This window comes from Equus caballus, chromosome 11 (genome assembly GCF_041296265.1).
Source record: "Equus caballus isolate H_3958 breed thoroughbred chromosome 11, TB-T2T, whole genome shotgun sequence".
Taxonomy (NCBI): domain Eukaryota; kingdom Metazoa; phylum Chordata; class Mammalia; order Perissodactyla; family Equidae; genus Equus; species Equus caballus.
The window spans coordinates 46,424,712-46,691,893 of record NC_091694.1 but is presented as its reverse complement, the minus strand read 5'-3'; the positions used below and the strand labels follow the sequence as shown (position 1 = coordinate 46,691,893).

Here is a 267,182-nt window from a genome sequence, read left to right as displayed (position 1 = left end):
GTACATACTAGAGTGGCCAATACCTAGAGCACTGACAATACCAAATGCTAGCAAGGATGTGGAGAAACAGGAACTTTCACTCACTGCTGGTGGGCATGTAAAATGGCCCAGCCACTTCGGAAGACAGTTTGGTGGATTTGTACAAAACTAACATATTCTTAACATGTGATCCAGCAATCATGTTCCTGGGTACTTACTCTAAGGAGCTGAAACCTTGTGTCCACACAAAAACCTGCAAATGGATATTTATAGCAGCTATGTTCATAATTGCCAAAAGTGAAAGCAGCCAAAATGTCCTTCACCAGGTGAATGGATAAATTGTGGCACGTCCGGACAATGGCATATTATTCAGCACTAAAAACAAATGAGCTATCAATCATGAAAAGACATAGAGGAACCTTAAATGCATATTATTAACTGCAAGAAAGGAATCTGAAAAGGCTATATACTGCATGATTCCAACTATATGACATTCTGGAAAAGGCAAAACTATGGAAACAGTAAAAATATCAGTGGTTTCGAGGAGTTGGGAGGAGGGTAAGGATGAATAGGCAGAACACAGAAGACTTTTAGAGCAGTGAAAATACTCCATGTGATACCATAATGATGCATAAATATCATTATACATTTGCCCAGATCCATAGAATGTACAACACCAAGAGTGAACTGTAACGTAAACTATGGACTTTGGGTGATAATGATGTGTCAATGTAGGTGCATCAATTGTAACAAATTCACCACTCTGGTTGGGATATTGATCATGGGGGATGCTATGCATGTGCAGGGTCCAAGGATATGTGGAAAATCTCTGTGCCTTTCCTTAATATTTCTGTAAACATAAAACTGCTCAGAAAAACAAAGACAATTTTTAAAAATTCCAATAGATTTTTCACAGAAATAGAAAAAAACAATTCTAAAGTTCATATGGAACCACAAAAGACCCTGAATAGCTAAAGCAATCTTGAGAAAGAACAAAGTGGAGGCATCACATTTTCGTATTTCAAATTATATTACAATGCTACAGTAATCAAAACAATATGATACTGTCATAAAACCAGGCACACAGACCAACAGAACAGAATAGAGAGCATAGAAATGAAACCACACATAAATGATCAACTACTCTTCGACAAAGACGCCAAGAATACAAAATGGGGAAAAGACAGTCTCTTAAGTTTTTGATGTTACAACGAACTGGATATCCGCATATAAAGAAAAGAAATTGGACCCATATGCAAAAATCAACTCAAAATGAATAAAGACTTAGATATAAGACCTGAAACCAAAACAATTCAAGAAAACGTAGGGGAAAAGTTCCTTGACAGTGGTCTTGGCAATGATTTCTTGGCTATGACATCAAAAGCACAAGAAAAAATAAGCAAGTAGGATTACATCCAGCTAAAAACCTTCAGCACAGCAAAAGAAACCATCAACAAAATGAAAAGGCAGCCAATAGAATGGGAGAAAATATTTTTAAACCACATATCTGACAAAGGGTTAATATCCAAAATATGAAAGGAATTCCAACAACCCAACAACGACAAAAAGTAACCCAATTAAAAAATGGCGAAAGGACCTGAATAGGCATTTCTCCAAAGAAAACATACAAATGGCCAATAGGTATAAGAAAAGATGCTCGACATCATTAATCATCAAAAAAATGCAAATAAAAACCACAATAAGCTAGCACTTCATGCCTGTTAGGATGGCTATTATCAAAAATAAAGATGACAAGTCTTGACAAGGATGTGGAAAAAAGGAAACCCTTTTATACTGCTGATGGGGATAAAAATTGGTAAGGTCATTATAGAAAACAATATGGAGGTTCCTCAAAAAATTAAAAATAGAACTATACTATGATTCAGCAATCTTGTTTCTAGGTACACATCCAAAGAAATTAAAATCAGGATCTTGAAATGACACCTGTACTCCTATATCCATTGCAATATTATTCACAATATCCAAGATAAGGAAACAAACTAGCTGTCCATCCACAGATGAATGAATAAAGAAATATGATATATACGTACAATGGAATATTATTCACCCTTAATAAAGAAGGAAATCCTGCCATTTCCAACAACACAGGTGGACCTGGAGGACATTATGCTAAGTGAAATAAGCCAAATACAGAAAGACAAGTACTGTATGATCTCACTTATATGTAGAATCTAAAATAGTGAAATTCATAGAAGCAGAGAGTAGAATAGTGGTTACCAGGGGATGGAGTGGGGGAAGTGATGTTCAAAGGGTACAAAGTTTTAGTTATGCAAGATAAATAAGTTCTAGAGATCTACTATACAATATAGTGCCTGTAGATAACAATACTATATTTTATACTTAAAGTTTTCTAGGAAGGAAATTTTATGCCAAACATTCTTATCACCAAAAATAATAACAATAATAAGAATAAAGGGAGCAGGAGGAACTTGGAGGTGATGGGTATGTCTCTGGCCTTCTCTATGATAGTATCCTTGTCTGTGGATACATCTATAGTAGTGACGGTTTCATGGGTATATACTTGTTCCCAAACTCATCAAACTGTGCATTAAATATGCAGAGCTTCTTATACGTCAAACATATCTCAATAAAGTCTTTTTTAAAATTAAAATAAAATATAATTGTGTTTAAGTATGAAATTTCGTTAAAACTGTAAATTAAAATAAATGAAAATGAAAAAACTATAATTATTTTTCATATAATTACAAAAAGTTCTTTTAGTATTAAAATTATGTTTTAAAGCAAAATGAAATTATAAAAAATGAACATAAAATTTTTACTGAAATTAAAGAAAGCTGATATTTTTTATCTCAAAATTTTAATTAAATTTTATTATATATTATTGAAAAATAAAACTATTTTCAAATTTAGCATTCAAGGCTCACCTAGTTGTCAACGTAAAGTGTCAGAATCATATTTCATACATGTTACATTGGCCTACATGCATAAGTATTATAGGTAATATAAATTATTTAATATTATAAAATGTTTCTCAATGGCCACATACAACCATTATGGATACTGAACTGAGAGAAATAAGGATGCTCAGCACTATGAGAAACAACACTTCATTCATGCAAGAATCTATTGTACACATACAATATGAAAAGGAGAATTTGACAAGTTATTTGTCTTTTCTCTGATCTGAGAGCCTACACTACTCCAACCCTCCCCACACTCTGAAGTAGTGTCCATCACCAACATCAGCAGAAGCACAACCCACTTGATTTTACAACATTAAGATGTAGTTGCATTTTGTTTGCAAGACCTTGGGCAAGCAAAGTGAACAAGTCTTTCCCAGGGGCCCAAATGCAGTTGCAAGAGTGGTATTTCTGGTTGTGGATTATATTGTGCCAGAGCTGAGTTCCAGATCTCCAGTGAAGGAGGCACCAATGTGTGTTTGTGATTTGTAAGAGCTCTCTGAATCAGTGGTCCTCAACTGGGGGGTGATTATGCACTCCACCCCTACCTGAGGCCATTTCTCAATGTCTGAAGACACTTTTGGTTGCCACAGCTGGTATGAGGGAATAATGTTACCGGCATAAGTGGGTTGAGGCCAGGGATGTTGCTAAACATCCTACAGTGCACAGGACAGCCTCCCACAGCAAAGAATGATCTAGCCCAAAATGTCAACAGGGCCAAAGTAGATCATGGGGCCCAGGGAGGAGCCCTTCTTGCCCAGGATTACAGGCAGTTCTGTCAAAGGTTGCATCCAGAGGGCAGGCATGTTTTATTTGACCTGAAGAGTATCAACTTTTATATTAACTGTTGTCAATACTGGAAGTGAAAATGTTGTTACAAAAATCCAAATGTATAGTTTATAGTTTAGTAATTATGGTTTAAACCACATAGTTTAACCAAATGTACTCTCAAGAATTGGACCAGTTGTCCAATGATTTGCTTAACAAAAATTGGGTACACAAGATGCTGGCCATCTCTGCTAATAAAGGTCAGACATGGGGCCAAATATCTGGGAGATATTGTGATCCTGGGCCTGCATTCCCACATGGGAGCAACCTTCTGTAGCTGAGTAACAACTTGTCCCTTTAGACAGGGCATAAACTCTCCAGTTCATCACAGTCTCCAGCATTTATCATTGCCCTTTTCATATTGTTTTTCTCAAAGGAAAGTAACATTTAGTGGATTCATGTAGATATCAAAAATGGAAAAATAAACAAAACAATTATGTTTTCAGGAAAAAGTAAGAAAGAATGTTTCTTTCTAGAAATATACAGTATTCTGACATGTTTAATAAGCAAGCAAAGTGCACCTGTGCCAAAATTATTTTACAATAAACAAATCTTACAATGATCAACGTATAGAAAAGTTAGGAGAAAAATTTAACAAGCACAAAATAAGACTGCAATTTTTAGACAGCTTATTTTTCAGTATGATTAGAAAATGAACAATGATATTGTGAATGCTATCATATTAAGTGAAATAATTAACTAGGCATCAAACCTTTTAGAGATTTTGAGTATATAAATGAAGTCTCTGGGTTTAGCAAAATTGTGTGTTTCAAACACAAACAAGCATTCATGTCTGTTGCTCCATGAGAATATAGACATAAATAATACAACCCAGTTCACCATTATTGTACTGTTGATGAAAATTTTTATCCTTCAAAGGAATTTTGGATAAGATTCTGCTAACAGTCTCAATATCAGAAAACTAGTTATATTTTTGTTGGGAACAAAATAACTTCAAAATTTTAATGTTAGCTGGACAAAATTAGTAATTCTAACTACAAACTGCATTCCAGTCATAATGGTAATAACATCAAACTTGTTTCAAAAAATTAAATCCAAAGTAGCACTATTTTGCATGGCACTGAATAAGTTCATTTATTGCAATATTTTTTCAATGCTAAAAAGTCAAAAGTAAAATGTATCATGAAATAGTGGTTAATCTTATGAACTGAATGTGCTCCCAAGAATTGAGCCATTCATCCAGTGCTCTGCTTAATAACTTAGCTATACAAGGTGGTAGCCTTTGGTACTACATGGAGGTCAGGTTTGAGGCCAAAAAGACTTTGGAAATGTTTAAAGAAAGTGAGTTACTCATGTCATGAAATAACATTTAACCAAAAAAAGCATATTGCATAATCCTAAGCAAAATCTAATAATGAAAAAAGGGAGGCAAAACCCACATCTAAGGATGCTGGAGCATGCACAGGATGCTGAAGGGTTTAAGAAAACGAACACCTCTTCCTCCTTGCTAAGAAGCAGCTGAAGTCCTCACATTGGAAGAACTGGAGAGGAAGTTGAAAGTTAAAATTATGACGGTGAAGGACCCATAAGGTGAGACGAGACTATTCTACACGCAATGCTTGACCTCTACAGTTGACATTGCTGTCCATTCACAGCCCTCTGCCCCACCTCTTCAGTAGGATATTAGTTTTCTTTGTGGATTATGGTTCCCCTCAAATTGTCATTATAGAGATAAAAGAAGACAGCCTGTTTAACTTCATTTAATTTCTCCTTTTTGTCTTAAATGATGCCTTGATGATCTATCTGTGATGTACAGAAAAATAAACCTATGAGTCAACTTTTCAAAAAGAAAAAAAAGCATATCACTTGTGAAAATTTGATTAAATACATGACCTTGGTTTGACATTGAAAATCATGTAAACACTCTGAATATTTCTCTGCAAATACATTCAGAAATAATTGCATAAACACATATCATTCAATTGACTGATTCCTTTAAAAAGAACTGTGCCTTTGAAAACTTAATTTGGCAAAGAATAATACAAACTACTCACCACAGTTAAAACATATTTACAAAAATTAATCACGTATCTACATATATAAAATTATGGAGTTGACTGTGCCACAGCAACCCCACCCATGCTAACATTCCTCACCAAGTGGAGGCAGCTCAGCTCCCACAAAGGTGCCCTGCCCACTGAGCGCAGCACCAGCCTGCATTAAGGCTCCCTGCCTGCACAAGTGCACCCTGTCAAGTTGTGGTAGCTCAGCTCACACCAAAGCACCCCACCCACCAAGCACAGCATCTTGACAGACCTGCCCACAAGAGCAGCATTGGCCTACAGGAAAGCACCCCTCCCACCCAGCCTGGCAGCTCAGCTAGATCCACCTGCCAAGCGCAGCACAACACCCATCAAGTATGATCTGCCCACAACCCTGCTGAGCAGGGGCCCTGTCCAAGTGAGTGCAATCTGCCAAGTGGCTGCAGCCAACTCACATGAACACAGAGTGACCCAACCAGCACAACTACCAGCAGACAGGGTGGGAACAGAAAACACAGTTCTTGTCTAACCCCCAGCAGTGGCAGGTGGAATCTGCAACCTGATACCACTACAAATGTGCCAGTAGAGGATCAATTAATCAAAAACCATGAAGAACTACAGTAACACTGTAGAATATAAGGAAAATGACACATCTCCAGAAACCAATCTTGAAGTCACAACAGATGACAATCTGAATGACAAAGAATTCAAAATAGTTGTCATAAGGAAAATCAACAAGTTACAAGAAAACACAGAAAGACAGTTCAATGAGCTCAGGAATAAAACTAATGAACAGAAGGAATATTTCATCAAAGAGATTGAAGCCTTTTTTAAAAAAATGTACAACTGAAATCTCACAAGGTTGTAATCTATCATAACATTAATAAAAAAAAACTACACAGAAATACTGGATATGAAGAAGAAAATCAAAGAGATTTTAAAAATAACATAGAAACAACAAAAAATAGGGCAGACATTATAGAGGATAGAATAAATGAATTAGGAGAAAGAAATATAGAAATTCTTCAGGCGGAGGAGGAGAGAGGCCTAATATTTTTTTTAAAAATGAAGAAATTCTTTGAGAAATATCCAACTCAATTAGAAAAAGTAACCTAAGGATTATAGGTATTCCAGAAGGAGAAGAGAGGGAGAAAGGAGCAGACAGTTTCTTCAAAGATAGAATACCTGAGAACTTTCCAAACCTGGGGAAAGAATTGGACTAATAAGTACAGGAAGCCAATAGAACTCCTAATTACATCATTGCAAAAATACTTTCTCCAAGGCAAATATTATTAAAACTATGAAAAGTCAATGACAAATAAATAATATTAAGGGCAGTAAGGCAGAAGAAAATAACCTACAATAGAACCCCTATCAGGCATTCAGCAGATTTCTCAGCAGAAACCTCACAGGCTAGGAAAGAATGCAATGATATATTCAAAATACTAAAAGGCAAAAACTTTAAGCCAAGAATACTCTAGCCACTGAAATTATCCTTCCGATATGATGGAGAAACGAAAGTTTCCCCAGATAAATAGCAGCTGAGGGAGTTCATTGCCACTAGACCTGCATTACAAGAAACTATGAAGAAAGCTCTCTTACCTGAAATGAAAAGGCAAAGGTTTATAAAGCTTTGACCAAGGAGGTAAATCAACAGATGAAATCAGAAAATTACTGCTCTCTATCACAATAAGTTAGCAAACATTTAATTGTAACATAAAAGAAAAAGGGAAGGAAGGCATCAAAAATAACCATAAACACTTCAATTTAGTCACAAACTCACAACACAAAAACTAATAATTTGTGACAAGAATAACTTGGAAGAGGAAGAGGAAAGGGATGGAACCTGCTTAGGATAATGGAAATAAGAGACTATCATAAAATGGAATTTCTCATCTATGAGATCTTTTATACAAACCTCATGGTAACCACTAAGAAAAAATTCAGAGCAGAGCCACAAATCATAAATAAAGAGAAAACCATCACAGAAAACCACCGAACTGAAATGGTAGTCAGAAAAGACAAGGGGATAAAACACCCAGTGGAAATACAGAACAACCAGAAAACAGAAGACAAAATGGCAGTATTAAGCCCACACATATCAATAATCACTCTAAATGTAAATGGATTAAATTCTCCAATCAAAAGACACAGAGTGGCTGGATGGATTAGAAAACAATATCCAACAATATGCTGCTTCCAGCAAAGACATCATAGCTCTAAAGACAAACATAGGCTCAGAGTGAAGGGATAGAAGTTGATACTCCAAGCAAATGGCAAGCAAAAGAAAGCAGGTGTTGCCATACTTATGTCAGACAAAGAAGACTTCAAATTTAAAAAGATAATGAGAGAAAAGAGGCGCAATATATAATGATGAAAGAGACATTCCACCAAGAAGACATAACACTTATATAAATGCTCCTAACACAGGAGCACCAAAGCATATAAAGCAACTATTAACAGACCTAAATTGACAGCAACACAATAATAGTAGGGGACCTCAACACCCTACTCACATAAATGGATAGATCATCCAGACAGAATGTCAAAAAGGAAAAGTGGCCTTAAAATGAAACACTGCACTAGATGGGCTTAATAGATAGACAGAGCATTCCATCCAAAAACCTCAGAATACACATTCTTCTAAAGTGCACTTGGAACATTCTCAGAGATAGAACGTACATTGGGAAACAAGGCAAGCCTTAATAAATTTAAGAAGATTGAAATCATATCAAGCATCTTTTCAACCACAATGCTATGAAACTAGAAGTCAACTACAAAAATAGCTGGGAAAGTCACAGATACGTGGAGACTAAATAACTTGCTACTGAAGAACAACTTGATCTACAAAGAAATCAAAGGGGAATTCAAAAAATATCTGGAGACAAATGAAAATGAAAACACAACATTGCAACTCTTATGGGATGCAGCAAAGGCAGTACTAAGAGGGAAATTTATAGCAATACAGGCCTACCTCAACAAACAATAAAAAATCTCAAATAAGAAATCTTTGGACAAATACCCAGCAGTGGAATAGCTGCATCATGTGGTAGATCTATTCTTAATTTTCTGAGGATTCTCCATACTGCTTTCCACAGTGGCTGCACCAGTTTGCACTCCCACCAGCAGTGTACAAGGGTTCGCTTCTCTCCACATCTTCTCCAACACTTGTTTCCCATCTTGTCATTATAGCCATTCTGACCAGAGTGAGGGCACTTGTGACAACATGGATGGACCTTGAGGATATTATGCTGAGTGAAATAAGTCAGAGGGAGAAAGTTGCATACCATATGACCTCACTCATAAGAAGATAATAACAACAACAAACAAACGCATAGCAACAGAGATTGGATTGGTGGTTACCATAAGGGAAGGGGGAAGGGGGAGGGCAAAAGGGGTGATTAGGCTCACATGTGTGGTGATGGACTGTAATTAGTTTTTGGGTGGTGAACATGATGTAATCTACACAGAATTCAAACTATATTATGATGTACATCTGAAAGCTATATAATGTCATGATCCAATGTTACTGCAATAAAAAAAAATTTAAATAAATAAATAAAAAGAAATTTTAAACTGCATCAAACAGAACTAGAAAAAGAAGAACGAACAAAGCCCAAAGTCAGCAGAAGGATGAAAATAATAAAAATTAGAGCAGAAATAAATGAAATAGAGACTAAAAAAATAATAAGATCAATGAAAGTAAGAGCTAGTTCTTTGAGGAGATAAACAAAATTGACAAACCCTTAGCCATACTCACTAAGAAAAAAGAGAGAAGGCTCAAATAAATAAAATTAGAAATGAAAGAGGAGAAATTACAACAGATACCACAGAAGCACAAAGGATTATAAGAGAATACTATGAGAAACTATGAGAGGCTGTTTGGGCAAAGCTGTTCAATACTCTTCAAGTCAGAATAGTGGTTCTCTTTGACTGGAAGAGGACCAAAGGAAGGATCTTGGGGGCTGTGATGTTCTCAGTTTTGACCTGGTAATTACGGGGGGGGGGGGGTCACTTGATGAAAATGTATTGAGTCTTACACTTACAACTTGTGTGACTTTATGTATGTTATATCTCAATAGAAAATCAATATTTTTTTTTTAAAGTTATGGAGTTGAAGGATGAATTCTCTTTTTTCCTTTTTGGTGAGGAAGATTGGCCCTGAGCTAACATTTGTTGCCAATCTTCCTCTTTCTGCTTGAGAAAGGTTGTCGCTGAGCTAACATCTGTTCCAACATTCCTCTGTTTTGTGTGGTACGTCCCCACAGCGTGGCTTGATGAGCAGTGCTAGGTCTTCGCCCAGGATCCGAACCTGTGAACCCCAGACCACCAAAGCAGAGTACGCGAACTTAACCACTACACCACTGGGCCAGCCCCTGACCTTTTTTTAAAGGTTCACTTATTTTTTATTTTTGACAACAAAATAACATGATATGTTATATGAACACTTTAGTTCACCTTTCTCAATTAGTATTGGTGGTGTAAATGAAGAGCAAAATATTAAGTCAGTGAAATACATTGCAATTTGATACTGAAAACAATATGACAGCTTTGTAGTATCAGAATTCTACTTGTATCTCCGGAAAACCAACCCTAAATACAAAAATGTTTGTGCAAATATTTGATCCAAATTCAAAGTGCGTGCATTTGTCAACAGCTCAAGCCTATATTAAACAGAAAAAAATCTAAATATCACTCAGTTATTGGGCCCAAGCCTGAATTCTCTACTAAATAACTCAAGAAAAAACGAATGACTTCACACTGACCTCTTGGTCAGAAGAAAAAGTGCCAGGTTTTGCTTCCAAATCAAAGGAGTAACAAAATACAATAATGTATTTAATGATTAAATATTTTGGTTTTTCAATTAGAATTTATTCCATCTCAAAGTTAAAATGTTATCTCCAGTAGCATATATTTTTGAATTATGATAGAAGCATACTCCATATATTAATACAATAAAATATCTTTGACCTTATTCCTGCAGTTGATTTTCCTGAAATCTCGCTCACTTTACACTCATCTACATCACCTGCTTGGCCCCCCAGGAATATGTCTTAACAACTCCTGTTCTATAATTTCCAATTGTATATGAAGAAAATCATAATTCAATATCACAATGAAAAACATGAAGAAGATAGGAGGGAAATTAGCATGAATGACTGACAAGTGATTGGAACTGAACAGAACACACCGTTATCAGAGAGGGGAGTAAGATTCTAGAGTCTCAAGATGGAGCATCATGTAGTCATGAGGATCTTGGGCTGTGAAGCCAAAATACCTGGGTTCAAATCTTAACTACACCACTTCCTCCTTGTGTGATGCTGGACAGTAAATTAACCTTTCTATCACTTTGATAGGGATAACAATAGAGCCAACATCACAGAGGTGGTAGATTAACAAAATGGGAAAGTTTCTGACACATAAAAAAGAACCCAAAAGTATCTATCCAAAGAACACGAAATCAGCAATTCCAAAAGTCCCATGCACCCCTATATTCATTGCAGCATTATTTACAATATCCAAGACATGGAAGCAACCTAAGTGCCCATCAACTGATGATTGGATAAAGAAGATATAATGTGTATATATACGATGGAATACTACTCAGCCATAAAAAGGATAAAATCATCCCATTCACAACAACACGGATGGATCTTGAGGGTATTATGTTAAGTGAAATAAGCCAGATAGAGAAAGACAATCTCTGTATGACTCCACTCATATGTGGAAGTTAAACATGTGGACAAAGAGAATAGATTAGTGGTTACCAGGGGAAAGGCGGGGGTGGGAGTGGGCACAAATGGTGAAGTGGTGCACCTACAACATGACTGACAGACAATAATGTACAACTGAAATTTCACAAGATTGTAAACTATCATACTCTTAAGAAAAAGTAAAAAAAAAAAAACAAGTGTTTGCTTTTTATTATCTCTTTTAAAGAAAGATTGCTCTGACCTGGGTCCAAAAAATAAAATAAAAATTAGAGGATAGAACGATGTGAGCATATGGATGGAAAGCGGGAAATAGAAGATGCTTTTACTCAACAGTGAAGAGCAAGGTATACCAGTTTCCACCGCTGTCTGAAAGTTTTCTTTGTGCCACTTCACTTTTAGAAAGACCTATATTAGTAACTTTTTACTAAGGAAAGAAATCCAAAGAGGATTTTTGCTTTCACAAGGAGCAAAATTATCATTCAGCATTTGTTTTGAAGCCAGTTGTTACAGAAGCTAAGCAATCAAGCATACCTGCTGTATTTCAAGCCTTCCACATCAGCCACAGAAGACAACGAACCTAGACCTTCAATCTCGGGGCTGGCAGACATAGAAGAAGGTGGAGACGTTAGTGATCTGCCTGTCCTGTTGGATTCAGACAAGGATGAGATGTTAACAGATGACCCGCCTCCTCTCTCTCCTACACTCCAGTCTCCTGGACCTCCCACCACCCCAACCTCTGATGACTCAGCCTAACACACCATCATCACCATCACCACTTCTCCGCCTTCCAGCATGCTTGCTGTCTCCCTGCTTCTGGTAAATGAAACCACACTATACATATGTTATTTCTACTTTATATAGGTTGTGTATTTATCATATCATTCCTGCTTTTATTATATGTTAGTGTTATTTTAGACTCTATGTGTTATGTGGTATGATTTGACAGGTTATTTCTGGGATCTGGGAACACTCAAAACAATTTCCCGTGTACTGGAAGTAGAGAACTCCAGGAGCCTCTGCACACTGTGAGACAAAAAGGTTGGATTTTATTCTTTCTTCATTTGAGAGCATCACTGAAGATTCTTGAGCAGGAAGAAAGCCATGATTACAGTGATGTTTTAATAAGATAATTCCTCAACTGATATGGATAATAGATGTTGGCATATAAATCTTATTTCAAATTTCAATTCCACCTGACAAGAGGAAAAGAAGGATGCTGAGCAGACTGGTTCCCTGTCGCCAACTCTACCTCATCCACAGCTCTGTGATCATCACATTTTCATATTAGCCTTTAGCTTGGGGTTTTGTTTGAACAAAAAGTTTGATGGCTTTAAAAAAATTTTTTTAAGCCACTGACTTAGAGTAATACTCCCTTATCAATGTTACTATAACCACTGAATTAAATAATGTAAAAATCCCAATTGTTACCATTTTAGAGAAAAAGATATTTTTCTTTGCCCTAAAGACTCTTCCCAGGGCTCTGAATCCAATAACATATCACATTTAACACTAATGACCACTTCTTTCTTCATAGAACTCCCTCATGTCTTGGCTGTGGTGATACCACCTTCCTGTTTTTTCCTGCCTCCCTTGCAATGCTTCCACATGGTCCTTAGAGAGCTCCTTCTGTCCAGTCATCATTTGAATATTGGAGCTCCTCAGAGTACTGTCCTTCTACACTTTCCCTAAACATGCCAGTGAATCCCAAATGTATTTCTTCCACCCACACCACTCGTCTGAGCTACAAACCTGGGTGTTCAGCTCCCTGATGACCATATTACTTGCATGTTTCACTGTCACTCCAAAATCAATCCTTCTGATATTTAGTTTAATGTCTTCCCTGCCCCATATGTGCTCCACAACCATTATTCTCTAGCTCAGTGATTGGCAGTACCATCAAAAAGGTGCTCAAACAAGAACCCTGAGAGCCATCCTTGACTCCTCCCTCACTTCACTCCCCTCATTCATTTCCTATATCAATTCCACTTTGTGAATATCTCTCATATCTTCCCTTTTCTACATCCCACAGCGACCACTCAGGATACCTACTTTTCTTACCTGAACGTTTGCTACAGATTTGCTTTCCCTGCATCCTCTTTTGGTCCCTTCCAACCCATTAACTTTCTCCCGAATCATTCTTTTTATAACTCAAGCCTGCTCATATCACTATTGCAATTGAAGAGTTTTCCCTTCCATTAAGATAAAGTTCAAAATGGTAAATATGGCCCACAAGACCCTTATTTCATCAGATGAATTTTCTCATACCGGATATCTCTCATTTTCTCAAAGGCATCTTGCTTTCACCCATCATATCACATCATGCTTCCATTACCTGAAATGTGCTTCCTCCACCCTACTCCATTCCTTCTCATAGGAACTCATCCTGAAGATCACTAAATATGGATTATTTGCTGCTTCTTAGGCTTTAAAGATAGAGAAATGTTCTATCTTGTTCTCTGCTGAACACCAACATTCTAAAACAATGTGTGGTTCAAAAGAAAAATTATACTACCTAAGAGAATACTGAATTGTTTCAACAGACATCAAAAATATTGGGAGTTGAGGGGGCCGGCTCCGTGGCTGAGTGGTTAAGTTCGCGCGCTCCACTGCGGCGGCCCAGGGATCGGATCCCGGGCGCAGACATGGTACCGCTCGTCAGGCCACGTTGAGGCGGCATCCCACATCCCACAGCTAGAAGGACCTGCAACTAAGATATACAACTGTGTACAGGGGGGTTGGGGGAGATAAAGCAGAAAGAAAAAAAAAAGATTGGCAACAGTTGATAGCCCAGGTGCCAATCCTTAAAAAAAAAAAAAAAAGGAAGCTTGGCAACAGTTGTTAGCCCAGGTGCCAATCTTTAAAAAAAAAAATATATTGGAAGTTGAAACATCCATTGACATTGAGCCCTTCCAAGTCAAGATCTCTCTTTTTTAAATCCTTTGTATTTATTTCCAGATACCACACTGCAGACTGACCAAAATTTCCTACTCCAGGTCAGAATATTACCCCATTTCCAGCCACCTTGTTCTATGGCTTAATGCTAATCTACCCAGACAACAATGCTGTCATTTTTTTCCTTAAAATTCAGCCCACACAATATCAGCATCGATGTGGGAAGAAACGAGACTCATGTGGAAGTTTAAAGATCATGAGGTTTAAACCAGGCAAGTGGATGTGTGAAAACACATTTCACACTTGGACAGAGGAAAGAAAGATGTGTTGTTATGTATTAGTGAGGAGAAGGATGTATCCTTGACTCTTCAGGAGTTTCCCTTCCTGGGCTCCATCTATTGTGTAAAATACCTGATTAGGGAACCAGGTCAGTCAGACATCACTTGCAAATGCTGCCATTGAGGAACCATATGAGCTTTTTCTACTCCTTTCATTTCTCTACCTCTTATTTTCTCCAGTTTTAAAATAACAATACTAACTTGTCCCTGACTACTTCTCAAAGCTACTGTCAATTTGAAATCTCTTCTGAGAATTCCTTACAAAATATAGAGGACTTTGTTATGAAATACTTACGAATACTACTTTAAATAAAGATATTAAACCTAGTAGACACTAATCAAGATATTTCCACAAAGGGTGAAGTGGTGCACCTACAACATGACTGACAAACAATAATGTACAACTGAAATTTCACGGGGTTGTAAACTATCATAATCTCAATAAAAAACTTTTAAAAAAAGATATTTCCAAAGTGTTGAGCAGGTTTTTTTTTTAGACTGCCTGAAGAAGAGTGCCATAGAGTAACATCATAGAACCTTAGTAATCAGGACTCTAAGGTTGGAAGAACCGTAAGGTATGTACTCTCCAGCCTAACTTACCAAGTATGTCCAAATTGACTTCAGGGCTTGGGCCTGGATCCTTCACTTTTTTATTCATTATAGGCACAGGGTGACACAGCCTCTCTAGTCATCACCTGAGTCTACATCATCCATTCTCACTTCTCTCATCCTGTCTTCCTAGACCTGAGAGACAGTGGAAGCCAATGGAACCTAAGTCTTGGAAAAAAACTCACTGATAACAAAGTAAATTCCATTGCCTTCCGAGGATAAATCCCCTAGAAGGCTTAAAGCAGACACTTCATAATTACTAGCCATCCTTTGGGTAGGGGAACAGGCAGCAGAGAAAGCAAGTTCATGCCCTGGTCCCACCAGGAATGCTGCCTTGGCTGCCACAGCCCAGATCTCTTCCTTCTCTGACTTCTTCATTAATTTCACCCCTGAAATACTTGCCTTCTGAAGTGCATAAGAGTGATGAACTATTGTTCTGTATCATTCAATCATTGCTTCAGGACTATCATCCCGAAAAGAGAGAAAGAAACTTATTCAACTATTTAGTCCAATAATTTATCCTGCTACATTTAGTAAAAGTAATTGTGTTATTTCCACACATCACTCATCACTTAATGTTGAAATCCAACATCACTCCTTAAACACAATACAATTGCTACTTCCTTCAGAATGACTTTTCTAATCTCTCCCAGCCAGATTTGGCAAGTGTATCTGGATCTCTATGAGATAAATGGAAAGAAAATGGTATTCTGAGTAAAGTAAACAACATACACAAAGATTTAAGAGTTAAAGAGAACAAGGCACACTAAAGAAACTAAAGGAAGTTCAGTGTGGCTGTAACACATTGTGTGGTGGAGAGAATGCAAGGGGTGGAGTGAGAGAGTGAGGCAGAAGCCTGGCCATGCAAGTCCTTGTAAGATGCGGTAAGGAGAGCCACTTTCATCCTAAGCAAAAAATCTCTAAATGGTTTTAAGGGCAATTATGTGTTTAGATTTAATTTTTAGGATGATAATTCAGATTAAAGTGAGGAGAGTACACTAGCATTAAAAATAAGGAAGGCAGGGAAATCATTTTTTGATTAGAAAGCTGTATCAGTCACCCCAAGGTAAGAGATGATGATGACCTGAATTAAGGTAGTGGCAACAGGGTTTCAAAGTGGATATATTAGAGAAATATGGTCACCTATAAATATCTACTAAATGATTTAACCAAACTAAGATTTCCTGACCCCAATGTCTTTAGAAATAAAACAGATAAAGATCTGCTTCCATATAGAATGTAGTAGCTCACAGCAAGAAATGTTCCTGCTAAAACAATTATTTTTTTAAAATCAGATAAATTTTTAAATTATATTTTAAAGGCATCAGAGAGTTGCAGAAGCAACAAAAACTATATAAAGTTTCAGAAAGAGAAGAGCTGTTCTTACATGAGATGAGTACAACTGGATATTTTTCTATTGGGGGCTATTTGATGAACTTGGGCACAGACTGAGGCAGAGGATTTCTTCTGGGGAAAGAGAAAGCATCAAAGCTTGTGACAGCCATGCAGGGCTGGGGTAACCAATTGGAAAGTTGAGGGGACACAAAGACATGGAGGGTTTTTCTCATAAGACATTTGCTAAATCTGGTGGTATTCTAGGAAGCTAGGCTTAGTCTTCTAAAAGGCAGAGCAAAATGTCCTGCAGACTAAGAACCAAAGACTCATCAAGGGAGGAAGTTTTCAAACACAGTCTAGCTTTCCCTCAACATTATTTGCCAAATTTTTCAGTTTCATGGAAAAAGAGGCTAAAGAGTTAAGCAAAAAACCTCTAAAGAGGGGCCAGCCCCGTGGCTGAGTGGTTAAGTTTGCCCACTCCACTTTGGCGGCCCAAGGTTTCACTGATTCAGATTCTGGGCGAGGACATGGCACCGCTCATCAGGCCATGCTGAGGCGGCATCCCACATGCCACAACTAGAAGGACCCACAACTGAAAATACACAACTATGTACCAGGGGGATTTGGGGAGAAAAAGGAAAAATAAAATCTTTTTAAAAAATTTTTTTAAAAATAAAAATCCTCTAAAGAGAATCTCCCAATATCTTTTAGAGCTGAGAAGACCAAGACTCATCCTGTCGCAATCAAAAACCTGAGAAGAACACAGCCTAAGAAACAGCAAACTTAGTCTTCCTAAAACTGCAACCCAACCCTAAACCAAAATCAATCCCTGACTGGATTGAAGTTGTCAGCTCATTCACCATATCTGCACAGCAGGAAAGGTAGAACCATCCCACATAGAAGATAATAGCATCTGGAGCCACCATAATCCTAGTATTCATAATGGCCAGCATACAAAAAAAAAAAAATTACTAGACATATGGAAGAGGCAAAATCATATGTCAAGTAATGAAGAGAAGAACAAACAAAGAAGAGGAGGAGGAGCAGGGAGGAAGGTGGTGGAGAAAAAGACAAAGCAATGACAAGCCTGATGTTAGAGGTGGCAGACAAGGAATTTAAAGCACAAATGATTAATATCTGAACATAATAAAAGAATGTATAATTTTCACCAGCAAAAGGCATAAATAAAAAGTAAACAATGGACATTCTAGAAGTGAAAAATAGAATATCTGGAATTAAGAATTCAGTGGATGAGTTTAACAGCAGACTGGACATAGCATGATACAGGATTAATAAACTAGAAGATATGTCAATATAAAATACCCCAACTGAATCAAAAAGTTAAAGGGAAAGTAGCTAATGGGATCATAAAACATACATGGAACATGCACAGAAGGTTTAACATGTGTTATTGGAATCTCAGAAGGACAGGAGAAAGAGAACGGAGTAAGAGGAGAAATATTTGAGAAGAAAATAACCAAAAATTTTCCAAACCAATAAAAAAAACCTACAGATTTAGATGGCTCAGCAAGCTCCAAGTAGTATAAATTCAAAGAAAACCAAACATAGGCATATCAGAGTAGAATTGCTTAAAACCAAATACAAAGAAAAATCTTAAAAGCAGCTGGGGGAAAGGGCACTTTACCTTCATAGGAGTAACAATTAGACTGGCAGCTAACTTCAGAACAGAAATGACGGAAACCAAAAGAAAATGCAATGAATGAAACCAGGTTCATTTTTGCCTGTCGCCTGGAAAGCCGAATACCAAGATGACAAGATTGCAGCAGAGAGAGGGTTTAATCACAAAGCAGCCAAGTAAGGAAATGGGGAAATAAGTCTCAAATCCACTTCCCTGAAAATGGGGACTCAGGGATATTTATGGGGTAGCAGGCCAAGGTGGTCTTAAATGTGGAGATAGATGATTGGAGGTGATGAAAGGTGACGTAATTGATGATCTTCGCAAGCGTAGTCAGACTTCATGCCTCTTCATAAGACGCGTGTTCACAAAATGGCGGCATTAGCATGATCTGAGGGTGGAGTTTTTAGCCTCTTGACGTCAAAAGTTTACTTATCAGACATCTGCATGGCTCTAGTTGATGGGTTGGTGATCTCAACCAGCCTGAAGTGGACAAGGGGTTCTAATTTCTGAAAAACAGCTCAAACACCCAATACCATGGTGACCCAGGCTCCAGGGAGATGTTATCTATGGGAACTTAGTGCGAGTCAGATAGCGTATTGCCTAAACAGCACAGTTAACAATGGGAGGGGGAAGAACTAAAAGCTATAATAAGTAATTGCAAAAAGGAAAAAAAAATTTAGTTACTAGCTACTTAATCATCAATGACTAACTGTTTGCCAGTGTCAATGCCATCTTTCAATTGTTGAAATAATAAAGACTGTCCACAACAAAAATACTCTTCAGAAATGAATGGAATTTTCTGAAAAACAAAACTGCAGGAATTTTTCCTTTCAATCCTCCACAAAAAAAAAAATGTTTAAATACTAAATGGGGTGTTGCAAGCAAGATGAAAAAGATCACAGACAGTAACTTGGAAACGCAGGTTGGAATGAAACACCAAAAAGGGTAAAAAAATGAATAAATATAACAGAACATTAACTCAACCAAACAAAAATTATAGTGTCTTGTGAAGTTTAAAATATGTGTAGAAATAAATTCCATGACATTAATAATGTGAAGGTGAAAGGGTGGTTAATGGAGTTTACATGGTCTAAGATTCTAATAGAATCATAGAAATGGTAAAAAAAAAAAAAAAAAAAAAAAAAACCTCACTTGTATTCTATTGTAATAAATCATAGATGCATGTTGTAATCTCTGGAGTAGTCACTAAGAGAAAAACAAAACAAAATATAACTAAGAAGTATATATAAGGATAAATAGATAATTAAAATATTAGACTAATCCAAAAGAAGACAAGAAAGGGGGAAAAAAGAATATAAAACACATGGGCCAAAAATATTTTTTTAAAAGTATGTTGGCAGCTATAAATCCAAATATATCAGTAATTACATAAAACCTAAGAGGCTAAATATGCCAAATAAAGATACACTTTTCAAACAGAATAAAAAATTCAAAATCCAGCCATATGCTGTTTGCAAAAGACACACATTAAATGTAAGGACTCAGAAAGGTTACAGGAGGGGATAAGATGTACCCTGCAGATAATCATCAAAGAAAATATATACAGTGGAGATGTTTTTAAGGCAATAAGTATTACTAGGGATAAAGAGGGATATTTTATAGTTAAAAAGAGGTTAATCTGGCAGGGTGATGTCACTATTCTAAATCTGTATGCAACTGAAAGGATAATTCCAGAATATATAAACCAAAACTTAGTAGAACTAAAAGTAAAATTAATAAAAGTTAAGTAAAAATTTAAAAATAAACAACTTCGTAATTCTGCCATTCTAGCATGAAAGCAATCATAGACATTATGTAAATGAATTGGCCTGGCTGTGTTCCAATAAAATTTATTTTAAAGATAAGTGGTGAGTAGAGTTGACTCATGAGCTGTAATCTCTTGATCCCTGATTCAGAGCATACATATGCAGTGGTAAAATATTCGAAGTTTTCCTCCAAGATCAGTGATGATCAAGATCATTTATCACCACATTTATTCAACATTGTACTAGAAAGCTTAGTCAGTGCAATAAGTCAAAAAATAAAATAAATTTAAAACATAGGGATTGGAAAGGAGGAAAAAAATTCATCATCTACAAACCTGAGTGTAAACATAAAAGATGCAAAAGAATCTACAGACAAACCAAAGGAAATCAATAGCTGTCTCCAGCAAGATCACCAGAGACAAGATCAATACGTAAAAATCAATTGCATTTCTACCTATGGGCAACAAACAAGTAGAAACAAAATCTTCAAAACATTACCATTTGCCATGGCATTTAAAAAGCATCAAATATATAAGAATAAATCTAACAGAACATGGGAAACAACTCTACTGAAGACTACATGACTATGCTTGAGATAAAGAAAACCAAAAAAATGAGAAACATACCACATTCATGATTTAGAACACTCAGTATTACAAAGATAACCATTCTTCCCCAAATTAATCTAGCCTCCATGCAATACAAATTAAAATCCCATGGGGGCCAGCCCCATGGCCTAGTGGTTAAGTTCTCGACCTCCACTGCAGCCCAGGGTTTCGCTGGTTCGGATCCTGGGCCTGGACATAGCACCGATCATCAGGCCACATGGAGGTGGCATCCCACATGCCACAACTGGAAGGACCTGCAACTAAGATATACAACTATGTACGGGGGGAATTTGGGGAGATAAAACAGAAAAAAAAGAAGAAGATTGGCAACAGTTTTTAGCTCAGGTGCCAATCTTTAAAAAAATAAATAAATAAAATAAAATCCCAGCAAGTCTTTTTGAGGAAATTGACAAGCTTAATCTAAAATTTATATGGAAATTCAGAGCCAGGATTAGCAAAGGAAATACCGAAGAAAAGAACAAAGGAATTAAACTATATATCAATCCTATTGAAAGATATAGTAATTAAGGAGTGGAGTATTGATGCAGGGATAGACAAACTGACAAATAGAATAGAATAAAGACTCCAGAAACAGATTCACATATGTACAGTCACTTGACTAACGATAAAGATTTACAGTGCAGTGCAGTAGGGAAGGACGGTCTTTTCAATAATGGGGACTGGACCGCTGCATATCCATACTTGTGAAAGAAAAATGTATCTTGAGCTCTCCTTCATCTGACATAAAAATCAATTCTACATTGATAGCAGATCTAAACGTGAAAGATAGAACAATATATCCTTTAGAGAAATGTATAGGAGAATATTGGCAAGATTTGGCAAAGATTTCTTAAACAAGATACAATAAGCACTAATTATAAAATGAAAATTGATAAATGGGACTATTTTAAAATTGAGATCTTCTGTTTCTCAATACTCATCACTAATTAAATGAAAGTCAGCCACAAAGTTGAAGAAGACGTTACTATATACATCTGACAAAGGACTCATAACCTGAATACATACAGAACTCCAGAAATCAACATGAAAGAGACAGATAACCCAATAGAAAAATGGGCACAAGACCTGAATAGATAAATTACACAAGAGGATATACGTATGGAGAATAACCATATGAAAAGGTGCTTAACTTCATTAGTCAGCAGGGAAATGAAAACTAAAACCACAGTGAGACACCACTACACACTACCAAAATGCTCAAATGACAAGGATGGGAAGATAGAAAGTCATGTTAAGAATATGGAGCAATTGTAACTCTCACACACTGCTAGAAGGAGGATAATTGTTACAAGTATGATGGAAAACTGTTTAACTCATTTTATAAACTAAAAAATCACCTGCCCTATCATCCAGAAATTCCACTCCTATCTATGGGTGCCCAAGATGAATGTGTACCTGAGCTATTCATAACAACCAAAAACTGGAAACTACAAATGTCCATCAATCTACAAACACATACAACAATGTGGATGAACCTCACATATATAATGTTGAGTAAAAGAAGAGGACAAAAAAAGAGAGTACAAAAGGTATACTTCCATTTCAATATAGTACAAAAACGGGTAAAACTGATTTATGCTGTGAGGAGCTATGGGAGTCACTGCCCTTGCAGGAACATGACTAGAGGAGAAGATGGCAGGATTTCTGCAAGGGTAGTAATGTGTTTTTTATCTGATTGCTGGTTACTCATGTTTGTTCAGTTTGTAAAAAGTCTTGCCAAAATTTTCATGCTTGTTCTATGTCCTAAAACATTATAAGCATCGTCATTTCTTATTCTGTCTGATTGTTATATTATCTGGAGTCCCCGTATGCCTTTCAGCTGTTGCTTCTTGCTTTCAGTATCTTATTTCCTTTTGTGTCTGCCTATCTTTGGTTTTGTGCTTGATATTGTGTTTGAAAATATAACTGAGAGAAATATTTGAGGTCTAGGTAATGTTATTTTCGTCCAAATATGATTTTTTTTCTTTTCTTTCATACTTGGAGTCACTAGCAATCTGGGATCAGCCTAATCCAAGTTTAGTGCTTAAGATGTTCCAGACCTCTGATGACTCAAAGCCAAGCTGCACAATGTGCGACATATCTTCTTTATTTCTGCCTTAATCTAACTCCTAGAGCACCTTTTAGGAATGCTTCCCAAGGTGGAGTTGGTTTACTCCTTGTAAACAAGACATTTCCCAAGACCATTGCTTATAGATACCAACAATGGAGCAATTATCCAGGTTCATCTCAACAAGCTGTCTTGGGATTGCCTCCCCAAGGCCTCTCCCAAACTGATAAATAGGCCTGATGTGGTCCCAATTCAGCCCCTTTCTTTATGAGCTTAGGATCCAGCCATCAGTTCTCAGACCCACTACCTCGTCAGGGCATAAACAGCCTCACCTTCTGTCTCCTCTTTTGTAGGGACTGATTATCCAGGCACCAAATGCCCTGCTTCCCACCATTAGTCAACAGGATGAGTCATCAAGTCCAATTCAGAAAGCAATGTCTTAGTGTCCTTTACACCCTGATTGAAACTTCATCCTATATAGGATAAAAGTGGAGGCGGCAGAACCAGAGAACTCCGGGCCAGCACAGAGCAGTGGGTAAGGTCTGGACATTTCTGGCTCATGCTGCCTCTATTCTCCCTTCTTTATTTCTTTCTTCTCCATTTTTCTCTCTCACAAACATACACATTTTGAATGTCTTCATATAATCTAACTCCTTTGTACTTAAAGGTAAGGTAACAATCCCTCCCATCTTTCCAGCACTCTACAATTTTCAATGCGCTCTTTTACACATGACTCTCAAACCTGCAAGAAAGGCTTCATGGTGAGATGAGGAGGCTCAGGGAGGTTGTAGGCCCTCTTCAAGACCACATAGCTGGGGCAACAGAGGACAAGAGGCCAGTTTTCCAAGGTCAAATGTGGAGCCCCTTTTTCATACTCCCTGCATTCTCCCCTTTCCTTCCAGCTACATTGAACAGGGGTTTGTGTCTCGAACGCAGTCTGACCACACAAGTGTTCAGAACCCGCTGACTCTTATGGACTCAGAGCAGGGCTTCCAAAAGCGTACAAGCAGAATCACTGGGTGCTTACTGAAAGTGACTTGGTTCTCAGAACTGAACCAGTGTTTCAATGGCAGGGCCTACCAAAAGCATCGCAGGTGATTCTGATGCACACTAAAGTGCAAGAGATGCCTGCTTTGAGGGCGAGAAAGCAGAGGTATCGATTCCTCTGGGTGTCCTCTGACTTTTCCCAGCCCTCTTACCTGCCTCTTACCCTCCCTCCTGTCAGGCACATGTCCCAGAGCACCCTGAATCCAGGCAACAGACTGCAGAAGGAAGTCCTTTCTGATGAGGTCTAAGGAGATGGAAGACCTTTGTCTCCATGGCAGAAACAGAGGTGGTGGCAAGTGTGCCCAGGGTTTGGGTCACTCAGGAAGTCACCATGGTGCTCTTTTTCACCCTCTGGTCACTGGGGGTCTTGGAGTTGTCTCTGGGATGAGCCCATCAGTTCCCATTCTCATTGAAACACTTTGCTTTTCTAAGAGGCAAGCATCTTACCCCTTGCTGACCTCTTGGTTCCAGGTTTTCTATGTCCTTCCTGTTTTAGGCTAACAGAAAGAAAACACATGGCTTGGAACACCTGGTCAAAGCCTCATCCCTGCCACCAAATCACTCAGTGACCCTGGGCAAATCTCTTCAGCTAAAACCTTCCCTTAAGTACTGAGAGAATAAATGACCTCATTCATGGAGTAGAACCACAGGTGAATTATATAGTAACAAGTAAGAGATGTGGGAAACTGTACACACAAATGTCTCTAAAGCCTGTGCTAAGAGTCACTCCCATTTCCACTCCAATTTCAAAGGAGTACCACATGATAACTCTACAATTTGAATGTTAGGGTTAAAAGAGCACATAACTATCACCTACCTCCACCAGAAGCTTGAATCAGCTCTGAAATGATCACTCAGCCCACTATATCAAGCAGCGTGTTCAAATGCCTTCTGTGATGGTGAATTCACTTTCCATGCCAACTCCCTTTGTTGGCATAGCACTTGTCTTCTGAGAGATAGCCAGGCTCATCTTCATGTCTCTTTTATTTTCTAGCTCCTGACCTGGGCCATTCACACCCTTTGATGGGAAGTCCATAATGATACATTTCCTCTCTCCCATGTAGACAGTACCAGGAACCAGCCACGAACAAGTCTTCCCTAGGACATCCTGGATCGTTCCCTACAGACACAGCTGGGCTGAGGCTGTTGTTGACTGCATGGTAGGCAGAGCCAGGCCCAGGATGGAGGCAAGACTTGAGCCCCTGATGCCTCTTTGTCCTGAGAGCAGGGTTTCCCACAGGCGGGGGTTGGGAGATAGTCAATGGTATGGTAAAATGGTAAAGAATAGAACTCCCTTTGTGATCCCCAAACAGCACCTTCTATTTACATATCAGTTTAAGGTTGGAAAATTGCTTCCTCATCCAGTATTTCATCTCTTCTCTAAACCCACAGTGAGCTAGGCACCATTACTCTTGTCTAACATGTGGCAGAGTCATTAAGGCATGGAATTAGAAGGCAGAAAAGGGAGGTCAAATCCCAGCTCCGTGAGTTACCGGTTGAGTAGCATTAGGAAACTCATTAACCTTCTAAGTCTTGGCCGTCTTAACTATAACATGGAAAAATAGGAACAATGGTGTTTTGTGAAATAAATATAGTACTTAACATATATAAAGCACTTAACACATTGTCTAACCAAGTATTCAGTATAGAGTAGTTGTTTTCTCAAAAAAATACTTGTATGTGTTAAGCTGGGACATGGACTCAAACGTCTGACTCAAAATTTCCTTCCACTGTATCACAAACATTGAATATCTGGGAATTCAACTCTGTTAGTGGACATAACGAATCCAATCATTTGCTCAGTGCTGTGCCTCCCCATTTCCCCTCCCTCAATCTTACTAGGTAAGAATAAATTACACTCTTAATTTGTCAATTATCATGAAAGCATATATATGTGGAATATATACCTATTTATAATGGTTTCATTGTGTGCCTTTAATTGTATGGATTGTGCACTTTCTTTAACTATTACTACATTTTTAACCAGGCCCTATTTAACATCTTATGCCTACATATATATGTTTCTATCTGATTATATTTTAAGATAAATCCCTAAAACTGAGATTGCTCAAAGGGATATCCTATTTAAGAGCTTATGATATTGAATGTCAAGTTGTCCTCTAGACAGCTGTGTCTATTTCCTTTCATCAAATATAAAATTGCCCGCTTCTCCCATTTTTTGATAAGTAGTGAAGCTATATGTTTGTTCACGTGTTTACTGACTTTGAATTTCTTCTTTTGTGAATTGCATGTTTGTGTCTGTTACTATTTTCCTATGGGGGGTTGGTAATTTTATTATCGGCTTATACTAGGTCTTTCTCTATTTGGCATATTAAGCCTTTGTCTATCACATACATGGCAAATATTTTTTCCTTTTTTGCATTTTTTTGTTTGTATTTTGTTGTTGTATTATGGTGTTTTAATGAGGGGAAAAGACAATTTTTCATTGTGTTTTCTGCATTCAAGGCCATTCTTGTGAAGAATGTCCTCACATCATTTTTTTAATGAAACAATTTAATAGGAGAAAATATAAGGGATATTTACTTCCCTCCTTTGTGAATATACCACTTCAAAATGATCAAAGAAATGTAAAAAGTAATTTAAAAATCTGAAAACAAGTCTGGGAAATAGATGACATGATAGGCCAGGAACTTAGGGAAATCACTGCATGACATGGAGAAATGGGTTTGGATTGAGGAACAAGCTGTCAGGTGCCAAAAGAGCCAGTGGATCCAGCACAAAGTCCCCCCAGGGTCTGCCGGGGAGAAAATTGGTAGGTGATTGTCTTCAACAGGGTCCTGGAAAACCAGCAGGTGAGGAACAGCAGGGACTGGGAATGAAAGCAGTCAGTGGGACAGGGAGAAGAGCAAATTGAAATACACCAGGAACTGCCCCAGGGCTTGGAGACAGAAGGAACTGACTGCGGCTTTCATCCCATGGTTCCCTTTTATGAGAGCAATGGGGACTGAGGAGAAGGATGGCCCAGAAAGAGAGCCATTGCCATGGCCAGGAGACCTTCAAGAGCATGAGCACTCACAGGGAGGAGAGGAAAGAACTGCCAGTAGAGGAATGGCATTCCCTAGTGCCTCGTCTCTCAGTTTCTCCTAAATTACATCCCATTGTTTGTCTTGTCATTCATCATCTTTACTTCGCTGTTCTTTTCTTTTGTGCTCTGGGGGACGTTTTAAACTGATATTCCAATTAATTGATTCTATCTTCTGCAGTATCCAAACTACTCTTTACTACTCCAAGATATACTTTTTTCCTGGTTGACTTCTTTTTTGACACTTTATTGAAATATAAATCACATATCATCCAATTCATATAGTAAAGTGTACACTTCATTTGTTTCTAGTATATTCACAGATATGTGCAACCATCACCTCAGTCAATTTTAGAACATTTCCATCACCTCAAGAAGAAACCCTGTACTCTTCAGCTGTCACCTGTTACCCACCACCCTTCTCCCAGGCCTAAACAACCACTAATCAACTTTCTGTCTCTATAGATTTCCCTATTCTGGTCTTTCATACGAAGGGAATCTTATAATACGTCGTCTTTCGTGACTAACTTCTTTCACTGAGCATAATGTTTTCAAGGTTCATCCATGTTGTAGCATGTACCACTACTTCATTCCTTTCTATGCCTGAATAATATTCCATTGTAGGGATATATGACATTTTGTTTATCCATGCACAGGAGACAGACATATGGGCTGTTTCCACCTTTTGGATATTATAATGCTGCAATAAACATTTATGTACCACTTTTTGTGTAGACATGTATTTTCATTTCTCTTGGGAGATACCTCAAAGTGGAATTTCTGGAACTCTAAGTTTAGCCTTTTGAGGAACTGCTAGACTGTTTCCGAAATGACTGCACCATCTTATATTCCCACTAGCAGCAAACGAGCGTTCTGATTTCTCTACATCCTTGCAAATGCTTGTTATCATCTGACTTGTTTATGCTATCCACGCCAGAGGGTGTGAAGTAGTATCTACTTGTGGCCTTTATTTCATTTCCCTGATGACTAATGATGTTGAGCATCTTTTTGTGCACTTACTGACCCTTTATATATCATCCTTGGAGAAATGTCTTCAGAATCTTTGTCCATTTTTAATTGGGTTATTTTTCTTTTCATTATTGAGGTATGAATTCTTTATATATTCTACATGCAAGTCCCTTATCAGATATATAATTTGCGAATGTTTTCTACCACTCTGTGGGATTTCTTTTCACTTTCTTGATGGTGTCATTTGAAGCACAAACATTTATTATTTTGATTAAGTCCAATTTACTTATTTTTTCTTTTATTGCTCATACTTTTGGTGTCATATCTAAGAACCCTTTGCCAAATCCAAGGTCATGAAGATTTGCCTATGTTTTCTTCTCAGAGTTTCATAGTTTTAGCTCATATATTCAGGTCATTGATTCATTTTGAGTTAAATTTTGTATATATCCTGAAGCAAGAGTCCACCTCTTTGGCATGCAGCTATCCTGGTGACCCAGCACTATTTGTTGAATGACCTTGATATCTTTGTCAAAAATCAGTTGACATTAGACATAGCATATATTTCTGGACTCTCAGGTCTCTTCCATTGGTCTATATGTCTATCCTTGTGGCAGTACCACATTTCTGTTCTTCATTACTGTTGCTTTGTAGTAAGTTTTGACATTGAGAAGTGAAGTCCTCCAGTCTGTTTTTGTTTTTCAAAACTGTTTTGGCCATTCTAGGTCCCTTGCAATTCCATATGATTTTAGAATCAACCTGTGTTGAGCTCTACAAAAAAGTCAGCTGGGATCCTGATAGGGATTGCACTGAATCTGTAGATCTATTCAGGGATTATTGCCATCTTAACCATATTAAGTCTTCCAATCCTTGAGCATGGAATTGTTTTCTGTTTATTTAGATCTTTAGTTTCTTTCAACGACGTTTGTACTTTTCAGAGTATAAATTTTGCATTTCTGTTGTTAAATTTATTCCTACAGATCTTTTTCTTTTTGATGCTATTGTGAACGGAATTGTTCTCTTAATTTCGTTTTCAAATTGTTTGTTGCAAGTGTAAAGAAATACAATTGATTTCTTATATTGATCTGGTATCCTGCAACCTTTCTGACTCCATTTATTAGTTCTAGTAGTTTTTTAGTAGGATTTTCTATATTCAAGATCATGTCATCCATGAATAGATATGGTTTTACTTTTTCCAATCTCGATGCCTTTTTTAATTTTTCTTGACTAATTGCCTTGGCTAAATTAAATTTTAATTTTGATCTTTCTGCATTGCTTGAATTATTCACGCTGTAAAGTTTTTGTCTTTAATCAATAGTTTGCAGTATAGTAAAAAGAAAAGCTATTTTTATTTGGAAAAACAATTCTATGGAATATCTTAAAATTTATATCTTAAGCTATTGAAGAAATTCCAACAAATTCCAAATATTAGAAAGTGACAATAAATGAACACAAGTTTAATATGGAATCTAATGCAAACCAAATCATACCAAAAGATGATAAAGATGACACATACAGAAAAGGACTATAGATAAACCTCATTTATAAATATGACTATAGAAATCTAGATAAAATATGAGAAAATCAGTTTCAGTAGTTTATACTGGGAATGTTAGTATGTTTCAACAGTAGGAAAGCTATTAACATAGTATATTTTGATAAGCACTGAAAAGAGTTTGATCAAAAATGTAACAATCATATTTGATTTTTGAAATGCTATTGGTAAAATACAAAGAGACAGATAGTTGCTAAATATATACATTCACTTCTGTTTAAATCCATTTACATCAACCATGCTGCTTAAAACTCTTTACTGCACACAGAATAAAAATCTTAAAATCTTAACAAGGCTTGCATGATCTGATCACTTCTTACTGCACAACCTCATATGCCACTGACATCCTCTTCACTCCAGCCACACTGGCCCACATTTGGTTCCTGAAACATAAGATCTTCCCTACTTCAGGGCTGTTGCATATACAGCTGTCTTTCTGCAATGCTCCCTGACCAGTGCTTGACAAGATTGGCTTTTTTGTCCTTCAAGTCTCAACTAAAAAGACACCAAAATGTGAGCAGTAGTTCTCTCTCTCTACATGGCAGGGTTTGATATAATTTATTTATATTTCCTTTTTGGGATTTTTAAAACTTTTTGTTACATATACATTAAGTTTTCAAAAGGAAAAAGACACAGTAATTGACATATAAAATTGTAAGATATTTAAAGTGTACACCACAATGTTATTTTAGTCTTTAGTAAAGTTGAAATATTTGGTAAGATACAAAAGCTTAATCTAACTTTTCCCCAAAATTCTTAGACAGTTGTCCCAATGCCGTTATCGCATAATGCAACCTTTACCTGTTATCATAATAATTCACTAAACCCCACATGTTCTTGGCTCTGTTTCTGAAGTTTCTGTCCAGTACTATTGACCTGTTCACTCCAGCACCAGTATCACACTGTTTGAGTCCTTTATCTTTGACAGAGAAACTCTCCCCTTCTTACACTATTTTTTTACATTTCCCCAGATTATTTTCATACTTATTTTTTTAATTGCAGTAACATTGGATTATAACATTATAAAGCTTTCAGATGTACATCATAATATATTTTGAATTCTGTGTAGATTATATCATGTTCACCACCCAAAAGCTAATTATCGTCCATCCCCTCACATGTGAGCCTACTCACCCTTTTGCCCTCCCCACTTTCCGCAATGGTAACCACCAATCCGTTCTCCGTTGCTATGTGTTTGTTTGTCGTTGTTTTTATCTTCTACTTATGAGTGAGATCATTTTTAGATGAAATTTAGTTTCGCTTTTGTTTCCTAAAAGCCATGTTAAAACTTTGACTTTGAATATGTTAATAGTAGAATTTGCACTTTTGCAATATTTCTGCTTTCTATTTGGAAACTTGGTATGTCTATCCATTTATTAAATTTTTACTTTATGCCTCTCCAGAGAATTTGAAGATTCTGCCTGATTCTTGTTAACATATTAATGAATCCATTTGTTTGTTGATAATGTGGATGGGATTGTTTCACACTGGATTTTGACCTTATTATTCCTCATTATGGTTTATATATTATAATAATAGGCAATATTTGTTGAGTGTTCACTACATGCAAGCTCTTTGTGTTATGCAATTTGTTATTTAATTTTATCCACACCTGACCCATTTTTCAAATGAAGAAATGGAGTCTTAAAAGAGTTCAGGTAACTTGAGGTTTCACAACTAGTGAACTCAGGTAACAGGTTTCACAACTAGTATGTGGCAGCACTCAGACTTGAATTCCAGTGTTCTGACAGCAGAGTCTTAATCACTGCACTATGTGACTTATGAGAGCACCGCTAGTTTTTAATCTATTCATTGTGTGACTGGCCACTTTACCAGAATGTCTTTTTATTTCTAATGGCATTTCAGTTGATTACCTTAGGTTTCCTAGATAGATCATCCTATCAGCAAATAACGATAATTTTTTCTTCTCCCTTCCAATATTTTTACTTATTCCTCTTTTGTCCAATTGTACAACATTTCCTATAATGCATACCCCTGTTTTAAATACCCATTTAAAATCTATGCAATGTCAAAATATAGCAGACTAATCTCTAAGTACTTCAAGAATATTGTAAGATGATAGGATTTAAAATAAGACATAGTGGGGCCAGCCTGGTGGCCAGTGGCTAAGTTCGTGTGCTCTGCTTCAGTGGCCTGATGTTCTTGGCTTCCAATCCCAGGCATGGACCTACACACTGCTCATCAGGCCATGATGTGGTGGCATCTCACACACAAAATAGAGAAAGACTGGCACAGATGTTAGCTCAGCGACAATCTTCCTAGATCTTCCTCAAGCAAAAAGAGGAAGACTGGCAACAGGTGATAGCTCAGGGCTAATCTTCCTCACCAAAATAAATAAATTAATTAATTAATTAATTAAAATAAGACATACACATTATTTCTATAATATTGAGTATGCCAGATTAGACATTGCTGGAATGTCTAAGTTGCATAAAGATTTTCCATGTTATGCTTTTCTGTTATTACTTGATCACCTATATTTTTTAAAAATTATAAAATTTAATCTAAGGTATTTTTTAATGCTGAAAAATAGCTGATTTTGCTTATCTGAATGTCCTTACTCCATTGAGTACGCTATAAATGTTTGTTGTTGCCAATATTGCAGAAAGTTGGGGAAATGCATGGAGGAAACCAGAGTGGAGTCTCAGAATTCCTGCTCCTGGGGATCTCAGAGAGTCCTAAAGAGGAGCAGATCTTGTTTTGGATGTTCCTGTCCATGTACCTGGTGACAGTGGTGGGAAATGTGCTCATCATCCTGGCCATTGGGTCTGACTCATGCCTGCACACTCCCATGTATTTATTCTTGGCCAATCTCTCCTTCACCGACCTCTTCTTTGTCACCAACACAATCCCCAAGACATTGGCGAACCTTCAGTCCCAGAACAAAGTCATCTCCTATGCAGGGTGTCTGACACAGCTCTACTTTTTAGTCTGCTTGGTGACTCTGGACAACTTCACCTTGGCCACGATGGCATATGACCGCTATGTAGCCATCTGCCGCCCCCTCCACTATGTAACAGCCATGAGCCCTAGGCTCTGTATTTTGCTCCTCACCTTGTGTTGGGTGTTCTCTGTCCTCTATGGCCTCTTCCTCACCTTCCTCATGACCACGGTGATCTTCTGTGGGTCCCGGAAGATCCACTATATCTTCTGTGAGATGTATGTCCTGCTGAGGCTCGCATGTTCCAACACCCAAGTCATTCACACAGTGCAGATTACTACAGGCTGCTTCATCTTCTTCACCCCCTTAGGCATAATGATCATGTCCTATGTCTGGATTGTCAGAGCCATCCTCCGAATACCCTCAGCCTCTAGCAAGTACAAAGCCTTCTCCACCTGTGCCTCCCATTTGGCTGTGGTCTCCCTCTTCTATGGGACACTTAGTATGGTATATCTGAAGCCCCTCGAAACCCACTCCATTAAGGACTCAGTAGCCACAGTGATGTATGCTGTGGTGACCCCCATGATGAACCCTTTCATCTACAGCCTGAGGAACAAAGACATGCACGGAGCACTGGGAAGACTTCTCCTAGGGAAAGTCTTCCAGAGGTCAACATAAGCACAATTTTGGAAAGGGCATTGAGGTGGAGACTGAGAATTTCCTCTACCATATGCAAGGCATTATCCTGTGGGCCATACAGGAGTGATTAGCACACAGATCCAGCTTAGAATGAGTTTATTGATTTGTGGTAAAGAAAAGACAGGCAAGTGTAACTCAATGTCCCCCAGACTTCACCAGCTTTGGTTATAAATAAGGTCACATTAACAGTAATACTAGATGTTTGCAGAATCAAATCCTTCAACTGCCTGGCCACAGTCCCAGCCTTATCCAGACATATCCAGTTAAAGGCTAGGGAGGTCACTCATGCTCTCTAACAGATATCCACTCATGTACCTGGGCTATGGCCTTCTCTAAGGAGCCTGCTGCCTGTAAGCCATTTATAGAAGACACTTTGTGCTACCCCCACTGCAGGTGTCCTGGGTGAGGCCACCCCGTACCTGATAGGCTGCAAGGTGGAGCTCCCTGCTTCTGTACTGACCCATAGTCCTTCTGGATACAGCCCCTGCTGTCCAGGCAGAAATGGCAAGAAGATTCTTCTCTTTTGCTTTGGGTTGATTTTTAGACCTTGGGCTCCAAAGCAATACTTCCTCTCTTGCCTTTTTCTGGCATTCCTTTTCTCTGAAAGAAGTCAGACCTCTTCCTTGGGAAGTCCATCCTGTCCTTTACTTCCATGGCTCCTCACCTCCATCTCTTCTTCATGGAAAAACTCCATCATTCCCTCTAATTAAACTTTCAAACATATCAACACACACTCACAAACGGCAGCAGTGGTGGAGGCAGTAGACGGGGGTGGGCAGGTAATTGTGAGACCCAAGCTCCACTAGGTTCAACATGCCTTGTGACAATGCAATGAATAGAAAATGAATCGCAACTAATGAGAAGGTGAGTCACTGATTTGTGGCAATTTGAAAGAGGGAGCAATCCTTTACAGAGGAATCAGCAGAGCCAGTATTTAACCTAGACTTTGATGAGTAGAGTTGAATTGATTGATGTTCCTTCAGTCATTCATCAATTCTTTCCATTGATCATGGTTGAATGTCCTTTAGGGGCCTCAACCTGGATTCCAAACGTGAATAAGAAGCTCACAGTCTACTGAGAGAGGAAAAAATTACAGACAATGTAAATGGACCAAACTCATCAATTAAAAGGCAATGTTTGATAGATTGATTAAAAAATTAAATACATGGGGCTGGCCCCGTGGCCGAGTGGTTAAGTTCACGCGCTCCGCTGCAGGAGGCCCAGCGTTTCGTCGGTTCGAATCCTGGGCGCGGACACGGCACTGCTCGTCAGACCATGCTGAGGCAGCGTCCCACATGCCACAACTAGAGGAACCCACAACGAAGAATACACAACTATGTACTGGGGGGCTTTGGGGAGAAAAAGGAAAAAAAAATAAAATAAAAATTTTAAAAAAAAAATTAAATACATGTATTTAAAAGAGACATACTAAAAGAATACATACTTCTTGAAAGCAACAGAAGAGAAATGGGTATATTTGGAAAACACTAATCAAAAGAAAGCTGAATGTAGGTATATTAACAGCAGATAATAGAGTCTTCAGAGCAAAGAGCATTGTTAGGGAAGGAGATTGTTACTACTCAGGGCAAATTTGAGATACACCACAACACTCTAAATCAAGCGAAGTTTAAGCTCTTCAAGTTTCCTCCCCCTTTTCCTGCAGGAACCTGATCCAAGGCCCCTATCTAATTCTTAATTTATGGTTTGTATTATTTTTCTTATACAGGACGCTAAATTATATAACTTCAGGCCCCAAAAATCTTGATCTGCGTTGTCCCTTCTTAAGTCACTAAGATAAAGCAACTTTAAGTATGTGTGTTCCTAAAAAAAACTCTGAAAATATGTGAAGTAAATTTGGTATAACCACAGTGAAAATTTATAGGATCACCATCATGAAAGGAAATTTTGGCAGGCCTCTTGATTATTAGTGGGTCAGATGGACAGAAGAATGGTGAAAATGTGGAGACTGAACAGCATGGTTGATGCGCTTGATCTGGACTTAGGTGCAGTTTACATGCAATGATTAGAAAGAGAATGTTTTTCTTGGGCACACATAGAACATTTGCAGGAATTACTCATGTACTGGACCACACACACACAGAAAGCCTCAACAAATTTCAAGGAATAGATAGGCCGAGCATAGTCTCAGATCACAACTCAATGGGTTTGGGTGTTAATGACAGAAAGGTAAATAGAGAGTTCCAAATTTCTGGACATTGCTAATTCAAGGTTAGAAAAGAAATTAAAGTGGAAACTTGAAACTATCTAGCACTGAGTAATAATAAAGACATTGCCTGTCAAACCTTGTAGGACATGGCAAACACGGTGCTTTGAGGGAAAATTACATTCTTGAGTGATTATATTAGGAAACAGGAGAGCTTCATGTTTTTGAGCAGTGTCCTCTTAGGATTTGGGAACAAACGAACAATGGAATGAGTGCAGGGAAAGCAGAAGGAAGGAGATAAAGAACTTGGGAGTAGAAATCAATAAAAAGTTTAGTTCTTTAAGAAAATAACGAAGTGGACAAACTTCTGGGAAGATTAAACAAGGGAAAAAAGGAAAACACAAACACTACAATAGAAAAAATATGCATAAAACTAAAGACAAAATTGAGATTAGATAGGTTAAAAGAGTATTATTGACATTTATGCCAACAATTTTGAGCATTTGGACAAAATGAATGAATCTCTGGAAAAATGTGACTTGCCAGAGTTGACTCAAAAATAAGTGGAAAAATACAAAGTCCTGTAACTATTAGAAGAATTGAACCAGTGGTTAAAGATATCTCCATCAAGAAAATATCAGATCCCAATGGTTTTACAGGCGAGTTTCAGCAAGTTCTGGATCATCCAATTTTTTTTTCAAATTCTTCCAGATAATGGAAAAAATAATGAAACTTCCCAACTCATTCTGTGAGATCAGTATAGTATCACCTAATACCAAAGGCAGAAAAAAGTGCAAGAAAGAAAAATTGCAGGGGCTAATTTCACTTATGAGCACAGACACAGGAATTCTAAACAAAATACTAGTAAACTGAATACAACAGAGTATTTTCTAAATAATAATAATAATAAATGACTAGTTTGGATTTATCACAGGTATGTAAAGATAATTTGACGCTTTTTAAATCCACAAATGTAATTTGTTATATTGACAGATTAAAAGAAAAAATATGTAGTCATCTTAATAGATGTAGAGAAAGTGTTAGATAAAATTCTAAACAAAAGAATATCTCTGACAAAGCAGTAAAATTATTTTATTAAATTTCAACTCTTGATATATACCTTTTTAAGATTCCGTGTGACGAAGCGGGAAGCTCACATGGAGCTCGCCTGCATCCTGAAGTTCATCGGTTTTCTTGAGAGGCGGTCTTTGTACGACTGAGTCTGAGATGAACTAGCCACTTCATGGAACGCCATTTTTACCCAAAAGAACAATTGACTGATAAACAATGGCTATTCAGACTTGAGTATTTGGCAGATATTGTCTCAAAAACGAATAAAGTGAGCCTATCCCTGTAAAGAAAACAACTGACAGTGTTCTCTGCCAGTAACAATATTTGAGCCCTCAAGCAAATATTAGAATTTTGGAAAATTTTCCATTTGGAAGATATACATAATTCTGTTAACTCAGTGAGCCAATATTTTCCAAATAATCAATGCCTTATGTGACAAATCACCTATGGGTAAAAGATTCATTCAAAATGCAAGATAGACCAATAGATTTTTAACGTTATAGAAGATAAAAAGTTTCCGTTTTGATTTCTTTTCTAACCTTGAATTACCAATGTCCAGAAATTTGGAACTCTCTATTTGCCTTTCTGTCATTAACCCCCAAAAAATAGCCAAGTTTGAAAGCCTAGGAGGGAAAATCACCAGAAGCCAGAAGGGAAAGTGAACTCTCAGCAGTAACGAGTTGTATTGGTGCCCTCTGGGACTACTGAGAACTTCAGGGGATGAGATTTTAACTCCCATCAGCCAGGAGCTGAAGCAGAGGACTCGTGTCAGTGGGATCTAGAACCAGACTTCCTGTATATGAAAAATAAAAGGCTAAGAAATCTCTGCCTCATTCATGAATAGAGCCTGGAAAGTTTCCACCCTCTGACCCACAGTCATAGCTGGAAGTGAACCACCTGTCCTCGAACGTTTCCTATTTCATATCTCTTTATCCCTGTGTATCATGTCTTATTAGGGATCAACACCCATAAAAGAACGAGGGAAGAAGCTTGATTGGGCAGAGGAGGCAGTCAAATTGCAAGCAAGCCAAACAAAGCATTGGCCCACCCAGCAGGGAGATCTGGAGTGAATGTTGATCATCAGAGTTGTCCCTCATCAGCCCCAAATGGACAGTCTTTAAACCACCGCCTGGCTCAGTCACCAGGTATGGACTACCCTGGGAAGGGTGTGTCCTCAGGCAAGAAGGCTCTATGCGGTTAAGGCAAGTCCTCAAGGAGCTGACAGCTGGAGGCTCGCTGCTGACTGCCGCACTCCTCACAGCTGGACACAAAGCCTGTCCTTGAAGGGGGATCTGAGCAGTGCATCTCCAATTTTTCATAGACATGTAGAGGCAATGTCATCGAGGGTCCCCAATAGCTAGTTACAGAGCTCACGTTTTATTCCATGGGCAATGAATAGCCCATGAAAACTTTCAAGCACGGGCATGACATGCCCAGTTGTGTGTTAAGTGACAGTTTCAGTAATGGTTGTGAAACTGAAGGTAGAAGAATGAAAACAGAGACCAGTTAGGAGACTACCAAATTGTCCCCAGTGAAAGGAAGAACTTGCACAGGGTACTAACAGAAGTATACAGGAGTGGCTGGATCAGAGAAGAATTTAGAAGGTTAAATTTTGAGGGAACCAAGCCAAGACTGTGTACTTTTGGAAGGTAAGTCAGGGTTCAAAAGCAGAAACTCTCAGCATCTACCCTCACCCCTTACCAGCTGCATTCAGCTGATTAAAGGCATCCCTCTGCATTTGTTCACCAGTTTCCCCAGTATCTAGGGCACTGCCTTGTACATGGTAGATGCTCGATAAATATTTACCAAATGAATTGATGTGTGAGACGACAGAGACTCCAAGTCAACTGACAGAAGATGTGACCACCACTTCCTGGTCACTTTAATCTTCAGAAACCTTATCAAATTGGAGTCTATACATACACACAACCAGCCAAGGTGAAATTCAGAACAATGAGAGGGCTGACACAGTAGCATAACCTAGTTTGGGCTTAACAGCAGCTGAGAAATGAATGGACGTGAACCCTCTCATGCAGCAGATCCAGTGGAATAAAACAACCTGTAATTTTCAATGGAGCACAGGCCGTTTTCTTTCATTCCAAGGCCATTGGGCACACTCCCCAGGCTGCCATCCCTCCACCATCAGGCATGCTACCCACTTACCTCTGGACCAAAAGCCTCTTCTTGGCCTAAGCATCACACACGCACACACAGATTTCAGACCTTAGCTCTCAGGAGAATGACTAGAAGTGCATATTCTGAGCACCCCAAGGCAAGTACCTAAGATGCCATTTGATTGGAAAATAAAAAGCATAACTCCATTTTAATTAATCCATAATATTACATATGAAGTCCCCACGGACTTGTTTTTTAATTGGCTTTTTAATCGGTTTGCTTGCAAAAGCAAACAATGTAAATGTGCATAAAATTAAAAGTAAGGAGTCTGTATACATAAACGCTTATTTGCGTGAACTGTTGGGAAGGATACTCAAGAAACTTAGAAGTTCCCTCTGGATATGGGAACAGAGACATCAGAGTAGGAGAGAGACTTACTTTTCACTAATTACTCATTTGTGCAGCTAATATTTTTTCCATATAATATGTATTACTTCAAGAATACATACATTGTCCAAAGTAAAATAAAAAATAACTCTGCACCCTCCACCCCCCATATCCACTTTGACATACTAAGAGTAATCCACTGTTAATAGTTTCGATGTGTATCCTTTCAGATATTCATCCTTTTTCTCCATATATTTTTCTGCCCCAACAATGTGTCTGTGTCTACGTATGAGATTGTGGAATAAACTACTTAAAATTACCCAGACATAGCAATAAGGCTCTGTGTTATCTTTGTGGTTCAGAGTTCAGAGGAACAGAACAGTGACCCAGCGGGACAGTCAGCAATGCTGCTGGAGGCACTTTTGCCACGTTGCGAATGTGGCAGTGCCCACTGCAACTAGCACCATGCCTCACCAGCAAGCCCACATGACTAGACCACTGACTGCCTCTGTACCCGGTACCAATCCCAGGCTGGCTTATGGACAGAGCATCTTCTGTATTCAGTTTTCTTGTTGAGCAAGGATCCCCACAGTTCCCATTTTAGTGTGTGTCCCTTCAGCCTATCTCTATTTGCCTATTCAGCAGGACCCAGCTCTGGGCCTCTGCAGGGAGGCTGCGTCAACCTCTCCCGGTACAGAAGCAACCAGTGCCCGGTTCTCAGCAGCTTCCTGAAAACCTGGAGCGTCTGTGTCTGTCGGAGCGGGGCGGGGGAGCGCTACAGCTTTATCCACTAGCCACTATAGGCGCTCGTGCCTCAGGCCTACAGTTTCCAAGGATTAATAGAATGATTGAGTCTTGAAAAAAATATGCATTATTGTCTCCAAAATACTACAACGGGAAAATTAAAATTACTAAATATTTACTTCAATGTCTGTAAAAACTAACACATCAACTTGTCAACAGCAACTCAAACCTTCTAGAGTCACCTGACCAGTTCCGTTCACTGTGGGGTGGAGGTGCATGAATGTGTTCGATTTTACATGGGGTCATGCCTCCAACAGCGGGCACCGAAGGGGTGTGGGGCGCCGGCTGGGAGAGCCCGGAAGGGCTGCCTCCCGCCCGCCCAGCTCCGCGGAGCAGGGTAGGTGCTGCCCACAGGGGCCTTCTCCCTCCCCATTCGGGACTCTACCCCGGGCCCCCGTTCGGCCGGGACAGAGCATCCAGACCGCTAGCCCAAGGAAAGACTCCGTTTCCCCCGCTCCTGTCGTTTTCTACGGGGGAAGGGTCGGCCGAGCCCGGAGCTCCCCCCAGGACCAGCCGTCTCCTGAGCTCGTCCAGCCCCGTGGCTGGGGTCTAAGACAAAGGGAATTAGGGAAGGAAAACGGCCAGTACAAGTACTACGGGGAACCCCCGAGACCCCCAAGGCGAGGGTACCAGGCGCGGGGCAGCAGCCAATGGGAAGCCTGAGGGGCGGGCCTCCTGTTGGATTGACCAATGGAAGGCCCTGTTAAAGCCGGGCCGACAGCCAATAGGGAGGCCTGAAAGGCGGGACTCCCGCAGAACCAGCTAATGAAAAGCCCGGAGAGGTCGGCCCTCTAATTACCTCCCCGACCTCCGCTGAGCGTCTCCCGCTGGTTCCGCAGGGTGCGAGCGCCATCCAGTGGCGGCCTGGCAGCGATCTACAGCTTCGTTATTAGGAACTTAAAGTAAAATCCGGCTGTTCTAACCTTCCTAGAGTTCCCCAAGGTCAGGAGAAAGGATGGCCCTGCGACCCTCCCCGCCCACCGGGGAGCAAAATAGTCCGGGACCCTCCTACCCCGCCTTAGAACTGAGTGAGTCCTTCCCTCGACCGCCAGGCGCCCGCTCTCAGCCGTACCCGGGCTCCCTCGTTTGTGAGGGCGTTTGGTGCAAGGATTCTAAGTTAAATACTAGCAGATAGAGTCCAAATTACGTTAAAAGAACAATGCACAATGACAGTGATCAATGAGATCGTTAGGCGAGAAAAAGCATTTGATAAAATTTAACATCAATTACTGAGTTTAAAAACAAAAATGAAACTCTCGGTAAACTAGGAATTCAAAGAAACGTTAATAAAGACTCAGAAAACCACAGCGAATCTCACACTATGTGAAAAGCATTCCTATTAACGTCGACTCAAAAAAAAAAAACTTAAGCCTACTATTAAAGTCAAGACGGATACAAACACCCCTGCTTTCACGGATTTCACTTAATGTTTTGGAGAGCCTGACCAAGCTGTAAGACCTTAGAGGGAGTGGTTAAAATCGGAAAGAAAAAAAAGACAAAATATCATTATTTCAGGTGAAATGATTTTTATTTGAAAATCCAGAAAAGTTCGCTAAAAACTAGAGGATTCAGTAAGGCGTCTGGAAGAAAGATGTATTTGTGTGTACAATGTATTGTGTGTGGGTATACAAAAAGAGGGAAAGAAATAAAAGGAAAGAAGACTATAGCTTTCCTATATGCTAGCATCAAAGACTTAAAAGATGTGGAGGAAAAGATCTTGTTCACTAAAAGAGGGGAGGCAAAAATTTTGTTATATGGAGATGATATGATTGTATACTTGGAAACATAAAGAGGGTCAATTGAAAACTATTAGTAACAGTGAGAGGATAGCGTAATTTGGCTGGATACAAAATCAATGTACAAAATTAATAGCATTTCCATTTACAAAGAACCTGGTAGAAAATATAATAGGAATAAAAGAAGCCCATGTATAATAGCGGCAAAAAGGGAAAATAACTAGGAATAAATTTAACAAGAAGTATTCATTTTCTTCCACAGGCCACTGAGGTACATAAAAGAAAACTTGAAATCGTCGAAAGGTATACCCTGTTTGTGGATAGGAGGTTCGATATTAAAGATGTTAAATCTCCCCAAATTAAATTATATCTTTAATGTGATCCTAATAAAAATTCCAAAAAGGTTTTTGAGAACTACAAAACTTTATCTTAAATTTATGCGGAATTATAAACTTGCAGTAAAATCAAAGGAATAACTTAAAATTTCCCTAACCTTATTGTCACAGATATCAAGGTTGAAAAGTTCACAGTGTCCAAAGCAATGAAAACAATTTATTTGAAAACTCACAACAAGACATGGCATCAAGAAATTTCATATCAACTGTATATGCAGATTGTAAACGCTTCCAGAAAAGAAATATAATCAACTATAAAAACTCAAGAATCAGAATGGTTATTCTGGTTGCTAGAAGACAGTGGAGCAATGCCTTCAAAATTCTGTGGAAATAAATATTTTCAACTCAGAATTTCCAGCCAAACTAGTAATTTAGTGAAGAGGTGGAATAGAGACATTTTCAGACTTGAGAAGACTCAAGAAGTTTGTCTCTCATTCTTTCATAAGAAGCTACAGGGGGACCAGTCCCGGCAAAATCAGAAAGTAAATCGAGACCAAGGAGTTCATGGGATCCAGAAAATCAGAGAATTAACCCAGGAGAGCAGCAAACAGAAGTCCCAGGATAATAGTTGTACAGGTCAGCCCAGAAAGCAGCCGGGACAATGGGAGCAAAAAGACAAAGGGCTCCCAGCTAGGGAAAAAGCAAAGTCAGTAGAACTTCAGGAAAGAAATAAGTCTATGCCTATGAGAAAGTGGGCAAGTTAAAACTGAGGTAACTCTTCTTCCTGGGGAAACATAAAGCTGCACAAGAAAGGAAATGAAATTCTACTTAACTTTATAGGGAGCAAAATGTATATCATTATAATGACTAGTACACCTTGATGGCTCTTATAACTGAAACTGCTGATATTTAAGGAAGAATAAGATCGGGGGAGGTTGAGAGAACTGATTCTATATCTTCCTGTCCTAAGAGGAAGACAATAAATATGACTAAAATTGATCAATCAATAAATAGCAGTATAATCATATTATCAAACAATGTGACGGTAACAACCGGGGGGAAATGCTTAAGGAGGTAAAAGTGACTGCCTCTGGGTAGCAAAACCCGGAGTGGGGAAGGGCGATGTCACATCACTATTTTTTGTTTAAAACCTCCTTGTACTATCTAAATTCTTGAAATATGATTAATTTATCTTAATTTAAATAATGATGTAAAGAATAACCAGGAAAAAAATTGGGGAAATCAGAGAAATACAGGGAGGAGAGTCCAGCCCTGTGAGATATTTTTAAATATTATGAAGTTACAGTAAGTTAAATAATTGGGACTAGCACAGAATAATGCAAGACTGTTCAGATATGGACCTATGTATGGAAATTTAATAAATGACAAAGATGACATTTCTAATCAATGAGGAAACATTGGGATATTCAATAAATAGTGCTTTGGAAACTGACTAGAAATCTAGAGAAAAACAAGTGAATCTCTACCTCACTTTACCCTTTATGTCAAATTCCAGATGAAACAAAGATTTAATTTGTTTAAAAAAATAAAACCGTAAAAGTTTAAGAAGAACACATGGGGGGAAAAAGGAAATTTGTAATCTTAGATTAAGGAAAGCCTTTATAAATTAGCCACTAAATCATGAAACCACGAAAAAAGATTGATTTGGCAGTTGCTGCTGGTTGCCGCCCTACTATCCTTTCTCCTCTTCTTCCTAACTAATAAAGGCTGATTTTGATGGTGGAAGGGAATGAACCATGTGCCAAAAAAATCATACTCATCTTTCTAGATTCCCTTGTACTCAGGGGTAGCCATGTGACACAATTCCGATCAATGAGATATAAGCAGAAATAGTGATTTCTGAGAAAGCTTTTCTTCCCTGATACAAACCCAACCTCTTTAATCTTTGCCCTTTTCAATCTGGAATGGAGATGTGAGGACTGGAGGTGCAGCAGCTATTTAGCAACCACGTGGTGACCAATAAGGTGATGAAGACTGCATGGTAAGGAAGCAGAAAAATGGAGAAAACCTGGTTCCCTGATGGCATCACTGAGCTCGTGAACTGCCTACCTCCAGACTTCATGTTTGTTAAAAGACAACTTTCAAAATAAGGTAAAATCATGCTTCTCATACAGCATAAAAATGAACGTGTATTAACTTTATTTAATGCATCAATGAGGACACTGCCAAGATGTTACAATGCAAAGAACAGACACATTTTTAGATCACGAATATTTAAATGAACATATAAACAGAGGCAAACTGGTTTGTCCATGGGGGTGGGGCACAGTAGGGGAGAGTTGTCCCTCTCCTGGACATAATGCATTTTCATATCTATAGAGAGACTAGAATTATTTTGCTCTGCTATCAGTTATCTGAAACCTACAGAGTTGTAAAATAACCCCCCTAGAGTTAGAATTGGATAGGTGTGCTCAAGACGGTGCAGTTTCCATTTAGGCACAAAACTTTCCCTACATGTTGCATGAAATGAATATTCTCCCATCTGTTCGAGCGATTGTTAGTTGGCTTTTTATTTCCAGTAGCTGAATAGTGTCTTAGCTGATGCAGCTGATAAATTTGACTACAGAAAAAAAACTCTATACAGCGTAAAATAGCATAAAAAGCCAAAAGACAACAACAAACTGAAGTAATATTTCCAACATGAATGACAAAGGACTAATTTCCTTAATATTTAAAAACCAAACCAGTAAGAAAAAGACTAATGACCCAATAGAAAATGGCAAAGGGCATTAACAATTCACAGAAAAAGAGATGCAAATACCTTTCAAACATAGGGAAGATGTTCTAGCACATTCATGAGTTTTGAAAAAATGTAAATTAAAACTACAATGGAATAGTATATTTCACCTATCAGATAGGCAAGAATGTAAAAGTTTGTTGAGCGTGAGGGAAATAAGGTATTTTCATACATTCTTGTAGAGGGGTAAATTAATATAGCTTGTGTGAAGGACAGCTTGGCATAACTTATAAAATTCAAAATGCACATTTCTCTTGCCACAATAATTCCACTTCTAGGCATTTATCCTGTAGATATACTGTCTTGTACACACAAAGACATATGTAGAAGAATGTTCTTTGTAGCACAGCTTGCAGTTGCAAAAGACTGGTCAAATACCACTCATACATCCGTAAAATGGAATACTATGCAACCATTTAAATAATGGGGTAACGTAATAATATTAAAAGTCAGGAGGAAGGGTTTCCTTTTCTCCACATTCTTGCCAAGACTTGTTATCTTTGTCCTTTTTATAATAGCCATCCTAACAGGTGTGAGGTGATATCTCATTGTGGTTTTGATTTGCATTTCCCTCACGATTACTGATGTTGAGCACCTTTTCATGTACCTGTTGACTATTTGTCACTATTCTTCTGAGAAATGCCTATTCAGATCCTTTGCTCATTTTTTAATTGGGTTATTTTGGTTTTTGCTATTGAGTTATATGAGTTCTTTATGTATTTTGGATATTAACCCACATATCAGATAAGTGACTTGCAAATATTATCTCCCATTCCATAGGTTCCCTGTTGGCTCTGTTGATTGTTTCCTTTGCTGCACAGAAGCTTTTTAGTTTGATGTCATCCCGTTTATTTTTACTTTTGTTGTCTGTGCTTTTGGTGTCTTATCCAAAAAATCATTGCCAAGACCAAGCTTTTTCCTTGTGTTTTCTTCTAGGAGTTTTAAGGTTTCAGGTCTTATATTTTAATCTAATCTATTTTTAGTTTATTTTTTATATGATTTGAGATAAAGGTTCAATTTCATTCATGGTTGTTAGGAATGTAAATTGATACAGCCATTATGGAAAACAGTATGGAACATCCTCAAAAATTAAAAATAGAGCTACCATATGATCTAGCAATCCCACTTCTGGGTATCTATCCAAAGTAACGAAATCAGAATCTCAAAAAGATATCCGTGCTCCCGTGTTCACTGCAGTATGATTCACAATAGCCAAGATTTGGAAACAATCTAAATGTCCATCAATAGATGAATGGAAAAAGAGAATGTGGTATATAGACAATGGAATATTGTTAAGCCTTAAAAAAGTAGGAAGCTCTGCCATTTGCAACAACGTGGATGAACCTGGAAGACATTATGCTAAGGGAAATGTCAGACACAGAAGGACCAATGCTGCAGAATCTCACTTACATGTCGAATCTAAAATAGTAGAACTCGTAAAAGCAGAGATAGAATGGTGATTGCAAAGGGATGGGGAGAGGATTAATGGGGTGATATTGATCAAAGGGTACAAAGTTTCAGTTATGCAAGATAAGTTCTAGAGATCTAATGTACAGCATAGTGATATAGTTAACTCCTATACTGTATATCTGAAATTTTCTAAGAGAGTGAATCTTAAATATTCTCACCAAAAAGAAGGAGGAGAAGGAAGAGGGGGAGAAAATGGTAACTATGTGAGGCGATGGATACTTTATTTAGCTTGATTGTGGTGATCATTTCACAACATATACATATATTAAAACATCAAGTTGTATACCTTAAATATATACAATTCTTATTTGTCAATTTTACGTTAAAGCTGGTTTTTTTAAGTCAGTTGGAAAAAGGTCAGTAAGAACCTTTGCAATGTCACTCTTGCTCCAGCATCATTATTAATTTTTCCATGTTCATTAAATGGTCAGGGATTTTTAGGTTATCAGCATATCCCTTTTGTCTTTAATAAACAGAGTTCTATAGTGGATACCTATTGGGAAACTGCTCAGCTCACAATGACCCTTTAACTGTCCTCATCACCCACAGGATTATTTGTGGCAGCCACTTGCGCCAACCTCCTGGCTATAATTGATTGGAGAAGAAGGTTATCACCTGACCTTCATAGGCCAATCAGATTTTCCCTCATAGGACTCTGAATAGAACTAAATACTGGCCCTGGACTGACTCTTAAATGAAAGAGATGTGGACTTGTATGTTATAGAAAGGCTTTTTACCAGAGAAGTAGAAAGCTGGTCTGTCAGTCTGAGTCCAATCAGGAGAGAGAAACCACACAGTAACTTGAACAGAGACGATTTAATAAAAAGAATTATTAACTGTAACGCAGGATTAGAGAATGATGGTTTGACTAGTAAGAAGTGAAGAGAACTCTAAAGAGTACAGGAATAGTAGAAATAAGGAGCAGCCACCCCTAGGGCTGAGACATGGTGCCCGAGGAAGCAGCACCTCCCAGGACTAAGATCCAGACCTTGGTGGCCTCAGGTCCCTGCATGGAAAAAGAAAAGAAGTCACTGTGGTTCCGCATGAGTGGACCTTGCTGGAAATCCACCCTCCGTTCTCAGAGAGGTGTCTCTCTGGAAGCACAATGCTATAGAACTACCTGGACATGCAGCGGTTAGAGGAGGTCATCGAGAGGATGGGACCACCAGGTGACCCTCCAGCTGGACCTAGCCAATCAGAGGCTCCTCATGCCCTCCCCGTCCTTGGACCCTGCATCCCACCGGCCTTCCCCACACTAGAAGCTCCGTCAAGGACACACTCTTGAGAGAGTAATGTATTGTCGAGACCATCTGGACTGTATACGTGACTGAAGCCAGTTAAAGCCTCTAAATAAACTTTTAAGATTCTGGCAGGCAGATGCAGAGATCCAATTGTCTCGCGGCTGCCCAAGACAAGCCTCGTAAGTAAGTTCCTTTGCTTATTAAACCTGCCAGCTACCCATCTGGAGTGGTCTGCTTCTTTCTTCAGTCTCTCCTTGCCCTTTGTGTTTGGGAGCCAGTTTCAGATTTCACCTAGGAAACTCTGGAGGTTGTAAACCAACAGAGTGCAAGAAGAGGCTGTTGCCAGGAGAAGCCTCTGGCCACCGGGTGCTGCTGGCTGTCTTGCCCTGCAGGAGCTGGGCACTGGAGAAGCTGTGGCACTGCAGGAATCTGGTGCTGGAAGAGCTGCCCAGGCTTCCAGAGCCAGACGTGAAGCCCACACATGCGCCTGGGCTCCAAGAGTTTACAGAGTGAACCTTAAGAGCTTGTCAAGCAAACACAGGAGAGCCAGAAGCAAAACCCTTCCTCCTGCAATGTCTCTCTTGCACCCTCTGCTGACAAAGCTTCACGTCGTGCCAGCTGGCAAAGGCAACGTTTAAAGGACCCGGGTCCATTTCACAGTCTAGGCAGTGAAGGGGAAACGGCGTGCTGAGACCAGCTCAGTTGGTCTTCAGGGAGAGAATAAAGCTAAACAAAAACCACGACAGAGCCATAAGGAAAAGACCCAACAATGCAATAGAAAGGGAAAAAATACAGAGAAGCAGAGAGAAAAGCAGAAGCGAGAGATAAGGCAAGAGGCCTGACCACCTTTGCTGTCCTTCCTGTGACCCAGCTGCATCCTGTCCTTTGATTCTAGGAGACACTTCTCTTTTTAATAAATGCCTCCTCTTTGTCAGCTGAAACTAGCTTGAGCTGGTTTTCAACCCTGCGACAAAGTCATCCCAATCAGTACAGGCTGGCAATAATAAGTCACTGAATTAATATTTGGGATAATAATTTTATCATTGCTGAGACCTTGTAATGGGTTATAATTGTTTGGATCTGCTGAAATTTTATCCTTTCCAGATTTTGGAAACTCTCTTCCTTCATGGAAAATTCTATAATGAAAAAAGTTAAAATTCTTTTCCATTATATTCACTATTACACTCTAAGTGGTGCAGCTGGATTTCATCTGGGCCTCATCTCTGGACTTCTCCTCAGATTTCTTATTAGTGATAAGTTCTCGTAAAACCTACCAATTGCTATTTTAGAGCTAGGCTATAATGACTTCCTTGTTTGTCTTGCAGGGGATTAGTAAACTCATCCGATCCATTAATTTGAGCAAATTTTCGCCGTCTTTCTCATAAAGTGTCTGCACCTTTCCATAACACAGTCTCGCTTCTGTCTCATCACTCATTTGTATCATGTTTTCACATGGAACTGTTGATGTTGCAATGTGTTCTTATTCTTTTCTCGGGGCTGTTTCTGTTTACCGTTCCACTTGATGGCGTTAATTCATCAGCCACATTCTTTAACTGCTGTAGTTACTGGATTATTTTGCCTTTCACATCATTAGTGACAGGGTACACTTCACCCATGGGTGTGATCTTCAGCTCTTTCCAGCAGATCTGTTTTGTTCCTAGGTTGCTGGTAGGTTTCTGCAGTCTCACATCTTTCATCTGATAATTTGTTTTGGTTTGGAAAAAGAGGCTCTAACTATATTTTAATTTTTAATTTTAATTTAATTTCCAATTCTCAGTATCTGATTTTTCTTTTCACCAGATTCCTTCTATCTGTTTCACGTGTGATGCTCATCTCCTCTCCCACTGTTTCTTATTATAGGAGGCCCTCGTTCATGCAGCCATAATCCATTTGCATTTTAAATTACTCCTTACAAGCTTCATGTTTTATGAATATTTCTCTATTCTGTTCTCTCTAGCAATTTCCTTTCATTTTCCTGAAAGATCTTGTGTCTTGCTGGGACACACAATTCTCCCACATTTGTGACCGTGATGATGACAATCCCCTTGGGTGGGAGACTGGCATCTCTCAACCCCCCTGAACCCTCACTGTTCCCCACCTTTTCCTCATTGGACCCGGACTACTGTAACAGGAGAGAGGCTTACACAGAGACTGCACACCGGCTCAGTGGTTTCCGAAGTGAAAGACCATATCGGAACCCCTCATATGCTTGTTAAAAAATGCAGATTCCTGGGCCCTACCCAGCCCAGATGAATTCTAATCTCTGGAATGGTGCCTGAAAGATGCATTTTAACAATCTCTCCAGGTGATTTTTTTGCACCCTGAAGCTGAACTGCTAGAGAAGAAGGCCTCTCCAGATGGGAGCAGTATCCTGTTCTAGGGGCGGGGTGGGGAGGCACTTGTCTAAAGTTGAGGACAACCTTCTACAAAGTTTCTGCAGCCTCTGAGGCTTCCAGCAGCAATCATCTCTGCCTGAAGAAATAGAGACTTAAAGTCCCCTTCCAAGGATCGCTGCCCTTAGGTGTCATAACTGTCTCTCTCATAACTATGTCAGGCTTCCTCTCTGGACCTTAACCCTGGTTCCCATAACCAGCGCCTGCCATGGGAGCACAAGGGGCACCATGACATGTTTGACGACAGATGTTTGAATGGGCCATAGTAGTAACCCACCAAATTCACATTTCAAATTCAGAGAACCATTGGAGACAGCTATGGAGTCCCACTAGACTTCCAGAGAGGCACCATTTCATCAGAAGCAGCATTAAAACCACTCCAGGGCCAGTTGGGTGGCGCAGCGGTTAAGTTCGCACGTTCTGCTTCTCGGCAGCCTGGGGTTCATTGGTTCGGATCCCAGGTGTGGACATGGCACCACTTGGCACGCCATGCTGTGGTAGGCGTCCCACATATAAAGTAGAGGAAGGTGAGCACGGATGTTAGCTCAGGGCCAGGCTTCCTCAGCAAAAAAGAGGAGGACTGGCAGTAGTTAGCTCAGGGCTAATCTTCCTCAAAAAAAAAAAAAAAGACCCAACACTCCACCCCATTCCCAGGCAATAGGAGGACTAGCTCCCTGAAGAAGGGAGAGCATCTGACTTGTCCTACAAGATTGAGGGTCCTCCAAACACATCCCCTAGTGGGTCATGGTATGGTGACTGTCTCTTGCCTTAACACTGTCAAGACCACCTGTTGCTGCTAGGGTCTGGGGAAGGAGAAGGTAAATGCAGAGTGAAGAGATGGAGTGCTAGCATATGGCACAGGCAGCAGACACTGCTACCCACTAGGGTGGTGAGGATAAGAGAACATCCTGAGGGTTGAGTGGACACCAAGGAGGTGGCTAGGCTTGAATTTCTTGTACCATTAACCAAAAGCTGCAAGGTAGGCTTCTTGGAGCAGGAGCTGAGGAAGGGGTAGAAAAGGGTCCAGCCTGAGCCCATCTCTCATGGCAGGGAACTTGTGACCAAACAGCAGCATTTGAATACCTGCCAAGCAAAGGAACCAATGGAGGGTTGGTATCAGGCAGAGATGCAGAGAGAACCAAGAGAAAGGGGCCTTCAGTCTCCCCCGACGTTAGGGCCTAATCACAAATGGAGGATACATTGTAACCAACCAAAATTGGGGCAAGTTCGTATGGCAGCCATGAGGAGGTGCCTCTCAGGTCTCCAATTGCAGGGGGCATTAATTAAGCAATGACCTCAGTTGCTGCACTCTGAAATCCTGTCACTGTGTTCCACAACTCACACCAAAAGCAGGCCTCCCACAGGCTGCTCCCACACTATGACTGGGTGTGGCAGGGATAGTAATTTTAGGCTCATTCTTGGGATATGCGGGACTCCTCTGGTGGGCGATTTGGGCTAGGAGGACTCCCCAACAGCCTTGCTAAATTCTTCTTAGAACTGGACTGACATCAAAGATGCCTCCACCCCGCCTCCCTTCCTCCCATCTCTCCCTCACTGGAGTCAGACCTGCATCACAGTCTGACAGCTCTTCAGCCTTCTCCAGCTCCCTCCCCATTTTCTCTCACAGGCCTTTTCTCTAATGAATTTCTTACTCCTGTCTTGGTGTCTGCTTCCCAGAGCAACCGGACTAATTCAGCGCTCTTTCAAAGGTGGTCTCAAAGTGAAGGGTCTCTGATGCCTCTCCTCCTGCCTCCAATACTGATGGGGAGGTGCAGAGAGGAGGGGCATGGGCATGAGGACAGACAAGCCACCTGTCAAAGAAGACTTGCACCAGACAGAGTTCAACAGGCAAGAAAGACTTTATTCAAGACTGTTATAATAGGGGAGAGAGATGTGAGCTCAACTCCAAATATAACAGGGACAAGTGGGGATTTCTAGCCAGTGGACAGGGTGATGGCCTGACTGGAGGGAAAATTACTAAGAGCACCTTGGCTGGATATCAAGGGGTAGGGGCGATTCTTGATAAACTGGTTTAGCAGAATTCTTCGCTAAAACTAGGCTGGGCAGGCTAAAGACAGGCCAAGGATGACCTAGTTGAAAAGAGGGCTCAGAAGAACCTAAGATTTGGTGAAGAAAAGAGCCTTGTCACACCCTATGCCAAGACACTGGACCCACCAGGCCAGCCTGCCCCAGGAGGTTGGTGGGGGGTCTTTGAATTGAATGTTAACTGAAGTTTAAAACAAGCACAACTGAGCCTGATCTGAAATGAGACTGTTTTGTTAGGTGATAGCTCCTCCAAAGTTGGAGAATTGGACTGCAATATCATTATTGGAGCCAGCTACCCAGAAGGCAAAGAAGGGTTGGTCAGAGCAGAGCTGGTAGCACCAATGGACACAGCAGGCATTCAAAAAACAAGATTGGAGGGGCCGGCCCGGTGGCACAGCGGTTAAGTTCGCACGTTCCGCTTCTTGGCGGCCCGGGGTTCGCTGGTTCGGATCCCGGGTGCGGACATGGCACTGCTTGGCAGCCATGCTGTGGTAGGCGTCCCACATATAAAGTAGAGGAAGATGGGCACGGATGTTAGCTCAGAGCCAGGCTTCCTCAGCAAAAAGAGGAGGACTGGCAGTAGTTAGCTGAGGGCTAATCTTCCTCAAAAAAAAAAAAAAAACAAGATTGGAGGAAAACTTGAGCACGGCCTGAGCAGGCTCCTCAGGAAAGCCTTTCTCCATGTGGCAGGCAGAATAATGGCCCCCAAGATGTCCAATGACTGCTGTGAGCTGCCGGATGCTGAGGCAGGGGAAATAGGTTTCAGGAATCCTAAGATCCCCCCTCCATCTGGTGGGGGGAACACCTGAGCAAAGAAGTTAGACTGAAGGTGAGCTTGCAGGGCCCGAGGAGGGTCTGAGTAACTGGCCCACCTGAATGTCACTCATGCCTCCTACAGCACTTTCCCACACAGACAGGAAATGGTCAACCTCCACAGCAGCTCCAGGGTGCAGTGCTCTCCCAGCTTCTGGGAAGAAGCCTTAATCCCAGGAAGCAGTCAAATCATGAGGTACCAACAGGCACGGGGCGTTTGTGTGAAAGATGCACCTTCACTCGCCGCTGTGGGGACCCAACAGATGGAATCTAAAACTCTGAGAAATAGGAAGCATCAAACCGCAGGCTCAGGTGAGGCACCACAGAGCAAGGATGTGATGAGAGCAGCCCAGGAAGCTGCAGATATGGGTTCCAGGACAGCAGCCCCAAGCTGGGCAGGGAAACCAAAGAGAGCTAGAATGCACTTTCCCAGGTGCACTCCTGTGCATCCAGAACCCCACAGTCTGAAACTGACTATATTGAGGCCAACATATCTATGTAAAGCTACATCAAATTTGGATTCCAAACCGAAATTTGAAACTGATTCTTTAAGTGAAATGGAGATAATAATAACACATGCCTTACAGGGTTGTTTGGATGATTAAATGAGATAATACCATCAGTTCTGCCATAACACTTGTTTTGAAAATGGGGATTTGGTCCAACACTATTAATATTGAGTATAATGCAAATTGTACATTTGATTATGCAACTTGTCCATGAGAAATACTAAGTGAATGCAGAAAACCACATCCATCTGAATCGAACTGCAGAGAAACACATAAAACCCACATGCACACACCTCAAACATCTGCCAGCTACCTCAGCACATCATGAGTTACGAGCCACACCCACCCACATCTGGTGTTACCACTGTCTGTCCAATTTCAGAAAACCTCATCCCACCTCTTCACAGTAACTCAAAAGTGGCAACGCTTCCAACATCCACTTCCACAAGCAAACTGCAGGTCTGTTTCAAAGTAAAGTGCCATATCTACTTTAGTATTTAGGTCTTTCTTAATATCTAACATGTGTAAAACTGTGCCACCATTTCCATTGAGTTCCTATATTTTATCTTTCTGTGTCACTGACAAAGTTTTTAAGTGTTATGCTCCAGCCCTATTTTTTCCATAAGCCCTGCAGTTGCACAATTTTGCAGTGTTGTGATTTTTAGGAACTAGTGTGTCATGTTACAGCAGAATTGACTGCATATGTAAAACACACAGCATGTGGTAAGCATTCAATAAATGTCAGCTGCTACTACTTTTATGACAATGACAATTATTATTGAAACTCTGGTGCTTGAATAACACTTGCCATTTGTTCTTCAAAGCTCTTTCCCAATTATGAATTCACTTTTATCCTCATGCTTTGCAGGTGGATTATTTTTTCAATTATACATAAAATAAATGCAAATCCAGAGAAGTTAAGTAATTTGCCCCAAATCACATAACCAAGCCCCAGCAGATAAAGGACTGTTCCTTGCCTTCAAATTTCTTCATGAAGAAAAAATACAGATATTACTTCTAAGCCTACATCCAAACGCTATAAAGCAAAGTACACATAGTGGACAGTGGGGAGTCAAAGGGGGGTGGGAGAGAGGGCATTTACTTATTAAAGGATCCCTGAAGAAGTGAATCAGGAGTTTGGAAAGAAAGTGGGCAGAAGGGAGAAAATTGCAGGATGGAGACAAATCAATGAATAGCAGGGATCTCAAACTCAGATGCCTATCAGGGACCAAGCAAATAACAAGACTGAGTGAAATGCTGCAGGTGTAAACAATAGGGCATGGTGGGACTGTGGTACGCTCAGGTCCCACCAGAAGGGTAACCTCTTGTGAGCTCTGACCAATTAGTGCCACTCCTAAGGAGTGGACCCAGCATCTGATTTTTAAAACAAACAGAAAAATTCAGATTTTATGTGAAATTTCTAGGTTTGGGGTTTGTGGGGGTTTTTTTTCCAATTGTGGTCAGTTTTTTAAACATCGGTAACTAATTCAAAAATTTTAAAATACTTTTCAAGCCAAAGTAACACATCTACAGGGCAGACATGGCCCCTGGGCTATTCAACCTCTGGGTGAACTGAACAGCGATGCTCAGGACTGGGGTTCTAAGCAAAGAAGTCTGAACACTGATGGACACAAAATATGTTATTTATTGTCAATTTCTGCAAAGACACATTTAAGCAACAAAATATACATTTGTCGACCTTTTAGAATTTGTTTTATACATTAACAAATACAATGTGCTACCATAGCAATAAATTAAATGTACACTATTTACATTACATAGGCAGTCAGGGTCTACGAATCACCTCCTCAAGAGGAGGAAAGAAAGAAAAGTCAATCATCATATGGATCATCATTTCCGAGCTCTACTTCTTAGGTTCTATCACATAGAGGAATCTCTTCACACTTAATGTCAGCGCTCCCTGGGCTGGAGTGTGGAAGGGTAACGCCCAGGACAGGGGGCAGTTGGCACACATGCTAACAAGCGGGAAGGGGGAATTAACCCTTCCAAGCAGAAATGTCACAAAATCAAAGACGATGGCATTTAAATTCCAGTCTCCAGCCACACACCCTGTCCCCAGGGCTGGTAAGGCACAGGACAGAGCCAGGGCCCGAACAGCCTCTCACCAGGCAGGGCTTCACTGTCCTTAGCCCTAGCAGGGGTTGTCTCCTTCCTTCCAAAGGGGCACATGGCCCAGCTGAAAGGAGGGAGACGTGGGGTTAGGGTGGAGAAGGGGCTGGTGGTAAAACAGGAATCAGAGCTTGTGGAAGAATGCTCCACCCGGCCCCCAGAGGCTGCAAGGGCAGCCTTGGCAAACTCCACTGACCCACCCTCGCCTTTGAGTTGAGGGGGCTAGAGGGTGGAGGAGGAGCCCGGGGTGTGAGCATAAATGACCGGCCAGGTCCCTGCCAACTACCTGTCGCCTTGAGATCTGGAACCCCGCCCATTCCCCCACAACAGACCTGTCTCGCCTGACTCAGAACTGAATGAAGAAGGTAGTGTTCACACTGGCACCTTAAACAGTCAGGGTAAGAAAGTGAAACAGGCTCTCGTCCCACCTCGTCACTTGAGCCTATATTTTTATTAACCACCTTTGCTCAAGGATCAGGGAGAACGAGAGTTTTCTTTTACCACTTCTCTTCTTAACTTAAAAAGGGGAAACTGAGGGTTGGTTAACTGCATCTTTGCCCCGGCCTTCACCTCCATTACCGACTGGTTGAAAAGCCGATGTCACCAAGGAACAATCCATTGGAATCTCTTTCTCTCCTTGTTTTCTTTCCTTAAGCTGCATCCAAACCCCAGGGCCCTCACTGAAAACTCTGAGAGACTATCCCTCCTGATAACACGAACAGAGACTGAGGTCCCACAAGCACCTTTGTCTGCTGACACCTCCCTCCCAACTAACTGGCTTCTCCAAAACTCAGGGCCCCAGGAAATGCAGCCACTTGTTCAACCAACCACATAGGTGGTGCCAAAGGAAGGGCCCTGGGTTGTGGGTTCTAATCCCAGCTTTGCCACTAGCTGGCTGTGTGACCTCAAGCAAGTTACTTCCCCTCACTGGGCTGAGGTTTCTCACCTGGATAATGACATGGTTGGAATAGATCCTAAAAGGGGCCCAGAAGGCTTGAACATCAAGATGATGCTGACCAAGCTGAGACAGAATATTTTTCAAGAAATGCCATTTTCTACTCATTAGCATAGACAGAAGCTCTAGTCAAGCTCTTTCTGCATCTGCTTTTAAGCATCGACTGAGCACAGGCATACGGCTGCCCTACAGAGCCTGACAAGTACAGTGTCTTCTGTGAGTTAGGCAGTTCCCAGAGACAGAGAAGTGTCCAGGAAACACTTCTCCTGTATCTAGGAGATGGCAAGCAGAACGCCTCAAATACCAGCATGAGCACCATCAGGATGAGTCTAGTCACAAGGACTGATGAGGCTTGAGCAAATCTTTGAGCCCTAAGACTGGGTGAAGCAATAAAAGGAAAGACATTTTGGACCACAGCAGATGCAAGGAGAGTGTGAGAGAAGCTGCCTCCAGGAACCCGAGCCGCCTGCCCCACGGTCCAGAGGGGTGAGAGGGGACAGTCCTTGTTCTCCTCCCCCTCAGCCCTGGGACCTCGGGGGGACTAGTCGTGTGCATTCTGGAAGCCATAGGATGGAGTTTCTAGAAATGGTGATGCAGGACCCAGGGACCTTTCAGATCCTGCCCAGAGCACCCCCATTAGCACCCAGAAGGTAGACAACACTTTTCAGGTCTGTGCTTCTTAAGGGGCATGCCTGCGCCTCTCAGTTTCTCTGGACACTGACTCTCCCCAGGCAGAGTCTCCTGGCCACTGGCTCAGAGGCAGGGGCAAAGCCCTCGCAGGAGGTGGGGGCTGCAGGGGGGAGCTGCCAGAGCAGCGGGGGAAGGTGGGTATGAGGTTCCCAAGTTGGACAGAGCAGGGACAACCTGAAAACCCCAGGGGACCCCCCGACCAAGACACAACACAGCACTACCACCCAGCAGCTGTAAATACCAGCTGCCCAGAGAAGCGAGCCAGAACCCAGGAAGAGTTTTCAAAGAAATGCAGTTTGACCTTTCAAGTTCCTTCAGAAACCCAGCCAGCAGAGCTGCCAGAATCCGCGGGCCTCATTCCAGCTGTGGGTGCCGCTACAGTGACTTTTAATAAAAGCTAAACAGACATTTTGGTGACCTTCTAACTAGAATAAATCTTACCGGACTAGTGCTTTAAGTAAATACATTTCTCAAATAGCGTGAGGGGAGATGTCTACCAGCCTGCAAAGGGGACCCCACCATGTCCATGCAAGTAGGGGTCAGAGGTTCATGGTTTTGCTCTAATGGCCAAAGCAATGGGGAAACTGTCACATCAGTCAAAAACAAGTGTCACATTTATAGGCCTGGACTTGGGAACAGGCCCAGATCCCAAGGCAAATAAAGCAGCTGGTTGGAAATCCTTGGCATCCACTTGTTAAAACAGGAGCCCCGCCAGCCAGCATCCCCCCAGCAGCCCCGTGTCACAGAGGCCCCACATGCACTTGAAGCTGCAGCACGGCCAAGGGTCTGCTCTTCAGTCTCTGTGTTTTACTTGGAGGATACCCCACCTTAAACCCCACCCAGGCCGGTCAGCAGCAATGACCACTCGCATTGCAGACTTGGATGGCTGAGAAGCGAGGGGGGCTGCTCCTCAGAGAGCGAGCCGGCTCACCCAGTGAAGGTGGCTCCAGCTGAGGGTGCAGGCAGTGTCTGAACTGCACCAGCCGAGGCCCAGGTTGCAGGAATCCCACAGATGTGACAACTGCCCACAGACTTGCTGTTGGAGGGGGGAAGAAGAAGATTGGGGGGATCAAACCCTGACACAGACAAAGGGCAAGTAAGCTGGAAAGCGTCCCTCAGGCAGCGCTAGGTCCCCCACAGAAGCCAGGAACATAAATTGCAGAAGGACACAGCTCTTAAGTCCTACTCACACACCAGCCTGACAAACCTGGTGTGTCATCCCCATCTCGCCTCCCCACCCTCCCCTAAGTGGTGGGTTGAAGTAACTCCTCCGTGAACCTCCACACCCAGTGGAAACCTGATCCCGGCCCAGCCCTCGGATCTGAGGTTTTCCTCGCCCAGAGTCTGGGCACTCGCTGACTCTCCTCCCTGAATTCCTTCTTACTCCTGGCTGTCCATCCTTCATGGGAAAAACATCTGCTCAAAGGGGAGGGACTGACCCAGGGCTTCTCCCACAGCAACCACAATGAGGAGCCTGCGTGAAATCAGGCCGGACAAAAGTTCCAGCTGCCGGCAAGCAACAGTCAGCGCCCGCTCCCCACACACGCCCGGCTGCGTCCCAGCTTCACGCGGATGCTCAAGATGCAGGGAGCAGGGATGGAGGCAGCTCTGGGCCTGATGTCAGCAGTGGGTAAGAAGTTTTTAGCACAGAAGCAAACAGATCTGAGGGAGCTCCAGAGATGTGAGAGCAATAGAGCTGATTTCTATTAGGACATCTTCAAAGACAGCTACGAATTTTGCTCCTGGAAAAGTGCTCCCTCCACCACCACTAAATGCCTTTGCTATGCCTGCCACGTCCAGGACACAGTGCTGCCCCTCCCTGGGCGCAGTCCTGCTGTCGGCCTCTGCTCCCCACCTCACCACTCTCTCCACCTCTCTGGTCTCTAACTGAGTCCCTGGTACCCAGATGCCCCCTTGCCCAGCTCTTGCCTCTGCAAACAAAACAAGATGACAAATGACCCAGACACACATCACATCAGGTGGTCAGGAGTAGGGGGAGCCTGGAGGACTGAGGCCTAGTCCAGAGATGGGAAGGTGCTTTCAAGAAACAGGGTATCTTGGCAAAGGGGTGGGCAGGGCTGTGGCCGGGTCAGGACATTGGGACAGACAGCCGGTCTGCTGGGCAGGTGGCCGGTGGGGCAGCAGGCCTGTGACGGTCAGAGTAGTGGATGGCACCCCCAAACTGCTGAAATAGGAGTCTTCTCCGGGATAGAATTGGGTCTTCCCTGGAAGAGACAAGGAGAAGGGAGATGATGACCAAACGTTGGATAGAGGAAAGGAGGGCGAACACAGGCGCCCATGGCTACAGTCCACTGTATGTGCTCAGGACAGGAAGGGGCCAGACTTCACCCAGCCCCAGAAGCTGGTGAACAGTGGCATCGAAGTACGCGATGGGAATTGGAGGTGAGTGTCAGCATTCTCATTTCACAGATCAGGTTTACTTAAAGTGGACTCAGCTGTCCCCCTCCTCTTAGTTCCAACTGTGACTCATACGGCTGGGAGCCCCACTGCAGGGCTGGGAATTCAGACGGGTCTCTAGTAACTTCTCTAGCAGGGGTTCAGGCCTTGGCAGCGAGCTGGACCCATGCCCTGCTCTTCTGAGAACCACACACTCTCTCGGCTGAGGCTGGAAGCAAAGGTCCTTCCTGGGGTCATCCTGCACAATGTTTAGAGGGCCTCTCTGGACATGCAGGAGGACACACTTCAGCCCAGAGCCCTGGCCAAAGACACAGGAGGGAAAGGCTGCCAAGAGCAGGGAGTCCAGGGGGCAAACTGAGGCATTCCCCCTCCAAGGAGGCAGGTGGGCTCTGAGCTCCTGCCCCTCTGCCTACAGGAACCAGGCTTCTCTGCAGGAGGGAAACCAACTCAGTGAGTTTGGCCCAATCCTACTGGGCAACCCTTCCCATCCACACCCAAGGCAATCTGCCCTCTTCCTCATCCAGACTGAACCCCATCATAGAGGCTTCGGCAGGAGGCCACCGACCCTCCCCAGCTGTCAAGATCTCTCTGGCCATTCTCAGGTTATCAGGCCACCAGTACCCTGATCTTAAAAGGTCACACCTTCCCTCGTGGCCACAGCAGAACAAACCCTTGACCCACCTTTGACAGGCGAAGGACTCCTCTTTCACGTTAGTGACCCTGTTTCAACAAAAATCCATACAAGAGTTTTAAATAACCAGACAACATAATCCCCACTGACTGCAGCTTCTGTGCACTCAGCTCTCAACCCTCCAGTGAGCTCAGGAAGGGGCAGGAGGCCCCAGAAGCCAACAGATCACAGCTCCTACCGGGTGTGGCTCTAACACCGCGCATGTGGCAGAGGGGGCTGATAACCCCCAGGCTGATGCCTACACCACATGGAAACCAACAGCATCACCCAGAGATGTGACCAGAGCTCTCCTTCCCCAGATGTGATGTGCCCCCAGGAAGGAAGGCTGGCTTGTGGAGGACGTTGGAACGTGGGAGGCTCCCCTGCCACCGCCACCCCTCCAGATCCTTACCGCACTGGAGCCAGCATGGCTGAGCTTATCGAAGCGGAATTTCAGGTTTGACCTCGGGGAGTTTCTGCTTTTGACATCTAGGAAAAAAAAGAATGCCCATGAAAAGAGGATGGGACTGTAGCGGTCACTGGGGCTGAGGGCGGGGAGGGGGCACTGGATAGGGAGGCCAGGAGAAGGGGGCCTCCTCCTCTCCACTAGAAACCCTAGCTGACTTGCACCCACTACGACAGCCAACTCTTAAATTTTTAGAAAAGTTGTGAGCTGGCTGTTAAACCCAGTCGTTTAAAAAAAATTAAATTATATTAGCTTACAATTGAATTATATTCATCAAAAGTAATAAATACTCAAAAGTCAGCCTTTCCTAGTTATTTCACTACATTTGACTATTATCTATTCTCTTAAGGTTATTTCCGTCTGTTGTATCTGTCTGGTGGCTCTTCCCAACTCCAGGTCCCATTGGTGGCTTAAGGTCAGCCATGGCAGGAGGGTTTACACCACAGAAACCAGCAAACACCACAAATCAGAGCTTGATTTATGGTTTTGTTGTCCAGACTCAAGAAACCAATGGAGAAAATGTTAATATAAATTAAACCTGAAAATGTGTTGTGTCTATAGCCATTGCATTGAGAATGGCACAAGAATTCACAGTGAGTGAGTGAATCCTCTCCCAGTGTTTGAAAACTGCTCTCTCCTTCAGCAAAGTTGCTCGTGTCACTGACAAAATAACAGCAATGCCCATTCATGTCAGGACTACACTTGTGCATCATTTGGGATCTTACGTTCTCCATGGATACAAAGGTTAGGCAAATATCAATCAAAGTATTTTGTGATAATCGATTGACTATATGAAATTTGCAGTAAAGAATACTGGACATTCTATCTTTTATAAATTGTATGCTTCAGATTCTTTATAGCACTAGAATTTACAGTAAACATAAAGGTGGGGTGGGGGTGTGTGTGTGTGTGTGTGTGTGTGTGTGTGGTAGGAGAGCCAGTTGTTAAACATTTACCAGCACACCACTGGCGGGGGGCCACTTGGCTTTCTGGTTTTCCTCTGGCTGAGAGAACCAACAGCTCGGTACACTCCACCTGGAGGCTGCTGACTTACTCCTGGTGCTTCCAATCACGGGTTCCACTCAGTGCTACGAGTACCTCTCGATGTAACCCGCCAATCCCCTCTCAGGGCCGCAGGGGCCCCAGGTGTGAAATGACCAATGGTCAGGGCATCCGAGATTATGGAAGACCGGATGGCAGGCCCTCCCAGGCCACCTCCCTCCGCTCAGCCCTGTCTCTCCCCAGGTGCAGCTGAACAGTCTAAAACAGGTTTCCAGATCTCCACAAGCCCACCCTGTGGGTACCCGGCACAACTTCTGTGGGGTTGGGGATGAGGGGTGGCCCCTCAGGGTTAAATACTACAGGGCAGTGGGAGACAATAAGCACCGGGCAGGAGTTACCAGGCCCGTTCCTGGTCCACTTCTGCCACGGGTGACCTTCAGCAAGTCACAGGCACTCTCTAAACCTCCTTTACTCAAAACCTTATTTATTTTGATATTTATTTAACACCAAGTAGGAGCCAAGAGTGCTTACAGATTCTTCCATTCATCCCTTCAATATTTAATTAAGCCCTATTTTTTAAAAAATCAGGGAATTTGTATTACTACTCCACTTTATAGATGAGGAAACGGGCTCAGAGAGCGGACCTGTCAATGCCACGGCCAGAACAAGAACCCAGCTCCACAGCTGGCAGCCACAGCGGGCTGAGTGAGAGTGTGTTTCCATCACTTCAACTAGTTTCTCAACCTCAGCCTATTGACATTTTGGGCCAGATAATTTCTTGCTGCCCTGTACATTGTAGGCTGTTTCACAGCATCCCTGACCTCTGCCCGCTAGATGCCAGTAGCCTATCCCCTGACCCCCCATCATGAAAATCAAAAATGTCTCCAGACATTGCCAAATGTGCCCTGGGGAGCAAGATCATCCCCAGTTGAAAAGCACTGATTACACTATTGTTCTATTCCTGTTATTAAATAAACTCTTAAGTTAACCATTCTAAATCTCTTAGACCCATAAGCTCATTTAATCTTCACACAACCAACCATATGAGGTAGAAACCATTCCCCTCCCTCTATTTTTCATTTGCAGAAACTGAGGCACAGAAAGACTCAGTAACTTACCCAACATCACATCGTTAGTAAACGGAAGATCCAGGAATTGGACCCAGGCTCCAGAGTCCTGTCTCCACACTAGGCTGCCCTCCTCAAGGGCAGGACCAAGGCTCTGACTTCTGGGCACCCACAGCACCCAGCTGTGCCTACCACACACATCCAGATGGGGATGCCCCTCGGGCTCTGACCCTTCACCTTCTCCCCAGAGCTGGCTCCTCCTACTCTGCCCAATTGCAGGGATCACAGAACCCCAAAAGGCCCAGACTCCTTGCTCCCTCTGGACCCCGACGACTGAGTCCAGAAGATTTTACCTCCTTGACACCTCTTGAATCTGCATCCTTCTCCAATTTGCCCCAGACACTCCCAGATCCATGGCCCCATCACCCCTTACCGCCCACCGAGACCCCCCACTGATATCCCTCCCCCAGTCTGCTCCCCGCCAATCCTTCCTACTCAGCCAGCTGCAGCCTCCAAAATGATCTTTCTCTACTCCAGATGGCGCTTCTCCACTGAAGAACTTTCAAAGACTTCAGACCCTCCAATGGCCTCCACTGCTGGCAGGATAACACCAAAATCCTCACCAGGGTCCCCGTGGAGGGCCCAGCCTGTCGCTCTAACCGCTGTCTCCTCTCTCATCCATGCCCTCTGTGAACTCCAACCACACTGAACCACGTGCGGTTCCAGAACAGTCTCTCAATTCCCTCCAGGCCTTTCCACGTGCAGCTCCCTCCACCTGCAACACTCTGCCACCTCCTATTCTTGCATTATCAGGACCATTGCTGTGACAGAGGGGCCTTAGGTCGATGACGAGGTCGGGCGAGAGGTCAAGGAAAGAGACTCAGCTTTACAATCCCAACTCCTCCAGCAAATCAACGAACTCTCTGAGCCTCAGTTTCCCCACGAGTAAGGAGAAGATAAGAACACAGGCCTCTTAAGGTTGATGAACAGATGCAGTGAGCTAGCAGAGCTGAAGGGCCTGACACTTTGGGGTAGGAATGGAAACTGGTCAGTTCAGGGTGCCTGGGGCATGCACCCTGCGAAGAGAGGTCAGGGTACAGCCCCCGCCCCCAGCCACATTGTACACACCACCAGATGCTACTGACCTGTAGGACTCCGGCTCATGATGATGGGGGTGGCGGCTGCCCCCAGGCTGGGGCTCTCGCTGCTCGGGGACTGGCTGTAGACAAACACCTCCTGCTTGAAGGGCGAGGTTGTGGACGGCTGGCTGCTCTGGGGAGAGAGGCCGGGTGAGCGAGGGCAGCCCCACAGGGTGGTCCATGCCGTGGCAGGCCTGAGACATGCCCCCCCGCCAGCACAGGGCAGCCACTGGCCCCCACTCCTCACTTGGACCCGCTCTTTCCTTGGGCTGCCTCCAACCCTGGCTCCAACCTCCCCCAAGCCCAGCCCCCAGGAAGTGCCATTGACCCTCTCCTCTCAAGCCAGGAACACCACTCAGTCTGGCCTCTGACCCTCTGCTGCTGCTCCTACGTCACTCTGAAGGAGACCTCCCTGAACCACTGCTCCCAGAGGGTGGAGATGGCTGACTGGTCCACCTCTTGTTTCCATACTTCCCCCTTTATCCACAGAGCCTAGAGTGGGGCTCAGCCCGCAGTACCTATTTTAATGCAGAGAACAGGTGTCTGGCTGGGCCCCAGGGTGCCCTTCCCTGCTCCCCAAGGCTGGACAGGGCCACACCTACCCCGCTGTCACACTCCTCCATGGCCTCCCCCTCCCCTGCCGTGCTGCTGAAGCTGCTGGTGCTGGAGGAGGAGCGGGAGATGTTGGCTCGGCCATTCTCCTTCAACTTAATGAAGGGCCTGCAGGGAACAGGAAGCAAGGCAGGCCCTAGTCACACACAGAGGCCCCCTGGGCCCTCCCTGGGGATGAGGGCAGGCTTAGCAGAGACCTGAGCTTGCCCACCGGCAGCTCCTCATGACTGTTGGCTTCTGTGTTCCAGAGAGTTCTCAAAGCAAGAGATGCTGACTCTCAGCTTGCCTGGAGCAGAGAGCAGCTTCCAGGGCTCCAAGCGGCTGCAGTCAGCCTTTCCCCACCCTCACTCTCTTACTTCTCCTTGTTGGGGCAGATTTCCGGAGAGCTGGGATTGGAGGAGGTCTCAGACTTTATCTCCTGAGAAGAGTGTCCGCCATCCGGGGTCTTGGGGTTGCTGGATGCACTGTCACTGAGGAAACGAGGATGAGGAGTGAGGCCAGGGAGGCTTCCCCCAACCCCTACCCCAGCCCCAGGCCTGAGACAGAGCCCGACCAGCTCTCAGCACCATGGGGGCCTATAGAGTCATAGCACCGCCTGCCAGAGCACAGCCACCAGGACCCCCATTCCCACCCGAGCTCCTCTCAGAGACTATGGCGGGCAGACAACAGAGATGTCTCCCTCCCCCTGGCCCCCGGCAACCACTAATCTACTTTCTGTCTCTGTGAATTTGCCTATTCTGGACATCTCATATAAATGGAGGCATACATGGTGGTCTTTTTGGGACTGGCTTCCTTCCCTTAGCATAAGGTTTTCAAAGCTCATCTACATTGTAGCGTGGATCAGTACCTTACTCCTTTTAATTGCTAAATATTCCATTTTATGGATTTACCACATTTTGTTTATCTATTCACTGAGTGATAGATATTTGGATTATTTCCACTTTGGGCTATTATGAATAATGTCGCTATGAACACCTGTTTGCTAGTTTTTATGTAGACCGTGTATATTTTCTCTTGCGTATATACCTGGGAGCTGCGTCATATGGTAACTCTACGCTTAACCCTCTGAGGGACTGCCAGACTGTTTTCCAAAGCAGTCGCACTAGTTTACATCCCCACCAGCAATGAATGAGGGTTCCAGTTTCTCCACATCCTTGCCAACACTTGTTATTATTTGTCTTTGTGTGTGTGAGGAAGATTGGCCCTGAGCTAACATCTGTGCCCATCTCCCTCCACTTTGTATGTGGGACACTGCCAGAGCATGGCTTGATGAGCAGCATGTAGGTCCACGCCCAGGATCTGAACCCACGAACCCTGGGCTGCCAAAGCAGAGTGTGCAAACTTAACCACTATGCCGCCAGGCTATTATTTGTCTTTTTGATTATAGCTATCCTAGAGGCATGAAGTGTCTCAATGAAGGTTTTTTTGGGGTTTTTTTGGTGAGGAAGATTAGCCCTGAGCTAACATCTATGCCAATCTTCCTCCATTTTGTATGTGGGTCATCACCACAGCATGGCTGACGAGTGGCGTAGGCCCACGCCCAGGATCCGAACATGGGCCACCAAAGCAGAGCACAAACTTAACCACTACACCACCGGGCCAGCCCCTCAATGCACTTTCAATGAGGTCACTAACGACCTCCTAACTGTCAGTCCAAGCAAGAGTTTGGATCATTGTGCTGGACTTCTCCACAAGTCTGACACTGCTGACCCTCCCTTGTGGAATTTCTCCTCTCCCGGCTTCTGAGCTCCCTGCCTCTGTGGATCAATGGATACAACCACCTTGTTGGGGGAGGGTCAGAGTGTGTAGAATGCCTTGGGAACGCCAGCATTTAAGGGCAGGTGGAGAAAGGAGAGCCAGTGAAGAAGACTGGGAAGGAAGGGTGAGAGAGGAGGAGGATCAGAAAGACAGTTGGCAAGAACAGGTTAAGTATAATACAACGTGAGAGTTACTTAAAAAAAAAAAAAAGGAAGAAGAATAGAACCTTCTAGAAGCCCAAAGGAAGGTTCAAATAACTCTGCCTGGCAGAATCAGGGAAGGTGTCCATAAGAGAGGACCTCTGAGTGAGCATTGAAAAAGGAGGCAGAGAAAGAAAAGAATGCAAGCAACGTTTCTAGTTTAGGTCAAAATTTAACAAGAATGACTTTGGAAAGTTCTGTGCAGAGACTGGCCAAATCTGCTTGGTGGATAAAGAGCTGTGTGAGTGACAGGGCATGTGCAGGGGCCTGAAGTGGGGACCACGCTTAGACAAAAGCCATCTCCCGAAGCTGCACAAAGCCCTCCCCAGGGTTAGGCATCTGATGACTGTGGCGGTGAAGAGCTGACAAACCCCAGAGTCGGGCTGGAGTCGGGGCCCCTGACAGTTACCTTCGTGTCCGGCTGTCCCCTTGGCCCTCAGAGCCTGTGTGCAGGCGAGGGAAGAGCCCCGACCGCCGCTTGATGGGGCTACGTGACTGGTTCTTCGCCGTTGCCACTGCCACCGGAGGCTGTCAATGAAACCGCCAAAATACGTGCTCATACCCCAAGCCCAGATCTCCTTCTCCGCATCCCCTCTTCTGGTCTACAAACAGCTCCTGCAACCCCCTACCTAGTTTGGAGGAGATTCCAGAAAATAGTAAGACAGCTAGGAAGGTTGGGATCTATGTTACAGCAGCTGAGACCCCGAGGCTCCAGACACTTGCAGCCTGTTTTCCTGTGTTAGTAAGCCCAGGCAACAATTCACCAAAGACCAGAATTCTTGGAGGAACACGGGGTCAGGGCCACCTTAAGGAGAGCCTCGCCTATTGAGAAGGACAGGATGACTCAGGCAATCACAGACTGAGAACCACAAAGTCTGGGGTTACCCCCAACAGCCTCAGTTGCTCTGGTCACCTGGCCCAAGCCTGGGTGAATGCACTCCTCCTTCCCAGGCCTGGAGGACCCTCCACGGGCCCCCGCTGGCCTGTGGCACTCACAGAGAAGGTAGTCTTGGTAACCTCCACGCTGTTGTGGGAGATGCCCCCGCTGAGGCTGCCGGGAATGCCCCCACTGTGCTGCTTCTTCTGGCTGCTCACCATGGTCTCCATGGAGTGGCTGCGCACACGGATGGCCCGCTGTGGGGAGAGAAGGTGACAGGACCTGAGAGGTGGAGCCTGGCTGCCACCAGAAGACCCTGCCCTCTTGATGGGGTCTGCAGACCCTGCCCTCAGCATGTGCACACTTGTGCACACACACTTGCATGCTCACTCTCTCAGTAGCTCATGCTACAGTCACTATGGTTCGCAGAGAATTTTCACATGTTCAGTCCCATGCTCTGGGCGTGGGTGACTCCTAGAAAGCAGAGGCGAGGGAAGGCAACAGCCAGGGAGAGTCCGAGGGGTCAGGGCCTCAGCTCCCCAGCAAGGTGGACAAAAGCTGTTATCCCCATCTTACAGTTAAGGAAAGTGAGGCTTCGACAGCTCACCAAACCCGTGTGACCCTGGTCTGTCTGGTTAGCAACCTCTCTAGGCTACAGCTTCTTTATCTGTAAACTGGGAATGATACGTTCCATGCAGGCTCGTGGTGGGAACTCAACAGTCATGTGCCTGAGCCCAATCTGACTCTTTTTCCCAGAGAACTAAGCATCCTTATATTTAAACACTAGATATCCCTTCTGCTGTCATCCCAATGTGGGCTTTGTGCAATTTGCAATACATTCGCCCCTGGTGAACCATGTAGGAGCGCTTACAAATCAGTGCATGGAGCCAACACTCACTTGCAGGGGCTTAAGACACTGTCAGTACAAGCCCGCAGCCTGACACAGCTGCTGAAAGAGAAGATGCATGCTCAGAGTGGGCGAGGTGGGAGGCCTTGGGGGGCACAGAGCTGCTCAGCCCACAAAGAGCCCTGTGCCCACTTAGGGCCACCAAAGAGCAAAGGGCATTTCAGCAAACAGTGAGGTGTCCAGGAGGGGACAACCAGGGTGGTCAGGGGCTTGTCACAGTGCACGCATGGATAAGAACAGCTAAAACCAAGATTGCCGAGCCCACGACAGGGATGGACCTGGGAGGTGAAGACCACTCCTTCAGACGGCTCTGCAGGCCTCTGTTGCTCTGGAACCAGACCCAAGGGGAGTGGTTATAGAGAGGCCGATCTCAGCTCAACCCAGGGAGGATGCCCTGACAAGGGAAGTCCAAGAGGATTCTGGCTACCACATGAAGGATGCTCTCTGGTTCTGGAGGCCTTCAAAGATGACATGAGCATTCTAGGAAGGGAAGTTTCTCTCCAGTAAACCCCAAACCCTCGCATCACTCCCCTCTGATCATTTATTCGGTCACTCAATAATACAGCCAGGCAGCAATACAACTTAGTGGTCGAAAGCACGCAAGTGACAGGGTCCAACTACCAGGATTTATATCTGGGCTCCCTATTCCACCACCCATTAGCTGGATGCCCCTGGTCAGGTTGCTTACGTTCTCTGAGACTTACATGTGCAATGGAATGGAGGATATCTACTCCATGGGTTCTTGTGAGAATACATCCAAGGCTCTTAGCAGAGAGCCCGGCACACCATAAGTACCCAAGAAACGTGGCTACTCTAATTGTTAATATTAAGCATTTGTTGCATGCCTCTCATGTGCCTGGCGCTGTGCCAGGAACTGGGAGCATTGTAGGAGAGGAGTCAAAGAAGTGTGAGACCTGGCCCCTGCCTTCAAGGAGTGTACAAGTCAGCTGGGGAAACAAGGCGTTTTCCTAAAATTAGGGCACGCTGAGAGACCCAGGGCCCCTGGGTGCTCCCTCTGCGTTAATTAGCTGTCCAGGGCCCCAGGGCCTAAGAGCCACATGCAAAGACTCATGAATGGAGATATTATTAGTCATTCACGTAAAAGTGCCCTCCCCACCACATCCCTTGCTGGCAGAGCCACTGTCTGGTCCAATGTCCCCTCTTCCTCCATGGGATGAAGGAGTAAATCAAGTCCAATCTAAGGCGGTCACATAACCCATCCCCTTGCCAGTGGAACATAAGGGGACCTCTGCTGGGGGCTTCAGGGAAAGGCTTCCTCAATGATTCCCAAAAGAGATGTGACATGTCTGTACCTGAAACCACAGCAGCCAGCTTGGGGCCATGAGAGATCGAGCCTGCAGGATGAAGCTGACAAGCTGGAGATGGCAGAAGGGAAAGGGGAAAGAACCCGATGCCAATGACCATGCAGAGCCATGAGTTACCTTGGCCTTCTTATTAAGTGAGCTAATGGATTTTCCTTATTGTGTGAGCCGGATGGGGTTCTCAGAACCTCGGCTTCGGGAAACCGATGCAGAAGGACAAACGTGAACACTGCTCCCTTCCTCCCTGGGTTCATACCCACACACGTACAAACATGTCAGTTTATGCACCCCATGTGCCAAGCTACAGATGTTCTCATGTGGAAGAATGAACCCCCTTCCCTCTCTTGAAGCCTCAAGGGAAGAGCTTAGTCTACAGAAAGGTGGTCCCAAGAAATCAGCATGAATATTGCTCCTAGCGAAATAGCAGATCCCGCCGGACCCTCTCCCCAAGGTCAGGAAATCTCCAAGCTCGGAAGGTGAATGACCACCTTGCCTGCCTTTCTATCCTGACAAGGGAAGGTGATTCAGGAAGGAGGGCCATTTGTAAATATGACTGCCCTGGAGACAAGTTACTCTTGCGAATGAGGCACGGAGCCCAGCAGCCTCGTACCTGATGTCATCTAGCCTCTCCAAGATGGCCCTTGAGGGAGATCATCTCTCTCTCTCCCTTTCTAGACCACAGAATAGAGTCGCCTAGCAACAGTTTCCTGCACCATGGTTAAAACAGCCAGCACATACTATTCATTCCATCACTTAAAGATCATTAAGTCACACACCCCTTGGAAAACTGAGGGCAGGAAAGGTGTGGCACCACACTGAGGTGTCCCTCCATAAACAGTGAGGTTCCCTAAGTGAGCTAAGTGCCTCATAAATCTCAGCATCATTACATTCTGTTGGTGCCCTGTGTGTGCTGCCACCACCACTATTGTCATCAACAGTGAGATGTCACTTAATCGTCTATGTTCTGATGTAGTCCTCACTGTCTCTTTTCAAAAGGGGTTTGATGTGGGTAATAAGCCCTGCGTAATGGCATCTGGTCTGCTGAGCTTCACACGCATGGTCTTATTGGATCCCCACAACTCTGAGAGGTACAGAGGACAGGCATTTGATAGAAAAGGTCCCGAAAGGTAAATGATTGCCTGAGGTCACGGTGTAGATAAGACATTGCCATGACCCATACCCAGGACCCTGGGCTCCAGATGAAAGGGTCCCAGGATCCCAAAAGGTGGTCCAGAATTGGATATATAATTCAACTGGTTGATGGACTAAGGATGATTAGAAACCAGGAGCTTTCAAAACAATCTCAAGGCTGATGTCAGAGAAGGCATCTTCTCCTCAAATGCCCTTGGTGCTGCTGTCTGAGTCATCGAGCTAAGTTTGCAGAGACAATGGGCTCACGAGGAATTCCAGGAATTTGCAGGGGGACCGTCTGCTGTCAAAGCAAACAGGGAGGGTTTGAATCCTGGCTCTTCCCAGCACAATGTATGAACCTCTCTGAGTCAGCCTCCTTGTCTGTACAACTTGGTGATGGTCCCTGAATGAGGATGATATGAGACAGCGTGTGCCAAACACCTGGTGTGATATTTACTCAGGATCAGCTCTCCTCCCTACTCTTAGGGATAGAAGCAGACAGACAATAGCTACCTCAAAACCTTAAAGTTATGTTCAGATGAAATCACCCAGGGACATAGTCTGAAGTATTTCATGTTTCAATCTGACGTAGAGATGGAAGCACTAGCCTTCTCAAGCTGGGCAGAAGAGTCAGGTGAAAGGTGAATAAGAGAAAGGAGGACAGTGATGTGGAGAGAGGAAGGCAGGAGAGAAAAGGACAGGCACATGAAGGCTTTGTGTCAGCATTAGGAGGTCTCCAGGGACCATCTGGACCCTCTCCCACTCAGCCCCTTGTTCATCTGGGCCACAGTTCATCTCTTGTCTGCTTGTTTCTTCCCAGGGATGGGCTGCTCACTGCTTTCAAGGCTGCCTGTTCCAGTGGTGGACAACCTGACCTTTGGAAAGGTCCTCTGTGCACCAAGCTGAAATCTTACCATTTCTAGACCTTGGGGTCTCAGACCAGTTTATCCCATATTTCACACAACTGTCCCTAGCTGTCCTCAGAGTCTGCTTTCCTCCAAGCTAATCATCTCTGGTTCCATCACCCACCCTCAGTCACCAAGGTTTTCCAGCCCTCAGCACACTTCATGGCTTACCTTTGAACAAGTTCTCCTTTGGGCGAGTGAGAAAAAAGAAAGGGTGTCACTTTCTCGTTATATGCTTACGTCACTTCATTTCAGGTAGGGGTTTGAACACCAACTAGCATCATGGAAGGAGCCATGTCTTTTCCAGGCCAACCACAAACCTCGATTCCTCACAAATTGGTGTTGTGAGTTGCTTCAACTTAACAAACTCAACTTAAGGGACACAATGCACAGGGATGACCACTAACGGGGACATGCCTATCTGTACCAGGCAAGCAACAGAGGCAGGGGCCCTTGGAAAGAAAGATGCTAACTGCTTGTCTGCTGAGATGGCTCCTAATCAAGAAATACTCTGAGGTCCAGATTAGGGTCTTCTGTCCCCCTAGCAGCACAAATAAACGACAGAGGCTGACGGAAGAAGGAGCTATCCCTCCACATCTCCACTCCAGCAGACCAGAGCTCTCATCCATGAGCTGCCCCAGCCTGCAGGTACCTTGCTGGGGTTATCTGAGGCCTGGTGCTCCTCTCCGGCCACTAGGGGTCACATCAGACCAGTGCATTAACTATCACAGTCCCTCAAAGGCTGGGCGAATTCACCTGACAACTCCCTGCTTGCTGTGGTCGCAGTCCTGCTGAGGCTCGGGAGCCTTCTCCTCCCTGGTCCTCCACTCCCTTCTGCATGACGAGGTCAATGGAGGGCTGGGCAGGGTCATTGTTTCTCAAAATGTGGCTCACACGTGCTTTAGGTACATAGCATGTAGACACATCCAGTATTGTCACTTTTTCTTTCCATTTCATTACGGACCAACAAAAACTTCATCAACAGCTGGCAGTGGCTGAGAACAGCATTTAAGACCAATAGTCTAGAAATCAATATTTTTCAAAGGTGAGTATGTACAGCTCCTTTATAAAGAAAAATATTCTTGCAAAACTCCAAGTGTATGTCCACAGACCCACCGCAACACCAGGGTTCCCACGGACTGCATTTGCAATATACCTACTTACTCCACAGAAATGTCTTTTAACGGTGAGATTCACTGCAAAAGTTTAGTCTCTATAATTGGAAATATATTTCTTTGATGTTATCAGCTTTGATGTTATCAGAGAAAATACAAAATTTAAGTGTTTGTAGCACTGGCAGATTCCTGAGAATATCTCCAAGCCCCTCAGCTTGAGAAGCAGATCTAGACGTCCATAAACCAATTGCTCTGTGTCTCGAGGAAGAAAAGCTTAAAATACAGCCAGTGGAACTGAAGCAAGATGTGAAGAAGAGCTATTCTAAGTGGTGGGAGGAGCAAGCAGCCCAGCCTGGGGCAGTGGTGGGTCTGCTTCCTAGGAAAGGAACAAAGGGTCCCTTTGGGGGGAAGGGACAGTCACAAGAGGCAGGGGTGGATGGCCGAGATGGCTTTTAGTCCTGGGAATTCTCAATTATGCTTCCACGCACCTGTGAGATGAGAACTTTGACAGGAAGGAGATAAAGCAAATTTTTGTCCTGGCATCATTTCATGCACCACTTCTTTCAAGAGGAATTCCATGAAGGTCCGGGTAAGGGACCGCATGAGGAATCCCAATAATTCTGACACCACGGCACCACCCAAGGGGCCCACGAAGACATACCAAAACTAGAGACTGTTTCCCAAGCTGGGTCAGACCACAGGCACGGCCCAAACATCAGAATCCCCCAGCACTGGGCTCCATGCTGCTGAGCCTGGCCCACTCTCAGCTCTGGCCTCCACAGCTCAGAGACATGAGAGCAATGAAGGAAGGCGTGGGGCAAAAGGGTTCTTGTCCCCCAGCTGAGAGGAGGAAAACACGCTCTGAAGGCTTACAGGCCATGACAGTCCCCTCCCTCACCCCCAAGTGCTACCCCGGAGACAGGCATGGAAGCAGAATGCAGAAGTGGGCCTGTTTTCAGCCTTTCAGTTGGAAGGACTTAGGGTTGAAAAGAAGAATTCCCTGGATTATTAGATCAAATACAAGTAATGATAAAGTCTTGAAGCATCTTCTCTCTTGGAAACCCCTTTAGACAGACCCACTGGAGTCAAAGACAGATGAGCTGCTCCTCCTGCCAGAGGCAGGGGACTGGACCAGTGGCCTCAGGCCACCCTCCATTAGACCCGCAACCTGCCTGTAGCTGCTGGGCCATTTTACCCATTGGGCACCATGGCAGAGTGTCCACAGCCTACAAGCATTTCCAGGTGAATAAAGTATTTGAAACCTGAGAAAACAATAACTCCAAACCACAGAAGGAAACTTGCAAAACTGAAAGCAACAAATACTGCATTAAATGTCTGCAAAATATAACACCATGTCAACTAGGCAACCGCAGCTCAAGTCATATATAAACTACATTTACTGTGGGGCATGGGAGCAGTTTGATATGCTTGATACAATGTGGGGCAGAGGCTACAAAGTCCCTGTTCATAGGGTCTCACCTTCACTCCTGTCTCGGCCAGGTTGGCCGACCTGGCTCCCCTGTTCTTCCCCGTTCCTCTTCTCCCTTGCCCCGCTTTCCTCGTAATCTCCCAGCTTCTGCTAGTTCACCCTGGCTGCCACTGTCCATCAGGACTGAGCCAGATGCCCCAAGAATCTCTCACCAGCCTGGAAGAATGGCTGGGCTCCGACCCCCACCCTCGTGAGGAATCTGGGCAGCTGGCCCCGACTAGGGCCAGCAAAGCCCTGCCCTGCTGTCTGCGGTCCAGCCAGGCAGCGAGATATAGAACCCAGGCTTGCCCAGGCCAGGCTAGTGTGGGTGGAACCTGAACCGAGTCAGGAACCAGGAGGCAGTGTCACACAGCTGTTAAGAACACAGGCTTCAGAATCCAGCAGACCTGGATCCAGCTCCCGCGTCTGCTGGGTGACTTGGGATAAATTACTGTGTCCCTTTGAGTCTTGGTTTCCTCACACGTAAAATTATACCCATAATTATTAAAATTGGGTATGAATTATTATACTCATAATAAGAGCCTTCTTCTCAGGGCAGAGAGGGCAGCTGTGAGGTTCCAGACAGGATCACGCGGGTTAAGCTTTCACTTTACACAACAATAACAGCTAACACTTTCACTGAGCATTTACTGCATTCCAGGCCATGCAAATTGTTCCAGACACTATTTCAACTAATTGTCACAACAACTGCATGACAGAGGTCCTATGTATCATCCCTGTGTTGTTGATGAGAAAAGAGTAGCTCAGAGACTGTGAAGACTGCCCATGATGACCCAGAGCTGGGATGCTAACACAGGCAGATCCAACCCTAACCCCACACACGCTGCCCTCAAAACGGTAGCTTTACAAATCATTCTGCAATGGGCAATCCAGTAGAACATTGACTTAAGGACCAGAAAACCTGGGGGTGAAACAAGGCTCTACCTGTACTCAGGTGTGAGGTTTGGAGCAGTCCTGCGGCCTCTCTCAGCCTGTCCCCTCACTTGTGGGTGGAAATAACAAGACTCCTTCTGCCAACCACACAGGATTGAAGCCAGACTCAAATCAGACCCTGGATGGAAGTGCTGGGTAGACCAACAAGCACTCGGCAAGCACATGACGATGAACTTCTTCACCCCACATCAGCTAAGTGGCCGTCCAAGCTCCACCTGAATACTTCCAGGGACTTCTTTTAGCAGCTTGTTCTCGTTAGAAAGTTCTTCCCTTTGCAAAGTCCACTGGGACTTGCCTGTAACTCCATCCCACCAGCCCTGGCCAGGTCCTCCAATGCTCTGCCAGCTGGGAAGAATCCTTGCAGTACCCCACACTGGCTGCTGAAGACCCCAAAGGCTTGTGTCCTTGCTCCTGCCGTCCTGCCCTGGACTCCCCGACCACAGAAGGAGGCAGATGGAAGCAGTCATGTTCTTGGTTTGTACCGGCTCCTCTCCTGCTGCTAACTCCTTCTCTGCCCCTGCATATCAGACTCCCAGTTCAGGAGGAGATGACCCAGATCAAGGAAGGACATGGCGGACGCTGCAGACACCGTTGGCTGCTCCGACCACTCACACTGCCTGATGCCTCTTCCCTCTGCAAACACTGCGATGCCCCTGCTGGTCCTGCCACCTCTGGCTGGCATTTGGGCTCTGGGGTCAGGAGCATGCAGACCTTGCACCTCGTCCCGTTTGTCCCACCCGCTCCCTGCCACAGCAATCCCCAGCCACTCTTGTGCCTGTACCTTAAAAGATTCCAGGAATCCCCCATGGCCCCCATTCTCAAACTTGTCCTCTTCTGGGCCCAGTCCCAGCATGGCCTGTGTGTGGGCATGGAGCTCATCGTGAAGGTTGTCCAGGAGGGCAGCCCTCGTCCGGTCCTGGAAGGGAGAGGGTGAGGGTTGTGGAGCTAGCACTGAGGGCAGAGGCGTGCCCTCTCCCTGGGGGCTCCAGACACCTGGCCTGAGGGCTGCTATTCTGGCCAGCTGTATCTCGGCGACAGTGTAGACCTAAGGACAGGCTAGGCTCCAGGCTCACAAAGGCTGCAGTCAACACTACAGCCCCATTCCCGGCCCTCTGCTCTCTCCCCTCTGCCCCTTCTCCATGGGCTATCCCACAGCTCTACTGTGCAGACTCCCAGCCCAGATCTCCGCCCCAAGCTCTACATCCATGTACCCAACTGCCCACTGCTCCTCTCCATCCAGATGCTCATCCAGGGCCGTTCATACCGCCTCCAGGTGGCGCCATTCACACAGACCAGGACTAGATCTGTCAGCAACACAGCCTTTGCAGGCACCTCCAGAGCAGCAGGTCTCAACAGAACTCATCTCCCAGGGGTCCCCAGGTCAGCAAAGAACCCAAGCCAAAGGCCCAAGAGCCACCCTACAATTCCACGTCCCTCTACCCTTATATACAGGAGTATAGACCGCCCCCCCCCCCCCCCCCCCCCCCCACTAAGAGAGGCAGGAGGAAGACCTTCGGAAACCACGCTCTCACCTCCAGCTTCGCGAACTTGTCAGACTTGCAGCAAGCGTTCTCTGCATTGGTGAGCTTGGTGAGCAGGAACTCCCTGAACTCTGGGCCCTGGAACAGACAAGATGCCCCGGGCCTCTCTCAGTCTCAGCTGTTGCCAAAAGGGCTTCAGCCACAGTAATGGGTAGGCAGAGCAGGGGTCTGGAGAGGGCCTCTGAAAGGTCCCCTGACGTGATCATTTCTAGCCCAGAGCAAGCCCACCTGCTAAGATGCCAATGTGGAAACCAGCTTCCCTGTCCTGGGAAATGCACCCTCCACACCCACAGTGGCATTTCCAGGACTGGGCGCCATTTTTGGCCAAGGGTCCTGGGACTGGAACATGGTATAAAACCCTTCCTTTAGCAGAAAGGCAACCCCAGTGTCAAACACCCTGACAAGAAGCCCTATGCTAGGCCAGGCAGGTAGCAGGATGGAGAGGTGGAGACCCTCAAACCCTGCAAAAGGTCTTCCTAATGCTCCCAGCCCAATTCAGCCCCACTCCAACCGCGGCCACTCAGGTATGGGCACCTGAAGCCTTAGGCATGAGAGGAGCAGAAAGGAGAGTTTCTTACCTTCTGGAAAACAGGAGGGCTGGGCAGAGGTGGCCCGAAGGCAGGCACGTCTTCCCGGGCAGTGACCGAGACCTGAAACACAGCATCTCGGTGTGGGCCAGGAGCTTGGAAGAGACCCAAGCAGAGGATGACAGCATGCCACATTCTGTGCCCTGGTGCTGGGGCAGCCCCATCCTACAGCAGATCTACCCGCCTCCTCCTCCATCCCCTTGCCAGAACACAAATGAAGTGCCCCCGTGAGCCACCGCCAGCACCGCCCGAGTCACTGTTCCTAGAAGTGGGGCTGGACGGCGCAGAGCCATCTGCGTGCTCCCATCTGCATTCCTGGAGGCCAGAAGCGGGTTTGGCAAGAGGACTGGACAGGGCTGAGGAGCAGCCTGGGACCCTGATTCTAATGCAGTAAAAGTGTCCACGAGGCCTTATCTCATTACCTCACTTGACTGGGATCCTAATCCTCAGAGAAGGCACAGTGAGAATTACTAGCCCTGTTTCACTGATGAGGAAACAGATGCCCAGAGACATGGAGTGATCCCCCCAAAGGCACACCGGTGATCAGCCACAGAGAGGAACAGAGAATCCAGACCTCCCAGTCCTGCTCTGGAGTTATTTTCCCACAACACTGACTCCCACACCCAGCCATACAGCAGAATCACTTCAAGTGTTAATATCGATTGCATGGGCTCCACTGCAAACCTACTGAATCAGAAGCTCTGGGGTAGAGCCAGGAATCTGCACAGTTAAACGCTCCTGAGAGCTTTTGTGCAGTCGGTGGACTAGTGTCTGGGAGCCCTGGCCCCACACGCAGGAGCAGTCAGTCCGGGTGAGGTTTGAACTAACAGAGAACCAGGGCCAAGGATGGGAACTGGGCGTGGGGGTAACATCAAGGTGCTTGTGTAGGGGTGTCCCAGGCTCTGGGTGGGGTGTGCACCTCTGGCCAGTCTGGGTAACTGGAACCAACGGCAGGAGGAACTAACGGACTGAGAGTGCCCAGGTGTTCTGCCTGGGGGTCTTCCAGGCCCAGGAGAGGCCCACAGCTCCATCTCCCTTGTCTGCAAGGAGGTGCCCTGGTTTCACCTGCTCTCAGTCCACGAGGCTACAGACCTCTCTGGAGACTCTGCCCTCTCCCTTCCCCAGGCGGCTGCTGACGTGAGCCCAGCCCTGGCACGCCGCCAGCCACCCTGGCCTGTGAAGTAGGGCAGATGCAGAGTCTGCCAGACCGGGTGAGCAGGCAGCTCGGAGCCCGGCCAAAGAAAGGCCTTCCCAGGGTCTGCAGGGGAAGGGAACGGGAGAGGGCTGATCAATACGGCATTCTCTTCCCAAGCTCAAGGCTGTCTGCATGGCCCCAATTGCAGTACCCAGAGTCAGGAAATGGGGCATGTTTGGCTGACGTCATTTCTGGCTGATTCCAGCTGCCAAACACAGGCCCCCTCCACGACCCACTCTGCACCCGTGGCACCAGTCAAAAAATTCTACCCACAGAACCAGAATCTGGGGAGGCAGTGGGGGGAAGGCCACCGAGGGGCTGCCAACTGGGACAGGGCCAGAGGCCAGACCCACCTCTCCCCTCTGCCCATCCCAATGCCCCCTCCTTCTCAGGCCTGCATTCAAGTGGTCTGTGCTGACTGGGGAAGTGGCTTCAGACATGCCCTTAAATCCAGAGTCTCCCAGCCAGACAAGCCCACTGCAGCAGCCGTGTCAGAAAGGCAGAAGACAGAACGCTTCCTGGTGACAGCCACTCATCTTCCGTCCCCACTGTGTCCCCTCTCCTGACCCCTCTCCAGCAAAGCGCTGGGCCTTTGTTGCTCCCTCCTCCTGAGGACAGCTGGGTTGCCAGGCTGAAAGCAGAAGCTGCCTGAACACAACCCCACCTTCCTGTTTTCTAAATCCAGTGAGGGCCTCTCGGCAGGGCGGGGCAAAGCTGAGAAGGAGAGGGGCAGCAGGTGACTCTTGAAGAGAAGCTTCAGGGCTGGAAAGCGGAAGGAGGCTGGGGCGTGTGAGTAATAAGCATGCACCAGGAGGTGGGGAAGCTCGAGGACTCCAGCCTTGACACGATCCCCACGTCTGTCCAAGTGGAGGCCTTAGAGGACGGCAGAGGTTCCTCAAGCCACAGATCAGCAGTGAGCGGAAGGGGGCCCCCAGACAGGAGTCTGCCCCAGTGGGCTGCTTCGCATAGATTCCTAGACCTTTGTGGGACTTTGGGCGGCAGGGTGACCTCAGACAGGGAGAGGACGGAGTTCTGGGGATGGCTCATCTGGAATTTCCTTCCAATCTGGCAGGATGGGGACAAAATCCATGTCTAAAAAATAATCCGATGTAATGTTTCATGCACCACTGAGTTTCAGAGCCAAGTTTCCACCTGCTCCGACTGCTCAGTGATGAAGACCACAGGCAGACCTGGACGGGGCTCCACTCCACTGCTGCCAGGCCCTGTGGCCTCAGGCCTTAAGTGACTTCAGCTCTCAGCCTCAATTTCCTCCCTGTAAAATAGGGCTAAGGAGAGGCCCTGCCCAACCAGGCGCTTGTGAGGATTTGAAAAGACTGCTTCTGAGGGTGCAACTCAGTGCCCGGTATGCAGCAAGCACCCAGGAAGGGGTAGCCATTGTCACCCAGTGCTTTTCTTTTCTAACTTTCCCTGCTGACCTGCACCTAAGTAAAGGACACCTGAAATACTGCAGAGTTCCCCCAACCCAAGTCCTAATCCAACACACACACACACACCCCTCCTTCTCAACTGCCCCCACTTCCCCTCCCGCAGCATGTCAGGGCTAGAAGGACCTTGGAGGTTGTCTAGTCCAACTTCCTCATTTCACACAGATGGAAACAGAGGCCCAGAGAGGGAAGGAACTGGCCCAAGGTCACACAGCAGTCAGAGGTAGGGCCAGGACAGAATCCCACGCTCCCGAGCCTCTCAGTCTGGGGCTTTTGCCTGCACATTCTCACACTGTCCTCCCCTTCCTCTTCCTCTTCTTCCCTGTTGTTCCTCCTCCCCAGTGGAGGCCTCCTAAGGAAATCTCACCCTCCTTTGCCATGGCCCCTAAGCCTGCAGGGGTCAGCTAAGGTCCCATGTCACCCTAGACCCTTTGAGGGATCTAACAAGGTCCTCCTCAGTCTGCTTGTCACCTGGGGTGCTTCTGGGGGTGTGGATGGACAGAGTTTTGGGGTACGCCTTGGAAGGCTGGTCTCCCTCCCTGCCCTCTGCACCCCCCAGCCCCCATTCACAGGTCTTGCCTTCTGGCCTTAATGTTTGCCTGTCAGGTGGAGCACAAGGTCCCACAGCCCGGGGACAACCTGGCGCTTCCTGTGGGTCCTGCTTCGCTCGTTCTCTCCACCCTCCCTGAGGACAGTGCTTCTCCCTGGACCACAGACTGAGGCTCGGAAGACTTTGTCAAGACTTCTGACATCAAAGCTGGAGGTGAGATGGTGCGTTTTCGGATCTCTGATTTTTCTCTGCATTTTCCCACTCTGCTGAGCTCGTGGGAAAGTGGAGAAGCAGTTAGCTGAGCTCCATTTCCTATCAGGGACTAAAAGCAAATACTAAACATCCACAGGAGGCCCCATTCTGCCAGCAGAGGCCTAGCAGACAAGCCACACGTACATACATGACTGCCTGGCAGGGTCCGGGAGACGCTCCCATCACACAGCTTTACTTTGGGGATCCTAGCCCTCTGCCTCTGCTGGCTGTTAAAAGAGCCAGTCGGTGGTTCGAGCGGCCCATCCACTGAACAGCACTCACTGGCTTTTCTGTCCCTTCCGTGAAGGCTGGTTCTGCATGTCACTTTCACTTTCACATGCCCCACCCCTAGTGTGGCGCCCAGCACACAGTAGGCACTGAACCAATAAACTTGCTCCCATCAATAAATCAAGCAGCTGCTTGAAGTGAATACCCATTTCAGTCAAAACAGGTAATCCCGTAGCATTCAAGGAAATGCCCAAACCATGGCTTCTCCAACTTTTCAGCTAAAACTGCTCAATGACAGAAGAGCATGAACACAGGCATGTAAAGAATCAGCTCTCCTCAACAGAAGAGAGCTGTGTTTTGTTTGTTTGTTGAAATCTCATATTTGGTTTTAAAGTCGATGTGAATTTCGCATTTAATATATCTGGATTTCTACTGATGTAATAATGATCTAACATCATTTCTTTTCCCAAAATCTTTGAGCAAAATTGATACGTCACGAAGATGGCCATGAAATGCTATGGCTTTGTGCACCCCAGGAGCCAACCGGCACCGGCCTAAGTCATTCTACAGGAAACACTTTCAGGCCTCCTGGTCGCCCATGAGCAATGACAGGCTCCTTTGCCTTCTCCCTGACAGCAGTGCTTCCCAACACTGTGGGGAGCAGGGATACCTCAGAAAATGTGAGCTATGGCCTCTCTCCCCAGAAAATGCAAAGCAGCACATAAACTCAACATTTTGCATATATCTGCAGGGGGTTCAAAGACTAACATCCACCTTAAAAACCCTCAGTCTGTCTCCCTTGGGTCCCATGCCCCAACACCACTGTGATACAGAGAAACTGCTGCCCAAGAGCTTGGGATCGTTTCTCACGGAGAAGAGAAAGGGATGGTTAGCGACACGGCCATCAGAAGCAGGCACAGTGAGGGCGGCAAGAGGCTCCTCTGCATTCGTGAGGATGGGGAGCCCACTGGAAAGACCACCTATGGATCAGGAGGCTCAGACTCAGGTGCTTGCAACCCCGCCTCCCAGGGAGTCTTCAAATTAAGGTTGAGCATTTACTCCAGAACAGCTAAACCAGAGGGGCCCGCCCAGTGGCCAGCGTGGACCAGGCCCCTGAGGTTCTCCTCCCTTCTCACCAGAAACATTTCACCTTTTTCTTTCTTTCTTTGTTACCACCTTCCTTCCTCTCTTTTCCTGTCAATCTCCTCTTCCTCTTTTTTTCTCTCCTCTGGCTCTGCCTTACTCTAGAGTTGAGCAAATGGCATTACCAGACTCCAGATAGGAAAACCGGGGCTTGTCAACACTTGAGTTAGATGCTGTCGAGACCAGAAGCAGCCAGATGGATGAGATGAGCTCAGAAGGAGCCCTCCACCAAGAGTCTAGCTCCCAAATCCCAGAAACCCGAGAATTCGGAGAAAATCAATCACACCAAAGGTAGGAGTGCCATTTTGGAGAATGACCTGAGGAGCCATTGAGAACCAGTGTTCCTCAATATCGCTGAATCCATCAAGTGGGGTGAGGGGCAGGGCCCACTGCTTCCTCCAATGAGACGTTCTCCTTACCTTGTAGGATGGGGTCTCTGTGCCTGCGTTCTCAGCCTGCACAACAATATAGGCATGTAAGAAGTTGGAGGCAATCATATCTGGGACAAATGGTGTATTTTCTTCTTGGAAGATGATGGCCACAATGTCATTCCCAATGTGTCTCTTTCTCTGGAGCTAAACAAAAAGTGTTCCATTGTTATAAGCCAGTTAGGAACATCCTGAAAGCAAAATAGGTCTATACAGGAAATCCTCATTATTCTATCTTTATACATAAACCCTGGCACTCTGAGACCTAGCTCGCTAGGGAGTTTCTCTTGCAATCTTTAGAAGCCATCAAAAAGAAAAAAAATGGAGAAGATGCTGAAATGGTTAGGCAGAGACAAGCAAGCATCTTACTGAGCTCAACAGTGCAGAGCCCTGACTCAGGACTCAAGGAGAACAGTTAACAGGTGAGGGCTGGGTTTTGCCCTGGTAGAGCCTGTAATTGATCCAGGAGAGACGCAAACACAGGTAAAGCCACCTGAGAACACTAACAAAGCCACTAGCCAGCAAGTGCTAAATCAGCTGCTGCAGACAAAGTGCCTGACTCTAGGGGCCAAGAAGAGGGCAAAACCAAAGGCCTGATGGCAATCTGAGAAGGCTTCCTGGAAGAGGAGATGGGGGCAGGCACTTGATGGAAATGTGGAAGAGCAGGGATGAGGGGGTGGATCATTCTATACCAGAGGGGAGAAGAGCCACGCTTAGAGAAACAAGGGGCACCTGGCTTGGCAGAGGTCACAGGGGAGAGAGAGACCTAACTCCGATTCAGTATCCCAAACTGTGCCAGGGGCTCACAGGCAACCTCAATCACCAAGCACCTACTGTTTGTCAGGACCTGTGCTGGGCTGTTCACGTGCCTGACTTCAAATGTTAAGACTCCCCCCATACCAAGTCCTGGCTAGATGCTTATCTACACATTTGTCCCTTTATTAAGCACCTACTGCATGCACACCCTATATTTCACATGAGTTTCTCAATTACTGAGCCACCTGCTATATACTGAGCCACGAGCTGAGCACTTTCACACAGATTGCCTCATTCCACACACATCATCCCATTTCTTGGGAAAATAAAATTAATATTTATTCATTCCTGGCTGTGAGCCAAGCTCTGTATCCCTCCCACTGAACATCCGTGAGACGAAAAGAGAGCCAGGCAGAGAAGAACCCTCAGCCTCGGGCTGGTGCAGCGAGTGAGGGCAGCCGTGACAGAACAGAGATGGAAGGTGAAACGCTGAGAGAAAACCTACTTTGGATACAAAAGGAATCCTGCTCCCATTTGTTTCTAGAACATTCAGTAGTGATTTTAGAGCCAAATCACAGTCTCATTTGCCAATTTCCTTTTTCCCTAAGAAGCCAGGCACGATGTTTACAACTTCACATCTGTGCTGCCTCCCCAGTTCCCTGCACAGAATTGAACGGTCAGGGTCTGGTGGATGGTCCACCTTCCTTTCTTATTTTCCTGGAGACGGTGGGACAGGGCAAAGGGTGCAGTAGCCAGGACCAGCTGCTGGCTTCAGGGGTCCATGAGAAAAAAAGCCAGGCCCTCCCTGGGGACACGCAGCTGTCAGAGGCAGCAAATGAGAGAGAGGGCAAGAAAACACTGGAAGCAGAGGCCTCAACCAGGGCTCCCTGGCTGAGGCAAAGGCTGAATTTCTGCCCACAGCAGGTGTGCTGAGAGATGAGGCTGAGAGCAGCAGAGCTGGGAGGGGGAGGGACCGTCTCAGGCAATAACCAGCTGCACATCACCGGGGCGGGAAGGCAGCCAAAAAGCACAGTGGCCTGGATAGTGACCAGCTGTTAGGTAGCAAGCCTGCCACAAGCCAGGCATGGTACTGAGCCCTACATTCAGAACCTTATGTAATCCCCACGATGACTCTGTGATGCACGTGGTGTTATCCCCATTCTACGGGTGAGGAAAATGAGGCCACAAGGTTACCCGGCTTGCCCGGAGTCACATATCCCTAAGCAGCAGAGCTGGCTTCAAGCTGCCATCTGCAGACCCTGTCAGGTACTCTTCACCATCACCCTCCATGATCAAAGCACCCGGGCTCTGCCCCTAATCTGGGAAACAGTCTTTTCACCGTGCAGAGCTGCTGTCTCCCCATTGGTCAAAGCGGAATAACCACGAGCCCTGTCCTGCCTCCTGCACAGGGCTGCTGACCGTGGCCTTGGTGAGATAACACAGCAGAACAGCTTTGATGAGGACGCAGCGGAACAGTCTGGCCTCTTGATTATGAAAATGGGGAGGGGGGCCACAGTCGCTCAGGCAGACCAGCCCAGAAGCAGGCCTTCACCTCACACGCCCCGGGCTCCCACAGCCCTCCCGAACCAGCTTACCTGCTGGGCATCTCCCTCGGTAAACGGCAGCTTCGTGGAGACGTGAAACATGATCTCCCTGTCCCGGAATATCGTGTACACTGATTCCACCCCCGTCTGTCCGTGGGTCACATCCAGGCCTCCTCGGAAACTGTCAGTGAAACAGGGCAGGTGCCGGGGAGAGAGAGTGAGGGGAAGTGGGCAACTTGGGGCGACCTCCCCAAAGAGAGTAGGAGAATGAAGGAGAAGACGTGTGAGAGTTGAGGCAGAGAGGTTATGAAGCGTGAAATACAGGTAGGTGGGCTCTTCTGAGCAGACAAGCCCTGGCGTTCCAACCATAAATCCATTATTTAAAAGCCAAGGCAGAGTGCTTAAAATTCCACGCACTCCACTTCAGCGGCCCAGGTTCACAGGTTTGGATCCCAGGTACAGACCTACTCCACTCACCAGCCACGCTGTGGAGGTGTCCCACATACAAAAAAAATAGAGGAGGATTGGCACAGATGTTAGCTCAGGGCTAATCTTCCTCAGGAAAAAAAAAAAAAAGACCAAGGCAGAACCTCCATTTCAAGCCTTGGCTGTGTTCTCTCCACACCATATGGTCTTGTGGGAAGGGAGATCGTTCATCCATAATCCCAGACAAATGTCGTCCCAGGTGCCAGTGGCCCCCAAGGCTGGGCATAAGCCTTTGCTCTCTACAAGGCCATGTCCAAGTCCTCAGCCCAGAGCCAGGGCAACCAGCCATCCTGTTGGATGGTGGTGAGCCCACGGGAGCATCTGGCGCCAGCGAGGAGAGGTGACAGATGCTTGACTTCTACTCAGCCAGTCCCTGACGTGGAGACTCAACCAAGGCAGTACCCAGCTTGGAGGTACCCAAGGAGGCCCCTTCTCTGGCCATCTCCAAACAGGCAAGAAAGAAAAGAACTAAGGACCTAGGTGGTCTTCCGGGAGCCCCTTCTTCCTTTATGGCTGCTAGCTGTGCATCATATTCTTCAGCAAAGAGAGGAAGATGCAGGTTCCTTTAATAAAATGAAATAAAATAGACCCTGGATATCGGTCCCCTCAGGCACTATAATACAAGCCAGAAAATGTGCTCAGCCGGGCACAGCAGGAAGCACACTAGGCTGGGAGTCAGGCGCTCCAGGTTCTAGACCTGCTTCTGCCACTAAGTCAGCACATGGCCACGGGCATTTCACTGCATCCCTCTCGGCCTCAGTTTCCTCTCTCTACAAAATAAAGGGACAGGAATATATGATCTCTGGGGTCCTTCCTGGTTTTAATAGATTTTATTTTGTCTATTCTAAGACACACCTTTTTTCACGTTTTAACATCTCTGAAATCAGGACACACGATGGCGTCTCAGAGTGGATGAAAGTGGTATAACAAGGACAGTAATGCCTACCAGCGCTCACTCTGCGTGTGGCACTAGCTCAAATGCTTTGCATGCATTATCTACGTTATTTCCCGACAACCTAGTGGGGGAATATTATCTTTACCTCCCTTTTCACAAGAGAAGAAACTGAGGCTTTCAGAGGTCAGTTCACTTGTTCAAAGTCATAGAGCTAATAAGTGGTGGAGATGGGAGTTTAACCCATGTGCGATTGACTCCAGACAGCAGTGATGACCTTGAAGGGAGAGGAAGACAGAGGAAGAGGGAGAAAAAGGAGAAGGAAGCAGAGAAGAAAGTGACTATGGACACCTGCTACATGCCGGGCACGGAGCTGGGTGCTTCCACACAGGATAGGAGATCCTGCTAACGTGGCTGCCACAGTGGGGAATTCTGGGGGCCCAGTCATGTGCCAGCCACCAGGCATAGAACAGGCTGGCCAGGTCGGAAGGCCCTTCCCAAACGTTGCTTTTGTCAAGGAAAATCGAGGGCCAGAGTTTTCCAAGCAACAGCCCCAATTCTTTTTGTCCACTCAGAGAACCACAGACTGTTGCATAGCTTCCCGCCAGGAGGGTTATTATATTTCCACCAACTCTTAATTATCCATTGCTTTTGTGTATTGTCTAAAATAGGTCATTTCCCCCAAAACTGCACAGGGCCCTCTTTCCTGAAAGCCTGGCAGGTGAGTGATGGGGAAGATGGATTCATTTCACTCTCAGTCTGAACCAAATGGAATCAGGAAGCCAAATCCGAGGTGGAGCACTTTCATCACGCACCCGAAGGCCAACGTCAATCCCTTTCAGGTCATCTGCCATTCTGGATTATCCCCTGGACCACCATTTCCTTAGGAACGCAGGGAAGGGAGTGTGATCATCTGCTGAAAAACAATCCCAGGTTCTTCACATGTGTTTTTAACTCTCACAAGCCCTCCCTGAAGCTCAGCTGTCACCCCTTGGCCTTCCTCTAGGGCCTAGACAAAGGGGCCGGAGTGATCCCTTGGCTAAAACCCACCCTTTGAAGTCCTGCAGCATGATTGTGTCTCCCAGAAGGTCCAAGAACTCCTTGAAGGCTGGGCTCTCCTCATTATTCCCAAACAGCTCCTCCTCCAGGGTCTGAAAGAGAAACAGGAACAGGGGCAGGAATTAGGAAGAGCCTTCCTGGTGCCAAGGGAAGCAACGTGGTTGTCCAGATCCCTGGTCCCTTTCTTCCTTTCTCCCCAGACCCAACACATTCACCACCCAGTGGCTCTGTCCTCAACTGGAGGAAGGACCCACAGAGGCTCACTCAACAGAGCTGGGTTTTCAGGGCTGGTTAATAAGGACTTTCTATCTGGACAAAGGCTGCTGGTCAGTACAAAAATCAAAGCTGGAGCAAAGAGTTCTTACACTTGCTACCAAAAACACAATCTATAAATGAAAAGTCAATAGTTGGACTTTTGACAAAGGACTTGTATCTAGAATATATAAAGAACTCTCAAAACTCAATAGTAAACAAAACCACAATGAGATATCACTTTACACCCACTGGGATGGCTACAATCAAAATGAAACACAAGAAGTATGGGTGAGGATGTGGAAAATCAGAACCTTCATATACTGCTGGTGGGAATGTAAAATGGTGCTGTCTCTTTGGAAAACAGTCTGGTAATTCATCAAAAGGCTAAGCACAGAGGTGCCATATGACCCAGCAATTCCACTCCTAATAATATACCCAAGAGAAACCAAAACATAAGTCTACGCAAAACTGTACACGAATATTGATAGCAGCATTATTCATAATAACCCAAAAATGTCAACAACCAAAAGTCCATCAACTGACAAAGAGATAAACAGAATGTGGCGTGTCCATACAATGGAATGTAATTCCACCATGAAAAGGAATGAAGTGCTGATTCATGCTACAACATGGACAAAACTTGAAAACATTATGCTATGTGAATGAAGCCAGACACAAAGGACCATATAGTATGATTTATATGAAATGTCCAGAATGGGCAAATCCATAGAGACAGAAAGATTTGTGGTTGACAGGAGCTAGAGAGAATGGTGATGGGGAGTGAGCTAATGGGTATGGAGTTTCTTTTGGGGATGATGAAAATTTTCTGGCGTTAGATAGAGATGATAGTTGCACAACTCTCTGAATGTACCACAAGCCAGTGAATTGTATACTTTATTGAGATATAATTCACATACCACTGTGAACTGTATGGTATCTGAGTTATACCTCAATAAAATTGGTAGAAAAAATGTTTACACTTAATAATAAAAAAAAAAAGATCCAATTAGAAAATGGTCAAAAGACATGAACAGTCATTTCACCAAAGAAAATATACAGATGGCAAGTAAGCACCTGAAAAGATGTTCAACATCATTAAGCATTAGAGAAACGCAAACTGAAACCAGAATGAAGTATTACCACACATCTATCAGAATGACTAAAACAAAAAATAGTAACACCACAAAAGGCTGGCAAGGATGCAGAGAAAACAGATCTCTCATACACATTGCTGGTAGGAATGTAAAATGGGACAATCACCCCAGAAAACAGTTTGGCAGCTTCTTATAAAACTAAACATGTAATTACCATATAACCCAGCAACTGTGCTCCTAAGCAATTATCCCAGAGAAACGAAAACCTATGATCACTCAAAAACGTGTATACAAATGTTCATAGCAGCGTTATTCATAATAGCCAAAAACTGGAAACCACCCAGATGTCCCCCAATGGGTGATTGGTTAAACAGAGCAGGGTACATCCATACCATAGAATACTACTCACCAACACAAAGGAGACAACCATGGATATGCTCAAAGAACTTGCGTGAATCTCGCTGAGTGGAAAAAACCCAGCCCCCAAAGGTTATATACTGTATGATTCCATTTATACAACGTTTTTGAAATGACAAAGTTTTAGAAATTGTAGAACAGATTAGTGGTTGCCAGGGATTTGGGGACTGGAGTGGAAGGGAGCATGGAGGCAAGAGAGAGGCGGGCATGGTTATGAAAGGGCAACACAGCGATCCTTGTGGTGGTGGGGTTCTTCTGGATCTTAACTTTGGAACCTACACACATGATATAATTATATACAACGAAATACACCCCCCTAAAAACCGAGCACATGTAAAATGGGTAAATCTGACTAAGATCTGTGGATTGTATCAGTATCAGTAGCCTGGCTAGGATATTGTGTTCTACTTTTATAAGACATGACCTTTGAGGGAAACTGGGTAAAGGGTACACAAGATCTCTCTGTATTTTTTCTTACAACTTTGTATAAATCTACAAATATCTAAAAATAAAAAGTTAACTAACTTAAAAAAATAGAAAGCAAAGCTGAAAACAGTTGCAAGCTCTGCAACTGTGACAGGCTTGCAACACTGAGTGGTCCTCCCTGAGCAGTAGGCTCTGCCCACAGTGACAGGATCTGCAAACAGTTGAAGGCTCTGCAAACACCCACAGACAGCAACAAAACTGCAGACGACACAAAGACACTCCAGTCTGCGCACACTTCATGGGGAAAGTCTTCCATAAGTGATTCTTTAACACCTCCTTAACGCCTCCTTTACAACAAAAAAGAGCAGACCTCAGGTTCTATGTCTTCAAGAGGCAACAGAATCTAGCTAGATTTCAGTAACTTTGTTCTTTATAGTATTTCTTTTTAGAATTACCTTCATTTCACGTAAGTGATACTGATTTTCCAATTAGAGTAGTGACATAAAATTTCCTTTAAAAATGCTTTTAAGGTGAAAAAAACTTTTTAAAGAAAACATTAAGTAGTTAATAGGAAAGGTGTGATTAAAAAGTGTAATGGTGGCATACAGTGGAGCGAATAACAGGATCTTAGTTGTGGTTTGTGCATGTCTGAAGTTTGGGAAACACTGCTCGCTAACGGGGGTCTGCAAACTGTGGGCCAAGTCTGGCCTGCTGCTTGTTTTTATAAATAAAGTTTTATTGGAATACAGCCAGGCCAATTCATTTAGTATTGTCTACAGCTGCTTTTGCACTACAAAGGCAGGGTCAGCGCCTGCAACAGAGACAGTATGGTCTGTGAAGTCTAAAATATTTATTATCTGGCCCTTTACAGAAAATGTTTGCTGAACCCTGAGTATAGCACAGCAGGAAGGCATTGCAACTCTAGCCCACACACCGTTTGCCCCAGGTCATGAGGCCAGAGTGTCAGGGAACAGCTGCTTCCAGGCAACACACATCTTCTACTGGGAAAACAATCCAACTCATGCTCTGGGGTGTGCACCTCTCTCCAGGATTTACACCCAGCCTGGTATTAGCATCGTCTTATTTTTATACTGGCCTTGAGCTTGACCATGGACTCAGGGAGGGGGTCTTAGTCATCCCTGTATCCCCCACAGTGCTTAGCACAGTGCCTGACAAAGAGAGGAGTAAGGTGGGGCTTATTTATATCCGAAGACCAGCACAGGGCTTTCATGCAACAAATGTTCATATTAATTGCCCCCTTGGATACAGGTTTGCAAAACAACAATCTGCCGAGTTTTTTAAAAAAAGACTTTTATCTCGCCACACGCCCCCACCTCGCCTCGCAGCATCAGGTACATAAACAACACTCAGACTCCTTCTCAGAGGTAGATGGTTCACGTTCAATAATTATAACTTTGCTGGAACATGGGATTGTAATCACCTTATGAGATCTGCTTTGGTAAATTTCACAAGCAAAGGACTTTAATTGGGGGGTTATATTAGCAGAGCTGTACAAAATAAAAATGCAATATGTGAAAATAATTAGAGCGGCTACCTGAATAACCTCCCTGAAATTATAAGATTCATCTGTGTGGGTCTTTCAGCTCCTAAACTCTTCACTGTGTTTAAGTCTGTCTAAGTGAACACATGTCTCTGTGGGCTATTATCTTCAGACGAGGAAGTCAGCTATTAACTAGCCAAGAAAGACACTGTCAAGCAAAAAAAAACACAGATAATGTTGGAAGATGCGACCTACCATTAGCAGAGTCAAACTTTTAGTCATTAATTCACATAACAAAAAATTATGAGTGTATTTATGTAAAGTCACCATGCTAGGCTCTTAGATGATGCAAAGATGAAATGGGTGTGGACCCTTCTTTCAAACAACCCACGCGAGGAAACCGTGCGTTCAGCAGACCACTACTCAGGATGTTCATAAATGTTCACGGTAGGAGATACGGGAAGTTTGTGGTCAGACAAGTATGGGACATACTGAGTTCAACAAAGTCATAAAGAGTTCTTTACATTGGGGTTCCTTAGAGCCTTTAAAATGTTCCACAACTGACCTCCAACCAAGTCATTTGCTCACAGAGTACCTCATCAGTCTAGCGTCTCTCAGGACACACTTTGAGAAACATTATTCTAGTCAACTAACTCCAAAGCAGCATGTGCCACAAGAAACAGAAGAGGGTGAGCAGTGGTGTACTGATTAATTTTTAACAACCGGCTCTCCTAAGAGAGAAAACAGAAGCTCCGGGGTTTGCTGATTTCCGTGCCGTAAACACTTCCACCGTGGCTGATTTCAAGCTACCAACATGATGTCACTGAACTCAGAGCTGGGAAGAGATGCACACAAGTGGCTCCGGCACTCTACTGAAGTTTGGGGAGAAAAAGCTAAGTCCAAGCTGGGAGAATGGTGGGCAAGGAGAAAGCAGCTTGTGCTGATCCATTCCCTTCACCCAGTCTGACTTTTCTTCTGACCAACAGCCCAGAATTAAATATAAGGTAAGGTAGCCAGGAAGAATTAGAATTTACTGTATGAAAAACTACATTACCATTTAAAGAATTTGCAGGCTTTTTTGAGGAGTAGTCCTCCTTGAAGATTCTGCCTCCTCTAGTCTAATTTATATTTGAAATGTGATTGTTGTATTCAGAAAATGTAAGAGCCTAGTGCAGGGCTCCTGTGCTTGGGGGAGGGGAAAAGAGAGGCCCCAGTGAGAAACCACAGGATCTAGTGACCAGTAGGGATCTGTGGTGCTTACCTGCCTGGCTTTTTGATAAATGACCCCAAATTTGAATGTGTTGTTGACATCATGCTCATCGTAGGACACAATCATTTGGGAGGCCTGGAAAATGTGGGGAGAAAAAAAATCAGATGGTTTATTAACCTGGAGGTAAGGAAGGAAGCAAATTTTGGTGGAGGACATGTCCCCCTGATATGCAACATCCACACACGTCGAGGAAGAGAAAGGGTGAGGTCAGAAGCAGATGGTCAGGATGCAACTCCAAAGGTCTCAGCTGGTTCCCAGCACCACTCAGCTTCCCCCAGCAGTGGGCAAACCTCTGGATTACCATTCCAATCCCATCTGGATATGCCAGCCAAGGCGCAGGCACAGAGGGAGTCCAGCAGGACTCAGGGAATTAACTGTACCCCAGTGTTTTATCTGTGGTGTAAAAAGTGAAGCCAGGACCCCAAAACTGGTCAGTGAGGATGACGCCAGCTCTTATTCCACCCCTAATTAGCAGTACAATTTTGAGCAAGGCACTGCCCCTGCCCAGACTTCACTCCCCCTCATCCACAAAGTAAGAGGTCTACAAGGCGGACACACCCTAATACAATATGCAAAGAAAAAAAACCCTGAGTACTGCTTCTGCCTAATTTTCTATTGTTCTTCAAAAAGTTGGTGTCTGGGGATCAGAAACACTAAACTCTAATTTTGAATCTTCTGCTTTTACCTGTGTAGCTTTGAGTGAGCCACTTAACCTCTCTGGGCCTCAGTTTCCTCATCTGTTAAATGGAGATGTGTGGTTGTGAAGATTCAGTGAGACCAGGCACATAAAGTGCTGAGCACAGAGCAGCTATCATCATCATCATCTATGGAACCCTCCAGAAAGATCAGAGCTGAACCAGCTTGTTAGAGAAGATTTGGGTGCTAGTGGGATGTTCTCTGCAATAAAAAGGAGGCACTCCAGGCACACTTCCTTTTATGCAACAGGAAGAGCAAACCAAGCACGACCTGCTGACGGGACCATGTGGCCCGTGTTAGGTTGTCACCCACCATACAGCTCTGTGAGGCTGTCAGCCACCTGAGGGAATGGACGCTTCTCAGCTCCCCCTGGAAGAGCGTGGCTACCTGCCCCAGAGGGAACCCCCCACTCCCACCCAGGATGAGTCAAAGGCACGGCAGCTGTCCCACCAGGGAAGAGGCACCTGGCCACGGAGACCTTCCAAGGAAACTTCTAAACTCTGCGAATTTTAAAAATACACACAAACACACAACTCGGCCAGATGAACATCCCAGCCGGACTAAGCAGTGTTTCAAAAACAGAAAACATGAAAATACAGCTGCTCTTCCATTATTACCAAAGTCGGAGGCTTTCCAAGTTATAGAGAGAATTATGCAAATGAGCATCAGTGGGTTCTCTCAGTGGATGTGATTTGACAACAAAAATTGCCAAATTTGCGGTTAAGTTAGGCCCTTATGATGGGGTTTTAATGTCTGGTTAAACCTCACTAATTCAGCTTTAATGGTAAAGGAGGGGCAGTCTGAATGACAAGAAATGTTCAGTGCAAGGCAGCATATTACTGCTAAGCGCGTACAGATGCTCAGAGGGCTAAAAAGACACGTCTGAGAGGACTCCAGCACATTCTCTGTGCAGGAAAGGACACTGCCATTAGCTCAGCCACTGTGTAGGGATAAATAGAGAGCCGTGCCCAGTCACGAACATTTAAGGCGTTTGTTCCGGGGGTTCTGGATGTCGAGCCAGGACAGGGCCTCTCTTCCCCACCAAACATTTCACCTCACAGTTCCTGGTTGTCAGAATCGGGACTCAGGGAACGGACCAAACCAGCCCCAGCAAGCCTCAGCTGCCACAGTGTTGGCCCACAGTGGAAGAGAAGCACAGCTCTGCCTTCCATCTTCTCTCCAGACCGTGCTGGCTTAGAAAGAAGCAGCCGGTGCACTGGGCCTCTTCCTGTGACCAATTTAAAGCAACTCACTGTCCACAGGTGATTCAAGTCCTGTCACGTTGCTGTAGTCCTTGAGTGGGCTTGTTGGTTTGTTTTGTTATTAATGCTCCTTTGCCCACCCACACCCCCACATCAGAACTGGGGTCAAGATCAGTCCAGTCCTAAGGAAACCAATAACAGAGAAATAGCCAGTTTATTAACTAGGGCCAGGGAGGGGCTTGTAAGGCCTCGGAGCTGTGGTAACATTGGCTATGGGGAGCCACTCCAAAGGCTAGGAGTGGCCTTTTATTTCTTAGTGGGGTTCTGCCTTGTGCCCCCCTCACCCCTCCACGATGGCTGACCAGATGTGCATCTGCCCCCCAGCTGGAAGTACTCCCCACTCCAGCACTGGCCTCCGGGAGGTGAGACCGGAGTGAGGCGGGGAAGCGGCAACACTGCCACAGCTTTGCTGCCTCCACAGCAGCTGGGGATCAATTCATGGGGGCCAGAGCCTCAGGCACGGCCAAGGATGGGTTCTCAGTGGACCGGGTAATGAAGGGGTAGGCAGGGAGAGGGGCACATACGGAGCTTTATCACAGACACTCCACGAAACCCCACCAAGATGCAGAGAACTTTCCACAGAGCCACAGGTGTGCAAATTCGTGCCAAGCTGCAGAGCCATGGGTAAGGGGAGGAGTGAAGGTCCTCACCTTGGGGTACAGGACAGGGTTGAATTTCAGCCCCACTGCGTCGTCACAGAAAGCCTAAGCAGGAAGAGAGATGCACACAGTTCAGGGGCCATGTCCATGGCGAGCATCCGGGCTCCTCAGCCCACCAAGAGAAAGCGCATGGGATGCCAAGACCTGCAGGGTCCGGAGGCCTGGGGTCAAATCCTGGCTCTGCTACACACCAGTGTGTGGTCAGAAAAGTCAACTGACCTTCCTGGGGTTTCCTGACGAAGAGAGGCTACCAAAGTTTTCGGCCCAATTCTGTCTGGGATTCGCGCGCCCAGAATGCAGGTGCAACCAACCCAGCTGATCATCCCTCTCACCCCAGTCTGCTGCCTCAGTTGCCAGGTTCCCGGTACCCCAGAGCAGGGACATGGGTCACTCCACCAGCTGATGGCTCCTCACCTGAGGGGGTCCTCCGTCTAGATCAACAGCCTGGCCATCCTTCAGCCCAACTCTCCTCTGCTGTGAAGTCTCCTCGGCCACCCCCTCCCCTTCCTCCTCTGAAGCCCCACTCTCCATATCCAGCCCTGCCTTTCCATTTCTCTTGCCTCCTGAACTAGCTGTGAACTTGGGGGCAGACACTATGGATTATCCTGAGCAGCCTCAGCAGCCAGGATGAGATGAGGAGGATGTGGGGAAGACAGAGGTATCTGCCAACAGCCCTCCCCCTCCCCCATCCAGGAAGCAAAGGGCCAAGGAGCACAGTGGCCTTCCCCTCCCCAAGGGCAGAGCCCACCCAGGACAACCCTGCACCCCATCCCAGAGGCCAGCCCTGGGCTAAAAGAGGAAGTCACCTTCTCTCAGGGATCAGTTTTTACCTTTGCAATCTGAGGGACGCTGGGCAACTTGCTCAGTCCAGCCAATGGAATCCGCTCATGCACTGTCTTCACTTTGGACCTGCAAACAGAGAAAAGAACGTCCATGAAAAATGGAGTCAATGGGGAAGGTGGCTGAGAACACGCCAGGCCACAAGGCAGGGACCCTTGCTTCATGTCTCCCCCGAGGTCAGGTCTGTCGCATTTCACCCAACCCACGTGTTGGGCACCACACTCAAATGGTGGGAAAATGGAATCCTACTTAGGTACCCCTTGAGAGGAGGATACAGTCATGCACTTTATCTGAGGGAATACGTTCCAAGACCCCTAGTGGGTGCCTTAAACCTCAGATAGTACCAAACCCCACATATATACTACGGTTTTTTCCTCTACATACCTACCTATGATAAAGTTTAATTTATAAATTAGGCACAGTAAGAGATTAACAATAACTAATAAAATGGAACATTTATACCAATATACTGTCATAAAAGTTACCATCGATCTTAGCAACCTCAGCATATGATTTTTTTTCTTTGCTTATTAACTCGAGAGCTTTCACCTTTTCACTTAAAGGAACCAGTTTACGGCTTCTCTTTGGCATATATGAATTGCCAGCATCGCTGCTCTTGCACTTTGGGGCCATTATTAAATAAAAGAAGGGTTACTTGAGCACAAGCACTGCAAACTGCGACACAGCAACAGTCTATCTGATAACCCAGACGGCCATTGAGTGACTAACAGGTGGGTAACGTGTACAGCGTGGATACACTGGACAAAGGGGTGATTCACACCCTGGGTGGGAGGGAGCGGGATAGTGCAAGATTTCATCACACTACTCAGAATGTCATGCTATTTAAAACTTATGGACTCTTTATTTCTGGAATTTTCCATTTAATATTTTCAGACCTCGTTAGGCTGAGGTCTAACTCTGAAACCTCTGAAAGAGAAACCACAGATAAGGGGGAACTACTTTACTTAAAGAACCTGCCTGGTAAAGCTGTCTGCAACTGAAATACAGGAAATGCAAAGAGTCATCTTCAAGTCCACCATTATGTTTTGGTTTGTTTGTGGGTTTTCTCTTTTCCCAAAGAATTGGGCACAGCTTCTGAATATATTTGGGTTCTCACATGCAATTAAACCTTTATGAAAAAAAAAAATCTAATATCTGAAGATCTGGATTTGCTCAAAATATAAATGGGATGAAAGTTGCTTTATAAAAGGATTTACCATAAGACTAAATTTAGCCTGTTCCTCTGATTCATTTAGCACATTACGAAAGCACTGAATTTTACAGAATGCCTTTCTGCATCTGCTGAGATAATCACATGGTTTTTAATCTATTAACCTGGTGGATTACATTTCTGTTGAGCCATCTTTTCAAGCCATGGGTAAAACTTCACTTGCTTATGATGTATTATTTTTTCATATCCTGCTGAATTTGTTAATATTTTATTTAGAGTTTCACATCTATGTTCAATAGCAAAACTGGCCTTTTTTTTTTTTTTTAATTTACTTGTACATCCCTTGTCAGGTTTTGTTGTCAGATATTCTTCCAATCTCATAAAATTGCTGGGGAGCAATTTGTTGTATAACATAGGGATTTTCTGTTCCTTAAAGGTTTCCTAAAGCTCGTCAGTGAAATCTCTGGGCCTGCTGGGTTCTTTGTGGGAGGATACCTTTGGCTAACAATTCAGTTCTTTAATGGTGAAAGTGAAGTTATCTACTCCTTATCGTCAATTTTGGTAGTTTATTTTTTTCTATAAAATTATACATCAAATGCATTGATATCAAGTTCTTTGGGGTGTTCTCTTGGGGCTTCAGCTCTCTTTGTAGTTGTGTCCCTGCCTTCATGGCTGTAATACTATCCATTTGTATGTTTTCTCTATTTTCCTGAATCAGTCGTAGCTGAGGGTTATCTATTCTATTAATTTTTTCAAAGAGATAGCCTTTGGTTTTGTTAATCATCTCTACTCTTTTTTATTTTTTTTATTTTTTTGAGGAAGGTTAGCCGTGAGTTAACATCCGCTGCCAATCCTCCTCTTTTTTGCTGAGGAAGATTGGCCCTGAGCTAACATCTGTGCCCATCTTCCAGACTATTTTATATGTGGGACACCTACCACAGCATGGCTTGATGAGCGGTGCATAGATCTGCACCTGGGATTCCAACCGGCAAACGCCTGGACGCCAAAGGAGAGTGCGCCAACTTAACTGCTACACCACCGGGCCAGCCCCTCTATTCTTTATTTTTCCTTTCTATTGCACTAACTTGCTCTTGTCTTTTTTATTTCCTTCCTTCTATTTTCTTTGGGTTTTTTCTACTGTTCTTTTTCTAACTTCCTGACCTGTATGCTTGCTCATTTAATCTTTCATTTTTTTATGAAGACATTTAAAACTTTCTATCTTTCTCTAAGTACCACTTTACCTGCATCCCACACATCTTGATAGGCAGTCTTTTCATTGTCATTTAGTTCTAAATATTTTTCAGTTCTTTTGTGACTTCCCCTCTAGTGCACGAGTTATTTCAAAGGGTTCTCTTTTTTTTTTTTAACTTTCCAAATGTATGAGCTTCTTCCTTCAGTATTTTAATTGTTGATTTCTATCTTAATTTTCTTATATTCAGGGAACATAATCTGTATGATATTAATTACTTGAAATTTGTTGGCTTAATATATGGACTTTCTTTTTCATGTTCCATGTGGGCTTGAAAAGAATGTATTTTTTTTTCTTTTGTTGAGTTCAGGAATGTATGTTATGTGATCAAACTTGTTAACTGCATTGCTCAAATCTTCTATTTCCTCACAATTTTTTGTCGGCTTGGTCCATCAGTATCTGAGAGATGTTTCTGAAATCTCCCACCATAACTGAGGATTTGTCTACTTCTCCCTATATTCTTGTCACTTTTTTGCCTTTTTAAACTCAAGACTGTGTTACTAAGGGTAAGTTCACGACTATTAGATCTTCTGAGTGGACTGTTCTCTTTATCGTCACGTATCCTGAGGTCTCTGAGGGGGTCCCGTAAAAAATATCTTTCTCTGACCAGGTTACGAACAAATTCAGAAGCAAAACAGAAAAATTAAGAGTAAGGCAGTTGGGAGTTAAAATAACTCCTTTGTTACTGATAAAGGCCAAGGGGAAGCACACAGCTTAGAGTGAAGAGGAAATGGGTCTTCTAACTAAACCTCAGAATCAGCCACCCAGTCCCAAGCAGTGGGCAGGGGCAAGGCTCCTCTCGTGGGGTCTGCTCAGGTGGAGCGTTCACTTCTATTCATTCATTGTATCATCATTTATTACCCCTTTTATAGATGCTATTCATTCTTCATCTTTAAAATTTGAAATATATTTAAGTCATTTTGAAAGCGTACCACTATTCGCATTTCATCAACAGTAAATCCACCTTCATTGTTGATGTTTTTGGCTGTCTTTCTTAATGTCAGTTTTCCCTGGGTGTTTTGGAACATTCCACTCATTTTTCCCTACCCTCAGTGCAAGCACTCAGGTTCAGCTCCCATCAGGCTGTTGGTTCGCACAGCTCCGGGGGAACCCTTCGCATCGTGCAACCTGGTGGCCTGGATAATCACTTGTGACGATCACTGACTCACGGCAGCAGCCTGCTGACTCACCTTCCTACTTCTGGCCTTGCCTTCCCGCCACGCCATTCTCCTTACTCTAGCCAGTGATCATTCTACAAGCAAATCTGATCATGACATTTTCCTTTCAGGAGCTCTCCTACTGCTCAGAGGATAAAATACAAGTTCCTAGAAATAATCCATACAGGATTTAGCCTCTTCTGATCTCTCCGCGTGATCTCTCAACCTTACACACACTCACCCATATGCACATTCAGACACATTTCCACCTTCAAGCTCTTTTGAACTTCTCTTTCTCCCATACCATCGATCTTGGATCACCCTCACAAGAGTGTAATAATCCATGTCCATAAAAAGAAGATGAGTGAGAATGAGAACAGGAATAAGAATATCTGACACATTCTGACCGCTTTCTAGAGCCAGGTAATAAGATAAGAGCTTATTCTTCACGTCGTCTCTACCCCAAGAGAAAGTCCGGCACACGTTAGGCCTTGCTTGAACAAACACTAAATGAATAAATGAATTTCCTAATATTAACCATTTTTGCATTCCTAAAGGAACTCTTTCTTGGCTATAGTGAATTATTCTTTTAATAGATTGCTTGCATTTGAGTTGCTGGAACTGGCATTTTGTTTAGAATCTTTACTAAGATTGGCTCCTATTTTTTCTTTCTTTTTTTTTTTTTTTTTTGCATTTCATTGGTCTGATTTTTTCATGAGAATCTTTTAAGCATTGTTAAATTAATTGGGAAGTTTTCCATATTTTTCTTTTCTCTTAAATGGTTTAAATAGCATGAAATCTGTTCCTTACAAGTTTAAAATAACTATCTGCAAATGATCCAGATCTAGAAACTTTGGAGAGAGAATTCTTTGAGAACTTTTTCAATTTATTCTAGTTATTGATCTGGTAAGGTTTTTTTTTTACCTCCTGTTAAATTTGGTAATGTACACTTTCCTAGAAAGGCAACTGTTTCTTTTTTTTTCTTACAATGATTAAGATTTTGTATAGTCTGTTGAGATGTTGAGATGCTTTGAAATAAAGCTCGTTTTATCTTTTTTATGGAGGTAACTGGTTCATAACATTATATAAATATCAAGTATACATCACTGTATTTCAAATTCTGCATAGACTGCATCGTGTTCACCACCCAAAGACTAATTACGCTCCATCACAATACACACGGGCCCAGTCACCACTTTCACCCTCCTCTCTCCTCAAAAGGCGTCTGTTTCAAATAAAATTTCCAATATAATAGCATGGGTTGAACATAACATCTATTAACATCTATTAGCAGTTGTCTAATCTTCTTCACATCTGTGGTTATATGCCTTTTTCACTGCCTAATTTTGTGTATTTTTTGCTTTTTATCTACATTTCACTAGCTAGTTACCTGTTTTGTTACTGTTTTGTTCCCCAAAAGAAGTAGCCTAGATTTATTATCAAGTCTTGTGTTCTTTTTCTCATTTATTTGTTTCAGCTTTAATCTTTGTTAATTCCTTCCTCTTGCTTTCTTTAATGATAATATTGATAATAATAGCAGTTACTAGTGTTGAGTAGCTACAATGTATTGGGCTCGGGTACATAACAAGCATTCAAAAATTTTAAGGTAGACACTGCCATCACCATTTTACAGATGGAGAAACTGAGGCACAGAGAAGTTACTAACAACAATGACAACAACTTGCAAATATTCTTTCTTATTTAATAAGAAATTATTTAATGCAATTAATTTTCTTCTAAGTACAGCTCCGATCACAATCCATAAGTTTTTATACATAATATTATAAATGTCATTATTTTATAAATATTCTTTAACTCCAGCTTTGATTTCCTCTTTAGCCCAATAGTTATTTAAGAAAGCGTTAACATTGTTTATTTCTAAGCGGTTAAGTGGGTTTTTTAAACATGATTTTGTTATTAATTTCTAGTTTTATTGTCAAATTGTAAGCAAATACATCCAGCAAAGTGTCTGCTATTTGACATTTATTTAGATTTACTTTGTGGCTCAAAAGACTGGTTCCTAAATCTACCTGCTATCAAGAATTATCCGCAACATTTTTAAAAGTAGAAATTTTGCTTAACAATCCAATTTTTTTAAAAAAATGGAGTAAAGCTTATGAACAAAGAGTTAACAAAATAAATTCATGTGGTCCTTATAGAGAGAGATGCCCAACATAGTTCAATAAAATTACTGTAAATTTAAACCACACTAAAATACCATTCTCACCTATCAGATTGGCAAAAATCCAAGTGTTCAACAAAACATTCTGTTGGAGAGGCTTTGGGAAAATAGGCACTCTGATACATTACTGGTGAAAGTTCAGCTTTATACAGCTCCTACAGAAGGCAATGTGGCAATATCTATTAAAATACAAATGGCATTTATGTTTTGACCCAGCTATCTCACTTCTGAGAAATTCCTTTAATACATACAACTTGACATTTGTACAAGGTTATTCATTGCATTATTTGTGACACCAAAAGACTGACAATGGCCATTAATAGGGGAGCTATTAAATAAGTTATTTCACATCTATATAAAGGAATACCATGCAGTAGTAAAAAGAATTAATAAGAAGCTCTTTACGTACTAAAACGGAAAGAAATCTAGATATACCATTAAGAGAGAAGCAAGTTACCGAACAATATGTTCTATAGAATGCTATAGAAATAAGGAGAAAATAAGAATATACATTATTTATGTCTTTATATATCTTACATTTTTATATTCAAATATATATGTATGTGTATGTTTAAATTTTTATTGTTTTTTAAAAGGTTTTTATAAACATAAGACTTTATAAATAGAAGTCTGGGTTTTGTTTTTTGCTTTACTTTGCTTTAAAGCTCCAAGATGATTCTGTTGTAACAGGATCCACATAAACCACTGACCTACCTTACAATCAATTTGTGTAAATTTTCCATAGGCACTTGAAAAGAAGCAGAAATCTCTGTTAGAGGTTCAAAGTTTGATCGCTAAATCTAGATACAGATAAAGATAAATATATATAACTGACATGAATAGTACTAATGAGATTATCCACATCCTCTCATTTCCTACCCTAGTTGATCTGTCAAGTGATAAGAAGTGTGTTAACATCTACCACTACAATTGTATTCTGTGAATTTCTCCATACCTTAATCATTATATATAGACATACTATGTTATAATATATACTATTAACAATAAAAAGTTTCAGAAGATATCTTCACTGTAGATCCTATCTTCCATGAATAGAAAATAGCCTTCTTTGTCACACTGATTTTTTTGTCTTGAATTCTATTTTTTCATATTAATATTGCCACTCTGCTTCCTTTTGTATCTGATTGTTATAACTGTTTCTCAACACTTTTCTTTTTAAATATACTGAGTTACTTTCTCTAATAAAAGATACATAGATAGATAGGTGGGTTTATTTATTTATTTATTTATTTTTGGAAGGATGACCTAAACTGAGAATCTTGGCTATGTAACAGTGGAATTTAACTCATTTATATTCATTATACATCATCCATGTATTCAGACTTACTTCTATTATCACATTTACTTATTTATTATTCTTTTATTTCCTATCTTTTTCTATATGTGTATGTTTTGTCTTCCTTTATTATTTGGAACATTTTCATTCTACCAGTGAATATTAAATTTTCATCAGACTATGTCCAGCTTTTAGTTTCCTTTCCTTGATTTTGTCTGATACTGGGTGAGTCATTTTGAGCTACAGATTTAAGTATTCTTAAGTTAAGATAATTGATTACTTAAGATTTAAGTAATCAATTATCCACGTTTAATTCCTGCTCACTATCCTCCATATTCATTATAATTTTGCTTATCATTTAAAGTTATTGTGTTTTCCTTTGATTATGTGGGAGCTTCTTAAGCTTCTCAATATTACTAACTGGGTTTGCTACAAAGTAGATTCTGCTCTTTACTCCTTCTAATACCATTTAACATTCTTTTTGGCCATTTTTAGTTTTCTTATATAATTTCCTTAATTTAACAAGCAAATTTTTCAGCTCATTCTGTTCTCTCATTTTATCTTTTGTCTTTTCTTTCACAGAGTTTATTTTTTCTATAGTTTGCTGAAAATGCAGAGTTAATTAATATCTAAATTTTACTTGGCTTTCTATAGTCAGTCCTTTTCAAAACTCAGCTATTTCCCTACCTTCTAAATGCTGAGTTATGCTTTCTTCGATGCAGAATCTTTTCTTTCACTGACCTGTGAGGGTTTTTTTTTTTCATTCTCTGTCTTCTTCTTTATATCCAAACTTGAAAAAGAAGAAATCTACTCAGGCTTGTTATTTGTTTCGAAATTGTGGGTAGATTCTTCCTGGCTACTCTCATGACACACACAAAGGCTGTTAGAATACTCTTCTCAGACTTTAGGCTGGAGAGCTGATTGTATCAATTAAATAATCCAGAAGCCTACGGGGAATGAGGAAGAAGCTGGGACAGGGGTCACTGCCAGCAAGGGAACTTCATCTCCGCATAATTTCTTCTTTGTGTCTGGTAAAGCTGCTAAGCCGTGGGGGCCAATTTTTTTATGTCTGGTTTTCAATTTGGCCTGGCCATCACTCCAAGTACATAATGTGATTGTCCAACTTCCTAACTGGTGTAGGGCTTCTCTCCGCCATCCCATTCATTGGCTTTCTATTTGGGAGAGCCACATTTGAGTTCCCCAGGGCATTGATTTCAAATGCTGTTGACCCAAAACAACAAAAACGATTCCATGTGGAAAGACCCCTGACTGTTCCAGGGCTCATTCTCATTTCTAAAGAGTATGGGATTCCCGAGCAAGCCATGGTGGCCTAGTGGTTAAAGTTCAATGCGCTCCACTTCGGTGGCCTGGGTTCAGTTCCCAGGTGCAGAACCAGACCACTCCTCTGTCAGTAGCCATGCTGTGGTGGTGGCTCACATACAAGAACTAGAATGACCTACAACTAGAATATACAACCATGTACTGGGGATTTTGAGAGAAAAAAAAAGAGAGGAAGATTGGCAATAGACACTAGCTCAGGGTGAATCTTTCCCAGAAAAAAAAAAAAAAGAGTACAGGATTCCCCCAGAATCTCCAATTTGATATATTCCCACACTACATTGCTTTCTAAGGAAGGTGAACTGGGGTTCACCTTTCATTATCACCTACATTATAGTCCTAACTGCTTCGTAGATTACAAAAATATATATATCATCCAAGTGTGTGTTGTGTTCTGGCATCTTTCCCTAGTTTTCAGTCCTGCTGCAGTATCTCAGATAGGCTAGAGCATCAGAAAAAGGGGGTTAGAGGCTTGTGTTCATTTGCCATCTAACTCAGAATTCCTACCCAATCTGGGTCTGGTTTTTATTAAGAAAGGAAGTAATTTTCTTTACAGAGGTTTACCTAACTTGAAATCCTATTTGGACATGGGGATCCAGGTATTACTCCCTCAGAAAATTGGCTCCAGCAATTTAATTGACTCTTCTTTGCCTTGCTGATATGATTTCTAGCCAGGTGAACCTCAACAAAGACAACTGCTTCCTCTCTTAATAAAAAGCAAACCAAGATTGGACAGGTGCTGATGACTTCCTCGTCCCACCCTCCCCTCCCCTCTCACACAGCAGGGCTCCGTGTCCGTTTCCTCTCATATTTATCTCAAAATTTGGGCAGAAAAAAATGTAATTGCTCTTTTCTAAATACCTTCAAATTAGATTTAACAAATATGGACTGGGAGTTTGACAAGTTCACAGCACTGTGCTGAGCACCAGCACCGGCCTTCACACCCGGCCTTCCTGCTTCTCCACCAGCCCACCAGGGACAGAGATAAATAAGACACAGACTCTCTATGATCCCACAGCATCCTGTGCATTTCGCTAAAACAACACCTGTGACACATATGAAACTGCTCTGTTCTTTTCTCCCACTAGACCATAAGCGTTTAGAGAACAGGGACCACGACGCAGTCATCATTGCATCCCAGCACCATCGCACTTCCCAGTACAAAGGAGGCTTTGCTGAACATGTTAGTCAAACAAAACAGAAACCAGTTCCAGTTCCTGCCCTTGAGGAGGTCATAATCCAGAGAGAGGTGCCCTGGCTTAGCTGTAAATCGGTGTTCCCACTGTGACATTCATTCCATCTCGGAATCCAGCACACACACTGATGCTTGGGGATCTACTTTCCCTGACTGGATGCACACCACAGACAGTGTTCTGGCAAACCCTCTCCCGGGGCGATTTGGAGTTGGGTCTCAACAGGATGAGCCACCCTTACTTTTTCTTCCCATCCTCCTCAGAGCCACGGTCCCCAGAAGAAAGAGAGGCAGGTAGGGGTACGGTCTAGGTGACCTTGAGACCAGGACACCACTGTGACTTCCGCAGTCAGCCAGCTGGCATAAACACTGGTCTCCCTGCCTGGCAACTAGACATAGCCCCAGGATTTCAGCCGTCTGTTCCCCCCAGCACACCAGACCAGACTGGTCAGACTGGTGTTTCTGGGTCCCTGCCACTAGAGGTGTGGCCTCAACTGCACAGCAGCCCCACCTGAGAATGATCCGAAGGTACTCAATGCCCTCAGCCTCTTCGCACTTGATGGACAGAAGCAGGTTCCCCAAACTGCTGCCAGTGCAGTAAAAGTTTAGATGATCCTAGAAACAGAAATCAGGTGTTAGCGGGGAGGAAGGGACCTTTCAGACATGGCCCCCAAAATCACCTCCTTCACCAGGAGTGAGAAGCGCCACAGCAACAAGAGAAGGATGTTACTGCAGAGGCTGCAATTGAGGAGGAGGGGGAGGGGAAGGGGGAGGAAGAAGGGAAGGAGTGAGAGAAGGAGGAGAAAAGGGAGAAGGGGAGCAGGGAAGGAGAAGGGGAGGGAGTGGGGAAAAAGGAGGGGGGGGGCGGAACCACAGTAATAAACTCCAGTTGCCGAGTCCTCAGGATGTGCTTTACAGGCGAGATAACATCATCTGCATTTCACAGAGGGGAGAACCGATGTTCAGGGAGGTTAAGCAACTGTCCAGGGTCACACAACTAGTAAGTGATAGATCCAGGGTTCAAACCCCTGGCTGTCTTGACGGAAGCTCAAATTCTTCACCGCAAGATACGGAGCCCAATTTCTTGCTTCCCAGGGGCCACCCCTGCCAATTCAGACTATTTGTGGGAATAAAGCTAGGAGGAACACTGGTACCTCTACCCAAGGGGAGCTGGACGTCTTCTGGACAGTGGGTCTCTCCCTGGTTCAGGGAGCCCACCCTAGACCTGCCATATCAGGGCAGAGCCATAGGATCTCCATTTTACAAGTTCCCTGGGGGGCTCTGATGCAGCTCCAGACTGCAAAGCTGCCCTAGGCTGGAAACTTCCGGAATGTGCCCTGGGGACTTCTGGAACCTGGCAAGTCTGAAGGGCAGAATATATTTAAAGAAATGTAACTTTGTCACTTTTAAGCAATCAGAGGCTCACAGCACATCATCCAGTACAAGCACCCCGGGGACCCACTTGAACGAGGACGTGAGAGATTTGTACAATTTAGACGGAAATGAGGACTTGCAAGGTGTGAGAATGTATTTTTTTCTTCCACCCTCCTTCACCCCCAAACTACTCATTCCATCATCTCCTAAAGCATTTGCTGGGGTGGTCCCCACAGGGAGCCCTCACACTGAGCCTTCCTGACTTCTGCACACCCTCCACTCCCAGCCCAGGAGCAGAGCCAGTCGGACCTCTCCAAGGAGAAGGACGAAGGCAGGCAGCAAGGAAGGGGCAGGACCAGGGAGGAAAAGAAAGAGAGAAAGGGGCGCTGGAGAGGGACACGGGGTTCCCTGGTGCACTCCCCCTCCCACAGCTACTGACGCCCAGGACCCTGGGCCTCACCTTCCCTAGGAAGTGCCTGCGGTAGGCCCTGGCTTCGCCCCTGCACTCGAGCTTGTAGCCGAAAGTGTTGGGGCTGAGGCTGTCCTCTTCCTCCTCCTCGCAGATGCTGCTGCCCAGGGAGGTCGGCGTGCCCAAGTTCTCCGGGTCCTCGATCCAATAGCCCCCAAACTGGGGCAGGACGATGAGGGGGTACGGGCCTCCCTTCTCCACTATCTGGAGACAGAGGAAGGGTCTTGCCCTGCAGCCTGCCCTGACTCTACAGGGGGAGGGGAGGGGTGCCTAGGGCTGTCCCCACCCACCCCTGAAATGCTCCAAGGAGGGGACCCCTATATTTGAGGCCAAAAGTAGTAACAAGAACCCTTCCTCTAAGCCCCACATCTACAGCTTCACCAACCCTTTAGGCCCAGAGGTGCAGGGCCTGGATGGGCACCCCCAAACTTAACACGGAGAAGCTAAGGTCACAAGGGAAAGATGGGAAGAACCCTCAGACTCTCAAGTCCCAGGTCCACAGTTCTCTCCCACATGGGGCTGGGCAGAGACCATCACCACCATCACCATCAGTGGCCCCAGCCCCACCCCAGAGATAGGACCCAGAGTGGGCTGCAGTGTGGCCCGCAGGGCTCCTACCTCGTCAATGCTGGGGTACGGGATATAGTCATCCTGCAAGACAAACAGACATGTCACCGTCAGTCCCAGCAGTGCCCACAGAGTTCGATCACTGTTTCCATTCCCCTCTCCCAGGTCTGGGGAGAGGGTGCATTGGGGGGCCTGGCAGGCTGCACCAGGCCTTTGGGAGCACCAGCGAGAAGAACACCAGACAGAAGAACAGCCTAGAGGCAGCTCTGCAATCTGGCTTCTCTTGAGTTCTTCCCCAAATTCACAGAACCTGAGTGCAAACCCTGCTGGCCGAAGATGCAGTATACAGAGGTGCTGGATTTCACACCACGAGTGACACTAGCTCTCGCCCTAGGATGCTGTAACAAGACGACGACCCTGGTCCCACCCAGTCCCCTCCAGGCAAGAGGGCTGACCTCCAAGTGATGAGCTGCCCCCCTGGGCCTTAGAAATGGAACCTGAAGTTGAGAATGACGCCTCCTGGAGCCCAGAGCCTGACACCCCAAAACGCTGTATGTGGTTCGTTCGCAGGAGGGGGTGCAGAGGAATCAGGCTGAGCCACAAGCCTTAGGTTTCGCCTGAGGCCTCCACCCCAGCCTGCCCTGAAGCTGCCCTCAAGGCATCAAGCCAGGGCTCCCCTTGCTCCCACCGTGCACCAGTCAACACAGCACAGCTACTTAAGTGGCTCTTGGTGAAAATCAGAGTCAGATGGTGTAAGATAGCAGGCCCCAGCATGTGGCTGCTCCCCTGCCTTCCTCTCACCCAGCCCCCTCGCTGGGCCCACCTGGCTGCCACCTTACCCACCCAGCCCACCTTGTTCTTCTGGGGTCCTGGCTTCTGCTCTTCAAGCTTGATCCCCTGCAGAAACAAGGAAAAGAGGATCCATGGAAAAAGCAAAGGTCACAAAAAGCAGCCAAACAGAGGAGTCTGTTGGGAGCACTGCCTTGCCGGGGTTAGTATTAAAAACAGCAACAGCTGTAAAGGCTGGGCCCTTACATGTCACATACGTGTCATGCTCAGTCCTCACAGCAGCCTCAGGGGAGGCAGCAGGGCAGGGGGTTAAGAGCACGGACTCAAGCCAGATCACCAGGGTTCAAATTCCATCACTGTGAATTATGACCTTATGACCTCAAGCAAGTCACAAAAACCTCTCAGGGGCTCAGTGTTCCCTTCTGTAAAATGGGAATGATAGTGGTGCTACCACTGTGGTGAAGGTTAAATGTCAATAGTGTGTTAGGCCCTTGGAGCAGTGATGGGTATATAGTAAAAGCTAAGGGTTATTATTATCACGAGATAGGCAGTATTATCATCCTGGTGCTTCAATACCCCCACTGGACTCTCAGAGCCAGTAGGCGAGGAGCAAGGATGTGGGTGTCAGAGTCAGCACTCTGGACCTCCGGACCTAATGCCACATGAGCTCTACCCCCTCCCCGGTGGGCGGGCTGACAGGTAACAGGCAGGGGGCCTGGTCCTCCGTCTACCGCAGTCTTACTATTGGCGACCCTGGACAAAGTCGAGCCTCCTGCCGCCTCCATGGCTTCATCCACGAAATGACGATCCTAACACACGCCCTCCCACCTCACAGAGGCATCAGCGCAAGGATCAGTCTCCAAGGCTGGGCCTGGGTGAAAGGGATGCACCTGCAGGTATCTGGAATGTTCACTCCTGGAGAGAGTGCCGTGTCCAGTGGTCCCATGGCCAAGTTCTGACTTCACCGGGTTTTGTGGGAGAGGAGCGCATGGTGTGCCCAGGATTGTTTGAATAAATCCAAGGAGGGCATGAGATGGTGGGACAAACTAGGAGAAACAGGTCCCCTCTGGAGAGAGGAGAGTCCTGAAGCAGCGCTGCCTCAACATCACATCCCGCATCAGGATGTTAACCTTCCCGAGAGCGCTCCCTCGCTTGTCTCCTTTGAAGCCCACAGCACCTTTTCACCAACAAGGAAACTGAGGCCCAGGGAAGAAGTTGCTTGCCTAACGTCACTCAGCTAGTGAGTGGCAGGGCCTGGATTTGAAGCCAGGTCGTCTGTCCACCAATCGCATGATCATATCCCGCAACCCAGGGAACCCAGAGCTCCTGCTAACTGGGCGGATTTAGCCTTTGGCTTCTCCAGACTCCTCTGGGCTAAGTCACCAGGCAGCATTGTTCAGGAGGGTGTGGGAGGGACCCTCCCACCAGACAGGTGCTACCATCCCAGCACAGGGAGAAAACCACCTGGGTGGCCCTGCAGACCCTGCCCAGGGAGGCAAACTGGGTGGATGGGGAAGGGGTGATGTCAGGAGTTTGTTTAGTTTGTCCTGCATTAGTCATCCTGCCTGGGAACAGCTCCTGGAGCAGGAGAGCAAACCTCCTACCATTCCCACCCCCACGACAGAGCCACCGCCCAGCACTGGGCCCTCTCCTCTCCCCTCCCCTCCCTGTGTCATCCTTTACAATAGGTATTATCATTATTCTCCCCCTTCCCCCGCCATGAAGAAACTGAGCCTCAGAGAGGTCGAGTGACTTGACCAAGAGTTCAGGGTTAGAACTTGGACCAAGGACAGAAGGGATCCAGAGCTTGAGCACTTGGCTCCTGTTGCTTCACAGCATTGTGCCCTTCTTCAAATCCTCAGACTCTCGGGCTGGGGTCAGGAGTCCCAGATCTTAGTTTCGCCTCTTCCCAACTCAGAGCGCCCTGGGCACTTGGCTGCTCTGAGCCTCAGTCTCCAGCACTGCAGGATGAGCGGAGATGGTGCCCACACTCAAGGACAGATCTGGCCACCCCATGAGGCCCATGCGTCCCCGCCAGTTCCCCACATGTGAGTTTCACACATACATAAGAGTTGGAAACTGTGGGCCCCTCGGAGGTGGGGCCCAATGGGCACATGGTAGGGACCCAAACACTGAGAAAGTCAGTTTTAGGCCCCTGCAGTCTCAGCTAAGGTGGAATCGGCGGACCACCCATGGGTGTCAGCTGCCATGGAGATACAGAGGGAGCACAAAAACAAGACCCCTGCCCTCGAGAGGCTCCCAATCTAGTTGTGAAGACAAGCCCAGCAGCCTCAAAACAACAGAACATTATGAGGCCAGTTAAGTGGGGTGGGGTTATGTGCTCAAACAGAGAGAAGGCAGTGAGGACAGGGTGAACCACAAATTCCCTGCCATCTTGCCAGCGCACCGGGATTCCACAGGCTTGAGACGAAAATCCTAGCTTTACTCCAATCAACTGGGCACTGAATTACACACGGTCACCCACCGCTCGCTGTCAAGGCAGATGCCGTCCTTTTCCACAACTTGATTGTAAATTCCCTAACTGCATATAAAATTAGCTTGTAGTCCACACACTGCCGGGCATGGAGAGGGATCTTAATAACTTGCTCGTGATAATGACACAACCACTAACAATATTATGCCCTCAAACAGTTCCTCCGGGGCCAGCCGGGTGGTGTAGCAGTTAGGTTCACACACTCCGCTTCGGCGGCCCCGGGTTCACCAGTTCGGATCCCGGGTGCGGACATGGCACCGCTTGGCACGCCATGCTGTGGCTGGCATCCCACATATAAAGTAGAGGAAGATGGGCACGGATGTTAGCTCAGGGCCAGTCTTCCTCAAAAAGAAAAAAAAGTCCCTCCCCTTCCCCACCCTTCGGGAGACCTGGCTTTCCCATGAGGACCACACTGGCTCGCAGCAGCCTTCTCAGCGGCTCCACCTGCATCTCAAGACTGTGGTGGGCACTCTATCTGCCTCTCCTGGAGCTTCCAGACTGTTACTACAGAATCTTCCCTCCTGCAGCCCGTAGCATCTACCTAAAAGGGTAAAAAGCATCATAATATAATGGGTAAGCCTTCTGGCTCTGAACTACTTATTAGCCATGAGTCCTTGAGAGCTTTATTAAATCCCTCTGTGCCTCGCTTCTCTCCCCTGTGAAGTGGGGATAATAATAATATACCTGCTCCTGCGTGCTTTGTCAGGAAGAAATGAGATAACGCCTGTCAATCTCCGAGCCCAGACAAGTGACTGAAATATGAGGACCACGATCAGCATCTTCTTCCCACTCTTTCCATCAGTATCAGTTAAGCCTTCTGGACCACTCCCCATATTCCCCAGGGCAGCAGTTCTTAACCAATGAGCCTGAGCCCTTGGTAAGGAGTAATTATGAAGGACCCCCAATCCACACTGAATACTGATTTTTACGCCGTGTCTACCAAGTATTTACATATATTATCCCATTTCATCCCAACCCCCATGTAAGGGGGTATCTGTATTCTTATTTATTTATAAAAGCTGTCATACTGTGATTTATAATAATAAATATATATTTGGTTTTTGCCCAATTCCAGGCACAGAGCTCCTAAAAGCCTTGGAATTTCCTAAGTAATAAGAGCAATGGGAGCATCTTCCGTTATAGTATTTGGCCTTTTGTCCTGGGTTCCTTTAACAGCTCCAGAGCTATAAGTGAAAGGAGTATGTTATTCCTAAGTTTATGTTAATGAGTTTATGTTAATGAGCTGACTTTGGAAAGCCCCTAAGGATGAGGGCTGGTTGCCAAGGGAACAAACCCTGATTAGAGGGTTGGAACTCCAAGGAGGGGAGAGGGGCTGGAGTTGAATCAATCACCAATGGACAATGATTTAATCAATCATGCCTATGTAAACAAGCCTCTGTAAAACCCCAAAAGGACGGGGTTTGGAGCACTTCCTGGTTGGTAAACACATCGTGTGCCCAAAGAGGGCATGGAAGCTCTGTGCCCCTGCCCACACACCCTGCCCTAGGCATCTCTTCCATCTGGCTGTTCCTGAGTTACATCCTTTTACAATACACTGATAATCTGGTAAGTAAACTGTTTTCCTTAGTCTTCGAGCCACTCTACTAAATTAATCAACTTGAGGCAGGGGTCGTGGGAAACTCCAATTTATAGCCGGTCGGTCAGAAGCACAGGTGACAACCTGGACTTGTGGTTGGTGTCTGAAGTGGGGGAGGAGGGTAGACTTGTGGGACTGAACCCTTCACCTGTGGGACCAACACGATCTCCAGGTAGACAGTGTCCAAATTGAGTTAAATTGTAGGACACCCAGCTGGTGTCGCAGAACTGTTTGGTGTGGGAAAAACTACCCCGCATTTGGTGTCAGAGCGAGATGAGAAGAGCACAGTAGGCACAGAAAACAGGAGCGAGAGGCTTAGAAAACGGAAGGAACTTGAGTTAGTAAGTGTTAGATGCAGGATTTGAACTCAGGTCTGTCTCCCACCTGCCGCTTTGCCTCCCAGATACAAGATGCCTCCCCTGAGAAGGAGCTTTCTTTTTCAGGAACCCATTCCAGGAAAAACGGACCCTTTCAAACACTCCCCACATCCGGGGTTTTACAGCATCCCCATTGGCTCTGCTGGGGGGTTCTGTTTCTATCTCCTCCCTGTCCTTGAGGCAGGAGCCTCCCCCAGAGTCCTCGGTGCTGCACAACATGGAAATGGCCTCAGGTTGTCCAGGCCATCAGCCTGTGAGTTCTCTCTTATCTGCCCCTCCCTCCAAGACCCCCGAGTTCTGCCCGGGGGTTCTGGCTGGTATTGTGTCCCCAAGGTCACTGCGGCACCCCCCACCGGGGCTCAGCTTCCCCACTTTGGGGGCTCACCTGCATTTTCTCCAGCATCTCGAAGAACTCCGCCGACTGAAAGACACAAAGAGGGTGGGGAGAGAAGGGCAGGGCATCATCCAGGGGTCTGCTGAGAAAGCCTCCTCACCAACAGCCTGCAAGCTCAGCCCAGGGCTTCCCCAGAGACAAAACTCATTTGGATCAAGAGAGAAGATAATTTGATTTTGCCTTTGCAAGGCTGGAGGACCAGAACACCCCATACAACAAAAGAAAAAATAAAACGCACCCGGACTGGCATATGGCCCCGAGGAGAGCGGCCACTGGGTCTCTGTCAAGAGAGAGGGGCCAGGGAGCCCCCAGGAAAAGCCAAGTTCCCCAAATGCCTCTCGGCCATGGATTGGACTCCTGCTCCAGCAGGGGTCATGTTTGGGACGTTTTCAACCCAGCAGTGGGGCCAAGATGGCCAACACGAGTAGTATTCCAACTTTTGTGGCCACACAGCCCTTCTGTCTCACTTAAATCTCCAATATATAAAACCAGTCAGAGCAGAGCCACTGGCCAGAGCAGCCACGGGGGCCTGAGCCCTTGATGTGCTACCCCTGCCTGCCCCTGTCCCCTGCTCCAAGGCTCCTCTTTGGGACCCTAGAGCTTGTGAAGCAAAGCCTGAAAACCACTGAGCCACAGCCTCCAGGGGCCGGGATGGGTTACTTTAAAAATCTTGAACTACGTAAGTCCAAACCCTTAAGCTACTCTGGTGCCACCTTTGTAAACTCCAGGTAAAGACAAAAAGGAGAAAGGGGAAGTGGGGTGGCTGGGTGAGGGACTGAAAGCTCTACCCTAACAAAACACATGCAGAGGTCTCTCAGAAGTCTCCCCACTCCCCATTTCATGACGACAGATACATTTGTCAAAAGATCATTGCCTATATCTGGGCAGTGGAAACCCATGAGTTAATGAATGCCCAGAAGAGACAGTCCCCAGATGAACAGGAGAGAAAAGAGAGCAGTGATAAGAAGGAACATGTATGTCCTTGTCATTTCTTGATGCAGAGATAGAGCACCCACTCTCCCTTCCTCCGCAGGCACCAAAGGGGCCAGAACTGCCCTCAGAATTCCCAGAAGAGAACCTGCATGCGAAGGACCCCTGTGGAGTCACCGAAGGACACCTAGCTCTGCTGCAGACTCCAAATGACCTCTACCAGTCCCAAAGCTGGCCTGCCAGAGGCAAAGGGTCTGCCACCCACCAGCAGCTCAGGTTCCAGGGTCTGGAAACCCCACATGTGAACATACAGGGTTGAGGACAAGCTTGGGGCACATGCCTCAAGCACCCTTAATCAGAAGCGGCCACCAAGCCCCCAGCTCCAAAACCTGTCCTTCCCACCTGCTCTGTGCACTCTTACCAACTCCAGTCTCCAGCAGACCAAGATTACTAGACATAAAGAACTTACCCAAATCAATAAGGCTGCAAGGATGAGCAGGAAGAGGACAAGGGGACAGAAACAATCAACATTTTAATACTCAGACCTCTCACCCAGCGATCCCTCTTCTAGGAATCTATACTAAAACACCCTCACATATGTACACAAAGATAGATACAATAAATGTTCATTGCAGCATTGTCTATAACAGTAAAAAAAAAAAAAAAAAAAATGGAAACAAATGTCAATCTATAGGAAACTGATTAGAGCAAGCTACATTCATAGAATAAAACACAAATATTATGAATATCTATGTGTCAATAATTTAGGTAACAGACAAAATAGACAAGGTCTAGAAATATACAATCAAAACTGACTGAGGAAGAAGTTGAAAACCTAAAAAGACCTATGCCAAATAGAGATTGAATTAGTAATCAAAAACTACCCACAAAGAAAAGCCCAGGCCCAGACAGCTTCATTTGTGAATGCTACCAAACATTTAAAGAACTAATACTCATTCCTCACAAACTCTTCCAAAAATAGCAGAGGGAACACTTCCCAACTTATTGTATGAGACTAGTATTTCCCTGATACCAAAACCAAAGACATCACAAGAAAAGAAAACTACACACCAGTATAGCTTATGAATATAGATGCAAAAATTCTCAATGAAATACTAGCAAACTGAATCCAGCAATATATAAAAAGAATTATACATCAAGACCAGGTGGGATTTACCCCAAGAATGCAAGGTTGGTTTAATATCCAAAAATCAATGAATGTAAAACACCACATGAATAGAATAAAAACCAAAAACATTATCATCTCAATAGACATAGAAAAAGCATTGAAAAAAGCCAACACTCTTTTTTCACTAAAAAAAAAAAAAATTCAACAAACTAGGAATAGAAGGGAAGTTCCTCAACACGACAAGGGGCATCTACAAAATACCCACAGCTAATATCACATTTAATAATGAAAGAATGGATACTTTGCCCATAAGATAAGGAAGAAGATAAGGCTATCCTCTCTCACCACTTCTATTTAACATTGTCCTGGAAGTTCTAGCCAGAGCAATTAGGCAAGAAAACTACATAAATGGCATTCAAATTGGAAAGGAAGAAGTGAAACTATCTCTATTCACAGAAAACATGATCTTATATATAGAAAATGCTAGGGAATTCACTAAAAAACTATTAGAACTAACATAATAAATGAGTTCAGCAGGGTTGCATGATACAAGATCAATATACAGAAATCAATTGTATTCCTATACACTATCAATGAGCAATCCAAAAATAAAATTAAGAAAACAATTCCAATTACAACAACACCAAAAAGAATAAAATACTTAGGCACAAATCTAACAAAAGAAGTGCAAAACTCATACTCTGAAAAGCACAAAACATTTATGAAAGAAATTTTTAAAGTTCTAAATAAATGGAAATAAATCCCATGATCACACCTGGAAGAGTCAATATGATTAAGACTGCAATATTCTCCAAACTGTTCTACAAATTCAATGCAATCCCTATCAAAATCCAAGCTGAATTCTTTGTAGAAATTCAAAAGTTGATCCTAAAATTGATACGGAAACTCAGGGGCCCAGAATAGCTAAAACATTCTTGACAAAGAAGAACAAAGTTGGGTCACAATTCCCCATTTCAAAACTTACTACAAAGCAAAAGTAATCAAGATAATGTGGTACTGACACAAGGAGAGACATGTAGATCAATGGAATAGACATTAGAGTCCAGGTATAAATCCAAAGATCTATGATAATTGACTTTCAACAAGGATGCCAAGACTACTCATTGGGGTCTTTTCAATAAATTGTGCTGGGAAAACCAGATAGCTGCATGTAAAAAAATGAGGTTGGACTCTTATCTCACACCACACACAAAAATTAACTGAAAATGGATCAACAACCTAAATGTAAGACCTAAAACTATAAAACCCTTAGAAGAAAACATAGGAGTAAATCTTTGTGACCTTGGTTTTGGCAATGGATTCTTAGATATGGCACCAAAAGCACAAGCAAGAAAAGTAAAAAAATTAATAAATTGGACTTCACCAAAATTTAAAACTTTTGTGCTTCAATGGATACTATCAAGAAAGTGAGGGGCCAGCCCCGTGGCCAAGTGGTTAAGTTCATGTGCTCCACTTAGGTGGCCCAGGGTTTCACGAGTTAGGATCCTGGGTGCGGACATGGCACTGCTCATCAGGCCACGCTGAGGCAGCGTCCCACATTCCACAACTAGAAGGACCCATAACTAAAATATACAACTATGTACTGGGAGGATTTGAGGAGAAAAAGCAGGGAAAAAAAAAAGAATATTGGCAACAGTTGTTAGCTCAGGTGCCAATCTTTAAAAAGAAAGAAAGAAAGTAAAAAGACAACTCACAGAATGGGAGAAAATATCTGCAAATCATATATCTAATAAGAAACTTGCATCTAGAATAAAGAACTTTTACAACTCAATAATAAAAAGATAAATAACTCAATTTAAAAAGGATTTGAATAGATATTTCTATTCAAAGATGATATACTATTAGACAATAAGCACATGGAAAGATGCTCAACATCATTAATCATTGAGAAATGTAAATCAAAATCACAATGAAAGAGCACTTCACACCAATAAAAAGACAAATAATAACAAGTGTTGGCAAGGATATGGAGAAATTGGATCCCTCAGACACTGCTGGTGGGAATGTAAAATGGTGCAGCCACTGTGGAAACAGTTTGGCCTTCCTCAGAAAGTTAAACATAGAGTTACTATTTGACCCAGCAATTCCACTCCTAGGTGTATACCCCAAGAGAAAGGAAAACATATGTCCACACAAAAACTGGTACATCAATATTCATACCAGCAATATTCATAATATCCAAAAATTGTAAACAACCCAAATATCCATCAACTGATGAACAGATAAACAAATTATGGCATATCCATGCAAAGGAATAGTATTTGGCAATACAAAAGAATGAAGTACTGATCCATGCTACAACGTGGATAAACCTTGAAAACATGCTAAGTGAAAGAAGCCAGACACAAAAGGCCATATATTTTATGATTCCAGTTATATAAAACGTCTAGAGCACCCCTATGTTCATTGCAGCATTATTCACAATAGCCAAGACATGGAAGTAACCCAAGTGCCCATCGACCGATGATTGGATAAAGAAGATGTGGTATATACATACAATGGAATACTACTCAGCCATAAAAAAAGACAAAATCATCCTATTCGCAACAACATGGATGGACCTGGAGGGTATTATGTTAAGTGAAATAAGCCAGATGGAGAAAGACAAACAGCAAATGGTTTCACTCACATGTGGAAGATAAACAAACCTATGGACAAAGAGAATAGTTCAGTGGTTACCAAGAGAAGGAGGCTGGGAAGTGGGCACAGGGGGTGAAGGGGAGCACTCATATGGTGACGGACAAGAAATACTGTACAACTGAAATTTCACAATGTTGTAAGCTATTATGGACTCAATAAAAATTTAAATTTAAAAAAATAATAAAAATGTCTAGACTGGGAAAATACAGAGACAGAAAGTAGACTTGTAGGGGGCTGAGGGAAAGGGGAGATTCGGAGGGTGATAGCTAAAGGGTACAGAGTTTCTTTTTGAGGTGGTAAAAATGTTCTAAAATTGACTGTGGTAATGGTTACACAATTCTGTGAATATCTTTAAAACCATTGAATTATATACTTTAAACGGGTGGCTTTGTGGTACGTGAACTATCTCAATAAAGCTGTTCCAAAAAGAAACCACGCAGCCATTCAAAAAGAAAGCAATAGATCTACACTTCTTACATACAACACTCTCCAAGATCTATGAAGCATGTGTAAGGGGGAGAGAAAATCAAACCTAAAATTACCTGTATGAATGTACATAAACTCACAGAAAATAATAAAGAAGAAGATACCTCACACTGTCAAAAAGCGATTATGTGGAGACGAGGCAGTGAGAGCGGTGAGAGGGTTTTGCTTTATATACGGCCTACTTCACGAGCATGCAGGTCTACATTACTTGCATAGTTAAAGTTCAAATAAATAAATAAGCTTTGTAAGGGAAACAGAAAAATGTGCAAAGGACACGAACAATTTGCTAAAGGAGAAATATAAAATAACCAGTGAACACATGGAACACACCTAGCTCCGTGGCTATTAAAGAAATTTAAAAGGTAACATCTTTCATCCATCAGATTGGCCAAGACTAAAAAGAAAACTCAACGCTGGCAAGGAGTATGCAGTTAAGGACACGGGGACTGCAGGTAAGTGTGCACCTTTCTGAAGGGTAATTTGATACCAAGTGTCCAAAGCCTTAGAAACATTCACATATTCTGGTCCAAGAAACCCACTCTAGGGAATTTATACTAAAGCAATATTTGGGCAACTACCCAAGGATAAAATATACAAGGAAATTTGTTGCAACATTGTTTACAGGCAAAAAAGTGGAAATAGCCGAAGTACCACCAGTGAGGTAAAGGGTGAACAATGCATAAGAGTATGACAACACAATCAAATACTATGAGAGGAGATCTGTGCTAATTATGCGAGCACAAAGACTCACACTGCATTGTTGCTAAGTGAGAAAAACAGGGTTTAGAACAAGATGGTCTCATTTTTTTCAATTAAATGTAAAAAAACCTGTTTGGGTATCTATGTGTATGTGTGTGTATATATATAAACATAACTGCAAGTGAATATACACATCACCCATCCAGAGAAATATACCTTGATGGATACATGCCAAAACAAGTTACAGGTAAAGAATAAATTTTTTCTTTTTTCTTTTCAATATTTTTTAAATTTTCTACAACAATTATGAATTATTTTTGCAGTCAATGTTTTTAAGACTTCAACACATAAGTGGCAGCTCTGGCATTCCTTTTCTCAATTCCCCCAACACTTACTACAAGCCCTTCCCCCACCTTCATAGCAGGGTGTGTTCAGGACACGGTACAGAGCCATCAGTGCCCACAGAGAGCCCCAGGATTCAGGCCAACTCATTTCCAGGTCTAACCTTGGCTCTGTGTGACTAAGAGGCTCCCCTGAATCAACCCCATATCCAGCTCACTCTCTGTTATCCATGCAAAGTGACAATCAAAATATACTTCAGGTGTGTTCTTAGACAATGCCCTTGTATTAGATAATCAATTAACCCCAACTGATTAAGCGCCTGCAAGGCATGGACTGGACACTGGACCAGGCAGGGGCCCAATTTCCTGAGTGCTTGATCTTAATTATGAGACAAAATTGTCCAGGGTTAGGTTACAGGTGATCAGTGCCACAGTGTTCAGAGGAGGCAGGAAGCACTTCTTGCCGGGAGGTCAAGTGTTCTCGTTCTCTATTGCTGTATAACAAATTACTCCAAACTTAGCAACTCAAAACAATTTCTGTGGGTCAGAATTCAGAAGTGGCTCAGTTGTGCAGTTCTAGCTCAGGTTTTCTCAGGTGGCTGCAGCAAGGATGTCAGCAGGGGCCGCATCATCAGAAGGCTTCACTGGGGCTGGAGGACCTGTTTCCAAGATGGCGCACTCACAAGGCTGTCGGCAGGAGGCCTCAGTTCCTCCTCACAGGGGCCTCTCCATAGGCGGCTTGAGAGTCCCCAAAACATGGCAACCAATTCCTCTGAGAGTGAGCCAACCTTTTATGACCTAGTCTCTGGAATCATACACCATCACTTCCCTTTTATCCTATTCATTAGAAGCGACTGTCCAAGACCAGCCCACACTCAAGGGGGTTCCATCTCTCGAGAAGTGTCAAAGAATTTGTGGACATATTTTAAAACCACCACATCAAGGAAGGCTTCTTGCAAGAGGTGGGATCCCAGCCAGACCTCAAAGGATAAACAGATAACACCTGATAGAGAGGGGCAAGGGGGCATTACAGGCAGGTGTAACCGTGGGCACAGAGCCGGAAAGGTGGAAAAGCAGGACATGTACTCAATGAGCTGTGAGTGGACCGACATGGCAGACTGAAGCCTCCGGGTCAACATCCTGAAGATCAGACTGGAAAGGAGGGCTGGAGTCCAGGCCTGGGGGTCTCCGAATGCCAGGAATTCGGGCTTCATGTGACAGCAGTGGAGAGCTACTGAGGTTTGGGTACAGTAGAAAGATACAGGGGGTGGCAGAGTTCAGTGGTCAAAGCCAGGTCCAGGGTGTGGCTAACTTGTTACTGCCCAGCTGTGTGGCATGAGGCATGTTACTCAACCTCTCTTTATTCCCTCACCTGCAAATGGAATCAAATAACCCCTGCCTTTTGGAGCTTACATGAGGATGCAGTGAGAATGTGGATGAGAAGCACCCAGGCAGCGCCTGGTCCACAGCGAGAGCTCAGTAAATAGCAACTACTAGAAGGAACTGTTAGAAAGCTCACTCTGCAACAAGCTTTGTCCTATTTGGAGACAGTCTAGTAGTTTTAGGGCAGTATTTAGCTTTTTCTGATTTAGGACACTTAGCTTTTCTTGACTTCATTGGTCTTTCCAGAGGTGGTATGTTTAGATTACTGTTAAAAATGGGTCTATATTTCCTGAATGAAGATGCTCCCTGGCGTTGGGGCTGGCACAGGTGGTGAAATGAAAGGGCCATGACTCAGCCTGAGCCCTGAGTAACGCAGTGGGTAGATGATTCCTGCCTGGACAGTGCCCTGGAGCAGAAATCAGCCAATGGCAACTGGGCCTCAGCTGGGCTGGCCCCACTTCTCAGTGACTCGCTGAACTTTCCAATGGGACAGTTCCAGCCTTGGCAAAGAGCAAGTCTCCTTTTCCACCCAGAAGCCGGGTGACTCAGGCCAGCCTGAACAGCAGCTCCAGCCACTCAGACCCACCCTTGTCCACACCCCCTGAGATTGCTTCACACAGCCAAGGGCACACAGCAGGCACTCAATAAATGCTCACCGACTCACTGACACTGTCCCACAGGCCCTCTAGGACAGAGTGAAGTCCTGCCCGGGGCACCCTTAGGAAGGGGATCCCCCTCCACCGAGAAGCCACAGAGAAGTGTAATTCAGCCTCCTCATCAATAGCAGCGTCCGCTCAGCTGTCTAATTTATTATTAGCAACAGCCATTGCCACCCAAATCCAAGCAGCAGCCAGCATTTCCCCTTGGGCTCTGCTTTAACAGCCAGTTGAGCAGGCTGTGAAATAATCACCGAGAGCCAGCGCTCAGCCAAGGAAATCGCAGGCTGGGCCCCAGGGTTTAGTTCGGGTTCAATCCTTGTCGTCCTCACCTCCCAATATAGAAACCACTGGTCTGCCTTTAGAAGGGCAAAGTGAGTCCTTGGGGGAGAATGCTGGAGGCCAGTCTTGAGAAACCTTCCCCATGCCTCTACTTGCTCTCTCTAGTGCCAGCCTCTGCCCAGCAGCAAAGAAGTAGAAACAACGGAAGGAATACAGCGTCCATGTGGTGCTCATGGCATGTGTGAACATAGGATGGCCACCGCTGCCCATCTCACCATCCTGTGCCCTTCCCACGGGCAAGAGCAGCCCGGCCTGCCTCCCTCTGGTCCACGGAAGCTCTACACATGGATGTGGCCTTTCCCTGCAGACAGGCGGCCACCTGTTCTTTCCTCCTTGTTGCATCGCAGCTCGGGAGGCCCTCACTAGCACGCTCCTCTCTCCCTCCTCCTCCTCTCTGACCCTAGTTGGAGAAGTGATACCCACTGCCACCCACCTACTGCCCGCAGAGTCTCTGCTGGATGTCCTGCCTTAGCTCTGGGCTCCTCTCCTCCCCTCCTGGAGGCAAGGTGTGCTTACATATGAGCAGCCGTCCTACACCCAGTGCCCAGGAGGCACCACACACCCACTGCTCAGCACAGGACGACAGATGAACGCCTGCACCTTGCAGGCTAACAGCAGCATGGATTCACAGGGCTGTGGTGGGATAACGTGAGCCAGTCTACAGAGCCTGGCACAGCACCCACACAGGACACACTCATGCACATAGTGGGTGCCTCCTTATCCCTGCCTACCTCAGTCCAAGACACACGTGAGGAGGTAAAGGCGTGTCAGCGGCAATAAGAAGCACCAAAATGAGACAAGGATAGAGGACAAGGTGTTTCCACCCTACACAGGTCCCAGGAAAATGGGATGTGGGCCGGGCGGGGCTGGGAGGAGGAGGAAAATGGGGGTCAGAGCAAGTTCCCACAGAGAAGGAAGCATCACAAAAGAAAAGGATTTCTGGAGAGATGTGTAAAGAGATTTTTGGAAAGTAGGGGGAGCTGGGAACCCAGAGCACACGGCCCAGTGGGAGCCAGATGGGATGTGTCCCACGGCTGCCTAACCCCAGCGCATGCCGGGCTGCCCTGGCTCTGTGGCTGGCTCAGAGGCCCCCATCCACAGGGCGGGCAGCACAAGGGCCAGCTGGCTGCCAGCCTGGCTGCCAAGGCCTGTGGAAAACACCAAGCTGTGCACTGCAAGAATACAAAGGCTGGTTCGCTAGAATAGAAGGTCCTCGAGGGTGAGGCTCTTTATTTTGTTCACTGCTGTACCCCTGGGCCTACAACTGCCTGGCACATAGCAGATGCTCAAGAAATGTTTGCTGAATGAATGACTGACTACTCTGCCCAGCAAGATGAGAATGAAGCAGGCAGTAAGGCTGAGTCCTGGGCCTGGGAGTCAGGGCTCGACAGGCCTGTGTCCCTACTAGTAAGCATTGCCCATTCTCTGGCCACAGACCGCACCCTGCAACCTGGACAGCCAACCCTATCCCCAGTGGGTGCGCCAATGATGAGCTGCATCCAGACACAGGTCCTGTTCTAACCAAGCCTCCCTCCCCCTCACCTCCATCCTACCCTCATGCTCCTCCTTCCCTTATTGGGTCTCCCCTCCCACCAACTCACACTGAGCACAGCTCCTCTACTGCTAGAGCCCTTCAGAGGCACTGCCTCAGCCATATCAACTTGGGCCGGGAGCCCGCAAGGCTTTCCGTTACCTATGGCAATGGTAATACAACAGAATCACCTGGAGAGCTTAAAGCACAGGTTTGTGGCCCCACTGCCAGAGTTTCTGATTCTTGGCCCAAGAATCTCCATTTCTAACAAGCTCCCAGGTGATACTGCTACCCCTGGTCCAGGGACCACACTTTGAGAACCACTGACCTACGGCATTAACTGTGTTTAATGCAGGTGGGGTGTGAAAAGGACCAACCAGGCCAGAGCAGAGATGGGGCAGCATGAGGAAGAATGGGAGATGGCTAGGGTTTTATAGGACATCTTAAAAATTAGGCAGACTTACATTTAAATCTCTTAGGCAGGATTTAAAAATGCAAATGACTACAGGTACCAGGTAAGTAACATAAAAGCATGAAGGGATGGCAAGTAAAGGGACTGATTCATAATCAAAAAGCTCCCAACAAAGCCCAGGACCAGATGGCTTCGTGGCAAATTCTACCAAACATTTAAAAAAGAATTAACACCAATTCTTCATAAACTCTTCTAGAAAAACAGAAGAAGAGGGAACACTTCCTAACTCATTCTACAAGGCCAGCATTACCAAAACCATGCAAAGAAACTAGAAGGAAAGAAAATGACAGACCCCCTCCCTGATGGATATAGATGCAAAAATCCTCAACAAAATACTACCAAACTGAATCCAACAGCATGTTATACACCATGGCCAGAGGGGGATTTATCCCAGAAAAACAAGTTTGGTTCAACATAAGAAAATCAACCAATGTAATACATCATATTACTAGGAAAAAAAAAAAACCCATACGATCATTTCAACTGTTGCAGAAAAAGCACCTGACAAAATGCAATACCCTTCCATGATAAAAACACTCAGAAAACTAGGAATAGAAAAGAACTTCCTCAACATGATAAAGTGCTTTTTGGAGAAAAAAAAAATCCACAGCTGGGGCTGGCCTCATGGCATAGTGGTTAAGTCTGTATGCTCTGCTTCGGCAGCGCAGATTGTGGTTTCAGATCCTGGGCACAGACCTACACACTGCTCATCAAGCCATGCTGTGGCAGCATCCCACATACAAAATACAAAATAGAGGAAGATTGCCACAAATGTTAGCTCAGGGACAATCTTCCTCAAGCAAAAAGGGAAGATTGGAAACCGATTTTAGCTCAGGCCAATCTTCCTCACCAAAAAAAATAAAATAAAATAAAATAAATTTAAAAATCCATAGCTAACATCATGCTCAATGATACTGAAAGCTTTCCCCCTAAGACCAGGAACAAAACAAAGATGTCCACTTTCACCACCACTATTCAGTGTACTGAAAGTTCTAGGCAGAGCAATTAGGCGAGAGAAAGAAATAAAAGGCATCCAAATTAGAAAGGAAGAAGTAAAACTATCTCTATTTGCAGATTTTATGATCCAATATAGAAAACTCGAAAGAATCCACAAAGAAACGACTAGAGCTAATAAAGGAAGTCAGCAAATTGTAGAGTACAGGATCAACACACAAAAATCAGTGGTGTTTCAATCTGAAAAGAAAATTAAGAAAACAATCTCAAAAAAAATTACATTTGCAATAGGATCAAAGAAAAGAAAACCTAGAATAATTTAACAAAGGAGGCGAAAGACTTGTACACTGAAAACTACACAACACTGATCAAAGAAATTAAAGAAGACCTAAATAAATGGTCTGATGTCCCTTGCTCATGGGTTGGAAGACTTAACATTAAGACGGCCACATTGCCTAGAGCCATCTACAGATTCAGTGTAATCCCCGTCAGAACCCCAGCCGGATTCTTTGCAGAAATTGAAAATCTAATCCTAAAGGTGATATGGAAACTCAAGGGACCCAGAATAGCCAAAATCTTCTTGAAAAAGAAGTCACAGTTCCCAATTTCAAAACTTAGTACAAAGCTACAGTGATCAAAACAGTGTGGTACTGGCAACAAGAGAGACATATAGACCAATGGGATAGAATTTAGAGTCCAGAAATAAACCCATACATTTATGGCTAACTAATTTTTGACCAGGATGCCAAGACTAATCAATGGGGAAAGAATAGTCTTTTCAACAAATGGGCTGGAAAAACTGGATACCCACATGCAAAAGAATGAAGTTGGACCCCCTACACCTTGCACATATACGAAAATTATCTTAAAATCAGGCAACAACCTGGGGCTGGCCCCGTGGCCGTGTGGTTAAGTTCGCGCGCTCCGCTGCAGGCGGCCCAGTGTTTCGTTGGTTCAAATCCTGGGCGCGGACATGGCACTGCTCATCAAACCACGCTGAGGCAGCGTCCCACATGCCACAACTAGAAGGACCCACAACGAAGAATATACAACTATGTACTGAGGGGCTTTGGGGAGAAAAAGGAAAAATAAAATCTTTAAAAAATAAAAAAAAAAATCAGGCAACAACCTAAACCTAAGAGCTAAACCATAAAACTCTTAGAAGACAACATAGGGATAAATCTTCATGACCTTAAAATTGGCAGTAGATTCTTAGATATGACACCATAAGAAACAAAGAAAACATAGATAAATTCGACTTCATCAAAATTTTAAACTTTTCTTCTTCAGTGGACATTATTAAGAAAGTAAAAAGACAACCAACAGAATGGGAGAAAATATTCGCAAATCATACATCTGATAAGAGTCCAGTATCCAGAACATATAAAGAACTCTTATAGCAAAAATACAAACAACACATTTTAAAATGGGCAAAAGACTTGAATAGACATTTCTCCAAAGAAGATACACAAATGGACAATAAGCACATGAAAAGATGTTCAACATCGTTAGTCATTAGGGAAATACAAATTAAAACCACATGAAATACCACTTCATTCCACTAGAATGGCTATAAGCAAAAAACAGCAAACAGGTGTTGGCAAGCAAGTGGAAAAATTGGAACCCTCATACATTGCTGGTGGGAATGTAAAATGGTACAGCTTCTGCGGAAAACAATTTCGCAGTTCCTCAGGAAGTTAAACATGGAGCTACCATATGACCGAGCAATTCCACTCCTAGGTAGAGACCCAAAAGAACTGAAAACAGGGGCTCTAACAAATACTTGTATATGAATGTTGTTCACTTGTACACTGAATAGCAGCATTACTACCAAAAGATGGAAACAACCCGAATGTCAACCAACAGATGGATGGATAAACTTGTGGTGTATCCATACAATGGAATACCATTCAGCCATAAAAAGGAATGAAGTATGGGTACCTGCTAAAACGTGAATGAACCTCATTATGCATATTATGCATATATGCAAATATGTATTATAAGCATATTTAACATTATGCTTAAATGAAAGATACCAGATACAAAAGGTTACATATAGTATGTTTCCATTTCTGTGAAACATCCAGAACAGGTAAATCCATAGAGACAGAAACCAGATTAGTGGTTGCCAGGGGCTGGAAGGAGGGAGAACGAAAAGTAACTGCCTCATGGGGTCCTACCCAGGGGTAATGAAAATATTTTAGAACTAGATAGAGATGGTGGTTGCACAACACTGTGAATGTACTAAATGCCACTGAATTGTTCACTTGGAAATGACTAATTTTATGTTATGTAAATTTTACCTCAACAAAAAGAAGAGTGGGGAAGTGAAACAATGGTAAACTAAAGAGCCCACTCCCCTTTCAAAACAGGCAGCTACTGCTTATCTCTAGCCAGGCTGCAAGCAGAAATACAAGCTCAGTGGTACGGGGTTTTAAACTTCTCAAGATAAGCCAGAAATCCAAATTTGTATGTGGACTCTCCCAATTCTTATACGTTGATCATCAATTAAAATTCTTAAAAATCACTACGTGGACCAAACAAAATACATCTATGAGCCAAATCAGCGTATAAGATACAAGTTCCAGGCTCTGCTCTGTATAACAGGCAGCCATTGAATGTTCCTGAGCTAGAAAATGGGATGATATAAGCCAAGTTTTAGGAAGCCCCAAGGTATCCTCTGTTGGGTACTCATGATGTAGCGGAAACTGGGCAACGGATCAGGCACTTCACAAATGCCACCCGTAAGCCTCACAAGCACCGAGGGAGGGAGGATGGAGGATGATGGGAGGGTCAGAGTGGTTGAACAACTTGCCCAAAGTGAACACACTTAGTAAAGGCAGAAGCCAGATTCAAGGCCAGATCTATCTGGGTTTGCCAACTCCACATCTCACATGCATGTCTGGTAGGCATCCCAGACTTAACAAGGCCCAAGAGAACGCTCATCAACTTTTCTCCTCAAAAACCTTCCTCCACCCACCCTGGCACTCAGGACAAAACCCCAACGGTCATCATTGATTCCTTCATCACTCATTCCCCACACTCAAACCACCTACAAGTCTACTGTCAAAATACATCCCAGGTCTGAGCCCTTCTCAGCAGCTCCCCTGCCTCCCCATCTCTCCTTGTTCCTCACCAGGACCATAGAGGAGCCTCCTTGCCAGGCTCCCAGCCTCCACATCAGCACCTGCCTGACCAGCTCCCCATACAACAGCCACATGGTCTTTCTGAAGATAAATAAGATGACATCAGTCCCCAGCTTAACACCCTCCAACGTACCACTCCTCACCCCAGCCAAAGTCCAGGGGGTCAAGCCACATCTGTTTGTAACAGAATCACCAGGCTCACTCCCCGTCCTGCAGCCAGTGGTGGCAACAGCCTGAGTATGGGGGACTCCTTGGCCCAACCCTCAAACAAGTGTCCTGTCACTCCCCACACTCATCTCTAAACCATCACCCTCAGCTCCCCCAGAGAAAGGAAGATAACACAGCCCACCCCCTACCTGCAGCAGGCAGGTCTGTGAATGCAGCAAAGCCTAGCAGTCCCCACCTGGCCCAGTCAGCCAGGGCCCCCATGTTCACCAAGAGGGGCACAGAGGGCCTGGCAGAGCTGAAACAGGGGACCCACAGAGCCCCCAGGGACAATCTGGCTTGGCAGGAAAGGACGTTGACTCTCCAGGCCAGCTGGGAACGTCACACATACCATTCCCAAGTGTCACACTAACTACACGCTATGAGGCTCTGTGACAGGATGCAGAGTCCCCTGCCAGGGCCATCCCAGGCACCACAGCACACAGGGGAGGGGGAGTGTCCCACAGGATTGGCCTGGCCAGCTCCAAGTGTCTGCAGCCAGGCAGAAGCCCAGCCCCAGAGTCCCTCCCTCTGTTGCCCTGGCACCCCCACCTGCAGCACAGCCCCAGAGTCCCTCCCTCTCTCGCCCTGGCACCCCCACCTGCAGCACAGCCTGCAGCTGGCTGTGGGTGCCCTCAGACTCTGGCACAGAGGTGAGCTCTGCCCAGTCTCCAAGCCAGGGAGGAAAGGCCCTGGCCCCTGACTGTCCCATGGCCTCCCGCGTCCCCCTCCACACACACAGTCCCCTCTGCCCCTGATCTCTGTTTCCTCCTTCCCTTGAGCAACAGGTGGCTTCCACGCCCCATGATAGGCCAACAGCCACCAGGGGCTCCCTGCCAGGTGCCAGCAGGAGGGGCTCTGGCTCCTCCCCCATCCACCCGCTCCAGGCAGCTCCAGGCAGTGGGCCCTGGACAGGCATTCCTCCACAGCCCCGGGACACTCACCAAAAGGTTCCTTAAGAAATCCATCATCTTCCACCACTGCCTTCCCCTGCAAGTCGGGGGGCCCCGTGTGTCTGTCTGAGCACCACTGTAGCTGTGGCTGCTACCACCCCAGCTGCTGCTGCTGACGTTGGACAACTTCCTTAAGATCAAACAAGGAACTGCAGGATTTGGGTGTCCGCCCGGAGCTGTTATTCCACATTGACTAGCCCTGACCTTTGACCTCTCCTTTGCCACTGCTGTTTTTCTGGGGGGCCCAGGACTGGTGGAGCCGCTATACATCTTATGTTGTAAGGGTAAGGGGTCCCTCCCAGGGGGGAGGCACCATGCCAGCAGGTTGTAAGAGGAGACCCATTCAGGGGCTGAGGAGAGTCAGGGTGCAGGAAGCATTCCTACCCTTCTATCCTTCTCTTGAATGATTTCCCAGCAGTGCTGGCGAAGGAGGGCAGGACCGAGGCACGAGATGCCAGCGACAGCACAAGGCCTGAAGGAGACCTGATGCCTGATATGTTGTGGGACTCAAGGCAGGTTCCACACTTGGTTGGGGCCTCAATTTTCCCAACTGCGAATGGAGAAGCCTTATGTGTAAGCAGAATAAAAACAAAGTAAAAGAAAAAAGCAAGTGCTTGCATCGTTAAAGGCATTCCCATGGACCTCACACAGCCCAAATCATCTTACTCAAAGATTTGAGGAAACAGCTAAAAGAGTAAGAGCGGCTCCTTTGCAGGTAGGGCCTGTAGGAGTGGGCAGAGGCATAGCAAACTGCTTTCTTTCATGAACAGCCTGGATTTTTTTTTTTAATCACTGCATGTATTACTTTGGCTTAAAAAAATTTTAATGTGCTTCAAAAAAGAGAGCCGTCCTCATGCCCTGTGGCTATCCCACCAGAAAAATTAAAAATGAATAAAGCAAGTGGCTTGTGAAGACTCCTACCACATCTACCGCTCCAGCCCCAGAGGTGCTCAAGGGCCTTCACAAGAACCCTTTGGAGAGTGAGGAGCCAGGCCCCGGAGTGCAGCCCAGGGCCCACCTGGGTCCCAAAGTCACTTTCCAACACTGGAAACACATCACATTTAATATCCATTCACGACCCTCAGCCCCGTTCCACGTTTGGGAGGGAGGCAATGTCCTTGACTCAGAAGGAAAGGAATGAATTTTTAAATCTCTCAAAAAAAAGCAGTGTGGTGTGGTAGAAATAGCCCAAGACTCAGTGCACAGCAGGCCAGGTTTCAACTCGTGACTCTGCTGATTACAAACTGTGAGAGCTGGTCACTCAGGCTCTGGGCCTTAGTTTCCATATCTGTAAAATGGAGAGCTCTGACGCACTTTGCAAGGTGGTGGTAGAACAGGATGTGGTGTGTAGGATGCGTCCAGGGAGGGCGAGGCACAAATACCCTCAGTAAATAGCAACTGTGATGATCATCATTCCTTCCTCCCAGCCCTGCCTCCATGCTCGCTCTTCATGCCCTGGCCCCCAAGACAGGCCCCACCACCTGCTCAGCCCCACCCAGGAAGCCCATCCTTCCCTCCTCCAGTTTAGCTGCTGCCAGACACACAGCCCATCACCTCTCTCCAGCCCAGCCCCATTCTGCGCTTGCTCGAGCTCCAGAAACCCCAACAGCATCCATGGGAGACCAGAGAGGCCAGGAAAGGTCCCCAGGGGGAGGGCACAGCTCAATCGAGGTCAGAGAAGGCTTTGGCATGGGTCCGGCCCTGGGAGCCTGAAGTGACCCTGGAGGTCAGAAGGGGTAGGGGGAGGAGAGGGGCAGAGTTCTAGGATGTGAACTGGGCCCCCTCTCACATTTGGAGGAGTCAGGTGCTAGAGGGGACCCTGGCTGCAGAGAAGGCTAGCCACATCCCTTCCAGCTCTTACACTTCTGATATAAAAGATCATGTTACAAGAAGGGATGTGGTCAAGCTCACCAGCCTCCCTGCCCATGAAGGGGCCTCACTACGCTGTCCCTAAGGAGCCTGTCTCTCCTCTCCCTGGAGAAAGGGACCCAGGATAAGGCTCCTGCATCCTTAACATCCTCCTTGTTCCCTCCTGCACCTACTACTGGCTCATCTGAATCCTACTCAGAGCCAATGAGCCGTGTATCAGAGCCCCTACCCCAATCCGACCCTGCAGCCCAGCCCCCAAGGACATGCCCTGTCCAGAATACTTCTACAACCCCCTTGGCCACAGCACCCCAGGGCCCAGGAAGTGGCCTCTGCACAGGAATGCATTCAGAAGCATCAAGGAAGGAGAGAGACGAAGAACTTACGGATCCCCTCTGGGCCAGGCACTGGCTCAGGGCTAGGGACCCAGAGAAGTTTAGCCTCAGTCACTCTCCTCCTATCTACTCTCCGTTATTTAGTTGACTCCTACTTGTCCTTTAGGCCTTAGCTTGGAGATCACTTCCTCCAGGGAGCCTTCCTGGCCACCACCCTTCCTCCAGGTGGTACTCCCAAAGCATCCTACATGTGCCCTACTAAATCACTCATCTCTCTGTACGGTAATTTCTTATCTGTTTCCCCCACTTCATCTGTAACCTCAGCAACTGGTATACTGGTGTCAAGAAATACCTGCTGAGTGAAGAACTGAAGTAAGGAAATGCCTTCCATCTAGTGACTAAGACAATCACAGAAGTAAATACAGTAATGGGGTAAGCCAACACCTGCATGGACACGTGGAGGAGTGGGCAACGGCTGACCCGCAAAGGAAGGACTTTCCAGAAAGGGGTTACTCTCCCCATTTTGCAGATAAGGCCACGGAGGTAAAGGGAAATCGAGTCCTGCATCTAAGGATCCACCGTGGGAGAGCAGGAGTCAACGTGCAGGCCCAGGACTCATGCCCACAACATCCCATTGGACCCTTGAGATAATCTAGTTCAGGAGGAGGTGAGAATTGAAGTTCAGAGAGGTTAACTGACCTGCTTAAGGTCACACAGCCTATTAATAGCAGAGACAAGTGTTCTAGGTGGGGATGAGGTTGAGAGAATGGAGAGGAAGAGGGGGGAAAGTGTAGGGAGGGAAGATAAGCATGTTTGCCTGTCCTAAACTCAGAGGGCAGGAAGGAGGCTCTGGGTGAGGAGGCCACAGCCCCGGCAGGGTCATGAGCAGCAGCGGCAGCATGACCACACACTGGCGGCCTCTCCAGGGGAGCAGGGAGGGCCCGAAGGTCAGGAGAGTGAGCCCTGAGGACAGCCAAGCACAGAAGAAGGAATGAGGGCCAGGGAGACAAACAGCCGCTCTGGGGGAGGCAAAACCGCCCACTGTCCGCAGGCAGTGGACATGCGGAGGGGAGGTGCAGGTCTGAGCACATGTCCCCTCTGTCAAATTAGCCTCCTGTGCCTCTGAATGAGACCTCTCTTCCTTCTACACCAGAAAACCCACTATAAAGAACACCCAGCGGTAATAATTTTGATTATAAAATACCCCGCCTGAAGTGAGTCCACTGGGATCAGCAGGGTTTCCTTCCTCACCTATGGTTATTCGCCAGCAGCTGTGCTCCAGTAAAACAGCACCAGAATGGGTGTCAGACAGACCAGCATCTGAATCCCAGCCCGGCCTCTGGCCAGCTTTGTGACCTCGGGCCCCATTCTCTTCATCTGTAAAGGTGGGATCATGATCCCCACCTCCCGGAGCTTCTGAAGATGAAATGAGGTGACAAACGTAAACACACCTAACACGAGGGCAGCAGCTGATGAACAAATGTAGCCGACTCTACATCTGCTGAACTTTTAGAATTGATTTCGTGATGGGAGCAGCTGACATTTATTGGGTTCTCCCTGTATGTGCCAGCCCCTGGTCTCAGTACTTCACTTGCGTTCTCTTATCTGATCCTGGTGCCCACCCAGGAGTCACTCATTATCCCCACTCTAAGTTGTGGAAACTGAGGCTGAGAGTTAACTAAATCAACAGGCAGCATCAGCAACACAAACACTGTCAGCCTCCAGCATCCAAGTTTTGAACCAACACCCTGACAGGGGCTTGGGGACACTGTTTAGATCGGCTGGTTGATACACAAGAAGCACGATGCTCAGGGTGCAAATCCCACCCAGCCTCCCTAAAGTCTCTCTCAAACCCCTCAGCAGAATTCCCATAGCACTTGACTTGGTTTGGGTCAAGCACTTGACATCACATTCTGTTTCATATTCATGGCGAGGACTGTCTGATCTTTCCTCTAAACTGAAAACTCCTGGCAGGCAGAAGCTATGTCTACACACACAAGAGTTATACACACACCAGACTTCATCAAATCTAAATGACATCCATTGTAAGATCCACATTACTTTAGGGACCATTAATGAAGCAAAAACACCGCCAATTACAAACGACGGCATGCTATTGCTGGTGAGACAGATGCAGCCTGATTTCGCAGTTGTTAAATGAGAGGGGGAAAAAGTGTGTCTTAGAAGCGAAGAAATACAGTAGTAGACACTCAGTAATTATTTGTACTCAGTAATTATTTCTTGGGGTAGTAGAAAGGATGAACTTGACATCACAAGCCTCAAGTGTGTGTCTTTCCAGCTGGCTAAGGGGAGTGCTGTATTTCTCTCTCCAAGACTCAATTTTGTCATCTATAAAGTGGGGAAAATAATGCTTCTCCAGGGTGGCTGTAAGAACCAGAAGAGCTCCGACAGTGCTTTGTAAACTAGAAAGCCCTGTACCAACCTAAAGCATAAATGACATGGAGATGAAGAGTGGATGATGTTCACCATCAGTGGTTAGGAACGAAGCCAGAAGACCCTGTGGGTGCTTGCAAGGGGCGCTGTGAGAGGTGGCTGCCCTGGGGCAATCCAGCCCCATTTTCCAGGAAACAACTGGGGTTCCTGCTTCCAAGTTGTCCCTACCTTGGAACAACTTGTTCCCAGCCCAGCACCGGTTAAGGAATTGTGGCTTCTACACCGTGAAGACTCTCCAAGCCAGGCTTTGGGGTGCCAGTCGCCAGAGCTCCTGGTTCTGATCCAGTCTGTGGCCTGAAACTTCCAGTCTTCCCGACAAAGTTGGGCTTGGCTTCAGGGCTGAGCCTCACAGTGGGGACACTGGAAAAACAGCTCTGTAAATCTCATCAGGTTATTTGAGATAAACCCTGCTAGGCCTGCAACAGGGTGATCTGCAGGGTTAGGCACCTGAGGAGAGGCAACAGCCTGAATGGGCTTGTAGGAGGAAAGTGAGGGGGGTTAGTGTGGATTTGGTCTCAGCAGTGGCCAGACCGTGACCCAGGCAAGAAGCCCAGGTCCCCCTGCTGTGTCTATCCCTGAGGAATAGGAAATAAAGTGACCCAGAGGCAGAGAGGGTAGGAGCAGAGGGCAGTGTTGGCCTCCCGGAAAATCTCTGCTTCCCTCTGAGCCTCCTTGTCCCAGAAATGCAAAGTGTCACACGCTCCATGGCTGTACACTCTCCTAATTGGGGGGTGGATGTCTGGCTGAGTGTGAGGGGCATGGCTCCCTCCCTCCATCACTCCTCAGTGGTCTTTGTTCCCCAGGCAAGGTTCCTGCATAACCCAGGGCACCTTCCAACTCACTCACCATCTGACGCTACACTTCCTTTCCCTCTCCCTTCTCTCTTCCCCTCCCTTCTGCCCACTTCCCTGCTGGCTCTTTGAGAGCAGAAACTGCAGCCAGGCTGCCCAGCACACCTAGACTCTGGGTTTGCAGGCCAGGGCAGCAGAAGCCTTCTGAGCCCTACAACTGCCACCCCCCTCCACCAAGTGAATTTTAATACCAAGCACTGTGGACCCTGGTACCGATTAGCCTCCTCCCCCAGGCCTGGCCTTGACCTGTGCCTGGGAGGGAAGGGAGACCAAAGAAGGTCCTTCTGGGTTTGCCCATTCAGAGAGAACCCATCACAGCAGATGCGGAAACTGCGCCCTCCCCAGCAGACTCCTCTCCCCTCCTTTTATCTCCGAAGCTGTCCCCTGCCCGAGGCTCCCTCTCCATCTCCCCGCTGCCCTCCTGTGCCAATGCCCTCCTGGCAGAGTCTAGCATCATCTCATACTAGCTACCACTGGGGAGGGTGTCCTCCTCCTGTCAGTCACTTCGCCGTGAACAGAGCTCAGTTCACTTACCTCCAAAACAAAGATTCATCCTATTCTCACCATTCAACTCACCCCCCAGGGTTGTTTGGGGGTAAAAGTGACTGAGCGGAAGGACGCAAGCTCACACCACTTCTAAAGTAGGAGGCACCATATACGAAGACATATACCAACAAACCCTCTCCACAGGCCTCTCCTGTCTCTGTGCCTCAGTTTCCACACTCATTGTGGGGTACGCAGGTGGCCTCTCTCCCTTCCCCCCCATTGGGGCTGCACTGTTGCCCCAGAGAAATCACTGGGTGCCCTATCACCGGCAGCAGGTCTTGACTGCCCAGCACCTGGCTGCTCCCATCACCCTCCTGCCTAGGAGATGCCCCCAGCTGCACAACCTCCACTCGAAGGGGAAGAAGAAAAACAGAGGCCCCAGACCCACATCAGCACTGTAGGAAGAGGCAAAAGCAAGGTTTACAGACGATCTAAGCCAGAATTTCAATTATCTGGGCTCTTCCTGTTACCACCTCCTCCACCCAGGACAACACTTCACCGGGATTTCACCGGAGCCAGGCCCTTGCTGAGCACATAGTAGGTTCTCATCAGATGTACCAGATTGAGAACTGAATCAATCAACACGTGTTTTTGGGCCACTGGGCTGGGCTGAGGGAAGGGCAGTATCAGAAACTGGTGACCAGGGGCTCATGCTCCTGATGGGCCTGAGAGATGCCATCCAAGTCATCCCACCTCAGCCCCACCAGCCCCTAAAGGACCCCAGCCTTCCCCTCCCCAGAGGGAGATGGCGGGAGGAAGGCTGCTGGGAGTATCATTTCAGGCTCACCTGCAGGAAGGGGCCGTCTGCAAATTGCACGTTCTCTTCCTTCCCCATCTTCTAGTTAATGATTACCTAAATAAATGCTTCGGTCCCGAGTCATTCTAACAGTCAGTTTCTGAGCTCCAACAGTCTAATTATACATATACAACCCCATAGGGACTTGGACGCTTAACAGCTCTCTTCCCCGTAAACCATATGTCAAATAACACAATCCCCCTGCCCCCTTTTGCCAGCTGGGGATGATGAATGGGGTACACGGGCAAATGTAGACCCTCATAAGGTTTGGGGCAGGGCCACTGGGCTGCCCATCACAGACCCAGCTGTCCCGGCTGGAGGAAGCATTCGGCTGCAAATACATTCACACCAACGCAGAGTCCCACAACACCCACCCCCAAACAGACACCCAAAATACACGGATAGTACAACAAAGAGTTACCCCAACATTCACATTCACCCCACACACGCAATAAACACTCACTCACGCAAACACACATGGCTAGTCCTGGGTGAGGTTTATGGGCCCCCAAGGCAGGACCATTAGCCAGCTGCACACGCCCTCCTGCTATAAACAGTTATCATCTGTTGCTGTTTGCAATTTGCCTGCCCAATGCTCCCCTCCAAAGCAGACCGACAACAAAGGAGGTGCACCAAGTGAAGGAGGATGAAGTCAGAGACCTCAGCCTCTTTCTCACAATCTGATTCCTTTTCTATCAAAAGAGATTTGCACAACCAGTGGATGTGTTTTATGTAGTGCGGGCACCTGGCTCAGAGGGCTGATGCCACCTTCCAGACCTCGCTCTGAAGCCAAAGGCTGGTTGGGACTGGAACAGCAGATGAGCCTGCCATGCTGGAAACGTGGGACACAACAGCAGAAGTTCATTCTGACTGAGGAGGCTGCTGCAGCCCCCATTTAAGCCTGCTGCCCCCTAAGGAGGTCTCCAGGGGCACCTGAGTGGTGAGGTCGGCAGAGGACTCAGCGGGCAGCTGGTGGCTTGTCACCACTCCTCAGTCTCCCCCAGCCTACCATCTGGGGTTGATGGTATCAGCCACAAGGGGGTCTGGTGAGCCATATGGAAGGTCTGGACCCAAAGCTGGGGCTCCAAGTCATCTCCCTGCCATGGGTGGATAGAACCAAGACAGGTGATTACAAAGCAGACATATTCAAAAAGAGCTCTGGCCTCTTACACTCAGAAGCACTGTTCCAGGACCCTTTCAGCTCCCCAAAGGGCAGGTGATATGCCCTGAGCCCAGGGCATAGCCCCATTTTCACTAAATTCAGAGTTCCTTTGGCCACACAGCTGTACAGGGAGAAGGATAAACTGCATCTCTGGGAGTGACCAGTCTGAAAGGGCCACCAGGAGGTGAAATCATGACCCTACTCTCCCACGCCTAAATGACGCGATATGTACACTGGAGAAGGAAGGTACATCATGATTTTGGCTGAACCCACGGGGCTCAGGCTGGGCACTCACCCTCATGACCATCCTCTCCTAGAACCATCATGCAGCCTGGATCTGTTCTGCCCTGGGAGAGCATGCCCAGATTGAGAAAGGAGACCACTGCCTTCGCAGGGCAGAGCAGTCAGTCATGGGTTCTTTGCCACCAAGAAGACAGCCTGGCCATGCACATGGGAGACCCCACCTCCAGCTGTAGCAGATGGAGTCTTGGTCTTCCTATGCTTGGCCACACTGGTCAGCTCTGTAGAATTCCGCACACCTTAAGTGACAGTATTCCTGCCTCCATCAACTGATCAATCTGGCCCCACAGCTCCCTTGAAGCTGCTCTTATCAAGGTCACTAATGATCTCCATGTTGCCAAATCCAAGAAGAACTTTTGCCAGCTTCTCTCAGCACCACTCCCTCTTCCTTGCAGCATTTCCTCCTCTGGGCTTCCCTCAGCCCTCCTTGTAGGCTCCTCCAGGGGAGGAGGATCTCCTCTGGGAAGATGTTCAAGGCTCAGCCTGGGCCCTCCTCTCATCTCTGTCTCCACTGTCCTCCCAAGCTACATCCATCTCCCTGGATTTAATACCATCTCTACGCTGATTTCCGCAAATAATTAGCTCCAACCTTGACTTCTCCTTTGACCTTCAAATCAGCATCTCCAAATGCATATTTGATTTTTCCACTTCACAGTCCCATGAGAATCTCAAACTCAGTGTGTCCAAAATAGAGGCCCTGATCTTCCTCTCTGAACCTTCCTAGGCTTCTCCATCTCAAAAAAATTGGACCAAAACCCACCCGTTACTCAGGTCCCATGTAGGATGACCAGACATCTAGATTCCTCCCTTTCCCCTCACCTCCCACATCCAATCCATCAGTACACCCTGTTGTCTCAACCTGCTCAACATATCTCAGATCCATCCATTTCTCTCCATCTCCATCGCCAACCCCCCAATCCAGGTTCAAGCCCCCTCCACTTTTTGCCCAGACTAGAGCAATAGTCTTCATATGTCTAGGATGCGAAATTATGACCCTGCTCTCCCAGGCCCACAGGACAGGTCATGTCTCCTGAAGAAGGAAAGTGCATTTGTAATATTGGTCTCCCTCCTTCCACTGTTGCTGATCTGTAATCCCTTCTCCACACGGCAACCAGATATAAATCACCTCAGTCTGCTGATTAGGATCCAAACTGTTCCCGAGGCCCACAGGCCTGGCATGCTCTGCTTGTCTGCAACCTCCTCTGGTTCACTCTACTCTAGCCACACAGGCCTCCTCTCTGTTCCTCAAAAGTACACATCTTCCCCGCCTTGGGGCCTTTGCTTTTGTTGTCCACATACACTCCCAGCTCTCCACACAGCCATTCCTTCCCATCCTTCAGGGCTCAGCTTAAATGTGACCTCCTCCAGAAGCCTTCCTTGAGCCCCCATGGAAAGCCGTTTCTCCCCCAACAGACGCCAATATTCTCGAAGAGCACTCTTGAAACGCTTACCACTCAAGCACCATGTGTGTGTCTCTCTTTCAGAGCACCGATCAGAAGCCACCATCACCTGACTACTTTGCACCTACAGTCCATCTCCCTCCCTGGCAGGTAAGCTCCATGAGGGCAGGAATCGTGTCTGCCATGTTCACTGCTGCCTCCACAGGCTGAAAGTAGTCCCTAACCTGTGGCAGGTGTTCAGTAAATACTCACAAAGTGAATGAAGGGATTTCACTGGCACTTCCATGTGTAAGGTGTTCTTGTGCAGGAGAGCAAGGAATACTTACTCCTGCTGTGGGGTCAAGAAAGGCTTCACAGGGGAGGTGGCATCCAAGCTATGCCTTTGAGTGAGGAGATCTGGAAAGAAGGAGGGAGGCTAAAGGGTGGGGAGAGAGGAAGAAGACTGAGCGACAGAAGAGGAGCAAGCACAAAGCACATGCAGGGAAAACAGCCACCTCACTGGCTCTAGACCACCCATGTTGCCGTCAAATGATCCCTGCTAGGAACGACCTTTCTAGGACACCATCCCAGGGTCTCCCTCATCAGGTACCCCTGGAGATGCCCCAAGCAGCCCTTTGTGCACCTCCTGCTAAGAGGAGGCCGGCCAACTTTCCTACCCCATACAGAAGGAGTGGGTCTGCCCACAGCTGCTAGGACCCCTCCTCCACCCCAGGAGGCAAGGAGGCTGCCTGGGAACAAGGCAAATGTTCAGGATCCCACATGTGATCTTCGGGATTCAACCAACTTAATGAGTTTCCCTTTAGCAGGACTGAGGCTAGGCTATGAAGTGCCTTTGTGTGAATTAGAAAAGGACACCCCTCCGGGTTGACCAACTGGAAAAGGCACCCCTTCCTCTGATCACATGCAGCCCCTCAGAGGACTCCTAGTTGGCCAGAAGATTGCTGCTTTCAGCCCCCACTCATCCCCTGTGCTCGGTCCCCATGCAGGGCACACCTTCCACAGGGGCCCACCCCACCACAGCAGTCCATGGCAAAATCTGGACGAGTCACCCCAGAGCCCCTTGCCCTGAAAGCCCCATCCAGCTGAGGAGTCCAAGTCAGCCACAGGGTCTCCTGTGAGTGTTGCCCAGGTGACCAGGGTGATAGTCCCCATGGGACTGAGGCTGTAACTCGCCCACGTCCTTCCTGTCCCTCACAACAGCTGATGGCCAATTCCTAGAAGAGACCATCTGGGTCTCAGTGCAGAGCCCCCTCACTCACGGAGCAAGGAGAATTGGAGATTATCAGTGGGCTGGGAGGCCCCGCTGGGGTGTTTGCCTGTCCAGTGATACTGAATTTTAAACATGTGTGCCTGTTTACTCTCCCTGCCAGAGCCTCACTGGCTGCCCCGTAGCCAGGCAACGCTATCTGACCTGGGGGACCAGGAGGGGGACTTTCCATGCCAGGCAGGTCACCTGGGGAAGATTATCTAAGCACGGCTAGTCCCAGCATAATGAAGTGCCTCCCTCTCCTCCCACGGGCCTTCCCTCCCTCACCCCAGGATGACCCCAGACCCACAGGCTCTGCAGGACAGACAGCCCACTCTATCAGAAAGAAGCAGAGGGTGGTCCTGGGGATGGAAGTGATGGCACTGTTAGAACAGGACAGAAGCAGGTGACCGGGATTAGGTGTCATTATCAACCTGGTGGGCAGCTATGCTGTTTCTCTGCCAGATAAACTGAGAGCCAGCAGGCTGAACCTGCAGCAAGAAAGATCCAGGTTAGATGGAAGGAAGATGACAATGTGTGATTGGAGGTAGGTAACAGCACCTCCTTTCAAGAAAAGTTTGGACGACTCCAAATCAGGACTGGGTGAAGCTCATGTATGTTTTTTTTGTTTTGTTTTGCCTTAGGAGGGGTGATCTTTCCACCTGGATGGGGGATCAGCAAGTTGCTGACTGAGAGTAACAAAATCAAGGTCACATCTCAGCTCTAGAATGACAGTGTGAGTACGTGTGGCCTCCTTCTCTCTGCAGAAGGCTTCGGGATATGCATCGTGCCTACTCCTCAAACCCCATGGTCAGGGGGAGGACATCCAAAGTCATATAATCGGCCATGGGCTCACAAAGCAAGAAATCAGGCAGGTGGAGAATCAATCACAGGACCATGGAATCCCACAGAAGGAAGACCTACTGTGTGCTGGGCCTCTGGATTTCCCGCTAAGAAGTGGGAAAAATTCCCCATTTTACAGATGAGGAGCCCAGGTCTAACAAAGCCCAGCCTCTCCTGCTGAACCATGAAGGTGGCCTGACCTTGTGAGAGGCTGAATAACGCCCCCCTCCAAAAGGTGCTCTTGTCCTAATACAGAATCTGTGAATATGTGAGATTATATGTTGGCAAAGGGGAATTAAGGCTGCAGGTGGAATTAAAGTTGCTAATCAGCTAACCCTGAGATGATACGAGGATCCTGGATTATCCCGGTGGGCCTAACGCAATCAAAAGGGTCCTTATAATTAAGAGGCAGAAGAGAGAGAACCGAGAGATGGCAGCATGAGAAGGACCTGGCCCAACGTCGCTGCCTTTGAAGATGGAGGAACGGGACCAGAAGCCAAGGGATGCAGGTGGCCTTCTAGAAGTTGGAAAAGGCCAGGAAATGGATTCTTCCCTAGAACCTCCAGAAGGGATGCAGCCCTGTCGACATCTTGATTTTGGCCCAGTGAGACCCACTTCAGACTTCTCGCCTTCAGAGCTATAAGATGATAAATCTGTGTTGTCTTAAGCCACTAAGCTTGTAGTCATTTGTTTTAGCAGCCATAAGAAGTTAATACAGACCTCCTGACAGGTACAAGCCCAGTCAGACTTTGCGTGGAGGGAAGAACTCTGACACTCTAGCACCATGCCTCTGACGGAGTCACCTTTCCCTGCTCCTCAAAACTAAAATGCTCTGTGGCACATACACACAAGCCGGGGTGAACTTTATTTTCATAACTGCCTTGAAGCTCTGTGCTGACCTTCAAGAAACCAGTTGTGGACTCCTGACCTCCACTAGGACCAGGACTCATGCAGCAAGGAGAAAGGGGGCCCACCAGGGGTGGTAGAGGGCCATGCCATGCACACAGGACTTGGGGCACTGCCTGTCCATAATGACTCAGGTTGGACCAATGACCCGGGTGGCCTGGGCTTCCTGGTTCCCACCTCTGCTGCCAGCACTAACCTCAGGTACCCCCAGGCTCTGGATCCCCAGCTCAGCCTTGCTCTCCAGGTGACAAGGCCCAGCCCTGACACTTACTGGACCCTCCGAGGCTTTGAAGACCCACCTTCCTGCTCCTCAGACCTGACCATGGTTCCTGACCTGCTTTCTGCTTCACTATTCTGTGTTTGAGAGACTCACTCTGGGGACTCTAGACCCCAGGATCCATCCCCTCATGGGGAAGTGACAGAGAGAGCATTGTTCAAGGATTTCGTGCCTTTTGTGCAAACTCAGGCCACCTTGCCTCCACCAGACTACTCAGTAGAGGTCATCTCCCACCTTGAGTCATTCTCAGAGGTGGTTTCTGGGGCTTTGCCTCCTCACAGCCATCATACTCTCAAAGAGTAAAGATCATATCATCCCAGTTCAACAGAATCACCAAGCATAAGGAGACAAAGATAAATAAACCACAGCAACCACCTCCTGTCTCCCACAACGCAGCTCTCCTGACCATGGAATGACCACCCCAAAGGAACACTCACATGTTGTCCTGGACAACCACATGGGGCAGGTGGGCCAGGGTGCCATGCAGGGATCCAATGGATTCTCAGAATCATCCTGATCCCTACCATACCTCTGGGGTGAAATGCAACTCTAGTCTCCTCTGAGCCTGGACCACTCACCAGGACCAGCCCCTGGGAACAGAGAGCTCTAGAAACAGCAGCAGGGCATCCAGCAAAGGTCTTAAACCCAGATGCCTTTAGGAGCCAGGGAGGACATGAGGGCTGGAGAGAGCACATCCCTCCCAATGGAAGTGAGATGAATTTGTTAACATCACATTGGTCCAACAAAGCATATCTGGGGACAAACTAGGCCCAGGCCTGCCAGTGAGTGATCCTCCATGAAGCAAACCCAACTCCTCCACCTCACCTTTCTCATCCCTTCCTGTCTTTCCACCTTCTTTCCCTCCTTCCCTCCTCTCCCCTCCCTACCTCGTTTTTCCTTTCTCCCCAATTCCTCCTCTTTCGCTCTTCCACAGCAGATGACACCACCCAGCCATCCACCCCTCCCTTCTGGCCTCCCATTTAGAGCCAACTAGCCATCCTATTAACGTCTGACATTTCAGAAACTTCTTGGTCCTGCTGCCAAATCAAATCGGCTCAGCCTGTGTCATTTGCTAACAAACCCAATTCACTCCCACAAGGGGCTCAGCTTGATTTCCACCCATAAATGAGCTGGGGCTCCGGACTCTCCCTCCACGTGGCTGGAGATGCAGAATCTGCCAGCCTAGCCTCATGGTAGGGGCACAGAGTTACCCAGAAAAGGAGTGTGTCACACCATCTGAGGGGCCGAGGTCACAGACGGCATCACCTCCAAAACCAGCTGGTTCTCATAGTTCAAAGCAGGGAGCCAACCACTATGTATAAAGTTGAAATAATTTAGAAAAAAAAAATTGTCTCCACCCTCAAAGGTTTGTTGTTGTTTCTCTTAAATCTTTTATCTCATCTTTAGAGACTCTTACAGGAATTAATACCTCTTATATAGAGGAAACATTTACCTAACCTTCAGGGATTCCTTCTGAGCTGCCTGATTTTTTTCTTCACTGGTTAAATGCAAGTAAAATTGAATTTAACTCTTTTTATTACAAAGGAGCACAAACAGAGCAATCCCATTTATTTATGCCTCTCTGTCTATGATGCCAAGATGTCTGGACACTTAGCAAATGGTAAGAATGAATACGTCTGGATGGAAGGATTATTATTAGGGTGTTTTTTTTTACTTCCTTTGTACTTCACAATTGCTTAAATTTATTATAATGAGCACATATCATTTTATTAAAAATAGTAAATTTTTTTGCTGTTTACTTGTAAAAAGTCTTATGGAAATTCTCCAAGAAAATATTGGGCTTTTTTGTTCAATGCCACATTCTCAAGGCTGGATCAATCAACGAAGATCATAATCATCTATCATGAGTATTTATTAAGCACTGACCACTAAGTGTTTATGAAGCACCTACTGTGGGGCCCCTACGTACCAGGCCCTGTGGCAGCAAGGATGGGAAGAAGACGGCCTGTCCCTCAGGACATGAAGCTGGAGCTACACTGGGCCAGGTCCTCCCAGCCCTGCCCCTGCAACGTCCTGCCCCATCACACACACACCCTCCCGCAGTCACACTTGAATGACATCCAGCTACACAGGATGAGCAGGTGCTGGCAGAGCTTCTGGGCCTCCCCAAGCTCCCATCAGGAGTTCCCAGGAGAGGGCAACCCACACCCTATAGTGGGTTAAATAGTAGCCCCCAAAAAGCTATGTCCATGTCCAGGAACCTGTGAATGTGACCTGATTTAGAAAAAGGATCTTTGCAATGGAATTAAGCTAAGGATCTCAAGATGACATCATCCTGATTACCCAGGTGGACCCTAAATCCAATGATGAGTGTCCTCACAAGAGACCCACAGAGCAGGGACACCCAGGGAGAAGAGAACTCACGTGAAGACAGAGGCAGAGAGTGGAGTCACTCAGCCCTAAGCCAAGGGAATGCCTGGAGCTACCAGAAGCTAGAAGAAGCAAGAAAGGATCCTCCTCCCCTGGTGCCTTTGGAGGGAGGACAGCCCTGCTGACAGCCTGATTCTGGACTTCTGACCTCCAGAACCGCAAGAGAATAAATGTCTGTTGTTTCAAGCCACCAAGTTTGTAGTAATTTGTTACAGCAGCCCCAGGAAATGAATCTACGCTCCAAGGCCTGAAACTCCACCTCCACATCAGCCAAGAGCAGGGAATTGGCTAAAGGTCCAGGGGAAAAAAGCCAACAGGAGGGGCACACGCAGTAGGTACGTAATGGGGCTCAGAACTGTGGGGGTGACATCCCTTCAGGAACAAACTCAGAACCTACCGTCCACTATCCCCCAAAGCACCAGACATACTGGGCTTGAGTGTCAGATAAATGACACGCATGCATGGGGGTAGGGGTGGAAGGTGGGGCACAGAATCTGGCAGGACCCCACTCCTGAGCTGGCCTTGGTGAAGTGTCTAAGGCAGCTGGAAGAGAAGAAGAATAGGATTATCAATGAAACCACCCCACAGGCATTTAGCTCATTGCCCACAATAATGACCACTAGTATCCATTACATACCAATATATAACACCCGTACGTGCCTGGTGCTTTCGGAAGCCCTCATATGAAGCCACCCACTGCCTCCAGTAATCCTTATGGCAACCCTACGGGGTGGGCTCAGTTATACAAACGAAGGAACTGAGGTTCCTACGTTCCTGAACTGCACAATGTCACAGAGTTGTTTACTAAATCGCAGGGCCAGGACCAGGGCTCTGCACCACACACCCATCAGGGGAGTCAGGACCCAAAACAAGCAGGGATGTTGTAGAAGCAGGACCAGGACGGCTAGTGAGTCCTTCAAAGGCAGGTGGCATGACTAGGGCTGAGGCAGCGTAGGAAGCATCCCCAGGGAGACGCCCCGAAGGCCAAGTACTCTATCAGGCCACGGGGTCAGTGTCTGTCTAGAAATATAGGCTCATTTTAATATTAGCCACAGGCAAAAGGAATTAGAAAGGAAACTCCTGATGGGGACAAACAGATCATAAAATGCATCCCAAGGCCAACCCTGGGACTCTTTATAGCCCTGAATTACCCAGGTCTCTACTCAGTCCAATCCCAAAATCCTTTATGAGGATGCTGGCCTTGCAGGTTCTACCCAACATCATGGGGACCTGTGACTCCTGATTGCCTCAGGGCAGCAAGACTACAAGAGTTGGGAACCTGGTCCAGAGGGATGCTTCCTCCCTGCAGACCCTCCCCCAGGGCTGTCTGAGTTTGCTGGGCAGGACCCTTGTTTTTGGCCTTTTTCCAATACTCTCATTGTGATCCACATAAACAGGCGGGGTTTCGGGGCTGAGACGCAGGGCTCAGATGGGGCTAATCACACAAAACGCAGTTTCAATTTTTGTTCACTAGATGTGGAGAGGCACCTCAGCTGTGGGTACCAGACAGGGCAGGGAATCAGGGAGTCCTGAGGAGAAACTATATTAATGACAGAGAAATCAGCGTACTTCCTTCCAGACTTTCCCTCTAAGCACTGTTGTTCTCTGGAGAAATAATAATCACTAACATTTCTGCAGCACATGCTATGCGCCTCTGTTCCAAGTGATAAACATACATGATCTCAATGAGTCCCCATTACAACCATATGAGGCAGGCACACATACCCCTATTCTACAAGTGAGGAAACTGAGGCACAGAGAAGTTACACAGCTAGGAGTTCATAAAACCTTAAGCCCAAAAAGACTGGCTCCAGAAACTGTGTTTGTAACTACTACTTGATATTGCTTCAGCTTTTTGAGAAAGAACCTCAAAGGGATCTGGGTCTGGGTCAAAGGAAGTGGATTAGCCTCCAGTGGGGGAGACCACGTGGCCTCTCAGAAGGAAAGGAAGATAGGCTGGAGAATCAAAGAAGAGGGGAAGAGGGTTCCCAGAGAAAGCATTCAGGAAGCCCAGCCGGCCTGTTCCCTTCACACAAGGGAGAGAAGGAACAAGGCCCAGATGGCCCGGATGCCTAGGCCAAGGCCTGTGGCTTGGGCTCTGTTGGCAATTTCTAGGAAGCCGGGCTCCCCTCTGGGGCCTCCAGCTTGGAAGACCAGTGGCTCAAGCCTACGTGGGAGCAGACAAGGGATTCTCATGTGCTGGTAGCTCCCAGTTCCCTAGAGGGAAGCCCTGACTATGTTTCTCAAGGGCAAGAACCACAACATCATCATCATCATTCTCCTCCTCATCAAAATTATCATCAAAAAACAGGGGCCAGCCCCGTGGCCGAGTGGTTCAGTTCACGTGCTCCGCTTTGGTGGCCCAGGGTTTCACCAGTTCAAGTCCTGGGTACGGACATGGCACCACTCATCAAGCCATGCTGAGGCGGCATCCCACATGCCACAACTAGAAGGACCCACAACTAAAAATACACAACTATGTACCACGGGGCTTTGGGAGAAAAAGGAAAAATAAAATCTTTAAAAAGAAAATTATCATCATTATTATCACAAGCAATTATTGAACACCTCCTGCATGTCAAGCACTCTACTAGCTACTTCATAGACTACCTCATTACTCCAAGGGGCCAGTGTCCCTATTCTACAGATCAGGGACAATGTCAGGGAGGACAGGGAAATGAAGTAATGTGCTCAAATGATTCACGCAAAGCAATCTAGAGTAGTGGGTAAGACAGCACAGGCTTCGAAGTCACAGAGACAGCCCTGAGTCCACATCCTGGCTCTGCACTCACCAGCTGCGGGACCTTGAGCAACTAACTTAACCTCTTCCAACAATTTCAATCAGAGATGCCAGAAGTAATTCATCTCAAATGTCAACTCCAAATGACTGGCGGTGGCTGCCTGCAGTGCTTTGTGAGAGGATGCTGAGACCACGTCTAAACTCGTGGGAAAGAGAGCTGTGATCAATTACTAATATCTGCCATAGGGGCAGGAGGGTGGAGGCATAGCACAAGTGTCCCATATCTGCAGCCCCTGATCTAGCTGAACACTGTGGCTTGTAGAGACAACTTTACAAATACATGGGTGCACTTATACGGACAGTGGTTTGACTAAGGCACCAAAGCAACTCAAAATCTTTTCAACGACCAGATATCCACATGGGAACAAATGGACGTAGACCCCCCTATCATCCACACCCAATTAGATTAAATTGAGATAGATTTTAGACCTATGGCTAAAACACAAAGCTTCCAGAAGAAAACATGGAAAAAAATCTTTATGATATGGATTAAGCAAAGACATCCTAGGACACAGAAAGCTATAGACATAAAATGAAAAAAAATCCATAAATTAGACAGCATCAAAATTAAAACTTCTGCTCGTCAAAGACACTGTTAAGAAAAGGAATGAACTTTTGTCCAGAATAGGTAAAGAATGCCTACAAGGAGACAAACCAATTTTAAACAGGGAGGAGGGACAAAAGGAACTATAAGAATGGTCAACAAGCATTTGAAAAAGTGTCCGCCATCATTAGTCACCAGAAAAACGGAAATTAAAACCACAATGAAATACCCCTACACGCCCACTCAAGTAGCTAAAATTAAATAGACTGACAATGGCAAATGTTGGTGAGGATGTGGAGCAGTCAGAACTCTCATGACATTGCCAGTAAGAATGCAAAATGGTACAACCATTTGGCAAAAGATTTGGCAGTTTCACATAAAGTTAAACATTCACCTACCCTTTGACCCAGACATTTTGCTTTAGATGTTTACCAAAGAGAAATGAAAACACACGTCCCATAAAAAACAAAAAACACCATAAAACTTATATTAGAATGTTCGCCACATTTGGCTATTCATCACAGCCCCAAACTGGAAACAACCCAATTGTCCATCAACAGGAGAATGAATAAACTGTGGTGTATGCATACAATGGCAATAAAAACAAAGAAATTACTAACACACTCAACAGCAGTGGCGAATCCCACAGACATCCCAGCTGCCGAGCTGGACACAAAGGAGTACATGCTACATATACGTTTTCAATTAAGTTCTAGAACAGGCCAACTAACTTACAGTGAAAAGAATCAAGAGCACTGGGTGCCTCTGCTTCTTCTGTTGGGATTGACTAGGAAGGGCCATAGTAGAACATTCTCGGGGGAAAGAAACGTCCTATAACTGAATCAGAGTATGCATCACATGGATGTATCCATTAATAAAAGTATACAGTTAAGATTTATGCATTTCAATGTATGTAAATTTTTCAAAATCTGGTTATACCTGAAGTGATTTGAGAGAAGTGTAAGCTAGCTGGCCTTAAAACATGAACGAAATCAGGGACAATACACATATGTGCAGACATGCACCCCTCAGGGGCAGATTCACGCAGGTGGTACACACGCAGACATCGCATGGTCTTAAAGCCTCCAAGTGCACCCCACCCCTGCAGATCCAGGGGAGCCCCTCCTCACATCTCACTGCCCTTGGGCTCCCCCGTCCACTGGCCTATATGAAATCAAGGAGCTCCTGGGAAGCAGCTCCCAAGGAGACGCATCTGGACAGGTGACATAAATAGGGTCTATATGGAGACCAGAGATGGCTCTCCCAGGACCCACAGAGCGGTGACAAGAGAACCAGCTGAGCCTCATGTCCCCCTCCAGGACTTTCTTGAAGAGGGGAAACCAAACCTCTTTGCTGATGTCCTTGAGCCCTTCCTGCCCCCACCAAAGGAGGCTCCCAACATCCTTCCCACAAATCCCTCCTCAGCCTTGTCCACACAAAATTGGTAGATCTGTGGGGAGCTGACACCCCCTCACTTGACCCTGATGGAGGGGAGTAGTCTCCCTGCCCAGCGTGGGAAGAGAGAGAGGTGGCAGGAACCAGGGGCAAAGTGAAGAGATGACAGCAGACCTGGGGCTGTGCTACCAGCTGGAAAAGAAGCTCCAGCCCACCCCCAAGGAGAAGGAATGGCTGGTGGGCAACCGGTGAGCCCAGGAGGGCGGGAGGAGGAGACCCAGCACCGCTCTGCCCAAAGGGAATGAAGAGGGTACAGAGGAGAAGGCTCCCCTGACCATTTTCTTCACTAGCGTCTGGAGACTTCCACCCCCCCTGATCTACGTCTGAGGGTTTTGGGGCCATTAGTGAGTCATGGAGGGCAAAGTACCAAAGGGGCAAAGTAGAACTTTCTGCTTAACCCCAGGCCTCCGTTATCTTCTTCTGGAAAGGAGAAGGTCGGAGGGGGCCTGCCCTCAGACTTGCAGAAGGAAGGGTGGAGAAGGCTGAGTAAAGGTCACCTCCCAGCTGACCCGGCCAGTTCAGGCCTTGTGGGGCTCCAGAGGTGAGTGTGACAGTTCAGATCAAGGTCACATCAAGTCCTAGTATCGTCACCTTCAACATAACACCCTGTGCACTTACTGTGAGCTGGGAGGAAATCAGGAGGGCCAACCCTGAGCCCTTCACTTGATGAAGCCCAGAAATGTTGTGGCCTCAGGCCCCGGGGCTTTGCCCAACCCCTGTGCTTGCCATTAGGGCCCCCTCACTTCTCCACCCTGCCTCCCCACAAAGCTGTCCTCACTCCTCCCCACCCCACTGGGAAGCCACATGACACATTGGAGCTTGTCACATGCTGAGCCATATGGTTTCTTCTGCTCAGTTAAGGCCCCCTGTAGACAGCAGGTTCTCTGAGGGGCCAGGACTGCAGCCTCGGTTTGACCCCAAGGGGCCCAACACAATGCTGGGCACACAGTCGGCCCTCCCTGATGCCTGTTGATCCATTTGGACCTGAAAGCCAGATCTTAAAAAATGTGGGTCTGGAAACAATCCACAGCATTCCCAGGAAGACAGCCCCAAACCCCTCTCCCAGCCCACCCCGCGCCATCCACAGTTTGAGTTCTGGCTGGGAACTGGGCTCTCATTCAGCCCATCTGCTCAGCATCTCTGGGTGCTTTTTCTCAGTTTCATATTAGCAAAAAAAAAAAAGAAAAAAGAAAAAAAAAACCCTTGAAAAACACAAACAGCAAAGAGGTGGGGGAGGGTGAGTAAAGACCAGTTGCAGCAGGCATGCCAGTAGGGTGGGGCTTGGGGGGATCCTCAGCTGGAGGGCAGCTACTCCCCCCGCAGTCCCTTCCCAGTGTGAGAAGCAGCTAGAGGGGCTGTCCCACGCTGTGTGGGGTGGGATGAGAGGAGCACCTTACTAAAACTGGTTTGGGTCTTAGAATTTAACTTCCTCTGCCAACAATAGGAGGCATGCAACTATCTTTAGTGGGACGTTGGGTGAGTCATTTCCCATCCAATTTGCCTATAAAGGAAATGGATCGTCCACCCCTGACATTCTGTGACTCTCAAGCTAATCAATATCAAAGGAGTACCTGCACCACCCCTGCCCCAAGCCTGCACTCCTCAGGGAAGCTGGTGAGACCCTCCCCTACTGCCCAGATGCTCGGCAGGGGGTCTGCAGGAACCCCAGGAACAGAGACCCTGGAGAGAGTCTAGCCTCCACCTCGGGCATCACAGATGTCACTGTGCAATAACAACCTGGGGAACCCGGGAGATGTCAGCACTGCAGAGGCCTGATGCCACCCTGGAGAGGATAGCACACCGGGGAGCCCAGGTCTGCGCAGGTGACCCCACGTGAGACTGATGGGGAAGAGGGGGCTTCAGTCATGTCTTGAAGACTCATATCTACGGGCTTCATTTAGAAAAGTAGTACCTGGAGGTCAAGGTTCTGCTGGGATATAAGATTGAAGCAAGACTCAAGAGTAGAAGATCAAGTGCCATCTCCCCCGACCTGGACTCCCGTACACACCCGTACATTCCACGGACACCTGCCAGTCACCCACCCAGGCCAGGACTGGGGACCACAGAACAGGACGCAGGCGCTGCCCTCAAGGAACTCAATGCAGTGAAGCGTCTGACGACCAGCAGCATAACTTGATGAGCGCAGTCGCAAAAGGGACGCTCCCTCTGTGGTGAGCAGGCTAGAGTAAGGTAACTGCAGATCTGGCTTTAAGTCCCATATGGGTCAGTTGGCTTCGCACAAAAGAAAGAAAGCGTCCTAGCCACACACAGCCTCCTAACCATGGCCACTGGCTAAGGCTTAGGCACAGAATAAACCCAAATGACAGTTGCAAAGAGACCCCTAAGTCCATATACGCATACACTGACCTCCAATGCCAACCACAGAAGGGAGTCCCAACCTAGTGTGAGTCCCCAGGGCGACCCCTCGCATCTTCCTCTGAGTTCCCAGCTCTGACTTCGGCCGTGGGGCTGTGGACAGTAAAGTCACAGGCTGGGAAATTCCTGTGCTGAGTTCAAAGAGAAGAAGGACAGTGCAATCGGGGGTGGGCCTGTGTTCCGACTGTGGGTCACTAAGATTTCTCTGCAGGTTGCTGCTCTGTTCTGAGCCTGTCTGGGATCCCCTCAGGCCAGCCTTACCCCCTGACAGCCCACTAGGCCCTGTGCTTGCCAGAGCAGAGTAGGGTCAGGCACCCAGCAGATGTTCATAAATAATTTTTTGCATGAAGCAATACGTTAACTAATAATCCCCTACTTATGCTCCAGATTCCTGATGAGCCCCCCTCTCCTCCATCTCCCTCTACCCTCCTGGCCCCTTCCTCTCAGCACTTCTATATACTCAAGTCTCCCCAACTCACAAGCATCATCTACACCCTCTGACTCTCGCACCATCTCTACTCACTCCTTGCACAACCCCGTCTGCTATCCACCCTCATCCCTCCCCAGAACTGTTCAGTTACATCAGCAGCAGCCACCAGGCCACTAAACCCAGAGGACACTGTGTGCTCCACCTCATGCTTGGCCTCTCTGCGGCCGCTGACACAGCTGCTCGTCCCTCCTTGGTGAAACGCTCCTCCCACCATGTCTCCTGTCCTCTCCACACAGGCCTTTACCTGGGGGAGTCCCTCAAAGGTGCCGTCCCGGGAATCTCTCTTCTCACTCCACCCTCGCCCTGGAGAGCTCACCGCCCCTGCCCCAGGCTTCAATTCCTATCTCTACGAAAATGGCTCCGGATTTTTACCTCCAGTATGGACCCTTCTTCTGAGCCTGGCCCCCAAATACTCAGCTGCTCACTGACATCCCCATTCGTGTCGCAGGCATGGCCAGCTCCACACACAGAACTTAAGCCCTCGTCCTTCCTCTGGGGTCACTCCATCTCAGAGAATGGCTGCGACACTTAGCCAGTTGCTCCAAACCTGCAGCCATTCTTGCCTCCTACCCCTCCCCAAATGCTCACATCTCGTCAATCTACCTCTTACGAAATCTGAGCTCTGACTACTTCCCAATGACCTCACAGGCCCCTTGGATTTAGGCCACCATGCTCTCCCCAGTGGACTCCCAAATCCTCTCCCACTTTCCACTCTGCTCCCTCCTACACATTCTCCACACAACAGCCAGGGTGATTCTTCAAAAGTCCCATCGTCTTACTCCTCTAACATCTTCAATGACTTCAATGCCCTCAGTTAGGATAAAGCTCAAAATCTTTAACCAAACTTCCAAGGGTCTGCCTCTTTGTGCAGAACTGTGGATGCTCTGGCCACTCTTGTCTTCTTCCGGTTCCCCCAGAGCAACCTCCTCTCTCCTGCCTCAGGCCATTTAGGGAGCCTAGTCTCGAGCTCTAACATGGGAACGAATCACTTGGGAATGTTGGTAAAATGCAGATTCTGATGCAGTAGGCCAGAGTGGGGCCTGAGCTCTAAGGAGCTCCCAAATGATGCAAGTGTTGCTGGTCCCTTGGCCTCACTTTGAGTAGCAAACATCTAGAAGACTCTCCTCCACCCTGACTGCACCTTTGCCTAAGTGTTCAACTCTCAGTGTTCAGCTTAAACCTCATTTCCTCAAAGATGCCCCACCCGACCCTCACCAGGATTAGGTTAGACTCCCCCACACACACCTTACGTTGTCCCCAAGCTATGCCGTGCTCCTTTGGAACATTCATCACACCTACTTGTCTATCTCTCATTCTTGAAATTATTTTTCCAACTTTTGTCTCCCAAGCTAGACTATAAGCTCCAGGAGAAGAGGAACCATAACGTCTTGGTCAGTACCCAGGTCCCCCGCACTCAGCACTGGGCCTGGCACATGGTCAGCACTTGTAGTAGAAAGCTGTTGGCCTTGCCTACCCTGCATCCATTTCCCCTTCTTCTCAGAGTAGCACCTCAATTTTCCTTTGAGAAGCCACCCCTCTCCCTCTCAGTTGTTACCTTTAGGCAGTGGACATGAGACCCAGGTCTGGCCAATGAGAGCCTTCCGCATCTCTGGTCACAATGATTGGTTCAGAGAAAACATGTGACCTAAGCCAGGCTAATCTGCCTCCTCCCTGGGACCTTTGTTAAAACTACGGAGGAAGAGATACCCTTCCTTCCACTGGAGTTACTTAGCAGGTAGGAGCTACTGTCAGCATCCTGCCACCACAGAGACAGAGCTTGACCAAGAATGAAACCAATACAGAAGAGAGATGAAAAGCGACCAATTTCATGGATGCAGCCATGCTTGGAGTCAATACTTGCCATTACAAAGGTAACAAATTCCCTTTTATGCTTATGCCAAAGTGAGTTATGTTTCCATCACTTGCAACCAAGAGTCTTGACCAATACAACCTTCAAATAAAAACAGGCTATTGAATGAATTAAATGAGCATGCAAGTAAAGTCTGCCAAGAGAACTCAGTGACTCCTCCTAGGAGACTTTCTGAGCTCTCCTGCAAACTCCCGCCATCCATGAGCATAAAGACAAGCATCCCACACCCAACTCTGCAGACTAAGGGGCTGAAACTCAGAATGGTGACATGCTTCTCAGCATTACCCCAGGCAAACAAGCCACCCCAGCACCTGGTTCAGATGCCAGTACTGTGACTAGGCTGATGAAGGCGGTATGGCTTTCAGTGCCCCCAAGTACCCCACCAGGAGGAGAGCAGAGCTGTCCTCAGTGTGCCCTGCACCCCGCCCACTCCTGAACTCCTAATCCAACCAGGCAGGCTCTGGCCGCCATTCTGTGATCTTCCCCGTCAGTGCATACCACACAGCTCTCTGCACAGGGGACATTCAATATGGGACAATAATGGGAAGACGGCTTTTATCTCCTTCCTTTGTGGGTGTCACTTTGCAACAGATTAGGTCAGGGAAGAGGAGGTGCAAAAGAGAGCAACAGGGAAGAGCCCTAATTATTTCCTTATGAGTCACCTCATAGCAGAGGCCAAGGTCAGAGATGGGGACTAGCCTAGATGTCCCTTCCGATGACTCAGGAGGCAGGTGACTTCTTCAGAGCTCAGTCCTCACCCAGCAAAACTGAGGAAAGGAGGGAGGGAGAGGGGTGCATTGCTGCCTAAGCAGGGACATTGACTGAACCAAAGTCTGTCCTTCCTGAGAGCCAGCTCAGGCGTGTATGGCCATCGTGCCAGAAAGGGACTGAAGGGTGAATGGGGAAGGGCATGGTGGGGGGAAGGTGCTGACCCCTCAGTTCCTTTCCAGGGATGAGACAGGCCTAGGCCTGAGGTCCTGGGATGTGGTCTCCCAGAAAGAGACTTGTGAATGAAATGCTAATAGGAAAAGAACTACTGGCCCCCAGAAGGTCCAGGGCAACTCTCCTACAGGAATTGCGATGACAGGGACAGCCCAGGAGGACCAGTCAGAGGCAGTTAGACCAGCATGCAAGTGGCATCATGTCCCAGGAGGGTCCGAGCCCACAGGACCCCTTCTTCCCCAGCCCCAGGAAGCCCTTCTGGGCAGTAGTCCCTTAAGGCACCCAGCTGCATTCGAAGTCTCCCCACCTACTCTTGCCTGGGCCCCTTGTTCCAGAACAAGCTCCACAAGGCCTCTCGATAATTACTAAGCACGCTGCCAACCCCATTTGGCCCCAGTCTATTTCCTCACTGCCCCGACACCTCTGAGTTTCGCAGTCACACGTTCCTCCCGCGCCGGTGAGCTTAAGTGGACGCTGCCTCCAGAGACGTCAGGGCACTCCATGGCGCCCACTGGGATGGAAGCAGCTGGGCCTGGAGCCAAACTGACAGTGATAGCAAGGCCTTGAGACTTTCCCCACCCACTGCCCCTCCCCGCTTACCAACTCTAAGCCTCTTACCTTCATGGTGGGAGGTGCAGTGAGAGGAGGGGACAGCGGCCGGTCTGGGAGGGTCACATCCGAGCTGTTGGCCAGCTCCTGCTTCCTGTGAGGAGGCCACAGAACACAGAAGAGGTGAGTGAGGGCGCACCTGCACCTTCCCCTCTCTCCTGTAAGAGCAGCTGGGCTTGAGAGCACAGTCTCACACACTATGGGAAACTAGAGTGGGGTACATTTTTTTGCTGGGATGTGCTGAAGTCTAAAGCAGAGCTACTCCAAGCGTGCTCCCTGCACCAGCAGCATCATTCTCAGGTGCACACCAGACTCTCCAGTGATAGGACCCAGGAATCTGTGTTTGAACAATCCATACAGGTGATTCTGATGCACGCAGAAGGCTGAGAATAGTCTAAAGAACTACAGGACTGAGGCTGGGCTGGGAGAAGAGGACAGGGGCAAACGAGTGTGATTCATCCTCCCTGGGGCTCATTTGTCCCTATACAAACACGTGCACACACACGCACGGGCACACATGCCCTGGCCAGAGAGCTGACCTTGGGAGGACGGGGCTGCCTGCTGTGTAAACTGCAGGTAAAACTTATTTTAGTCCATGTGGGCTAGGACCATGGAGAGACAGCTATAAACAGAGTTGTGTCACCATGACAACATGATTGCAACAAGTTCGCTGTTCTCACACACTCCCCACTTTCCATCTGGCCCTTGTTGGTGACCAGGGGGTGCTGGTTTGCAGTCCAATCACCAGATAGAATGTCTGTGGTGGGGTAAGCCATCAGAGCAATGGTTACACCACAGGGTCAGCTGGGCAGAACCTGGGAGAGTCCCCAGACAAGGGACTCTGGTCCCTTTATCCTGGGACAGGAGGGAAGGCAAGAATAATGGTACAAAGAGCCTAAGAAGACCAGGCTGAGCCATCAAAGCCCCAGCTTTGCAACTGTCTCCTTCTCCAGAGCCCCAGCTTGAAGTAGCCAGAGTCAGCCTGACCCCTGGTCCCACTTAAATGACCAGAGAATCCCCACGGCCACCTCAAGAGAATGCTTCTCTACTTCTTTGCAGCTCATGTCCTGCGAGTGGGGGTGACAGCTCCAATGCCAAGCTTCCTTCATGAGAGAAGCCCACCCTCCCAGGAGAGCCCAGCCCTCCACCTTTCCAGAGAAGCCCTTGCCTTAGGGCCCAGACATCGTCCTGTCCCGGCCTCCCTCAGCCCAGGCAGGCCCAGTCTAACAAAAACCATGCCAGGTGCCGCAGGCCCTGTCTAGCCTGTCCCTGCAGCCAGCCACGCCTCACTGTCCCCTAGACAGCCAGGTAAGGAGACCGCGTGAACATCTGGCTTAGCAGAGGATCCATATGACCCCATTAACCTCAATCCTGCCAGTCTCCCCTTTCTGCTCCTCCATCTGCCTTCCTCCCTCTTTCTCCTGGACCTTGGTCCCACTCTGATGGCTGGAGGAGGGGCCCTCTCCCTCCTGATCCAGACCGTGACTCATGCAAGAACCAAAGGACCAAGTCTCAGCACGTGTGCGTGTGCATGCACACCTTCACACACAAAGGAACGACTGCAGCTCCTTCTACCTCTCAGCCAAAGCCACCAACCTCCCCTGCCATTGATGGCCTCAGAGGTTACCATTGTGGGGTCCAGCCCGCCTGCTCTGGCCTTCATCTTCCTGTGGACCCGAGAGAACTTAGCCTAGCACAGGCTCACCCCCTCCCACCACTCTGCACTCTCCCAAGCATCCACTGCTCCTCCTCAATGGGCCTGCACCCCTGAGAGCGATGATGGGGGAAAGGGAAGGGAAGAAGGGTGATCAAGGATGGGGAGCACCACCCTCGGGCCCCCCAAGGTGAAGAAGGATGAGGGCAGCTCCCCAGAGAGGCTGGGAGCCTGGTAGGGGAAAGCATGCAGGGAGGGGAGGGGGGGCAGGCCCCCCAACCCAGAGTCCATAGGACTGCTGTGGATTAACTGAGGACCTCTGGCCCAGGCCCCTGGAGTTGGCTTGTGGGCAAACTTAACTGATAGCTGCCCTGGCTCTCCAGGAACAAAACTCTAGAGGAAGGCAATGCTGGCAGGTCAAGGGACGCATATATACATAGTCATGCTGTCCTGTTCTCTCCATAAGGCACAAGACGTCCACTCCCATGGGACCAGAGCAGATGTCATTATTGTCCAAGGTCCCTGAGTCCGAGGCAAGGGGCCCCTGTACCCAACGCTCCCTGGACTGAGCCTGCTCCCCTGCACCAGCCTGTTTTCCCAGGACACGGGAATAAGCCCTCAGGACCAGTCTCCAGGGAGTGGTGAGGACTATCAAGTGGGAGCACGGGGCATCTTCTGCCAGAAGGATTTCCTGAATGGTGCTTGGTGCCTGGAAAGTGCTGGAGCAGGAATGAGCACCAGTGGCTATCATCCTCACGCTAGCTCCAGCACTCTGTCTAAGACTGCAGAGCAAACGCCAGGATGGGCAGAGGGCATGACTGCTGGCCTCAAAAAGATCAGAACCGAGGGCACACACAAGGCCTAGGCCGCAAATTAGAATCTACCCTGCCTTGGTATACAGATGGCTTGGAGTGGCACCTATGGAAAGGGAGGGCCACACTGCATCATCCCTCCTCTCGACTCCAGCCCTCCCTCCTAGGAGCCAAAGGTACTTATTTAAGAGCTAACTGCCTGTTATGGGTCAAATCACGTCCCCCAACAAGATATGTTAAAGTCTTACTCTCCAGTACCTATAAATGTGACTTTATTTGGAAATAGGGTCTTTGCAGATATAATCAAATTATGATGAGGTCATTAGGGTGGCCCTTTAATTGAGTATGCCTGGTGTCCTCAGGAGAGGAGAAGGTGGTCATGTGAAGACACACACAGGGAGAAAGCCATGTGACAACGGCGGCAGAGATTGGAGTGATGCAGCTAGAACGCCAAGGAATGAACATCAAGGATTGCTGGCCACTGCAGAAGCTAGAAGAGGCCAGAGGATTCTTCCCTGAGCCTTCAGAAGGAGCACAGCCCTGCTGATCCTGGATCTTGGACTTCTAGCCTCCAGGACTGAGACAATAAGCATCTGTTGTCTTAAGCCACCTGGTTTATGGCACCTGGTTACGGCAGCCCTAGGAAATGAACGTACTGCCCAGACCCAGGTTCTGGCCTTGACTTTGTAATTGGAGGACCAAAAACAAGAAGGATGAAATCCCTGCTTCAGCTTCACCACCCATACTGTGGTCAATGGGTCTCAACCTCGTCCTGTCTCAGCATCACAACCAACGACATTCGCTTACGAGCCACCCTCCCAAGGACAGCCAGGCCCGGCCTAGCCACTGGCTGGTGCTGAGATAAGACAAAGTAAGAAGCACAGTGCTGGGTGCAGTTCCAGCGCTCGCTCAAACATATCAAACATGAGGAATAATGTGACCCCATCAAGGGACAACACTGAATCTGCTCTAATTCATTTTAAGCAAAAGATAAATTATTAGCAAAGGTAGCACCCTTACTGTTCTTTGAAACAACTTTCTGGAAACCCACAGTGCTCTTGACATGCGTCATAGCCCTGAGATTAAAAACTGCCCCTCCAGCCATCCCAGCCTAATGCTCACATGCAGCTCTAAGGACGCAGGGTCCCAGACCCACATAGGGATCCACAGAGGAGGGGTTGGTAATGGGGGCAGAGGAGGGGAAAAGGAGGACGGAGAGAAGGCCGAGGAGGGGAGCAGGAAGATCCTACACTCAGCTAAAAGAGAAGGGTGGCAAGAGCAGGAGTGAACGGGCAGATCAGGAGAGCTCCCTCCAGCCTCTGGGGTCCTGAGGGCGCCACCCCCTTGGCATCCCGACTGCCCCAGAACCGCATGGTGCTGAGCTTCTCTGCCCGGGATTCTTTCCCCAGAAGCACAGGGCAGCGGGGAGGGCTCAGGGAGGCAAGGAGACATCCTAACCGGCTTTAGCCAAATGCAACTCTCAGGAGAAAATGACCAACGAGCCTGGAGTGGAAGCTGAGAAGCCAGAGCAGGTCCGCACCCTGGAGGCCTGGGTGCTGTGTGGGGGCCCTCCCCTGGGGGTCTGTCCAGTGCCCTGCGAACAGCCCCATCTGGGTAAATCACCTGCTCTGGCTTCTCAGATGTCTCTGCCCCACTTAAGGTCAATGAAGCCATGATCCCTCACCCATTTCTATGAAAGTGCCCTACACTAGGAAACTACGTTCAAGTTTGGTTCTAACTGCTACCCTGCTGTGTGACACTGGTTAAGTCACCTCGCCCCTGTGAGTCCCAGGTCCTTCATCTGCAAAAATGGGGGTGATAATTTTCTGAGGAATTAAACATAATGGATGTGAAATAAAACATAAAGTCCTATACAAATGTAGACCATTATTATTATTATAATCGTCTTTATTATTGTTATAATTTATAAAATGGTGATCTGATCTCCAAGTAGAGAGAGAGAAGCAAGGATTCAGGGCTCTTTAAATGTCCTTGAAAACATTTCTGGCATCTCAGATAAGCACCAGTTCTAGCCCCGGGGATCTACTCTCAGGACCATAACCATCGGTTAATAATCAACAACAGGAAACATACCCCCCATCAGCAGATGGCTCTGGGGCCAGGTCTAAGGCCTCGCTCTGGCAGAGTGTTCTCCCCGCCCTTCAAACTCCCATTTTCTGCTTCTCCCACCACACCAGCTGCCCAGCCAGCCCACCACGCTCAGCTCTACTTTCTCTTGCTTTCCAAATAGCCAAGCTAGGGAAATGCAGACAGCTGGCCGCTGCAAAGAGCTTCTCAGGACAACCAAACCGAAAGGAATGAGAAACATTATTCGCAACAGCCAAAAAGTGGGAACAACCCAAGTGTCAATCAATCAATGAATGGATGAACAAAGTGTGGTCTATCCACACATGGAATATTATTCAGCCATAAAAACAAATGGAGTACTGATATATGCCACGACATGGATAAACCTCGAAAACATCAAGCTAAGTAAAAGAAGCCAGACACAAAAGGCCACATATCGTATGATTCCACTCATATGAAATGTCCAGAATAGGCAAACGCAAACACAGAGATAGAAAGTAGATTAATGGTTTCCAGGGGCTGGGAGGAGCGGGGGGTGGGGAGTGACTGCTAATGGGTACAGAGTTTCTTTCGGATGTGATAAAAATTGTTCTGGAACTACATGGCGGTGATGTGCACAACTTTGTGAATATCCTAAAAACCACTGATTTATATACTTTAAAAGGGTGAATTTTACGGTATATAAATTCTCTCTCAATTGTTTAAAAGGAACAAGAAAGAAGAGGCTGAAAGGGCCCCAGAGCTGTCATTCCTGCTGCTTAATTTCTTCTCTGGGTGCCTTTTGGTGGCCCCAGGGCCCAGGCTGTGTGCAAGTTCTCGCCTTATGGCCGTGCTTAAGATGCTGAGTAGGGTTTCCTTATCACTTGCAGCTGCTGAAAACAACACTGTATGTGTCAATTATATCACAATAAAAATAAATAACTAAGCTTAAAAATTAAAAAAAAGAAAGTAACCCCTTTCTTACCCCCTCCCAACACTCTTAAGTACTTACAGCACAATCATTCATTTGGAGAGATTTTTAGAGTTCCAACTTTTCACATTTTCACATCCTATGTAACCAACTAGACCATAAATGATAGAAAACAACATAATGAAACAAAATATAAGGTAAAATAAAAATCTTCAAGAGAAATCACCATCAATAGCAGACACGATGTGAGAAAGAGGGCACTAGCGGCCAGGAGTAGCTCTAGCTGGCTCCATCCCTGACAAGCTGGACCGTCAAAGTCTTCATACCTCTGGCTTCCCTTCTGCAGAGGGGGCAAGCTAACACTCATCTCCTGTTCCCCGCACAGGACTTGGAAAATTATGCTCAACTCCTCAATGTGACTAGAGTCTTAGACAGTTTTCACGTTGGCAGAGAATGTGTGGTCACTGGGCAAGCCAGGCCAGGGGAGGATCTGGCAGGGACCAGGCTGGGTGGGGGCTGAAGTTCCATCCATGCCCAGAGGAGTCCGTCTTGCTGTCTACAGAGACCCAAGGCTGGCAGCGCAATCACAGAGCCCTCATTCTAGCAGCCAGCAGAGTTGGGGCATCCCTGTGGCTGGGAAACAACGTTCAAAAAGTTCCGTCCACACATGGCAGGCCAGCCTGGCTGCAGGCTGGAAAGAGGGCCAGGCTCCAGCCTCAAGGGAGGTGGGTGGGCAGTGAGTACAGAGGATCAAAAGCACTGGCTTTATGGTCCAACAGGCCTGGATTTGAATTCCAGCACCACCCTGGTCAACTATGTGACCCTGGTCGGGCTACCTCACCTCCCTGAGCCTCAGCTTCCTCGTCTGTAAAACGGTATAATAATGCTCACCTCCCTGGGTGGTTTGAACAGACCCTGTATAGCACTTAGCACAGTGCCTAGTACCCCACAAAAACACAGTACCTGGTCGTCATTGTTGCCAAAGCTGCAGTCAAATGAACTGGAGGGAGAGGGCATGGTGGGGGGCCAAGGCAGAAAGCCAGTAGGAGGGCAGAAGGGAGGCAGGGATGTCCTCAATCTGGGGGAACTCACGTGCCCACATACTTTGGACTGTAAGCCTGGACGCAGGGACAGGAGAGCCCAGCTGCTGCATGTGAGCCACCAGGTCCTGGGTACGTGCACATGGCTTGATTCCAAACCCCCAGGGGACAGACATGGAAGGGAGGGCATTAATGTCCCTCCAGTGTTGGGGCCGATGTGGAAGTGGAAGGACATGAGACCAGGAGAGCTGGCAGTGGGGGTGGAAGGAGGGAAGAGGGGCACAGGATTCAGGAATGAGAGGCTCTGACAGGTGAAGGGAGGGAATCCCAATGCCACCCTGGAGAGCCGCTTGGGAAGGAGTAGGTGTTGGTCACCTGATAGCACCTGGCAGGGTTGACTTTGGTGTCACATCCCATCCCCGTGCATACTCTAAGAGGATCCCAGAGAGTCAACTCTGGACCTTTAATGATTCAAAATTCCCCAGGGAATGCAAAACAGCAACCCTCACCCTCACCATGCCCACCCAATCCCAGAGTTCACGGACAGAGACCAGCAGCCCTGGGAGAAACCACTAGATGCCATCCAACAGCCTACTCACACAGACAAGGACGCCAAGGCCCAGAGAGGCAGAGGGAGTTGCCCAAACCCCACAGCAAGCCTCTCTCCTGTTCTCCAGAGAAGAGGCACAGATCCCAAATCACCTCAGCACAGCGGGAGGTGAGCAGGGCATGTCTCGGGGAGAAGCATCAGGAAGCACAGGTGGTTTATGGACCAACATTTATAAAGCATGAGTACCAGGGCCCTGCATGAGGGGAAAGTGGAGGAGGGGCCCTCAGGGGTCTACACACCCCCCTTAAGGGATGAACTGATGGCAGAGGCCAGGGCTGCCCTGGAGGTGTACCAGGTGCGACTCTGCCACAGGCCACACCCTTGGCCGTGAGATGTGGCTGCATGCAAGACCACAAGGCGGCCTGGGCGATTCTAGGTGCCTGCAGCCTCGAAGGACATGCTAGCTTCTCTCTGATGGCTTGGGTAAGGATGGCACTTCCCAGGAGAACCCTGAATCCCTAAACTAGGCCAGGGGCAGGAGAAACCACAGGAGCCAAGAGGAGCAGGACATGACAGGGCAAACCAGCACGGAGATCCAGCCACGGCCCCTGGTTGGAGACAATAGCCTCCTCCCACCTTACATCTCAGAGCTGATGGACCACCCTACTCACACGGGCAAATCTCCACACTCCCAAGAAATAAGCCTTTACCAGACAGACATCTTTTAGAACCGTCTGATGCTGTTTGGTTCACACACGAATAAGAGGAGATTATGAGGGATTCAGCATGGGTCTGAGGGTCACAGGGTCAGAAAATTCGAGAGTTGGGCCTCGACCCCAAGATCTCCGACTCCAATTCCACAGCCCTTTTCCAACACAGTGAGAAAGCCAGCTCCCCTGGCCTGCGCACCCCAGCAGGATATGAAGAGAGGATGCTGGCCCGCACTGTCTCACGTCCTTTAAGCTCAAGTTCTTGGAGATCAAGGGTGGGCTGCGTGTCTCAGCATGGGCGGTGACCCTGGATTATTTACAAGCATCTGAGAAGATGATCCAGGCGGGAGAAGGGGAAATGCAAAAACCCTCCAGCAGGCCCAGCACGCCCACATGAAAGACCCATTTGCCAAGTGTTAACTGTAGGCTATGGGTTAAAACAGATACAGAATAAAGTGCCGTGGGGACATAGAGAAGGGAGAGCCAGGCCTCCCTGGGAGATCAGCTAAGGTATCACAGAGCAGGTGACAGCTGAGCTAGACCTGGAGAAAACACATCCCTGGCACTTAGCAGGCCCTCAAAAAGGAAAAGTGAGGGGGCTGGCCCCGTGGCCTGGGGGTTAAGTTTGGTGCACTCTGCTTTGGCGGCCCACATTAGCAGGTATGGATCCTGGGAGTGGACCTACACCACTCATCAGCCATGCTGTGGTGGTGACCCACATACAAAATAGAGGAAGAGTGGCACAGATGTTAGCTCAGGGCTAATCTTCCTGAAGCAAAAAGAGAAAGACTGGCAACAGATGTTAGCTCAGGGTGAATCTTCCCCAGCAAAAAAAAAAAACAGGAAAAGTGAAATTAGCCAACAGTCCTCAGGGTTGATCATGAACTACATCCTGTCTGAAGTGATCCACATATCCTTTCTCATTCAATACTCACAACACCTCTTTGCAGGAAATATCACTAACCTCACTTTACAGATGGGGAAACTGAGACTCAGAGAGGTTAAGTTACTTGCCCAAGTTCCCACAGCTGGAAAGGAGGAGAGCAAAGCTTGGACCAGGCAGTCTGGCTCCACAGTCCACGATGTTAACCACTGGGCTGCAAAATGGGGAGGAACAGGAGAAGAGCGTCCGCAGCACACTCTCCTGGAGCAGGGTGCACACCTCCATGCTGGCACCTGAGGTGATCTGGAGTGGTCTTTATTGTAACAGTTATTTATTGATCCTTTATGGTGACCTCCTATTGTGGCAGCCCACCCCGATTCTCCTTTTATGGTAGTGACATAATGTTGCTTCTAAAACAAGTTCATTCAAGTTTTAAAAACTGAGCCAGTTAAAGGAAACCATTAAGTAACGAATACAGGTGGAACACAGACATGACAGAAACAGTGAAGGTGGATTGCTCACGGCTGAAGTTCGGGAAACACGCAGTGAGCAACCTGAACTCTATTTCGTGGGCAAAGGGGAGAGGCAGATTTCGAAGGCAGGGCACAGCTGACCTGCAGGGCTTTGCTCCCACAGAGTGACCAGAAGGGAAGAGGATGGCATGGGAGGGGCTCCACTCTTCTTATGGCCATAGAAATGAAACTAAAGGGTCTGATCCATAAGGCATTTCAGAGGCAAAATTAAAAATGCTTGGTGACAGAGTAAAGGAGGAAGAGAGAGCTAAAAACGTGAAGACTTGGGTTTCAGATAACTCAATGACTGATGCTTCAACCACAACACAGACTGAGGAGGAGAACCGGGTTTGCAAGAGGCAGATGATAAAGCATTCATTCTGGACACGGTGCAAGTCAGGAGCCCCTGGGATACCCAGGTGGGATCAGAAAAGAACTGAAGCCTAAACAGAGAGACAGGTGTAAGAAGAACAGAGTGGAGGCTGAGGCCATGCGAGGAAAGGTCCCCAGGGAGAACAGGTGGGGATGAAAAAGCAAAAAGGAACAGGAGCCCTCGGCAGGGCAGGAAAGGAGAGGTGAGAGGGAGGACACTCCCAGATGGAGTATGGAAGCAGAGGGAGGGGCAAGTGCCAAGGAGGCAGTGGCGGGAAAGTCACCCCACTGGACCAGAGGCTCCATTTCACCAGCACTAAGGAAATAAACTACGTGCGCGTGTCACCTAGCCCTAATGCGCTGCATCACTTGGAAACTGCTGAGGGAGCAGCTTCCCTCACGTGGTCAGCGGTTCTGCTTGGCACTGCCTGGCCTCAGTTGAGGGAGCTACATCACGGTCACGGCAAAGGCAGCCAGCTCACAAGGTCATGGCAAAGGCAGCTTCAGAATCCAAATCACAAAACCATGGAGTCACGAAGGCACAAAATATCAGCATTTTCCCAGCCTGTTAGTATTTCTTGACCTGGATGGCAAGTATGTGGGTGCTTATTTTATGATTGAGTTTGGATGTATGACATGTATCACAATAAAAAATAATTTTTAAGTAGTTCTCTCTGACTTCCCTTAGGAGAGATAGATATGGATAGGGATTTAGAGATAGAGATAGAGACAGATATAGTGGTAAGCCTGTTGAGACTTCCATGATGAACATATCAGACTGATTACATGCATTGATTTTGCTTCTTCTGAAGCCTCTTAAAATAATAGTTTTTTAAAAAGTGTGAACTGACAAGAACAAGTGTAATGGAAAAGGAAAATTCATCCTCCAAGGGATTAGAGGTGTCTGGAAGACGGACCAGGGATGCACGACCTGGGGGAGTGTTTGATACTTGAGACACTGAGCCTTTATATCCCCCACCAACCTCAGGTCACTTTCTCAACAGCCAGGTGACCCCCCCAACCCCCACCACCATGAGAAACTGAACAATCCCTGAGAAAAGACAATATCTGGGTTCCTCCATTGGAAAGGGCAGCTTGCTACCTGATCATCACCCTGCGTGGAAGCCCCCAGGTGGCACACCAGCCCAAGCGCACAGAGCTGCCAATCCACTTCCTAGTGCCTCACTCTTGGGTACAGGGAGACAGCCAAGGATGGCCAGACGTTTGAAGAAAGGCTCCAACACGATAGAGAGATGTCAAAACAATCAACAGGAACCTGAAGGAAACAGACAACGCAAGGAACCAATAGAGACTTCAAAAAATACCATAAAGTAATATCCTCAGAGAGACAGGACAAGATTTTGTATTCATGACCCAAGGAGAGAATGCTATAAAAATGGAATGATCAGAAAAGAAAGAGATCTTAAAAAAGAGAAATATGACTGGAAGACTAAGTTGAGGAAGTCTCCCAAAAAAGTAAGACAAAAAGACAAAGACATGGAATATGAAAGAGAAAAGATAAACACATCAGAGGATCCAATATCTGACCAATGAAATTTCCAGAAAGAGGTAACAGAGAAGAGAGTGGTAAGTTGTGGTAACTAGTCTCCAAGTTGGCTCCCCAATGAGCTCGTCTCTTGGTATTGATCCCTTGTACCCCTCCCTTGCTTTGAATCTGGACTAGCCCTGTAACTCAGTTTTGACCAATAGAATGAGACAGAGTAACATCACTTAACTTCCAAGGCTGAGTCATGGGAACCCTTGAAGCTTCCACCTTGATCTCTAGGAACATTTGCTCTAGGCAAAGCAAGCCAGTATGTAAGAAGTCTGACTATCCTGAGATTGCCATGTTGTGGCTACCATATGGAAAGAGATATCCAGCCAACTCCTAGATGTTCCAGACATCCCAGTCCATGCAAGCGAAGAAACTATCTTGGACATTTCAGTCCAGCAGATGCCATGAGAAGAACCTAGGAACTAGGCCAGAGCCAAGGACCCAGACATACAGCCCCAGCTGAACACCCAAGGCATCTCCAGCCACATGAGCCACCCAAGATGAGGTCTCAGACATTGTGAAGCAGAGGTAAGTCATCCGTCTCCAACGCACCCCACCTGAAATCCTAACGCACAGAATTTGAGCATAATGTTTGAGTATATGTTTCCCCATAACAGAAGCAAATTATAGAGAATCAGCACAAGAACACTTCCCAGAACTGAAGGAAGGACCTGAGTCTCTGGGTCCACCAAGTACCCAGCAGAGTGAATGACAAAAGACGCACCCCAAACATTGTCAGGAAATTTCGGAAGACCTGGGTAAATGAACCATCTTCAACAACTCCAGAGAGAAAATATAAATACACACCATATGCGAAGGAATGTAAATCAGCGCATCATCAGACTTTTCAACAGCAGCTCTAGAATCTACTAGTCGATGATGTAATACCTTCAAAAATCGGAAGGAAAATTATTTTCAACCTAACATTTTATACTCAGGCAAACTATCAACCACGTGTGAGAACAGAATAAAAACATTCTGAAATATGTAAGAGCTCAAAAAAATGTACTCCCTTGCATCCTTTCTTGCAAGGCTACTATTAAAAAGCAACCATCTATTAGAGGATAGAGGGCTCTAGAAGTGAGGTCTCCTCGTGGAAAGAATAGAATTGATAGGATATTTAATGGGTGCAAGCTTTTGGTGGGAGAAAAACAACTATTCAAGGAATTATAGTAGAATAAATAAAACTAGTAAACTAGAAAAATAAACATAGGTACATAGAAAACTATGCTAATGGGGGAAACATGAGTTAATCATTAACTCCAGGAAAAATAAAAGGTTATACAAGTAAGGAAACATAATTATAGCACCCTCCTGGGCTCAACAATAAACAATACTTACGCAGTCATAATAAGTAAACATTAACTATTAAATTGAACCAAAAATGGTGCTACTGGGAGGACACACAGCTTAGTGGTCCCAGGTCTTGGCTGAATTCCTAGTTAACCCTAGGAGAGAGGGCTCCCCACCTCCTAGTGCCCAGCACAAGGGGTGTGTGAAACCATCCATGCAAAGAAACCACCCCACAGTCTGTTGGCATTGGGAGTCACCCTATCACAGAGCATCCTGGCCTCCCAGCTAAGCCATCACTTCACCCCACTCCAAGACTGTGCCTCTCAACTCTGACCTCTTCTCAGTAAGTTATTACTCAGTGACATATCAGATTAGGGATTTTCATCGTTGGTTCAAACTAAATGACAGTCTTAGCAGGGACAGACCATAGCATTTCAAGGTACACACATCTGGTCTTTTCACTTAATAATGTTATTCCCTATCTGTGAAAGTTTCACTCATCAGAAAGACAAACACTTGGAGGTGGTTTCCAGTACTGAGACAGGGCACATGGCCCATCCTCATTCTTGCATCACTGGGAGATAAAAGTCCAGGGCAAGGGAGTCCACCTGCAGCCAAGCAACCAAGAGTAGCTGACTCAGGCCACAGGGAGCAGGGCTGCGATCTCATCTCACCAACACGCTCTTACCCAACCTACAAAACCTAATGCATACGAACCAAACCCAGTGACATCAAAACTCTTGCCTCCTCCTGGCACTGGCTTCCTCCTTGTGGACATTAGGAAAAGAAGGAACAGATAACTATGAGAGCCTCCAGGGGCACACTGGAGTCTGGGCATGACCCTTGCACTATTCTGTGGCTAGAAGTTTCGGAAAAAGGGCTTGGCAGCCTGGAGCACCTCTGGATAACCAAGATCTCCAAGTGATGAGCAGAAACCCATGCCCCTGGCCAGGCGCACCTCCCAACTCAGTGAGAACAGAGGGCCTTGATGAGCCACCCCTGTCTGGCCCCTTCTCTGGTTCTAACATGCACTCTGCCTGCCAGCCCAGTCCCCAACATAGTGGCTGGTACTGAATGAACCAGAGAATGAATAAGCAGTGGGGGGCTCATAGACCCTTGGAGCTACTCATAGACCCTTGGAGCTACTCATAGACCCTTGGAGCTACTCATAGACCCTTGGAGCTACAAGACTAAGTTAGAGCAGCATGAGCAGGCTGCTGCCATCACCACTGCAATTTGATCCATTCTCTGTTGTTGCTTTGACAGACCTCGACTCCCTGCTCGAGAGTCTGAGACAGAGACAACCCATTCCCTACCAGTTTCATCTGTCACCAAGCTCATGTCATCTCCTGGGAACTGATTCTGCTCCTGACCTTGGATTACACCCCTGGTCATCATAGTAGAAATAATAGAAGTATCCTTCATCCTCATCCTCATCCTCACACCAGCTAATATTTATTTAGCACTATGCAAAGCTCTTTACATGCATTATTTCATTTAATCTCCTCAACAACAGTATGAGGTAGACAGAATTATTCTCTTACTTTACAGATGAAGAAACTAAGGCTCGGAAAGGTTATACGACTTGTAGAAGGTCCCACAGCAAGTAAGTAGGGGGCAAAGCCGGCACTCTAAGGGACCCTGAAGGGCAAGTTCTAGATGGCCCCCCTTTGTCGAACTCCTGCTTTGGAGCCCTAGGCATCGTTCCAGCTGCCACCCCAGCAGCCCTGGCCTCCGAGAGGTGGCAGCTGAGGCACCAGGATCATTCATTAAACCCTCTGTTGAGGAAAGTGTAGTTCAAGAGCCTTGGGGGTTCCCTCCTACACCAACCCAAGGTCCAAAAGCAATGCTGCTTGGGAAAATGACCTGAGATGACTATTTTTTTGTTTAAGAGAAAATTGTTTTTCATTTGCTAAGTGCCTGCAAAAATATCCTTTCAAATACAGATAATCCATTCTGGATTGTTTCAAAGAACACTGCTAAGTGAGAGACCATCCTTCTATTTCTGATTTCTACATTTTCATTGTAAATATCAATACATATTCATTGGGAAAGAAATCCGGACAATCCAGAGGCATCTAACGGAGTGGCCGGGGTGTGGAGAGAAGCTTGCCATGTGTGCCTTCTGTTCTGCTGATGCAACCCATCAAACCAGAGCACACGAGGCCCCAGGGAGCAGACCCAGCACCTGCCGCAGAGAATGAGGGCTGAGGAAAGGCTGCTGCTTTGGTCTTCCTGCTGAATCGCTTCCAGCTGCCCTGGTCACTTAAGTGACAAGATGATGCATCAACATCAACAATGCTGGAAGGGCCTGACCATGAACACAGTATTGTTCTCCCCAGGAGGCATGAAGTGGGCCTCGACAGGCAGCTGGGACCACTGAGAACCAAGCGTCCCTGCCTAGGGCCTCTGTCATACCTTCCAAGATCTACTCCAGGCCCCAGGTGGCCAGACCACACAGTGACAGGACAAGGCCACTCCTAGGCCAGCCAGAAAACCATCCAATAAGTAGGGGCTGCTCAAGCCCCTGGACTCAGAACTTAGTGCGTGTGACAGGACAGGAGGAGAAACCAAGGGTGAGGACATGGAGCCTCTTTCCACTGGAGGAGCCGGCACAGCTTCAAGACTCGGTGGGACACCCAGGCCCTTCGCTGGCCTCCAGCGTGCCCCTGCACAGCGCCTGGCTCCTGGGGGTACTCAGTAACTATATGTTGAATGAACTGAAGAGCTGGAGGGCTATGTTGGGTCAGTGCCCCATGAGAAAGCATGATGAGAACCTTCCAGCCAGATCCTCCAAGAAACGTGTCTCTCTGCAGGCGAGGCTATAGTGCTCTGGAGACAGAGACTGTCTTAGCCATCTCCGTACAGCCCACAGGGCCCAGGGCAGCATTCACACGCTATAGGCCCCCCAAAAATGTCTGTTAAGACTTACTAAGACCTTACATCCATATAACAATGTGCACTAATGACATTTATCATCACCTTCTCTGTCAAGCACAATTCTGTGAAGATGATCAGGACAAGGGGTATGTTTTCACCCTATATATAGATGAGTCAGCTAAATGATTTGCTAAAGGAAACACTAGTTAGTGGAGGAACTGAACTCAAGCTCAAGAATTCTGACTGCAAGATCTGTGTTCTGAGCTATCCCGCTTATGTAGGGGCTGAATGAGTGGATGAACGAGGAAAGAATGAATGAAAGGCTGGCTGCAGCCCCTCTGATCTCTCCCACCGCTGCCTGCCCGCATTCTCTCAGCCCCACAGCAAAGCAGGGAATTCAGTGCACTTAGTTTTCCCTGCTCCATCAGGGTCCCATCATGTCAGGAGGGTTTTCAGCTGCGGTGCAAATTCCGAGCTTCCAAGGACCCCCTGCTCCTTACATCCTCCCGCACCTTCAACAATGCTGAACAGTAAATTCCTGTCCAGCCAAGCAAAGGACACAGCCATGTCCTTGTTGGGGTAGCACCTGGTGCTTTTGCATGGTTCTCCTGGGTCTGTTAGGCCAGGAACACAACAGGCCACCGGGTGGAGATGGCCCCCAGCAAATCCTCCCTGTGGTCCCACGCCCTCCCTGGGGAGAAGAGAGCAGGCAGAGGTTGACTCACCAAGGAGCCCACGGTCCACACAGATGGAGGTGATGCGGTACCTCGTCTAGCTTTGCAACTGCTCAAAGGCTGGCTGACATCTCCTAGTCCCCTGCTGTCCTTTCTGGGTCCCTCTCCGGACCAGAAGGTAGGCAGAGAGTAGAGAGAAAGGGCCACCCACCCTCCTATCTGGGTCAGAGCCTCTGAGGCCTGGCTGATAAGGCCCCGGGCCACACGGAAGTTCCCTGGGATTCTCCACCAATGGCCCTGGGCCGCAGGAACAGAGCCGGCTGATGCGCAAAGCTCAAAAGCCAACTCACAAGGGAGGCAGCAGCTTTATCCTGCTCGAGCTGCAGATGAAATACGTAAATGAGATTTTTTTTCAATGTGTTTGTTTTACAGATTTACAGAACGGGGGGTCAGGGCCATGGGGAGAAAACAGGCAGAGGACGAACAGGGAGAGAGAAAAGAGAGGAAAGACAGGGTAGAGAGAGAGGGGAGAAAATGGAAGCTTTGGGAAGCTTTTAGATGGAAGACACTTCCCTCCCCATCAAGGCCAAAATCCATCAGTTAAAAGGCCGTGGAGCCGGAGAAGCCACAGCAGGCCAGGAGGTCCCCAGAACAGAGGCCTGCGGCAGGAACCACAATGGAACCACACACAGGGCTGGGCCAGGTCCTTCTGGGTCCTCCCAGAACCCCGACGGAAGTGTCAAGAGTGGAGGAAACCTCTGAGTCTCGCCCCCTGGGCGTCCCCTGGAGGAGCAGCGGGGGTGGTGCCAGGTGTCACATATGGCGTCTCAGGGTCCCAGGCCCATCTGCACAGAGGAAATGCTTTTACCCCACGCCTGGGGAGCTCAGAAAAGGCTTTGCTGCCCTCAGAGCTGCCAGCTCAGCCCTCGACTGCCCCCACCGGTTCAGACCTTCACCCGAAAGGCCATTCTCTCCAGCTCCCTAGCCCCACCCACATGGTCTCCTGGGTCTGGAGACTTTGAAATGAAGAAAAGATGGAGGTGGTCCCGCTGTTCTGCTGCCAACCCCCACCTTACCATACTCCCGTCCTCAGAAGAGGGGCTGACAGGCCTCCTTACCCCACTCCTCCAAGACAGAGGGCTCTATGAGGGAGCAGTCATGGGAGGGGCCCTCAGTAAGAGCACAGAGAGCTTCAAAGTCCCCATTTCTCCTCCTCGGGAATCTGGCATTCATTCAGCAAGTATAAAGCACCCACTATGTGCCAGCAGAGTGCCAGCCACTAGGGATATGATGTGAAGAAGTCATGCTTGAGCCCCCGCTTCCCTCACCCAAATCCTCCAGTGCATTACGAAGTCCTCACCACCTCCCAGATCAGCTCTGGCTCTCTCCACCCTACCCCCTCCTTTCAGTGGCTCCCCATCACCCTTAGGATCACACTCAGCTCTTTAACCTCAAGAGCCCCGTGTCCTGGCCCATCCAGCCTCATCTCACCCCTCCCGCTGCCTCTCCTCACCTGCACCCACCAGTCCACAAAACTTATCAGTTCCTCCACTGAGCCCCCTCTCATTCACATCAGATCCCTCCGTCTAGACGCTTCTCCTCACCCACTCCCCCTCTACAGACTTTGTCCACCTGTGCCCCATTCATCCCCAAGGTCTCTGCCACAACGGCCCTTCCTTGAGGGCCCTGGTGCTCCTCCTGGATCAGGGCCCGTGCGTTCTCCGCACCAGGGCACCCCACCCGTCACAGCACCCAGCCCCTCAACTGCAGTGACCTATTCGATCCCTGTCTTCCCGGCTGGACCATGAGCTCCACAAGGGCAGGGATCGGGCCTGCCTCATCCCAGCTGGATCCCCAGCACTTCCCCAGCCTCAAGGACCAAAGTATAATGGGGGACACGGATGCACGGATGGAAAATTACACTGCCCCCAGGGAGCTTAGAGTCAGGCTCAGAAGGGAAAAGCGAATGGATGAGACCAGCTTGAACGCATGGGCGCCAGAGGGATTCAGGGCAAGAGAGATGGTGGGGCCTGATCTGAACGGGAGAGGGTTCAAGCCAAGGAGAGGGACCAAGGAGGAAGAGGGACCTTTGATGTGAGAAGGGCTTGAAGGTGGGGCCAAGTCAGGTACCTCCAGGGGGCAAGGAGGGAGGAAGTGGGCAAGACCAGTGCCCATTCTGACTGTGCCACACCCTCTGGAGATAATTTTTTATAAGGTTTTTTTTTTAAGATTGGCACCTGAGCTAACAACTGTTGCCAATCTTTTTTTTTTTTTTCTGCTTTTTCTCCCTAAATCCCCCCAGTATATAGTTGTATCTTTTAGTTGCGGGTCCTTCTAGTTGTGGCATGTGGGAACACCGCCTCAGCGTGACCTAATGAGCAGTGCCGTGTCCGCACCCAGGATCCGAACCCGCGAAACCCTGGGCCGCCAAAGCGGAGGACACAAACTTAACCACTCGGCCATGGGGTCAGCCCCTGGAGAATAATTATTATAACCTCACTGAGCACTGGCCAGCGCCAGCCTCTGGGCTCAGCGTGTTATATACACCATCTCATTGACCCTCACAAGCACTATCATTACCCCATCACACAGATGAGAAAACTGAGGTCCAGAGAGGTGAAGTGCCATGCCCAAGATCAGCCTGCTACCAAGCGGCTAAGTGGGATCTGCACCCATGTTCGCCCGAGACCACAATGGGGATCCTGGGCAGCAGGGACACCCAAATGCTCCCGGACAGCGGATCCTGACGGTTGCACCAAAACTGGAGAGTGGCCACCTCCTCCTTGAGAACCAGAGTTGTCTGGCTTCCCTCACGTGCCCCATGCTGGCAGCTGCCTTCAGGGAAAAGGCTCCCACTCAGTTTCTTTGTGAGGCTGTTAAACCAGCAAGGTCAGAGCCGTAGCGAATGAGCCTGGTGAAGTAAACACCCACCCACCGCCCTGCCAGCTGTCTTAACCAATGCCCTTGCCTTGGCAGGGATCTTTCATGGCAGTAACACAGCTTCCGGAGAGGTAGGGAGTCCGTCCCCTCGATGCACCCTCTCCCTACTCAGTCTCACTACACCAGGGCTGAGTTTGCTCAGAGGCCTCTCCTCTGAGCTTCAGACCCCACTCTCAACTGGACATCCCCATTTGGGATCTCACGGCACCTCAAACTCAACATGCCCAAAAGTGACCTCATCATTTCCCCCAACCTGTTCCTCCTTCTGGGTTCCATCTCTCAGTTAAAGGCACCGAGCACTCCTGACTCTTCGTCCTGCCTTACGCTTGACATCCAAGCCAAGGACCCCAAGGTGTCCAAGGACCAACAGCAGGACATCACCTGGAAACTCATTTAAAAGGCAGACACTCAGGCCCACCCCAGACCCAACAATGGGAAGCTGCATTCGACAAGACGCCCAGGTGACTTCTGGGCACAGTCAAGTATGAGAAGCCCGTCTCTGGTAAGAACAATCCTTTCTTCCTACCACCCACATTCCTCTCAGGTCCATCCACATCCCTCTATCCCCCCTCCACATCACCTCCAAGCCACTGACGTCTTCCTGACCAACCTCCATAAGCCCACTCTTGTCCTACTCTGGTCCCCCAGGAGCTAGAGTGATGCTTCGAAACATAAATCTGATCCTGGGAGCCGCCTACAAAAGACCTTGAAATGGCATCCCGTCACCCTCACCATGAAGACCAAATTCCATGCATGCATTCATGACATTTTTACTGAGCATCTTGTATGTGCCGGGCACTGTTCCATGCATGCGAGAGAGAAGAGCGAACAAAAGAAACAAAACCCCTGCCCTCATGGAGCTTACAATCTAGTGGGAAAAGAGATAATAAATACTTAATAATGTAAAAACTTTTTAAATATCAAGTGGTGGCAAATGCTATGAAGAAAAATAAAGCAGAGAAAAGTTTGCAACTTAAATAGGGTCATCAGAGAAGACTCGAGGAAAAGGTGACATTTGAGGGAAGGCCTGAGGGCAGTGAGAAAGCAAGCAATGAGGGGATCCGGGGTGGAAAAGCATTCTATGGAAAAGGAACAGCAAGTGCAAATGTCCTGAGGTAGGAACATACCTCAGTTGGTCAAGGAACAGCAAAGAGGCCCATGTGGCTGGTGTAGAGAGAGCAAAGAGTAAAGAAGAGGAGCTGAGGCAGAGAAATCACAGAAGGCACGGGCCTCTCAGGTGGTTTGGGCTTGGTCAGTCTTGAGTTTGAGCCTCTGCTCTCCTTTCTCCCTTCTCCTAGTCCACCCTCCTTCCCGCTTACAGGTCATTCATTCTTATGCATCCAACTCAACCACCTGGGGCCCCAGGTGAGGACAAAGTAAAAGTTTAACTCTCCCCAGGAAAAGCCAAGACATTCTTTTCCCCCCAGGTAGCAGCTATAAATTTTTCTGAAATTCCAACCATTCCTCCCTCCTGGTTTTAGTCTTCAAGCCTCTCCATTAAAATGCAAATGTCCAGGCTAGCCAGAGGAAAGGGAGCCTGACCTGGGCAGCCAGAGTACTCCTCATCTTCCCAATAGCTAACCCACAGGGAGACCAATCGTTCCCAGACACAAAGCCCTTACCTCATCCAGCCATCAGATTACAGAGTCTTCTACTATCACACTCCACAAAGGATCAAATGATTCTCCCAGAATAAGGTAATTTATCCACAGTCGTAGAGCTAGAAAGGGGAAGAGCCAGGATCTGAACCCAGGCCATCTGACTCCAGGGCTCACATGCAATAGGGTTTTGGGGGATTTTTTTTTCAGTTTCTTCCACTTTTTTTTTTTTTTGTCTGTTAACTTTTCTCACTTTCTTTTCAGTGTGGTAAAACGTAACATAAAATTTACCATCTTGACCATTTTAAAGCATGCAACTCAGTGGCTTTAAGTACATTCACAGTGTTGTGCAATCATCACCACCACCACAGGTCTAGTTCCAGAAATTTTTCATCACCCCAAAAGGAAGTTGGTCTGTTGACTTTTGAATGAGTAATACGTTAGCGTGGCTCAAAAGCCAAAAATTATTAGAAGGCACACAGTGAAAAGCTTGGTCTTATCCTCATTCTAATCTGTCCAGTGCCCACCTGGCCTGTGAAATGGTTTTTCCACATCCTTCTGCAGCTTCTTTATGCAAATATAAGCCAATACGAAGATGGAGTCCTATTTTCCCCTTTTTTTATACAAAAGGGAGTCTATTGTACATTCCATTCTGCACCTTGCTTTCTTTCCTAAAATATCTTGGGAAAACTTTCTATCAGCCCACAGAAAGCTTCACCATCCTTTTTTAAGTAACATAGTCGGCCACGGCATGAATGTGAATTAACTGAGGGAACCAGGTCTCTGTTGACAGGCATTTGGTCGTTTCCAATGTTTTGGTTTTTCAAATAATATTGTGGTGAATGGCCCTGACCTATATTATTCCACGTATGTGGAAACATACATGCTGGATAAGGTCCCAAAGTGGTTCTCTGGGCCAAAGGGGACGTGCATGCATAATGGTCACAGGTGTTGCCAAATTATACTGCTTATGGGATGGTACCAACTGATCTCCCATCAAACAGGTATGAGAATGAGGGCCCCGTGCTCACCCAACACGCTGCGCTAGCCCCCCATGGCTGGAACCAGCGCCGAAGCAGCTTTTGTCTATGGGTTTTGCTTACCCAATTCACTTGACCCCTTCCTCTGGCAGCAAAATTCCCCACCTTTACTTTAGAGAACTGCTCCTCTCCCACAGGAAAGGACTCTTGTGATCACAAGACCCACATCAGCCACAGGAATGAGTCCCTGACTGAGGCTGGGCCAATCATTGTTTCCCACCCCCACCTCAACACAGGGATTGATACAGAGATGGACATGGGATTCAGCCCTATCAGAAGGCCTCCTTGGGGTGTGTCTAACTGGAGCTGGTGGAAAGGAGCTTTTTTCCCCTCTCTGAAGGAAAAGGGCTTGAGATGTTAAGCTCACAGTGGTCTGTGACCATAGTTCCAACATCATGGGGAGAGATGACCCAAGAGAATGAAGTCAACACAAAGAGAGCCACAGATACAAGAGACAGAGAGGAGGAGAAACTGCTTATAGTCCTGGATCCAGCTGTTCCTGAGGCCAGCCCTTTTCACAGATGGGTTATGCCAGCCAACAGATCCCCGTTTTGTTTGGCTAATTCAACCTGTGCTTCTGTCACTTTCCCCCAAGAGTCTTGACTAATATACTATATATAAAGTATAATCCCAATTTTGTTAAAGAGAAACATATATAGATGCAGATGTAAGCATATTGTGTGGGAGGGTATGTGTTTGGATAGAAAAAAAAGACCAGAAGAAAATATATTAAATGTTAATAGTGGCTATCTCTGTAATCCCCCATCTGGGATTGCAGATGATTTTTATTTTAGTCTTTGTACTTTTCTGTGTTTTCCAAATTTTCTGCAAGGAACACGGATTTTAAAAATATAATAAACATTTCTTTAAAAAATCATATTGGCAAGAAGCAGCCCAGAGAGCACTCAGACGAAGGTTCTGAGAAGCCTGCTCTGCATGGTCGGCGCACCCAAGGTGGCCACTGCCCATCCCAGGGCCAGCTGGCAGGTCATTGAGGGCATCCACATTGTGGTCACCAAACCCAAGCTTTCCGTTGTGTGGTCACAGTCTCTGATCTGTGCCCAAAGGTCAGCACAGAGCCAAGACTTTTTCTCCACACTCCTGGAACCCATGCTGAGCCCCCATAAGTCCCCACAACCAGCAACCACCACCGGTCCCTTCGGCCTCCAAGGAGAGCCCCACCAGGCACTGGCAAAGGCCTGTCCACAAACCTGCAACTGCAGGAAGGGAGAATGTCAGGATAAAAGGGGAGCTCACACGAGGTGGCTGGGTCCCTCCAGGGCCTGCTCCCCGGGCTGACCTTCCCCAGCAACACACGATGGTCAGTGGGGGTGTATATGTTTGGGCAGGACAGAGTCCTTGGGGACTCCAACTTTAGAATATGATCTGTTAGGGAAGGGAGGGCCGTCGCTCCCCTGGAGTCCCCAAGGCACTCTGGCTCCAAACCCATCTCAGTTTTCATGAAGGCGAGGCTGGAGCCACCCCCTCCCGCCCACCCCATTTTCAACGAGAGAAACACTCTCTTTTATCTGTTTTACATATTAAGGTTCTGAATAAGATTCTTCTTTCTTTTACTACTTTAGCCATTTTTAAGTATGCAATTCAGTGGCATTCAGTGTTGTACAACTGTCCCCGCTATCCATTTCCAGAACTTTTTCATCACCCCAAACAGAAACTCTGTATCCATTAAGCAATAACTCTCCTCCCCCCATGACCCCAGCCCCTGGTGACCTCTATTCTACCTTCTGTCTCCGTGAATTTACCTCTTCTAGACCCCATATAAGTGGAATCACACAATATCCGCCTTTTTGTGTCTGTCTTATTTCACTTAGCATAATGTTTTCAAGGTTCATCCATGTCGTATCAGAATTCCATTCCATTTTTCTTGGCTGAAGAATATTCCATTGTACAGATATACCACATTTATTTCTCCATTCATCTGCTGAAGGACACTTGGGTTGCTTCCACCTTGGGCTATTGTGAATAATGCTGTTATAAACACAGGTGAACAAATATCTATTTTGAGTCCCTGCTTTCGATTATTTTAGGTATATACCTAGGAGTGGAATTGTTGAATAATATTTTTGTTTACACAAATAATTGGATAAAAGAACAAGTCAAAATCATTCATTAGTCCCGGTCCCATTTTACAGATAGGGAAACTGAGGGCCACAGCTTAAATGCCATCTATACTGAGGATCACATGGTTCTGCTTCCCTGGGTTTTTCCATGAGGCTTCAGGCTGCCCCTCGGCCCTTCTACAGTTATAGTCTTGCTATCTAGGGGTCCCTACCTCTCATCTCCCCGAGACCTCTGCGGGGCCTGGGCCTCCAGCAGGGGGGGGTGGGTCACAGAGAGCCAGCCCCACTCTCAGCCAGGGGTTGTGACCAAGAGCACCCTTTGGCTAGCTGGTTGGAGGGAGCAGCAATCTGTATGCAAGAAATCCAGACTTTCTGGGTTAAAGGGCAACTGGGCCCACCAAGCACCAGCAAAAGAGGATAGGGAAGCATTATTCAACCCCAGAGCTGAGAGACAACCCTGAGTCAGGCCAGGCTGTCCTCCCAGATGAGGTCCTCAATGTTCTGGATAGAGTCAGGGAAAGGGGGGCCTTGGGTGGTCCCTCCTCTCTTTTGACCCCCAGAGCACCTGTCACCTCTTTTCCAGCACCACCATCTTCTGTCTTGGGTTTGCATCACACGCCTGGTCTCTCCTTCTGGAGCACAGGCTGCATGAGGCAGGGAGAGTGTCTTATTCTCCTCCTGGACCCCGTTGTCCAGTGCCGGGTGCACATCTGGCACTCCACGAATATTGATGGAAATGAATTGAAACAGCACGAATGAACGTTTGGAACACAACCCTTTGATAAGCAGGACTGCTGCCTGCATTTGCATTTATGGAGGAGAAAGAGGGCAAATGCTGCAGAGGGGGGTGGCAGCACTTTCCAGAATGGGGGGGAGGTCAGAGGAACCGAGATATGGAAGCCAGGTGTCCCCGTTCCCATCACTTGCACCAATGCCTGTGTCCCGCCTCCCCGTGGCTGTGCCCTTGGGGGACCTTCTCAGCTATCATTAACTGGCCCTTGTTGATGTCACACTCAGAAGTCCTCCTGGCACATCTGCAGATCCAGTTTACAGAGACAGCCTGTTTCAGTCACCTCTTGATTCACACAGTTTCTGCCTTTGCATGTCAGATTAAACATCTTATTAAAATAAAGTTCTATTAAAATACAGATGGCATGGGTAACCCGGGCTCCAGCCCAGACCTTCCAGTTCTGAGAGAAGTGGGAATTTCTGTTCTAATTAGTAAGGACAGCAGCCAGGAGACCTTTCAGCTTATCTGAAGCCTGTTAGGTCAGACCCTTCCCCCACCCTAAGCTCCACCATCCCCTCCAGTTCAAAAGAAGCCCAGCTGCCCCAGGGACCCGTCCAGTCCCTTCCTTAAAAAATAATGAGAGGGGCCAGGCCCGTAGCCGAGTGGTTGGGTTCATGCTCCGCTGCGGCGGCCCGGGGTTTCACCGGTTCAAATCCTGGGCGTGGACATGGCACCGCTCATCAGGCCATGCTGAGGCAGCATCCCACATGACACAACTAGAAGGACCCACAACTAAAAATACACAACTATGTACTGGGGGGCTTTGGGAGAAAAAAAGGAAAAATAAAAAATCTTTAAAAAATAATAATAATGATGAGAATGGGCTAAGGTGCCACGGTTCTTAATGTTTTGAAATCTTTTCATAGAGCTGGTATGTATTTCATACACCTGAGCTGTATTGCAATCCACTTCGTAGATAGTGAAAGTCAAGGGCAGAGAGGTCAAGTAATTCAGCCAGGGTCACCATGTAACTGGCGATGGAAAAAAAGGCATAGAATTTGGCATCCCAGCTCTGCTGTACAAGCTGAGTGACACTGGCTATGTCACCCCTTTTGAACCTTAGCTTTCTCCTCTATGAAAAATGAAGATGATGATAAGCATCGTGCAGAGAATGAAACAAGATAACAGAGGTGTAAGTGCCAGTCCAGGGCTATGCCCAGAGTGGAGCACAATACAAGCCCCCATCGCGGTGCCTTCTCTGTGATTCCTGAGTTTTTGTATTGTAATACACAGCCTCCCATAATTTCTGTTATTTTATTTGGGGGTAATTACGGAGGGGGAGGGAGCAGGAATGTCTACAGGCAAATTAACACTGGCCATTCTGCAGCTCCTGCAGGGAGCCCAGTCAGGCTGCCAGGACCCCTCATTTCCAATCACACTGGACCAGCCCAAAACCAGGGAAGCCCAGAGGGCACACAGGGTGGGGACCCAACCTCCAGCTTACAGCTCAGTGAGTTCACCTAGCGCTCCCCAACCCTGAGCCTCCTGCTTTTCACACTGTATATCCAGTCCCCCATGGGCGGGGCAGGTGACACAGGTGTGGCCAGGTATGGGTGCTGTGGTGAGCAGGGGGGCACTGGCCCTGTACTGAACCGGCAGCTGGCAGTTTAGATGTGATACAGGAAGGCAGGCCCAGCCGATGCTGCCAGAGCTTCTGATTTCTCAAGAGAAGACTGAAACACAGATTCCTAATGTGGAATCTTCCAATTTTAAAATATCAGCTTAAAAGGAATAAAAACATACGTGGGCCTAACAAAGCCCCTCGAGAATGGGCAGGGCTTTGCTCCGGAGCTGTTCCCTGCCGTATCCCCAGCACCCAGAATGGTGTCTGGCGCAGAGTAGATGCTTCATGAAGCTTTGAGGAATCTGCAGGGGCCAGTTTCTGAACCCTCCGCTTCAGACTGCAAATTCAGGTGCTGGGTGCTACTGTCCCCACTCTCTGTAGACAGGACAGTGTGGCGTGGTAGCACATGACAGTGAAAAATGAGGGGGTGCTGCCTCCACTCTTGCTAGGTATCTGTCCTGGGAGGCAGGTGAGAGCTGTGCCTGGTGCTTATAACAAGAGGAAGCATCACAAGGTCCCGATTCTACCACAAGGCAGTCAGTGTGGCTGGTAAAGATATTTACAGCAAAGAAACAGAAAAAGGGGGAGGAGGGGAACGACAGAAGAGGGGGCAGCTCCAATCAATGGGCCTGCTCCCTCCTGCCTTTGGAGAAGTAGACTGACCGTGAGGCCTGGCAGGGTCAGCCCACCCCCAGAGGACTCCGGGAAGGACTTGGCTGGAGCTCCAGCCTTCATGAAAAAGAGTGTTCATAACCGATAAGCTTAAAAGCAAGTGACAATTTTTCAACCCACCCTTGCTCCAAGGGCAGTGAATAAACACAGCATCGGCTCCAGGTTCCCACTGAGAGTGTCTGGAAGGAGAGGGGAAGGTGAAACCAAGCTCGCTCGCCCCTAGAAATCAGTGTGAATTCTTTGACACCATCCTCTTCAGGGTTGAATCAGGACTCCCAGGAACCCCAACTCACAAAATCCTAGACATGCTCTGCCCTTTATCACGGGGTCAAGGCTGCCCCAGGTACCAATCAGCCACAAGAGCTGGGAAGTTCTGTATCTTCATCTGGGTGGTGTCTACACAGCTGGATGCACATGTGGCAATTCACTAGCTGTACCCTGAGATTTATGCCCGTGCTGTATGCATGTCACACTTCGGCACCTTCACAATAACAGCAGCTGCAGCAGGTCTTAAGCACTTCTCAGAAGCCAGGCGCTGTGCAAGTGCTTGTCCTGGGTTCCAAATAATTTAACAGTTAAGAACACGGCCTCCGGACCTCAACAGACCCAGGTTAGAATCCCTGCTCCTCCACCTCTGATCCTGCCCCCAGCACATTCCTCAGCCTCTGAGACTCTGTCCCTTGGGTGAAAAACAAAAATAACTCGTAGAATTAAGACAGATATGCGTGTAAGCCCTTAGCACAGGGCCCAGCACACAGTAGGCCTCAAAAGGTGTTGGCTTGTTACAACCATTCAACCTTCAGCAACCCCAGGACATTGGCAGTGTAGGGTCCACTGTAATGTACGAGAAATGTGCCCCTTGCTTCCAACAGTGCCCCCCAAACCACAGGCATTGCCACACCATCTTCCCAATTTTTCCAAAATCCATGTACCACCTGACTATTACTTTTCTTAACACTTTTCTTTGAATTGACTCGCGATTTTTTTTTTACTTAAACAAATTTACTTCTTAAAAATGTTATGTAACTGTCGTACATGGAAAACCGGCATCACTTGCCAGAATTCATTTTTTAAAATAGCTATTAAAATAAAAAGCACTTGTCCACCTGAAATCGTCTTGCCTGCCTCATTTACTTTTTATGGACTCGGAAGGCAAGGAAACTGTTTGCGGGGCAGGCGTGGGGGGAGGGGGGGGGCCTCAGCTGCTTAAAATGACTGAGAAACTTCCTGAGCCCTTCGGCAGCCCCCGTTTGCACAGAAGTGATTTTCGTTGGTTTAACCGAGCAAGCCTGGCAAGCCCTCTATTTGGCAACATCCTGGTAACCAGCCATCTGCGCGCCGTGCAGGCTCCAAAGAGATAAAGCTGCATTTAGAAAAAAATATATATTCACCAGTGGCGACCGTTCACTAATTCAGACGCCCACTGGCCCCTCTTTGGCATGAATGAAGGGAGCCCACCTCTGCCTACCAGACGGCAGCTCCAGGACGCGAGATCTAGGAACCCTGAGTGAGGACAGCACTGGCACTCGGCTCCAGAATCAGGATGGTCAGAACCGAGCCTGGACCCTCACATCTCTGGGTCCGCAAACCACACAGAGGCAGGGAAGGCGTTAGAGGAATAACAGTGAACCACAAGTGTGCCGCTGATCAGCTGCATTTCTCTCCAAAATCTCTTCCAGAAGGGAAGGAAGGAAAGCGAAGGGAAAGACTCCCCAATCTCAGACAAGAAAAGGGCACCTTGAAATCTGTGTTGGAGGGCGCTGCAGTATTAAGAGGACCTCGGGGTCACAGGCGACGTGTATTTTCGGCCTGGGGAGTCGGCGAGTATCGTGAGCATGCATTCATTCATTCAGCAAATGTTTACTGAGCACCTCCTATTCTGGGCAAGGGGGACCCAGAGGGAAAAAGGCTGAGTCCCTGCTCTCACACAGCTCGCGTTCTAGGGCAGGGAACAGTCATTAAATTGTTTCTTACATAAGCTGATACCAGCTAATAAGCGCCGTGGAGGAAATAAATGAGGGACAAGCAATGGCTGGAACGAGCTGCTTAGACTGGATGGTCAGGGGAGTCCTTTCAGAGGAGATGGCATTTGAGTTGAGAGCCCAACAATGAGGAAGCCTTAGTCAATTAAGTCACCGTAAACAGCATGTGTAAAGGGCCTGGGGCAGGAACAAACTTGGCATGTTCCAGAAACAGAAAGAAGGCCTTTGCAGCTTCAGAAGTACAGCGGTCACAGTGAGGGAAGGGGAAGGGGTAGGAGGCAAGATCAGAGAACCAGGCAGGGGATGCAGGCCCAGCTTCAGAGTTTGGATTTCATTTAGAGTATAACGGAAAGCCTATGGAGAGCTTTCTGCAGTAGAGAGACTTGATTTTATTTGAATTTTTTAAACTCCACTCTGGCCGCCACATGGAGAATGGATAAGGGGGACAAGAAGTGAGACCAAACAGGAGATTAAAATAGTGGCTCGAAAGCAGTCCAATAAACTCATTTATGCTTCAAATTCTGTCCCTTAACTCTAAGTGATGTTAATTCGCAGTGAGGTTAAAAATCAGAAGCTGGCTAATGGGAGATGTTTGTGCTGTAAAGCAACGACAGCCAACCGGGTGGCATTCAGACATCAGACAAGAGAGGGCAAACAACAGGCCCCTCCACAGAGGGCAGGACCAGCCACCTCCTAAGAGGAGAACAAGCAGCCATCTGTTCTGAGGCCAGGAAGTGGATCAGCTCCTGCCTTGTGCCCCTTCCAGGCCTGGGACTCTGCAACTCCAAGGCCAGGACTCCTGGACACCACAGGCTCAGACCCTGTCTCCAGCCAGCTCGCAGGGCTGTCACTGGCTCTCCCACGGCAGAATGCAAGTGTCCCCCACAAGACCAGCCTTCAAACCCTAAGGAGAAACCAATTAACAGCTCAAAACATGACAAAAACAGACAAACGAGACAACCTCCAACGGCACGGTCTCGCCCCCAAGGGGCCGGCCCCGTGGCCAAGTGGTTGAGTTCACGCGCTCCGCTTTGGTGGCCTGGGGTTTCGCTGGTTCAGATCCTGGGGACAGACATGGCACCGCTCATCGGGCCATGCTGAGGTGGCATCCCACACAGCATAACCAGAAGGACCACAACTTCAATATACAACTATGAACTGGGGGACTTTGGGGAGAAGAAGAAGGAAAAAAAAAAATGATTGGGAACAGTTGTTAGCTCAGGTGTCAATCTTAAAAAAACTCATACCTGATTCTGATAGAGTCCCTAAAACTAAATACCAACTTACGGTAACACAGGGAACAGAAGAACATGTTGAATGACACCAAGAGACACCACCCATGAAATCCTGACTGTGAGGAACCCCCTATGATCATCTAGTTTCTTCAAGAAACTGTAAGGGGGAAAAAAAAGAGCTGGAAGAGAAAACATAGATAAAGAGAAAACTATCACCAATCACACTGGATATTTTGAATCCCGACTCAAAAAAGCTTTTGAAAAACTTCATGAGACAATTGGGGAAATGTGAATACTGACTGAATATAATATTAAGAAATTATTCTTGGGGCTGGCCCGGTGGCATAGTGGTTAAGTTCGCACCCTCTGCTTCTGCAGCCGGGGGTTCGCAGGGCACAGATCCATGCACCTGTGGTCAAGCCATGCTGTGGCAGCATCCCACATATAAAGTAGAGGAAGATTGGTACAGATATTAGCTCAGGGACAATCTTCCTCAAGCAAAAAGAGGAAGATTGGCAACGGATGTTAGCTCAGGGCCAATCTTTCTCACCAAAAAAAACAAATATATATTGTTAACTGAGGGGGTTTGATAATGGTAGTGTTATGTTTTTTAGGAGAATTCTTATCTTCAAGATGCAGACTGAAATATTTCAGAATGAAGTGATATAACGTCTGGGATTTTCTTCAAAATAATCTTGTGGAGGAGTAGGTTGGTAAATAAATGAAACAAGATTGGCCATGGGTTGATAACGGCTGAAACTGAGTACTGTATTACACTGTTCTCTCTACTTTAGCCACACTTGAAAATTTCTACAATAAAAAGTTTTTTTAAAAAAAGCTAGAGATGGACTTTTTCTAATAACCTACATAGGAATAACCCACCAGACATTATACCCCGCAATGGAGGGATCAGATTCATCAGATTCACTGTTCTGCCCCCTAGAACCTGCCAGTAGTGATTTGCTGAATGATGAGTGAATTAATGTTTTCCTCCTGATGGAGGAGGGAAACCCCATAGTGGGTGTTGTCCCAAAATAACTGCCCCTGTAAGAAGGGGATTTCTTTTTCATTTATGCTAGTTGACCTCTCTCCAGTTCAGAATGTCACACCTGAGTCCACACCGACTTTATCCACACCTCTCAGAACATACACATCTTGACCCCGTTCCTCTGCCTCCATCCTTCCCGCCAGAGGCAACTGTTTCTCCCCAGAGGGCACTGCTCCTCCCACCACCCACTTCCGTCATGACTGAGGTGGTGCTCTGGCACCTACCCTGATCTTCCACACCCCTAAGAAAGCGGGCTCTGAAAATCAAAGCGTTTTAAAGGGCTCTTCATGACAGTGGTTTCCCAACTGCCGTCTCCAAAGAAGGCCTCATTCAGGTGCCCCCTTAGAACGATGCTCAGATCTGATCACCTTTCAAACACGCCACTGCTTTCGCAAGATCACCGGTGATGGAATCCCTGGAAGGCGGTCAGAAAGCAGCAGAACCTCCAAGTTGTTCCACAACTCGAGAGAGAGTCATCAAGTCAAGGCTGATGAGCACCACACCCATTTCTCCAGGAAGCAAACTGAGGCTGGAGCTGTGAGCACAGTTCTCAGGACCTACCAAGAGTGCCTGGGAGTCTCCTGATTCTGGGCCCATATGGGATACCTGTGTCATGACCATCCTCCCTGGCACACCTACCTGCCCCCACTATGCAATATTTCCACGTGACCTGGGAAGAAGGCAAGAAGATGACAAGGACCCCTGGGCCATCACTGCAAGCCACACAGGACCATTTCATCTCTTATGGCCAACTGCCAGGAGTGTTATCTGCACAAGCCTGTCAATTAGAGGTGCTGGGAAGATCGATGGATGAATCAAGCCTTCTGGGAAGGATGAAAAAGAGGCCTGAGTCTGACCTGACCCTGTGATGAGACAGAGGAGGAAAGAGGAACTCAGCAAATTTAACACCCAGCATGGAGTTTGGGGAGTGCTTAAGAGAGGCTGGCAGCCGCAGCTGCTCCAGACCCCCCGTGGCCAGTGCCCACAGAGCAAGGGTCAATAGTGTGCACTGCACTGATTTCAGACGCTCGAAGACAAAGAAGCTCCAGATTACAGTAAGGGAAGCAAAGGTCATTTAGCACCAACATGAGATCAATCTCTCTTTCTCCTCAGGTAGGTAAAGGCCACGGCCAAATCAGGATGGCAGGAGTAACAGCAGAATGGGATGAAGGCAGGGGTGGGAGGGTCACCACTGTCTGCCTGCGTTGCAGGGAAGAGCACGTGCATCCAGCAGGAAGGATAAGATGCCATGAGCCTGGGGCATCCTTGCCAGCCAATCTCTTCCTGTCCCCTGTCCAGGTCCTCCCCTGTGCCTCACTGCAAACCCCCCCCCCCCCACCAGATTATCGCTGCCCAGGCCCAGGCCTGCATGGCTGCCTCCTCGGCCCAGCCATGGCTGGTCTTCACTACTGGTGGGGCTGTCACCACCAGACATCTTACCTTGGTTTCTGGGGGCACAGGCCCAGAGAGAGGAGAACGGGAGCGGTTCTGATCACACCTCTCCATCCTCGTGCAGCCCTTCCTACCTTTCAGATGCACCTTTGCCCACATTATCTCACTTGAGCCTCACAAGCCCTTTGTGTAGATGCAGAAACTGAGGCTCAAGGAGATTAAATCTATATTATCACATCACAGTCAACGGATGAGCCAGGACTAGAACTTCTAGCTCCCTGTGCAGGGACTTTTCCACCCCACCACACGTTCTATACTCAGAGATAAGAACTGGTCCAACGCATCTGCCTTTCTATCAAGCACCTCTTCCTTCTCATTCCTCAAAACAGGCCCAGGTTGTCTCAGAACAGCCATCCCATATCCTTCTGACTTTAGAGGGTTGGCTTGTTCACCCCCCTCTACAGATAAGATGCTGAAGGGCGGAAGGGAAGAGAATTAAAATCTAGGGGAGAACTGAACCCAGACCTGGAGCTCTGGGCTCCAGAGGCCTGCTGGCAGCTTTTTCTGCTAGACGAGTGTGTCCCCCCAACGTCAGCCATTCCTACATCACCTGCAGGATTTCTGCCACATTGTCTCCTGTTTGTACTATTACCACTATTTTTATTAAATAGTCTCATTCTTGTGACTTAATGCATTTAATTTAAAGTGATGCTTTATATCACCACTGCAAAGGGGAAAATCAGTACCACTGGCCATAAACAGAAGAGAATCCTAAAAATAAATAGTACAAAAACAACCTACGGTGTAGGCAGGCCCTGTTTCCCATTTAAAGGCCCTGAGCCAGAGGTCTGCTCTCTCTTTGTTATAAAAGGGAGGTTAGCAAGTGTCAGAAAAGTGTTATAGCCAGACTAGCACCAACCTGAAACTTTCCCCTTGAAGAAATCACAAGAATTAGCAGAGAACCGAAAAGGGAAGACCGTTCTCACTAGGTGACTCACCGTTATTTCATGCTTAACCACCGTAGGTCATTTCACTGGAGATTCACCCTACTCTGTGGGGAACATCGAGTTAGAGTATAATATAGGAAGGGGGACAGGCAGGACGGGAGCCAGCTGCGCAGGGGGAACCCACGCCAGCTTCTCATACTGCTCCAGTTCATTGCCTGCCACCTCCCCCAGGCACGCCCAGCTCCTGGGCAAGCCCAGGGGCCACCAGTCACCACCCAGGTGTCTCTGGCTCTGCTTCCGGTGTCCTAGCCCTTGTCTTACACACAGTGCCGCACTAACCACTCCAAAACACCTCCGGAAATGAGGATCCAGCAGGGCCACCAGAGGTTACCCCAAATCCCCACAACATCTCTGTGGACAGTCAGCTCCAATGACCCCCAGTTGCTGGGAAGCTTTGGGCTTGTGTCCCCCAGCATGTGCCAGCCTGTGAGGGCCGCTCCCGGGGTCTTGTGGACATCAAGCCTGCAGCTGGGTGCTGGAGCCCAGGAAGTTGCCCCAAAAGCTCCTTTGCCCACTCCAAACCCCACACCTCTCACCCCATAGGTCATCCAGGTATCTCTGAAATACCCCGAGAGAACGATTTTCATCACTCAGGAGCAAACATTTAGGAGAGCAAACCCAAGAAAGGTGAGTCAAAGACAGAAGACCCCAAAGGCAGGGAGACCCGGAGGTGGGAGGAGGAGGAGAGTGGGGTGGAAAGCAGCCTGCAAACTTGCTCCTTGCCTGCCCGCACCTTGCGCAAAGCAAGCAGATCCCGGCCTGGCTGGCACCTCGCGGGCTCAGCCAAGTTGCAGAGAAACAAATGGCATCCCCAGCGCATTGGGCCATTCGGGCTGGGCCAGGAACTGTCGCCCGAGTCGGATCAATGCTACCCGCGCTGCAGGCTATGGGAAGGGCGCCACGATCGGCAAATGCCGGGAGTGGGGGTGACAGACTTGGTGCCCCGCTGTTGGGGATAAGCCCGAAGGGCCCTCCCAGCCGCCCTCCGCCCCAGCCAATGCCCCGCCTGGGCTTTCTCATAACAGCCAGCGTCTGGGGCAAAGCTCCGAACTCGCTCCCCCGACGGCGCCTGGAGTAAGAGGTTTTTTCCCGTCCAACGCGGAGCCAAACGCCCTTTTGGAAAAGTCCACCCCAAAGAAAACGGGAATTGAGCACGAGAGCGGAGGGAAGAGGAGGTGGCTCTGCCAGCCTTTACCTTTTCTCTTTATTCTGTTTTCGGGATTTGTGCAGGAGTCCGATGAGCACCACGGCGGCGCGGATCCCCGCCTTTCGGCAATGCATCCTGCCCGCCGGCTGGGACATGGCGAGGCCGCCGGCGGTGCCCGGCCGCGCCCTCGCCCTCGCCCGCCCGCCGCGCGCCCCCGCCGGCCCGGCTCCGCGCGCTCCGCGCCACCCGCTCCCGGCCCCTGCGCCCGCGCCCCGGCCCCGGCCGCCCGCCTCGCATGGGCCCCGCCCCGCCTAGGTGCGCCCCGGGGGTCAGGTGACTGGGCGCTCACTTCCCGGCGACCTTCAGCGTCTCCTCGGGGCCCGCCGGGCGGCCGGCGCCCGCACCCCCAGCGCGGGCATTTCCAAAGCTCGCTCGGGGCGCGGCCCGGACGGGCGGCTCCCGGGCTCTGGCTCAGACGCGCCGCCCGCGCCCGGGACCCCGCCCCGGCCCCGCCTCCCGTGCCCCGGCCCGGGGCGCCCCGGCTGCGGGCGGTTCAGGCGGCCCGGCCGCCAGCAGAGGGAGGCGGCCCGCTCGCGCTCAGCGCTCCCGGGGGCTCGGCGCCCGGGTTCGCCCTCTGCCTCGCGCCCAGACCCGCGTCCGGCCGGGCGGCCGGGCCTCCCGCCCTTGCCTCGCCTCTCCCTCTCGGTCCCCCACCCCCGCTAGCCGGGTCCTGGGCTCCCTCCCCAAGCAAAGGCGGCTGACGCGCTTTTCCAGCCCGGCCCTCCGGGATACTTCTCCGATGCTGTCACTGTCTTTAAAACAGAGGGAGAAAAAAACATGCACCGAGAGGAAACGCGCGTCCTCAGTCCAAACGAAACTGCCTTCGCGCGCGGGCACCACCGGGGGCCTTCCCCGCCCCAGGGACAGGCTGCCGGGCGGTTAGGGGGGCACCCGAGCCAAGCGCCCGGCGCCCGCCCTCCGGCCCTAGGCTCCCTGGCGTTTTGACTCAGCTGGATGCTACTTCCCAGCTTTCCCCAAGTCCAGGAAAGGATCGTCGTGGGAGTGGAGGGGTTCCCTCCAGCGTCGGCACCTACGTGGGCTGGGGTCAGCCCCTGGCTTAACATTTGTTTTCCCGGACCTGGAAGTTTGACACAACATAGGGTCGATGATCAATTTCACGGCGGCTACACCTCCGCCCCGCGTCCCGGGTTGCCAGGGAGACGCGGGGGGGCACCCCACTCCGCCAGACCTGGGGCCCCAGCGCTGGCCGCGGCGCACACCCTGCGTCCGTTCTTCCCCTCTTCCTGCACACCGCGCGCAAGCTTCCTCCTCACTTCAGAACGCAAAGACGGAGGGTCTCGCCAGTTCTTGGGAGAAGGACCCTGGCCTGGGGTGCTCGTAAGCACCCCTCACTCACTCACTTTTGCGGGGAGCCTAGCCCCTCTCACCACCCCCCACCCCACGCCCCGGAGTAACGGAGTAACGACTGGCTTTGCTTCTCCGTTCATTCCCCCCAGGGAACGGAATCGGGCAAAGGGCTGGAAAGAATTAAAACAAGCCAATTAGTCCATCTTTGGAAACAGCCCTGTTGGGTCCAAAGAGGTCCCTGAGGCAATTTGCCTTGTTTTTTACACAGTCTGGTGTTCAAGCAAGCAAGAAAATCCAGACAGGGAAGGGGACCTTGCTGGAGAGGGGTCAGGGGCGGCAAATGAAATTAAGGGCCTGAGGCCTCAGCCCGGCCTCTCCAATGGGCACAACATCTTGCTGGCATTGGAGTTGGGGCGGGGGGGAGGGAGCACGAGGGCGGTGCCAAAATATGACTGGTTTATTTATGATGCATCCATTAGCAATGGCCTCAGCCCCCTGAGCCCGCCTGGGTGTAGGGGGACCACAGATATAGCCATAGACATCTATTTATAGCCAGAGTGAGTGACCCAGGCGCCACCCCTGGGACTGCAGTTAGGCCGGCGGCAAGGACCACATCAGTAGTGACCTGAGAATCAGTCTGGAAAAAGAACTGGGAAATGAGTGTCCTCGGTCTAGAAGAGGGCAGAGTCCCAGCACACGCAGCCCAGGGCTTCTCCGGCCTCTGGCAATACACAGAACCAAGAAGTTAGCTGATGGACTCCTTCAGCTAGATGGCAGGGCAGGTGCTGGGGGCACTGGCCATAGGTCTAGCCCAGCATGGGGTGTATTTTATGCACACACAGGGGTAGCTGCCCCTCAGATCAAGGCCTGACCACCTCCCAGGGAGGTGAGTGTGGATGGTTCCCACCCATCCCCCACTGCCTAGGAGATATTTTAGGTCAAGCACACACATCAGTGGGCAAGGGGCATTGGGATGAAGGCAAAAAATTTTTCCAACAAGCAGGTAACTTTATTCATTGTTGTTCTAGGGTTCCAGGCCCTCTCAGCAACTCTACAACCAAGATGTTTCCAGCCCCAATGTGGCTGAAAACACAAGGTTGTCCCCAAAAGACCATACATGATCTGATTCCTGGGGCCCTGAGAGGTAGAAGTTTCCAGGGGATGGGGGGGAGGCCTTCCTTCTGCCCACACCCCACACAGGAAACACCAAGGCCTAAGGAGGCTCATCCATGGCAGAGAATGTCGTGGCCATCTATGCTAGACTTGCCCATTCCACCAACATATTTACTAATCACTTAGGATGTGTCCAGCTTTGTGCAAGAGACTAGGGTAAGAGAGAAACAGAAGACCATCCTTGCCCAGAACAGTCAGGGCTAACACCTACGGAACCACAAGACCATCCCATTCCCAGCTCCCTTGTGCCAAGTGACCCAGCCACTGTTCTCCAAAATTAGGCCGTTCACATACCACCTTCACACTTTCCCATCTTAAAACTTTACTACTCAGTTATTTACTTCTTATTTTGCTTTAATTAAATCGATTCACTTTTTTACTTAATCTTGAAAGAAAACATTACCACCCTAAATGAAAATCCATTATTATTTGTCCTTTATACCATGAAAATAAATACAAACGTATTAAATTTCAGCTCAATATACTGTTGCCTGACGAAAGCTCTGAGCCTGAAGCACCTTCACTAACAGAGAAAAACAGACAAGTGCAGGTGTCAGCCATACACTGTGCCAAAGGAAGACACTGTCCTTGAAGAAATGATTAAGTTTGAAAGAGAACCGAAAGGGAACATTTTCACATTAGTGACTCGGAGGTGTCTTTTCAGGCCACACCCATGGGGCACTTTGAGGTGGACTGAGAAGGCTGGACATATCCAGACCAGCAGCTTATCCCCAGCAGTGTCCCAGCTCAAAGCCCCATTCCAGCCCATCCCTTCCCTAGCCCACAGGCCCTGAGAACAAAGTGCCAGGCAGCTGCCAGCCTGGGTCTCTGCCCCAATCTGGGGAGACCCAAAGGCTGAGGGGCCCTGGGGCAAGGGGAGGAGGGGACAAGGAAGTTAATCGAGAACAGAGGGCACAGCTGCACAGCCGTTCCTAAGGCACCAGTGGGGTGAGACACTCAGACACGCATGCTTGGTCCTGAAGAAAAGGGCCTTCTGTGCCTGGGAACCCGCTTCAGGAGACACATCCGTGTGAAACCAGGAATCAGTCAGCACCCAGGTCTCAGAGAGAGCCTGGAGCAAGCACTCCCTCCCTCCCCGCCCCACCCCACCTCTGCCTCCCAGTGCCTCCGCTGCTCTGCAAAATGACTGCAACCCTTCTGGGCCAGGATTGGGCGTAGATGTGGGGCAAGAGGGGCTGTGGAGCCACGAGGTGGGACCTTTTATGTAAACCAGACGTCTTCAGATGCCTCGCCCCTCCCCTTCTGCAGGGGACAGTGTCCTCAGCCTCCCCACGGATCACACAACCTTTGGAGCAATTCAAGAGTTATAAATATACAACTTCAGACCTGCTGGGGACAAGCCAGCACTCCCACTCTCTTATGCCTTTGGGGCACACCGATACACACACCAGCTCAGAGAAATCACTCGGAAGCGCGGCTCACAGCTCTCTCTGCAGAGCACTCACACCTGTGCTCCTAAGGAAGTGGACTGACATTCGTTCTTGGCAGGTACATCAGCGCCCCCTGCTGGGGCCACAGTACAGTTGCTTCTGGGATACACCACGTGAGGAAAAAGAAAAGAGAAAGAGCAGAGAAAGGGGGAGAGAGAAGGCAGGGAGGGAAAGAGGGAGGGAGAGAGAGAGAGGAGGGGGGATGGAGGGAAAGATTGGGAAGATCATTTGAGGTGGGGAAGCAGTTTCTATTTTGAAAACAGAGACATACAGGAGGGGTCTTTGCCAACATGTTGACCCCTCTCCCAGCTCCTAACCTTCCCTTTCAGACCCTCACCCACCCCGAAGGGGTCTATCCCACCACAACAGGGTCCTTCAGCAACAGGCCATGCCCAGGTCGGGCTGGGAGGCCTCAAGACAAGCCTCGGGAACCACAGCTCAGCCGTACTTTCCCGGAGCTTATCATACCAAACAGAGGATCTGCCGAGAAACTGGCTCAGATGCTGGAAACGGATCTGGGTGACTTGTGTGGCATTTCCGAGCTCCAGGGAAAGGAAACCATGCCCGAGGAAACCCACAGCTCCCACTCAGTGGCAGGCATCCAGCCCTTGGGCTGCACATCATTTGGTACCCAGAACCTGCAATGCATGGTGTCAATCAGAACTGTGCTGACTTCCCGTTCAGGGGTTACAAAAGGGGTAGGAGGAGGAAGAAAGGAGTTCCTCATCTACTTCTTGGGTCATTGGAGGTATTTAAAATATTTCTTTTTGGTTCATTTATGGAATTTTGAATCTATGAATTTAAGTGATACAACTATAATTTCTCCCACAGTAGAAACATTCAAAAGGATTCTTCTGTGTGTGCAATTTCTGACGAACATGAAAAAGTGAATTTTGCAAAGAGGTTGCCCAGGGGTCATTGCAGAGACGCAGGAGCCCGTGAGGCCAAGGCCGAGGGCTCCGTAGCCTACAGCACAATCGTGTCGCCCCCAGGGTCCCCAGCCCCTACCTCATAGATTATCAGGCCTCCCCAATTCCTGCTACCACTGAAGCCACTTCCAACCCTAGGGTTTCTGGGGCTGAGTGGAAAAGCGGGGAGGGAAGCTGTCTTTCCACAATATTAGCAACATTGCTTAGCAACATCTTTCAAAGCAAGAACAGGCAGACTCTCCAAAAACCTATTCAGTTTGGCTCTACAGAGAACAGAGTGGTTTCTTATACATGGATTATTTATATACTATTTTATATGCCCAGGGATGCCTTCTGTGCCTGGCTTCCTCGGGAGATGACGTATTACACTTGAAACTTCCAGTCAACAGAGCTTTGAGTAGCAAAACTTTTGTTTGCTTGCTTGCTTTTATTGTAATGACCTTGGCTAGAAAATTCTCTAAAACATCTCACATATTTTGGTCCTTTTTAAAGACAGGTTTAATGCAACCTTTTCTTGGTGACTCAGAGCCATTATTATCAATACCACCTACTGTCCTGAGCCAACACTCCTTATGAACTAACAGGCCATTGAAGTGAGGACCCATTTGTCCCTATACTTGATGACCTCAGCTAGCTGTGGTGCAAAGATGCTACCGTGAAGAAAAACTAAAAGACCCCTCAGACAAACCGGGACTAGAATCCCATCTCCAGTTTTTACTGTCTGAGTGGCCTTGGGTTAGAAATTTAATCTCTCAGAGCCTCGGTTTCATCATCTGGAAAATGGGGATAACAACAGTGCCATCCTCGTAGGGTTCTTACAAGGAGCACGCATGGTCCACACAAAGATTTATAGGAAAGTGTTCATAGCAGCTTTATTCAAAATAGTCCATCAACAAACTATGGTATATCCACATGTGGAATAGCACACAGCAATAAAAAGGAACAAAATACTGACACACGCAACAACATGGCTGAATTTCAAAGGCATTATGCTGAGTGACAGAAGCCAGATACAAAAAATATTCACTGTATGATTCTATTTAAGCAAAGTTTTAAAACAGACAATCTAAGGTGCAAAAAAGTAGAACAGTGGTTGCCTCTGGGGGTGGGGACTTCTCTGGCGAGATGGAAACGTTCTATATCAGGATAGGGTGGTGGCATCCGTTTGTCCAAAATGTATAAGATTTGTGCATTTCAACGTATGTAAACTTTACCTGAAAAAGGAACTGAAATTAATCATAAAAGTGGTAATAATAGAGTGGGGTGTGCAGTGGGGGGTAGAGATGAAACAAGAATGGCAGAATGTTGATAATTGTGGAGGGGCGGGTCATGACACTATTCTGTTTATATGCTTGACATTTTCATGATAAAAAGTAAAAGAAAACGTTCATAGTGGGAAAAAGGGTTAATGGTGATTATATCTGGAAGTATGCTGATTTTTGTCTTTGTATTTTTTCTTCTATTTACACATTTATAAGGACTCCAGATTAATTTTATAAATAAGTAAGAAGGTGGATATGATCCTTAATTAAATGAGAATGCACACGCAGCACCTGGTAAGTGCTCTTTAAGTGGCCTTTCTCGCTGTGCTGTTTTGAGTCCTTGCTCACAGTGGCCGCTCAGTGGGAATCCAAAAACCAAGCTTGACAGAAATGAGAGAGAGCATCTGAGGGTTTTCCAACCCTGACTTGAGAACCTCTCTCTCTCTCCTCCTTCTCACGTGTCTGTACAAGGGTTTTTAGAAAGACTGAGGTGTGTTCACTCACACAGACACCGCGGTCCCATTTAGGATTTAGGTGGCCAGTGCACTGAGTTTGAATTCCCAGCACACTCCACTGGGGGTGTGTGTGTGTGTGCGTGTGTGTGTGCACAGGGTACCAAGGAGAGTGTGCAAGCCGGACCAGACGCGGCAGGGGCACTGACTTCACCTTCAATTCAACAACACAAAATTCACCATGTGGTTTGCAGATCACTCACATGCCGGGTCAACAAAATTCATAGGTTAGGGCCCCATCTACTTGATTCCTGATCAATTCTTTTTTTTTTTTTTCTGTTGTCTGAACTAATCTCTTGCTTCTATGAGTCCGTGAAGAACTCTGGGTTGGATACTCCTTTCTAGAGGGAAACTGCCCCATTGGTGGGCGTAATCAGACCCTTTCTACCCAGCCAGAAACAGAGTTTCCTTCACTACGGACTCTGGACTCTAACTCATTGATGTGTGAATGACTTTTTCCGCACGCTGTCATTAAGTCCTTTTAGCCTTAAAGACAAACACAAAGCTTATCTTCCTTGTTGACACAGGACCCTCTCCCCCAGCTCTGAGCCTCCCACTGAGCAGCTGTGTCTACAATTCGCAAGCTTTCTCCCAGGTCTGCTTTCTGGGGCCTTGCCACCCTTCCCATCAGGAAAGTTCTTCCAGCTGTCTAGCCTGCATCGTTCCTGTTGTAATCTAAGCTCTCCTGGTGAGCAAGTCCCCTTCACGCTTAGGGAAAAACGCCATTTCGTTCCTACTCCCTTAACCTCCCTCAAGTCCCAAGGCGGCTTCAGAAACTTTCCCTTCACCCTAAGGCTCCAAACTCTCTGCTTCCTCCCCTTTCTCCCCTGCCCCAGCCCCCTCGCTCAGAGTCACAAGGCAGGACCAGGGGCTGCGTGGGTCACAATGATGGGTCACAGCTAATAACTAAGGGACCAAAATTTCCCCTTTGTTTCTTCTTCTGAATACATTAGAGCAGCATCAAAGTTATGGAGAGCCGGGCTCAGGAGCCAGCTTTGTGAGAACCGCATCCATCACCCTGTCGTGCAGGGGTCACGTGGGGAAGGTGTTCTGAGAGCGTCTCCAGGCAAGGCCAGTAGTGCCCTCCGTGTGGCCCCGTGTCAAGCTATGAGAATTGCTGTCTTCACGATGCTAAGCCAGCAAGGGTCCTGTGTTTCTTGGAGCACCTGGGGTGGAAACAGTCTCAATGCACCCCACCCGGCAGGGCAGCGGGATGCTGGAAACAAGTGTAGGCAATTAATCGACAGTGTAATGTAACGAAACGATCCAAATGGGAAATTAACAGCGCTGCCTTCTCAGCTGTTGACCTATCCCAAAAGAATGTCCCCTCCCCAGAGAGGGCTTCCTTGACCACTCACCCAAAGTACATCCCTCTTGGTTATTCTGCATCTAGCCCCTGGTTTGTTTCACGGCAATTATTCTAGCTTGGGGCAGGGGTGGGGTGTTTGTTTTTTATTGATGTGTCTGTTTGCTAGGTTTTTTTGGTCTCTTTGCCCCAGTGGACTGTAAACCCCATGGGGGCAGACACCGTGTATGTCTTAGCCATCACCATCACGTCCCCACACCCCACCCCACCCCGTGCCCAGGATGGCATCGGACAAACTCTAACCCTCCAAAAATATCGTTGGAAGGAAGGAGGGTAGGAGGGGAAAAGAAAAGAGTAAGGGAGAGCACCCTTCCGGGAGGATCATATATCCTGGAGTCTGAGCTTTTCTGGCCCCAGAAAATCTTCCAGGCTTTCGACTTGATGGAATTGGGTTTGCCGGAGGGGAGGGCAGAGCATCGAGGTCCCAAGGCTGGGGACCCACCCTCCTCCCTCACCCTCTCACAGGTGAGAAAACTCAGATGGGGTGGCTAAAAGGATGCCGACTTAGAAGCCCCATGCCCAGCCGGCGCGGCCGTGTGAGTCTCACAAGGAGAAACTTCAAAGCAGCCAAGGTCTCCTTCAGGGCACCCAAAAGTTCCCCCAGCTTTTAGACAACCCTGGGGGGGGGGGGGACTCCAAAACTACTGTATTTCCTGCCAACCCTAGAGGGATTTAAGCATTTCTGGAAAAATAAAGGAGTGTAATTAGTTTCACATCCAAGGCTGGTGGCCAATTCCCTACCCATCACCAAGCATGAGCCCCAGGGCCAGACGGAGCTTTCAGGGTTGGCCCTGACCAGCTGGGGACCTGGACAGACCCCTCCTCCCCTCTACCAACATGAGAAGGATACGAATACCACCCCGGGTGGTGGAGTAAATGTTTGTGGAAGGGCCTATCCGACCCAGAGTGATAGAGAAGTTTGAGACTCAGATGGCCCGTCTGCACAGGACACTGCTACAGGCTCCCTCTGACTCAGGCTTCTGTGTCCTTAGAGATGCTATGGGGACAGGAGGACCAGGGGAAAGGTCGTGCCCCAGGGAGGCCTCACGCCCATGCCTGGGTGGCCACGGCTCTTCTAGGCTGTGTCTGGGGCTTCTCGGGGGCCACATCTTGACACTGCCCATGAATATACCCCCTGCTTCCCATTCTGTCTTAAAAGGACTTCGGGACCAGGCCAGGAGGTGAGCCTGAGACCCATGCGTTTTCCCAGCACCTATTCTCAATATCTTCCGCCTCCAGAGTTTCTCTAACATCTATCACTCAAGGACGGCTCTTCTGATTTTTGAAATGTCCACATACCTCCTGTACCATTTATCTATGTAATGTTTTTCTTTAAATAAACTTTCTTCTTTAAACAAATGTTTTTAAAAGATTTGACATTAATCCTATGAATGGAAGGTAATTATAAAAGTAAATATAATATCCTACTCCTTGGGTGTGGGCTGTGCACAGTGACCTCCTTCCAAAGGGTACAGTATATTCCGGGGGAACAAAGAGTAACTTTGCAGTGGAGAAACAAGACAAATACTGCCTTAGCCAGGTGATCAAGGCCAACGTCAACAGTGGTAGGTCGTGTTGATAGCATGCACCTTTGATATGATGGGATGAAAAGGGCACTTTAACGGGATGTAATGTACAGCATAGGGCATATAGTCAATAATGTTGTAACAATTTTGTATGGTGACAGATGGTAACTAGACATATCATGGTGATCACTTTGTAATGTATAAAAATATTGAATCACTATGTTGTACACCTGGAACTAATATAATAGTTTATGTCAATTATACTCCCACTTAAAACAAAAGAAAGAAAATGGTACTTTGCCTCTGTGGTCTTCCTCCCAAAACCCCCAAACCTCAGCCTAATCATGAGAAAAACATCAGATGAATCTCAGTTGAGGGGCATCCTGTAATCCACCTCACCATCAAAAACAAGCAGAATCTGAGAAACTCCCCCAGCCAAGAAGAACCTAAGGAGACATGGCAACTGAATGCAATGTGGGATTCAGACGGGATCCTTGGACAGAAAAAGGACCTTAGAGAAAAATTAAGAAAGTCCGAATAAGCTATGGCCTTCAGGTGATAATAACATATCAATATTGGCTCATCAATTACAGCAAATGTACCATACTGATCCAAGATGTTGACAATAGGGGAAACTGGGTTATGGGGCATATGGGAACTCTCTGTACCATCTTCTCAATTTTTCTATAAATCTACAACAGTCCTAAAAAAAAAATTCTACTTTTTAAAAAGTAAGTATAATGAAAATTAAACAGTGTTATTACAATCTAGCTAGCAAGACCCTGTTGCCTGCCCAAGGCCCTGAGCCTGAGACCCTCTCTCCATCAATAAGGGACATTAGCAAATGTTACAGAGTGTGAAAGACATATGAGCACCTAACTGAGCTCTTCTCCCTGAGGCTGCAAGGAGCACTGAAGGAGAACTGAAAAGGGAATGGCTTTCTCCCTGGTGATCAGCGTCAGGCAATGCTGTGTCTTTGCACCACCTAATGTCGCCTTTCCCAGTTCCAACTTGAGAATCACTGTGCCAGCCCATGTACTTCCACCTTCCTCCTCTGGGGCTCAGAGAATGAGCAGAGGGCTCCGACGGTCCCCTTGTGGGACAGTGCTCTGCTCCATTCTAGGGTCACCTGAGGAGAAATTATCCCACTCATCCTGTGGGGTCCGGGGCAGGTCACCTTCCCGACTGTCTGGGGAGCAGCTCCAAGAATAGGCCCTGCCACCCTGAAGCAGGAGCATCAGCTCAGAGGGCACGAACACCACGCCCTCAGTGGAGCACTTTATAGTCATAAGCACTTTCACACCTGTTACTCCACTGGATACTTACAGCTCTGTAACGAAGGAATATTCATATCATCCCCATTTGCTGGATGAGTACACTGAGACCCAGAGAGGTTAACTCTTCTGTCCAGGATCACACAGCTACTAAGAAGCAGAGCTGGGACCCAGACACAAATGGTCTCCATAGACACTGACTTCCACAAAATCCAAAATGAAGAGGACTAGAGACCCCAGGAGATTAGGCAATGACTCAACCAATCAGAGGCTCACCATGCCTGTCATCAGATGAAGCAGAATCTGCTTCTCTGCCTGCTCAGTACCCAGGCCCCTTCTTCTGGTTGACAGATGTTGATTTTCCCTTGGAGAGTACCCTGACACCACTGGTGGTTTTTGTGGTTCAGTCGGGGCTGTCCCTTTCTTAACCTAATTATCCTGAGCTCTAGGGTGGGTACACGGTCCAGGCCTGACCAATCCATGTATTCTATTCACAAGGCCACAATGATTGCTTCAGGGATGAGCATATAAACCTACTTGGTCCAAACAGGGTGAACACCTATGTTTCTGCTGGCACCATAGAAAGAAGCAGCTTGCTACACCCTGGGGTTTCCAAAGTTGGTGGCTGTCTTATGAGAGGAGAGCTGCCTGTGAATGAAGTGAATGCAGAGGAAAGCAGAGCCAAGAGATAGGAACAGATTGTCTGATGACATTTTCTGACCCACCTGGATCCAGCTATTCCTGAAGCCAGTTTTCTTAAACTTATCAATTATAAGAGTTTTCTTAGATTTGTTTCTACTTTTGGTATCCCTTTTTTTTTTCTTAAGCCAGTTTGACTTAGATTTCTGTCACTAGTAGCCTAGTTGATTAACATACCAGATCTCTACCCAATGGGCAATGAAACACTTGAAGGAGCAAAATAACAGCTTTAGACAAGTAAGAAGGCCACATCACTCCTTCACCCAAGGGGACCATCCCCCAAAGTGGGCCATGGATAAGACTCCCCAGGAGGAGCCCCTGGAGCTGCTTCCTCAATGCAAACAGACCCGGATGCACCAACCCAGCCCATGAGTGACAGGTGTGGGGGCAGTCCTCCTGACCCTACTCAAGGGGAAGGCAGGGTGGCACAAATCTGAACGTACAGATAAAACAGAATTTCTCTCTTTCTCTTTGCTGTCAGCATGCAGGTCGCTTATTTCATCTTTCTTCAGTAAAATCAAGGACTTTTCAAGGAAAATGGTGAAAAAAAAGGAACATTCAGACAAATCCAAAATGTAGGACATTCTACAAAACAACTTTGCCAGGTCTGCTGTTCTATATTTAAAGAGACTAAAGAAGTGTGACAACCCAGTGCAACGAGCGACCATTAATAATAAATCAATAACATAATCTAATATACAATCCATATTTAAATTTGGGAAACGTTTAGATACGAACTGTACATTGTTATATTATTAAATTAATATTAATTTTCTTATACATGATAATAGTATTGTAGTTATGTCAGAACATGACAGTATTTGGAGGAAACATCTGCTGAAGTATTTAGGTACGAAGTATCATGATGTCTGCCACTCACTTTCTCTGTTTTACTATCATTGTACAGAGAACAACGGCGGTAAACGTCAATAAGTGGTGAAGCTTGGTGAATACAGGTCTCATTGCACTAGTCTCATTTTTGCATAGGTTGGTCATTTTCAAAACAAAAAGTGGAAAAAAACCTACATCACCCTTGCCTATACCTGTCCTCAAATCTTCACATACCTAGCGCACACGTGCAGCAACCGCACGTGTACACACATGCATGCATGCATTCTGCAACACAGCAGACTGGTGTGCAAAGAGAACTGGGCCAGAGTCAGCAGAACCAGCTTCTGGAGCAGATCTGTCCTCTCATTATCTGTACATCCCTTTCCTAGTCTGTTTTCTCAGCTACAAAACCAGGGCTGAAGTTTCTATACACACGCACGAGATGCAGTATGAGCACTGAGGCGGATGGAGTAGTATAGTTCTTAGGGGTTAGGAACTGAAGGCAGAGGCCTAGATGAGATAGTCCTTTCTACCTTAAGGTCCTTTCTAAGGAGGGGGGTGTGGGTGACAGAGACTGTCTCCAAGGTCACCCCCTTCCCACCCAACTGCCCAGTTCTCAGGGGACCCAGTCCTTAGAACTTGACCTTGCGTATGAGATTGACAGGCAACATTCGTGGACTAGCCCAAAGAGAATTAGCCTCCTGGTTCCATCAGCAAAGGAAGCGCATTTGGGATCTAAGCTGTGGCTAACCAAGGGCCCCTCAGGGCAGAACCTGTGCCTTAATAACTGTGAACGGAGGAGAAGCCAAGGCCAGCCCCTCTGAACTTGGCTGAGGAGGTCAGCGCATTCAGTCTCACAGTCAACTTGCTAGCCACCTCTCTGGTCAAAAAGACCTCCCTGGTTTCCTGGGGCTTCTGAAAAGGGAGAGGTTGAGGATATTCTCAACAAAGACCATCCTGCAAAGACCCCAGGCAGGTGCAGGAACTTCAGAGGGCAACAGTCCGCTGACTTACAAGGCCTGTGCTGGTCTGGGCAGAGGGGTGGCGGGGCATTGCACAGCTGGAGAAACTCAGAGGGCGTGAAATCAGAGAAATGCAATCACAACAAAGAGATAGGACGTTTCAGCCAACAGACAGGCAAAATCTACATGCCTGCTAGTGGTGGGGGTAGAAACTAGAGGGCACTTTAGCAGTATGATTAAAATAAAGTCACCTACCCTATCACCTAGCAAATATGACCTCTAAGATTTACTCAAATCTAGAGACACACTCTCAGTATGTATAGAGACCAGTACGAGTACATTCACTGCAACACTTTCCGTAAGACTAAAAAAATACCAGAAACTACCATTTAGAGGGGACTGATAAGTAGGACAACATATATTCAAAACCTAGATACTATACAATGGTTAGAAGGAACGAGCTAAATCTATAGGTATGGACATCCATGGTTACTTAAGATGCATGTAAAAATATTTTTTAAATATCTAGACAAATATACACCAAACACTGAGCAGTCACTTCTCTGGGGAAGAGAGGAGAGGCGTGGCATTGCTGCCCAGGGAAGACTTCACCCTTAATGTTCCGGGGTTTTCTAAGGTATTCATATATTACTCGTGTAATACAAAATTAAGCTTCTTAAAAGAATCATCAATTTCTAAAAGTCAATCCACATGTGAAATACTATACAGTTATAAAAAAAAATGAGGGAGGAGGAGAACAGGCTTTCAGTGGATGGAAATGGAAAGATCTACCAGACATGTTCTCCAGTGAGAAAAGTAAGATGTCAAACAGCATTGTGTGGGATATTACCTTTTATGTAAGAAATGGAGATGAGAAGAATGTGTTTATATTATATAGGAACACAGAAGCACTGGAAAGAACCTGAGAGGTGGATTTAAGGAGGTGACAGGGTGGATTGGAGCAGGAACAAATATTCTCACCATATATATTTTTATATCATTTCGGGTTTTGGACTAAATATGTACAAATATGAGTACTATCCAAAATAAATTGTAAATAAATGAATAGCACTGGTCATACTTTAGACAGCATCGCGGAAACACTCAGCATTAGTCATAAACACAGAAGTTGAGACCCTTTGGGCCAGTTATTCCATTCTTGGGATTACATCCTAAGGAAATAATTTCTGCACATGCAAGAAACTACACACGCCAAGATGGTTGTTCCAGTGGTATTCCTGGGAGTGGAGAATTTGAAGCAACATAAATGCCCACTCAGAGGGGATCAGTTCATTTCTTTCTGCCCTGGAGACAAGGCTGCCGGGCAGTTGGTGGGCTTTCTCCCTCAGATGCTCCTCCACACCGGTCCCTCTCGCACAGGGGCCAAAATGGGTCTCAGGACAATGACAAGTTAGTGCAGGTGGCCAACCTTCAGGTGAACAGAATGGCTGATGACGGCACAGGTGGAATCCACTGACGCTCAGGATTTCCAGCCGTGAGCCTCACGCTGAAAGCTGCAGGTTGCCCAGCTCCACCCTCCAAATTCCAGTTTCGCGGGTCGGAGGTAGAGCCCAGGAATCTGCATTTTAACAAGTACCCCAGGCAGTCCACTTTGAGAACCGCTGGCCTACCTCAATGCAAACTTGTAAGTAATTTCTGTGTTAGGAAGAGAGGATCAATTACAGGAGCTTTTTGGTCCGTTTTCTGAATATTTTCTTTAACCTTGTGTTATCTTTCCAGCAACAACACAGACCTGCGCGCATGGAGAATCATTTTGTATTTAAGCACAAGCATGGGAAGGTGAGTTCTGCTGGAAGCAAGTGTCTGGGTCCTGTTTTCTGGGCAAACCAGGGAGCTCTATATATTATTCTAATAACACGTTACCATCTATTGCTGTTATATTAACTTCAATTAGTTAATAATATATTGTAAGTATAAACATATTATGGTTAATAAATAATTATTATTACAGCAAGCAATTTCATTGCATTTATCATGTGTACTGTTGGAAGCACCTTATACATGTTGGCTCAACTAACCCTCAAGACAACCTACACGATGTTACTACTCTCACTCCCACTTGACAGTGTAGCAGCCGAGAGACAGCAAGGTTAACGATTGCCCAGGGCCCATGGTAAGGTGCAGAGCTGGACTCCTCGCCAGCAGGAGGCTGTAAGGGACCACACTCCTAACCGCTGTGCTCACCCAACAGCCTTAACCTTGACGGATGACAGCCAGAGGTCAACACCAGGCTGCGGCCAGTTCGCTCTCCACTGAGAAATCACTCAAAAGGCATGCCCTAAATGTGGGGTAGGGTAGACGCTTTATCTTTGTCAACTAAAATGACCCTTTCGTAACAGTCCCGGCGGTAGGCTCTCCTGCTGTTTCATGCCATCTGTTTTGCTGTCCCGTTCTCCTGTCTCAGCTCAAGCCCTGGTTCCCACTGTCAGGGGTGAATTGCTGGAGGTGAGCCAGGCGAAGCACTGGGAGGTGGGCCTGAGGGGTGCTGGATGAGGGGTCCCAGAAACATTCTCTACTGATGGGGTCACTCCCCAAGCCCTGGCCTTCCCTTTCATGGAGAACAGACGCCCCGGGAAGGAGGGGTAGGCACAGAGAAACGGAGGGGCGTCTCCCTGACCCTCCTCACCGGGTCCTCCACCTGAACCACCTCAGGAAAGCGAGCAATTAATCTTTGAGACAGGAACCAGCTGCACCAGGGCGCAGTGGGAGAGGGGAGGAGCAGAGATTGAAGAGAGAGTAAGAGAAACAAAGGGAGAGGAAAGACACAGAACCCAGAAACGGGGAGGGAACAGTCACCAGTGGAGACATGAGCAAAGAAACACTGAAAAACAACACAGCAGAGGGAGAACAGTCAGGAAATCCTCAGCTGCTCTTCTGGCCTTGGCCAGGGCTCCCACCTACACCGACCTCATCTCCCCAGAGGGCAAGAGTGCACAGGGCAAGTGAGAAACCTGAGGTCAAGGCACCTGCTCTCCCACCTGCCCGCCTGGCCAGCCCGGGAGCAGGCAGTCCTGGGCTAACAGCGCCACCTTCTGGCTCAGAGGAAAACTGTCTGTGTTCCCATCTTGCCCACCACCCGGGGACAAGCCAGCCACCTCCCATCCCATCCCCCACCCCTCCTTCTTCCTTATCTTCACAGTGGCCAAGCTGTTGCCGCCTCAAGGCCTTTGTACGTGCTGTTCCCACTGCCTGGAATGTCTTCTCCCAGATATCCTCATGGCTGGCTCCTCTTACTTCAGGTCTCCACTCAAACGTCACTTTTACGGAGAGGCTGGTCCTGACCACCCACCTAAAGCCGCCCCCTGTGCCCGCCCCCCATCACCTCACTGTTCTGTTTCCTTCAGGGACTGGGCATTACTGGAAACCACCACCTGGGTTCTTTATTCTGTTCCCGTCTGTCTCCGGCATTAGAAAGTACGCGAGGCCCGAGAGGATCTTCACGGTCCACTTTTGTGTGATTTGCGCTCAGACCAGGCCTTGGCAATGAGCCTTGGTGAGTGAACAGCTCCATATTCATTCGAGCTCAGGAACCCAACTCCAAACTCCGCAGGGACGACCCATAAGCTCCTCCAACTCACCCTGCTCAGGGCCAAAGTCATTATCTCCCTGCAAACCAGGCCTCCCTCCTGCACTCCTGGCCCAGTGACGCCCGCGGCAACTCTGCAAATCCCCTGGGTGTGGAACCCCAGTTTCTACCAGCTCCTCCTCTCACACTCCTCAGGTGGATCAGATACCTGGTCTGATGATTCCACCCTAGACCGGCCCCTCCCTTCCAGCCCCAGGCCACCCTCAGGTTCCTCAGGAGCAAGTTTCCTTGCCTCCCTAATCTATCGCCAGGACTCCCAAAGCTGCCTTCCAAGTCAATTAGGAGACAGAGGGCTCCCCATCTCACTCTTTCGGGGCACATGTCACCTCCTCAGTACCACATTCAAGACCCTCCCTGAGCAGATCTCACACTTGCCTCAGTGCTGGTTCCTGCCAGTGTTTCTCAAACAGCTCCATATGCTTCCCCAACCTGTGCTTTGCCCTTGCCGTTCCCTCAGTCTGAATGCCCCCTGCAACCCTCCCTTCCTAAAGGATTCCTTTTAACCTTCAAATGCTACCTCCTTCAGGAAGCCCTCCCTGATTCCACCAGGAAGAATTCACTGCTTCTGCCATATCTCTACCAGCATTGCCTCACACTTTGCCACTGGCTATGAAATGTCTATCTTCCGGGGCCAGCCCAGTGGTATAGTGGTTAAGTTTGCATGCTCTGCTTCTGCAGCCCAGGGTGTTTGGATCTCAGGTGCAGACCTACACAGCACTCATCAAGCCATGCTGTGACAGCATCCCACATACAAAGTAGAGGACAATTGTCACAGATGTTACTCAGTGACAATTGTCATCAAGGAAAAAGAGGAAGATTGGCAACAGCTCAGAGCTAATCACCCTCACAGAAAAAAAAAATTGTCTATCTCCCTCATAGACTGTGAGTTCCTTGGATGCAGAGACCAGGCCCTGAATCATCTAACCAGCCTCAGTGTCTTCAGCAATGGCCACAGTCCTGAGCACTAAAGACTATACTAAGTACTTTTCATGTGTGAGCTCATTTAATCCTCAAACATCCCTAGGAGGTAGGGACCCATCATCTTCACCTTCCAGATGGGGAAACAGAAGCTCAGGGAGGTTCAAGGCTTGTCCAATGTAACTTCATTAGTGGGTGGCAAAGCCAGGATCCCCAGCACCTAGGACAGAGGCTGGCACAAGGTAGGCACCCAACAAATACTTATTAGATAAACAAACGCCTTCATTTCTCCTGCGTGGGACCTCGGTGTTGCTCACAGCTCAAAGACAAGAGCACCCTGTGTCCTTGCTTTCTCTATTCCAGTTCTGATCCAGTGATATCAGCAAAGTTTCTCCTTCTCTCTTCCTCTCCATCCTCCTGTCCAAATTGTGAGCCCAAAAGGACCCTGCCATGACAGGTGAGAGAAAAGAGAGTGATAAGCCTATGTTTAAATGGGGGGAGGTGGCGGCATGGGAAGTCTTTAGGGGAAATGAGGCACTGTACAGAGGCGCCCCTCAAAGACTCTAGGTCTTCCCTTCAGAATTGCCACAGGTGTCTCCACCTACCTCCTCCTCCTCTTCTCCAGCACGAGAAGCCTCCTTACTTCAGCTCAGTCAACAAAATTTGCAGTCAATACACTATTTCCTATTGCATTTTGTTGTCTCCATGCTCCGTCCGATCAGTAATTGCTGCAGTATTGTTCTGCAGTCTTTCCAGCGGCCTTATTTGTTACACGGCCACACAGGAACACAGCCGCCTCTTCTGACTTGGACTCGCTGGTCTCTGGACAGCTAACCTGAGGGGAATGAGCCATGCACAGCTTCTGGGGAAGCTGCAGTCAGCCCGCATTACTCTGAATGCTCAAGGCCCCTCCACGGCAGACACAATGCCATCTACTCAGTCCTTGCAGGTGACTGACAGCAGATGGTGAAACACCACGAGACGGATAAAGGCAACAAGGATTTTTTAACTGAATTAGAATCTTAACAGATTTTCTTTCTCAGACACTTATAAATTCCTGAACCCACACCATTTGGGAGGCAGGGCGTGCACACGTTCCTGGGGCTCCCCTGACAAACTTCGGCCCCAGTTCACTCCCAGGAACTTGGGCTCCAGGGTGAGAGACCACAACCAGATAAGACACAGGTGTCTTATGTGTCTTCTCTGAGCACAGCCCTCCCAGACCCACGTGACTGGAAACTAACAGGGTCCCAAAAGAAGGAGGGAGTGCGTCCAACACCCTGGCTGACAGAACTTCTACAGCAGCACCTGGAAGTCCTGGGTTCAAGTGTAAACAGAGAAAGTGCCAGAGATCAGGTATCAGGAAGCCAGCCTCAGCTCCAGCCCCATAACACCCAAACACTCTGGACCCAGGTACAACCACCTCTGTTCACAGCTTTTACAGTTTACCACAAGGTTTTCCACACACCTGGGCCTCGCAGCCCTGGGAAGCAGCAAACATCACTCTCCCCATTTTAATTCCCTCCATTACTTCCTATGCCCCTCGAGCCTCAGTGGGACCAGCAGCATTGATGTGTGTGTTTGTGCAAATGTGGAGCACAATTCCATCTTTCCACGCCTGAACCTGTGTGTCTGAGTGTCATCACTGGGTCGGCCTTTGGCCCTGGGCTCAGAATTCAGCATGATCAAGAGAACAGAAGGATGACGCCTACGGAGTCAGGCTACCCTGGCCGAACCCCAGCTGCGTCACACCCCGAGCCTTGGTTTCTTCCAGTGTAAAATGGGGAGAAGAGCAGGAACCATTGCACAGGACACTTGTGAGGACAGAATGAGGTTACAGAGCTGCTGCTCCAGAACTCGCAGCTATTTTTGTTGCTGTTATGATGGAACGTGGCACCGACCATGCTTGTGCTGTTTGGGGCACTGTGTTTCTGAGAGTGTGTGTGACCTTGAGTGACAGGTGTGGTCACATCTAGAATGCATGTACCTATGTGTGGGTGTCTGAGTGTGAAGGCAGGACTTAGAATTACGCTTGAACTGGATGTCAAACAATTCTCTCTGCCCCTGTTCGCAGGCCCAAGGAGACGAGAGCTGTGTGTGAGCCCAAGATACTGTCTCCTCGGTGCCACCTAGTGGCACTGGATTTGTGCAGCTCATTCATCTCCTGGTCTGCAGGTCTGAGAATGTCTCTGCAGCGTGCGACAAGTCACAGACTGGGTAGGATCTCTGGGCTTGTCCGGCCCTTGGAAGACCCTCAGGGGAGTCTGGCCTTCAATCTCGACCAGCACTGTCCAACAGAATCTCCTGTGACGATGGGAATGTTCTGTATCTGTGCTGTTCAATATATCTGTGCTGTCCAGTATGGTGGCCACTAGCCACTTGTACTATTGAGCACTTGGAATGTGGCTAGTGTGACTGGGGAACTAAATTTTTAATGGAACTTAATTTTAATTAATTTAAATTTAAATTGCCACATATGACCACATTGGACAGCCCTGGTCTGGAGGATTGCTTAAGCCCTGGGATCCAGCTATGCCTCAAGTCAGATAGACCGACTCCCTGGACCTCCCAGTTACGAGAACCAAGACACTCCCTCTTCATGTAGGCTGGTTTGACCTGGTTTCTGGCCACTTCCACAAAGAGTCCTGACCAATCAGATGATGACCAACTGGATCCTGTTCCAGGGCATATGCATACAAAACACACACAGGAAGGCAGTAGGAAGCAGTGGACGTCTGTTAGTGAAAGACAAGAGGAAGCAGGCCCCTAGAGTTGCTAGTGGGTCCCAGGCAGTGCGCCATGCTCCGAGGATGGTGCACGTCCTGTCCTGGAAGAGCTGGGATCCCATGTGACTGAGGAGCTACGCAGGGCCTTTCTGGGCCTCCTTACTGCAGACACAAGCATGGGTTTATAGACAGTTAAATCTGGTTCAGTTCCCAGATTACCAGCTGTGTGACCTTAAGCAAGTGACAACCTCTCTGAGCTAATTTCTGTCATCTGTGAAATAGGAATCAGAGCACATATCTCATAGGGATTGAGTGAAGACCAAGACAATGCATATGTAAAAGCATTTCACACAGTGCAGTTGCACAGAATGAACACGCAATGTTTGCTAAAACTATTATTGGTACTAGATAGCTTTATATTAAACCATCATCATGTAAGTTTTTACAACCTGAAAACAAACTTGATTAATAGAACAATTATCTGGGTCACTCAGATGGCACACCAGGGCATACACTTTAGCTCTCCCATTTCTGCCCAGCCCAAGTCCAGTCTGCCTCCACGTTTTGCAGACTCTACCCCGCAGCTTATTGCAGCCATCTGTCTGTTTCCACACCACACTTGAAGCCCCTCCATCTCTCTCTTGAGCCATTGCTGGTCCAATTCCACCCGCGTCAACAGGGTCCCACTGGGCCTACCCCAGCAGTCACAGGGACCTTCCTATAAAGCTCTGGGGGAGTCCCTCCAGACCTCAGCTCTAAACCTCCAACTATCTCCCCATCACTAAACAAATTCTACTTACTCTAAAGTCTGACCTTCGAAGCCCCCCGCCACACCCCAGGACCTGAACCCCCACTCCTCCGAGACCCAGCCGTACACATCACTTGAGCAAACCTGGCTCTTTTGCACCTCTGAGCCAGTACAAGTTTCAGCAGATAGGTCAATGGAATCAAAGAGAAACCCACATATGTATCTCTGGATATGTAAGAATTTAGTTATGGAAATGGAAAATTAAAGTACAGTGCTGGAACTAAAGTGTAGTGCTGGACTGATTATTTGAAAAAAAATAAAATTATAATTTCTTCTCTCATCTTACCCCAAATTAAATTCCAAATGACTTGAAGAGTTAAATGTGAAAAGAAAAGAAAACTGTTTATATATATATATATGGAACCATCAACTTTCTGGATGGAGAAGGACTTTTCTAAGCATAAAAGTAACAAAAGAGGTCACAAATGACTGACAGATTTTACTACCTTAAAGTTTAAAGTTTAAAGTTTAAAAATTTTGTGCTAAATGTAATCTATCATAACATTAATAAAAAAAATAATAAAATAAAATAAAAAATAATAAAAAAAAATAAAAAAATAAAAAATAAAAAAATAAATAAATAAATATTTTTTTGAATAAAAAAAAAAAATTTTGTGCTAAAAAACAACAGAATCAAATTTATGGGCAAAGGGTAAACTGAGAAAGATTATTTGGAAATAAAAATATGAACGACAAAGGGTCAACAACTTTAGTTAAAAGAGAGCTCTAGTGACTCAACAAGAAAAACATGAACATTCCAAAATCATGAAATATTTTCTCAAAAAATTTTAAAAATAAATGTGTGAAAACATTTTACCTTTAGTGGTAGCAAAAGGAAATAAAGATACATACAAAGATTTATATGCAAGGATGTTTTTGCAGCATTTCTTAATAGCTAAAAATTGAAAACAATCTTAACATGTAAAAATAAAGTAATGGTTAAATAAATTATGGAACATCATAATGATAGGATATATGCAATATTTTTAATCATGTTTTTAAAGAGTATTTAATGATGTTGAAAATGAAAATTATATAATAAGTTTTAAAAGGAAGCTAAAAGGCATAAATAGACTGTAAAGAGATGCATCAAAATGATAACATTTGGTCAATTTAGAAATCAAAGGAGAAATAAAAAAATATCTAGAGACAAATGAAGATGAAAACACAACATACCAACTCCTATGGGATACAGCAAAAGTGGTGCTAAGAAGAAAATTTATAGCAATACAGGCCTATCTCAACAAACAAGAAAAATCTCAAATAAACAATCTTAAACTACACCTAACAAACTAGAAAAAGAAGAACAAACAAAGCCCAAAGTCAGCAAAAGGGGGGAAATAATAAAATTAGAGCAGAAATAAATGAAATAGAGACTGAAAAAACAACAGAAAGGATCAATAAAACTAAGAGCTGGTTCTTTGAGATGATAAACAAAATTGACAAGCCCTTAGCCAGACTCACTAAGAAAAGAAGAGAAAAGGCACAAATAAAATTAAAAATGAAAGAGGAGCAATTACAACAGATATACAAATGATTATAAGAGAATACTATGAAAAACTATATGCCAACAAATTGGATAACCTAGAAGAAATGGATAAATTCTTCGACACATACAACCTCCCAAAACTGAATCAAGAAGAAATAGAGAATCTGAATAGACCAATCACAAGTAAAGACATAGAAACAGCAATCAAAAACCTCCCAAAAAACAAAAGTCCAGGACCAGATGGCTTCTCTGGAGAATTAACCAAACATTCAAACAAGATTTAATACCTATCCTTCTCAAACTATTCCAAAAAATTGAAGAAGATGGAATGCTCCTTAACGCATTCTATGAGGCCAACATTACCCTGATAACAAAACCAGAAAAGGACAACACAAAGAAGGAAAATTATAGGCCAATAGTACTGATGAACATAGATGCCAAAATCCTCAACAAAATATTGGCAAATAAAATACAGCAATACATTAAAAGGATCATACACCATGATCCAGTGGGATTTATACCAGGAATGCATGGATAGTTCAACATCTGCAAATTAATCAATGTGATACACCACATTAACAAAATGAGGAATAAAAATCATGCGATCATCTCAATAGATGCAGAGAAAGAATTTGACAAGATCCAACATCCATTTATGATAAAAATCCTCAATAAAATGGATATAGAAGGAAAGTATCTCAACATAATAAAAGCCATATATGACAAACCCACAGCCAGCATCATACTTAACAGTGAAAAATTGAAAGCCATTCCTCTGAGAACAGGAACAAGACAAAGGTGCCCGGTCTTGCCACTCCTATTCAACATAGTACTGAAGGTTTTGGCCAGAGCAATTAGGCAAGAAAAAGAAATAAAAGGTATCCAGATTGGAAAGGAAGAAGTAAAACTCTTGCTGTTTGCAGATGACACGATTCTATATATAGAAAACCCTAAATAATATACGAGAAAACTATTAGCAATAATCAACAACTACAGCAAAGTTGCAAGGTACAAAATCAACTTATCAAAATCAGTTGCATTTTTACAGACTAATAACAAACTGGCAGAAAGAGAAGTCAAAATACAATCCCACCTACAATGGCAATAAAAAGAATAAAATATCTAGGAAAAAATTTAACCAAGGAGGTGAAAGACCTATACACTGAAAACTATAAGACATTATTGAAAGAAATTGAAGAAGATATAAAGAAATGGAAAGATATTCCAAGCTCATGGATTGGAAGAATAAACAAGTTAAAATGTCCATATTACCTAAAGCAGATTACCTATCTACAGATTCCACGCAATCCCAATCAGAATCCCAATGACATTCTTCATGGAAATAAAACAAAGAATCCTAAAATTTATATGGAACAACAAAAGACCCTGAATAGCCAAAGCAACCCTGAGAGAAAAGAACAAAACTAGAGGCATCACAATCCCTGACTTCAAAATATACTACAAAGCCATAGTAATCAAAACACCATGGTACCAGCACAAAAACAGACAAACAGATCAATGGATAGAACGGAAAGCCCAGAAGTAAAACCACACATCTACAGACAGCTAATCTTCAACAAAGGAGCCAAGGACATACAATGGAGAGAGGGAAGTCTCTTCAATAAATGATGCTGGCAAAACTGGACAGCCACATGCAAAAGAATGAATGTAGACCATTATCTTTCACCACACACAAAAATTAACTCAAAATGGATTAAGGACTTGAAGGTAAGACCTGAAACCATAAAACTCCAAGAAGAAAATATAGGCAGTACACTCTTTGACATCAGTCTTAGCATATTTTTTAATACCATGTTTACTCAGGCAAGAGAAACAAAACAAAAAGTAAACAAATGGGACTACATCAGACTAAAGAACTTCTGCAAGGCAAAGGAAACAGGAACAAAACAAAAAGACAACCCACCAATTGGGAGAAAATATTTGCAAATCACATATCGAACAAGGGGTTAACTTCCAAAATATATAAAGAACTCCAATAACTCAACAACAAAAAAACAAACGAACCTGATCAAAAAATGGGCAGAGGACATGAACAGACATTTTTCCAAAGAAGAAACACAGATGGCCAACAGGCACATAAAAAGATGTTCAACATCATTAATTACTAGGGAAATGCAAATCAAAACTACAATGAGATATCACCTGAAACCTGTCAGAATGGTTCTAATTAACAAGACAAAACAAATGTTGGAGAGGTTGTGGAGAAAAGGGAACCCTCATACACTGCTGGTGGGAACGCAAACTGGTGCAGCCACTGTGGAAAACAGTATGGAGATTTCTCAAAATATTAAAAATAGAAATACCACACAATCCAGCTATCCCACTACTGGGTATTTATCCAAAGAACTTGAAATCAACAACTCAAAGAGATTTATGCACCCTTATGTTCACTGCAGCATTACTGACAATAGTCAAGATGTGGAAATATCCCAAGTGCCCATCAAATGCTGAATGGATAAAGAAGATGTGGTATGCATACAATGGAATACTGCTCAGCCATAAAAAAAGACAAAGTTGGGGCCGGCTGGTGGCGCAATGGTTAAGTGCTCATGTTCCACTTCAGCGGCCCGGGGTTCGCCAGTTCAAATCCTGGGTGCGGACATGGCACCACTTGGCAAGCCATGCTGTGGTAGACGTCCCACATATAAAGTAGAGGAAGATGGGCACGGATGTTAGCTCAGGGCTAGTATTCCTCAGCAAAAAGAGGAGGATTGGCAGCAGATGTTAGCTCAGGGCTAATCTTCCTCAAAAAAAAAGACAAGTCCTCCCATTTGCAACAACATGGATGGACCTTGAGGGTTTGATGTTAAGAGAAATAAACCAGACAGAGAAAGATAAGCACCACATGATTTCACTCATATATGGAAGATAAACAAACGCATAGATAAAGAGAACAGATTAGTGGTTACTAGAGGGGAAGGAGTAGGGGTGTGGGCGAAAGGGGTAAAGGGGCACATATGTATGGTGATGGATAGAAACTAGACTATTGGTGTGAGCATGATGTAGTCTATACAGACATTGATATATAAGAATGTACACCTCAAATTACACAATATTATAAACCATTAGGACCTCAATAAAATAAATTTTTTAAATGATAACATTTGGGATGCTAGGTCATGGGTTTTTATTTTTTCATCTCAATATCTGTACGTACTTTCTAAGTCTTCTACAGTGAGCATGTACTATTTTTATAATCAGGGGAAAACGCTATTTTTAAAAGGAGAAAAAAAGACTACCAATGTGGGGAAATGCTTGTGATACAACGCAGATAAAAGAACAGAGGCACACCCATGCGGGCCTGTGGAGAGAGACTGAAAGAAGCCATGAGGGTTTCCATTCGCTTATTCAGAGTTACATTCATGTTTGTGTAATAAAGAATGAAATAAAACCTGCTGGGGTCGATTAAATCAATGTAAAAATTAAATATCAGTGAGGACACGGGGAAGAGGACTCCCTTGGAATTTTCACACACCCCAGGTAGGAGTGCAAATGGTAAAACCTGGCTTTAGGGCAATCTGGCTACACCCACTAGAGCTGGAACCCAACGGCTCTGCGTCTAGGACCTCCCCAGCCCTGCAGCCCCGCCCAAGCACACAAACACACAGTCGCTACAGGATTGTTTGCAATAGAAGAAAACGGAAACAACCTAAGAGTCCACCAATAGGAGACATGATGGGGGTGATATAAATACTACATGGCAATTAAAAAGAAGGAACTGGATCTACGACACCATGGAGAGATTCCAAAATCCATGTGGAGGGGCACAACGCAAAACTATATGGTAACAACTCCCACATCCAGTGCGCTCTGCAGCCCCACACCGTTCTAAGCACTGGACATGTCAGCTTACGTGATCCCCAAAATAATCCTACAAAAAGGGTTAGAGGTCTCTCAGCTAGTAAGTGGCAGAGCCAAGATCTGAACCCCAGCATTCTGATGCCAGAACACCACCACGACACTCACATAAATTCAAAAGGACATCATGCGTGTGAATTTTAAATACACACAAAATACTGTATAGTGTTTCTAGATACCTATCCATGGGTGTGAGAGAATTAAAAATGTGCATTGAGAAAAACACACCAAATTCCCGAGACTGCTCCCCTCTCTGGATGGGGGAGACAGAGTGATGGGGCTGAGAAGGAACGATGGCAAGAATTTAACTTTATGACGTTTTATTTCTTTTATTCTTAAAAAAAAACTCAAAAAGTTAGCTATAGAATTACCATACGATCCAGCAATGCAGCTTGTGGGTATAACCCAAAAGAACTGAAAGCAGGGACTCAAACAGACGTCAGTGCACCAGTGTTCACAGCAGCATCACTCACAACAGACGAAAGTGGAAGCAACCCAAGTGTCATCGCCAGCTGACTGGATAAAGAAAATGTGGCATATGCACACAATGGGATATTATTCAGCCTTATAAGGAAGGAAATTCTGACACCTGCTACAACATGGATGAGCCTTGTGACATTATGCTAAATGAAATAAGTCAGACACGAAAGGACAAATACTGCACGATTTCACTTATTTGAGGTCCCTAGGATTGTCAAATTCATCGAGACAGAAAGCAGAACGGCGGCTGCCAGCAGCTGTGGGGAGGGGGAATGTGGAGTTAGTGTTTAATGGGTACAGAGTTTCAGTCTGAGAGGATGCAAAAGTTGACGAAATGGAGAGTGGTGATAGTCATGCAACACTATAAATGTGCTTAATGCCACTGAATGGTACACTTAAAAATGGTTAAAAGAGTAAGTTTACGTTATATATATGTTACAACAATAAAAAAAAAGGTTTGATGCAACAAAATGTTAACAGCTGTCACTTCTACTGAGTCATGAGTACTCAAACGTTTGCCACGTCATTATTCTAAAAAACAAATAAACAAAACCAGAGGCTCCGTATGGCCAAGGATGTGGACACAAGGCCCGCGGCAGGCAGGACGCCCCTCCAAGGCGGCTCAGGCCTTTTCCATCTCTTCACTCCTCCTCCTCCTATTTTCACTGCATTGTGTTGCTATGGAAACAAGGGGCACCTCAGGCTCCCAGAGCTCAGCCCAGGTGCTGTTAACTCCAGGAAGAACGTCAGAGTGTGAATAAAATAAAAGCCCCAATCGTCCAGGCCTCGTCTACACACATGTCTGCCCTCCAGATATGTTTATCGAGTGACCGTGCGTTCACACATGCCTGCAGGGATCGCCACCTGCACAGGTCTGTCCCCAGGCTTGGGTCTGAGGGAACGTCGCTCCAGTTTGCCGGTGCAGGTATGGCATGTGATTACATGTGTCCACACAGCCCAGGATTATTCTTACTAATGTCAGAAATATGAAGGTAGAGAACATCTACCAACTGTTAACTACATACCAGGCACTGTGCTCCAGGCTTCACCCAGATGATCTCCTTTAAACTTCACAACAATAGTACCTACATGTAGGTACTATAATTATTCCCAGATAAAGAAACAGAGGCACAGAGAGGTTGTGTCACTTACCCAAGGTCACCCAGAACATATGAACCTAACCACTGAATCTGCATTGTGGGGAAAGAGAACTTTAAATGTCACTGGTTCCCAAACAGCTGCAAACCCAGCAGCCTCAGAAGCACCACCTCTGGTCCTGAGAACACACAGGCTTCCTGGGCCCCACCCAGGCCTGAGGAAGCAGAATCCCCGGGCTGGGTCTGCACTGCAGCCAGGGGAGGCAACCATGGGTCCAGCACTGGGTTGAGCTGGCGGACAAGGTTGGACAGGACATGGCAGGGTGGGGACAGGGGCTACTCCTGGGCCCAGAAATGGGCCTGGGGAAGTCTGTAGCTCAAAGCTCCTCGGTTCCAGAAGGCATCTGCTAGTGGCAAGGTAACCAAGAAAGTGCAATGGCTGCCGTCACACACACACAGCCCAGGGCAGGGCTCCAAAGTCAGTTATGTGGCTTTGTGGCCTGCCAAGCACGGATTTCCACCCACTCCACCCTCTCAGAATGAGCTGGGCGTGAGGCGGGGGGGTGACACTGCGGTAACCTGCTGGTTCACAGCTCAGCCCAAGGCAGGAAGGAGTCGGCCACCTCACCTGAACAACAAACAGTGACGCAGCCCCCATGGGGAGAGGGACACAGGCAGAAACCACCGGGCCACCACAGGGCAGGAGGAGCTAATGTGACCAGCTAAATGTAACCTCGAGGTTCTAGCTGCTCCGGGAACACGGAGAAGGGAAGGCTTCATTCTCACGGGAAGGAGGTGTTCAGAGAGGAAGCAGCATCTAAGCTGGTGTGGCAGGATGGGTGGGATGATGCTGATGGAGGAGAAAGAAGTAAAGGCATTTCATGCTGTGGGGAACAGCATAAGCAAAGACGTCAAGGCTGAAAAGTGCCAGAAAACAGCAAGTCACACCATCTAGCTAGAGCTAAAGGTCAAGAGGAGGCACAGCTGCAAGAAAAGAAGAAAGAAACCTTAGAAATGTACTGAGGCCCAAAGAGGTTAAGTAACTTGCCCAAGGCCCCCGAGCTGGTGGAGTCAGGATTTAAACATCAGCTGCCTGACTCCACAGCCCATGAATTGACCACCAAGACGGGGTGCACCAAGTGGTAGCCTTTTCTTCTGTGCAGTTTTTAGGACGCTGTAAAGGTGAACCTGGCTGGGTCTGCAGCAGTGGTTCTCAGCGGGGTGGGAGAGCTTTTATACCCCCACCCCAGAAACTCCGCAATGCCTGGAGACATTTTTGATTGTCAGTACTGGGGGTGGGTTGTTGGCATCTCGTGGGCAGAGGCTAGAGATGCTGCTCCTCATCCTGCAATGCACAGGACAGCTCCCACAACAAAGAACCACCCAGCCCCAAATGTCAACAGAAACTCCGGCCTGGAGTGACCCCCCACACCCCCGCCTGTAGCTCATGTTAACATCCAGCCCAACCTGAACCACTGACAGTCACCACACTCGTTTGTCCATGGGCACAGGGGTTCCCAAATTTTGCTGCATATTGCAATCACCTGGGGATCTTTACAAAGTACTGACACTGGGTCCCACCCCAGACATTCTGATTTCCAGTTCTGGAACTGGATGCAATCTGGGCATGACAAGTTTTTAAAGCTTCCCAGGTGACAGAAAGTGCGGAAAAGTTGGGGAAGCAGGGCTTGGTGGGGGAGCAGGAGGATCGAACTATCTGCTGTGGACCAAAGACAGTCAGTGGATGCTGACGCCAGAAAGAGAAGTCGTCAGAGAATAAACACAATGCTTCAGAACTGCCCAGCCTCCCACCGGCTGTCCCCGCACCGGGTCCCAGGAACAGGCCTGTGTGGAATCAGCACTAACAAGGTCTGCCATCGGCCCGGCAGATCGAGGCCTCCTTGGAGCGGGGGTTGCAGAGCTAGAGATGGCTTTGGGGATGATGAATTAGTCAGAGCTGGCAGAGGCCCGAGGAGGAGGTTAATTAGACAGCCTTTGTCACTGTCTGGGCAGGAGATAATGGGCCTGAACCAGGAGGAAGGCGGGAGAGGACCCCATGACTCAGGGGCTTCACAACCCAGTGACAGAGAAAGAGCTGGATCTGGAAGAAAGAAAAGGTTAATTGAGAGTGAGCCTAGTCTGGGGACACAGCAGGAGATGATCGGTCAGGGGCTGGAGGTGGAGACAGGGCACCAGGAAGGGGTGGCCTGGGGAAAGGGACTAGGGAGTGGCCACGGGGAGACAGGAGCCAAAACTTGAGAGGGATGACGTGCCCCGAGCAGAGGTGGCCCACAGTGGCTCTGTGAGCAGAATCTGACCTGCAGGAGAGGCCACATATGGCTTTGTTTTTTAATTCTTGAGTTAGTTGTCAAGATTTTGCCTAAAACTCCAGATTTCCAGCTTCTTTTGTAAAGTAGAAGATCTGGTGAGACAGGCAGTGTTCCCGCAGAGTGGCAATGTGCACCCCCAGCCCCTCTCCCTGGTTGATCCCCCAGGCATCAGGTCTGTCTTCAAAAAGAAGAGATGAGGCCCTAAGTCAGAGAGCAGTGATGCTGGAGCAGTTGGTGGAGAAGCAGGAAGGGAGCCAGGCACCGCACAGAGACTGAGAGCTGACTTCTCGTGGCCTGGTTCTGCACCCACCACCTTGGAGCTGTGCCATCTCAAGCTAGGAACATCCCCGCTTGGGGTCTCAGTGTACACAACTCATCTGTAAATAAGGAGGTTGAAGCCCATGACCTCTAACTGTCCATCCTCATGTCCACTGGCCTCCCGCAGGCTTTCCGAGCCAACCCCTCTGGTCAGGCTTTGAGACGAAGCCTGGAAAACCTAAACTCTTCCAACAAAGATCAGCCCAGTCAGTGAGAAACCCCAAACACAGCCAATGGGGCCAAGGATGACCAGCCAGGGGAGGAGAAGGCTCAGCAAACAAGAGTCACCTTCCAAAGTCTGAAAAGGTCTCAGGAGAAAGAGACATTAGCCTTATTTCAGCAGCGGGCTGGGGGACCAAGAAATGGCAGTTACTGAGATTCCAGGTGAAAATAATGGTCAGCTTTGAACAATCAGAGCTGTATTGAAATAGACTAGAAATCCTTACGAGGTAATGAGCTCCCCATCACTGGATGTAACCAAGCTCAGGCCACTAGTCTTAGGGGCACAATAAATTCACATAGTAGCTAATCTGAGTTTATTTCAAGTTGTAAGATTCAAGAACTCCCGAGATCTGGGGATCTCCCCTAAAGGCTCGTTTCTCCCTCTCCCAATGCTCCCAGAGAGAGCTGTCAAAGATTAGGTTCAGACTCTGCCATCCAGAGAGGGAAGGTTTAGATGGTCTGTAAAAAGCACAGAACGTCCACCTCCTTGCTCCCCCTGCCCTTCATGAGGGCCACAACCCCACAGCCAGACCCAGCAACCCTGCTGCCTGGCCGCCGTCCCAGCATAGGCTCACCCAGGGCCCCCTCAGAGGCAGAGAGAGCAGCTAGCTCCTGGGGGAGGGTCCATCTACACCCCCTCCTGACACTCCTGTCCCCACTCCCTGCTCCCAGCCCAGAGGAGCCAGCAGGAGGACGGGGGTTGGAGCACCCTCCTCCCCATTCCCAGACACCTGTGAGTACTGCCTGGGCCCCATCCATCAGGAGCCTTGGGGGGAGGGGGGGGTGGTCCTGACACACCCAGGGGTCCACAGTGTGTAGCACAAGGGATGCACAACATGGGAAGTCAGAGCCTCTCTCCAAAGCCCACCAGGAGCACTCCTTCCCCAGCCCTGGCCAAATCCAGCTCCCAGTAAGCTGGGCAGAGCATCCTGGCCTCCTCTTCATGGGACCCTGAGCCTTCCCATCGAGGCCAGCCAGCAGGCCTCTGGGCCTGGGAGACCTGCGAAGAAGCTCAAGTGCGTGGCCAGAGACCTGGGGGTCCACAAGGACTCTTTCAGGGAGCTGAATGGGGTGAAGGGGGCCCCCCAGGGATCGCTGGGCCTAGGCCCGGGGCCACAGGCTGCCCCATCTGCATTCTGCTCTCCTGCATCCCTGCCCTTGTCCCCAACAGTAGCACAGTTAGCCCTGTCCCACCGGACCAAGGACCATTCATCTCACCAGCCACACAGAAAACACCCTCACATGACCCCAGGAATAAGCAGAGCCCCTCCTGCCCGCAGTCCCACACCCCCCTCAGAAGAGCCCCAATGCCCAGTACCTACTGGCCAGAGCTGCCAGCCAGCTCCCTGCTCGTGGGTATCAGCAGATACCCACTAGACCTGGTCAAAACCCAAGCAGCTGTATGTCCATCAAGGAATCAGAACAGGGACTCACCAGATCTTCCTGGGCATGGCAGGGGCCGGCCAGGATGAAGGCCAGGAGCACACGGATCCCTGGAGTTTTCAGACCCTGCTGCCTGGCAAATGGCACCTCCAGGTGCATCTCCAGTGCCTGGCAAGGAAATCAGGCCACAGCCCAATTGCCAGCTAAGCACCCGCCCGCCGTGCTTCTCCCCGTAGCCACTCACGCCCCAAGACTCCAGATCCCAAAACAGACATGTTCGTGGTTACCATAGGAACTCGCTAAAGCCAAAAAAGGCACCACACAGTCACCCACATGGGCCCTCCAAGCTCAAGTCCACCGGCATGGGCAAGCATACACACACGCCTACACACACCTACGCATGCCAACACAGTTCTCAGGCTCAGGGCCCACCCTGAAGAAATCAATGAGCTAGGGCCTTGAGACAGAAACAGGGACATTCCCCTCGGCCCCACCTGGAACAGGTCTGAAGTGGGCTCCCTGCATGCACAGTCTCGCCAACTCTCAGTTACAAGGGCAGTGGCACCAGCCAGTGCTCATCTGGAGCTCACCTGCTAAAGGCGCTCCAGGAGCTGCACGGGGTGGGGGCCAGAGCCCAGGGCCACCCCCAGTTCCACCTGCTTCCTGGCCACAGACCAGCTCTTACATCCCTTGGCACACTGTTCCCTTCCTCTGTCCCCTTCTATGGGGGGGCGGGGGTAGGTCTAAGGGTCAGGACCTAAGCCAGCCACACAAGAGGTGAGACGGGACGGGAGACTGGAGATTGTACATTCAGAGCCTGACTCCCTCATCTCTGTAAACTGGACCAACATCCACCCAAGGGCTCACCTGGAAACTTGAGAGTCTTCACCTTGACCCCTCCCTTGCCCTCACCTCCCACACCCAAACCAGCTCCAGGCTGAGAAGTCCACCTCCTTGATGGCGCTCCAGTCTGCCCACTCTCCCCAACTCCAGTGCGCCTGCCCCAGCCTCCAACCTCTCCAATGTGTTGGCAGAGGGCAGCCGGGCGGCCTTCAGACCCAAATTTGGCCACGTTACTCCCCAGACCCAGGTTAAAACCCTTCAATGGCTCCCAGTCATCCAGAGAAGCAAGCCCAGCCCTCCACACAGCTGTCCTATACTCCTAGACATGGCCCAGTCTGCCCTGGCACTGCCACCCCTGTTTGCTATCTGGTAACAATAACCACACTCAGGTCCCTCCTGTGCATTTCTTGCCTCCCTGCCTGTGCATTGGGGCTGGCTGGAGTGCCTCTCTCTCCTCCGGGCTGACCTTACTCACCCTTGGAAATGGCTCAGGCATCACCAAGTCTCCAGGAAGCCCTACTCCATCCTCTCTGAGGCCATCTCTGCTAGCACTTGTCACATTCCATTGTGATCGTCTGTCTATATGTCTGTCTCCCTGCAGGGCTGCAAGCACTCACAAGCAGTCTGTGTCTTTTTCATCTCTGCTTCCCCACCAACCCCAGGGCCTAGCACTGGGCTTGGAATGTAGGTGCCCAGTAAATCCGAGCTGAACTAATTCAGCCTTCTAACCCCCCAAAACATCAAGCTTCTCCATCCTTGACCATCCCAGCATGCTCTCAGCAGATGCCCTAAGTGTGTAAGAGAGGAGTTGACTAAGATGAGGCAGCCCAAGAAAGTTCTAAAACATCTTTGTGGTACCTGAAGGATTCTTATAATCACGGTAAACAAAGACCTGGTGGAACATGGGGAAATGAATTGGTGATCATGGCCTTCAACCAGTGCATGAAAAAAGTCATTAAACTGGAATCAAGGGGTGGACTGTGGAGGGATGGGCTTTCTGGAAGGAAGGCTGGAAAGCTGGAAGCAGAGACTTGATGCACTGACACCTGGGCCCTGACTCTCCTCCCAAGATGAGAATGTGGCCTTGCTAACAACAGAAGACCCAGGAGAAGCAGATATCTGTGAAGGTAATCCTCTAGATTTGGTGCATAATTCTTACAGAACTGGGATGGAAGCCCTGAGTTTAAAAGCGCTATGACGCAGCAAGAAATCGACCTTTCTGAATGCAGCAAGTCCCCATCCTGCATGAACAATGACTCCAACAGCTGCCGTCAGGGACTCCAGGAGCTAAGGGAAGCAACCCTGAGTCACACTGTATCTGCCCCTGCCCTCTGTGGTCCCCTCACTTCCTGCAGGATTTTGAATTCTTAGCTGGTAAAACTGAAACCTAGGATAGAGGTGGCTGTGGGGTGTCCTCTGGCCAAACCACAGGACCAGGTGCTGGGCAGACCACTCCTCCAGGCCCTCTCCCTCCCTCTCTTGAGGAAGAAACAAGAGGACACAGTCAACTTTAGTCTCCAGCACGTGTTTTCCGTCTATTCAGAGATGCCATTTCTAGTGACCAAGAACTGGGACCATCAGTTAAAAAGTTGGATTCTTTCTCCTACAAGGCAGTAGGTTCTAGATTTCTCCATCATCAGGAGTGTGCATGATACTGTGCCCCCAGCTGTGGAGACAGGCTGCACTGAACCATCCCCATGCTCACCCAGTCCCACCGTGGCCCGTCTCCACATAGGACAGTCATTTCAGATGATTGGAGCATGTCTTACCAGCCTGTGCACCAGATACACAAACACACAAGCACACACACTTCTTCCTTTAGCAAAGAAGCAGGGGTCTCTGAGAGGTAGCGTGGGGGCATCAAAAAAAAAAAAGCACCCACAACTAGAAGGACCTGCAACTAAGATATACAACTATGTACAGGAGGGCTTTGGGGAGATAAAGCAGAAAAAAAAAGTGGAGGAAAGCATCTAAGGCTCCCAGCTCAGGTCCCCACCCTCTGGATGCTGTTCCAAGGACCTCCACGAGCAAACCCTAGATACCTGGCCCTCCCAACCTGGGCTCTCCTCTGGGGGAATCTAGTCCAGCTATGGATCACCTACTGCAGAAAGGGATCTTATCCCAAGCTGGCCTCAGAGCAGGCTGGAGAAGGGGGAGCCTCACCTGTTGACCGTGCCTCCTTCCCTCCATCCCTCCACCTGCACGTGATGGGCTAACCATGACAACCCATAATTGATTCATTCAGCAAATACAGACTGAGAACCTGCTATGTGCCAGGCACCGTGTTAGATCCCAGGGAGCCAGAGATGAAGTGTGCAGAGCCCCTGCTCCCAAAGACCTTCATTCATTCATGCCTGCATTCACTTATTCAACAGCGAGCACCTACCATCATCAAGGTCCTGAGAGAAATACAAAAGGACAAAAGTCATGAAGCTGAACTCCTAGAATGTCAAAGCCAGAAGAGAGCAGATTAGACACTAATCCAACTTTCCCATTTTACAGATGAGGAAACTGAGGCTCAGAGGAGTTAATGATTTGCCCACTTGTTAGCCTGGGACTATAACCTGGCCCTCCCAACTCTCTCCTGCATGTACTGTCACCCCATCCTCCAGTGTTCCTGTGTGGCCCCATGCCCCCTGCACCCCTTGACTCTGAGCGTCTTCATCATTCAGGTATCACAGATGCCATTCAACCTGGGGCTCCAGCAGGGCGATGGGACCTCTCACCCACAGCCTTGTGGAGGCAGAGGTGCATTCTGTGGCCAAGGCACACAGACTGTCCATGTACGAGGCCCCCGTGTACATTGGGAAAAGAGAGTGAGAAAGTGGGGCAGGGTAGGTGCTGAGAACTACTCAGCTCGAGCCTGGACTGAACCAGCTGTGACATACAGGCCTGGGTTCAAATCCCAACTCCATGACTTACTCACTGATGACCTTGACCAAGTTTCCTAACTTCTCCGAGCCTCCACTTTCTCATCTGTAAAATGCAGAGAGTAATGGTAGCTGCTTCATGAGGCAGTTGTGAAACCTCAGGGGAACTGTGCACTGAAAACTGAGCACATAGTAAGTGCTCAATGATGGTGAGACCAGAACCCCCATCTTCAGAGCTGCATGGCTCAGAGACACCTCCAGGAGTTGCATGGCTGACTGTCTTCATGACAAGGACGCCAGGTCCCTGGGGAAGGAGCCAAAGCAATCAGGAGCACAGGCCACAGCGGAGAAGTCAATGGGCTACAAAAGTAGATTGAAGATGTCTCACCCAGCAGAGGCAGAAGGAAGGCAGCATTCTGGGAGAGCCCTAGCATGTGCAATTGGCTACCTAACAGACCTGTCAGTGAGCAGAGCCATGTCCTGGGCATCCGCATCCGGGTAGAACTCCATACTGGGTACTGTCAATGGGGGGTTGGGGGGCGCCGCTGGGGACAGGTTCTAATCTCCCTTTTAGTCCCAAGGGTAGTGGGGCTGGCTAGATAAAACCTCTTAGGATGTCTGCCCTGCCCACAAGCCATCTTTCTTCTCTGAGAACTAACACTTCCCACATAGAGAGGTGGCTGCAGCAGCCGTATCTTATACATAAAACCCCACCTCTCCAGCTAAACTGCTTGGACCAGGGGGACACAACAGACCCAAGCTGGGCCAATGAGATTCTCTGTCTCTTTTTTAACAGCTTGACTGAGATGTAATTTATTTACCATACAATTCACCATTTTCTTTTTTTTTTCTTTTCTTTTTTTTTTCAAGGAAGATTAGCCCTGAGCTAACTACTGCCAATCCTCTTTTTGCTGAGGAAGCCTGGCCCTGAGCTAACATCCATGCCCATCTTCCTCTACTTTATATGTGGGACGCCTACCACAGCATGGTGTGCCAAGTAGTGCCATGTCCGCAGCCAGGATCTGAACCGGCGAACCCCGGGCTGCCGAGAAGTGGAACGTGCGAACTTAACCGCTGTGCCACCGGGCCGGCCCCTAATTCACCATTTTAAAGTGTATAATTCAATAGTTTTTAGTATATTCACAGGGTTGTGCAACCATTGCCACTATCTAGTTCCAGAACATTTTCATCACCCCAAAAAGAAGCCTGGATCCTTTAGCATTCACTCCCCTTATTCCCCCTAACAAACTCCCCAGCCCCAGGAAACCACAAATCTATTTTCTGTCTCTACGGATTTGCTTATTCTAGACATTTTATATAAATGGAATCACACAATATGTGGTTTTTTGTGACTGACTTTCACTCAGCGTAATGTTTTCAAGGTTCACCTATGTTGTAAAACATATCAGTACTGCCTTCCTTTTGATGGCCAATACACCATTGTCTGGATGTGTCACATTTTGTTATCCATTCATGTGTTGATGGACAATTGGGTTGCTTCCCTTTGGGCTATTATTAATAATGCTGCTATGAACATTCATGTATAAGTTTCTATATGGACATATATTTTCATTTCTCTTGGGTATATACTTAAGAAAGGAATTGCTGGTCATATGGTAACTCTATGTTTAACCTTTTGAGAAACTGCCAGATTGTTTCCCAAAGCAGCTGCACCATTTTACATTCTCAGTAGCAGTGTATGAGGGCACTAATTTCTCCACATCCTCACCAACACTTGCTATTATCTGTCTTTTTGATTATAGTAATTCTAGTGAGTGTGAAGTAGAATCCTTTTGTGGTTTTGATTAGCATTTCCCTGATGGCTAATGATGCTGAGCATCTTTTCACGTGCTTATTGTCCATTTGTACATCTTCTTTGGAGAAATGTCTATTCAGATCCTTTGCCCATTTTTTAATTGTGTTATTACTACGTTATTATTGTGTTATTATTATGTGTTTGTATATTGAGTTGTAAGAGTTCTTTATATATTTTAGATATAAGCTCCTTATCAGATATATGATTTGCAAATATTTTCTCCCATTCTGCGGGTTGTCTTTTCACTTTCTTCATGGTGTCCTTTGCAGCACAAAAGTTTTTAATTTTTTTGAAGCTCAATTTATCAATTTGTTGTTGTTGTTTGTGCTTTTGGAGTCATATCTAAGAAACCATTGCCTTATCTAAAGTCGCAAAGATTTACATCCATGTTTTCTTCCAAGGGTTTTATAGTTTTCACTCTTACATTTAGGTCTTTGATCCATTCTGAGTAATTTTGGTAAATGCTGTGAGAAAGGAGTTCAGTTTTATTCTCTTACATGTGGATATCAGTTGTTTTAGCCCCGTTCACTGAAAGACGGTTTTTCTCCACTGAAATGTCATGACACCCTTGTTGAAAACCAATCGACCACAAATGTGAGGGTTTATTTCTGGACTCTGAATTCTCTTCCATTGATCTGTATGTCTGTCCTTACGCCAGCACCATGCTGTCTTGATTATTGTAGTTTTGTAGCACAAATTTTGAAATTGGGAAGGACAGTCCTCCAACATTGTTCTCCTTTTATAAGATTGTTCTTGAATTTCCATGTGAATGTTAGGATCAGCTTATCAATTTCCGCAAAGAAGCCCCCTGGATTTTGCTGGGGTGGGTTCCAGTTCCTGCTCAACCCCTCCTGAGCTCTAGCTCCACCTCCTCCCCCAGGCTCCCTGAGGCTTCCTGGGGTTTTTTTCCATAAATTCCATCTTTTGCTTAAGTGGGTTTTTGTTTCTTGCAATCAAAAGAATCTTAACTAAATACAAGAACGAACACAGTCCTACACACTGTCTCAAATGACCTCAATATCCCCACCCCGGTGCCTAAGCCCTCAGACTGCCCCCCAGATCCCCAGAGACCCCACTGGGGCCCAATCTCAACACTGGCCTATGCCCCACCCCTTCACTCCACCTTGTAACTAGTTCCCTTCCAGGTTACATAGAGATCATCTTTACCAGTTAAAACAAACAGGCCCGCAATAAGGCTTGTGAAATTGAACTAGATGTCCCAAGACAGCAGCGAAGGAAACACCTCCACCACCCCACACCATCTGCTCCATGCCTGGAATCTCCTTCAATAAGCAGATGAGCTCTGGGAAGCTCTAGGAAGGCCAGACATTGTTGTGTCCATTGGACAAAAGATACGGAAACGGAAATCCAGAGAAGTTAAGTGTCTTGCCCAAGAGTAACTTGCCCTGGACGCTGTGGCTGATGCACACCCCACGCCAACCAGCACAGGCAGGCCCATTGTCCTCCCCCATTTTTAAGAGCTGCTTTAGAAACCACCTCCTCCCATCAGTCTTCCAGGACTACTCCCACTGCACCCCTGGCGTCAACTCTACAGAGAGACTGAAAGCTCTCAGAGGGCAGGGACAGTTTGTTGTCCATCCTAGCCCTGCCAACTGCCCACCGTCACCCTTCTGAGCAAAAAAAACAGAGTGGGAAGCCTCTTATTTTGACCCCTTTATATGCCAACTCTCAACACTGGTTGTGCTTTGCCCAGGGACCCGTACCCAGGGATGCACAGTCAGTGCTGGCACCTGAATGGCACAGCAGAGCGAGGCCGGCCTGGAAAAGCTTTCAGCTCATGTGGGGGAGTTACAAGTAGGAGGGGCTGCCTTCAAGGGAGGAATTTTTCATGCACAAACTATTCTCACGTGGCAGGATAATATTCTGAGCTAGCGACCAATGCCATTTCTCCTGCTAGAATTTCCCCCCTTTTCAATTCACTCAGTTGGAGCAGGTGGTTGGTCAGTACTCATTGCCCAAGGGAGGGATGTGGATGGAAGCTGACCTTTCTTAAGTCTCAAGGGGAAAAGAGGATCAGGATGCAGACAAAATGGTTTGGCCAGAAACCCGGAGGGCAAAGGAACAAAGGTGGTGATGGAAGAGCCATTGGAGGTTCTAGGACAGAGGTGTGCCTGCTCAGGGCTTCCCAGACAGACGAGTGAACATGTGGTAAACTAATATAGGGGCCCGCCCCGTGGCTGAGTGGTTAGGTTCATGTGCTGTGCTACGGCGGCCCAGGGTTTCACCAGTTCGGATGCTGGTCGCGGACATGGCACCGCTCATCAAGCCATGCTGAGGCGGTGTCCCACATGCCACAACTGAAAGGACCCACAACTAAAAATATATATGCAACTATGTGCCAGTGGGCTTTGGGGAGAAATAGGACAAATAAAATCTTTTAAAAAAACCCAAAAAACTAAGGCAGACCATTCCCAGACCCAAACTCTGGTGTTGGAAGCCTCAGAGAGCCCCAGGGCCAGACTGATCAGGATGACATACATCTGGTAACTGATGACTCAGTGACCAACTGACCATACACATACACATACGCACATGCACACAAACACACACACACACACACACACACACACACACACTGGGGTGTTTTATGAGGTCCTAGAACTACGTGGCACAAGTTTTCGTGTAGGTGGGAATGTCAGAAAGACAATCTGATGAGACTAGGGCTTCACATAAAAATTGAGGTGATAGAAAATTATAATTATATTTCTTACACCCCTAAGTGGTTGCTTAAAAGTCACACCGCTATACACAGTCCCACTGTTCTGGTGCCTGCTGCTTCCATTCCAGCACCGGCCTTTCCCTAGATAACTCAGGAATCAAAAGCCAGGTCCAGCCTCCTCCAATCCAGAAGCCCCTGAGACGGAGATGGAGAATCTGACAAACGCCAACAGCACACTCGTTTCCCACAACTTAGCAGGGAACGAGGGCCCCAGGGGAGCTCCTGTCTGCCATCATCTCTGACCTTTACATAACAGGAAGTGACTACTTACTTGACCTTCAGGCTCGCCAGCATGGTCTTGTCGATCCTGCCAAGAGAAAAGCAAGGGCTTTGATCAGTGCCAGGGCTGAGGGCTCCCACATGGCATCTGCAGGGGAGAGGTCCTTGGGCCAGTATAGACCACCAGACCAAGAGGGCCCTGTGGGGGACAGCTGCCACAGGGGGAAGTTCTCCTCCAGCCCTGGGAGGAGCTGGGAGCTCTGGGAGGGCTGGGGTCACACATAACCCTGTGAGATGGGTACTGTTACTCTCTCCAATTTGAAGATGAGGAAACTGAGGCTCAGAAGGGTAAAATCACTGACCCAGTCTGAATCCAGGTATCTGACTCCAGACTCTGGAATCTTAAGCACTCTACATGTGGCCTCTCCTTTCATCAACCCCACTCCACAAGAGGACTCTGCCACCTAGCTTCATCTGTCACTGGCAACTGGACATTCAACGCATTGCTATCTGCTGAGCTTCTGCTTTGGAAAGATGCCAGCACCCCAGCAGCAGGGACCCGCCTGTTCTGGGAGCTGCCAGTCCATCAAGGAAGCACACTCTACTCCTGGGACAGAGCCAACAGCAGGCTCCAGGGTGCACGGGCAGTGGGATCTGTCAGGCACAGGAGCTCAGAGCAGGGAGGATCACGTTTGCCGGCAGACTGTCCTGGCAGCCAGCTCCTCCGCCCCAGCCTGCACCCGCCCTCGCTGAAGACAAGGCAGAGCCACTAAGCTTCTATTTTTACCCGCTGCATATGCCAGCCCTTATGGCTGGTAGAAGAGGCCCCTTCCTCTCTCCAGAGAGAAAAACGTGCACAAGATTCCCCCTGTTGGTGTCTCCTCTTCTTTAGGGGTCACAACTATCAGTGTCACCACTAGTGTCACATCACCACCAGTGTCACTACTACTACCATTGTCACCATCACCATCAGTGTCACCATTGGCACCAGTGTGACCATCACCACCTGTGTCATCATCACCACCAGTGTCATCATTGCTCAGTGTCACCACCATCAATGTCACCACCACAACCGCTGTCACCATCACCATCAATGTCATCATCACCATCAGGGTCACCATCCCCACCAGTCTCACCATCACCATCAGTGTCACCACCAACATTGCCACCATCACGACCAGCATCACCATCGATGTCACTATCATCATCAGTATCACCACCATCCCCTGTGTCACTATCACCCGTAGTGTCGCCATCACCATCGGTTTCACCACCACCCCTTGTAATCACCACCATCAGTGCCACCAAAATCACCACCACCTCCAAGATGCTTGAAACCCTGGTAAGTTCTTTCAGTCACCCCTGTCCAATCAACTCAGCTCTGCCACAAGTTTCCCATACACACAACTACTGGGGCCAGGAGGGGAGGGAGTGGTATCAGGGGCCACATGGTGAAGATGCAGAGCTGCCCCAGCAATCACAGGTCAGCACCAAGCCCTCGAGCTGAGGGTGGGACCCTTTCACTCTGAGTAAACTCTCAGTTTCCTCAGTAAACTGAGGAAACTTCTGACCTCAGTTCCCAACAGTGAAACAAGCCACACCCAAGGCTCCTGGGCCAGGTTCTTCCCCACACACCTCCTGGGCCCCTTTCTTGGGGATTCCACACCTGGTCCCCAGGGGTCTCATTGGGCTCCCAACCTACTCTGGGATGCAGAGCCTCCGCCTCTCCCATTCAATCCAGCAGATGGGAAGGGTGGACCCGGGAGTCAGACTCCCACGCTCTGCTGTAATACGTGTAACCCAGAGCAACCCAATGGTAACCCCTAACAATAAGCCCCTACATTTTGCATCTTCTCAAGAAATCTTTTTAATTCTTATAACATCCCCGTGTTGTGGGTAAGGCAGAAATCCCCCACTTAAACATGGGGAAACTGAGACCCAGAGAGGGGAAGTGTCGCATCTGAGTTCCTCATTAAGTCAAGATGGAGCCAGGACTAGAACCCAGACTCTTGGTGTGGTGCCCTCTCAACCTGACCACCACGCCACCCACTGGTGCTCTGGGTCACAGGAGCCCGTGTCCCAGCACCCACACCCACCCACAGCCTGTCCGCAGTGTTCCCACGCTGGGGAGTGGAACCGGGAGGGCAGGGCCTGTGGCCTTGGCAGGGCTGAGACAGGAGATAAGGCAGTGGCTGTGACACTGGGCATTCCCCAAGTTCTCCCTTGTGCTTCCTCTCTCCTCCCTCCCCCGCCTCATCCCATTCCCACTCATCACCTTGTCCACTCCGATGCTAATGGATATCCACTCTGGCATCCAATGGACCTTTTAAAATACCACCCTCTCAGACTCTCTTCACTGTCTGGAGTGGACCAGGGCTCCAGAAATCTGTAATTTAGCCCTCAACCAACGGCGATGTCCCCTCCAAGCTGACAGCCATCCCCAGATGATACCTACCCTAACCCTCCAACCCCACCAGGAAGCCCTGCTATCCCCTCAAGATCAATACGCCCCCAACCAAATGCCTGTCATGGGCAAAACACCTCACTTAGTCATCCCATAAGCATCTACGGAGCATGTACGAGGTGCCAGGCACAGCTCTCTGTCTGCTCCACATTTCCCAGAGGAAGGTAGGCCTCAGGGAACACATCTCACTGCCTAGGGCCTGCCCTGCAGGAGCCCCAGCCCAGCCTCACACACTCGTCCCTGATCGGGAAGCAGACTATGTGATTGGAACCCAGATCCCACCCTCAGGACAGCAGCCCCTTGGCCCCAGGTGTCAGGGAGAGCCAGCTAGCAGGTATGAGGCCACACTCTGCCACCCCGGGCATCGTATCATCTTCACTGTCCCCATTTGCCCAAGATGGAGCAGCCACAATCCGTTCCTGCCAGAGGATGGATGGCAAAGAGCTTTCAAAGAGGAGGAAAAGAACAATCAGAAGCTACACGCATATGGGAGCAAGTAATCAGCCAGAGGAAGAGCCCACCTCTTGCCAGCCCCTGGTGCCTCCCTCTCTTCCCCTCACCTCTTGTGCATTCCCCGCCCCATTAGCCCACCAGCTTCCACACCAGGACACCTCCCAGGCACCCTCCCTCAAGCAGTAGGAACCTGTTCTGTGACAACACCCCAGGCCCAGAAGCTGAAAGGAAAGCGATAATGAAAACCACTAGATCCCGTTCTCCAGCTGAGGCGAAGCTGCCGGCAGCTGGTAATCAGAGACAAGTCTTCGACCTCAGTGTCCCCACTTTCTGGCCCCTTGAGGAGGAAAGAGCCTCTCGCTCGTCGCAGACAGAAGCTTAGGAGCAAAAGGTGGCCCAGTGGGTCAGGCAAGAGGCTGGAGTGCAGTCCCAGCTGCTTAGATGAAGGTAGACCTGGATTGGCTGCCTGGGGTCGGGGAGGCAGGGGAGGGACCTCTGGAGACAGGCCTGCCCCCTCCTCTCACAGCTCACCCCTACAGGGAGGAGGCAGCCCAAAGGTCCAGCAGGCCACAGACTCCCCCACCACGAAGTCTCAAAGATGACACAGACAAGAGCATAACACACAGGCACAGACAAGAGCACACTCAGGTACAGAAGACCAGCGGCGCAGACCAGCACCTGCTCAGAAACACACAGTGCACATGTGGTCACACACACGGGCACACCCACCCAGCCAGGCACACACCTCACACATGGCCACACAGACTGGCCATCGCAGACACGCACACACATTCACAATCATCACAGACACACATACACATAGACAGGAACACATGACACAGAGACACACACATTCAACCACAGTCACACAGTCACACTCATACCGGCTCCAACTCCAACCTTCCAGATTCCCTTGAAGATTGTACCGAGGGACAGTGAAGAAAAGCTTAGTGTCTGATGTCCCTGCCAAGATCCTGCATCTCTGTCCAGCCCAGGCATCTGAAAGTGCCCCGCTCCTGACCCAGGTCCAGGCACAACCAGAGCCCTCTGTTCCCTCACCCAGCCACATTGCTCAACAAGACTTTACGGCTAGTTTCGCTCCCATCCCTTCAACTGCCCTCCCATCTGTCACGCACCATCCGAAACCCCCAAAGGAGACGCTGCGCTTCCTGCCAAACATGACTGTGGCTGCAGGGCCCCAGGTCCCGGCGATGTCCCCAGGTCCCGGCGATGTCCCGGGGGCTATTGGCAAGAGGAGAGCCGTGGTGCAGCAGGGTCAGCGGGCCACCGGCGTAGGGCGGGGCGCTCAGTACGGCACCTCCCCCACTGCCTGCCCCCTGGCCCAGGCTTCCTGTGGGTGAGGCCACAGGGCTGGGAGGTGTGTCCTGCCCCCCGGGAGGCACCAAGAAGGGCAGGAGAGGTCACAAAGGGCAGCTTCCCCACGCCCTGAGGAACCCGCAGCTCCGGAAAGGGCTCAGCTGGCAGATTGCACCACAGCTCAAGTTGGCAGCTTGGCCCCACACAGCCCTGGCTTCCTGGAACCCAAAGGAGGCCCGAGGATTCCCACAGCTGTGCCTGGGAGGGAGAGAAAGACCTGGCTGGAAGGCTCAGGGAGCCCTGCAGACTGAGGCGCCTCCCACCCACTCCCTGGCTCTCCCAGAGACGGGGCCATTGCTCTCTGTTCCACCATGGCTCAGCTCAGCACATGCCAGATAAACCAGCCTGCATATGTAATGACACCTGCACAAACATGGCACAAGATCCACAGGTACGCACAGGTACACGCATGCTCACATACGTGTCATTAGACACACACGCACAAGTGTACAGGTACTACGCACTCAGGTGCAGGCTCATATAGACATTAACAGACACCTGCAGGTACATCTCACACACATACAACTCCCCACACAGACACATGCTCACACATGGATGCAGACACACATGCTCACACACAATCAACACACACGTGCACACATGCCTACAAGGTGCATTCATATGTACACAGGCACAGGCACAGATCTGTACTTCTCAGACCCCCTCGAGTGTCCAGACAGAGGTCAGCAGTGCCCCGCTTCATGGGGCAGTGGTGGAGGTGGGAGGGGGGCACCTTGTGTGCGTTTGTTTGTCTTTCCAGCTGGAACTAAAGGCTACCCCTCGCCTCTGCATGCACCGGTGCTGACCATGTCAGGTACACAATAGGCACTCACTAATGCCAGCCCTTAGAGGGGTGTGACACATACACTACAGTAGACTAGGGTAGGGAGGCACAGAGAGGGCGCCAGGCCCCCGCCCCACCCCCAAGCAGCAGAGAAGGGGAAATAAGGCTGTGAGGTTGCCGCCACTGGCCTCCCTCGCTGGCCCAGCCTCCCCACAGCTTCCTGTTTGGGGCCTGCTGCCACTCCAGGAGTCAGATCTGCACTGTGGTGCTGGAGGGCCACCCCAAGGTCATGGACAAGGGATGCAGGCATTTCCATTTTCTTCACTCCTCCACAGCAGGGAACACTCCAAGGGCCTCAGGCAGCACCCTGGATGGGCTGCAGGAGCAGCTTCACGGTCTTGGCCCAGTTCAGGGCTGGGGGGTGGAGAGCGTGGCATCCTTTCCTCCAAGGCAGCTGGAGGAGCCTGGTGGTCCCTGGTTCAGGCCACATCCTCCACCCCTACCTTCACTAGGAAAGGAAGGATCATGTGGTTGACCCTCTGGGGTTGTGTCAGACCGCTGGCTTCCCGCTGGACGTCTACTCCACACCAGACCTCTCACCTTCACTACATCCACCACACACCCAGGAGATGCTCAACAGGCGTCATGGACACCTTGGGTCCTGCCTGCCCTGTGGCCATTTGGCCTCTCTCTGAACAAAACAGGTCTGCACTCCATCGGCCCCTGGGGAAAGCACCTGGCCAACCAGGGCATCCACCCTCCCAGCCGCAGTGACAGGAAACCTAAGCACACCCAATAGGACTTATTCCCAAAACACTTGCCCCCTCTTCTCCCTAGGGTTGCTAAACCACAGGATGGAAGCCTAAGGCTGTGGAGAGCACAGGAAAATGCAGCCAACCCAGAGGAAGGCAGGGGAGAGAATGGACAGAGACAGGGAACGCGACAAAGATGAGGTTTTAAGCACATGATCTGAGCTCCTGGATCCAGCTGTGTTAGAAGCCAGATCCAGCCCTGGGTATATAAGAGCCAGGAATACATCCCTTTATTCCTAAAGCCAGTATGAATTGAGTTTCTCTCTCTCCACTGAGGAAGTCCCAACTAAAAGAAAAGGCTTGATGAGCGAAGGAGTGAAGACAGAAACACTCCTTCAGCTGCTCAGCCTGCTCCCGCACTGACACCAACACCTACTCCAGGCTACCACCACACTGGGCGCCGAGAGCACCAGGGTGAACCAGATGCCGCTCACAGCTTCAGCCCAGCTGTCACATGGGTTACTAACAACAAAATTCCTTTCACAAATTATTTACTTTTTTATCAATTAGAGGGAGTTTATGGCAAGCCCATCACTGGAACACATCATTTGACATGCTTTCCTGAGAGAAAAAGAGGTGGGGCTACAGTCACCCCGAGCGTGGGCACTTCCGGCCACCCATCTTTCTATTCTTATCTGTACACACATGTGACCATGTGTGCCTGTCGTCCACAACATGTTCTGGGGAAGACACAGCTGGGACTTGCTCCAACGCAGGCCCTCACAATCCACAAGACACCCAGGTAAACACTCAGGTAGAGGGCCACCTGAGCCAAGTGTTTGCAGACTCAGGAGGGATGCAGACCCAGGCCCCAGCATCTGAGGTCAGCAGGGTGGCCCAGGGACCAGGCAGGGAGGGGCATTTCAAGCATTTCAGCTGCTGCCACCCTAAGGCTGGACTCTCCCACCTGGGGTTCTGGTCCCTTGCATGGAAGCAACAGAAGACACAGAGTCATGGGACTCAGACACCTGGTCAAGGAGCAGCAATGGCCTGTCTGCAGCAGCAGGAAAGGGCAGAGAACTCACAGCATCCTGGACTTCCTCGAAGCCACTGAGATCCGGAACCTTGGAGAGTCCAGAAGGACTCATGCAGCTCCCCGCCCCCAGAGTGAGGGCCTGGAGAGAGAGAAGGGAGGTCCCCAGATGGCTTTTAATTTACTCTGTAAGCTCTGGAGGGAGGCGAAAGCCACCCCAGAGCTTCCTTCACTCTCCTCCAGCCTCAGCGCCCAGTCTCCCAAGCTTCGCAGCCGTGTGACTTCCAGCAGGTTACCCACCTCTCGGGGCCTCAGCTTCCTCCTCTGCAGTACGGAGTGGCTGCCACCAACCTCACAAGATTATAAATGCACATAAACGCTCAGCACAGGGCTCTTATACTTATTATCTACTATGATTCTGCCCCTCCCTCAGTCCCCACTCAGCTTCCTGTAGCCCCTGCTCTGACCCCTGGGCTCCTCTTCTGTGTGGGAGTGGACAGTGAGGGGTCCACAGCCTCTCTAGGAAGGCCTGCGAGTCAAGAGAAAAGAGAAGCACTCTGTGAGCCAGGCCCAGCCCTCCTGCCCCACCAAGCACAGCACAGCTTCCTCCCAGACCTCAGCTGACTCAGCTTGCCAGGTGGTCAGAATGGAGATGAGGACAAGCTATGGGGACAGGGGAGCCAGGGGCAGTGGCTGTGCCTGTGGGTGTACAATGGGCCAGAGCTGACCTCATCACTTAGCTTGTGTCAATCTCACAACCACCTCTGAGATGGTACCACTGCTATCCCCACTTTACAAATGGGGACATTGAGGCTCAGAGAGGTTAAGGAACTTGACAAAATTTACCCAGCTCAATGGTGGTAGAGCCCAGGTTCTCAGCTACTGCTCTGCACAACGATCTGCATCAGTAGGCGTCAATCACCAGATCAAACCAGCCCCAATGACTACAGAACCTACAGAAATGCAGAATTCGTGCAGTGCCCTTTTTACAGATGGGGAAACTAAGGCCCTGGAAGCAGAGCTCAGCTCAACAGCTGGGAGAGAACAATGACATGGGAAAGAACATGTGCCCAAGTCCTCCCAACTCCTAGCCAGACAGGCTCCTCCTCTCCTGAGGTTACTTGTCGCCCCTTCCACGGAGCCCACTTCGGGTCACCAAGTCACAAGGCCCCAGCTTCCCCGGTGGAGGTCCGTGGGTGTTCTGGGTCCAGCTGAGGGGCAAGTCTCAGCCAGAGACCCAACCCCAGGACAGAGCTTCGGGGAACCCACCTAGTTCTCTGGGCTTTAGAGGAACATGGAACGGAGAAAGCTGGCTGGGATGAGAGGCGGAGACAGCCCACGCCCTGCCAGCAGCCCCTCCATCGAGTCTGCAGGCCCTCGGGGGCAGGAGGAAGGGAGAGACAGCACGGTTTCCTCTGCTTGGGCAGCTCTGTCCACGCAGCCACCAGTGGGAGCTGAAAGATGAGACAAGCTCCTTTGCCAGGCGTGGAGATGAGGCAGTTACAGGAAGCTCAGGAAACAGATGCCCCTAGAGAAGCAGGCACCAGATCACTCAGCATGGATCCTCCCCCGCTCCAGACAGCATGAGCTGGCACCAGAACTGACCCCACGGGGCTCGGCCCTTCTCCCACTGAACCACTGAATCACCTTGAGCAGGTCATGTACTCTTTGGGGGCTTCAGTTGCACTTTCTTCAAAGGGGAGGCTAGATTAGCCTCTGTTTCCTTCATAAGCCAGGTGAGGACAAAGGATGATGGCAAAGAAAGCCACTCTGATCTTCAGGAAAACAGGGTGCAGTGGCCTTCAGAGCCAGCAAACCCACATGAGTTATGAATCCACTCCTTGGGATGGAGATAAAATGACATCTAACATCTGTGTTGTGATTTACAGCACTGATCACTTCCCCACACAGTCTATCTCCAGGGACAGCCTGGATGTGCCATTGCACAAATTCTGAAAAGCGAGACAATGACAAAAAAAATTGCAAGAGGAGTGCTTGTGAAAACTGGGTTCCAAGAGCAGGGCTCTGACATACAATTGCACAATTTATTCCGATCTGTTCAGCAATGCCAGCCTAGCAAGAGAACTGCTAGCAATACATGGCTGTGGACTACAGAAGCTACAAAATGTACCATAATTTAAGAAATTTTAAAATAATAAGGTATCACTTCTACCCATCAGAGAGTAAAGGTTAACCAAAAGAACCTTGATAATGGTGTGAGGATATAAGGAAACAGGCACCCCCACCATTCATGTGTAGATATTTGGCAATATCTACCAAAATTTTAAGTGCACATGTCCTTTGTGCTGACAATTTTGTTTTTAGAAACACTCCCCAGGTAAACTCATCAAGTTGACAAGATCTGTGCACGCAGATGTTAATTATCATTGTTTGTAATAGCAAATGCAAGAAATAACCTAAATGGGCATCATTTAACTACATTGTAGAAAAAGCATACAATGGAATACTATGTAGCCAGTGAAAAGAAGGAGGCAGAATTTATGTTACTACATAGAGATATTCTAAAAACTGAAGTAAGAAAAGAGACACAGAGCAGGTCATAAAGTAGGATCCCATTAGTTTAAATAAATAAATTCTTATATACGCCTAGACAATTTCTGGAAGGAGGCAATGGTCCAAGGCTGATTAGCTCTGAAGAATGGGACTGGAATTAGAAACCTAGCGGAAGGGACTTTTCGCTTTATCTTCTTTTGTGCTGCCTGATTTTTTTTTTTACCATGAATATGTTATAATTTAAGGGAAAAATGTTAAGTATATGGACAGTTTGCACTTCAATAAGAAGCAGCAGCAGCAGTTCCAAAGGCTCATTTCTTTAAATTTTCTTATAAGCTACTTGGAGCTCAAACTGACCACTGATTCCAGTCCTGGGACCACCTCTTCTACCCTGAAGGGAAGTCCATCTTGCCCCAGAAAGAGAGGACCAGGGTCTCTCTCTTTCACAGCCTGAATCCAGTTGGTTCTTCTTCCACTCTGCTCTTAAGCAATGAGTTTGTGCTTGAATCTTAAGAAAACTCAAAGGAGCTCAATATACAACTTTGCTGGGGTAAATTTGACAAAATAAATCAGAATCCTTACATGCAGGCAAGGAGGCTTCCAGAGCACAGATCGTGGCCCGTTTTGGGATCTGGGTGTTGGTTTTACATGAGTGTGTCAAGTTTGTGGAAATCAATCAACTTGTACACTTAAAATCTCTGCTCTTCTCTGTATGCAATCATACTTCAATAAAAAGAGTTGTTTGGGTTTTCTTTTTTTTTTAACATATATGCCTTTTGACTTGGCAATTCCATTCCCTATTCCATGCCATCCCAAGGGGAAAATTCAGATCTGTGTGCCAAGTTGTACTTTTGAGGGTCTCCAGTGTATTGTGGTCATAACTATGAAATACTGGGAACAACCTAAATCTCCAATGGGGTAAAGAAAGATGACATCTCCCAACAACAGAGCACATTTCAGCCAATACAAAGTGGGTGTGGAAGTATACGTAATGACATGGGAAGACAGTTACAGAAAATTTCCAAGTGGAAAGAAAGAGGCTAAATAATATGCTCAGGGCCATACTGTTCAGGGGGTAAGATTAAGGATCATGATTTTTTTCTTCTCTGTGTTTTTCTAAATTTTCTAAGTTTTCTGAAATAAGCAATTCCTCTGTAACATTTTTTAAAAACACAATAAATCCTATTTAAAATAATGGCAAATAAAAGGAAGCAAAAGGAGACAAAAGGGTTACAAAATAGTGGTTCTCAAATGCACTGGGCATGAGAACCCCCTGGGGCTCGAACAGCAGGAATTCAAACCCCAGCCCCAGTGCTTGCCAGCAGTGTGCCCTTGGGTAAGTTCCTCAACCTCCCTGTGCCTCAGACGAGACTCCCCATCTATAAAATGGGGAGACTGGGGGCCGGCCCAGTGGCACAGTGGTTAAGTGTGCACATTCCGTTTTGGTGGCCCAGGGTTCGCCGGTTCAGATCCCGGGTGCGGACATGGCACTGCTTGGCAAGCCATGCTGTGGTAGCCATCCCACAGATAAAGTAGAGGAATATGGGCATGGATGTCAGCTCAGGGCCAGTCTTCCTCAGCAAAAAGAGGAGGATTGGCAGCAGATGTTAGCTCAGGACTAATCTTCCTCAAAAAAAAAAAAATGGGGAGACTAATAGTACCTACCTCATAGGGCTGTTGGGAGGGGTAAATGAGTTAATATGTACTAAGCCTTCAGAGTAGTGCCTGGCACAGACCTACAGGCATGGTAGTTAACCATAAAATTCTGATTCCATCATTCTGGGATAGGGCCAGGGAACCCGCATCTTTAACAAACCCCCCAGATGATTCTGACCCTGTGAGAAACACTGGATGAAATCCACTGCAATGCTCCCAGTATCTTTGGTGGTCCTGGAGTTATCTGTAGCAAGGCTTGGGTACTAGGAGCCATGTGAAGGGGATTCTCACCAAAGGAGATCACAAAGCCAGCTCTTTGCTCTCCCTCCATCCATCCAGGTCCCTCCCAACCCTCCCCTCCTACACAGAGCCTCATCTGGGTACTTCCCTCACCAGCACGGGGCCAAGGATGGGCATCAGCACCCTCTACAGGCATGTTTGGGTAGTACAAGGAGGAAGACGGGGCATCTTCTTGCTGGTGTTTCTAGGATGGCAGCCATATTGCCCTCTGGCAAAAAGGATGGAGGGATGGGGGAATTCTCTGTGTTGCAGGAGATAGGCAACAACTGCCTGACGTCTGAACACCAGCCCTGGTTCTGACATTAAACGTAGCTGTGGGGAAGCCACTTAACTCCCTCCTCCTCTGTTTTCTCATCCGTACAGAATAACTGCAGTCATTTCTTGAGAATCTCCCAGGAACCAGATGCGTCATACTTTTTATTTCCTCTAATCCTTACCACAACCATGTCCTTTTTCCTGGTGAGGAAATGGAGCCTCACACAGTTTAAAGCGCTTGCCCAAGGTCACAAGGCTGGTAGGCGGTGGCGGCAGAATTCAAACCCAGAATCCCTGCTTTTAACCATCCTGCCATTCCTACTGGGAGGTCTCAGGGCAGAGCAGGCCCCAAATGAGGGCAAGGCCAGATGTGTGATACTGCCAGACCGGGCCCGGGCAACCCTGAGATTCTTCCCGGGCCCCCTGCCGATGCCCAGCTGAGGAGGAGCCCCAACCAGGGCCAGAACGCGCAAACCTTGAGATTCCTCCCGCAGGCCTGGCAATCTGGGCTGGGGAGTCATACTTCTGGCAGATGAACAGGGACTCAGGTGGAGACAGGCAGGGGCCACAGAGGAGAGGCTGGGAGCTCCCTCAGACACTTAACAAAAAAAAAAAAAAAAGGCCTGCAGCTCAAACACAGCATGTTCATGATTCATTCATCCTAATTTCCCTGGATAAAGATGGGGTCCTAGTGGGGTCTGCCCCATCCCCAGGCCCAGAGGAATTGTCTCGGACCCCCAGCCTCATGGCATCTCCATCAACCCTTGTCCTTTGCCCCTTTGAAGGGAGTAGGGCTGACTTAGATTGATCTAATAAACTGAGATGGAAAAGGCCATTTCCACTCAAGGTCCCCTCTTCTCTCCCCATCACTGGCCCCACCCTCAGAAGGGCTCTGCCCTGCAAGGTGCCTCCTGTATTACATGAGAGTGGGTGTGGAATTGGGGCTGGATCCTATAGTTCCGTGAAAATCTGGACCAGAGCTTCCCCTACGGCCAGGGGATCCATGGGCAGAAGTGTAGTCACTACTAAAGGAATAACCCCATGAGGTACATACTGCTGGTGTCCCATTTTACAGATGGGGAAATTGGGGCACAGAGAGACTAAGTAATTTGCTCAAGGTCATACTCCTGATAAGCGACTGTGGCAGATTGTATTTTCCAAAGATGACCACATCACCCCACAATACATGCCCGTACCACATGCTCTTCTTCCCAGGTGACATTAACACTCTTCCATTAAGAGGCAGGGTCTACGTTCCGCCCCCCCCCCCGCCCCCCGCGCCCCTTGGATCTGTTTGGATCCATGACTACGGCAGGAGCAATGCTGCATCATTTCTAAGGCTGGGTAAGAAAAGGTGAAATAGTTTCTGCCTGGCTCTTTCTTGGGATTCTTGCCCCTTAACCCAGCCTCCCTGCAGGGGGAAGCCCAGACTAGCACAGAGAGAGTGCGCTGGGAGAAGCCTGCGTGGCGAAGAACTGAGACCTCAAGCCAACAGCCAGCATCAAATGCCAGACATGTAAGAGACTGAGCCTTCAGATGATTCCAGCCCAACTTTGAGCCACCCCAGCTGATGACGGCAGGACAGATACAAGCATCCCCACCAAACCCTGCCCCAAGTGCAGACACCTGAGCAAAATAAACATCACCATTGTTTTAGGCCATAAGTTTCTGGGTGGTTCATTATGCAGCATTAGATAATCGGAACAGGGGCAGAGCCAGAATGTGAACCAAGCGAGCTGGCTCCAGAGCCTGTGCTCCCGGCCACTCTGTCACCCGGTCCCTGCTGGGTGAGAGACAGTAGAGAGTGGGGATTTATAGCTGCGGTCTGGAGTCAGACATGTATTCATTCATTCATTCATTCATTCATTCATTCATTCATCAAATGTTTATTGCATCCTACTGTGTTCCAGGCTGTCTGCTAGTGCTGAGGACATTTCAGCGAATGAGACCGACCAATCCCTGCCCTGGGGAGTGTGGGGAGTGGGGAGGTGGAGGATAAAAGGGGGATAACTTTACACAGGTATTTACACTAGGGTGATACTGCGTCGGTGGGGAGCCCTGTTTCCAGAGGACGACCTGGGACGGCCTTTCTGAAGAGGAGGCTGCAAGGATGAGATGACCCTAGCCTCGTGAAGAGCGGAGGGAACAGCAGCAAGTGTCAAGAACAGACCTAGGTCACATCTCAGCTCCACTATTTACTTGCTGTGTTACCTTCTGGAAGTGGCTCAGCCTCTCTGAGCCTCCTCTTCTTCATAAGATGGGGAATCCACCTCATAGGATTGTTCTGAGAAGCCAATGAGCTAATACATGTATAGTGTACAGTCCAGGGCCTAGTGCAGGAAATTTAAACAATTATGGTGACAAGAATTATGCTGCAACCACGGTCCCCAGTAGGATATCTGAAGCCCCAGAAACCACTCTGCTCCCCATCGGAAACTGTGCCAGCTACAGCTACCGGGGATGAGGAGAGAGAATATGGACAGCCGGGGTGGGGATCCCTCCACTGCTGCACTGGTGCCCAAGCCACTGAGGATGGGTCAATGCACGGGGGAGCACACACTTCCCTGAAGCGTGCTGACATACAGCCCAGCTTCCCCCACCCCCTGCAGCCATCCCTGACTCGTCTCCTCGACCCAGGGCTCACCTGCCCGTCACCCTCTGTGCAGAGCCTGAAGGATGGAGCTGGAGATTGGACCGGTTGCCCCTCCCCAGGCCCAGCCCCGACAGCAGTGGCCACCCACACAGCCAGTGGGGGAGAAGCAACTTCCTCAAGGCAGAGGGAGAGATGGGGACAGGAATCCTGGAGAGAGGGCAGAAGACTCAGGAGTCCCAGGGGGCCAGGAAGTCCTGCTGGGGTGAAGTATCAGCTGCCACTGGACAGGCACACCTTGGAGGACCCTGGAGAATGCCTGGTGGGTGGCCAACACACATACCCAGAGAAAAGAACACACACAAGCCAGAGCACACAACAATGCACACACACGCACATGCTCAGAGGACCCCCAGGTAACTGCATAGAGATGTGCAGAAACGGCAGTTCAGCAACACGCCGTCCAGGGACACACGTGCACCATGTGCGCACACATACAGGCATACATACCTCACTGTGCCTGACTGCCTGTCCCTCCCCTCCAGCTCTTGCTCACTACCAGTCATCTAATCAGCAGGGTCTCCCAGGGGCCCATGCCCGATGCCATCTGCTGACCCAGACCTGGCAGGGCCCAGCCAGCATGACCAGCACGATCCAAGAAGAAGTCTGACAGTGCTGGATCTGAACTAGGGAAGGGGGTGGAATACCAGCTGGCCCTGAGAGCAAGCTGCCAGCCCAGAACCCCAGCATGGGCAGGGCTGGGGGCTCAGCACAGCTTCAGTCTCAGGCCGGGTTCCCTAGGGCAGAATCCTTGCCTTGGTGTCCCACCTGCCTTGAGAGCCCCTACGGCCACTTCGCATCTTGAGCAGGTGGAGAGGAATCTTCTTACAACTATCTGGAAGCACTGAAGGGTTGTGGCAAAAAGAGGGAAAAAAGGAAAAAACAGTGCAGCATGGCAGACTGAGACCAGACGTGAGGCAGAACTTCCCACTAGAGAAGCAGCACAGCATTGAAAGAGGTGTAGGCAAGAAGAGAGCATCATCTGGCTCCATAAAGATGCACTCTTTAAAAGGAGAGGAGATGGATAGGCTGGCATTACTGATTTTATTTATTTATTTATTTACTAAACTTATTAAAAACAAAAGGAGTCTCAAACTGCAGAGGTCAGAGGAGTCTTTAAATGGCCATAAATGAAGACAGTGGTGGCCACACCTCCCCAGCCTAGATTGGGTATGACCTTGACTGAAGGCAGAGGGATGGACGCAGTGACCTTTGTATTGCCAGCCTGAGCTGCCCGCACATGAGCAAGAGGTGGCTGGCCACCTTCCCCACTGTAGGACCTCTCCCTGAGCGGGTGGCACATTGCTCAGAGATGGGAGAGGGTAGGGAGACAGGGCCACTGTGGTGCCATGGAAACAGGCCTCGGCAGAGGCACGTTGGCACCTTCTCCAATCACCGCTCACAACAGGACCCAAGTGTTTGCAGACAGCACCTCCCCTGCCAAAGGGGGTCCTGGCCCCAGAGGGGCAGGGAGACACATTGGGAAAAAGGAGACTGAGAAGGCTTGTAGGTGCTATACCCTGAAACATACAGCCTGCCCCAGCTGATGCCCCAAGACCCCTCAACTAACCCTCAACCACTGCCCCCCTTCTCTCACATCACCCCGTCACTCTCCTACAGGCCAGCCTGTCCCCGCCACCTCAGACACCCTAATCTTGGGGCACCAAAGCTGCCCACCTCAACCCACAGCCCTGGCTCCTCCATCATTCTTGGCCACCATTTGTCAACCTGCTTTCCCCTCCCTTCCTGCCCTCCATTTTCTCTCTCCCTCCTCTGCCCCCTGCCCTGTCCTCCCCACTGACTGCGGCCCAGACCAGTGCCCACGACCATCTGCCGGCTCCAAGGGCCAGCATCCACGTTCCTGCCACTCCTCCTTCAAGCACCTGCTTCCGAGCTGCCTGCTCCCCTCGCCCCCTCTGCCCACTGCCAGGCTCCCATGTCCTCCTGGGGACAGAGCCCAGCAAGAGGCACGTCTAAGCAGCCAGCCCAGGAGCAGGGCAGTGTTGGCCCCAATTCACAGACTGCGAAACAGAACCATTCGGGGGTCTGGGAGACTGAGCCACAGCTCCAGGGGAACTGAGCAGGTCAAGCGTCTGGCCCTCGAGCCCCAGATTCTACCACCAGGAGGGAGGTCTTTAGAGGTCACCTAATCCAGCCTCCTCCTCCATTCAAGTGAGTGAATATCTAACCTAGAATGTGCTGTCTTTCCAAATATACAAAAATACTTCAGGGGCCGGCCCCATGGCCGAGTGGTTAAGTTCACGTGCTCCGCTTCGGCGGCCCAGGGTTTCGCTGGTTTGGGTCCTGGGCGTGGACATGGCACCACTCAGCAGGCCACGTTGAGGCAGCATCCCACGTGCCACAACTGGAAGGACCCACAACTAAAATATACAACTATGTACCAGGGGGATTCGGGGAGGAAAAAGAAGAAAAAAAAAACATACTTCACTTGTGGAGTCTGAGCTATGGACCCATCACTGTGTTCAAAAATTTAATAAATATCATATTTAATACTCACAACCCCCAGATAAGGAAACTGAGGCTCAGAGAAGTTAGCTAATTTGCCCGAGGTTACACAGCGTGTTGGACACCTCAGTGTGCCACTTCAAACCCTCTCAGCCTCACTTCTTACTCCAGCCATTTCTGCAATGACCAGTTCCCTGCAGGCTTCAAGCAGCAGCTGACGGTGCCACATGGCAAAGTGTCACCCAGGGCAGAGCGGGGCCTTCTCTGAAGCTGCAGCGTGGGACACACACAGGAAGCCACTTAGGCCTCACACACGGGCAGCCTGGAAGCTTGTGGGAGGTAACGTCCATGGACAGGACAGAGCTGACGGATGAATGCCTCCCTGTTTCTCTCCCCAAAGGGCAGTTCTGAAATGCATTCCACGGGGCTCCTTGGGAGACCGCCCAGGACAGAGCGGTGGTCATGATAAAAATAACACATCCTTGTGCTGCTTTCCCTTTCTCTCCCTCATACCACGGGCCCCACCCTTGTTCCCTGAGACCACTTCCCAAGCAAACCTCTCAGGTCCAGCTTTGGGGTAAGGCAGGTGGAGACACAGCCAGTGGGTGGTGGAGGTGGGGTTCAAATCCAGGTCTGAGCGACAAGAGAGCCTTTAGGCTGAACCACCACACTGTGCTGCTGCCACCACCATACATGCCAGGCTCCCTTCTCTCAAAGTTCAAGTCATCCTGAACCACGACGGCTCGGCCACATTTGATTCAGACAGGGTCACGGGAAAGATGGAGGGGAGGGCGTGAGGGTGTCTGCAGCAGGAGCGCCGTCTTCTCTGGAACTGAGGCCACCTGCCACCAAACTGACTCAACACTCTAGGCTGAGCGGGAGTCCCAGCTCGACATGCCCTGGCCCTACCCAAGTTTAGCATCTGCCTCTGCGCAGAAACTTCTGTGGCTCTTCAGCTCCAATCCCCGCCTCCATTCCCCATGCCCCGCCCCACCCCCCATTCCTCAACATCTTGGGATGGAGGGGGCACCCAAGGTAGTTTCTTGAAGCCTGAGCAGCCAGGTCTAGCAGACACCCACCCTGCCCCACACCTGGACCAGAAAACCCAACACACCTGCTTGGCGGTGAGGGCAGAGCGTCCCCCAACTCCCGCCCACGCTGCAAAGATGTGCTGGGACTTTCCTGGGGGAAATCACTGCTCAGGACCTCACATGCCCTGAGTCACTCCCAGCGTGCCAGCCCCAGACAGCAGTGCAAGCTTTCTGTTTACTCCTCACCCAGCAGCAGGAAGAACAGGGGAGGGGTGTGCCTTCTCCCCTCTCCATGGGAAACTGAGACCCCTGGGGTTTAGGGGATGGCCCCAGGGTCACAAAGCATGAAAAGAACCAGAGAGCCCTGGCACCCAGCCCAGGACAACCCTATTATTCCCTATGGAGGCTGCTCTGAGGGGGGCCACTCAACAGAGGCAGATCCCGGCATTCAGAGCCCAAACCCCACTTGCATGTAAATGCCCTTTGGTTTGTTAGGAAGAGTGTAAAGGGAGCTATAGAAAACAGATGAGGAGAAAGAAGGACATCCCCCCAACCAGCTCCCAGGTCCAGGCACACAGCACCTGGCTGTGCCAAAGCCAAGTGGAGTCTACACAGTCCTGAGGTGCCCTGGATCCCCACCCAGGGCTGGCACCCCACACCCACCCAGGGCCTCTAGAAATGTGCATCAGGCTGGAGGCTGGCCTTGCCCCAAGGGTCCATGAAGGCCTCCAGCCAGCATCCCACCACCGCAGCTCCCCTCCCTGCAAACGGCACAGGTTGGAGTCAGGACGGGGTGGGGTTTATGCTCTTTCAGGGGGAGAAAACAAACCAACCCAGTCTAGCTACAGGGTCCTCCTCGGGTTCCTGGCTTTTTCCTTCTGCCACCACCTGTAAACACCCCACCTCTGACCTCCACCTCCGTCAGCTTCTCTAGCCAGAGACTTTGACAGCAACATCTCACTCGCGCACACACACTCCGACACATGATGGCTGTGCGCAATGCCCCACCCGCGCGGATTTCTGAGGACAGTCACCCCACCTCCCAGACACAACCCGTTACACTGAATTGCTCTGTGGAATCGCAGCACGGAGCTCACACGCGTCCATAGGGGCTGGATATCTGTTTGCAACACACGCATTCATACTCACAACATACACCCCAATTCCACGTTCAGTCACACCCAGGACTCACGTCCTGGTCCAAGCTGACTATGGAATTACCACCCAGCCCGGGACCCACTGACCTTTTGTGATGCCGGCACCCAGGACTCGCTCCCCGACGTGGACAGAATGTCAACAGTCAGTCGCGGCGGCTCACCCCGCCTGTGCTCCCGCAGCGGCGGCGTCCACCCATCTCCATCCGGACCCGAGCCCCCTCCTCCCCGGCGGCGGGCTTCCCTCGCAGCCCGCCCAGTCGCGTGCACCGTCACCGCGGCGCGCACACGCGCACACCCGGCCGGCGCCTGGGAACGCACAAAGCTGCGCCCTCCGCCCGCCCGCAGCCGCCCGCACACCTGGCTGGCGCGCCCCAGCCGCCGGGGCCGCGCACACGCAGCCCGCCAGGCCGCGCGGGGGAACGCGGGGGTCCTGCAGCGCCACCGCCCACTGCGGACCGCGCCCACCTCGGTCGCCCGCCCCCGGCGACGCCGCCACCAGGGTCCGCGCCCTGGTTCTGGCGGTGCCCACCCGGCCCGCCTAGCGCAGCCGCCGCGCAGCTGCCGGAGACGGGGTGGGAAGGCGGGGACCAGGCAGGCGGGTCCTGCCTAGGGGCGGGGAGGGCGCCGGGGTTGCAGGAGAAGGGGGGTACTGCGGGTCCTGAGCGCTGGGCCCGCCGTTGGGACGCTCGCGTAGCCACGGGACTGCCCTGGGGGAGTTCTCAGAACAAAGGCGCGGGATGAAGCAGACGCGCCCCAGGAACCCGAGGGAGAGAAGGAGGGAACAGCCCACCTGTCCATAGGAGTTCCTGGAGGATGGGGTCCCGGGGCCGGGGCGGGGGTGGGGGGGAGGTGGAAGGGAGGAGCGGAAAGATCCACGGGTTCCTGGTCTATTGAGGAAGACAGTCCGGGGCTCTCTCCAGCTCTGCACGGGGTGGGACTGAGAAGGGGATACAGTCCTATCTGGACTTGGAAGTGGGAGGCCTCAAGGACTGCCAGAACCCCTGAAGGCCCCCCTGCCTTGGACCAGGCAGCCTGAGGCTTTCGTTCACTCACTCCACAGACATCCTCCCAGCTTCTGCCAAACCAGGGATGCTCCTGAACTTGAAGAGGTTGATGGCGTCCAGGCAGCCTTTGGGATGCTTCTCTTCCTCAGTAACCTCCACAGAGACGGGCCTCTGAATATGGCTTGCACACGTCAGTGATGGGAAGCTCACTCCCTCAGGGGCAGCCCACGCCATCCTCTGGCAGCTCTAAGTGCTAGAAAGCCCTCCCTTTAATTGCTCAGAAATCTGCCTCGCATCTGTCTGTTGGCCATGGCCTCACTCTGCTCTGGCCACAATGACTTTCCACTTCTCGAACATACCTAGAGCCTTGTACTTGCTGTTCCCCCTGCAGGCATACTCTTCCACCCCGTCTCCTGTGCCGCCACCATCCATTCAACATCCCTCACCAGCAGCTTCCCCATATGGCTGCCCCCTTGTGTCCTTCAGGACTCAAACCAGATTCAGCTCAAATGTCACCTTCCCAGAGAGGCCTCCAGCTCTTCCAAAGTCCTCACACACCCACTGGTCACTCTTTATCTCAAAGCCCTGTTTTAGTTTCTTCAGCACTCTGACCGTCTTGGGAAATTTTCTTGTCCATGTGTCTATATCTGTCTCTCCCACGAGACAAGGCACTGTAACCCCAGGGCCTAACCCAGAGCAGGATGGAAGGAAGAAAGGAAGGCAGAGGTGGCCAGCCCGTGGTCTGAGTCCCTTCAGCAGCAAGGTCCCTCACCCGGAAACGCAGCCCGCTCAGCCATGACATCTGGCAGTGTTCAGCAGAGGAAAGTACTCAATCTCTGTCCACCGAGTAAATGAACGAATGACAGAACATCCGAAACTCAGATCAGCGGGAGCTTCCCTCCCCCGCTCTGGACCCTGCCTGAGCTCCCGCAGCCCCAAGATGCAAGTGTTTTCTTAAAACCTAAAACATAGGGCTATACCCAAGCCTCTAGTCAATTGGAACCGCAGACAGCTGCCCAGATGCAAACAGGATTAGAGGGCAAAATAGATTTCTCCTTTATCCCTGTTAAGGTGTACCTACTACACTCAGACCTGGTCTCCAGTCTCCAGGGCACTTTGTGTCCCAATTCTGCCATCTCACCTGTTGGGATGGTGCCCAGGTTCTTGCCATCAGCAATGTCACCAGCATCTATCTACACCCTTCCTCATCAAGTCACTGATAAACATGTTGAGCAGGACACAGCCAATGGCAGCCCACTCATCAACCTCATTAGCTGTGCCAGCCTCAGCCCACATTCCTCTGTGTCACCTGCAAGGCTTTGATGGGAAGAAAAGAACATTTTCTTGCTGAAACTCAGAACTACTGTCTCCTGCTCCACCACCATTAACCTACTTTCTAGTCTAGAAAACTAATCAGAAAAGCAAATAAGCTTCCCCAGCAGGATGGGTTCTCATTGCTGCTGCTGATCACCCACCTCTTCCTTTTCTAAGTGCCTCCAAACCAGGCCTTTAATAGCAGACTGAAACTTGATCAGGACAGATGCTAGGTTCACTTATTTATGGTTTGTGGACTTATTTCCTCTTTGTAAAGATAAAAATTACCTTCCCCATCTCCCACCTTTGAGCGTATGCCTTATTCTCTGAAAGGCAGTGTGCATAGTGGCTGTGACCACTGCCACTTCCTCTGTACCTCAGTTTTGTCATCTGAAAAATGGGGAGAACAATAGTACCTACATCATAGCATTGTTATGAAGATTAAATCAATTTATTCCTGCAAAGTAATGACAACATGACACATAAGCACTCAAAAAGTTAAACTATTAATATTCTATCACAAAAATTAATAGAGCCACAAAGCTATAGCAGCCTCCTTTTCAAGTCCCCTGTCAGGTAGCCTTCCCAAGTATGAAAGCTGAAGTCATTTCAAATGGCTCCACACTGTCTTATGATTGCTTCCCTCCTCCATGGACTCGGCTCTGCTCCTGTGACCCTGAGGAGCATTCTTGTTCTTTCACTCAGCAAACAGACCAGCTCTGTTAGCCTCAGGCCACCCGAGGTGGTCTCACCCGCCTCTACTTCCCTTGCCCGTCTCTTGGGCAGGTGTAGCTGGCCCACCTCAGTCTTAGGGCTAACCCCTCTACCAGCCTTCCTACAGGTTCTGAGCCTGCATTGTGTTCATTGGCAATTCACCCAGTGCCAGTTTAATGAGCCCCTTCTCTGAGCTAGGACCTCAGGATACAGCGGAGAACAAGATGGAAAAGGTCCTGCCCTCGGAGAGCTCACATTCCAGGGCGGCCAGGGCAATGGACAAATAGAAAAATAAGATAATGTCAGATCGTGGCGAGAGCATCAAAGGCAAAGAAAGAAGGTGAGAGAGAAGCTGCTTTATGTCAGATGGCACTGGGCACACAATAGAGCTCTGCATCTTGCCTGAAACTTAATCTGACCATGTGTCCTTCATGTCCATGTGTCACTAGTGTGCTCCCAGAACAGCCACACCAGTCTTTCTTTTTCCCTGCAAGAATTCACAATGCTACACTCACAATTTCATTCTTGCACCCTTCCCAATACTCCTGCCTCAAGTGCTAGGAGCTTTTCTGTCTTTTCTCTACATGATTTGAGATCCAGCCTCTGGAGTCCAGGGCACCTGTCTGACCACCCATTCCCTGAAAACCAAGAGTTCCCAGGTGGCCTGAGTCACTTTTCCCAGGGTTCCTGTCACTTCCACATCATCATCCAACTAATTCTTCCTCTTTGGGCAGAACCAAATCCAGAGCATCCATCTGCCTCCCTGCCCCGTACCTTCTGAAATCATCAATGAGACAAGAAGGAGCAGATGCCCTGCTCTCAGCTAAATAGGATTCCTGGCAGATATCTGGGGAGGTAAAGTCTCCTGTCACTTCTAAACGTTATCCTGGGGCCAGTTTGGGGAGCTGCAGTAAGAGCATCATCGCTGTTCCCCTTTGGGCCAGCCCATGGTATATCCCCAAATGACGTCACTTCCATTCCTCTTTCATTCAACCACCCCTGGGAGGAGAGACCTGTTCACCCTTGGCTTCAAGGGTCTTGCTAATTTAGAAGCTGGTGCAAAAAGGTTTGATGGAGAGGCGGGGAGAAAGATCCAGGGTCAGGTCTAGCAGAAGCCTTGGGGAGGGAGATGGCAGCAGCAGGGACACCCAGGATGTCCATGTCGGGACTGCTAGCACTGGTCACACCTGCCCACAGTGTTCAGAAGAGTGCGCAGGAGCTTGGGAGCAGGAATCTGGGTCAGGAAAAGCCCTCATCTCCCAGCCCTCTCCCAGACTCAGGATCCCAGCTGGATAGTCTGGCGTGGGGGAGGAGGAGACAAGGAAGGCAGGGCTGGCTCCACCCCAGATCAAAGTCAGGGCTGCCCAGCAACTTTGCCTGCCACTTTCTTTCTTAAAGAGGAACCAGCTGATCTCCAGGCCTCAGAAATCTCTGCGGGCATTATTTCACTTGAGAGTCACGATCTTCCTGATAGAAGGCAGGGAATATATAATCATACCCATTTCACAGAGGAGAAAGCGGAGGCAGTGAGTTGCCTCAACTCAATCCGTGTATTCTAGGCTGGATAAGAACCCAGGCTGACAAACTCTTTCCAGGCCCTGAGAGGCCTCTTTACCACTGAAGACAATGGTTCCCCGCTATGGGCTTATGGACCAGTGTGAGGCTGGCTGCGTAAGTACCACCTGGGGGGCCTGGACTCCAGCTGGAGAATAAGCATAAGGACTGTGGGTCCCTTTACCTGGAGGGAGACTCAAGGTCAGCGCGGCTGAGGATGCGATGTTGCTGCGGGCTGTAGAGCCACTGGAAGGCTGTCAGCGTCCTCTCCTCGATTCGGAACCGCCCTTCCTGCACGTACCTGCAGGCAGGACAGGAGAGAGTGAGGAGCAGGCAGGCAGGGCTCTGCAGAGCTCCTCTGGGGAGTTGGCCCTGCTTGCTGGAAAAGACAGATGAGGGGTACTTGTCCCTAAGGATCCCCCTGTTCATCTGCCAGAGAGCCCTGTTTCCAGAGGGTCACAATTAAAGTTCCCTGAAGAGGAGGCAGCTACAGGGAGCAGGTTTCAACTCAACAGATGGAAATGCTTTCTTTTTCTTCTTCTTCTTCTCCCCAACACCCCCCAGCACACAATTGCACATTCTAGTTGTAGGTCCTTCTGGTTGTGCTTGGAAATGCTTTCCAAAGTCAGCTGTCTGAAGTTGAAAGGAGTCACTTGGAAGAGGTGAGTTCCCCGTCACTAGAGGTATGTAAGCAGAAGCTGGGCAGGGGATTCGAGCATCAGACAAGGATCCATTCTCCAAGCCCCTTACAGGACTGAGACACTGGACTTCTTGATTTCACAGCAGGAGAGGGCCGCTCTGGAGTAGGGGTCATGAATCAGCAGTCAGGATTAGATCTTCCAGCACCTCAAGGCTTTCTCACAGTGTCCCAGCCACCCTGGGGATGGACAGTCAGCCCAGAGTAAGGCTGGAGAAGCTGGGCTGGGGAAGGGCAACAGAAAAAGATCCCTCCCACTCTGGCCACCCCCTCCTGGTAGACCCGTGAGTCCATTCATTAATTCAGCATTTATTGAGTGCCAACAATGATGAGCAAAAGAAACAATCTGTGCCCTCCTGGAGTTACGGGCTGTGGGGAGAGAAACCATCAAGTAATCACATGAACAAATATATCGTTACAAACAGGCCCTCTCATCCGTTACCAACGGGAGTGTCAATTGGTAAAACCTCTTTGCAGGACAACTGGACAGCATCCATCTAAATCACAAATGCAGCTCCCCTGTAGCCCAACGATTCCTTTTTGGAGACTTTATCTACAGATCTTAACATGTGGACGAGGTCATCTGTGGCATTGTTTATAACAGCAAAAGACTGGGAATGACTCAAGCGTCCATCCATAGGGGACTGGTTAAGTTAATCATGGTGCCTCCCTATAGGAAAAGTGTGCAGCCATTCCAAGCGTTTTAAATGAGGGTGTTCTTGTGTGCCATCATGCAAAGATACATTGCTAACAGAAAAAAATCAAGTGCAGAAAGAGAAGTATGTGTAATTTATGCTAAAAGAGGGGAGGGACTAAAGTATGAATTCATGGTTGCTTATCTTTACACATAGAAACTCTGGAGACAGAAAAGCTGATAAAAGTAGTTACCTGGGTGGGCAGAGGAGGGAACTGGGGGAGTGGGGCGTAGAGCACTGACTTTTAACAATGTATCTTTTCGTAGGGGAGGGGGATTACTGTTCCAAAGGTTGTATGTGAGTGTGTGTGAAATTACAAACTGCATGAAGTGCTGTGATAAAAATTGTGCGGCTGCTCTGACACTGCCCAGTGGGGCACAGGCTATTTGCTGGAGGAGAGAATTTCCCAGAAGGCAGGGTTGCTGGCTTTCATTGCCGCTGTGGCCTCCCCAACCAGAGCATCTGGCCTGTCTGCCTTTGGTCTCCTGGACATGATCTGATAGGCATTTGGGGAAGATCGTCCAGGCTGCGGGGTGGGAAATGGCAGGGCAGCCAGGTTGGATGCTGTTGCAGGGGTCCAGGTGGGACAATGGTGACTGGTATAGGGGGACAGTGCTGGAGATGCAGTGAAATGGGAGCTAAGGAGGTAGCGCTGGCTGGCGTCTGTGATGGGTTAGACACAGGTGAGGGGGAGACAGACAGCAAAGTGGTTTCCCAGGTATGTGCAGGCAGCTGGCTGTAGAGCCATTCGCGCTGGACAGGAGAGGTTTGGGAGAGAAGACCACAACTTCCGTTTGGGATATGACCCTCCTCTGTGACCTGCTTCCTGCCCTGAGATGACTCCCCTCCTGCAAAACCTGGCTCAAACTTTGGCTCCTCCAGGAAGCCCACTCTGATTAATCCCATCCCCCACCTTGGGCTCCTCCATCCTGAATGACATGCTCTTGCCATCTCTATGGGAGAAACTGGTTACGCTAGTTGCCTCCAAAAAGGAGAATTGAGTGGCTGGGGAACATTGTAACTCTTCAGTGCTTTTTGAATTTGAACCATGTGAATAACCTATGTTTGTTTGTTTCAAGATTGGCACCTGAACTAACATCCATTGCCAATCTTTCTTTCTTCTTCTTCTTCTTCTCCCCAAAGCCCCCCAGTACATAGTTGTATATTCTAGTTGCAAGTCCTTCCAGTTGTGCTCTCTGTTTTCAAAAAGTATCTTTTTTTTTTTTTTTTTAATTTGAGAACTCTGCTGATCATGAAGTCTTAGGTCATCAGGACCAAAAAAAAAAAAGCCCCAAGAAGGCACTCATTTTGTCTGACAGCTTTATTTTACAGATGAGGACATGAGGCCCAGAGCAGGCACAGGGCTTGTCCAAAGACACTGGCAGAACCAAGGCCTGATAGTGATGTCCGCTCCCTCCCAGGCTGATAGACCACAAATAGGTCTGTCCTTGACCCCACTGGGCACACACAGGCCCCCAGGCTGAGGGAAGAGCAGGCCCACTCAGGAACCAGGCCCACCCTAATCCTCTTCTCCCCCACCACTCACCCCTGCCACTGTGCAGAATGCAAACTGTAATAATAATACCACTTTGAAGGCTTGTTGCTAGGATTAAATGAGATAATGCGAGGGAAGCTCACGCACGTGGTCATCATGATCACCCTCCCTCCCTGCCATCTTTATGAGCCTTCACCAGTCACGGGCCTTACGGGCTTCACCGATGACAGACAAACCCACTCCCTGCAGTCTCACCTCTAAGCCTCACATCGAACCCCTTGGAACCAGCTGAGCCCATTTTAGAGATGGGGAAGAAGGGGCTCAGGAAAGGGAGGTGAACTAGTCCAAGGGCGCACATGCAGGAAGCCGCAGAGGCCAGGCCCTCCTTGTACCTTCAGCCCGAGGCATCCAGTTTGCTCCTAAGCAGTCCCTACACACAAACACACACACACACACACACACATCCTCTGCCTCCTGCACACCAGCCCCCGCTTCCCAACACAAATCTTCTCAGCTCCTCCCCTGCCTGAAAATGTTAGTGGCTTCCCAGTGCATATCGAATATCGTCCAAACTGCTCACCTTAGACGTCCACTCCTTCCCCACTCTGTTCCCTCCCAGCCTTTCCCACCACTGCATGCTGCCCCTCCACATGCACCCCAACAGACCCCTGCACTCCTGGTCTGTGTGTCCTTCTCCAAGCATGCCCTGCCTTTTCCTACCTCAGAGCCTTTGCTCAGGCTGTGCTCTGACCTGAACTGCCCTCCCTCCATCTCTACCCGACACCTGCCGACCCTGCCCCCACTGCTCGAACCATACTGCCTCTAAAACTCTCTCCCCAACCCCCAGCCAGAATCCAAGAGAGCTCCAAGTTTCCCAGGAGGCTTTGCTTAACCTTGATCACAGCGCTGCTCTCTGCCCGCCCGTACGTGAGTTATTTATGTGCCTGTCTGTCTCCCCGCAAGTGCAAAGACCATGTCTGATCGTCTCTGAAATCCCTGCACCATCCGTCCTCATGCAGCCCTCTGGTCCATGAGCCAGCCTGCCCTGAGACTCAAAAGAACAACAGTGATCCACTCACAACATCCTCGGGAAGCTTCTTTCACAGAATGCCGTGACACAGACTATCTCCATTAACGAATCCAATTTATTAACTTAGTGTATTTGCTGAATTGGACCACACTAAATAAAAGGAAAAACAGAACACCACCCATCCCCAAATATCTTCCCTATTAACCTGCCAGCTACCTGAAATTCCATTGAACAGTACACCAAAGGAGATTAACTACTGCTGAGGGTCAACCTTGTAAGCCACTATCAGCCATTAAAACTTTAGCAAGAAGAAGCATCTCAGGTTATCCATGGGAGAGCAGGAGTCAAGAGACCTGGGCGTTGTCAGGGACATTTTGAAGGGAATGAGAAGAGAAGAGGAAGGGTAGGAGCTGCTCCTAGAAACAGGCCCCAGGATGTGAGGGTGGGGTGACACCTCCAGGAGCATGCAACTCATCACCAAAAGAAAGAAGGGTCCGGCTCTTTACAGGTTACACCTTTTTTGAGGCTGAACACTGGGGTAGGTCAGGCAGATACTGAAACTTGAACCTTGAAAATATTATGCTAAATAAAAGAAGCCAGACACAAAGGACCACATACTGTATGATTCCATTTATATGAAATATCCAGAACAGGCAAATCCATAGAGACAGAAAGTAGATTACTGGTTGCTTAAGGCTGGGCGGGGGGAAGGAAGTGAGGAAGGAGAAACTGCTAAATGTTGTGGGGTTTCTTTTGAGGGTGATGAAAATGTTCTAAAGTTGATTATGGTGATGGTTGCACAACTCTGTGAATATACTAAACCACTGAATTTTACACTTTCAATGGGTGAGTTGTATGGTGTGTGAATTCCATTTCAATAAAGCTGTTATAAAAAATAAATAAGTATCCATGAGTGCATACTGATATAAATAGATGACTGAACAAACAAATAAATGGGAGGAAAGAGATAAATATCCCATGCAGAATAATTCCAAATAATATATGTAAATGCTCTACCCTCAAGGAAGTGGGTCACCGCTCCACTCCGCTGAAGCGTGGGCTCCACGTAGTAACTCCCTTACAAAGAGTAACTATGGAAAGGGGGAGACTGCAGAGGAGGAGCCTGGTGATCAAGGTCAACGTCAACAGTCATAAATCACGTTGACAGTATGTACCCTTGGTATGACATGATGAAAATGGCACTCTGTCCCTGTGGTCTTCCTCCCAAAAACTCATAACCCTAGTCTAACCGTGAGAAAAACATCAGGCAAATCTCAATCTCTACAAAATATGACCAGTACTCCTCAAAACTTTCAAGGTCACCAAAAATAAGGAAAGTCCAGGAAACTGTCACAGCCAAGAGGAGCCTAAGGAGGGAATGACAACTCAATGTAATGTGGTGTCCAAAGGGAACCCTAGAACAGAAAACGGACATTAGAGAAAAACTAAGGAAATCTGAATAACCTATGGACTTTAGTTAATATATCAATATTGGCTCATTATTGTAACAAATGCACCATATTAAGGTAAGATGCTAATAATAGTGGAAACTGGGTGTGGGGTATATGGGAACTCTCTGTACTATCTTTTCAATTTTACTGTAAATCGAAAACCGTTCTAAAATATAAAATTTACTACAAAATTTTTAAAAGACTAATACCCATGATAAACAAAGAGCTTTTACAGATCAATATGAAAAACTTTGCAATGAGCAAACCAACAGGGGAAAAATGAGCAAAGGAAATGAATGAGTAGTTTACAAAAGTAGAAACACAACCAATAAACAAGAAAAAATGCAACTTTTCTTTAAATAAAGAAATGAAAATTAAAGCAACAATGAGAGACCATTTTTGACCAGTGAGATTGGCCAAGGTTTAAAAGTGTGTTAATTCCCAGGGTGAGCAAAGTTGTGGGCAAAGTGGCATCTCACACAACCCTAGAGAGAATATAAAATGGTGCGATTTCGTTGGAGGTCAGGTTGGCAATATCTTTTACAATGTGCACGTGCTTTTACTCGGCAATTTCACTTTGAAGAATGTATCCAACTGCTATCTTTGCACATGTTTTCATGGAATAGATCCAAAGACGTTCATTGCAGCAATGTTTGTAACATCAAAATATTCAAAATACACTAGAAGGTCATCAATAGAGGCTAGGTGAAGAAATTATGGTCCAACTTACAATGAAATACGCTTCAGCCAGTAAAAAGTACATTACCAGAGGGGCTGGCCCTGTGGCCTAGTGGTTATGTTTGGCACACTCTGCTGCAGCAGCCTGGGTTTGGTTCCCAGGCATGGACCCACACCACTTGTCGGCAACCATGCTGTGGTGGTATCCACATACAAAATAGAGGAAGATTGGCACGGGTGTTAGGTCAGTGACAATCTTCCTCAAGCCCAAAAAAAGAGGAAGATTGGCAACAGATGTTGGCTCAGGGCCAGTCTTCCTCAGCAGAAAAAAAAAAAAAAAAATTGCCAGAGCACTCTGCTCCACTTTTCAGCTACTCACACAGCCTTGGCCTCTAGCCTTTGTCAGCTCCCCCTCCCAGACTCTCAGGCGCCCCCATCAGAAACTGAGCAGGGCCCAGCACAGGCCCTCAGATGTAATAGGAATGCTGAAAAACCCATACATATTTAATAACTTGAGCGGATGAACCCAATCAAATTCTAATTTAATTTTTGGTAGTTTAAGGAGAATTTGGAGAAGGAGTCCAAAGGAAGAGAGCTATTCTGAAAGGATAACTGGACACGAGTTGTGGTTTTTTTTAACATCATCCATCATTATACTATCATACAGAGTATTTTCACTGCCCTAAAAATGCTCTGTGCTCTGCCTACTCATCTCCCACACACGCACACATTCACACACACACACACAAAACCCCTGGCAGCCACTGACCTTTTTACTGTCTCCCTAGTTTTGCCTTTGCCGGAACGTTATATAGTTGGAATCACACAGAATATAGCTTTTTCAGATTAGCTTCTTTCACTTAGTAAATATGCATTTAAGTTTCCTTCATGTCTTTTCACAGCTTTATAGCTCATTTCTTTTTGCTGCTGAATGATATTCCATTGTCTGGATGTGCCTCAGTTTATTCATCCATTGACCTACCAAAGGATGCTTGATCGCTTCCAAGTGTTGGCAATTATGAACAAAGATGCTATAAACATCCATGTGCATGTTTTCGTGTGGACAGAAAGGTTCTCAGCTCCTTTGGGTAAATACTAAGCAGCGTGACTGCTGGATTGTATGGTAAGAGTAGGCTTAGTTTTGTAAGGAACCCACAAACTGTCTTCCAAAGAGACGGTACCATTTTGCATTCCCACCAGCAATGCGTGAGAGTTCCTGTTGCTCCACATTCTCGCCAGCATTTGATGTCATCAGTGTTCAGAATCTGGCCATTCTAACAGGTCTGCAGTGCTATCTCCTTCTTGTTTTAAACCACTACTTTTTTAAAAAGAATACATTTCAATGGATTATTGATACAGTTTTTAAAAGATACCAATTCGGGGCTGGCCCGGTGGTGCAGCAGTTAAGTTTGCACATTCCCCTTTGGTGGCCTGGGGTTCGCCAGTTCAGATCCCAGGTATGGACATGGCACCGCTTGCCAAGCCATGCTATGGCAGGTGTCCCACATATAAAGTAGAGGAAGATGGGCATGGATGTTAGCTTAGGGCCAGATTTCTTCAGCAAAAAGAGGAGAATTGGCAGCAGATGTTAGCTCAGGGCTAATCTTCCTCAAAAAAAAAAAAAAATGAAAGATCCCAATTCTCCCGCAAGTCCAAACATGGCAATTTACCACAGTTAGACCTTAAACAACGGTTCTGCCTTGGGTTTTCAATTTTTCATTCCTTCTTTCTTCTTCTTCTTCTTTTTTTTTTTTTGCCGAGGAAGATTTGCCCTGAGCTAACATCTTTTGCCAATCTTCCTTTTTTGCTGAGGAAGATTTATCCTGGAGCTAACATCCATGCCAATCTTCCTCTATTTTGTATATGGGTCACTGCCACAGCATGGCTGCCTACAAGTGGTGTAGGTCCATGCCTGGGAACCCAACCCAGGCCATTGAAGAAGAGCATGACAAACTTAACCACTAGGCCAATGGGCAGGCCAGGTTTTCACTTTTAAAAGGCATTTGAAGCATTTTATTTTATGAGAGAACCATGACAGTCTTGCCCCATATTCTGTGACTATTTAGGTGTTCCTATGCTCTTATGTACCATGAATATATTAAAAGGTTAGCCAATCTGAATAGATGAAAAACTTATTATCAAGGAGCTTAACAGCTCTGCAGACGTACACATTTCCTGTGGAACTGGTAGACCTATACCAATAGCTTAGGGTACAAATCTGGTCATAACTCTTTTTTTCTTTTTCTTTTTTTTTAAGATTGGCACCTGAACTAACATCTGTTCCCAATCTTTTTTTAAACTTTCTTCTTCTCCCCAAAGTCCCCCAGTACATAGTTGCATATTCTAGTTGTAGGTCCTTCTGGCTCTGCTATGTGGGACACCACCTCAGCATGGCTTGATGAGCGTTGCCAGGTCCATGCCCAGGATCCGAATCTGCAAAACCCTGGGCCGCCAATGCGGAGCACACGAACTTAACCGCTTGGCCACAGGTCCAGCCTCCATGACTCTTGTTTTCTAGTTGATTGCTTGAATCCTCCATCTCTCTCAAACCATATTATTATAAATTTGACATCTTGCTTTTGAATTTTCAAAAAACCCCAGAGCCTTGCTTAGTCCTGCTTCTGAAATACCAGATGCAGACAAAACTGGATAAACAGCCCTCTACGGCTCTTGCCTCTCTGCACCACAAGGTGGCACTGTTGAACACCAGTCCTGCACACCCCGGTGGACACAACCGCTGTGGGAAGGTCCTTGCTCTTCTGTATCTGCTGTGGCTGCAGTGGTGTCCCACACTTGGGCTCCAAAGTTGGCTCCTCTGGTTTATGTTCAGACGTTATTCCCCCAAATCAGATGTGAGTAGCATCCACCAGCTCTCACGTGTTGAACCTGAAGCAATCACCAGCTAGACTCCCAGGTTTTTCTTGGTAGGCATTACAGACTGAATGTTTGTGTGTGTGCCACCGCCCACCCCCAAGTTCATACTGACCCCTAGTATTACTATATTTGGAGATAGGGCCTTTGTGGAAGTAACTAAGGGTAAGTAGGGACCTGAGCCGATAGGATTAATGTCCTCATAAGAAGTAACACCAGAGAGCTCGTGTGCTCTCTCTTTGTCACATGAGGACACAGTGAGAAGGGGGCCATCTGCAAGCCAGGAAGAGGGCCCTCACCAAACCCTGACCACGCTGGCACCCTGATCTTGAACTTCCAGCCTCCAGAACTGTGAGAAAATAAATTTCTGTTGTTTAAGCCACCTAGCCTATGGTATTTTTTTTATAACAATACTTCTTACATTTAGCAAATTAACATTTAACCTGTTATGTGAAAACGCTGTTATCCAGCTTCTGGTTTGCCTTTTAACTTCATTGTGGATTTGCGTGAGCTCTCTTTGTTGCCCAATGACTTGCCATTCACCACCCTCTCTCCCACTCAAAGTTCTGTGGTTTGGGCGGAGTTAACCCCAGTCCCAGCTCCATGGGTGGGCACATGACAGCCTGGCCAATCACAGTGATTGGCTGAGGGATGGCCATGTGACCCAAGTCAGGTCAATGAGATGACATCCTGAGACTTTGGCTAGAACCACTGAAAAAGGGGAGCACTCTGTCCGTGAGGGTTTCTAACTTGGAGCGCTGCCTGCAGCTGCCGGTAGCCACCTTGCCTCCACAAGGGAATGAGAGCAGAACAGAGGAAAGCAGAGAGACAAAGAGAATAGAGCATTATTTGGTGACATTATTTGAGCACCTGAATGCAGTTGTGCCTGAAACATGGAGAGTTCCTGGAGTTTTCAGTTCTGGGAACCAATGCATTCCCTTTTTCTCATAAGCCAGTTTGAGTGAAGCAAACTGACTCCACCTGAACTCCTGTAACCAGGAACCAAGGCTGACCATATTGGGAGCATGCCATGGGGTTCAGACGGTGTCTGGCCCCAACAGCCCTCCCTGCCAGGCTGCCTGACCACTCAAGTCACATCTTCAGGACCTTCTCAAAGGCATGGGCTTTTACCCGGGCGTGAAAGGTGACCCAAAACCTAATTAGGGCACTAACAATGATTCATGCATCCTCAGGTCCAGCCCAAGATCCAACCCAGCCAGGCAGTGCCAGGGCAGAAAGAGAGTCAGGGCAGGAATTCAAGTTCTGCCCCTTTAAGACTCTTCCTGTGCCCTCCTCCGTGAAATAAGGGAAGAAATTAAACTAGGCAAACTGATCTGAGAGGTCCTGGGGTTGTAGCTCCTTTCCAGCAAGAGGGCACAAACTGCCAGCTTCCCACCAGCTCTTCAAACAGATCAACTCTACTTTTATCTGATTTATGTATTGGGGTTTCATTTGAAAAGTGGTTCCACCGCTAAATAATAATTTTGATTATTTGGACTTCAATTCTTGGAATCGTCCCAGGGCGGGGGCGGGCTGAGCAGGCTGGAAACCCAATGACCCCTCCTGTTCTGACATGCTGTGTTTTTCTGACAATGTGAACTTGGATATGTGGCCAGCCTGGGTGGGATGATCCAGAAAATAAGAAGCAAAACAAAGGAGCAGTTAAGTCCCCGGGCGAGACCTGGGTTCAAACCCTGACTCTGCCACTTGCTTGCTGGGTGACCTGGACTAACCACTTTCCTTCTCTGAGCCTCAGTTTCCTCCGCTGTAAAATGAGGGTGCTAATATCTTCCTCTGAGTATCACTGTGAAGAATAAGTGAGTCAATGCTGGGATCTTGAATATGGTGGAGCCAGTAGGAAGTGCTCAGGATGCCCAGGTTGCTGTTAGTGATGATAATATTATTGTTGTTATTTGTATTCAGGCTACAGAAGGTACCTGGTGAGATGGTACCTCAAGAGATGCCTCCTGGCCCTGCTATGGGAGGGATGATGTGGGATGGGGAGGGGTGCAGCCAGACATTCTCCTTTGATTCTTGGAGTCCTCGCAGGGTGCCAGCGGGCTGAGCAGGCTGCCCTGCATTCTAAGTCCCGCCAAGCAGAGGTCAGGCCCCTGGCTGAAGCAGCCCTCAACATTCGGACACTGGGGACATGGGCCCAACCCAGGTGACTCGGCTGCGATGCGTCTCAAACCCTCTCAGCCTGCAGTCCCGTAACCTGACACCGGCAAGCTCTGATTTCCCAGCCTGGGCGGTTCTGGGGGTAGGGGCAACCACCCATCTACACAGGGACCTCTTCCCCCACCTCCTAGGTCCCCTTCTCTAAGCTCCCAGCCCCAAAGTGCCCACCCACAGGGGTCTCTGTGTAGGTGGACGGGGGCATCTCCCTCAACAGGGGAGCTGAGGGCTGTGGGTTGTGCCCTCTCGGGGCCCAAGTCCATGGCCCCGCCCGGAGCAGAAGGAATAGAGGTAGACAGAGGACCCCCATGGCACAAAAAGGAAAGCTGAAGGGGAGGGGGGCGCACCGAAGGAGGGAAACTCAGCCGACGACCCTGAGCCTGTGGAAGGAGGACTGGGGTCGCTCCAAACCCTGACGTCAGGGACAGGGTTCCGCGTCCCAGCGCGGATCTCTCTGGAGAGCCGCAAGGACCGGGCGCGGGGACGCGGGATGGCTATGCCCAGGTAGCCCAGCGCCTCTCTCTGAACCTGGCCCCGCAATCTCAGCCCGAGAAGAAACTTTGGGCCAGCGCCCCCGCTCCTTCCCGCGCCCAGCCCGGCCTCGGGGCGCAGCGCGCGCGGCTTCGCGCCCGCACCAGGCCCCGCGCCCCCCGGCGCCCACTCACCAGCGCACCAGCTGCCAGCGCTTCTCCCCCGGCGCCCGGCGGCTCGCCATGCCTCGCCCGGCTGGCCGCCCACTCCCTGCCGCCGCGGGGCGCCAGGCGGAGGCGGCTCCGGCTGCCGCAGGGCTGGTGCCGAGGGCGCGCTCGCCGTGGCCGTGTGCGGCGCGGGGCCCGGCGGGCGGGGCGGGCACGAGGCGACTCGGGCCGGAGCCCAGGCGGTGCGGACAGCGCCGCGCTCAGCCCCCGAGGGCGGCCGCCGGCCCCGCCCCTGGAGCGGGCGAGGGCTTGGTCACTGCGCTCCTCCGCCTCTGCCGGGGAGACCACAGCCTCTCCCCTCGCTGCCTTCTCCCGGCCTGCCTGCAGAGCGGCGCGGAAGAGCCAGGGTTCTTGGGAGCACTGGGCGAGGAGCCGGGTTCTCCAAGTTCTACTGCGAGGGAAACCTGACGTGCTGAGGGACTGGAGGCGACCCAGTTAATCCGTCTGTGCCTCACTCCCTTTTGACACCTGTTCTACCCACCCAGTAAGTTATGCATTAAAAAATTAAGCCACTCCAAATGCCTAAAATAAAAACTGATGTCCCCTACACATTATTAAAATATTTTAAGGTGACAGTAATTAAAACAGTATAGCATTGGCCCAGCACACCGCCCAACCCTAGGACCAGCTCCGCCCAGGCCTTCAACCTACTTCACTCCGGAATCTGTTCATTCCTGGAGCTGAGCAGAGACCAGGCTGGCCCACAGCGTCACGGGAGTGTGTCTCTCAAGCCTGGTGTGAAGGAGCTGAGTCTTAGAAACGGTTATAAACATAGAGATTGTCTGCCCGTTGCACAGTGCCTTCTCAATTCACCTGCCTCCCACATCCTTAGCAGGAGAGAAACTTATGCGAAGAGGAGAAAACCTGGCCCCAGTGTGGAGATCCTGGGAGCTTACTTTCTTCTTAGGAGCTGTAGGCCATTCCCAGGAGCACTGGAACAGTTTCCAGGGAAATCCAAATGCTACTGACACTTGTCATTATATCCATAGGTGTTCAAAAAAATCAAGATTATGTAAATCCTAAGAATCCTCACCTGTGCTTTTTCACTGTCTCAACTAAAGAAGCGACAGGAAGCAAAAGGAGATGAAGAATGTAACCAACACAGAGGCGTCATGTGAAAGGAAACAAGGAAGGAGCTACAGACAAGGAGGGTTGGCAGCTTGCCTTTGACCTTTAAGTGTTTAGCATGAGGCTAGCAATTGCCTTTGAGCATCCTTTCTTTAAGCTTCCGTGACATAATTAACACAGAGACCAAGAAAATAGAATAGAAGGTTCAGAAACATCCCCAAAGGGGTGTGTTTGTGTGT

At 47.6% G+C, this 267,182-nt stretch overlaps 1 protein-coding gene, 1 long non-coding RNA gene and 1 pseudogene across 51 annotated transcripts; 2 read left to right on the top strand and 1 right to left on the bottom strand.

Annotated features, from left to right (window-relative positions):
- Positions 1–31,970: 31,970 nt before the first annotated feature.
- Positions 31,971–32,912, top strand: OR1D3DP (olfactory receptor family 1 subfamily D member 3D, pseudogene; annotated as a pseudogene).
- Positions 32,913–40,267: 7,355 nt separating this feature from the next.
- Positions 40,268–46,676, top strand: LOC138916304 (uncharacterized). Its single transcript, XR_011423433.1, has 4 exons — positions 40,268–40,502; positions 41,473–41,513; positions 41,717–43,657; positions 45,084–46,676. It is a non-coding gene; the product is annotated as an uncharacterized lncRNA (long non-coding RNA).
- A 7,724-nt stretch (positions 46,677–54,400) lies between these two features.
- On the bottom strand, positions 54,401–266,014 carry RAP1GAP2 (RAP1 GTPase activating protein 2). Of its 50 annotated transcripts, none has more exons than XR_011423419.1 (26): positions 265,843–265,986; positions 254,270–254,386; positions 230,660–230,695; positions 155,090–155,174; positions 112,726–112,761; positions 107,936–107,980; positions 107,135–107,167; positions 106,508–106,720; positions 105,185–105,288; positions 95,078–95,156; positions 94,239–94,292; positions 91,622–91,705; positions 86,659–86,759; positions 84,282–84,411; positions 81,922–82,077; positions 76,681–76,752; positions 76,094–76,180; positions 75,343–75,477; positions 66,978–67,016; positions 66,292–66,410; positions 64,281–64,394; positions 63,915–64,032; positions 63,319–63,440; positions 60,051–60,127; positions 59,650–59,688; positions 54,401–58,775 (listed from the first exon to the last, which is right to left on the bottom strand). XR_011423419.1 is itself a non-coding variant. In XM_023653248.2 (26 exons), exons 1-25 carry the CDS (start codon positions 265,890–265,892, stop codon positions 59,680–59,682), a joined length of 2,319 nt encoding a protein of 772 aa, XP_023509016.1. In that variant the 5' UTR covers positions 265,893–266,014; the 3' UTR covers positions 54,401–58,775; positions 59,650–59,679. The 50 variants fall into 50 exon arrangements, 34 of the variants coding, with proteins under 34 accessions (XP_023509016.1, XP_070083989.1, XP_023509021.1 ...); XR_011423417.1 differs by having other exon boundaries at positions 66,879–67,016; positions 265,843–265,985; XM_023653248.2 differs by having other exon boundaries at positions 63,319–63,445; positions 66,879–67,016; positions 265,843–266,014.
- Between the last annotated feature and the right edge of the window lie 1,168 nt (positions 266,015–267,182).

Coding starts and splice junctions, on each gene's coding strand:
- RAP1GAP2 (XM_023653247.2), bottom strand. CDS start 234,593: ATGTGGCTGGGTGAGGGAACAGAGGGCTCTGGTTGTGCCTGGACCTGG. Junction 76,753..81,921: donor CAGAGACCCCATCCTACAAG/GTAAGGAGAACG, acceptor GCTGTGTTTCAG/GTCTCGGTCACTGCCCGGGA. Junction 64,033..64,280: donor ATCTGCCCCAACAAGGAGAA/GTAAGAGAGTGA, acceptor TGTTCCCTGCAG/GCCCTTCATTAAGTTGAAGG.